This window comes from Ranitomeya variabilis, chromosome 2, assembly GCF_051348905.1.
Source record: "Ranitomeya variabilis isolate aRanVar5 chromosome 2, aRanVar5.hap1, whole genome shotgun sequence".
NCBI classification, from domain to species: Eukaryota; Metazoa; Chordata; class Amphibia; order Anura; family Dendrobatidae; genus Ranitomeya; species Ranitomeya variabilis.
In genome coordinates this window covers 705,856,541-706,144,898 of record NC_135233.1, presented here as the reverse complement: position 1 = coordinate 706,144,898, position 288,358 = coordinate 705,856,541, and the positions used below count along the sequence as shown (strand labels likewise).

General features: G+C 44.0%; 1 protein-coding gene across 1 annotated transcript; it reads right to left on the bottom strand.

The window, feature by feature from the left end:
- Positions 1 to 49,027: 49,027 nt before the first annotated feature.
- On the bottom strand, positions 49,028 to 187,023 carry SLC16A10 (solute carrier family 16 member 10). Its single transcript, XM_077289471.1, has 6 exons — positions 186,250 to 187,023; positions 83,895 to 84,039; positions 65,622 to 66,024; positions 64,165 to 64,308; positions 51,252 to 51,480; positions 49,028 to 51,002 (listed from the first exon to the last, which is right to left on the bottom strand). Exons 1-6 carry the CDS (start codon positions 186,629 to 186,631, stop codon positions 50,767 to 50,769), a joined length of 1,539 nt encoding a protein of 512 aa, XP_077145586.1. The 5' UTR covers positions 186,632 to 187,023; the 3' UTR covers positions 49,028 to 50,766.
- Positions 187,024 to 288,358: the final 101,335 nt, after the last annotated feature.

Genomic DNA, 288,358 nt, shown 5'->3' with positions numbered 1-288,358 from the left:
TATCTTCAGTAGACTCAGAGGTAACACAGACGTCCTCCAACACTACCAAAGAGGAAGATATCCGACTGCTATAGAGGCTCCAAGCCTCAACAGGGGAAAATGGAAATATCACCAGCGATTCCCAGAAGCAGACAGGAAGTATATAAATACGCAGTCCAGGTGTGTCAATTAGAGCCGGGGGGAGGTTGCCGCTGGGTCCTAGAGTCAGAGGGACTAGAAAGGCATCTGCAAGCCCTTCAGCAGCCAGATGCTGTGTGACTGTCTGCAGCTTCTGACACAACCGTGAGAAATAGGTAAAAAGTGCTTGTCATTTATGGTTCAGCCATCATTACAATAAATAGATAACAAAAGACTGACTGGCACTTCCAAGCTAATGTCAATAGGTGCAAATGTGGCACCTCAGGAGTTTGGGTACCACAGTGGTGCTGCCTTTCTCTCGGGGAGGGTAGTGCCATGCCTGGAGACAAGTGGGATCCCTTTGGCAGGTAATCTTACACACAACACATTCTGAATCTTTGGATGTTTAAAGTTTTGGAAATTATTTTGTATCCAAATCCGGCTTTAACCTTCTCCACAACAGTATCACGGACCTCCCTGTTGTGTTCCTTGGTCTTCATGATGCTCTCTGTGCTTCAAACAGAACCCTGAGACTATAACAGAGCAGGTAAATTTTTACGGAGACTCGATTACACACAGGTGGATTATATTTATCATCATTAGGCATTTAGGACAACATTGGATCATTCTGAGATCCACAATGAACTTCTGGAGTGAGTTTGCTGCACTGAAAGTAAAGGGGCCGAATAATATTGCACACCCCACTTTTCAGTTTTGGAACTTCCACAAAAATTTAAAATTGCCAATAAATTTCATTCAACTTCACAATTGTGTTCCACTTGTTGTTGATTCTTCACTAAAAATTACATTTGGTATCTTTATGCTTGAAGCATGATATGTGGGAAAAGGTTGAAAAGTTCCAGGGAGCCGAATACTTTCGCAAGGCACTGTATAAGAAGCGAACCATGAATAGATAAAAAATTAGTATTTATTAGAAAAATAAAACAAATACATAAAAGGCTACTTATCCATAATTGATGTAAACATACCCCAAGGGGAGCAACAACAGACCACAATAAGCAAAATAATGTTAGAGCAAATTCAAACAGCACCTATAATATCTGCTCTTTAGAAGTCACATATATAGTGTGGTATAATTGTACAATTTGATTCTCAAGAAAAAGTACCAGTAAACACAATGTACCTTATGTGCTCAAAGCATCAATAACAGTCCAACTAGTACAGCTAAATCTATCTCAAATCAATTTACATGTGACCTCTTGTTACTGATATTCGTCAGGTTATACAGGCCTCATAGCCTATTACACAGTGACAACATACATCACAAATATAAATGCTGTCACTTACATTCAAGTGAGTAAAAATAGTGCTCGTGGTTTGGTGGTGACCCCCTGCGACTCGACGCGCGTTTCGCCCTTCTGCTTCTTCCGGGGGCATAGTGGATCTTAACGTAAAAATTAACAAACTACCGTATATTGATTCAAAGATTTAAATAAATTACAGCTTCCTCCACACACAGTATAGTGCAGCTCCCCCGACACACAGCATAGTGCAGCTCCCCCCACACACAGTATAGTGCGGCCCCCTCACACACAGTATACTGCAGCTCCCCCCACACAGTATAGCGCATTTCCCCACACACACAGTATAGTGCAGCTCCCCCAACACACAATACAGTGCAGCTCCCCCACAAACAGTATAGTGCATTTCCCCACACACACAGTATAGTGCAGCTCCCCCACACACATAGTATGGTGAAGCTCCCCAACACCCATTATAGTGCAGCTCTCTCAATACACAGTATAGTGCAGGCGCAGCTCCAGGCTCTGCTTCGCGGTCTCATCGGCTCCACTGCTGGTACAGCAGCGTGGCGCACGATGAAGTGACGTCATTGCGCGCCCGCTGAATCACAAGCAGAGGGGGAGTGATGGAAGAGGGAGCATCTGACGCTCTCTCCTCCATCACTGCTTTGAACTGTATCGTCGTCTATGATGCCGATAAGTTGAATGAGCGATGGGGGGGCTGGCGTCAGGCCACAAAGGATAGATTGCACACTGGATAAGAGGAAATAAGCGGCACATCCTTCCAACAATATGTAAAAATTATTTCATGTTTTATTCAAAATTCATGAAAAACATGGAATCTAAAAATGATGTAGAAAACCTGACACGTTTCTGGCATCCAAGCACCCTAAGTCATAGGATATGGCAGGATATTCTAAGTGAACTATTTAAATAGCTCTATGTCAATTACAACACAGGTGAAACATCATTGTGAAGCATGAAGCACAGGTGTTAACCACAGGTTACATAGTTCCATTATGCTAATAAGTTTAATTTAAAAGAGTACTGTGTGTAATAGACACAGATACTTTTGTACAAAAATCTATTATATACACTGTGTTCCAAATTATTATGCAAATTGGATTTAAGTGTCATAAAGATTTAATTGTTTTGTTTTTCAAATAAACTTGTGGATGGTATTGTGTCTCAGGGCTCAATGGATCACTGAAATCAATCTTAAACACGTGATAATTAGTTTTCCAGGTGATTCTAATTAAAGAAAAACTACTTAAAAATGATGTTCCACATTATTAAGCAGGCCACAGGTTTCAAGCAATATGGGAAATAAAAAGGATCTCTCTGCTGCTGAAAAGCGTTAAATAGTGCAATGCCTTGGACAAGGTATGAAAACATTAGATATTTCACAAAAAATTAAGAGTGATCATCATAATGTGAAGAGATTTGTGACTGAAACAGAGCACAGACAAAGTTCATGCAGATAAATGCATAATGTGGAAGGTTTCTGCCGCCAGACAAATTCATTGGATTAAGAGAGCAGCTGCCAAAATACCATTACAAAGCAGCAAACAGTTATTTGAAGCTGCTGGTGCCTCTGGAGTCCCACGAACTTCAAGGTGTAGGATCCTTCAAAGGCTTGCTGTGGTGCATAAACCTACTATTCGGCCACCCCTAAACAGTGTTCACAAGCAGAAACGGTTGCAGTGGGCCCAGACATACATGAAGACTAATATTTAAACAGTCTTGTTTACTGATAAGTGTCGAGCATCCCTGGATGGTCCAGATGGATGGAGTAGTGGATGGTTGGTGGATGGCCACCTGTTATGACCCCAATGGCGAGGGTCTCAGAGGAACAAGTAAGTCTGCGAAGTACAAAAATCCAGCTCATAGGGCAGTGGTAACTGGGTTGACCATATATCTACTCCTAACGCCAACACTAGAAGTAGCCGGGGAACATGCCTACGTTGGTCGCTAGATGTCTCGCGCCAGCCGGAGGACTAACTACCCCTAGAAGAGGAAAACAAAGACCTCTCTTGCCTCCAGAGAATAGACCCCAAAAGTTGGATACAAGCCCCCCACAAATAATAACGGTGAAGTAAGAGGAAATGACAAACACAGAGATGAACTAGGTTTAGCAAAGAGAGGCCCACTTACTAATAGCAGAATGTAGTAAGATAACTTATATGGTCAACAAAAACCCTATCAAAAATCCACACTGGAATTTCAAGAACCCCCGAACCGTCTAACGGCCCGGGGGGAGAACTCCAGCCTCCCTAGAGCTTCCAGCAAGGATAGGATACAGATTATGTACAAGCTGGACAAAAATGCAAACAAAAACAAATAGCAAAAAGCAAGAAAGCAGACTTAGCTTAATCTAGCAGGAACCAGGATCAGTAGACAAGAGCACAACAGATTAGCTCTGATTACAACGTTGCCAGGCATTGAACTGAAGGTCCAGGGAGCTTAAATAGCAACACCCCTGACCTAACGACCCAGGTGAGCATACAAGGGATGGCAGACATTCCCAGAGTCAAATCACTAGTAACCACTAGAGGGAGCCAAAAGGTAAATTCACAACAGTACCCCCCCCTTAGTGAGGGGTCACCGAACCCTCACCAAGACCACCAGGGCGATCAGGATGAGCGGTGTGAAAGGCACGAACCAAATCGGCCGCATGCACATCAGAGGCGACCACCCAGGAATTATCCTCCTGACCATAGCCCTTCCACTTGACCAGGTACTGAAGCCTCCGCCTGGAGAGACGAGAATCTAAGATCTTCTCCACCACGTACTCCAACTCGCCCTCAACCAACACCGGAGCAGGAGGCTCAGCAGAAGGGACCACAGGCACAACGTACCGCCGCAACAAGGACCTATGAAATACGTTGTGAATGGCAAACGACACCGGAAGATCCAGGCGAAAGGATACAGGATTAAGGATTTCCAATATCTTGTAAGGACCAATGAAGCGAGGCTTAAATTTGGGAGAGGAGACCTTCATAGGAACAAATCGAGAAGACAGCCATACCAAATCCCCAACGCGAAGTCGGGGACCCACACCGCGGCGGCGGTTGGCAAAACGCTGAGCCTTCTCCTGTGACAACTTCAAGTTGTCCACCACATGACTCCAGATCCGCTGCAACCTATCCACCACAGAATCCACCCCAGGACAGTCAGAAGGCTCCACATGTCCCGAGGAAAAACGAGGATGGAAACCAGAGTTGCAGAAAAATGGTGAAACCAAGGTGGCGGAACTAGCCCGATTATTAAGGGCAAATTCAGCCAACGGCAAGAAGGTCACCCAATCATCCTGATCAGAAGAGACAAAACACCTCAAATAAGCCTCCAGAGTCTGATTAGTTCGCTCCGTTTGTCCGTTAGTCTGGGGATGAAAAGCGGACGAAAACGACAAATCAATGCCCATCCTACCACAAAAGGATCGCCAGAACCTGGAAACAAACTGGGATCCTCTGTCCGACACAATATTCTCAGGAATGCCGTGCAAACGAACCACGTTCTGGAAGAACACAGGAACCAGATCAGAAGAGGAGGGCAGCTTAGACAAAGGAACCAAATGGACCATCTTGGAGAAACGATCACATATCACCCAGATGACAGACATGCCCTGAGACACCGGAAGATAAGAAATGAAATCCATAGAGATGTGTGTCCAAGGTCTCTTCGGGACAGGCAAGGGCAAGAGCAACCCGCTGGCACGAGAACAGCAAGGCTTAGCTCGAGCACAAGTTCCACAGGACTGCACAAATGACCGCACATCCCTTGACAAGGAAGGCCACCAAAAGGACCTGGCCACCAGATCTCTGGTGCCAAAAATTCCCGGGTGCCCTGCCAACACTGAGGAATGAACCTCGGAAATGACTCTGCTGGTCCATTTAGCAGGCACAAACAATCTGTCAGATGGACAAGAGTCAGGCCTACCAGCCTGAAATCTCTGCAACACACGCCGCAGATCAGGAGAAATAGCTGACAAGATAACTCCTTCCTTAAGAATACCCACAGGTTCAGCGACTCCAGGAGCATCAGGCACAAAGCTCCTAGACAGAGCATCGGCCTTCACATTCTTAGAACCTGGTAAATACGAGACCACAAAGTCAAAACGGGAGAAAAACAATGACCAGCGGGCCTGTCTAGGATTCAGGCGTTTAGCAGACTCGAGATACATCAGATTTTTGTGATCAGTCAAGACCACCACACGATGCTTAGCACCCTCGAGCCAATGACGCCACTCCTCAAATGCCCACTTCATGGCCAACAACTCCCGATTGCCCACATCATAATTTCGCTCTGCCGGCGAAAACTTCCTGGAGAAAAAGGCACAAGGTCTCATAGTAGAGCAACCAGGGCCTCTCTGCGACAAAACGGCCCCTGCCCCAATCTCCGAAGCATCCACCTCCACCTGAAAGGGAAGTGAGGTGTCAGGTTGGCACAAAACAGGCGCCGAAGTAAACCGGCGTTTCAACTCCTGGAAAGCCTCCACGGCAGCAGGAGCCCAGTTAGCTACATCAGAGCCTTTCTTGGTCATATCCGTCAATGGTTTAACAACGCTAGAAAAATTTGCGATAAAACGACGGTAGAAGTTAGCAAAACCCAAGAACTTCTGAAGACTCTTAACTGACGAGGGTTGAGTCCAATCATGAATAGCTCGGACCTTGACTGGGTCCATCTCCACAGCAGAAGGGGAAAAAATGAACCCCAAAAAGGGAACCCTCTGTACACCAAAGAGACACTTTGAGCCTTTAACAAACAAAGAATTTTCACGCAAAATCTTAAAAACCATCCTGACCTGCTCCACATGCGAGTCCCAATCATCAGAAAAAAACAGAATATCATCCAGATAAACAATCAAAAATTTATCCAGATACTTCCGGAAAATGTCATGCATGAAGGACTGAAAAACTGAAGGTGCATTAGAGAGCCCAAATGGCATCACCAAGTACTCAAAATGACCTTCGGGCGTATTGAATGCGGTTTTCCATTCATCGCCTTGCTTAATGCGCACAAGGTTGTACGCACCACGAAGGTCTATCTTGGTGAACCACTTGGCACCTTTAATCCGGGCAAACAAGTCTGACAACAGCGGCAAAGGATACTGAAATTTGACAGTGATCTTGTTTAAAAGCCGATAGTCAATACAAGGCCTCAAAGATCCGTCCTTTTTGGCCACAAAAAAGAATCCCGCACCAAGAGGGGAAGAAGAAGGACGGATATGCCCCTTCTCAAGAGACTCCTTGATATATGAACGCATCGCGGTATGTTCAGGTACCGACAAATTAAACAGTCTCCCCTTAGGAAACTTACTGCCAGGAATCAAATCTATTGCACAGTCACATTCCCTATGAGGAGGCAGTGCACTGGACTTAGACTCGCTGAAGACATCCTGATAATCAGACAAATACGCCGGAACTTCCAAAGGCGTAGAAGAAGCAATAGACAAGGGCAGGGAATCTCCATGAATTCCATGGCAGCCCCAACTTGACACCGACATTGCCTTCCAGTCCAAGACTGGATTATGGGTCTGTAACCATGGCAAACCCAAAACAACCAAATCATGCATCTTATGCAGAACAAGAAAACGTATCACCTCCCGATGTTCGGGAGTCATGCACATGGTAACCTGTGTCCAAATCTGCGGTTTATTTTTTGCCAAAGGCGTAGCATCAATACCCCTAAGAGGGATAGGATTTTCTAATGGCTCCAGAACAAAACCGCAGCGCTTGGCAAATGACAGATCCATCAGACTCAGGGCAGCACCTGAGTCTACAAACGCCATGACAGGATACGATGACAGTGAGCAAATCAAAGTTACAGATAGAATAAATTTAGGTTGCAAATTACCAATGGCGACAGGACTAACAACCCTAGTAAGACGTTTAGAGCATGCTGAGATAACATGTGTAGAATCACCACAGTAGTAACACAAGCCATTCTGGCGTCTATGAATTTTCCGCTCATTTCTAGTCAGGATTCTATCACATTGCATTAAATCAGGTGCCTGTTCAGACAACACCATGAGGGAATTTGCGGTTTTGCGCTCCCGCAACCGCCGGTCGATTTGAATTGCCAGGGCCATAGAATCATTCAGACCTGTGGGAATGGGAAAACCCACCATCACATTCTTAATGGCTTCAGAAAGGCCATTTCTGAAATTTGCAGCCAATGCACACTCGTTCCACTGGGTCAGCACGGACCATTTCCGAAATTTTTGGCAATACACTTCAGCCTCGTCCTGGCCCTGAGACATAGCCAGCAAGGCTTTTTCTGCCTGAATCTCAAGATTGGGTTCCTCATAAAGCAAACTGAGCGCCAGAAAAAACGCATCAATATCAGCCAATGCCGGATCTCCTGGCGCCAGCGAGAAGGCCCAATCCTGAGGGTCGCCCCGTAAAAAAGAAATAACAATTTTCACTTGCTGAGCGGAGTCTCCAGATGAACAGGGTCTCAAGGACAAAAACAATTTACAATTATTCCTGAAATTTCTAAATTTAAATCGGTCTCCGGAAAACAGTTCAGGAATCGGTATCTTAGGTTCTGACATAGGATTTCTGATAACATAATCTTGTATGCCCTGCACACGAGCAGTAAGCTGGTCCACACCTGTAATCAAGGTCTGGACACTCATGTCTGCAGCAAACACAAGCCACTCAGAGGTAAAGGGGAAAAGAAAAAAAAAAATGAGAAAGAGAAAAAAAAAACTCAGAATTTTCTTTCTTATAATCCCGCTTCTGCAATGCATTTAACATTTAATACGGGCCTGGCAAACTGTTATGACCCCAATGGCGAGGGTCTCAGAGGAACAAGTAAGTCTGCGAAGTACAAAAATCCAGCTCATAGGGCAGTGGTAACTGGGTTGACCATATATCTACTCCTAACGCCAACACTAGAAGTAGCCGGGGAACATGCCTACGTTGGTCGCTAGATGTCTCGCGCCAGCCGGAGGACTAACTACCCCTAGAAGAGGAAAACAAAGACCTCTCTTGCCTCCAGAGAATAGACCCCAAAAGTTGGATACAAGCCCCCCACAAATAATAACGGTGAGGTAAGAGGAAATGACAAACACAGAGATGAACTAGGTTTAGCAAAGAGAGGCCCACTTACTAATAGCAGAATGTAGTAAGATAACTTATATGGTCAACAAAAACCCTATCAAAAATCCACACTGGAATTTCAAGAACCCCCGAACCGTCTAACGGCCCGGGGGGAGAACTCCAGCCTCCCTAGAGCTTCCAGCAAGGATAGGATACAGATTATGTACAAGCTGGACAAAAATGCAAACAAAAACAAATAGCAAAAAGCAAGAAAGCAGACTTAGCTTAATCTAGCAGGAACCAGGATCAGTAGACAAGAGCACAACAGATTAGCTCTGATTACAACGTTGCCAGGCATTGAACTGAAGGTCCAGGGAGCTTAAATAGCAACACCCCTGACCTAACGACCCAGGTGAGCATACAAGGGATGGCAGACATTCCCAGAGTCAAATCACTAGTAACCACTAGAGGGAGCCAAAAGGTAAATTCACAACAGCCACCGTGTCCCAACAAGGCTGTGACATCAGCAAGGAGGTGGAGGAGCCATGTTTTTGGCCAGAATCATGGGGAAACAGCTGGTAGGGCCCTTTAAGGTTCCTAAAGGTGTGAAAATGACCACTTTCTTCCATGGTATAAAAAGCAGAAACATGCCTTCAGGAGCAAAATTATCTTCATGCATGACAATGCACCCTCTCATGCTGCAAAGAATACCTCTGAGTCATTGGCTGCTATGGACATAAAAGGAGATAAACTCATGGTGTGGCCACGATCTTCCCCTGACCTCAACCCTATTTAACTCTTTATGTACCATTTTATTATGTTTATTACTAAACATCGGGCTTGGTATTATCTATCCATCTATCTATCTAGATATATCTATAGATAGATAGATGATAGATATATAGATAGATAGATAGATAGATAGATAGATAGATAGATAGATAGATAGATCTATAGATAGATCTATCTATCTATAGATCTATCTATCTATCTATAGATCTATCATCTATCTATAGATTTATCTATCTATAGATCTATCATCTATCTATCCCATATCTATCTACTGTATCTATCTATAGATCTATCATCTATCTATCTATCTATCTATCTATCATCTATCTATCTATCTATCTATCTATCTATCTATCTATCTGTGTATAAACATTTTTGCTCAATGGAGTATGTAAATGAAGAGGTTGGACAAGAAATGACATCACAATTCTTTTTTGTTGTTGTTAAATAATAGATCTTTATTTAGCTTGCAAAAACGCATACAAATCCGCATGAAAAAAACGCATCAAAAACACGAGGATTTTTTACCTGCGTTTTCTGCCAAGAGATGCAGAATCTGCGCAGAAAATTCCACAGGCAAATCTGCAATGTGTGCATATACCCTAATAGTTGTAACTTTTTATTTTTTTGTTGAAGGATCTATGTAAGAGCCTTTTTTATATACCATTTTTTTGTATGTGATTTTTTTATACACTTTTTATTCTATGTTTTTTTGTGTCAGAACAGCAAATTATAGTAGAATGTCAGACTCAATCATTAGTACTTGCTCTTTGACGATCTGCAATCTGGTTTCAGCCCCCATCACTCAACTGAGACAGCCATGACCAAAATCACTAATGACCTACTTACAGCCAAAGCTAACGGACAATATTCTGTACTCCTCCTTCTAGACCTGTCCTCTGCTTTTGACACAAATGACCACTGCCTCCTACTACAGATCCTCTCCTCCTTTGGCATCAAAGACCTCGCCCTATCATGGATCTCCTCATACCTTTCCAACCGCACATTCAGCGTCTCCCACTCCCACACTACCTCCTCATCTCACCCTCTCTCTGTTGGAGTCCCCCAAGGCTCTGTTCTAGGACCCCTACTCTTCTCAATCTACACACTTGCCCTGGGACAACTCATAAAGTCCCATGGATTCCAGTACCACCTTTATGCTGATGACACTCAGATCTACCTTTCTGGCCCAGACGTCACCTCTCTGCTGTCCAGAAGCCCGGAGGGTCTATCAGCCATATCCTCCTTCTTCTCCTCTCGCTTCCTCAAACTCAATGCGGACAAATCTGAACTCATCATCTTTCCTCTATCTCATAGATCTTCCATACCTGACCTATCTATCGCAATTAACGACATCATGCTTTCCCCCGTACCGGAAGTCCGCTGCCTCGGAGTAACCCTTGACTCTGCCCTGTCCTTCAAACCGCACATCCAAGCTCTTTCCACCTCCTGTCGCCTCCAGCTCAAAAATATCTCCAGAATGAATCCTTTCCTCAGCCGTCAATCTACTAAAATGTTTTGCATGCCCTCATCATCTCCCGCCTTGACTACTGCAACACCCTTTTCTGTGGCCTCCCTGCTTACACACTTGCACCTCTCCAGTCCATCCTCAACTCTGCTGCTCGACTAAGGGTATGTTTCCACGTTCATGATTGCATCAGGATTTGATCAGGATTTGACGCAGGTAAAATCTGCCCCAAATCTGCACCTGAGGTCACTGGCAAGTCACCTGCATTTTTCATGTGTTTTTTGACCCGTTTTTGATTCGTTTTTCATGCGTTTTTGATGCGTCTATCATGCTTTTTTTCATGCGGATTTGTGTGTGTTTTTGTAAGCTCAATAAAGATATACAAAAAAAAAGGGTGATGTAATTTCTTGTCCAACCTCTTCATTTACATACTCCATTGAAGAATAATGTTTACACACACAGATAGATGATAAATAACAGATAGATGATAAATAACAGATAGATCGATAGATAGATGATAGATATGGGATAGATAGATAATAGATAGATAATAGATAGATCTATCGTATCTATCATATCTATCTATCTATCTATCTATCTATCTATCTATCTATCGTATCTGATATCTATCTATAAATATATCTATCAATAGATATATCTATAGATAGCTAGATAGATATATCGATAGATAGATAATAGATAGATAGATAGATGATAGCTAGATAATAGATAGATACGATAGATAGATAATACCAAGCCCAATGTTTAGTATATCTATGTATCTATCGATATATCTATCTATAAATATATCTATAGATCGATTATCCATCTATCTATATAATCATCTAAGGGATACTTCCGTCTGTTTGTCTGTCTGTCTTTCTGTCTGTAACGGAAATCCCGCGTTGCTGATTGGTGAGCAATCAGCGACAGGCTTAGTCCGGCCGTGAATTGGCCCCTCCCTACTCTCCTCCAGTCAGTGCCCCCTCCCTACTCCCTTACAGTCAGTGCCAGTGTGTCGCCCCATCCCGGACCAACTTTCTGGCTATGCAGCATCAATAATAAAAAGTTATAATGTTAAAAATAATAAAAAAATAAAAAATCATGCTATTCTGACCTTCCGTCGCCTGCGCAGCTTTCTCGCTCCTCCTGATGCTCTCGGCAGCTTCCGTTCCCAGAGATGCATTGCAAAATTACCCAGATGACTTAGCGGTCTTGCGAGAGCACTAAGTCATCTGGGTAATTTCGCAATGCATCTCTGGGAATGGAAGCTACCGGCTGCATCGCGAGGAGCGGGACAGCTTCGGTGGACGGCGGAAGGTGAGTATATAACTATTTTTTATTTTAATTCTTTTTTTCACAGGGATATGGTGCCCACACTGCTGTATACTACGTGGGCTGTGTTATATACTACGTGGGCTGTGCTATGTACTACGTGGGCTGTGTTATATACTACGTGGGCTTTGTTATATATTACGTGGCTGCTATATACTACGTGGCTGCTATGTATTACGTGGCTGCTATATACTACGTGGCTGTGCTATCTACTGCATGGGCTGTGTTATATACTACGTGGGCTGTTATATACTATATCGCTGTGCTATATACTATGTGGCTGCTATATATACTATGTGGCTGTGCTATCTACTGCGTGGGCTGTGCTATATACTATGTGGCTGTGTTATATACTACGTGGGCTGTGCTATATACTACATCACTGTGCTATATACTATGTGGCTGTGCTATATACTACGTGGCTGCTATATACTACGTGGCTGTGCTATCTACTGCATGGGCTGTGCTATATACTATGTGGCTGTGTTATATACTACATGGGCTGTGCTCTATACTACGTCACTGTGCTGTATACTGTGTGGGCTGTGCTATATACTGCATGGCTGTGTTATATACTGTGTGGGCTGTGTTATATACTACATTCCTGTGCTATATACTACATGACTGTGCTATATACTACGTGGGCTGTGTTATATACTACATCGCTGTGCTATATACTACTTGGCTGTGCTATATACTACGTGGCTGCTATATACTACGTGGCTGCTATATACTACGTGGCTGTGCTACATACTACGCGGCCGGCCGTGACCAATCAGCGATATTGGCGCAGAATTTAACCCCCACTCACAGCACGACGTACATACATACATATTCTAGAATACCCGATGCTTTAGAATCGGGCCACCGTCTAGTAGATATGTATTAGCAAGGCCGATGTTTATTAATGAACGTTTAATTAAAAAAAGGGAAAAAATGGCGTGGGCTCCCGCGCAATTTTCTGCACCAGAGGGGTAAAGCCGACGGCCAGTGGCCAATATTTGTAGTCTGGGAAGGGGGTAATACCCATAGCCCCTCTCTAGGCTATGAATATCAGCCCGCAGCTGTCTGCGTAGCCTTTGCTGGCTATTAAATTAAGGGACCCCCCCAAAAAATGACATGGTGTCCCCTTATATTTTATAGCCAGAAAGGCTGATATTCATAGCTTAGAGAGGGGCCATGGTTATTGCCCCCCGGCTACAAATACCAGCCTCCAGCCGCCCCAGAAATGGCGCCAATTCCGGCACTTAGCCCCTCTCTTCCCACTCCCCTGTAGTGGTGGGATATGGGGTAATAAGGGGTTAATGTCACCTTGCTATCGTAAGGTGACATTAAGCCTGGTTAATAATGGAGAGGCGTCAATAAGACGCCTATCCATTATTAATCCTAGAGTAGTGAAAGGGTTAACAAAAATAAAGACACAGCCAGAAAAAAGTATTTTAATATTCTTAATTTAACCATACTTACCATACTCGATCGCCTGCAAAAAAATTAAAATAATAAACCAACCGTATACTACCTGTCCGCCGTAGTCCAATTAATAATGAATGTCCCACGACGATATCGCCTATAGAACAGTGACATCGGGTGATGTCATTGTTCTATAGGCCCTCCAGTGGCACACTGACAGAAGACAATGGCTCCTGCTGTGTATCACTGATGTTACCTTAGTTCAGGGTCTCACTTTATGGCAAAAGCTGCGTGGGAATTTTCCCACACAGCAGTGCTACAAGTGAGACTAGGGACTATTTCTCACAGGTGCGTAGGAATACATTGCTGAAGGATACCTTCTGTCATTGTATTCCTGGAGCCCCTGGAGGGCGGTCGCATCAGCTGATGTGGCTGCTCTCCACGGGAGATCATCCTGGGACACTCGTTTTAATTGGATATCTGCGGACTCAAGGAGTATAGTGTTTGTTTATTATTTTAATATTTTTTACAGGTGACAATGGCTTCGGGGATCAAGGTGACAAGGTGATGGTGAGTATGTACTCTATGTTTAATGAACTGTATGTCTATATGTATGTAGTGTATGTATGTGTTGTATGGTGTATGTTGCATGTTGTATGGTGCATGTTGTATGGTGCATGTCGCATGTTGCATGTCGTATTTTGCATGGTGCATGTTGCATGTCACATGGTGCATGTCGTATGTCGCATGGTGCATGTTGTATGTCGCATGTCGCATGGTGCATATTGTATGTCGCATGGTACATGATGTATGTTGCATGTCACATGGTGCATGTTGTATGTCGCATGTTGTGTGTCGCATGTCACATGGTGCATGTTGTATGTTGCATGTCGCATGGTACATGTTGTATGTCGCATGGTGCATGTCGTATGTCGCATGGTGCATGTTGTAGGTTGTATGTCGCATGGTACATGTTGTATGTCGCATGGTACATGTTGTATGTCGCATGTTGCATGTTATATGTTGCATGTCACATGGTGCATGTTGTATGTCGCATGGTGCATGTTGTATGTCGCATGGTACATGTTGTATGTTGCATGGTGCATGTCATATGTCGCATTGTGCATGTTGTATGTCGCATGGTGAATGTTGTATGTCGCATGGTACATGTTGTATATCGCATGTTGCATGTCGCATGGTGCAGGTTGTATGTCGCATGGTGCATGTTGTATGTCGCATGGTGCATGTCATGTGTTGCATGGTGCAGGTTGTATGTCGCATGGTGCATGTTGTATGTCGCATATCGCATGGTGCATGTTGTATGTTGCATGTTGCATGTCGTATGTTTCATGGTGTATGTTGTATGGTGTATGTTGTGTGTTGTATGTGCACACAGTCTAGATGAGTCCAGCTCTGCTACATCTGGATGCCTGACATCCAGATGTAGCAGAGCCTGTAGATGATCACCGGAGATAACTCTCCAGCGATCACCTACACTGCAGCGTTCTCACAATCAGCTGATCAGCTGTTTGTGAGAACCAGACTAGTGACCGGAGATAACTCCCGGTCACGTGCACGGCAGTTCTCGAGATAAGTTATTGCGAGAACTGCAGTGGACGAGGGACTTCCGGTGGCGGGACAGGTGAGCCAGCAGACATGCGTAGTAAGCTGCATTTACGCAGTTACTACGCATGTGACTAATCATTAGATGCGGTTTTACCGCATCTAATGATTGTCTATGGTAAATGTACGGCATCTGGAAGCTGCGTGTTTGACGCTGCAGCTCTACGCAGTGTTTCCTGAACGTGGAAACATACCCTAATTCATCTCTCTTCTCACTACTCCTCCGCTTCCCTCTCTCTGCAAATCTCTTCACTGGCTCCCATTCCCTCAGCGTATCCAGTTCAAATGACTAATTCTGACCTACAAAGCCATCCATAACCTGTCTCCTCCATATATCTCTGAACTAATCTCCCGATATCTTCCCTCACGGTATGTCCAGTCCTCCCAAGACCTCCTTCTCTCCTCCACATTTATCCGCTCCTCAGCCAACCGCCTCCAAGACTTCTCCAGAATATCCCCCATCCTCTGGAATTCTTTGCCCCAACACATCTGACTATCAACCACATTCAGATCCTTCAGATGAAACCTGAAAACCCACCTCTTCAGGAAAGCCTACAGCCTAAACTGACCCCGCTGCCTCCTGACCACTACTGAAGCTACCGCTCACCAACACCGGAGCTCCTACAACCCTCAACCTATTGTCTCCATCCCCACCACCTTGTAGAATGTAAGCCCGCAAGGGCAGGGTCGTCACCCCTCTGTAGCATTCTGTAATTGTTAGTTTGCTTACTGTAAGTGATATCTGTAATTTTTATGTAACCCCTTCTCATGTACAGCACCATGGAATCAATGGTGCTATATCTAATATATAAAGCTGAATGTGTGTGTGTGTGTGTATGTATGTGTGTATGTCCGGGATTGGCATCTGCACCGTCGCAGCTACAGCCACAAAATTTTGCACAGTCACGCGTTTGGACCCCGAGAGCATCATAGGCTATGTTGTGAGGTGAAATTTTAACCCCGCGCGTTCCAATTCACCAAACAATTTTGCCCCTATCTCCATAATGGGGAAAAAGTGAAAGGAAAAGTGTTGGAGGCAAATTGACAGCTGCCAGATGTGAACAAGGGGGACTTAAAGAATGAAAGCAATGGCGCCAAAGAGTATATACCGTACAGTTGCTAAGGTGTGGCCCCAACATGGGACACTCACCACACATGTGGATATGAACACACACACACAAAATGCGCCACACACTACCACATGCTTGAACACATATACCACCCTCAGCACACATTTCACCACACATACACCAACCTCGCCACACAAAAGTCGCCACTCAAAACTCACCACGCGCAAAATTTGCCGCATGTAAAACTCGCCACATGCAAAACTCACCACATGCAAAACTAGGCTCATGCAAAACTCGCCACACGTGCAAAACTCGCCACACGCAAAACTTGCACACGCGGAAAAATTGCCACATGCACAAAAGTTGCAACACATGCAAAAGTTGCCTCACACAAAACTTGCACATACTCAAAACGCACCACACATAAAACTCGCCACGCGCAAAACTTGCTGCGCACAACTTGCTACACTAACCGGTCACATGCAACTCGACACAAAAAGTTGCTACACGCATGTCGCCACACAAAACTCATCTCACAAAAGTCGCTACATGCATGTCGCCACACGCAACTCAACACACACAATTTGACACATGAAACTCGCCCTAAAACACACACTGGTATTATCCTCCAAAAATAAAAATCTGATTAATAAGCAGACAAACTACAAGAGCAGCAAATGTACCATATAGGAAATACGGCAGCTGTCAGTCTATTATGTGTATGTATGAGCTAATATATACTGCCAGGGGGGGGCTTCCTGTTGGCTGGAGATTTATCAGGCTGCCAATAGCAACCAATCACAGCTCATCTTCTATTTTGCTACAATTAATTAATCTGAGCTCTGATTGGTTAATATAGGCAAAAAAAGGACATTCTCAGTATAACAAAGCTTGTACTATATACAGGAGGAGATGACGTACAAGTACATACTATATACAGGGGAGATGACACACAGGTATATTCTATATACAGGGGAGATAACATACAGGTATATACTATATACAGGAGGAGATGATATACAGGTATATACTATATACAGGAGATTATATACTGTATACAGGAGGAGATGACATACAGGTACATACTATATACAGGCGAGATGACACACAGGTATATACTATATACAGGGGAGATGACATACAGGTATATACTATATAAAGGGGAGATGACATACAGGTATATACTGTATACAGGAGGAGATGACATACAGCTATATACTATATACAGGAGGAGATGACATACAGGTATATAATATATACAGGGGAAATGACATAGGTATATAGTATATACACGGGAGATGACATACAGGTATAAACTATATACAGGGGAGATGACATACAGGTATAAACTATATACAGGGGAGATCACATAGAGGTATATACTATATACAGGAGGAGATGATATACAGGTATATACTATATACAGGAGATTATATACTGTATACAGGAGCAGATGACATACAGGTACATACTATATACAGGCGAGATGACACACAGGTATATACTATATACAGTGAGATGACATAGTTATATACTATATACAGGGGAGATGACATACAGGTATTTACTATATACAGGAGGAGATGACATACAGTTATATACTATATACAGGGGAGATGACATACAGGTATATACTATATACAGGGGAAATGACATAAGTACATACTATATACATGGGAGATGACATACAGGTATATACTATATACAGGGGAGATGACATACAGGTATATACTATATACATGGGAGATGACATACAGGTATATACTATATACAGGGGAGATGACATACAGGTATAATATGAGGGGAAAATGTGAGGTGTGAGGTGAAAATGAAGAGGTGTGAGATGAAAATAAGAGGAGTGAGGGGAAATAATGGAGTGATCGGAAAATAACAGGGGTTTGGGGAAAATGAGAGGCGTGAGGGGAAAATGAGAGGAGTGAGGGGGAAAATGAAAGGTGTGAGGGGAAAATGAGAGGTGTGAGGGGGAAAATGAGAGACGTGAGGGGGAATTGAGGTGTGAGGGGAAAATGAGAGATGTGAGGGGGAAAGTGAGAGGCGTGATGGGAAAATGAGAGATGTGAGGAGGAAAATGAGAGGCATGATGCGAAAATGAGAGATAGGGGGAAAATGAGAGGCGTGATGGGAAAATGAGAGATATGAGGGAGAAAATGAGACATGTGAGGGGGAAAATGAGAGATGTGAGGGGGAAAATGAGAGAAGTGAGGTTTTATAACTAACTACAGTTAGTTACTATGCCCGGGCAATGCTGAGCTCTTCAGCTAGTAAATAAATAATAATTAGTATAACAAATATGTGAGAATTTTATAAACTCAAATTTTATTGGTAATCTAGCAAAAATACAGTGGTGTGAAAAAGTGTTTGTCTCCTTCCTGATTTCCTATTATTTTGTATCTTTGTCATACTTAAATGTTTCAGATCACCGAACAAATTTAAATATTAGACAAAGATATCCCAAGTCAACACAAAATGCAGTTTTTAAATGCAGGTCTTTATTATTAACCCCTTAACGACCGCCGATACGCCTTTTAACGGCGGCCGCTAAGGGTACTTAAACCACAGCGCCGTTAATTAACGGCGCTGTGGAAAAAGTGAATAGCGCCCCCCAGAGTCGGATTTTCTCTGGGGTCTCGGTTGCCGAGGGTAGCCGAGACCCCAGAGAACATGATTCGGGGGGTTTTTACCGACCCCCGAGTTGCGATCGTAATTAACCGTTTACCGGCGGTCGCAACAAAAAAAAAAAAAACGCGATTTGCCGTTTAATTTCTCTGTCCTCCAATGTGATCGCACATCGGAGGACAGAGAAATGTGGTCCCCGATGGCCCCCAGTAGCCCCCCGATACTTACCTACCTCCCCCGGTGCTCCTCGTGTCTCCCCATGGGCGCCGCCATCTTTTTTCCGGGAAAAAATGGCGGGCGCACGCGCAGTACGCCCGCCGCCCGGCACCCGGAAGATCTTTGGGGTCTCGGCTGCCGGGGGTAGCCGAGACCCCAAAGAACATGATCGGGGTCGGTTTGCACCGACCCCTGCTTTGCGATCGCCGGTAATTAACAGTTTACCGGCGACCGCAAAAAAAAAAAAAAAAGCGATCAGTTATTTCTCTGTCCTCTGATGTGATCGCACATCAGAGGACAGAGAAATAGGGGGATTCGGGGACCCTAACATACTCACCCGGTGTCCCTGGGTCCTCTTCTGTCTTCTCCTGCCAGCCGGCTTTTTCATCATGGCGGGCGCATGCGCAGTGCGCCCGCCATCTGCTGCCATCTGCCGGCCGGCAGGAGAAGACGAGTTGGGGCTAAAATTAGGGTTAGGGTTAGGGTTAGGGTTAGAGTTAGGGTTAGGGTTAGGGTTAGAGTTAGGGTTAGGGTTAGAGTTAGGGTTAGGGTTAGAGTTAGAGTTAGGGTTAGGGTTAGAGTTAGGGTTAGGGTTGGGGCTAAATTTAGGGTTAGGGCTAGGGTTAGGGTTAGGCTACTTTCACACTAGCGTTTTTTGGCTTCCGTCGCAATGCGTCGTTGGAGAAAAAATGCATCCTGCAAAAGTGCTTGCAGGATGCGTTTTTTCTCCATTGGCTTGCATTAGCGACGCATTGCGACCGATTGCCACATGTCGCATCCGTCGTGCGACGGATGCGTCGTGCTTTGGCGGACCGTCGACACAAAAAAACTACATGTAACTTTTTTGTGCGACGTGTCCGCCATTTCCGACCGCGCATGCGTGGCCGGAACTCCGCCCCCGCCTCCCCGCACCTCACAATGGGGCAGCGGATGCGTTGAAAAAACAGCATCCGCTGCACCCGTTGTGCGGCGCTTACAACGCTAGCGTCGGTACGTCGGCCCGACACACTGCGATGGGCCGAGTACGACGCTAGTGTGAAAGTAGCCTTAGGCTTCTTTCACACTTGCGTCGGTACGGGGCGGTCGCAATGCGTCGGCCCGAAGTACCGACGCACGTTGTGAAAATTGTGCACAACGTGGGCAGTGGATACAGTTTTTCAACGCATCCGCTGCCCAGTCTATGTCCTGGGGAGGAGGGGGCAGAGTTACGGCCACGCATGCGCGGAAATGGCGGACGCGACGTACAAAAAAAAGGTTACATTGAACTTTTTTTGTGACGACGGGGGCTAAAGTTATGGTTAGGGTTGGGGCTAAAGTTAGGGTTGGGGCTAAAGTTAGGGTTAGAGTTGGGATTAGGGTTAGGGTTTGGATTAGGGTTGGGATTAGTGTTACGTTTGGGATTAGGGTTGGGATTAGGGTTAGGGTTGGGATTAGGGTTAGGGGTGTGTTGGATTTAGGGTTTTGATTAGGGTTATGGTTAGGGTTGAGATTAGGGCTGTTTTGGGGTTTGGGTTGTGATTATCGTTAGGGTTGTGATTAGGATTATGGATCGGGTTGAGATTAGGGTTAGGGGTGTGTTGGAGTTAGGGTTGGAGTTATAATTTGGGGGTTTCCACTGTTTAGGTACATCAGGGGGTCTCCAAACACGACAGCCAATTTTGCGCTAAAAAAGTCAAATGGTACTCCCTCCCTTCTGAGCTCTGCCGTGCGCCCAAACAGTGGTTTACCCCCACATATGGGGCATCAGCGTACTCGGGATAAATTGGACAACAACTTTTGGGGTCCAATTTCTCCTGTTACCCTTGTGAAAATAAAAACTTGGGGGCTAAAAATCTTTTTTGTTGAAAAAAAAAATATTTTTTTATTTTCACTACTCTGCATTATAAACTTCTGTGAAGCACTTGAGCTTTCAAAGTTCTCACCACATATCTAGATAAGTTCCTTAGGGGGTCTAGTTTCCAAAATTTGGTCACTTGTGGGGGTTTCTACTGTTTAGGTACATCAGGGGCTCTGCAAACGCAACATAACACCCACAGACAATTCTATCAAAGTCTGAATTCCAAAATGGCGCTCCTTCTCTTCCGAGCTCTGCCGTGTGCCAAAACAGTGGTTTACCCCCACATATGGGGTACCAGAATACTCAGGACAAATTGGAGAACAAACATTGGCATCCAATTTCTCTTGTTACCTTTGTGAAAATAAAAATTTGGAGGCTAAAAAAATCTTTTTTGTGGGAAAAAAATATCTTTTATTTTCACTACTCTGCATTATAAACTTCTGTGAAGCATTTGGGCATTCAAAGTTCTCACCACATATCTAGATAAGTTCCTTGGGGGGTCTATTTTCCAAAATGGGGTCACTTGTTGGGGGTTTCTACTGTTTAGGTACATTAGGGGTCTGCAAACGCAGCATAACGCCCGCAGACAATTCTATCAAAGTCTGCATTCCAAAATGGCGCTCCTTCCCTTCCGAGCTCTGCCGTGCGCCCAAACAGTGGTTTACCCCCACATGTGGGGTACCAGCATACTCAGGACAAATTGGAAAACAACTTTTGGGGTCCAATTTCTCTTGTTACCCTTGTGAAAATAAAAATTTGGGGGCTAAAAAAATCTTTTTTGTGGGAAAAAAAATATTTTTTATTTTCACTACTCTGCATTATAAACTTCTGTGAAGCACTTGGGCATTCAAAGTTCTCACCACATATCTAGATAAGTTCCTTGGGGGGTCTATTTTCCAAAATGGGGTCACTTGTTGGGGGTTTCTACTGTTTAGGTACATTAGGGGTCTGCAAACGCAACATAACGCCCGCAGACAATTCTATCAAAGTCTGCATTCCAAAATAGCGCTCCTTCCCTTCCGAGCTCTGCCGTGCGCCCAAACAGTGGTTTACCCCCACATATGGGGTACCAGCATACTCAGGACAAATTGGACAACAACTTTTGGGGTCCAATTTCTCTTGTTACCCTTGTAAAAATAAAAACTTGGGGGCTAAAAAATCTTTATTGTTAAAAAATATATATTTTTTATTTTCACGACTCTGCATTATAAACTTCTGTGATGCACTTGGGCATTCAAAGTTCTCACTACACATCTAGATAAGTTCCATGGGGGGTCTAGTTTCCAAAATGGGGTCACTTTTTGGGGGTTTCTACTGTTGAGGCACATCAGGGGCTCTCCAAACGCGACATGGCGTCCGATCTCAATTCCAGTCAATTTTGTATTGAAAAGTCAAATGGCGCTCCTTTGCTTCCGAGCTCAGCCATGCGCCCAAACAGTGGTTTACCCCCACATATGGGGTGTCGGCGTACTCAAGACAAATTGTACAACAACTTCTGGGGTCCATTTTCTCCTGTTACCCTTGGTAAAATAAAAATTTGGAGGCAAAAAGATCATTTTTGTAGAAAAAATTCGATTTTTTTATTTTCACGGCTCTACGTTATAAACTTCTGTGAAGCACCTGGGGGTTTAAAGTGCTCACCACACATCTAGATAAGTTCCTTAAGGGGTCTAGTTTCCAAAATGGTGTCATATGTGGGGGGTCTCTACTGTTTAGGCACATCAGCGGCTCTCCAAACGTGACATGGTGTCCGATCTCAATTCCAGCCAATTCTACATTGAAAAAGTAAAACAACACTCCTTCTCTTCCAAGCTCTGCGGTGCGCCCAAACAGTGGTTTACCCCCATATATGGGGTATCGACGTACTCAGGAGAAATTGCACAACAACTTTTGTTGTCTAATTTCTCCTGTTACCCTTGTGAAAATAAAAATTTGGGGGCAAAAAGATCATTTTTGTAGAAAAAATGAGATTTTTTATTTTCACGGCTCTACGTTATAAACTTCTGTGAAGCACTTGGGGGTTCAAAGTGCTCACCACACATCTAGATAAGTTCCTTAAGGGGTCTAGTTTCCAAAATGGTATCACTTGTGGGGGGTTTCCACTGTTTAGGCACATCAGGGACTCTCCAAACGCGACATGGCATCCGATCTCAATTCCAGCCAATTCTGCATTGAAAAAGTCAAACGGTGCTCCTTCACTTCCAAGCTCTGCGGTGCGCCCAAACAGTGGTTTACCTCCACATATGGGGTATCGACGTACTCAGGAGAAATTGCACAACAACTTTTGTGGTCTAATTTCTCCTGTTACCCTTGTGAAAATAAGAATTTGTGGGCGAAAAAATCATTTTTGTGAAAACAAATGCGATTTTTTATTTTCACGGCTCTCTCAGGAAAAATTGCACAACAAAATTTGTGGTTAAATTTCTGTTTTTACACTTGTGAAAATTAAAAAAAATGGTTCTGAAGTAAAATGTTTGCAAAAAAAAAGTTAAATGTTCATTTTTTTCTTCCACATTGTTTTAGTTCCTGTGAAGTACGTAAAGGGTTAATAAACTTCTTGAATGTGGTTTTGAGCAGCTTGAGGGGTGCAGTTTTTAGAATGGTGTCACACTTGGTTATTTTCTATCATATAGACCCCTCAAAATCACTTCAAAGGTGATGTGGTCCCTAAAAAAAACATGGTGTTGTAAAAATGAGAAATTGCTGGTCAACTTTTAACCCTTATAACTCCCTAACAAAAAAAAAAATTGTTTCCAAAATTGTGCTGATGTAAAGTAGACATGTGAGAAATGTTATTTATTAACTATTTTTTGTGACATATCTCTCTGATTTAAGGGCATAAAAATAAAAAGTTTGAAAATTGCAAAATTTTAAAAATTTTCGCCATATTTCCATTTTTTTCATAAATAATTGCAAGTAATATCGAAGAAATGTTACCACTAACTTGAAGTACAACATGTCACGAAAAAACAATCTCAGAATCAGCGGGATCCGATAAAGCGTTCCAGAGTTATAACCTCTTAAAGTGACACTGGTCAGAATTGTAAAAATTGGCTCGGTCATTAAGTACCAAATTGGCTCTGTCACTAAGGGGTTAAGGGATAAAAAAAATACAAACCTACAAGGCCCTGTGTGAAAAAGTGATTGCCCCCTAAACATAGACTGGTTGGGTCATCGTTAACAACAACTACAATCAAGTGTTTACGATAACTGTCAATGAGTCTTTTACAACGCTCTGGAGGAATTTTGGCCCACTCATCGTTGCAGAATTGTTGTAGGATTTCCGAGCATGAATTGCCACAATATCTCAATCGGATTAACTTCAGTACTTTGAATAGACTACTCCAAAGTCTTAATTTTGTTTTTTTAAGCCATTCAGAATTGGATTTGCTGGTGTGATTTGGATCCTTGTCCTGCTGCATAACCCAAGTGTGCTTCAGCTTGAGGTCACAAACAGATGGCCCGACATTCTCCTTCAGGATTTTTTGGAAGACAACAGAATTCATGGTTCCATTTACCACAGCAAGTCTTCCAGGTCCTGAAGCACCAAAACAGTCAAAGATCATCACTCTACTGTGGCACCCGAGGAGTTCGGGTACCACAGTAGTGCTGCCTTCCTCTTGTGGCGGATAGTGCTATGCCTGGAAACAAGAGGGATCTCTTTGGCAGGTAAATCACACACACAACACCTTCTGAATCCAGGCCAGGAGGGGGAGTTCAAAACCCTGTTTTAGGGCAGCTTCCATGGATAAAAATCCTGGTTTGGAGGAGGAGCTAGTTTAGTCTGGATCAGACAGTCTGAAGAGCAGACAGGAAAGGAGCAGAGGAGAGATTTCAGGGCTCAAGGAGGCTACAAGTGGGCCTCTGAGGAGCCAAAGCGCAGAGACCGGGTACCGGGAGCCCAAGGCTAGAGTGGAACTGTAGGACACCTAGCAGAACTGGAGGGCACGGAATTAAACGTGTACTGTCCAAATTAAGCCTGTGGTACAGCAGCACCCTGGAGCCTGGAGTTACCGTGCAGAGACCCCAGAAGGAATGGCTCAAGCTGCCTACCATACAGGTACCTGTCCCAGGACAGGGGAAGGAACCAGGACCTTGCTAGGACATGACAGACAGCAAGGGACTATAGCAGGCGCATAATGGAAGGCTCCCAACCTGACTTGCCAAGGGGATTCCACTTGTTTCGGGGCTGCCTGGACTCCTGTTGCCGATACCCTGGACTGTGGCCTGCCTACTACAGTAAACCAGGTAAAGACTTTACAACTTGTGTCCTTTACTCATTGACCGGCAAACATCATCATCACCATACACTCCAGGACCCCTGGGGACCCGCTTCACCTGTGGGAAGCGTCACCATCATTGCTGCAACAACATCCCCCAGAGGACCCCTTTAAAGCAGCGTCGGTCCCCCTATTGACCGAACACCACAGGTGGCGTCACGACAGACTTATTCACAAGTCCCCTTTAAAAGACCATTCCCCTTTTACAGTGAGTCCGAGGGCCACGGACCGGGTCGCAGCCACCGTGACATCACCTTTAAAAGCAACTGGACCCGGTGCCGATTACCCCGTCCTGGTGGGCGACTCATCTTTTTGGCATCATGAACAGGATTTCGTGCCATGGCAACGCCAGGTACTGTGTGCCAGAGGAGGCTGTGACAGTTTGTTTGAAAACCGCCATTGCTGCGTCGCATGGAGCGTGAGGGGGAGGAGACGTACAGTACAGACCAAAAGTTTGGACACACCTTCTCATTTAAAGATTTTTCTGTATTTTCATGACTATGAAAATTGTAAATTCACACTGAAGGCAGCAAAACTGTGAATTAAATTCACACTGAAGGCAGCAAAACTGTGAATTAACACATGTGGAATTATATACTGGGGCAGTCCTCATGTGAGCCAGTTTCTTTGTAGCGCTTGATGGTTTTTGCAACTGCACTTGGGGACACCTTCAAAGTTTTCCCAATTTTTTGGACTGACTGACCTTCATTTCTTAAAGTAATGATGGCCACTTTTCTTTACTTAGAATTTGTATTATGGCAAGAAAAAAGGAGCTAACAGTCTATTCAGTAGGACTATCAGCTGTGTATCCACCAGACTTCTGCTCAACACAACTGATGGTCCCAACCCCATTTATAAGGCAAGAAATCCCACTTATTAAACCTGACAGGGCACACCTGTGAAGTGAAAACCATTTCCGATGACTACCTCTTGAAGCTCATCAAGAGAATGCCAAGAGTGGGCAAAGCAGTCATCAAAGCAAAAGGTGGCTACTTTGAAGAACCTAGAATATAAGACATATTTTTAGTTGTTTCACACTTTTTTGTTAAGTGTATAATTCCACATGTAGAATTATAGGTTTGATGCCTTCATTGTGAATTTACAATTTTCATAGTCATTAAAATACTGAAAAATCTTTAAATGAAAAGGTGTGTCCAAACTTTTGGTCTGTACTGTACCTTCGTGGGTGGAGCCGGCCAAAAAGCGCACGAAGAAGGAGAAATGGGTGCCGCGCTGCCAGAGGAACGCCGGAAGTGAAGACGCCGTACAGCAGGGCGGGACATGAGGACGCTGCAAAATGCTGGACGGAGGACCGGGAACCGCTACAGACTGCGCACCGTAGGAACCCCTACAGACTCCGGAGGAGAGACGCCGGCTTCTACCAGGTTAGCAAGGGGGAAAAGCCATGTCTGACCCGGGAGGAGGATTGGCGGCGGTCGCAGCCGCAGGCCCCATAGTGCCCCCAGGCCCCGCAGCGGATGCACCTGCAGGCCCATTGATGCCCCCAGGCCCCGCGGGGATGCAGCCGCAGGCCCCATACCACTACCATGTCTTGCAATGCCCGCAGCTCCAACAAGCAGCCAGACCCTGCCGCAGCTACGGCGCCCATCATGCCTCTGTCCATGCCATATATTCCTGGAGCGGCTTGGCTTCCACAGTATTCTGGAGAGTCCAATACATTAAGTGACTTTAAGGAAAGGCTCTGCAGCCTATTTGAAGTCTATCCCCTGACAGAGTATCAAAAAGTTAACATCTTAACTGGCCAACTGATTGGCGCGGCCCTAAGAGAGGTAAAATCTTGGCCAGATGTGGAAAAAAGGACTGTGCAGTAGATCTTTGCTAAACTCAAAATCACCTTTGACACCCGCACCGCTGCAGAGATAAAAATGAAGTTCTTCGGGTGTAAGCAAACACAGGATAGCATACGGGACTATGCCCTTAATCTGCAAGAGGCACTACAGGCCATAAAACAGGTTGATCCTAACAGCGTACAGGACGGGGATAAACTCTTAAAGGAGCAACTCATTGATGGACTCCTGTCCAGCACCCACAGGACTCAGCTACGCATCCTGGCCTTGCAAAACCCTGACCTGGACTTTGCGCAATTTAAAGATAGGGCCATCCGAGTGCTGCACGAACCTCAGCCCAGCCGCACAGTGCCCATTAAGTGTCCAGCCATCACATACCACCAGGAGGTGGCATCATATCCTCAGGTCCCCGTTGAGGCCGACGCACAGACCCTGGATGATGATCCTTCGTCCTACGTCAACAGGTGCAGGAGCTGACTAAACGTGTAGCTGGACAAGCCAGGACCGTGCAGTCCTTACAGGAAATCCCAAAGGTGAAGATAAAACTGGCTTCCAGACCGGAGGACGTCCCCTAGCGACGACAGAAGAGGATCCCGCCGACTAGAGGAAGAGACGACGACCGCTATCATCCAGATGGATGACCCATCTGCCGCCGCTGCAACCAGGCGGGACATATTGCAAGGTACTGTCATTTAAACGAGCGACCCCTGGGGCAGAGGGCCAGCCCCCAGGAGTAGGACAACCAGGCCCACAAAACTGGCAAGCAAAGTACATCGGAGGATGACCTGTCCTCCCCATTGTGATCGACGGCATCCCGATGAATGCTTTGTTGGACACCTGCTCTCAGGTTACAACTATGCGTTACATTCTATATAAACGTTATTGGTTTGACACAGACATTACCTGTGGCCCAGATAGTGATTTAACAATAATAGCCAGTTATGGTCAGCCTTTGCCACAGGTGGGGTACAAGGAAGTCACCATTAAGGTGGGGCAGGTAGAAATAAAGGCCCAAGGAATGGTGATTGTTGATATTGACCGACGTGAATGTAACCCTATGATGACCATTGGTACTAATGTTATTGAAAATTGTCTTGCCGAGGTTATTGTCTTGTTACAACAGGTGGCTGAAACTGCTGGTTCCAGTGAGCAGAAAATCCTGCAAAAAGAAATCAGAGCCCTGGTGCAGAGACAAGTGGTAGAACTGTCTGGTGGAGAAATTGGACGTGTCACAGTGAGTGATCCAATCCCCATTGTAATACCCCCCAGGAGTGAAATGTTAATATGGTGTCGGGCAGAAATAGGCCTTAGAGGTAAACCTGTGTATTCAGATAGTAGGCCTACAATCCTGACAGCCAGAGGGGTGGTTGAAGTCTGCAAGGGGAGGGTACCAGTACCTGTCCTTGACTGTGGAGAGAATGAGGTTCACTTAACCAGATATGCCACACTTGTCAAACTGTTTACTGTTGATAATAATGTAATACAGGCAACAGAACCCTCGGTCCCGTCCAACCAGGCGGAGGACAATGGCTCTGCAGGACAAATGGAGGATTGGTGTCAGAAATTACACGTGGGCACTGACTCTACCCCATCACACCAAAAACAAGGGGCTTACCGGGTGGTCTATGAGTTTGAGTGGGGATTCAGCAAACACCCACTAGATTTTGGGCAGGTAAAAGGGGTTCAACATTATATCCCCACGGGAAGTCATCCACCCATTAAGGAGAGGTACTGGCCTGTACCTCCAAGCTCATTACCAGTGTGCCAAAAGTATGTTGCAAGACATGAAGGAGGCGGGGGTAATCCGAGATAGTTGTAGCCCCTGGGCAGCTCCATTAGTCCTCGTCAGGAAAAAGGACGGCACCATAAGAATGTGTGTTGATTATAGGCAGATAAACCGCATTACACATAAGGATGCATACCCATTGCCCAGAATAGAAGAGTCATTAGCTGCTTTAAAATCTGCTAACTACTTTTCCACCATGGATGTCACCAGTGGGTACTGGCAGGTTCCCGTAGCAGAGGCGGATAAGGAGAAGACGGCCTTCACAACACCAGTGGGCCTCTCTGAATTCAATTACATGCCGTTTGGACTGTGCAACGCCCCAGGAACATTCCAGAGGATGATGGAGTGCTGTCTCGGGCAGAAGAACTTCTAAACCGTCTTGTTGTACCTGGACGATGTTATCGTATTATCCAAGACTTATGAGGACCACCTGAAGCACCTGGCCGAAGTGTTCGAAGCTGTCTAACTTTGGCCTGAAGGTGAAGCCATCTAAATGTCACCTGTTGAAACCCAAAGTGCAGTACCTGGGCCATGTGGTAAGCTCTGAAGGAGTGGCACCAGACCCTGACAAGGTCACCGTGATCAGAGACTGGCAGAAGCCCAGTGACATCCATGAAGTCCGACAGTTCCTCGGGTTTGTAGGCTACTACAGAAGATTTGTTAAAGACTTCACAAGATAGCCGCACCACTGCAAGACCTGTTAGTGGGCCAATCTAAGAAAACCAAGGGTAAGAATACCCCGTTTGACTGGAACGACAGGCTGGAGGGATCCTTCACTCGGTTGAAGTTGGCTCTCATGGGAGATGAGGTACTGGCCTACCCAGAATATGACCAACCGTTTGTGTTGTATACGGATGCCAGCAACATGGGATTGGGAGCAGTACTGTCCCAGATACAGAAAGGCAAAGAAAGGGTAATTGCTTACGCCAGCAGGAAGCTTCGTCCCACGGAAAGGAACCCCGAAAATTACAGTTCCTTTAAGCTGGAGTTCCTCGCCATCATCTGGGCGGTAACAGAGAGGTTCAAGCACTACCTGGCCTCAGCAAGATTCACAGTTTACACGGACAACAATCCGCTGACTCACCTGGAGACAGCAAAACTAGGTGCTTTGGAGCAGCGATGGATGGCCTGGTTGTCCAACTATGAATTCACCATCAAGTAACGTGGACGGCACAAAAATACCAATGCCGATGCGCTGTCCAGGATGCCCAACTTACCAGAGGTGGGAGAAACAGGAAGAAGCTTCGCCCCTGCAGGAGAGAGTGGGAACCAGACAGAGAAGCAGGAATGAATAGGGAGGATGAGATGGCGTATGGCCTGGACCCAGAGCATGGGGTGCAAGCCGAGGACTCCCCTAGCCACCAGGATGGGAGCCGCGGCAAGCCGTCACCAGAAGTCCCCAAGTTCCTACAAGCGGAGGTGGAAGAGCTGAGCGACCAACTCCTGCGGATGCAGCTGAGCGCTGAGACCAAATGGAAGGCGGCGCTGGGAGTAAAACTGCAGGAGCAGCATCCTATCCGGCAGCCCCTGTTGTCAGCGGAGGAGACCTGCACCGGATACACCGCAGCAGGTAAGAAGATCGACCCTGCCCCGGTAGCCGAGGAACTCCTAGTGGGCCCGCTAGTTGCACCACCACGTTATGGATGCGGACGGATTCAGATCCTAGGGGAATAGGACCAGGCCATGAGTATGGAAAGCCATAAGAGATCCCCAATCCAGCCCAACAGTATGCTAGGCGAAATATACGCCGAAAAGACTGTATACCGCTGGGTGAACACTGGGACAGATCTGATTGGGTTCCCCGAGACAGAAAGGAAAGGAGAGGTTATGGAGGTCTTTTGCTGGGAGGAGTATCAGCAGCAGCTCGCTTATAAATGGAAGGAGAAAGACAAGGAATACTGTTATGATCCTAGTGGCAAGGATCGCAGGTAGGACTAGCTAAGTAACTGAACAGACGACTAGCTCTGGGGAGGTGGTAACTAGATTGACCGCAACCTGATCCTATCCGCAAACAACTATAAGTAGCCGTGGAATGTTACCTGAAATCCTAGACTGTTGTGAATTTGGATTCTGGGCTCCCCCGGTGGCTACTGGTGGAATTGAACTTGTGACATCATCTTCCCTGTTCACCTGTTCTGATTAGATCTGGGTGTCGCTATATAACCTGGCTTCTCTGTTAGATGCTTGCCGGTCAACAATGTTATCAGAAGCCTCTCTGTGCTTGTTCCTGCTCCCAGACATCTACTAGATAAGTTGGACATTCGTCCATGTTTTGTTTTTGTATTTTGGTTCCAGTTCACAGCTGCAGTTTCGTTACTGTGTCTGGAAAGCTCTTGTTGATCAGGAATTGCCACTCTGGTATTATGAGTTAATGCCAGAGTCCTAAAGTAATTTCTGGATGTGTTTTGTTAGGGTTTTCTACTGACCATGAAAGTATGCTTTCTGTCTTCTGCTATCTAGAAAGCGGACCTCAAATTTGCTAAAACTATTTTCCTGCTGCGTTTGTTGTTTCATCTCATATCACCGCCAATATATGTGGGGGGCTTCTGTCTCCTTTTTGGGCATTTCTCTAGAGGTGAGTCAGGTCTTATATTTCCCTCTGCTAGCATTATTTAGTTCTCCGGCCGGCGCTGGGCATATAGGGATAAAAAGTAGGACATGCTACCTGGCTACTTCTAGATGATGCGGTAGGTTTAGTTCATGGTCAGTACAGTTACATCTTCCAAGAGCTTGTTCCTATTGAGGCTTATGCTAGTTCTCTGGCCATGGAGATCATGACAGTTTGACCGGCCCACTAAAGGGTTAAAATCCTTGGCTGAGAAAGGAGAGAAATAAGAAGTCTGCTGAAAATTTTTTTTTTTTTTTTTTTTTCTCTAGTAGTTAGTGTGCTCTTAATTGGATCACTTGCCAGTCTGTCTATGCTGCAGTCTTTCTTTTTTTTCTCTCTCCTTCTAATCTTTGAATGGCTCTATGTTCACCTGTCTATAATGGATCTACAGAGTGTAACTGCAGGTTTGAATAATCTCGCCACGAAAGTACAAAGTTTGCAAGATTTTGTGGTTCATGCTCCGGTATCAGAGCCGAGAATTCCTTTGCCGGAATTCTTCTCAGGGAATAGATCTAGCTTTCAGAATTTTAGAAATAATTGTAAGTTATTTTTGTCCCTGAAATCTCGTTCTGCTGGAGACCCTGCACAGCAGGTTGGGATTGTGATTTCCTTGCTCCGCGGCGACCCTCAAGATTGGGCTTTTGCATTGGCACCAGGGGATCCTGCGTTGCGCAATGTGGATGCGTTTTTTCTGGCCTTGGGCTTGCTTTATGAGGAACCTCATTTGGAACTTCAGGCAGAAAAAACTTTAATGTCCCTATCGCAGGGGCAAGATGAAGCTGAAATTTACTGCCAAAGATTCCGTAAATGGTCTGTGCTTACTCAGTGGAATGAGTGTGCCTTGGCGGCTACTTTCAGAGAGGGTCTTTCTGATGCCATTAAGGATGTTATGGTGGGGTTCCCTGTGCCTGCAAGTCTGAATGAGTCCATGACAATGGCCATTCAGATCGATAGGCGTCTGCGGGAGCGCAAACCAGTGCACCATCTGGCGGTGTCCACTGAGAAGACGCCAGAAAACATGCAGTGTGATAGAATTCTGTCCAGAAGCGAGCGGCAGAATTTTAGACGGAAAAATGGGTTGTGTTTCTATTGTGGGGATTCTACTCATGTTATATCAGCATGCTCTAAGCGTACTAAAAAGCTTGATAAATCCGTTCCCATTGGCACTTTACAGTCTAAATTTATTTTGTCTGTGACCCTGATTTGCTCTTTGTCATCTATTACTACGGACGCCTATATCGACTCTGGCGCCGCTTTGAGTCTTATGGATTGGTCCTTTGCCAATCGTTGTGGGTATGATTTAGAGCCTTTGGAGACTCTTATTCCTCTGAAGGGGATTGACTCCACCCCATTGGCTAATAATAAACCACAATTCTGGACACAAGTGACTATGTGTATTAATCCGGATCACCAGGAGACTATTCGTTTTCTGGTGCTGTATAATCTACATGATGATTTGGTGCTAGGATTGCCATGGCTGCAGTCTCACAACCCAGTCCTTGACTGGAGAGCTATGTCTGTGTTGAGCTGGGGATGTAAGGGGACTCATGGGGACGTACCTTTGGTGTCCATTTCATCATCTATTCCCTCTGAAATCCCTGAGTTCCTGTCTGATTATCGTGACGTCTTTGAAGAACCCAAGCTGGGTTCGCTACCTCCGCACCGTGAGTGCGATTGTGCTATAGATTTAATTCCGGGTAGTAAATACCCAAAGGGTCGTTTATTTAATCTGTCTGTGCCTGAACATACTGCTATGCGAGAATATATAAAGGAGTCCTTGGAAAAGGGACATATTCGTCCATCGTCATCTCCCTTAGGAGCCGGTTTTTTCTTTGTGTCAAAAAAAGACGGCTCTTTGAGACCATGTATTGATTATCGGCTTTTGAATAAAATCACGGTTAAATATCAATACCCATTGCCGTTGCTGACTGATTTGTTTGCTCGCATAAAGGGGGCCAAGTGGTTCTCTAAGATTGATCTCCGTGGGGCGTATAATTTGGTGCGGATCAGGCAGGGGGATGAGTGGAAAACCGCATTTAATACGCCCGAGGGCCACTTTGAGTATTTGGTGATGCCTTTTGGTCTTTCTAATGCCCCTTCAGTCTTCCAGTCCTTTATGCATGATATTTTCCGCGATTTTTTGGATAAATTTATGATAGTGTATCTGGATGATATTCTGATTTTTTCGGATGATTGGGACTCTCATGTCCGGCAAGTTAAGAGGGTTTTTCAGGTTTTGCGGTCTAATTCTCTGTGTGTCAAGGGTTCTAAGTGCGTTTTTGGGGTTCAGAGAATTTCCTTTTTGGGATATATTTTTTCTCCCTCTTCCATTGAGATGGATCCTGTCAAGGTTCAAGCTATTTGTGATTGGACGCAGCCCTCTTCTCTTAAAAGTCTTCAGAAATTTTTGGGCTTTGCCAACTTTTATCGTCGATTTATTTCTGGTTTTTCGGATGTCGTTAAGCCATTGACCGATTTGACTAGACAGGGTGCTGATGTTGCTAATTGGTCCCCTGATGCTGTGGAGGCCTTTCAGGAGCTTAAGCGCCGTTTTTCTTCTGCCCCTGTGTTGCGTCAGCCTGATGTGACTCTTCCTTTTCAGGTTGAGGTCGACGCTTCTGAGATCGGGGCTGGGGCAGTGTTGTCGCAGAAAAGTTCTGACTGCGCCGTGATGAGGCCTTGTGCCTTCTTTTCCCGTAAATTTTCGCCCGCTGAGCGGAATTATGATGTTGGGAATCGGGAGCTTTTGGCCATGAAGTGGGCGTTTGAGGAGTGGCGCCATTGGCTCGAGGGGGCCAGACATCAGGTGGTGGTATTGACTGACCACAAAAATTTGATCTATCTTGAGACCGCCAGGCGCCTGAATCCTAGACAGGCGCGCTGGTCATTATTTTTCTCTCGGTTTAATTTTGTGGTATCGTACCTACCGGGTTCTAAGAATGTTAAGGCGGATGCCCTTTCTAGGAGTTTTGAGCCTGATTCACCCGGCAACTCTGACCCCACAGGTATTCTTAAGGAGGGAGTTATCTTGTCAGCCGTTTCTCCAGACCTGCGGCGGGCCTTGCAGGAGTTTCAGGCGGATAGACCGGATCGTTGTCCGCCTGATAGGTTGTTTGTTCCTGATGATTGGACCAGTAGAGTCATCTCTGAGGTACATTCTTCTGCATTGGCAGGTCATCCTGGAATTTTTGGTACCAGGGATTTGGTGGCAAGATCCTTCTGGTGGCCTTCCCTGTCACAAGATGTGCGAGGCTTTGTGCAGTCTTGTGACGTTTGTGCTCGGGCCAAGCCTTGTTGTTCTCGGGCTAGTGGATTATTGTTGCCCTTGCCTATTCCTAAGAGGCCTTGGACACACATCTCGATGGATTTTATTTCAGATCTGCCTGTTTCTCAGAAGATGTCTGTCATCTGGGTGGTGTGTGACCGTTTTTCTAAGATGGTCCATTTGGTTCCCCTGCCCAAATTGCCTTCTTCTTCCGAGTTGGTGCCCCTGTTTTTTCAAAATGTTGTTCGTTTGCATGGTATTCCTGAGAATATCGTTTCTGACAGAGGAACCCAATTTGTGTCTAGATTTTGGCGGGCATTCTGTGCTAGGATGGGCATAGATTTGTCTTTTTCGTCTGCTTTTCACCCTCAGACTAATGGCCAGACCGAGCGGACTAATCAGACCCTGGAGACATATCTGAGGTGTTTTGTGTCTGCTGACCAGGATGATTGGGTTGCTTTTTTGCCATTGGCGGAGTTCGCCCTCAATAATCGGGCCAGCTCTGCCACTTTGGTGTCCCCGTTTTTCTGTAATTCGGGGTTCCACCCTCGATTTTCCTCCGGTCAGATGGAATCCTCGGATTGTCCTGGAGTGGATGCGGTGGTGGAGAGATTGCATCATATCTGGGGGCAGGTGATGGACAATTTAAAGTTGTCCCAGGAGAAGACTCAGCTTTTTGCCAACCGTCACCGTCGTGTTGGTCCTCGGCTTTGTGTTGGAGATTTGGTGTGGTTGTCTTCTCGTTTTGTCCCTATGAGGGTCTCATCTCCTAAGTTTAAGCCTCGGTTCATCGGTCCGTATAAAATATTGGAGATTCTTAACCCTGTTTCCTTCCGTTTGGACCTCCCTGCATCCTTTTCTATTCATAACGTTTTTCATCGGTCGTTATTGCGCAGGTATGAGGCACCGGTTGTGCCTTCCGTTGAGCCTCCTGCTCCGGTGTTGGTTGAGGGTGAGTTGGAGTACGTTGTGGAAAAAATCCTAGACTCCCGTGTTTCCAGACGGAGACTCCAGTATCTGGTCAAGTGGAAGGGATACGGCCAGGAGGATAATTCTTGGGTCACTGCATCTGATGTTCATGCCTCTGATCTGGTTCGTGCCTTTCATAGGGCCCATCCTGATCGCCCTGGTGGTTCTGGTGAGGGTTCGGTGCCCCCTCCTTGAGGGGGGGGTACTGTTGTGAATTTGGATTCTGGGCTCCCCCGGTGGCTACTGGTGGAATTGAACTTGTGACATCATCTTCCCTGTTCACCTGTTCTGATTAGATCTGGGTGTCGCTATATAACCTGGCTTCTCTGTTAGATGCTTGCCGGTCAACAATGTTATCAGAAGCCTCTCTGTGCTTGTTCCTGCTCCCAGACATCTACTAGATAAGTTGGACATTCGTCCATGTTTTGTTTTTGTATTTTGGTTCCAGTTCACAGCTGCAGTTTCGTTACTGTGTCTGGAAAGCTCTTGTTGATCAGGAATTGCCACTCTGGTATTATGAGTTAATGCCAGAGTCCTAAAGTAATTTCTGGATGTGTTTTGTTAGGGTTTTCTACTGACCATGAAAGTATGCTTTCTGTCTTCTGCTATCTAGAAAGCGGACCTCAAATTTGCTAAAACTATTTTCCTGCTGCGTTTGTTGTTTCATCTCATATCACCGCCAATATATGTGGGGGGCTTCTGTCTCCTTTTTGGGCATTTCTCTAGAGGTGAGTCAGGTCTTATATTTCCCTCTGCTAGCATTATTTAGTTCTCCGGCCGGCGCTGGGCATATAGGGATAAAAAGTAGGACATGCTACCTGGCTACTTCTAGATGATGCGGTAGGTTTAGTTCATGGTCAGTACAGTTACATCTTCCAAGAGCTTGTTCCTATTGAGGCTTATGCTAGTTCTCTGGCCATGGAGATCATGACACTAGACGTCTCTTCACGGCCTGAGAAATTGACTATTCCTGGAGGAAAAGAAAGTCCTCTCTTGCCTCAGTGGAATGACCCCAAAGATATAGAATAGCCCCCCACAAATATTAACGGTGAGTTAAGGGGAAAGCACAAACACAGAGATGAAATTAGATTTAGCAAATGAGGCCCGCTAATACTAGATAGCAGAAAATAGTAAGGGAACTGTGCGGTCAATAAAAAAACCCTATTCAAAATATCCACGCAGAGATTGCTCGAGCCCCCGCACCAACTAACGGTGCGGGGAAAGCAACTCCGTACCCCAGAGCTTACCAGCAACAAGAATTCACATATTAGCAAGCTGGACTAGACTCATCATACACAGAAATCATATTGCAGACAGATGAGCAAAAAATATTCAAACAGAACTTAGCTTATCCTGAAGAGGCAGAAAACGAGATAGTCAGGAGTAATCAGAATAGCACTGAATACATTGACAGCCGGCAACAAGTGGAAGTGAAGCAGAGCTAAATAGGAGCCTCCCTGGTGAATAACGAGGCAGCTGATGCAGCCAGACCCGCAGGATAATAAACCAAACCACCAGGGGAGCCAAAAAACCAAAGTCACACAATACCATCTGTGACCACAAGAGGGAGCCTGAAAACGGAGTTCACAACAGAATACCAGGCTGGGTGCATAGCGTTTGACGAGAGGGATCTATGCGATAAGGCTCAGGCCCGTAAGGACAAACAAGCATACCAGGCCCCGCTGAGGCAGGGCACTGTAGTGGCATTCAAGCTGAAAAGAGGCTGCGTTTTCATCAAAGAGCCAGGCCTGTATGCTGAAGTGTTCATTAACAGGAGAGATGTGGAGTCTCCCCTCAGAGAAGGACACCCAGACAGGGACTTGTATCCAGGGGACACTGTAACATTCACACAGCATTTTGGCGATAAGGGATGGTATGCCTTAAGTGTGAGAAAACTCAAAGACTCTACTTCTAATTTAAAAGGTACCAGATCTAAAACACCAGCAGCGCCACCTAGTGCCAAAGTGGTCACCACTACTACTCCTACTGTGACACCAGCCCCTAAATCCATTACCAAGACAACAGTGTGTACCATAAACAACGATTGAAACTGCAGTGGCAACAGCACCTGTTATCGCAAACCCCTATTGCAGGACATGACTTGATTGTATACGAATACAAGACACATGATGTCAACCTGTCACCAGGCGTAACCTTGACTTATGATCTTCCCAGTCCAGGAGTACTGGATTTAACGGGGGGGGGATGTGGCTTCCTTCCTCTCGGGGAGGGTAGTGCTATGCCTGGAAACAAGAGGGATCTCTTTGGCAGGTAAATCACACACACACCTTCTGAATCCAGGCCAGGAGAGGGTGCTCAAAACTCTGTTTTAGGGCAGCTTCCCTGTATAAAGATCCTGGTTTGGAGGAGGAGCTAGTTTAGTCTGGATCAGACAGTCTGAAGAGCAGACAGGAAAGGAGCAGAGGAGAGATTTCAGGGCTCAAGGAGGCTACAAGTGGGCCTCTGAGGAGCCAAAGCGCAGAGACCGGGTACCGGGAGCCTAAGGCTAGAGTGGAACTGTAGGACACCTAGCAGAACCGGAGGGCACAGAACTACTCGTGTACTGCCCAAATTAAGCCTGTGGTATAGCAGCACCCTGGAGCCTGGAGTCACCGTGCAGAGACCCCAGAAGGAATGGCTCAAGCTGCCTACCATACAGGTACCTGTCCCAGGACAGGGGAAGGAACGAGGACCTTGTTAGGACTTTACAGACAGCAAGGGACTATAGCAGGCGCATAATGGAAGGCTCCCAACCTGACCTGCCAAGTGGGATTCCACTTGTTTCGGGGCTGCCTGGACTCCTAATAAACCTGTTACCAATACCCTGGACTGTGGCCTGCCTACTACAGTAAACCAGGTAAAGACTTTACAACTTGTGTCGTTTACTCATTGACCGGCAAACACCATCATCACCATACACTCTAGGACCCCTGGGGACCCAGCTTCACCTGTGGGAAGCATCACCATCATTGCTGCAACAACATCCCCCATAGGACCCCTTTAAAGCAGCGTCGGTCCCCCTATTGACCGAACACCACAGGTGGCGTCACGACAGACTTATTCACAATTCCCCTTTAAAAGACCGTTCTCCTTTTACAGTGAGTCCGAGGGCCACGGACCGGGTCGCTGCCACCGTGACATCCCCTTTAAAAGCGACCGGACCTGGTGCTGAGTACCCCGCCCTGGTGGGCGACTCACTACCACCATCATATTTTGCTGTTCGTATAATGCTCTTTCTTTGAAATGCTGTGTTACTTCTACTCCAGAAATAATGGGACATACACCTTCCAAAAAGTTAAACTTTTGTCTCATCAGTCCACAGAGTATTCTCCCAATAGTCTTGGGGATCATCATAATGTTTTCTGGCACAATTGAGATGAGCCTTTATGTTCTTATTGCTCAGTAGTGGTTTTAGTCTTGGAACTCTGCCATGCAGGCGCTTTTTTGCCCAGTCTCTTTCTTGTGGTGGAGTCATGAACATTGACCTTAACTGAGGCAAGTGAGGCCTGCAGTTCTCCAGATGTTGTTGTGGGGTCTTTTGTGACCTCTTGGATAGGTCATCGCTGTGCTTTTGGGGTCATTTCAGTTGGCCCGCCACCCCTGGGTAGGATCACCATTGTTCCATGTTTTCACCATTTGTGGATAATGGCTCTCACTGTGGTTCGCTAGAGTCACAAAGCTTGAGAAATGGATTTATAACCTTTTCCAGATTGATAGATGTTAATTATTTTGTTTCTCATTTGTTCCTGAATTTCTTTGGATCGCGTCTTAATGTCAAGTTTATGTGGAGTTTTGGCCTACTTGACTTTGTCAGGCAGGTACTATTTATGTGATTTCTTGATTGAGAACAGGTGTGGCAGCAATCAGGCCTGGGTGTGGGTAGGGAAATTGAAATCAGCTTCCCAAAGATGAGATATGCCACAGTTAATTTATGTTTTAATGGGGGATGGGGGGGCAATAACTTTTTCACACACAGCCCTATAAGTTTTGATTTCTTTTTTCCTTCATAATAAAGACCGTCATTTAAAAACTGCATTTTGTGTTTACTTGTGTTATCCTTATCTAATATTTAACCCCTTTCTGACATCAGACGTACTATTCCGTCCATGTGACCCAGGCCAATCTGACCATGGATGGAATAGTATGTCTCAGCAATCGGCCACGATCACGTGGGGGATCGCGGCCGATTGCCGCCGGGTGACAGTTGATTCTGACAGCTGGCATCCGGCACTAGGTGACAGGAGCGGTCACAGACCGCTCCCGGCAATTTAACCCCTGAGATGCTGCGATCAAGCAGGGGCTGACAGCCCCTCTGCTTTTACATCGGAAACCCCATGGTGTGATGCGGGGTCCCGATCGCTGCCATGGTAACTCGATGTCGTCATGACGACATCCGGGTTACCAGAGCTAAGAAACTTCCTGGTCATCTGCAGTGCATTATCAGGATGTCTCTCAGTGTCAGTGCACTGAGTGCAGCGCTGACAGCTTTATAGTATGCAGATGCTGCTTCAGCTGCATGCTATAGAAGCGATCAGCCTGCAAAAAATGATTGTCCTGTAGTGGGACAAAGTGTAAAAGAAAGAATGAAGTAAAACATTTTTTTTTTTTTAAATAATTGTAAAAATATTTTTTTTTTAAATAAAAAATATTAATAAAAAAATCAATATTTATTCTATCACTAAATAAATATTTGAATGAAAAAAAAAATTGAAACAATAAAAGTCCACATATTTGGCATCTGTAATGATCCGACTTATAAAACTGTCCCACTAGTTAACCCCTTTAGTGAACACCATAAAACGAAAACAAAAAAAAAAGCAAGGCAAAAAACAATGCTTTATCATCATACCGCCGTCGTTCTGTCCCTCGCCATAATCCATATCTGGGAGATATACAGTTTTCAACCTGGACGGTGCTAAGATGCGACCGTCCAGTCTGAAAACCACTGGTGAATGAGCTGTTTACTGAATACTTATGACAATGTGATATTTCAGTTTTTATTTTTTAATAAATTAACAAAGAGTGAAAAATTTAAAGGGGTCTGAATACTTTCCGTACCCACTGTTATGTACTTTTTTCCATTTACGTTTGTCTTGACATTTTTACTTGCAAAACATTTTCCATTCTTTTCTAATACCTTAACTTTTATTTTTTCACATTTTTAGGAACTTTATTTTACTTTTTTTTTAACTTAGTCCCAAAATTGGACTTCAACTTTCCCTTGTCTTATCGCTAATCTAACACTCTGCAATGCTTTTACATTGCTAGGCATTAGAGCTCTGAATACGACACAGACAGGAGGTGTGGTAAGTACTGTTCAAGGTATGACCTTACAGGCCGCCATACCTGGGTGACTAGGCGGCCATTTTTCAGCCTGATATCACAATGGAGACCATTGGCATGACATGATAGCCATCGTGTTGTGACGATCGAAGCATAGAGGAAGACCACTCTCTCTACTAGGAAGATCAATGTCACTATTCACAAAGGCATCAGAGGGGTAAAGGGGCAGCTATGATATATAGCCCACACCCACTGATAATTTTGCCAGCGCTATCGTCGCGCCATACAATGACAGCGGTTTGTGGGAATACACTTGGATTTCGCCAAGGGGTTAAATACTTACAAGTGTTGTTCATGAGAATTCAAAATGACCATTTTGTTTTATAGTTTTGCTATGTTTATATGAATATTCTTGGAATTGCAGTGTAGGGCATGGCTATCTTGTAGTGGCTACATCAAATAACCAGAGATTCTGTTTTCTCCCATTTTTGCAAGTTATCAATCTTGTAGCTTTAGTTACCATGTGTTCTTTCCCTGTGCTATATTTCCCTTTGTGAAAAAAGAGAACAGGCGTATAAATATTGGAAAAAAGCTTCCATATTTATTATGTACTCATATACTGTCAGTTGTTACAGCACTCCTTCCTTTCACATCATTGCATAGTTACAGTTTAGCATTAGTTAACAAAAAAGCAAGAAGAAAATACTGTTTTTTGTTTCATTTAATTACTAAAATAGTTATATAAACAGATGTATATAAACTAAACGCTAAGTAAGATTTTCTTAATTTTGAGGACAATTATTTAATACACATCAATATAAAATATTTGAAAGAATCAATACTTGGAATGACCCAGTAAGGGTCAATATAAGGCATAACGTTGGAATAACAGTACAGCATAATTCACATGTCAACAAAACATACAGAGTGCAAGGGATAGTAAATAAGGCTATTACAACTTACACCTAAAATCTATAATCATAGCGCTTTGGAAATATAGCAAGTAAATAAACATCATGTTAAAGGGAAACTGTCAGCAGTATTTCACCGCCAAACTATTTATTTATGCATGTAGCTCTTTCTCAGTCAAACACCTTTACATGGCTAGTCCGAGTCCGTTCCTCCGCTACAGAGTAATCCGCATTTGAATTGATATGTAAAAGAGGCTAAAGAGCTATTTGTAGATCTAAAGCCTATGTCACTCCAAATCTATTCTCTGCCTACAGCCGCCTCCTCCTGCTTGACTTCAGCCTCTATGTTGTGTGACTTCAGGCAAAAAAGCCATCAGTCAAGTGAGAGGAGGCAGCGCTGGGGACAAATAGAGCTGGAGTGACAGGGGCTGCAGATCTAACATAGCTCTTTATACTCATTTGCATATCACTTTGAATGCCGATTTATCAGTAAAAAAAGGACTGCCCATGTAAGGGTTATTCCTGGACTTGTTTTTAAGTCGTTTAAGGTTGAGTAATCATTTAGAATTGCCCAAAGCTGTTGGTTTCTAGTAGAACCAGTCAACAATTTAGCGAGAAACATACTCAAGATCTCCTAATACAATGCTCACTGCACTGTTTTCTGGGAGAGTTGTTACATTCATTTATTATACCTGCTGTAAACATAACACCTTATAGAATGCAAATCAAATTAAATACATTTTGGGGGATGTCAGGTCAACATCCTACAACATTGTATATGCAGCTCTGGATGAGAATGTACAAAGCCAGTATAATGAAAGTAGTATAATGTATTTGCAAAGTTACTTACAAGTTGAATTAAGAAGCATAATGTAGAATATTATCGAAAAAGATATACCTTTTAGGGAATAAAATTAAGATTTCCTTTTATATTATTTTAGAGAAATATAAACCACCAATGTTCCAAATGAAATTTTTCATGTTATGTAAAATCTGTTTTTTTGTTTTTTTTTATTTTAACTGCATTCCCTACTAGTTGAACGTAGTAAATATTCCAGCATTGTAATAGAGGCCTCATAATTGACCAATCCAAAAGTAATTCAAACTTTAATTTTATTATCATCACTATGGCAATTTATTTTGTTGAGATATTGCAATATGAATAAAACATAACTCCCTCATAAGTACTTAAGATTCTATTAAATGTCTTTTAGCAGCAATCAGTAAATTGCATTTTCTGTTAGTAAAATCACAGAATAAAAATACAATATAGTTTACAGAAAAAAAACATATCATTTGGCAAAAAAGTAGGCCTATGTTTCCAGAGAACTTTTTAGAACTATGTGGAGCTTCAGCCAGAAAAATGTTACAATGAATATCCACTCTTGAACAACATTTTAGTTATTTTAAACTAGTTATCCAGTGAAAACAAGTTATTGTATAAGTGATAATTTATTGATCAGTGGGAGGCCAATCATTGGGATCTGCACTGATTGGCAGAACAAGTATTTTTTGTCCACAATGGGGCACTTCAATAATCGTTAGAATGGAGCGACATTGTGCACGCCCAACCGCCTCTCCATTCTCTATGGGGATGTCAGATAAAAGAGGCCTCCTTTGTGCTCAACTTTAATTTCTACAATAGTTTTGATAAATTAATCTGAATTCAAAATCCCTTGAAAAGACAGAATACTGGGCTATAAGATGACATGGTGTTAATGTGCGGGCTTTTATTTGAAATTTGTGAAGGTATTCTCTTGAAACATAGACCTGTTTTTTTTGCCAAATGAAATATTATGTTCTATAAGTGAAATTGTGATATAAGTGATATTGACTATACCAGATGGTTTTGATATAAAAAAAGCAGAACAATAATATTAGCCAAATTCACAGTCTATCTTGACTTGATTACAGATTGATATTGCTTTATTTAGATTTAATAGAAAATGTTAACTTTGTATAGGTAGGCCAACATGGAAGACAACAAACGTTATACAGCTCTGGCAAAAATTAAGAGACCACCACATCAAAACCCTGTCATGGGTAGCTTAATCTCCAGACCTGAACACCAGTGAAAACCTCTGGAATGTAATCAAGAGGATGATGAATAGTCACAAGAAGCCATCAAACAAAGAAGAACTGCTTACATTTTTGCACCAGAAGCAGTGTGAAAGACTGGTGGAAAGCATGCCAAGACGCATGAAAGCTGTGATTAAAAATCATGGTTATTCCACTAAATATTGATTTCTAAACTCTTCCTGAGTTAAAACATTAGTATTGTTGTTTCTAAATGATTATGAACTTGTTTTCTTTGTATTATTTGAGGTCTGAAAGCACTGTGGGGTTTTTTTTTTTTTTATTATTTTGACTTCTCCTTTTCAGAAATAATAATACAAAATTAATTGCTTGGAACTTCGAAGACATGTTGTTAGAAGTTTATAGAATAAATGAACAATTTACATTGTACTAAAAAATATACCTATAAAGAGAAAAATCAGACAAACTAAATATTTTGCTGTTGTCTCTTAATTTTTGCCAGAGCTTAATAGACTATATCATAATTTTTAGTTTCACCCAAAATTAATAAAGAGTAGCTAATTTATAAAACCTTTAAAAACAGCTGGTGTATTGTAAAATAACAAGATTAGTTCTTCTCATTTCTCCTCTCCCCAGAGAGCAAAAGCTGACCAACCTGGCACAATGACAGTCTTTGTCTACATGAGGATGACACATGTCTGAAGATCACATGTGACTCCAGAATTGGCCTCAGAGGTTCTCTGTTGTATTACTGGCCATGGTGACCATTTGGAAATTTCCAAATACATTCTTAGAATTAAAATTGCTCCCTTTAGACATACAATAAATTGCAATGTAGCAATCAAAGCTGCTAAATATCACACATCTCACCATTCAATGGCACAATATGAAGGAGAGTTATCAAAATAAATAGAAGGATAAAGAAGAGCTGTTGCCCATGCCATCCAATCACATCTTATTTTCATAAGCTTTTTAGAAAATTAAATTAAAAATCGGACTAGTCAATATTGGGAAACCCCGTTCTTCTTTCTGATAAAGCTTCTTAAATATGGCTACACATTTTGCCAACTATAATAAACTGGGATATCCAGAACTAATCTGGATAGAATCCAAAACTAAGCTGAGTACTTTGAAACAAAGTCCTGGCCCAGCTGTAAAAGACTTACACAATTGTTTCAAAGATACATGGTAGTAATAGTCACTTGTTACCATATACTCAACTGCCTTTTTGGTCTCCACTTCATCTATTTATGTCTTTGGAAGGCTCATGATAAGTAAGACTGGTTTCACACTTCCTACACTTACAGTCCAAGCATGGATCGTGAAGAATGGACCGGTTGGGGGTCTCCTGACCTGGTGGCTGGTCCAGACATTGTCGAACTTTGACTGTGAATGTTGCAAGTGTGAAACCAGTATAAATATGTAAAATGTCTGGACTAATTTTGCACATATACTATGACAACACTGAAGGCACTGTGTGTCAAGAATGTATGCCCCCACAGGGTTACCTGGATTGTTTTGGAACAATTTCGGTGCTAGTAATTTGTATTAAACTTGAGAGCATATAATATATATGAATTCCTTTTACTGATTTATTCTCCACTCCAGCTACAATCCTGCTGTTACGCATGTAATACAGTATTTGATGAAATACAACACTTTTCTTTCCTCTTGGATCCAATTTGAATTTGAGAAAAAAAACAACATATACATCTACAGGTTCCTTCCGTGTTACAGCTCTGTATAACAGAACTGGTATTAAGGGTACGCTCACACTTGCGTAGAAATCGGAAGAGTGCAATACAATAAAAAATCGGATTGCACTTTGATCAATGTTATTCAATGAGGCAGTGCAGATGTGTGTATTTTTTCTAGGCAAAAATCACAGCATGCTGCGATTTCACTACAAAATCGTATAGCGCGAGAACAAAATCTCTTGCCATACAAACCATCAGCATGGCATCCGATTTTTACAGATACATTGCAATGTTGTGGCATAGGAAACTCAAATGGTCCTGTAAAAGATTAATAGCTAAAAACAACAAAGGTACACCGGCGCTGTCCTAAACTGCTGTACTGTGTGAGCTGCTGGCACCCTGGCAGGTGGGATGTGCGAACCTGCCCAAATAAATGACCAACCAGAAATAAAACAAGAGACTGCCGCGCTCTAACACAGATGGATGAACAAATAACTGCGTAACACTGCCCACCTGGTTATGCTTGTGTTTACACGTGTCTGCACAGTCCCGGAGCTGAAGCAGCAACACCGGGTCGGTGTGCCCAGAGGTGCCCGAGGCACACCGCCGATCAGCACACGCAAGCTTTCCAGGAGCCACCTACGGTGTTTAGGGAGGACGCTCCCCATCTGCAGACCCAGCAAAGGTAGCGGATACACCAGTGACTCTGGGCACACCGACCCGGTGTTGCTGCTTCAGCTCCGGGACTGTGCAGACACGTGTAAACACAAGCATAACCAGGTGGGCAGTGTTACGCAGTTATTTGTTCATCCATCTGTGTTAGAGCGCGGCAGTCTCTTGTTTTATTTCTGGAAGATTAATAGCTGCCGAGTTAAAAAACGGATTGCATACAGACTGCACACAGATGACAAGTAAGAAAAAAAAGTCTCACTCTCCTGGATGAGATTGGAACCGAATATTTATACGCAAGTGTGAGCGAGCCCTAAGCTACAATATCGCCATAAGCAATCACTAGTAATCTGAAATGTATTTGTATGTCCTTTTCTTATTCTACCAGAATGAGCTGCGCAAATAATGAAAAACTGTTTTCCCTACCTGTATGTATCTGAAATTGTGCATGAAACGGACTTCTGTTATGGTCTGTTTCCTCATAAGTTGCTGTTTAAAAAACCAGCCGTGTTTACGGAAAGGACTATAGACAAGACAACTTAGTGATGTACATCCCTTCCACTAGATTAGGGAAATAATTGTATTTTTCCTATTATTTTGGGTCTTCTACCCAGTCTAAAAAACTATTGAAATTCAAGGTCTGATTCAATAATGAAGCTGCCTGCACAGAAGTCATCATGACTCCCCTTGGTTCCAGTGCTTCAAGGGCTCTGCTAAGTGTCTGAAGGCATTGGATTACCTCTAATACTGCCCATTAAGCCCCCCATACACATTAGACAGCTGATGGTTCATTCGATTGTTTGGCCGGCAGCGATGTCTACTGTCTCTCTCACAACACAGTAGTGCTCACTCAGTCGATCACTCGTGTTCTCTATGGAAGAGCAACAGTCAGACATGACTGGCAGCGGCTTATTTCAGGGAGAACAAAAGGATTGGCACTCTGAAATAGGACATGCCAGATCCTTTACTCCTCTGACAATCATCAGTCTCAAGAATTTCAAAGGCACATCCTTTTGGTCAGCGTAGAGATAAGATGCTGATAGAAGACTCTAGCAGAAGCTCTCTCATAGAGAGCATAATAATGCGCGGCCGAGACTAATGTTACTGTATATGGGGGAGACAAGGGCCAGCTTAACAGTCAGTGTTCCTTTATACTTACCACCACACAACATGGACAGACTGGCATCATCTTCTCGACACAGGCATCAAATAGGAAGTTCTGTCAATGTATGTAAATATTTAGAAATGAAACGAATTGATACACCAAGTATCTTAAGAAATTATAAAACTTTTCTTTATGCAATGATTGTACTGTACTTTATCAACTACTACTGAAATAGCCCTTTTGCTTTGCAGACACTTCGTATTCACGAGCAACAGCTAATTTAGTAACCAGGAGCAGACAGCTAGTCAATGGAGGTTTTGTAAGCCAGTTATTAAAAGTACTGGTGGCGCTGGATGACATTTTGGGAGTTATATATTTATTCACACTCTATTTATATCTGGTACTTGGCTGCAAATTATATCTACCATCAGGGAGGGGTGTACATTGATTTTATGCTACGGGCTTAGTAATACCTGTAATAATGATCCTGTTTTACATATAATGTTGATGAGCTGTTTTAAACCTCTTTAAAACCAAATATATGATTCTTGGTAATACATAGAAACGCTCATAATGCACTTCTGCATAATAATAGTAACAAATATATACTGACATCATAACCAAATCAATCTAAACTCAAGTGTATCTAAATTTGTTACAAGTGGAGATAAGGCAAACATGGATTGGTATAGCTTATTAGCTATGTTACCCTGTGGCACACTTCTTCCAGCTATTATTTCTGATTTATATTCCCTGTATTATGTAATTGTATAACATCAAATAAGCTAAAGATAATGAAATATAAAAAGATAAGCTGATCAAGTTGTTACCTATAATAAATCTTTGGCATATATATTCCTTTCAAGTTACCACTATAGGAATACTGCAAGTAAATCATGTTAAAAGATCTATTTTATTTATTTTTTCCTGTGGGGCTAAGAACTAACAAACAAAATTCTACCCACTGACAGCTCCTGCTGGTGATTCTGCTGCTTCACATCAACAGAGCAGCTCTTCTCTTCTGGGCTGCTCTTTAAACAAAAAACATGACTGTCGCAGTTAGGCAGCGGGGAGCTAGCTGTCAATGAGTATGACATTGTCAGTCATGCACGGTCAACAGAGCAGAGCGAAAGAAAAGTGACGTGGCATCAGCGCAAACCGCAGAATCGCCGGCAAGAGTTGTTTGTGATGGCTCTGAGCTGGCAGAGACCGGCGGCAGGCAGCACAGGCTGGTAGTTAGCAACTACTTCTGTCTGTTAATTCTTTGGTCCATAGTAAAAAATAAAATAGTCACAGATAATCCATTTAAGACAAGTGCATCGCCTGAGGTAGTGTTCAGGACACAGGCATTCAATAACTACCAAAGAGAGAAACACTCTCATTTTCAGCCACCGCAGGCCCTACATTCGGCATACTAAAATGTATAAGTTTGGTCTGCATTGTATCTTTATCTTAATCCAGCCTTTGCATTATGATACATTGCAGTCCTGAAGTAAACAGCAATGGTTCAAACATTGTTATCAAAATAGATGCCATACTCTTAAGGCATGAAGCATCCTTATACCTGGACAGCATGGACATCTGCAAAATCTTTGGTTCATTCAAGGAGTTACTAACGGGTGGTTACCAGTAAAGAATGAAATTATAAAGTGCAGAAAGCGTATGCGTAAAGTGCAAACAAAGAGTTGCACATTGGTAACACAGAATATATATATATATATATACACATATATATGTATATATATATATATATATATATATATATATATATATATATATATATGTAAAAATGGACAAAAATACTACAAATGCAATGATCATCCTACAAGTCATCAGAAACATTATGCATTATTCAAGAATGAGAGAGACATTTTCAAGCACAAAGATGCCGTCAGACTCTTGCTACTTCCCGGAATGTATAGTTAAAGGAGTAGTCAGATTAAAACAAGCAACCATCTATCTGCAGGATAGTGATACCTTGTTGATAGGTGGGGGTCCGACCACTGGGACCCCAAAGATCAGAAGAACAGAGAGCTCTTATCCCTATTACAATTGAAGCTGCAGTGTGCATGCTTGACTGCTGTTCAATTCAATTTCCATGGGACTGCCGAGTGCTGTGCTTGGGTTTTTCCAGCAGCCCCATATAGAGAATGTATGGCGTGGCATTTGAGCGTCTGTGTTGCTGAACCTATTTGTAACAGCCAAAAAAGTTCCCCATCAGGGATAAAAAGTCCCCATTCTGCCAGTCAGTGCACATCCCAGCAATGGGACTCCCACTGATCAGCAAGTTATCTTGTACACTGCGGATAGGTGATGACTTATTTTAACATGGACAACCACCTTTAAAATATGCAATTCATCTTGGTATAATTCCTGGTCTTTTGGGGGAGAAGAATGCAATTTGCTAATTTCTTCCTGTGCATCTCTTGGAGGTACCAATGTAGTTGGTGTAAGGAGTTTCCCGTTCCAGACCCTCCTTCCTGGGAAATAATATGCAAGTGGGGTTTCCTCCAGAAGAATGAAAACTGTCTCTAACGCTACATATATATACAACTAACCTTTCAGTCATTCAACAACTCTAAAGAACCTAGAAACACTGCACACTGACTCATAGGGTACCTACAGGACGTGGACCCTGTGAAACTTTTTGCTCAACTCTGGTCCCTACACTGACAAGAAGTAAGAACTCTGTAGCCGCTGTCTAGGGGTTGGTGTATCTGGTTTGGCCGATATCTTGAGTCTTGTTGCAAGGTTCTTACCAATTCAGACACCGACTAGTACACAGTAGCTACCTATAGGTGGCACTAGAGAGGCATTTGTCTTCTGGAGTAGATCAAAACAAAGTTGAGATAGCTAATCTGCAGAAATACATTTTTTTGCTTGTCTGAGCAACATAAAAGCAAATGATTCACTATTCTTATGCACAAAAAATATGTATAGTATATTGCAAACTTAAAAAAAAAACTAATTCCAAGGAAAATTACGACCCCTTAACTAGAAGAATTGTCACAGTAAAATCATCATATGTGAACACAGCTCAGTTCAGTATACTGATTGGGGACATGAATACCCAGTATTGATTGGAAAAAAAACTAACTAAGTAGGTCGTAAAATAAAATGCATTGAAATTCATACTGTGAAGGCTTCAAGTGCTATCACCCCAGCAATCTAATATGATCGGAGATCAGGACACTTTTGTGAACAGGATTCTAGTAAATAAAGTCACTAAGACTGAATGTCAGTAAAGCAGGCGCTAGAGAACAAAACCCTGTATTGCTGTAAAGCTAGATCTGGAGATGTATTACTATTTTTCTGTCATTCATATTTCTTCTTAATAGTCTTAGCATGATACCCACACATGGGAACTGAGTTTCAATAGGTAGGAATAAAGAATTCTGACATGGAAGGCTTAGTCAAATATGCAAGTGACCACCCTAGTATGGTCATACAGCTTTGGTTTTGTAGCACCAGTTACAAAGTTCAGTCACTATTATTCAAAAGTCCTGTAAAACTTGTTTTTGTAAAATAATGGAAATTATATAACAGAGACATCTTCCTTTTTATAATCCTCAGCTGTGCCGGGTGTCAAGGCACTGGTGACGTCATCCATCATTTTCTCCCCAGACTCTTTAGCCAATGCTTTTTCCTTCTTCTTTAAAGTCCTTTCATGAACCCAAGGGATAAGACATAGGATAATTCCACCAAGGATAGGGGGGACACCCGCCAAATAGAATGCTACATCATAAGACCCAAGACTGTCGCGCAAAAAACCTGCAGAAGACAGTAAAGTGTCAGTTAACCAACATCAAATGTAGCTTCATAAATGTCTATAACCATACAGCCGTTATACTGTATGTCAACCGTTGCATAGACGTTCTTCTACGTAGAGGTTTATTGACATACTTGGGCAACATTAACAGTGTACATACAACCAATAGCATTACATTTACTCAAAAATTAACTAAATGCAAAGCAATTATTTACTAGTAGAGTAATATATGACAAAACATTCACATTTACCTGCAATAGGAGGCCCAACGGTCATAGGAATGGACATAAATCCTAGCAAAAATCCAATGGCTTGAGATACATTCTCCGGACCAACAAGCTCAAATGCAATGGGAGCCATAATGCATATGAAGCAGCCATCAAACAGGCCCATGAAAAGACAGACAGCAATCAATCCTCCAAAATTGTAGCACAGAGGAATCATCATAGACATCAATCCAATGCAAAAAAAAGATACCGCCTGCAGGAAAAAAAATCCCAATAAGTTACTGCTGGACATTAATGACTCTATTAACAGCATCCGACATAAAGACAATTGGTAAATGTGCGAAACCTGACATTTTGTGTTTCATGATGTTCTAAAACTATAACTGCATAAAATTATTTTTTTTCTCCCCACTAGATATTTTGAGATTAGAATTTACATAGTTTGCTGAATTGTCCCCCCAAATTTTATTTCAGTTGAAGAAATTTGGAGAGAGAGAACAAATTAGGACTGAGGGTTTTAATATTGCACTCATTCAGTCACAAATGGAATGAGCAGGGCGCTCTGACCTTCTATCCCTACACTTTAAACGCATAAAATGGCTCTTCTTGGTCAGCGCGCATCTTCTATACAGGATGTGAAGGCCCCTTTAACTGGCAGCACTCGACCATGTGATATGATGTATTGTGGCCATCAAAGGGGCAAAATGTGGACTCTGCTTTCTAGGGCATTTGCACAAAGAATTAATATTTTTAGTGGGAGATTTCACTATCTAGAGGGCAGTAAGGAGGCATTATTATTATGTAAAGGGCACAGTTTTGGGCATTACTATGTGGGGCAGTAAGAGGAGCACTGTTTTTGTATCTCACAGCAGGTGCAGTAATATGGACACACACATCAGAAGTGGCTCAGTATTGGCGTATCAGTAGGATGACGCATTTGTGCAGGCTGGAAATAGATCAGGTTTGGGATGGAAATGTGAGAAGTTAAATGTGGCTTTGTTGTAATGTCTCCAGATGAGTTGTGGCTGGAACAAGTTGTTGTGTAGGTCTGGGCCATATGGAAAAGATGGGAAAAATGAATGATTCCATCAGAAAAAATGTCAGCTGGTATCTATCACTATATGTCACCATATGGCGACATCGTATTAGTGTAGAGATTTATTTTCAGTAACAGCATAGTCATGTGCTGAGGTTCCCCTATACCCACGATTAGGGTGCATCATCATAGGTTCTTGAAGTCGGTGGTTGTGCAAGTCAACCTGAGCCATTCTTGGAAATGGCCATATATATGAACTCTATGGAATCATCAGAATCAGTGAAAGTGAACCCCAAGCCCCATGGGTTCTTATTCAACTTGTCGACAAACACTTGGGCTTCATCCTTTGTCCCCATCCAACTGAAAAAAAGATCATCTGTAAATCTCCTGTAAAACAGGATGTGGCCCATGGGCAGGAAGGACTGCCCAATGAATAAGGACTCAAAGCGCTCCATGACTAGATTGGTATAAAAAAAAATTAGAATACATATTGGGCAAATCCCTAGATCGGTTTCAGAGTTTGATAAACAGGGAGTCCTTTTGGATTTTTAAACTGGCAACACTAACCCCTGAGGGTCTTAATGAAACTATTGACTATACACTGTAGAGTTAGGGTTAATCTGTACAAATATAACCTCTGTTTTGGATTACGGGGTGATTTGGAGTATTGTCAATGGGATTCTACTATATCCTCCTCCATAATCGGGGGGACGGGAATGGGGGATTCTAAGGTAAGGATCAATATGAATAATCAATATGAAATAATAAACAATAATAATAAACAATAATAAACAATAATACAATAATAAGCAATAATAAACAATATGAATAATCCATCCCTGTACATACAGTACTGATGTAATTCTACATATAAGTAGAGATGTGGGTTTATTTAGGTGTAATTTTTTAGTTGTAATTTTTGGCTATAAATGGGATGAGGAATTTTTGGTAACAGCAGACAACTGATAGCACCTTCCTCTAAAAATCCCTAACTATAAGTTTATATTTAATTTAATTATGAGATATTTTGAATGTCATTGAACAAGTGAGTTGTACTCATAGCTACTTATGAGCTTGGGGTGCAATGTTGTTAGCGATTTTTATGGTATAATTTTGTTTTGAATGTAAATAAATGAACATTAGATAAATTATATACTATATATTTTTGTACATGAATTTTGCATGCTTTTTAATATGTATGTAATTGTGATGTCATTACCGGACGGCATAAAGGTCATATGTTTTTTAGTGTATGTACTGTATGTGCCTGAGGAAGAGGACAGACGGTTCTTGAAACGTGTAGCCACAGTAAACAGCTTTCAGTACCTGAATCTGGTTGCCGGTGTGTTCTTCCTGTGCAGGGCATGGATGATACCGCTTTTTGTTCCAATTATGAAATAGTTAGGACAATGTAGACATACACTAAGGGTATGCTCACACTGCCGTATAAGGACGATTATGCTAATGACACTCGAATCAAACTCTGTCAGACTTTGATCCGAGTGTCAACTGAGTGTGCTCTGATTGTCTCACCTGAGAGAATCGTGTCACAGGTGTGGAGAAGATGGAGAACTTAATTTCTCCATCTTCTCTATTGACTGTATGCAAGTAGATCGGACATAGACCTGTATGTGAGCATGTGATCAGAATATTGGAGCGACATGCAGCATGCTGCGATTGTTTTCTCATACAGAACCGAGATCTGCTCTGCCCCATAGTATAACACTGGGCCAAGTGCTATCTGATAAAACATCGGATAGCACTCGGTCGTGTTACATGGCAGTGTGAGCGAGGTCTAAGTCTAAGGAGTTTATGCCAGAATACTAGTGTAAAATACCTTAATAAGTTGCAGTAATAATTCCAGAAATTTATTCCTGGTGCAACAGATGCTCCTATTTCTTTAAGTGGCATATGTCTCTTAGGGTACTGTCTCACAGTGGCACATTTGTCGCTACGACGGTACGATCCGTGACGTTCCAGCAATATCCATACGATATCGCTGTGTCTGACATGCAGCAGCGATCAGGGACCCTGCTGAGAATCGTACGTCGTAGCAGATCGTTTGGAACTTTCTTTCGTCGCTGGATCTCCCGCTGTCATCGTTGGATCGGTGTGTGTGACACCGATCCAACGATGCGTTCGCTTGTAACCAGGGTAAACATCGGGTTACTAGGCGCAGGGCCGCGCTTAGTAACCCGATGTTTACCCTGGTTACCATCGTAAAAGTAAAAAAAAACAAACCGTACATACTCACATTCCGGTGTCCGTCAGGGTCCCTCGCAGTCTGCTTCCCGCTCTGACTGACTGCCGGCCGGAAAGTAAGCAGAGCACAGCGGTGACGTCACCGCTGTGATCTGCTTTCACTTTACGGCAGCACTCAGTCAGTGCGGGAAGCAGACGGCTAGGGACCCTGACGGACAACGGAATGTGAGTATGTACATTTTTTTTTTTTTTTACTTTTACGATGGTAACCAGGGTAAACATCGGGTTACTAAGCGCGGCCCTGCGCTTAGTAACCCGATGTTTACTCTGGTTACCCGGGGCCCTCGGCATCGTTGGTCGCTGGAGAGCGGTCTGTGTGACAGCTCCCCAGCGACCACACAACGACTTTCCAGCGATCACGGCCAGGTCGTATCGCTGGTCATGATCGTTGGAAAGTTGCAGAGTGTGACAGTACCCTTAATGTATTAGGTGCACTGTACCTTCATTAACCTCTTCACCCCAAAACCTTCCTGACCAGGACAATTTTTTCAATTCTCACCAGAGTCACTTTATGATGTAATAACTCAACATATCCCAGTGAGATTGCTTTTCCTTATCATGTTGTACTTAAATGAAAGGGGTAAATTTTGGTCAATATGATTTGCTCTTATTTATGAAAATATCAAAAATTTGACCAACAAATTGTAAATTTATAAATTTTCAACCTTTTTATGCCCAGATAGTTACAACACACAAAATAGTTAATAAATAACATTTCCCACATGTCTACTTTACTTCAGCATCATTTTTTAAACTATTTTTGTTGTTAGTTAATTACAAGGGTTAAAAGTTAATCACCAATTTTCCATTTATCAAACAAAATTTACAAAACCATTTTTAGGCACTACATAAAATTTGAAGTGTCTTTCAAAGTGCTCAAAACAATATTCAAGAAGTTTTTTTTAACCCTTTAGGGTCTTCACAGGAATTAAAGCAATGTGGAAGGGGGGCGTGTCCTGACTGCCCATGTGAGCGGACGCATAGAAGAGCGCTCCCGCTGCTAACCTGCCAAAATCCTGTGCAGATGCTGCAGACCGGACTTTTCTGCCACATACCAGCTGGCTGAGGGTCTGAGGAGTGTGGCGGTGCTGAGCAGTGGTCCCGGTGTTGGAGGAAATGACCAGAAGGTGGCAGAGGGACGCGAGAGCTGGCAATGCAGGATGGCGCCAAGGCCAGAGAGGACGCTGATAAGGTATGTCAGAGGTGCATGGAGGTGGCGGTGAAGCTTCAGCAGTTTGCCAGAGTGGAAGGAGTGGAGGAGGCAGAGAAGGGAACCGGAGCTGGAGATGATATGGAGGAGGAGGATGTGATCCCGGCAGGAAAGCATGAGGTACAGAAGGGGAGGGAGAAGAGCAGCATGGCGGGGGCAAGAGGGGGACCTGAAGATATGACACAGGAAGATGAGCTGACCATCAGAGATGTTTTTGCACTGGTCTCCTCATGCAAGTAGTCCCTAAATACTCTGACCCTTCAGATGCAGGAGGTAAAAGGGGAAACAGCACAGATAAATGCAGCCCTGCAAAAGATGGACAGACGCATGGGGGTGGTGGAGGAGAGGGTGAGCACTGCAGAACACCACATAGTAAAACTGCAAAAAGCAGAGAAAAAGTTCGCCCAAGCAATATCAGAACTGACCGCCAAAAATGAGGATTTGGAAAACAGATCCAGAAGGAATAATATACGTATAGTGGGTCTGCCTGAAAAAACTGAGAGGAGAAACCCCACTGAGTTTATTGAAAGCTGGCTGATAGAGAAAATTGGTGGTACAGTGTTGACGAAGGTATTTGCTGTTGAGAGAGCTCATAGGGTCCCGCCGCAGCCCCCTGCCCCAGGAGCGAATCCCCGTACCATGCTTGCCAAAATACTAAACTACAGGGACAGAGATATTATCCTTAGGAAGGCCAGAGAAACGGAGGATCAGATGGCTGGAGGTCAAAGGATTGCTATCTACCTGGATTATTCCGCTGCAGTTCAGAAACAGAGGATGAAGTTCACAGGGGTTAAGGGACGACTAAGGGAACTGGGAGTACAATACTCTATGTTGTTCCCTGCAAAGCTAAGAGTGGTGGCTTTTGACAAAACCCACTTTTTCCTGACACCTGAGGACGCTACCCAGTGGATTGACATTAATGCTAAAAAAACTTAAAGGAAAAGGCGATTGACTTTCAGAGGAGATTCGGATAGGAGTTATCTCTCTGGCACTGGAGGGACCCGTGTTTAATAGCATAATTGTTTAATAGCATAATTGCTAAAGGAATGGGCAACTGTTGAGGGCTGAGCTGGGACGTATTGAGGGAAGGGCCGGCGGGGGCAGTAATGGTTTATTAGCAAGGGAGAGGAGGGTTATGTGGGGTACTGCAAGTTTGTAGTTTTTCCACATGTTAATATATGTTGAAATGTTCTGTTATGTTTAAAAACTGTGGGAAATTCTGATCTTTATGGCAGCGGGAGGTGAGCGGTGAGGGTAAAGCAAGGGAGAGTGTTCGCAATGGGAGGTGGAGCCCCACTCTTGATAAGAGGCAGAATGTGTAGCATTGGGAGGGTTAGGGGGGGAAGTTGGGCTTGGGTAGGGGGGTGGGAGGGATTAGACAGCTCATACCTGGGAGTGAAGATATTATGAAGGATGATGAGTCACATGATGGGGGGTCGCATTAAGATATTGAGTTGGAATGTAATGTAAGAGGCCTTGCGGATAAGTCCAGGCGGGCAGCGAGTTTGCAGTATGTTCGAGATCAGAGAGCTTCAATGATATGCCTGCTGGAGACGCACTTGGTGGGGGAGAAAGTGAATGTATTAAATAGACGCTGGATACAGAGGGCATACCATTCTACCTTTTCCACGTATTCTAGGGGTGTGTCAGTGTTGGTACCCGTGGGAGTGCATTACGAAGAGGTGAAAGTGAAGGTGGATGGTCAATATGTGGTGGTAAAATGCAAAATAAATGGAGTGGTGATGTGTATAGCAGCAATGTATATTCCGCCCCCATATTCAAGTAAAAAAATTAGAGAGGTGTTGGAACGGGTGGAACGTTGGGGCCCGACACCATTTCTAATCATTGGGGATCTTAATAATATATGTGATGACTTTTGGGACAAAAATAAAACCCCCCAGAATAGGACGGTGGGACACATTACTACGCTTGGGACTTATATCCGTGAAATTGGTATGATTGACCTATGGAGAGTTAACATGTTGGGGAAAGGGGATATTCATGTTATTCGCTGGCTCATGGTGCTCTATCCAGAATTGATCTGGCTCTGGGCAATCGTCTGTTGGTTACGATGGTGGGGGATGTGTGGTACTTACCTAGGGCCCTCTCGGACCATAGTCCAATTGAGGTGGAGTTCCGGTTGCTGGGGACACAGGCCACGAACAGGAGAGAGTGGAAGATCCACCCTAACTGGTTGAACAGTATAGATTTAGATAAAATAAAACAGGAGGTGACGGAATTCTTTTTGTTGAATGATGGGAGTACAGATGCTCTTACTGTATGGGAAGCCATGAAGGCGTACTTAAGAGGGCTGCTGTTCAGAGAGATCAGTAGATGTAAGAGGAAGACAAGAGAGGCAGAGAAGACGGCGACTGACGGGCTGAGGGTGGCGGAAGATGAGATGGTAATAAAGGGCACTCTTGAGGCCGGGAACAGATTGAAAACAGCTCAAAATCATCTAGAGGAAATTTTGTTAGGAAAGGCGGAAAGGAAGCCGGAGTTTCAGAGACTGGCTTATTATCAGGAGAGTGAAACTGTTGGACACATGCTGTCGCTGGTGGCTTCTGTCCAGAGGAGTACTTCGTTTGTCCATTCTCTGGTTTCTTGGAGTGGCACTAGAGTCTCCGAAAGCTCAGAGATTGTGAAGGTCTTCGTGGACTTTTACGCGGACCTATATTCCTCTCTAAGGCTAAGGGGAAGGCTCCTGGGGTGGATGGGTTCCCCGCTGAAGTTTATAAAAATATGGGGGAGGTGCTGATTCCCAGATTAAAAGCGGTTTTAGATGAGGCTAAGAGTAGAGGGCGTCTGCCAGCATCAATGAGAGAAGCCATTATAGTGGTAATTCCTAAGGAAGGTAAAGATTTGGGGCAACCTGAATCATACCAGGCCAATTTCTCTACTAACTGTGGATGCCAAGCTCCTGGCCAAGGTGTTGGTGACTCGTTTGACTGGTGTCATCTCCAATCTGGTACACCCAGATTAGGCTGGTTTTATGCCTGATAGATCCACAGCGGTTAACCTGCGGAGGCTGTATATGAACTTGCAGCTTAGGTCCGATAACTGTGGGCAGAGAGCTATCGCATCCTTAGATGCCAATAAGGCGTTTGACAGTGTGGAATGGGGATATCTCTGGCAGGTGTTGCAATGTATGGGGTTTGGCTCGCAGTTTGTGTCCTGGATTCGGCTGTTGTATTTGCAGCCGGTAGCTAGAGTTAGAGTGAATGGGGAGCTATCTCAGACTATACATCTAGCTAGAGGGACGAGGCAGGGGTGTCTGCTCTCTCCTCTTTTGTTTGCCCTGGCTGGGGAACCGTTGGCCGCCAAAATTCGACAGTCTGATGAGGTGTCTGGGTTCAAATTTGGGACAAGTGAAGAGAAGGTAGCGCTATACGCGGATGATATTCTACTGTTTCTGGCTGACCCAGCCGCTTCTTTGGGTGGTGCTGTTAGGCTTATTGAAAGATTTGGCTCTTTGTCGGGACTGACGATAAATTGGAGTAAGTCGATTCTGTTTAGAGTTGATGACGTGGGGGAGGATGTGAGTGAACTTCCGGAGGATGGGCGACTTAAGGTGGTAAGTCAATTTAAATACTTGGGGATATGGATCTCTATGCCTGTTACGGACTACATACCTAGAAATCTGACTCCAGTTTTAGGCGATCTTAAGGCAAAAGTGGACGGTTGGATTAAGCTGCATTTATCGGTGGTGGGCAGGGTTAATCTTATTAAAATGACTTTGATGCCGAAAATACTGTATGTTCTTCATAACGCGCCAGTGTGGATACCGCGTGAAAAATTTAGGCAGATTAATTCCATGTTTAGGAAGATGGTATGGGGGAGAAATTATCCATGTATCAGACTGGAGACGCTTCAGCGACCCAAGGAGGATGGAGGCTTGGCTTTGCCTAATCCTGAAGTATATTTTCTTGCAGCCTAGTGTCAGCATTTAAAGGGCTGGGGGCGGGAGGGATCATCCAGCGCGGTACAGCAATTGATGGAAAAGGTGACGAAAAGGAGGCCAGTAGTACAGTGTCTAGAAGATGGATCCCTGGGGGCATTGGGGAAATTATATCCAACTATATCTTTGATAGGTAAGCTGTGGGGTAGATTGAAACAAAATCGTGGCCTTACGGGTCTGACCAGGTTCTCCCCGCTTTGGCATAATAATAATCTACCTGAGTTTGAGGCATTGGGGGTATTACCAGAGTGGCAGGCCAAGGGAATTCAATATGTGTATCAAATAATTGAGCAGCGGGAGCTGAAATCCTTTTCCCAACTGCAGGGGGAGTTTGATCTTGGGTCTTCAGGGGAGTATCAGTACTTGTGGATGAGGCACGCATTTGGAGCTCAGAATAAGGATGGATGCATGAGAGTACAAGGAGATATAGTGTTGGAATATGTGTGCGATGAAGGGACTACTAGGGGGGGTTATCTCCACTATGTATAAAGATTTGCTGCATACATACCTTTTGGGATTTCCGATTAATGCGAGAGCTAAGTGGGAGAGGGATTTGGGCCCATTGGAGAATGAAACTTGGGAGTCGGTGCTGGAGTGGATTCCACGGCTATCCCTGAGCGAACCGTATAGGCTGTCACAGCTCTATATAGTGCATAGGGTCTACAAATCCCCGGAAGTATTGTATAAAGCAGGTCTTCGTGCCTGAGGTGTGGGTCTGCAGATGCTGGTATATATCATATGATGTGGACGTGTCCGAGACTGGCTGCCTTTTGGTTGGTGGTTTTGAGTCATATGGAGGGTGTGTATAGATGCAAGGTACCAAGGGATCCATTGGTGTGTTTGTGGGGATATGTGGATGAGATTGGAGTGGATAACACCCAGAAGATAGCAGTTGCCAGATTGTTGTATATGGCCCGAAAGGTAATAGCACGAAACTGGATTAAGGTTGAACCGCCTTCAAGAAGAGAATTTCTCCAATATGTGAAGCAGGGTCTGACATTGGAAAAAGGGATCTATAAGAAAAGAGGCAAAATAGAAATGTTTGATAAGTTGTGGTCTCCGTGGCTAGAGATGGGATAGGTAGATATGTGGGATGGGAGAGTCTAAGGCCTGATTTGGCGAGAACAAAATAAGAGGTCTGCGGTCCTACATGGGATGATATCCATTCAGTATTATTGTTGGTGGTGATATTGGGAGAGATGGGCTGTCTTCTTGGGCGGGGGTGGGAAAAGATGGGAATGATGGGGTTTGGTTAGGGGGGAAAGTTTGTATTGAAAACAAGAATATAAAATGTAAATTGTGCTGATATTCTTAATAAAAATTTACTTGAGTTAAAAAAAAAGCAATGTGGAAGGAAAAAATGAAGGAAGATTTTACCTTTTCTCACAAAAATATTACTTTGGCCCCAAATTTGGCATTTTCAAAAGGGTAACCGGAGAAAATGGACTGTACAATTTCTGAGTACACCGATACCCCATATGTGGAGGAAAACTACTTTTTGGGTGCATGGCAAGGCTCAGAAGGGAAGGACCACCATTACACTTTTGGAGGCAAAATTGTCTGGAATAGAGGACACCATTTCGCATTTGCAGAGCCCCTGATGTGCCTAAACAGTGGAAACCCCCGTCAAGAGACCCCATTTTGGAAATTACACCCTCAAGGAATTTATATAGAGGTGTGTTGAGCATCTTGAGCCCTCAGGTGCTTTAAAGAATTTTATAACATTGAGTTGTGAAAATGAACAAATACATTTTTACAACAAAAATGTTGCTGTCAGGCGCTACGTCTGAATCACATTAATCAGACATTTACATGTAAACCCTGCTGTAGTGCTTAGCATACAGTGCAGGATAAATGTGAGCCATGCCTTACTGCGATCTTTGGAAGACAGAATGAACAAATCAACAAATGCCTTTCAATCGAGTGGAATAAATGATACGCGATTTTATTTTGTGGGTTGGTGCGGTTACAGCTATACCAGACTTATATTGGTTTTCTTATGTTTGGCTACTATCGCACACTAACAAACGCTTATTTTCCTAAAAAAAGTCTTTACATTGCCATATATTAAGATCTATAATTTTTCTAAATTTCTGCTGACAGTCATTTGATGGCTTGTTTTTTGCGGGACAAGGTGACATTTTTATTGGTACCATTTTCGGACATTTTGATAATTTTCTATGACAATTTTTGGGAGGCAGGATGAACAAAAAACAGTAATTCAGGAATTGTTTTTTGAGTTATTTTTTATGCCATTCGCCATGTGGTAAAAGTGTTGACAGCTTTTCTTTGGGTCAGTACGATTACAGATTACATTTATATCTTTTTTTTTTATGTTTTGCTGCTTTTACACAATAAAAACGATTTTATACAACAAATAATTGTTTTTGAATCGCTATATTCTGAGAGATATAAGGTAGCTTTTTTATTTCTCTGCTGATGGGTCTGTATGGCAGCTTGTTTTTTGCAGGACATGATGTTTTCTGTGATACCACTTTTATTTCCATTCAACTTTTTGATTGCGTTTTACTCCACTGTTTGTTCGGCCTTATGATGAAAAAGCATCATTTTTTGCCACATTCCTATTTTATTTTTTTACAGTGTTCACTAAAGGGATTAACTAATCTGACAGTTTTATAGATCAGATTGTTCTGGAAGCAGCAATAACACATGTGTACTTTTTTGTTTATTTTTACACAAATATTAAAATATAAATATAAAAATTGTTTGTGTTTTGTTTTACAATGGTGGTGGATATATTTTTGTTTTGACTGGACAACGTTATCCCTTATCGGGGTTGTCCAGGATATTTATTGTATTCACCCTGACTCCTATCATGCACAATCCTAACATTGTGTTATGTACTGTTTTGACTGTTTTCAGTCTCCGTGCTCGTCATATGACCACAGCATATGCAATTTGTATAGAGATGATAACATGCTAATTGCTTTCTCGCCTGCTTCCCTAAATAGTTTTAATTGCAATGATTAAGAATCGCAAGGTTTGAAACGCGTATACTGCTATATACCTACCCATAGGTGGCTTGTGACATTTATGCTGATTGTATCAAAAATGGGTTTTTTTAATGAATTATGATGAATAAAATAAAATTTTTATGGATATCATGGAGCTAGACCTTCCTTTATGATCGACTGGTTTTCCCATCTCATTTCTAACCCTGTATCTATGTAGTTAACTTGGTTCTGTGCTCGTATTTGTGTACAAAGCCTGGTTCTGTTCCTGTATCTATGTGGTAAGCTTGGTTCAGCTCCCGTATCTAAATAGTGAGCATGCTTCTATTAACATATCTTTATAGTAAACTTAGTTCTGTTCCCGTGTCAATATATTAAGCTTTGCACTGTTCCCATATCTATGCATTAACCTGGTTCTATTCCTATACCTAATGTAAGGATTTCGCACTCACTTAGGTGCGGCAGGAGGAAAACAGGAGGCGTGCTTTTTTATAAAAGTCGGTGTGGGTTAATTTCCTTCATAAACCCAGCAGTAATAATAAACGGTAAACGGCCTCCAGAGCAGGCAAAACAACACAAAACTGTCCTTGGCCAGGGCTCTGCTCCCTCAGGCCTGTGGGCACACAGGCTGGGCAATGTCCAGCATGCAGGCTCGGTCTGGAGCCACACACACAGGAGGCCTTCTAAATCTCAGGACACAGACTATGTGCCAAACAATAGCCTCCATTATGTAGGCTGTAACCACAACCAGAGGTGAGGTATATGGGTAGCCAGACCCGCCCATCTCTCATAGCTACCCGCAACCCAGACCCAGGTGCACCAAACAACATCCTAGTGCTTACGTGCACTAGAGAAAAATACTCCCTGTGACACATACCTCCCATTGATTACGCGGCCATTAGCCTCCTTACACTATGTACCAGCCTTTGCTAAGTGTTGAAGCCTATTACCTCTGGTGCAGTGGCCAGCGATAAGTAGGCTAAAGTTGGACCGTCGCAACTTGTGGGTTAGTGCTTACACATATCAACAAATCCAATATAGAATTACAGGAAATAAACTTATTTATGGCACTTTAATGATCAAGTCAAATCCTGGGTCAAAATCCCATCAAGATGCTTTGGGAGAATATTAGAAGGGAAATTTGAGATAATTTATTGGTGTTTAATTTTTTTTTTTTACATGGGTTTCCTTTGCTTCTCTAGATGACTGTATAGTTGCAAATATATCTCCAACAGCTGTAGTAAAAACATGATGTACGATCATAGGGCCTTATTCCTGCCACTGTCTTGCAATGGGATCAGCCACAGACGGCTGCAGATTTGGTACAGCAGACACAACTGTTGTAAAACATGTTAATAAGGCAGTTCCATGGAATATTGATTTATTGATTCTGTCATGCTACCATACTATATAGGAAAGCTACCACTTGTACATGGAAGTAAAATAAGTAGATATTGAGATATTATTTGTGTAGTTCTACAGTATTAGTTTTGTATTACCTGTAAATAGACTTTCTTGACACCTGGAATGTAATCTGCAACTCTGCCACAAATAAGCCTTCCAACCCCAGATGTAACACCAATACATAGCAACAAAACCTCTTCCCGAACGTCAGCTCCCAGACGCTCCCTAACATGATTCATCTGGTGAGTGAAAAGAGTAATAAATATAAGATTCTAAAAATGCTTAAACGTTCTTTATGTCCTGTGCAACCAAAATGTTTACTATAGTTAAAAAAAACAAGCAATCATTTGATTACCATAAAATCATGTATTTCCAAATTATATTTGTTACATAAAATCATGTATTTCTAAATTGTGTTTGTTACATGGGAAGACCTGGAGATCTTAATGAAGGAATATGGGATCAGCCAGGCTGGGACACATCCATCTGGTATTGCAGCTGGAAAAGCTCCCTTATATAGTCCACAGAGGGTACCGCTGGGTGCAGTGGTCACAGCGAAACACATTGATCTGTGTGGCCCTGTACTGGGTAGATGGAGGTCCTCAGCTTAACCTGTTGTACTGCAGTAATGTTGCTCACAAGTGATGTGCCGCCGTCCGCAACTGAAATATTTGTGTCTCTGCCATGTAATGCAGATGAAGATTTCAAGTGTTTTACCTACTACCTATTGTACATAGGTCCAAGAGCAAGTAAACAAGAGTTTATTTTTTATACTAATGAATGGCTCGTTCTTCACGACAAGAAAGGGTCCCATCTTGCTCCAAGTTATGGCAGCGTGCAGTCCCAGAGTAAGGCCGGGGTCACACTTGCGAGTGTGGTGCAAGAAACTCGCATCAATACCCGGCACTTGGACTGGAGCGTACGGCTGCATAGAAATACAGGCAACCGCACACTCCCCAGTGCTGGGTATTGATGTGAGAGACTCGGCGAGTTTCTCACATCACACTCGCAAGTGTGACCCCGGCCTAACAGCAATTCAGGCAAATACATGTGCACACACTCAGGGACACGTGTATAGGGTGTATCGGGTGTTTAGGGACACAGAAGTAACCATAGGCCAGTGTCATCCTTACAAAATTCCCTTTAAGATCCCAGTAATGAGTCACTTTGTAATCAGTTTATTGTTTTTAAACCCTTCTAAGAAAACCAATTTGTCTAAAATGTACAATGTAAATGTCCTAAGACCACCACCAGTGAAGACTGGTCAGAAGTGCACAGCTGAGGAGGCAGAAATTCTATTGAATCCGTGGTATGTATGCAATCTGGCAGGAGATGTGACCTTCTGCCTCCTGAACTGTGCACTTCTGACTAAGAAATATAGATAAACTACCAAAGTTTAGTTACATTATAATTGTACCATGATCATCTATATTTGGTCCAGAGAAGAGTAAAAACGAATCCCTGATTTAATTTCCAATTGTCTTTAAGTGTGCCTGCCTTTAATGTGTGCTATACAATTGGTTAAACATACATTTTATAAGCCATCACTTACCAAATGAACATAAGGCACAAAATAGCCGAAAAGTGCTGCTGGAATCCCAAATGCCCATATGCAATAACTTTTGATTTTGAAGATGGAGAAGTTAAAGGCCTTTTTACCCCTCTTGCTGTTCCTAGGCAATAGTGGCTTATAGGTGAATCCAGCCAAAAATAGTATAAACAGGAAGACACATAAGACACGCAGGGTATTGTAAAGTCGTATGGCATTAAGCAAAAATTTGAGAAGAAAAGGCAGTGACACAGTAAATAAGCTGCTGCCTGCTGTGACAATACCATTTACTAGGCCCAAGCGTTTCTTAAAGTAGTGTCCCAAGATTACCAGGGAAGGTTGGTAAGCAAATGAGCAGCCACAGGCAAATAAAATTCCATATGTAAAATAAAGAGGCTCCAAGCTCCTACAGAAAAATAAAAACAAGTACGATTAATAAAAACCTAGGGAGAAAATATTTAACATATCATTTTACATAGACAATAAAAAATGAGACATTAGTGGTCTTTTAAGAAGCCAAGCCTCAACTAAGTTTGGTTACCTAATTCACCCAGGTGGAGGAAAATACAAAAGCAGCAGGCGCTATTTAAATGTCAAATGCTATCAGCGGCATGTAAATGGTTAAAAAGCAGCAATTGTTGCTAGCACCGGGTGCTGCTGTGAGTGGCTGGTGCTGGCAATATAACACAGCCGGCACCTGTCTGGTATGGTGCAGGCTCAGCTCCTCGGCCGTTCCATACATCTACACTTGATATAGGAGGTATAGTACATCCTATGTCAGGAAGGGGTTAAACCCAGGGGTCTAAGTATAGTGGCTGCAGGGGTTGTAATTGAACCTGGGCCCTGGAGTAAAGAGGGACCAAAAGGTCCCTAAGGCTCAAATGAGAGGATTAATGCTTTTAAAGACCCATGGTAAACGGGTCCTCTGGGTCCCCTGTTGTAGATTTTACTCTGAGGCCCACAAGCTGCAAGTTATGCCACCATGTGTGAAGGTGTTCTTTATATGTAAATTATAGGACCTCAATTGTAGCATCACAGGGTCTTCTGGCCCGACAGAATGAATTACAGCTATGCTTTTATATTTTTAAGGCTTGTAAAGACCAATGTAGCATTACAATTGTCAATATGTCATTGCGCGACCTTTGCTATTGTATTTACGCTAGATTTTAATCTTAAATTGTTGCAAAATTTAGAGCCCCAAATTTGGGAAACTTTTAAAACAGAAATGCACTAAAATAAGCGGCTAAAATTTTACAAGATTTGACTCCTTTAATTTTTTTTACTTAAATGCACGCGTTGTAAGTTTTTGACACATCTTCATAAAAAGACAATTAAAATCTGTCTCATAAATATTGGTGCAAAATAACCTAGTTAAAATTGGTGTATAGATTACTTTCTAAAAAATGCAAATGAAGGCCCCAATTCATCAAACATTTTTTGCTACAATCCTGGTGTAAAATTGTTCGGAATGTTGTGACATTTTTATATAACTCGCAGCTCCAGAAAGTAGGTAGAGCTTAATTGAGAGGGTCTTGGCCGCACAAGAATTCATCATACTTCATCATAATCATAATTATTACAGCAGAACTGTACTCCAGTCTCTATCTGGAGCACATTTCTTTAGGTGGTGAACAACAGCTGAAAGAAGCACTAGATTCATTAGATGGCTCATTTCTGAATTTGGCACATCATATTCCAGCAGACTCTTCATTTATTCTTGCTACATATGGTTCTTTTTTTTTTATCAGCACTAAATAGTCTAAGTTGGTGAAGTAAATTGAGAAAAATAAAGGCATAATTTAACCCCTTAACGACCGCCGATACGCCTTTTAACGGCGGCAGTTAAGGGTACTTAAACCACAGCGCCGTTAAAACAGCGCTGTGGAAAAAGTGAATAGCACCCCCCATAGTCGGATTTTCTCTGGGGTCTCGGTTACCGGGGGTAGCCGAGACCCCAGAGAACATGATTCGGAGTTTTTTTTTTACCGACCCCGGGTTGCGATCACCGGTAATTAACTATTTACCGGCGGTTGCAAAAAAAAAAAAAACAACGCGATTTCCCATTTAATTTCTCTGTCCTCCGATGTGATTGCACATCAGAGGACAGAGAAATGTGGTCCTCGATCGCCCCCCGATACTCACCTGTCTCCGCCGGTGCTCCTCGTGGCTCCCGATGGGCGCCGCCATCTTGTTCCGGCCAAAAAATGGCGGGCGCATGCGGAAGATCTTTGGGGTCTCGGCTGCCGGGGGTAGCCGAGACCCCAAAGAACATGATCGGGGTCGGTTTTTACCGACTCCTGTTTTGCGATCGCCGGTAATTAACTGTTTACCAAAGACCGCAAAAAAAAAAAAATGCGATGTGTAATTCTCTGTCCTTTGATGTGATCGCACATCAGAGGACAGAGAAATAGGAGGATTCGGGGACCCTGTTATACTTACCAGTGTCCCTGGGTCCTCCTGCGTCCCCTCCTCCCTGCTGGCTTCTTCATCCGGTAAGAAAATGGCGGGCGCATGCGCAGTGCACCCGCCATGATCTGCCGGCCGGCAGCTAGAGAAGTTGGGGCTAAAATTAGGGTTAGGGTTGGGGCTAAATTTAGGGTTAGGGTTAGGGTTGGGGCTAAATTTAGGGTTAGGGTTGGGGCTAAATTTAGGGTGAGGGTTAGGGTTGGGGCTAAATTTAGGGTTAGGGTTAGGGTTGGGGCTAAATTTAGGGATAAGGTTCGGGTTGGGGCTAAATTTAGGGTTAGGGTTAAATTTAGGGTTAGGGTTGGGGCTAAATTTAGGGTTAGGGTTAGGGTTGGGGCTAAAGTTAGGGCTAGGGTTAGAGTTGGGGATAAAGTTAGGGCTAGGGTTAGGGTTGGGGCTAAATTTAGGGTTAGGGTTGGGGCTAAAGTTAGGGTTAGGGCTAAAGTTAGGGCTAGGGTTGGGGATAAAGTTAGGGCTAGGGTTGGGGCTAAAGTTAGGGTTAGAGTTGGGATTAGGGTTAGGGTTTGGATTAGGGTTGGTATTAGGGTTACGTTTGGGATTAGGGTTAGGTTTGGGATTAGGGTTAAGGTTAGGATTGGGATTAGGGTTAGGGGTGTATTGGGATTAGGGTTAGGTTTGAGGTTAGGGTTGAGATTAGGATTAGGGGTGTGTTGGATTTAGGGTTCTGATTAGGGTTATGGTTAGTGGTGAGATTAGGGTTGTTTTGGGGTTAGGGTTGGAGTTAGAATTGGGGGGTTTCCACTGTTTAGGTACATCAAGGGGTCTCCAAACGCCACAGCCACAACAATTTTGCGCTCAAAAAGTCAAATGGTACTCCCTCCCTTCTGAGCTCTGCCGTGCGCCCAAACAGTGGTTTACCCCCGCATATTGGGCATTAGCGTACTCGGGATAAATTGGACAACAACTTTTGGGGTCCAATTTCTCCTGTTACCTGTCATGATTCCCAATGGCAGGGACATGGGCAAAAACGGACTAGCTCTAGGAAGATGGTATCTCAGGTAACCGCGATGCTGAACCTAACACGCAAATAAAAGTAGCCAGGGGGTGTGCCTACGTTGTATCCCTAGACACCTCGCGCCAGCCGGAGAGCTAACTACCCCTAGAAGAGGAATACACAGACCTGGCTTGCCTCCAGGGAAACCCCAAAAGTTATAGTAGCCCCCCACATGTAATAACGGTTAGGTAAGAGGAAAACACAAACGCAGTATGAATATAGATTCAGCAAAGTGAGGCCCTCTGACTAGATAGATGAAAATACAAAAGAGGACTTCGCGGTTACCTCAAAACCCTAAGCAGCCATCCTGAAACTACCTTAACTCCGTTATCAACTCATGACACCGGAGTAGTAATTTCAGATCACTAGAGCTTCCAGCAGCACGAGAAATATAAATGCATGCTGGACAAAACAAACACAAAAAAGCCAAAGATTTTAACTTAGCTGAATTGCAGACTTGGAGCAGGTAGCAAGCAACAGAGATGCTCTGGTAACATTGATTGCCGGCACTAGAGTGACTGAGAAGCCAGACTAAATAGGAAACTCCCAATTTCCTGATGAAAACAGGTGCACTGGAAACACAAGACCAAAGTCAACCAGTACCACCAGTAGCCACCAGAGGGAGCCAAAAACAGAATTCACAACAGTACCCCCCCCTTAAGGAGGGGGCACCGAACCCTCATGAGAACCACCAGGGCAATCTGGATGCGCCCTATGAAAGGCGCGAACCAAATCAGAGGCATGAACATCAGAGGCAGTCACCCAAGAATTATCCTCCTGACCGTATCCCTTCCATTTAACCAGATATTGAAGTCTCCGTCTGGAAATACGAGAGTCCAAAATCTTCTCCACAACATACTCCAATTCACCCTCCACCAGCACAGGAGCAGGAGGCTCAACAGAAGGAACAACCGGTACCTCGTACCTCCGCAACAACGACCTATGGAAGACATTATGAATGGTGAAAGATGCTGGAAGGTCCAAACGAAAATATACAGGATTAAGAATCTCCAAAATCTTATAAGGACCTATGAACCGAGGTTTGAACTTAGGAGAAGAGACCTTCATAGGGACAAAACGAGAAGACAACCACACCAAGTCTCCAACACGGAGATGATGACCCACACGATGATGACGATTAGCAAACTGCTGAGTCTTCTCCTGAGACAACTTCAAATTGTCCACCACATGACTCCAAATCCGGTGCAGTCTATCCACCACAGAATCCACTCCAGGACAATCCGAAGACTCCACCTGACCAGACGAAAAACGAGGGTGAAACCCTGAATTGCAAAAGAAAGGAGAAACCAGAGTAGCAGAACTGGCCCGATTATTGAGGGCAAACTCTGCCAACGGCAAAAAGGCGACCCAATCATCCTGATCAGCAGACACAAAACACCTCAAATACGTCTCCAAGGTCTGATTAGTTCGCTCCGTCTGGCCATTAGTCTGAGGATGGAACGCAGACGAAAAAGACAAATCAATGCCCATCCTGGCACAGAACGCTCGCCAGAACCTAGACACAAATTGAGATCCTCTGTCAGACACGATGTTTTCCGGGATACCATGTAAGCGAACCACATTCTGAAAAAATAAAGGAACCAACTCCGATGAAGAAGGCAATTTGGGCAAGGGTACCAAATGAACCATCTTAGAAAAACGGTCACACAACACCCAAATGACGGACATTTTCTGAGAAACCGGGAGATCCGAGATAAAGTCCATAGAGATGTGCGTCCACGGCCTCTTCGGAATAGGCAAGGACAACAACAATCCACTAGCCCGAGAACAGCAAGGCTTGGCCCGAGCACAAACATCACAAGACTGTACAAAGGTACGCACATCCCGAGACAGGGAAGGCCACCAGAAGGACCTGGCCACCAAATCTCTGGTACCAAAAATTCCAGGGTGGCCCGCCAACACAGAAGAATGAACCTCTGAGATGACTCTACTGGTCCACTCATCAGGAACAAACAATCTCCCAGACGGACAACGATCAGGCCTATCAGTCTGAAACTCCTGCAAAGCACGTCGCAAGTCTGGGGAGACAGCAGACAAAATCACTCCATCCTTAAGGATACCGTAGGCTCAGAATCACCAGAGGAGTCAGGCTCAAAACTCCTAGAAAGAGCATCTGCCTACACATTTTTCGAGCCCGGCAAGTATGAAACCACAAAATTAAACCGAGAGAAAAACAATGACCAGCGCGCCTGTCTAGGATTCAGACGCCTGGCGGACTCAAGGTAAATCAGATTCTTGTGATCAGTCAAGACCACCACCTGATGTCTAGCACCCTCAAGCCAATGACGCCACTCCTCAAATGCCCACTTCATAGCCAAGAGCTCCCGATTACCGACATCATAATTTCGCTCGGCGGGCGAAAACTTTCGAGAGAAGAATGCACATGGTCTCATCACCGAGCAATCGGGACTTTTCTGCGACAAAACCGCCCCCGCTCCAATCTCGGAAGCATCAACCTCAACCTGAAAAGGGAGCGAAACATCAGGCTGGCGCAACACAGGGGCAGAAGAAAAGCGGCGCTTAAGCTCCCGAAAGGCCTCCACAGCCGCAGAGGACCAATTGGCAACATCAGCACCCTTCTTAGTCAAATCAGTCAGAGGTTTAGCAACACTTGAAAACCCAGTTATAAATCGACGATAGAAATTAGCAAAGCCCAAGAACTTCTGAAGACTCTTCAGGGAAGTAGGCTGCGTCCAATCACAAATAGCCCGAACCTTGACAGGATCCATCTCAACAGAAGAAGGGGAAAAAATATACCCCAAAAAGGAGATCTTCTGAACCCCAAAGATACACTTTGAACCCTTTACAAACAGAGAATTGGACCGCAAAACCTGACAAACCTTCCTAACCTGTTGAACATGCGACTCCCAGTCATCCGAAAAAATCAAAATATCATCCAAATACACAATCATAAACTTATCCAGGTATTTACAGAAAATATCGTGCATAAAGGACTGAAAGACTGAAGGAGCATTAGAAAGACCAAAAGGCATTACCAAATACTCAAAATGGCCCTCGGGCGTATTAAATGCAGTTTTCCACTCATCTCCCTGCTTGATCCGCACCAAATTATACGCACCCCGAAGATCAACCTTAGAGAACCACTTTGCCCCTTTAATACGAGCAAATAAATCAGTCAATAGTGGCAAAGGATACTGGTATTTGACTGTAATCTTATTCAACAGGCGATAATCAATACAGGGCCTCAGGGAGCCATCTTTTTTACCCACGAAAAAAACCCTGCTCCTAAAGGGGATGAGGATGGACGGATATGTCCCTTTTCCAAGGACTCCTTAATATACTCTCGCATAGCAGCATGCTCAGGCACAGATAGATTGAACAAACGACCCTTGGGAAACTTGCTGCCCGGAATCAAGTCTATAGCACAATCGCAATCCCGGTGAGGGGGGAGAGAACTAAGTTTAGGCTCCTCAAAAACATCACCATAATCAGACAAAAATGCCGGAATTTCAGAGGGAGTAGATGAAGCAATGGAAACCAAAGGTACTTCCCCATGAGCCCCCCGACATCCCCAACTTAACACAGACATTGTTTTCCAGTCAAGGACTGGATTATGAGTTTGCAACACAAGGAAGCGAATCACCTCCCGATGGTCAGGAGTCATACACATAGTCACTTGTGTCCAGAACTGTGGTTTATTCCTAGCCAAAGGTGTGGAGTCGATACCCTTCAGAGGGATAGGAACTTCCAAAGGCTCTAGGCTAAACCCACAACGTCTGGAAAAGGACCAATCCATAAGACTCAAGGAAGCGCCAGAATCCACATAGGCATCCACAGTAATAGTTGATAATGAACAGATCAAAGTTACAGACAAAATAAACTTAGACTGTAAGGTGCCAATTGCAAAAGACTTATCAACCTTTTTTGTGCGTTTAGAGCATGCTGATATAACATGAGCAGAATCACCACAGTAGAAGCACAACCCATTTTTACGCCTATAATTCTGCCGTTCACTTCTGGACAGAATTCTATCACATTGCATAATCTCCGGTGCATGCTCAGAAGACACCGCCAAATGGTGCACAGGTTTGCGCTCCCGTAAACGCCGATCAATCTGAATAGCCATAGTCATGGATTCATTCAGACCTGTGGGCGTAGGAAACCCCACCATTACATCTTTAACGGCGTCAGAGAGACCTTCTCTGAAATTCGCCGCCAGGGTGCACTCATTCCACTGAGTAAGCACAGACCATTTTCGAAATTTTTGACAATATACTTCAGCTTCATCATGCCCTTGAGAGAGGGCTAGCAAGGCCTTTTCAGCCTGAATCTCCAAATTAGGTTCCTCATAGAGCAACCCCAGTGCCAGAAAAAACGCATCCACATTGAGCAGCGCAGGATCCCCTGGTGCCAATGCAAATGCCCAATTCTGGGGGTCACCCCGCAACAAGGAAATAACAATTTTAACCTGCTGAGCGGGGTCTCCAGCGGAGCGAGATCTCAGAGAAAGATACAATTTACAATTGTGCTTAAAATTCAAAAAGCGAGATCTATCTCCAGAAAAGAACTCAGGTATAGGGATCTTGGGTTCAGACATAGGAGCATGTATAACATAGTCTTGGATATTTTGAACCTTAGAGGCAAGAGTATTAAGATTAGAAGCTAAACTCTGGATATCCATTTCTCAACAGCAGAGATCTGAGCCATTCAGGGGTTAAGAGGAGAGAAAAAACAAAACAAAACAAAACAGCAGATTGCAATTATGGCTAGACAGAACCTCTGAGTAAAAAAAAAAAAAAAAAAAAAAAAATGTCAGAAACTTCTTTTTCCTCTCCTTCTTTAGCCAATACCTTTAATACATTGCGGCCGGCAATACTGTCATGATTCCCAATGGCAGGGACATGGGGAAAAACGGACTAGCTCTAGGAAGATGGTATCTCAGGTAACCGCGATGCTGAACCTAACACGCAAATAAAAGTAGCCAGGGGGTGTGCCTACGTTGTATCCCTAGACACCTCGCGCCAGCCGGAGAGCTAACTACCCCTAGAAGAGGAATACACAGACCTGGCTTGCCTCCAGGGAAACCCCAAAAGTTATAGTAGCCCCCCACATGTAATAACGGTTAGGTAAGAGGAAAACACAAACGCAGTATGAATATAGATTCAGCAAAGTGAGGCCCTCTGACTAGATAGATGAAAATACAAAAGAGGACTTCGCGGTTACCTCAAAACCCTAAGCAGCCATCCTGAAACTACCTTAACTCCGTTATCAACTCATGACACCGGAGTAGTAATTTCAGATCACTAGAGCTTCCAGCAGCACGAGAAATATAAATGCATGCTGGACAAAACAAACACAAAAAAGCCAAAGATTTTAACTTAGCTGAATTGCAGACTTGGAGCAGGTAGCAAGCAACAGAGATGCTCTGGTAACATTGATTGCCGGCACTAGAGTGACTGAGAAGCCAGACTAAATAGGAAACTCCCAATTTCCTGATGAAAACAGGTGCACTGGAAACACAAGACCAAAGTCAACCAGTACCACCAGTAGCCACCAGAGGGAGCCAAAAACAGAATTCACAACAGTTACCCTTGTGAAAATAAAAACTTGGGGGCTAAAAAACCTTTTTTGTGGAAAAAAAAATATTTTTTATTTTCACAACTCTGCATTATAAACTTCTGTGAAGCACTTGGGCATTCAAAGTTCTCCCCACACATCTAGATAAGTTCCTTGGGGGGTCTAGTTTCCAAAATGGGGTCAGTTATGGGGGATTTCTACTGTTTAGGTACATCAAGGGCTCTGCAAACGCAACATAATGGCCGCAGACCATTCTATCATAGTCTGCGTTCCAAAACGGCGCTCCTTCCCTTCCGAGCTCTGCCATGCGCCCAAACAGTGGTTTACCCCCACATATGGGGTATCAGCCTACTCAGCATAAATTGCACAATAAATTTTGGGGTCAATTTCTCCTGTTACCCTTGTGAAAATAAAAATTTGGGGGTGAAATATCATTTTTGTGGAAAAAATATGATTTTTATTTTCATGACTCTACATTATAAACTTCTGTGAAGCAGCTGGGGGTTCATAGTGCTCACCACACATCTAGATAAGCTCTTTGGGGGGTCTAGTTTCGAAAATATGGTCACTTGTGGGGGGTTTCTACAGTTTAGGTAGATCGGGGGCTCTGCAAATGCAACCTAACGCCCGCAGACCATTCTATCAAAGTCTGAATTCCAAAACGGCGCTCCTTCCCTTCTAAGCTCTGCCGTGCACCCAAACAATGGTTTACCCTTACACATGGGGTATCAGTGTACTCAGGACAAATTGGAAAACAACTTTTGTGGTCCAATGTCTCCTGTTACTCTTGAGAAAATAAAAAAATGCAGGCTAAAAAATCATTTTTGTAGAAAAATGCGATTTTTTATTTTCACGGCTCTACGTTATAAACTTCTGTGAAGCACCTGGGGGTTTAAAGTGCTCACCACACATCTAGTTAAGTTCCTTAAGGGGTCTAGTTTCCAAAATGGTGTCACTTGTGGGGGGTTTCCACTGTTTAGGCACATCAGGGGCTCTTCAAACGCGACATGGCGTCCGATCTCAATTCCAGCCAATTCTATATTGAAAAAGTAAAACAGCACTCCTTCTCTTCCAAGCTCTGCAGTGCACCCAAACAGTGGTTTACCCCCACATATGGGGTATCACCGTACTCAGGAGAAATTGCACAACAACTTTTGTGGTCTAATTTCTCCTGTTACCCTTGTGAAAATAAAAATTTGGGGGCAAAAAGATCATTTTTGTAGAAAAAATGTGATTTTTTATTTTCACGGCTCTACGTTATAAACTTCCGTGAGGCACCTGGGGGTTTAAAGTGCTCACCACACATCTAGATAAGTTCCTTAAGGGGTCTAGTTTCCAAAATGGAGTCACTTGTGGGGGGTTTCCACTGTTTAGGCACATCAGGGGCTCTTCAAACGCGACATGGCGTCCGATCTCAATTCCAGCCAATTCTATATTGAAAAAGTAAAACAGCACTCCTTCTCTTCCAAGCTCTGCAGTGCACCCAAACAGTGGTTTACCCCCACATATGGGGTATCACCGTACTCAGGAGAAATTGCACAACAACTTTTGTGGTCTAATTTCTCCTGTTACCCTTGTGAAAATAAAAATTTGGGGGCAAAAAGATCATTTTTGTAGAAAAAATGTGATTTTTTATTTTCATGGCTCTACGTTATAAACTTCCGTGAAGCACCTGGGGGTTTAAAGTGCTCACCACACATCTAGATAAGTTCCTTAAGGGGTCTAGTTTCCAAAATGGAGTCACTTGTGGGGGGTTTCCACTGTTTAGGCACATCAGGGGCTCTCCAAACGCGACATGGTGTCCGATCTCAATTGCAGCCAATTCTACATTGAAAAAGTAAAACGGCACTCCTTCTCTTCCAAGCTCTGCAGTGCACCCAAACAGTGGTTTACCCCCACATATGGGGTATCACCGTACTCAGGAGAAATTGCACAACAACTTTTGTGGTCTAATTTCTCCTGTTACCATTGTGAAAATACAAATTTGGGGGCAAAAATATCATTTTTGTAGAAAAATGCGATTTTTTATTTTCACGGCTCTACGTTATAAACTTCTGTGAAGCACCTGGGGGTTTAAAGTGCTCACCACACATCTAGTTAAGTTCCTTAAGGGGTCTAGTTTCCAACATGGTGTCACTTGTGGGGGGTTTCCACTGTTTAGGCACATCAGGGGCTCTTCAAACGCGACATGGCGTCCGATCTCAATTCCAGCCAATTCTATATTGAAAAAGTAAAACAGCACTCCTTCTCTTCAAAGCTCTGTGGTGCGCCCAAACAGTGGTTTACCCCCACATATGGGGTATCAACGCACTCGGGAGAAATTGCACAACAACTTTTGTGGTCTAATTTCTCCTGTTGCCCTTGTGAAAATAAGAATTTGTGGGCGAAAAGATCATTTTTGTGTAAACAAATGCGATTTTTTATTTTCACGGCTCTACTTTATAAACTTCTGTGAAGCACTTGGGGGCTCAAAGTGCTCACAACACATCTAGATAAGTTCCTTAAGGGGTCTAGTTTCCAAAATGGTTGTCACTTGTGGAGCGTTTCCACTGTTTAGGCACATCAGGGGCTCTCCAAACGCGACATGGCGTCCGATCTCAATTCCAGCCAATTCTACATTGAAAAAGTAAAACGGCACTCCTTCTCTTCCAAGCTCTGCGGTGAGCCCAAACAGTGGTTTACCCCCACATATGGGGGTATCGACGTATTCAGGAGAAATTGCACAACAAAATTTATGGTTAAATTTCTGTTTTTACACTTGTGAAAATAAAAAAAAATGGTTCTGAAGTAAAATGTTTGCAAAAAAAAGTTAAATGTTGATTTTTTCCTTCCACATTGTTTCAGTTCCTGTGAAGCACGTAAAGGGTTAATAAACTTCTTAAATGTGGTTTTGAGCACCTTGAGGGGTGCAGTTTTTAGAATGGTGTCACACTTGGTTATTTTCTATCATATAGACCCCTCAAAATGACTTCAAATGTGATGTGGTCCCTAAAAAAAATGGTGTTGTAAAAATGAGAAATTGCTGGTCAACTTTTAACCCTTATAACTCCCTAACAAAAAAAAATTGTTTCCAAAATTGTGCTGATGTAAAGTAGACCTGTGGGAAATGTTATTTATTAACTATTTTTTGTGACATATCTCTCTGATTTAAGGGCATAAAAATACAAAGTTTGAAAATTGCTAAATTTTAAATTTTTTTTGCCATATTTCCATTTTTTTCATAAATAATTGCAAGTAATATCGGAGAAATGTTACCACTAACATGAAGTACAATATGTCACGAAAAAACAATCTCAGAATCAGCAGGATCTGTTAAAGCGTTCCAGAGTTATAACCTCATAAAGTGACAGTGGTCAGAATTGTAAAAATTGGCTTGGTCATTAAGTACCAAATTGGCTCTGTCACTAAGGGGTTAAATTGATGCAACCAAATAATTAAAAATTGAATTGTGTATACTGTATGTATTCACCTCCTTTGCTATGAAGCCCCTACAATGTCCTAGTGCGAGCAATTATCTTCATAAGTCACATGCTTAGTAAAAGAAAGTCCCCCTTTGTGCAATCTAAGTGTCACATGTGTCAGTATACACACATTTTTTCTGAAAAGCCACAGAGGCTGCAACACCATTAAGCAAGAGGCATCACTAACCAAACAACACCAGGAAGACTAGTGAGATCTCCAAACAAGTCAGGGACAAAGCTGTTGAGAAGTACAAGTCAGGGTTGGGTTATAAAAAAAGTTTCCAGTCTCTGATGATTCCCCCGGAGCACAGTTTGTTATCATCAAATGGAAAGAACATGGTATCACTACAAACCTGCCAAGAGAGGGCCACCCACGAAAACTCCCAGCTTGATCAAGGAGGTCTTTAATCCGAGAGGCAGCACAGAGATCAAAGGACTGAAAGAGCTGCAGAGTTCTCAAGCAGAGACTGGAGTACCTGTCCATACAACCACAATAAGCTGTACACTAAATAGTGGTGGCCTTTACAGAAAAGTGGCTTTACCTTTACAGAAAAGTCTTTACTTACACAAAAAATGTGTAAGACTTGTTTTGAGCTTATCAAGACATGGGGGAGACACCATAAATGTATGGAGGAAGGTACCGTGATCAGTTGAGAGCAAAACTTTACTTTTTTGTGACCAAGGTAAACCCTATATCTGGGGTCAAACCAACACAGCTCATCACCCCAAGAACACTATCCCCAAAGTGAAATGTGGTGGTGGCAGTATCATGCTGTGGGGATGTTTTTCAGCAGCAGGGACAAGGAAAATGGTCTAAGTCGATAGGAAGATGGATGGTGCAAAATACAGGGATATTTTTGAGTAAAACCTGTTTTCAGTTTATCAGTGATTTGAAACTGGCACAGAGGTTCATCTTCTAATAAGAAAATGACCCAAAGCATACTGCTAAAGTAACTCTTGAGTGTGTTTAATGGGAAACATGTGAATGTTTTGTAGTGGCTTAAGTCAAAGCCCAGACCTTAATCCAATTGAGAATCTGTGGTCAGACTTGAACATTGCACTTCACCAGAGGAAACCATCTAACTTGAAGGACCTGGAGCAGTTTTGCATTGAGGAATGGGCAAAAATCCCAGTGGCAAGATGTGGAATCATAGAGACTTATCCAAAGTGACTTGCAGCTGTTATTGTAACACCCCAGGTAACCGGTTGTTACAGTGATGTTGCCTTCCTTTCGGGGAGGGTAATGTCATGCATGGAGGCAAGGAGGATTTCCTTTACCAGTTAAGCACCTACATGCAACACATTCTGAATCCAGGCCAGAAGGGGGAGCTCTGAACCCAAATTCAGGGGAGCTTCACCCAGATATATGTGTTCTGGTCTGAAGGAGGAGTCATACAGTTGTTCAGAGACAGTGGAAGAGAGAGGCGAGAGAGAAGAGAGTGGGGCCGTGCAGCCACATGTGAGCTGCAGCTCCAGGAAAGGAAAATAACCTGAAGTGTTGGAATGTAGTGAGCATCTGAGGAAAAGAACAAAGGAGAAGGAAAGCGCTTGGAGGGGAACTGTGACCGGTCACCCTCTGAACCGAAGCACAGAAACCGCGCACTGGGAGCCCGAGGTTGTGTTGAATTCTAGGTCGCACTGCAGAACCGGAGGGCAAAGGACTTTATGTGATTTGCCCGCACCCACACCTGAAGGTGCAGCAGTACACGAAGAGCCCAGGTCGTGATAGAGACCCTATAAAAAGGCTTGCACTGCCCACCCTACGGGTAACTGTCCCAGGACAGGAGAGAGAGGACTTTATCAGGGAGCCACAGGCAGCAAGGACCTCGCATACGAGCACAAGCAGGAAGGCTTACGGACCTCACCTAGGAGAGGGAGCCACCATTGCCTCCAGGCCGGCCGGACCATTTCACCACCTGTTGCTGGTACCCTGGACTGTAGCCTGATTCAACCAGTAAGCCAGGTAAGGATGTTACAACCCTGTGTCCTCCATTTATTTGCTGGCATCCACCACACCATCCCTGTCCAGCACACTGGGAGCCGTGGCGACCCAGCCTCATCTGTGGGAAGCGATACCATTTTTGCTACCATACCATCACCCCCAGAGGACCCCTTTAAGCAGTGTCGGTCACCCCTGACCGAGTACCACAGGTGGCATAATGAACTTTTATTGCTTTACAATTCCCTTTAAAAACTAGCCCTTTTACTTGGGCACCCAGGGCTACGGACCAGGTCGCCACCACCATGACCACCCCTTTATCAATGACCGGACCCAGTATCGAGTACCCCTAGGCCCTGGTGGCATAATTGCAGCAAAAGGAAGCTCTACAATGTACTGACTTTAGGGGGTGAATAGTTATGCACACTGAAGTTTTTGGTTATTTTGTCCTATTTGTTGTTTGCTTCACACACAAAAATAAAACTAAATGTTCATATTTATGGGCATGTTCTTTACATGAACTGATGCAAATCCTCAAAAAAGCAGTGAAATTCCTTGTTATGAGGTAGCAAAACATGAAAAATGCCAAGGAGGTGAATACTTTGGTAAGCAACTGTACGGTATGGTTGTTATCTACTACTCGGACAACCCCTTCTCAATCTATATGTTTACCCCAAGTAAAATATTGACACAGTGCCAACACTGGCTCTCCCAGGGCTCACGTGATATTGTTATGTGGCAAATCAGTGGCCACTTCACTGTCTCCTCTTTTGAACATAACTGAATTCTGGAAAAAGTCAGATCTGCGGATGCTCCCTCACTTCCTGTGGATGTCGGACTAATCCGGAGGAGGGGATAGTGCAGTGGTCACTTGTTGGCTGAAGAGATCGCGTGACATAACAATGTCACTTAAGCGCCAGGAGAGCCAAAACCAATACAGTTGGAATGGCACCGGATGGGAGTATACTGTAGGTGATATTATTTTACTTGGGGCAAACATAGGGGTTGTCTGAGTAGTTGACAACCCCTTTAATTTATTTTAATTTTGATCAGACTTGTTTTCCTTTCGGAATAATTAAGTACATTTATATTTTAACCACCTCTTCAGCATGAGATATGTATGGCTTCGTTCAGTTGCATACTGTAATATGTACTGGCATATACCAAAATATGTATAAATACCAATATATTCCTGTTAAAAAGAATACAGTTTAGGTTTACAGGGTACAAAAATTCTTACATCCTGTACATCGTATTGAAGGCTATGGCTCACTGTTGAGGTATTGATCCTTCACAACCTAGGTTAAGAGTTTGAGTTCCAGTGGTAACATGCTTAGTCTGAGAAGTAATTACATTATTTTTTTGTATCTTTAGTTTCAACGCTTGTGTGTTATGCCCTGCCTAAAACATATCATTGCTACATTTCTCAACTCCTTTACCAATACTTACATATCCTTCTTGTGAAATTGAAACCACAATTGAATTTTGGATGCTTTAGAGGTAACAGTAGTGTTTACAAAGCTACTTGAGTCATTGGATTAAAGGAAACCAGACAGGTCCCACGTTGGCCTCCAACCCACCAGCATTTGTATATTCCTTTATATCATAGTGAAAAATTAAAATCCATACAGACATCTCCAGAGAAGGGGACATATCACCTTCACACTGAACATATGGGGAAGATAGAAAAGTAATATTCCATGAGCTGGAATTGGAGGTGTATATACCATACGCTCACTGTGAGTTTCCAATAACCGGCCTAGTAGTGGAAGCAGCCTCGTCCATCCCTCGTCAGTCGATTGTGTAATTGCTCTGACGATTGGAGGCAGCGGAGTTGTGTCCCCTGACAAACTGGCAGCAGCTATGAGATCTTTGTGATTTCTCTGGTGTCGTCTCTGACAAAGTGGTAACAGTGACCCCCCAGTTGTTATCTTTGACACTATATGAATACCCTGCCAACAAACAATTTATCCTGAAAGACACATTAACAAATGTTTAAAAAAAGTATTTTTAAAGTCTGTTTTCATTATGCAAATAATCTTTTGACTAGTTGATGGGGCGATTGTTTCATAGTTAAATAGTTACATAGTTACGTAGGTTGAATTAAGACCTAGGTCCATCAAGTTCAACCTTTCTCCACCAATTGTACATTTCGTCACTATTTTAACTATGACCCGCAATGTTATGTAAATCAAGGAAATCATTCAGCCCATTTTTAAAAACTGTTATAGTGTCTGCCATTACTACCTCCTGTGGTAGGGCATTCCACTGTCTGATTGCACTAACTGTAAAGAACCCTTTACTATTTAGCTGTCGGAATCGCCTTTCTTCCACCCGTATTGAGTGCCCCCTAGTTTTCAGCACGGTCTTTGGAAGGAATAAGTCATGCTCCAGTCCTTTGTACTAGTCACACATATATTTATACATATAAATGAGATCTCTTCTGAGACGTCTTTTTTCAAAGCTAAACAAGCCTAACTTTTCAAACCTCTCCTCATGAGAGGCCTTCCATCCCTTGTAATAATCGAGGCCTTCCATCTCTTGTAATAATCTAGTTGCCGCCTTTGAACTGATTCTAACTTCTGATTATCCTTTTTAAAATGTGGAGCCCAAAACTAGATCCCATATTCTAGATGTGGTCTCACCAGTGATTTATAAATGGGTAATAATATGTTGGGATCGCAAGATTTTATCTCTCTTTTTATACATCCTAAAATCTTGTTTGCTTTTGCAGCTGCTGCTTGACATTGAGTACTGCTGCTCAGCTTATGTGTAACCAGAATACTCAAGTCCTTCTCTTGTTCTGTAGTCCCGAGTATACTCCCATTTAATGTCTATGCAGCAATAGGATTACTCCGTCCTAGGTGCATTACTTTACTTTTATCTACATTAAATCTCATTTGCCAAGTGTTTGCCCATGCAGATATCTTATTCAGATTGTTTTGCAATATTGTAATGTCAAGGTCAGATTTTAATATCCTACATAGTTTGGTATCGTCAGCAAAGACTGACACTTTACTCTCAATCCCATCCACGAGGTCATTAATAAAGAGGTTAAAAGACTAGTCGTTGAATTCAGCATGTTATCATGCCTTTGTGGGCATATATTATGAATTGCAGGTACCAGCATCTTGTGAATTCACAAGACGTTCAATCCTACACGTCATTGTGCCTCTGAAGTTCGGGTGTACGCTTCCCAGCTTCAGAGGCGCACTGTGTACAAATGGTGGTGGGTTGGAGGACACAGAGGACCTGTCAGGTTCCATTTAAGGAAATTGTGATCTGAATAATTCTACTAGCAGACAAATTTATATTAACTGAATGGTCTCCTGTCACTACACCTTGATGTCCTATGTTCTCTCTCTGCTGCCCATATAATCTGCATATTCATAAAATGAGACAATTGGTGCAAAATTTGGGAGCAAACTTACACCAGACAGTCTAAAAATGTAAAAATATATTAATGGCATGAGACAGGTTGATAGATTTGGCACATTTTAAGACTGTCTACACTCTAAATTTGAAAAATCTAAAAATTTGGCAATTTTAATGAATCTCTTTCAATAAATATTGAACGTCTGTAAAAATCATGGTAATTATGTCACTTTCAAGTGGGTAAATTAGGAGTCTGTTGAAGCAGATAGGATTGTCTCTGCTTCTCTATTATTTCTACATCTTATTAATTATGTCACTTTGCAGCAAGCGCAATAACTCATTCTTTTTCAAATAAAATATTGATGTTTTGACAATCAATCAAGTTACTGATTTTCTTGTGTAATGTACACTACAACATGACAACTGTAATGTGATTGGCTAATAATTAATAAAGATCTTACTTGACAAAAGAACTTGAAAAAAGGCCAATAGTTCCCACTGCAGCACCAATAACTGCAGTCTTTCGACATCCAAACATGTCTGTAAATATGCTGACCACAGGGGAGCAGAAGAATATCATGCCCATTGACAAGGAGCTCACCCATGCTGTAGAAAAAAAAAACAATTATAAACAAATGAGATATGCAAATTATGTTTAGTATTAATAGTGATGTACATGTATTACTATTATAGGCAAATGTGTATCTCTGTTTAGGAAATATACCTCTATACCAGCTTCTGAATAAGAGCCAGTAAGACGTCTGGGATTATATCAGCTAAAAATGATCACATAAAATTGGCTTTTCTGCTGTTTTGACTGTATATTTTGCTACATAGAATTTAATCTTTTGTGGTTAAGGCAACTATCTGGCATCTAATCTCCAGTTCTATTAGGGGTGGACATACCATTGGTGCATCCTGTGCAGCCGCACAGGAGCCCAACAGGTAAGGCGGCCCATTTACACCTCCAAAATAGGTGGAATTGAGTATTATAATGAGATATGAGACTAGAGAGGACCCACAGATTGTTCTTGCACAGGGGCCTTCTTCAGTCTGTGTCCGCCAGTGGGTTACATGCAATCATTTTCCCAAGCATGCTGACTTATTGAAATAAAGATGTTTAGCCTGAAGGACGTCCTCCAAGGTTCCAACTTTGGTAAATCAAGATATTGCCAAAAAGAGAATATTAAACTCGAGATCACAACAGAAGTTCAAAATGAATTGTGAATGAAGCTAGACATTCTTTAAAGTAAAACATTACACAAAATGAAATATAGACCCACAATTCTCCAGCATATTCCTCAAAAGAGTTTTCCGGTTTTAGAAAATCTCTGCCCCGAGTGCTGTTTGTTTAAAAAGAACAACCTAACTATAGTTTACTCACCTTCCCTGGGTCCAGCACTAAGTCTCCGACTCTGCTCCCGGGGTCTCTTATTGTTTTAAGGGCTGTTGTTGTGTCAATAATAACTGAGACACGTGGCTATGACTTAGTAGATGGCACGAGGCACTGAGCTCCCTGATTGGCTGCAGTGCTGGAGACAATAAGATATACCAGGAGCAGTGGCAGAGATTCAGCGCTGAACCTGAAGACGGTGAGTTAAGAAAAGGGCTTTTTTTTGTCTATTCTTTAAAAACAAGCTGCAGCTGGGGACAGGGATTTTCTGAAATCGGAAAACTCCTTTAAAGGACCATTTAGTCGAGCGGATAATCGAATTGTGTAAACATGATGGCAAAAAAAGTCGTTTGTTAGCATTACAATCATTGTTATAGGCCAGAGATCAACTGACATAAAAAGAGATGTGTTGTCAATAATGATGATATTTTATTTGAACCGATAATACAATCGCACTGTGCGCATATAATCCTTGTCATCCGGTCTAAGCAGGCCGTTAAATGACTGCCGATCAGCTTCCACATAGCCGGTCGGCAGTCACATATCGTCCTGGTTGGCACGTATAAATGCCCCTTTAAAATCTGTCCCCCTATCTGTATTAGCTGACGGTAACATTCTAAAAGAGTTGTTGCCCAAAAACCCTTTCCATAGGTCATATTAATTCATATGGACGCCATGAAGAGGTATCCGTTACCTCCTCTATGTACAAAAACAGAGAGCCACTTTATATTGATTTCAAGAGGACTTGTCACCACGTCAAAAGAGTCCGGTTTTTGCTCTTGTTTTATACCCGCTGCTCTCCTCATTATGCCATTTTTTTTTTCATTTTTGAAATGCGCCATATACTGCAGTTTAGAAGATTTTCGCCTTTTTATTTAGTGCTATTTTTTTTGTCTTTGCCAAGAGGGTGTGAACAAAATCCACTTGATGCAAAACATAAAAAGTAGAACAAAATAAAAAGGCCCAAATCACTGGAACCAAATGGCCCATTTTCAAAAAAAACAAAGCAGCAAAAATAAAATGTGGAATACTCAGTAGCCAGTTGTGACTGCTTGTGAGGGGTTAAATAAACCCAATCAATGGGAATAACCTTCTTTAAAAAAAGAAAAAAAACAATGCATTTCTCTTCATGAGTCAACGCCTTTACTGCTAAACTAACATTTGTGTTATTTTTAGGTTTTACATTAGAAACATAACTATTCAATAACATTAGATATGGCAATAAATAAAATAAGAATCATGAGTGATTGTTTGAAGGTTCACATTAATCCTAATCAGTTTACATCAGCTCAGTCACCTGTTTATTTTAGCAGTAGAACAAGAAAAAAAGTATAAGTGTGAACAAGCCCTGATTAGTGTACAGTGTTAAACCTGGGTGATTCTCAACATCCACAATTCACAGTGCTGTAAGTATGCCAGGTCTGTGCTTCTCCTGGCCAGAAGGTGGCGCACTAACTGCAGAGCTGCTCATACCATAACAACAGGCAGCCTCCATTACCTCAATGAGTCCAGATATCGGGATATTATGCACAATTATTGCACCCTGCAAAATCACAGCTTATTGCTGCTGTAAATGTGGGAAAAGGAAATTGCATGCTTCATGTGTTAGTGCCTTAGGGCTCATTCACACATCAGAATTTGGTCAGCATTTTGCAGCAGTGTTTGTATGCCAAAGCCAGAAGTGGAACTTACAGAGAAAAACTATAATTGAAAATTGATACCTGTTCTGTGTTTTGGAGACATACAAATACTGACGAAATACTGATCAAAATACTTAAGCGTGAATAAAGCCTTCCATGAGGTTGTATGGCATTAAGGCCGGCCTCACACTAGCGAGTTTTACGGACGTAAGAGCGCAGAAAATACGTCCGTAAAACTCACCAAATAAACGGCACAATTATTCTCAATGGGGCTGCTCCTATCAGCCGTATATTACGGTTCAGTATTATACGGCTTTCTACGGCCGTACAAAATCGCAGCATGCTGCGTTTGTCAGCGTATTGCGCAAATAATACGCCAATGAAAGTCTATGGGGGCGAGAAAAATACGGATTCCACACGGACCAGCAGTGTGACTTGCGAGAAATACGCAGCGGTGTTAGTGAAAAGCCGGTAATTCAATTGCCGGCTTTTCATTTCTCCTGCACAAACCCGACATGATATGAGACATGATTACATACAGTAAACCATCTCATATCCCCCTTTTTTTTTTTGCATATTCCACACTTCTAATGTTAGTAGTGTGTATGTGCAAAATGTGGGCGCTGTAGCTGCGAAAATAAAGGGTTAAATGGCGGAAAAAAATGGCGTGGGCTCCCGCACAATTTTCTCCGCCAGAATGGTAAAGCCAGTGACTGAGGGCAGATATTAATAGCCAGGAGAGGGTCCATGGTTATTGGCCCCCCTGGCTACAAACATCTGCCCCCAGCCACCCCAGAAAAGGCACATCTGGAAGATGCGCCTATTCTGGCACTTGGCCACTCTCTTCCCACTCCCTGTAGCAGTGGGATATGGGGTAATGAAGGGTTAATGCCACCTTGCTATTGGAAGGTGACATTAAGCCAGATTAATAATGGAGAGGCGTCAATGATGACACCTATCCATTATTAATCCAATTGTCTGAAAGGGTTAAAAAACACACACACACACACACACACACACACACATTATTAAAAATTATTTTAATGAAATAAACACACCGGTTGTTTTAGTATTTTATTGTTCTCTTAATCCATCAGAACACCCTCGCTTGGCAAAATAATAAACGCACAAGATACATACCCTCAGATGAACCGTCACGTCCCACGAGGTAATCCATCTGAAGGGGTTAATTATTTTACAGCCATGGGCTGCGCTAAAGCACTCGCTCCTGGTTGTAATCCCCGGGGAATGAAGGAAATCTGAGTGATCTGTACTTACATTGAGTTGCGGTGAGGCGCCCTCTGATGGATGTTCTCATGAACTGCAGCCTTGGAAAAGTTCCCACGCTCGAGTTCATATGAGTTCATCCACCAGAGGGCGCCTCACCGCAACTCAATGTAATGGATAGGTGTCATCATTGACGCCTCTCCATTATTAATCTGGCTTAATGTCACCTTCCAATAGCAAGGTGGCATTAACCCTTCATTACCCCATATCCCACCGCTACAGGGAGTGGGAAGAGAGTGGCCATTTGCCAGAATAGGCGCATCTTCCAGATGTGCCTTTTCTGGGGTGGCTGGGGGCAGATGTTTGTAGCCGGGGGGGGGGGGGGGGGCAATAACCATGGACCCTCTCCTGGCTATTAATATCTGCCCTCAGTCACTGGCTTTACCACCCTGGCGGAGAAAATTGCGCGGGAGCCCACGCCAATTTTTTCCGCCATTTAACCCTTTATTTTCGCAGCTACAGCGCCCACATTTTGCACATACACACTACTAACATTAGTAGTGTGGAATATGCAAAAAAAAAGGGGGATATGAGATGGTTTACTGTATGTAAACCATGTCTCATATCCTGTCGGGTTTGTGCAGGAGAAATGAAAAGCCGGCAATAGAATTACCGGCTTTTCACAGATATCGCGCTGAATGAAATATAAATACAGAATATATATATACACTCACTGGCCACTTTATTAGGTACACCTGTCCAACTTCTTGTTAACACTTAATTTCTAATCAGCCAATCACATGGCGGCAACTCAGTGCATTTAGGCATGTAGACATGGTCAAGACAATCTCCTGCAGTTCAAACCGAGCATCAGTATGGGGAAGAAAGGTGATTTGAGTGCCTTTGAACGTGGCATGGTTGTTGGTGCCAGAAGGGCTGGTCTGAGTATTTCAGAAACTGCTGATCTACTGGGATTTTCACGCACAACCATCTCTAGGGTTTACAGAGAATGGTCCGAAAAAGAAAAAAAATCCAGTGAGCGGCAGTTCTGTGGGCGGAAATGCCTTGTTGATGCCAGAGGTCAGAGGAGAATGGGCAGACTGGTTCGAGCTGATAGAAAGGCAACAGTGACTCAAATCGCCACCCGTTACAACCAAGGTAGGCCTAAGAGCATCTCTGAACGCACAGTGCGTCGAACTTTGAGGCAGATGGGCTACAGCAGCAGAAGACCACACCGGGTACCACTCCTTTCAGCTAAGAACAGGAAACTGAGGCTACAATTTGTACAAGCTCATCGAAATTGGACAGTAGAAGATTGGAAAAACGTTGCTTGGTCTGATGAGTCTCGATTTCTGCTGCGACATTCGGATGGTAGGGTCAGAATTTGGCGTAAACAACATGAAAGCATGGATCCATCCTGCCTTGTATGGAGCATCTTTGGGATGTGCAGCCGACAAATCTGCGGCAACTGTGTGATGCCATCATGTCAATATGGACCAAAATCTCTGAGGAATGCTTCCAGCACCTTGTTGAATCTATGCCACGAAGAATTGAGGCAGTTCTGAAGGCAAAAGGGGTCCAACCCGTTACTAGCATGGTGTACCTAATAAAGTGGCCGGTGAGTGTATATATGTGTCTCAATGACATATATATACATATATATACAGTCATATGAAAAAGTTTGGGCACCCCTATTAATCTTAAGCTTAATGTTTTATAAAAATTGTTTTTTTTGCAACAGCTATTTCAGTTTCATATATCTAATAACTGTTGGACACAGTAATGTTTCTGCCTTGAAATTAGGTTTATTGTACTAACAGAGAATGTGCAATCTGCATTCAAACAAAATTTGACAGGTGCATAAGTATGGGCACCCTTATCATTTTCTTGTTTTAAATACTCCTACCTACTTTTTACTGACTTACTAAAGCACTTTTTTTGGTTTTGTAACCTCATTGAGCTTTGAACTTCATAGCCAGGTGTATGCAATCATGAGAAAAGCTACTTAAAGTGGCCACTTGCAAGTTGTTCACCTGTTTGAATCTCCTCTGAAGAGTGGCATCATTGGCTCCTCAAAACAACTGTCAAATGATCTGAAAACAAAGATTATTCAACATAGTTGTTCAGGGGAAGGATACAAAAAGCTGTCTCAGATATTTAACCTGTCAATGTCCACTGTGAGGAACATAGTAAGGAAATGGAAGAACACAGGTACAGTTCTTGTTAAGGCCAGAAGTGGCAGGCCAAGAAAAACATCAGAAAGGCAGAGAAGAAGAATGGTGAGATCAGTCAAGGACAATCCTCAGACCATCTCCAGAGAGCTGCAGCATCAACTTGCTGCAGATGGTGTCACTGTGCATCGGTCAACTATACAACGCACTGTGTTTTTTTGCCACCTTGCATAACGCCTTTTTGTATTACCAAACAACTCAATCTTGGTTTCATGAGTCGACAGGACCTTCTTCCAAAAAGAAATTGGCTTCTCCAAATGTGCTTTTGCACACCTCTGCAGACTCTGTTTGTGGCGTGCTTGCAGAAACGGCTTCTTTCGCATCACTCTCCCATACAGCTTCTCCTTGTGCAAAGTGCGTTGTATAGCTGACTGATGCACAGTGACACCATCTGCAGCAAGTTGATGCTGCAGATCTCTGGAGGTGGCCTGAGGATTGTTCTTGATTGATCTCACCATTCTTCTTCTCTGCCTTTCTGATGTTTTCTTGGCCTGCCACTTCTGGCCTTAACAAGAACTGTACCTGTGTTCTTCCATTTCCTTACTATGTTTCTCACAGTGGAAATTGACAGGTTAAACCTCCGAGACAGCTTTTTGTATCCTTCCCCTGAACAACTATGTTGAATAATCTTTGTTTTCAGATCATTTGACAGTTGTTTTGAGGAGCCCATGATGCCACTCTTCAGATGAGATTCAAACAGGAGAACAACTTGCAAGTGGCCACTTTAAGTAGCTTTTCTCGTGATTGCATACACCTAGCTATGAAGTTCAAAGCTCAATGAGGTTACAAAACAAAAAAAAAGTGCTTTAGTAAGTCAGTAAAAAGTAGGTAGGAGTATTTAAAACAAGAAAATGATAAGGGTGCCCATACTTATGCACCTGTCAAATTGTGTTTGAATGCAGATTGCACATTTTCTGTTAGTACAATAAACCTCATTTCAAGGCAGAAACATTACTGTGTCCAACAGTTATTAGATATATGAAACTGAAATAGCTGTTGCAAAAAAAACAATTTTTATAAAACATTAAGCTTAAGATTAATAGGGGTGCCCAAACTTTTTCATATGACTGTATATACTGTATATATGTTTTACCGAACATTTGAGCACATAAATCCATTAGATGTCGGTTTTGCAAGCCTGCGAGAAAATATCGCAGTACGGATGCCATACGGATTACATACGGAGGATGCCATGCGCAAAATACGCTGACACACCCTGCCTACGGATCACTATTTTGGGAACATTTCTCCGTATTACGGCCGTATTACGGCCGTAAAAAACGGACCGTATTGTCTTACGCTGAGTGTGACGCCGGCCTAAAGGGAACCAGTCAGCAGGATTGTGCTCAGTAACCTACACACAGTGTCAGGTCGGCGCCGTTATACTGATTACAATGATACCTTGGTTGATGAAATGCGTCTTGTGGTTGTTGTAATTTTCAAGTAATAATATACTCGTGCTCTGGGGCGGCCTGTGGGGGGGTCTGCATGTGGTGCTCTGCCTACATATTCATCTGTGTGGCTTATGACAGGTCCCTGATCCCTCACTGACCTGCCTCCTGTTATACATACTGTATATCTTATTGTTTTGGGGAAAAAAATTGCATTCATCATGCAGGCGGCGGCACCTGCACTGTAGCATGATCAGATCTATAATATCCATATATTCATTTTATTTAGTGATATAATTTTCCTGAGAAAAAAAAAATTCTTCCTCAAAATAGCGCCAGCTGCACCTGCACAGTGGCATTATTCGGAATGCGATAGATGCTACTGCACAGGCGCCACAGTGGACTCCATTTTGCAAGAGGAAAAAAAAAATTGTCTCCACCAAAATGGCACATGTGCAATAGCATTTATCGGATCGCCGCCAGCACCATCTTGGTGGAGACAATTGTTTTTCCCTCTAGCAAAACTGTGCCGGCGGTGGCGCCTGCGAAGTAGCATCGGGCTTTGTGGAGACTTACTGTGTTGGTTGGGCTTTGTGGAGACTTACTGTGTAGGGGGGCTTTGTGGAGACTTACTGTGTAGGGGGGCTTTGTGGAGACTTACTGTGTAGGGGGGCTTTGTGGAGACTTACTGTGTAGGGGGGCTTTGTGGAGACTTACTGTGTAGGGGGGCTTTGTGGAGACTTACTGTGTAGGGGGGCTTTGTGGAGACTTACTGTGTAGGGGGGCTTTGTGGAGACTTACTGTGTAGGGGAGCTGTGTGGGGGGCTCTGTGGTGACATTGTACTGCTTGGGGGGCTCTATGTGAAGGCACATTATACAGTGTGAGAAAGTTTGTGAAGACATCATACTGTTTGCGGGACTGTGTGGGGGTGTCCAACTATGTGGGAAGCTCTGTGAGGACCTCATACTGTGTGTTGGGGACTGCGAGGGCATCATATTGGGTTCTGAGGTGTTGATTAAGGTACAAAGGCTGAATAACAGGATCAGAATAATTTTCTGTGTTATATAATCTTTAGAAAAAGCAGTAAATGATTAAGTGATAAAAATGATATAAAACAACGATAATGATCAGTTTGGCCAGTTGGATCAGACCTCCACAACAGTCAGAGTTTGATGTGACCCCTCGGAAAATTAATTGCCCACCCCTGGTATAAACCATTCCTATACTACTGCAGGGACAATCTGGGAGCATTTGAGGACTTCCTCTCATCATATGACTGACATGAAGGGTGGTGACCTTTTTTTTCTTTTTATTAAACATTGTGCTACAGAAAATAAAGAATGCAATACATTCTAGGGGTCAATGTTAGACTTTGTCTTGAAGTTTTATGAACGTAATGCCATAAATACACTTTATTGTAAGGCACTATGTCTCGTGCTTGAATGAATGGTTATAGTATCTTTCATGTCTTTTCCCCTAAGGTTACTTGGTTGAAAATGGAATTTTACTAAGCTATGGCGTATATTGCAAGATCCTGACCCCTACACATCACAGAGCAAAAATGTGAATGAAAACAGCCGATGGGATTAATGAGGGTGTGGTGAAAATATAAAAGAGGTGTTGCTCTGATAACCCGCTGGTTAATGTGGTTTGCCCATTTAGAACTGCTGTTAATGTACATTGGAGGTATAACATATTTACTTTGCAAAGGTCATTATTATAATTCCTAAAGAAAAAATATTTTTTGTACTGAGAGATTAAAGCCCAATGTTTATTCTGGCAGGTCAAGTACTCATGCTGTGAGATATAGAAGCAGGTGAGATAAAGTACAAAAAAATACTGCCATGTGAAAGTGGCCAAATTCAGGTTATCCCATTTTTCCTGAGAACAGATGATTGTCTACCAGATCTCATAGACCCCATAGATATTAGATTATTGGTAGATCCCATTAAAATCTGTTGGATTTGCCTACTCAAATCTATTTTCTATATCCAATTGAAGATAGATGCGTGTGAAAGAATAAACATAGTAATAAGAAATGTGAAGTATGTAAAAGCTGAGTATTACACTAGCTATACTTGTATAAATAATTGCATTCCTTCCTGCACTGGGAGCAAGCAATATTAACACTGTATACGCTGATGATCTTGCATTTTGTATAGAAATGTACAAGAACAGCATTCTTGTATTTCAATAACAGCCTATCTGCATCCCACTGAGCATTTGACGCCCAGATGTCTTTAAGGGGCTTGTTTCTCTGTTCCTTTTCTCCTGCTGAGCTCATAGCATTTCACGTGGTGAAAAGTCATTCCTGCCAGATGCAATATCTCAAGCTCAGTTCAAGAGTAATTACTCATATGGGATGCCGGGCTCTCAAACTTTGATGTTACCAACAGTGGTGAAGAAATTTGTTCACAATATAATAACAGTAGACAAAACTATATTACAGATCAGTTTTCTTTTACGGTATATAAAGTACTGTACAAAACTTTGTTTGCTGAAGAAGAGTACAATAATGACTGTCTGTAGGCAACAGTAAAGCATGATGGAGGCTCCTTGCAATTTTGGGACTGAATTTCAGCAACTGGAATTGGGGATTTGCTCAGCATTAAAGGGTACCTGTCACCCCCAAAATCGAGGGTGAGCTAAGCCCACCAGCATCCGGGGCTTATCTACAGCATTCTGGAATGTTGTAGATAAGCCCCCGATGTATCCTAAAAGATAAGAAAAAGAGGTTGGATTATACTCACCCAGGGGCGGTCCCGGTTCCGGTCCGGTCCGATGGGTGTCGCGGTCCGGTCCGGGCCTCCCATCTTCATCAGTTGACGTCCTCTTCTGGTCTTCACGCTGCAGCTCTGGCGCAGGCGTTCTTTGTCTGCCCTGTTGAGGGAGGATCGGACCTCCCGCCCAGGTGAGTATAATCTAACCTCTTTTTCTCATCTTTTAGGATACATCGGGGGCTTATCTACAGCATTCCAGAATGCTGTAGATAAGCCCCTGATGCTGGTGGGCTCAGCTCACCCTCGATTTTGGGGGTGACAGGTTCCCTTTAAGGCTGGTTTCACACTTGCGTTTTTATCTGCATGCGTTTTTTTAAAAACGCATGTGTGAAAAAACGCATGTAAACGCGGTAAAACGCATGCATTTTTTAGACGCATGCGTTTTTATAGAAAAACACAAGAAAACACAAGAAAACACAAGAAAAAACAAGAAAACCCTAACCCTAACCCTACCCCTAACCCTAAACGTGACTGAAATACGTGGCACTGAAATACGTGCAACTGAAATACGTGGTACTTAAATACGTGGCACTGAAATACGTGATACGTGGCACTTAAATACGTGGCACTGAAATACGTGGCACTGAAACACGTGGCACTGAAATACGTGATACGTGGCACTTAAATACGTGGCACTGAAACACGTGGCACTGAAATACGTGATACGTGGCACTTAAATACGTGGCACTTAAATACGTGGCACTGAAATACGTGATAGGTGGCACTTAAATACGTGGCACTATGACTGTCAGAAAATGTTCATTAAACGGTTAGGGGTGAAGTTAGGGGCAGAGTTAGGGTTAGGGTTTGGATCCCTTTATCACCTTGATGGTGGTGGGTGGCTTTTCAGTGTGTTTTCTGTTTTTTTTTCTATAAAAACGCATGCGTTTTTAACGCAAACAAACGCATGTGCTTAAAAACGCATGCGTTTACATAGACAGCAATGCATTTTTTTGCAGCGAAAAAACGCATGCGTTTTTTCGCGGCAAAAAAACGCCGCAAGAATATACTACAGGTTGCATTTCTGAAAATGAACGCATGCAGAAAAAAAACCGCATGCGTTTGAAAACGCGACCAAACGCGTACAAAAAACGCATGCGTTTTCAATGTTAAATATAGGGAAAAAACGCATGCGTTTTTTGTGCAAAAAACGCTGCAGACAAAAACGCAAGTGTGAAACCACCCTAAGGGTGTTCTCAATGCTAGAAAATACAGGCAGATATTTGTCCATCATGCAATACCATTAGGGAGGCATCTGATTGGCTCCAAATTTATTCTGTAGCAGGATAATGACCCCAAACATATAGCCAATGTCATTAAAAACTATCTTCAGTGTAAAGAAGAACAAGGAGTCCTAAAAGTGATTATATGGCCTCCACTGATTCATTATCTCAACATCACTGAGTATGACTGGTACTACATGAAGAAACAGAAAGATTTTGAGAAGCTTACATCCACAGAAGATCTGTGGTTAGTTTCCTCAAGATGTTTGGAACAACCTCCCCGATGAGTTCATTCCAAAAAATTGTATGAAAGACAAACTAGAATAATTGAAGGCACTGACACCAAATATTGGTTTAATTTAGATTCCTATTTTGTTCATTCATTTTACATTTTGTTAATTGACAAAAATAAACTATTAACATGTCTATTTTTTACAGTATTTTTCCCACACCTGCATAAAACTGTTGCATAGTACTGTAGTTTCTAAAGAAGAAAACCATTAGATTATCATGTCATCATGAAGATGTAGGCTACATGACACATGAACATCAAGCTGCTTCTCTGAGTATAATTCCTACAGTGCTGTCTTGGCCATGATATTGTGGCCATTATATTGCTATTCTCACTATGGCATAGCTAATTAAGATTTGTTCAAGTACTCATAATGCTAGGACAATTTCATACAAAAAGAAGCACCTCACCATTCTTCATTGTAAATGTTGAACCTATGTGCACACGCTGAGGATTTTGCTGCGGATCCGCAGTGGATTGGCCGTTGCGGATTCGCAGCAGTTTTCCATGAGTTTACAGTACCATGTAAACCTACGGAAAACAAAATCCGCAGTGCAGATGCTGCGGAAAAAAGCGCAGAAACACAGCGTTGTTTTTTTCTACAGCATGTCAATTCTTTGTGCGGATTCCGCAGCGGTTTACACCTGCTCCTGTATAGGAATCTGCATGTGTAAAACCGCAGGTGGAATCCACACAAAAACCGCGGAGTTTCAATAACAATATTTTGTTGAAGTAAACGATGAAGTAAGTAAGTCCATTCACATTAAGAATAGCAAATTTAATAGGTCACGCATATGACAGAGCCAGTCCTGTACAAGGATCAAATATGATGGCACACTAAAGTCCCAACACGTCAGTATTTCTGAGTCGTAGGTGTTCAATATCTTGCACTATGGTGCTTTTATCAAACGATTTATTCTCCCCAGTGCATGCACAAGGGTAAACCATAGGCCAACATATAGGTGCTGTATTACAGACCCATACAATATGCAAGCTTATCCGCTTCACGCCATATGACATATATTTGTCATATGTTGTATCCCTGACTTTGATGCGGCTCCAAAGCTGAGCACACCTTTCTCTGCACATGACCGCTGATTTAATCAGCGGTCATGTGTCTTCAACAGGCGCGGATGGAGCTGTTCTTCGCCTGCAGCTGTTAACCTGTGAAATCTCGCTATCAGTCTCTAACAGTGGGATGTAACAAGCACTGGAGGGGCATTTATCCTTCCATGCTCCCATCGGCTTGCCCGTGATTTGATCGTAGTGCACCGATGGGTTGTTGATCACCCCCGTGCCTGTCATTCCGATACTTCTGTGAACGTCGGCTCGTGGCCGGCATTCATAGGAGATTGTGATTTCTGCTATACATAGAAGTGCTAAAGCCCTGCTTTATATAAAACAAGTGATCAGACGATTGCAGCTTCAAGTCTCCTAAAGGGACAATTAAATAAAGTAAAAAGTGAAAAAAAATATTAAAAAAAAGTTCAAATCACCTCTCTTTTACGCCATTGAAAATAAAACAATTTGAAAAAAGTACATATATTTGGTATAGGTGCTTTCAGAAATGTTCCATCTATTAAAAAAATGAATGCGATCGGTAAACAACGTAACAAGAAAAATAATAGAAATGCCAGAATTTTTTTGGTCGCCACTAGTGATAAACGAGTGTGCTCGTCACTCGGGTTTTCCGAGTATGCTCAGGTGTTCTCCTAGTATCTTGGGCGTGCTCGTAGATTATGTTTGTGTCCCTGCAGCTGCATGATTTGCGGCTGCTAGACATCCTGAACACATGCAGGGATTGCATGTTTTGTTAGGGAATCCCCACATGTATTCAGGCAGTCTAGCAGCCGCAAATTATGCAGCTGCAGGGACACAAGCATAAAACCCGAGCACGCCCAAGATACTAGAACAACCGAGCATTCTCGGAAAACCCAAGTGACGAACACACTCGCTCATCACTAGTCGCCACAACATCGCAATAATATGCAATAAAAACATGGTATGTACCCCAAAATGATATCAATAAAAATGTCCACTCAGGGCACAAAAAATATGCCACACCCAGCCACAGATCCCAAAAAATGAAAACATTATGGATTTCGTAAAATGGTGACAAAAGCGGAAAAAATAAACTATATATGTTTAGTATCTGTGTACTCGTACTGACCTGCAGAATCATATTGCCTGGTCAGATTTACAATATATTGAACATAGTAAATAAAAGCCTCCCAAAACAATTGTGGAATTGCACTTTTTTTCTTTCACCGCACTTGTAATTTTTTTTTACCGCTTTCCAGTTCACTATATGGTAAAATCAATGGTGCTATTCAAAAGTCCAACTCATCCCGCAGGAAAAAAGACCTAATACGGCTATATTGACGGAAATATAAAAAAGTTATTTATTTTGGAAGGAAAAAAAAAAAAAAGGAAAATGGCCTGAGTGTGAAAGTGTTAAACAGTAGATGAGCTAATCAGGTCAAAATGCCATATGCTTTTTGAAAAGCTATTTTACAAATTGTACATGATTGCATCAGCCAAAGAATAATCACATGACCAGGCTGCCCCATAAGCACAGTATTTTAGGTGGCTGTATAAAAGCAAAGGCAGAGAATGCAGCAGTCATTTTAGAGAAAATCTAAATAGTGTGAGGACATCCCAGCTCACAGCTTAGCCATAGAGATAGGTATTAAAAACCATAAAACACTAAAAAAAACCTGTCTAATTAGTGTGTGACAGCACTGCAGAGAAGAAGCTGAAAAGAGAATAGCGTCATACACTTGTTTTCAGGACAATTGGAGGCTTTGAAGTATTTTGGATTTGTGGTGAATGCTTTCATCACAAAGTGAATTTTCTGTATACGACATAAATTAAATAATAAACAAGTTTATTCTTAAATAGTTTATTATTATATAAAGTTTATAATAAAGTTTATTCCACTGATGTTTATCTCACAAGTATATTTCCACTTAAGAAAGCAGTTGTTAAAAGCACTGCACACGCTCCTAAAAACACACTGTGACCCAATAAGATGCAACAGATGGCAGATTTCACGAGTAACTGAAGGCTGGTTGCAGTGATAATGACTAGTCTGACTCGCCTTCTGTTATCTAAAACGCTCATGAGTATGGCACAAACAATATTAACTATTAATGCATGTCTTTTTAGCTTATTAGAGCATATAGTATCTTAATTATTAACCTTGAAATATCCACAAAGTAGACAAATCCAGATCGACCTTTGGTAGTTCATAAGACCTGTAAACACAGGGCAGTGCAGGGGGACTAATTTATAACCACCCGTACCTAATCGTCCATTCACAACACTTGAAGACTGCTTAGTTACATATACTATGAGGTTCACACTATGCTTAGATCAGCACTACATAAGCCCACATGCCTACTCAGCTAGTATTTTGTCTAGAACAGAGGTTATAAAATTGGGAACATAAATAATGATCATAAAAGTTTCTCAACACTAGGGTGTTTTACTTCAGTAGGCTGTACCTCACACCTGCTGATCATATATTCGGGGGTAAAATAATGTAGAAACTGTGGGTTTCGTGAAATAGACTTATAATCCGGACTCCATTTTTAAGGAGTTTCCTGACTCCCTGCAGATGTAGAAGGACATGGAAGGAGTTGGGCATATTGGATCACTGTAGGACATAGGCCATCGCCATTGTTTTTGTTTCTCCTCATTGGAATAAATATGCACTTGTTTCTTTATGGTAGATTCTGGAGAATAATATAGTTTTATTCTTGAATTCCTTGTAAAAGGAGTGTGCAGTAAACTCCACCATAAAAGGGCCTTGAAGGAAGTTTCAAGACAGTCTCAGTTTCTCGACAGTCTAAGCTCTCCTTCTAAGGAATATCCATAACATGTGAAATGCTGTGCCTACATGCAAAATCATATTTTTCTCAGAAACCAGATATTGCAATGTGCTGATACATTTTTAAGACTCACAAAGTTTAGCTTTCTAAGAAATAGAAGGCAAATGTAAATTGCGCTGTTTATCACTTGATTCGCTTCCTGACAAGCTCAGTCATTTCTGTCGTTCTCTACCTAGAACTATAGTAAATGTAATTCTTGCACTGAACAGAAACTGTAACCAGCAGTGTTTGTGTTTCCATATTTGAGCATGGATTAAGTCTTTGTTCCAAAGTGGAACCGAGTCATATTCCTGTACTGATTATCTGCAGATTTCATTTATCTTTCCCAATCAATTTTCCAGTCTTGCATCTATATCCTCTGGTAGACGTCAGTTTCCACTGATGTAAGGGTGACTATTCCGTTAATGCAATCAGCACTCTTTTTGTTCTTCTAATGACTGATTTTCTGACGCTGACCTCAAATACACTGAGTGCTAACATCCCTGCCTGACTCAGATATTAATTAAGAAATGTAAAATATGTATTTAATTTTGTCATCGGTTTTATGTCCCATTGTATTAAAGCAAGATTAATACTTGCAAATTCCGTCCAGTTCATTAGAAGAAAAAGCTCAATGGGGCAGATCTTAAGCGTTTGTGTCTATCATGTTTCGGACCCATTTCCTTCATTAGTTCCATTTTTCAGTTCCTATAACAGAATGGAACTCCGAACACAAGTGTGAACGCACCCTAACAAAATGTAAATACTTTTGCAAATAATCCTGGAAGAAAATCTCCATTTTTGTGTATACAGCATCAATCCAGACCAATACTTCACCGTGGTTACAGACTACACATAATCCATGTGTGTAGTCTGATATTGCAGTCATGTCTGACAGGGAATCTGTAAGCAGGTTTTTGCTACCTCACCTGAGAGCAGCGTAATGTAGGCAAAGAGAAGTTGAGTTCAAGGATGTATCATTTAGATTACAAAGTGCAGCCATTCTCACACAAACAGAGCTTTTAGATTTAACAATGCAGCAGAGCTGAGGAAGCTAGCCCCGCCCACACCAGGCTCTGTGTGTACAAAGTCCATAGACAGTGAGCTGCTCATCATAGAAGGGGGCATTGCTGACCCAGAGGCACGAGCTGCTGTGTCCAAGCAATGATAAACTAATGGTGCTAAAACAACCATAATTTGCTCCCCCACACCCATTTAATTAATTATATTAAAAACAAAAATATATAGACCTATATAGTGCCTTTTAGTTTTTTGACGTGGTTGCTTTATTGTCTATTATATTTATACATTGTTTTCTCTGGTATTAGACAGGTGGGATCTTACTCTAATAACAACCCCTGCCTATGCAGCGGAGGTCAGCACCCTAAGGTCACCACCCCCGCTTGTCGTCAGCATTCCCTAGTATTGGTGACTCTAGGGTGCTAACCTCCGTGGCCTATGCACACATATTAGGACCATCACTCTGATTTAATTCCCAGTTTTGGGAATGGGACTTATCGCGTTTTAATTCACTGGATTATTTGTTGTGTGTTCAATAAGGGTATTTTTAAGATATATTTTATAAAGAATGCTTTTTATAGGAAATTTATGTTTTTAGTTACTTCTTAATAACTGAAAAATGCCTTGCATTTTTACTGCTATTTTTTGCATACTTAGGGCAAAATGCTGTGGTTCTGCCATAACACTGTGAAGACTGCAATAGAAAACTCAATATTCAACATTTTGAAATAGCTTAGCTAAAGATCAGACTACAGACGTTTATTGGTTGACTATTACCATGTATACACAACAGAGCAATGAATGGTTATAAAAGTAGACGTAGCAGGAAGCAGCAGAAAGAGTTTCATGTTCACGGAAGAGTGAACTATTTTTAAAATATTGTTAAAACAAAAAGTCCAAATCTGTATGGACAATAGATAAGCAAATTATCTTTCTTCCAAGAGGAGGAAAGTTGCCTCACTAGTGCTGTCTGTTGAAAGTAGACACAATGCTACTTTGCAGGACCCAGTGCATCGGCCGATGTGGTTGCTGGATGGCAGCTCTGAGAACCGCCTTTTACCTGTCGCCATCTGTGGTTCTTCCTCTGATTAGCAGACATAGTCATCCTACGATTTAATGTCAACACCTTAGTGAGTCTTTCACATGCTGTAGACTTGTAAACCTAGCTAGTCTTCTGCAGAAGAAAAAACTCTTATCAGCAGACAGCTGTGTTTTTTTCCTTGTTTTTTTTTTAAGTCAGAGATTGTGACCTTCAAAAAAGTTCCAAACTGCAAAAAAAAGCAGTGTGCCACAAGTTGATAAGGATGCAGCCTATCGTCCTCTCCAAGAGAAGAAGGCGCCCCAACAAACCTATCCCCTTCCCACAGCAAGAGTCAGAGATAAGCAGCCTCTCCACTCATAAGAGAGAGAAAGATCACATCTTACTCCCAGCTTTCACTTGGGCTGCTTCCGCAGTGTTGGTAGAGAACCACAATCTACTTCTGTTAACTCTTCCAGTGAGACAAGCAAAGAGCTGCAATGGCGTGCGGATCCTTATGGCCATACACCATACATGGCCAAGACCAAAGAGCTGTCTAAGGACAAAAGGGACAAAACTGTAGACCTGTACAAGGCTGGCATAGGCTACAGGACAATAGGCAAGCAGCTTGGTGAGAAGGCAACAACTGTTGGTACAATTAAGATGGAAGAAACACAAGATAACTGTCAATCTTCCTAGGTCCAGGACTCCATGCAAGATCTCACCTCATGTGGTAAGGATGATTCTGAGAAAGGTCAGGAATCAGCCCAAAACAACATGAATGATCTGAACAGATCTGGGACCACACTCTCAAACATTACCATTATTAACACACTACGTTGTCATGGATTAAAATCCTGCAGGGCACACAAAGTCCCCCTGCTCACGCCAGCACATATCTAGGCCCATTTGAAGTTCACCCATGACCATCTGGATGATCCAGAGGAGGCATGAGAGGTCATGTGGTCAGATGAGACCGAAATAGAATTTTTTTGTATCAACTCCACTCGCCGTGTTTGCAGGAAGAAGGATGAGCACAGCCCCAAGAACACCATCCCAACAGTGAAGCATGGTGAGGGAAACATCATACTTTTGGAGTGCTTTTCTGCAAAGGGGACAAGACAACAGCACAGTATTGATGGGAGGATGGATGGGGTCATGTTTCTTTAGATTTTGGCCAACAACTTCCTTCCCTCAGTAAGAGCATTGAAGATGGGCCATTGCTGGGTCTTCCAGCATGACAATCACCCAAAACACACTGCCAAGGAAACTAAGGAGTGGCTCCGTAAGAAACATTTCAAGATCTGGTGTGGCCTAGCCAGTTTGTGGACCTGAACCCAATCGAAAATCTTTGTAGGGAGTTGAAACTCAATGTTGCCCAGTGTCAGCCCCGAAACATGACAGATCTGAGTAAGATATGTATGGAGGAGTGGGACAAAATCCCTGTTGCAGTGTGTGCAAACTTGTTCAAGAACTGCAAGAAATGTCTGACCTAAGTTCTGTTTTTCTATTTTATCAAATACTTATTTCATGCAAATTAATTATGTAAAAATCTTACAATGTGATTTTGTGGATTTAAGATTCTGTCTAAAAGTTACAGACCTCTCCACTCTTTGTAGGTGAGAAAACTTGCAAAATCAGCAGTGTACAAAATACTCATTTTCCCCACTGTATGATTCAACCTGCAAACACTGGGACGTTTCCATCTGCAGATAACTGTTTTGTTATCAGTGCAGAGAAAAATATTGGTTGTCTTAAGTTAAATGCCTTTGATGGATGTCTGGGGGATACTGTTTTACCTTGTGGAAATGGTCAAGGTGGCATAAGGAGACTCAGCAATCTAGTAATGCTCTCTAGGAAAAGGGTATGCAAATTAACTCTTTCTAAAAGGAAGAAAGTTGGCTTTGGATGTAGTCACAGTACAAGCCTCTGTCAGCCTACAATAAACAAGCAATAGGTTCTCCACCATATCTATATATGTGGAAGAGATTGTTGTAAAAAAATAATTTTTAGAGCCAATTTTCATTGGACATGTATATTTGACAACATTCATTACTATCACTACTTTGGTATATTCCTTGATATGATAATAAAAGTAGATTTTGCAACAAAGTGACACATCTTCTAAAAACTTGAAGTGAACAAGAGTGTATCAGCCATAACAGACCTACATAAATAGATACATACATTATCTTAAATGCTTAACAAAGTGAGCTACAATTTCTGGGTGTCATGGTTAGAACACGGTTAATGTCCTGTTCTCTCAGGGTTAATGTTGTTGGCCTCTCTTTCAAGATGGGAGGGGTATTTATACTTGCTCCTAACCTGGTTTCTTTGTCAGCTATATGTTCTGCTTCAGTCTGTATGCTTGACCTCTGGAGTGTGTGCCGGCATTCATAGTGTTTATCTTGCTTTCCATGCTTTACTCTGTTCTTTTTCCTGGATTACTGAACTCTGGCTTTGCTTCTGACTATCCCCTGTCTCTCCCTTCTGGTATCTCGTGATCTCCTGGCTATGACCTCTGCTTGTTTGATTATTCTTTAGTGCTTGTCCCTTCTCTGTTTCCCAGCATCTAGCTCCACCCCTGACCTCCTCCCACTCTGTCATATGTCTAAGGTCCTGTTATTGATCAGGTTAGTTACTCGGCGTCCTGCTCAGCTCCTTTGCTGCTGTGTACAGCTTCCCCTACAGCATTAATACCCGGGCGCCGCAACACTGGGCACTCAAGAGGGAGTTGAAAAATAGGCGAGCCAGATGTTACAGTGGAATATTTCTGATAGCGCAGATATCTAAACGAACAGCCGTCCTTCAGTAACCAATTATTCAAGTCAAGAATATTTACAAGTAAGGCATTAGTGGCTACCTGCTGCCTATGTCAAATATTAACTGCTTATTATGGGAACATGAAAGCCTGGTCCACCTGCTGAGTTAGGCATCTCTGGTTAACTGGTAACTCACCCGTGAGTGTTTGAAGCCATCAATTACAACAGTAAATTAGGGTAAACTAATACAATTACAGAATGTAAATTCTACTGCTATCCATTGCACTCCCTGAACTGAGCTCCTTAAATAACCTTTGTCAAATGACAGTTGTGCTTGAAAAAACTGTGTTCTACAACATTCTTAATTAATAAATGTCATCATTCCTACTAAAACTAGCAGTTTTCTAAAGGTCCATGTACACAGGATTGGCACCACATGCAGTTTCCACACATACTTTACATGTTACCATATGGTGCCTTTGTAAGGCACCTTATTCCGTAAGTACCGAGAAGCAATGTTTCTGGGGAAAATAGCATGTTCTGGAGAAATGGCACAAAAATCTACAGTAGAATACTGTATTGTCCCACAGCAGGATATGGGCATGGTATTACAGAAACATACAACACACATACATAATACATAGTACATAATTTAACAACAACTGACATATAGGATACACATATACCAGTATGTATATATAAATCCCAGCAGGTAGGGCCGGCGTCAGCACCCGGCGTACCCGGGCAAGTGCTGGGGCCCTGGTGAGATGGGGGGGCCCATTGACGGTATGACACAAAGGCTCCTTGGGGGGCCCCCACAGCCGGACTACATCCCCTGTCCCCTGTAATACACAGTACAACTCCCATGACTCGGAGCACGTCCCCAGCAGCAGATGGCACAGAGATCTGGGAGTTTCGCAGCTGCTGGAGAGCCATGATGCGTCGCCGTTGATTAGTCTCACCATGGATACGCAAAGTGATTTCCGGTCTGTGTCGTCACTTCCGGGTGAGAATGAGGACGAGCTCTGTTATGATCTGGTGACCTTGGAGCCGCATGAGAGACTCTCTCAGGAGTAGGTGGTACCTGTACTGACCGCAAACCCTAAACTAACATCACAACTAGAAGTAGCCGTGGGATGTACCTAACACGTCCTAGACATCTCGACACAGCCGGAGGACTAAATACCCCTATAGATGGAAATGGGAATTCTATCTTGCCTCAGAGCAAAACCCCAAAGGATAGGCAGCCCCCCACAAATATTGACTGTGAGTATAAGAGGAAAGACACACGCAGGCAGAAAAACAGGATTTAGCAAAAGAGGCACTTCTAGCTAAATAGAAAAGGATAGGACAGAATTCTAAGCGGTCAGTATTAAAATCCTAAAAACATCCACAGCAGATAATACAAATATTCCACATCTAACTAAAGACATAGAAAGTATATCTGCATCTCCTGAGAATCCAGCATGACTGAAAAATCCAAACAAAGTCTAAGCTGGACAAAAACACAATAAATTGCACTGAATTGCCAAAGCACACTGCATGTGTGCACAGAGACAAAAAACCAGACACTTATCTTGGCTGAATTGGCAGCAGGGCATGAGGAGCCAGAGACAGATGCAATCCCTCCAAGTACAATGGACAACTGGCATGGACTCATGGATCCTGCACACCTAAATACCTAATAGAGCTGCAATCAGCAGAAACACCTGCCCGGATTACAACCCCAAGACAACTGCACTACCACCAACAACCACCGGAGGGAGCCCAAGAGCAGAATTCACAACAGTACCCCCCCCCCTTGAAGAGGGGTCACCGAACCCTCACCAGAGCCCCCAGGCCGATCAGGACGAGCCAGATGAAAGGCACAGACCAAATCAGCAGCATGGACATCAGAGGCAAAAACCCAAGAATTATCCTCCTGGCCATAACCCTTCCATTTGACAAGGTACTGAAGCCTCCGCCTCGAAAAGCGAAAATCCAAAATCTTCTCAACCACATACTCCAACTCCCCATCAACCAACACAGGAGCAGGAGGATCAACCGAGGGAACAACGGGCACCACATATTTCCGCAATAAAGATCTATGGAAAACATTATGGATGGCAAAAGAGGCCGGAAGGGCCACACGAAAAGACACCGGATTGATAATCTCAGAAATCCTATAAGGACCAATAAACCGAGGCTTAAACTTAGGGGAAGAAACCTTCATAGGAACATGACGGGAAGACAACCAGACCAAATCCCCAACCCGAAGCCGGGAACCAACACACCGACGACGGTTAGCAAAACGCTGAGCCTCTTCCTGAGACAACACCAAATTGTCCACCACATGAGCCCAAATCTGCTGCAACCTGTCAACCACAGAATCCACACCAGGACAATCAGAAGGTTCAACTTGCCCCGAAGAAAAACGAGGATGAAAATCAAAATTACAAAAGAAGGGCGAAACCAAGGTAGCCGAACTAGCCCGATTATTAAGGGCAAACTCGGCCAATGGCAAGAAAGCCACCCAATCATCCTGATCAGCAGACACAAAGCATCTCAAATAAGTTTCCAAAGTCTGATTAGTTCGCTCGGTCTGGCCATTTGTCTGAGGATGAAATGCGGAAGAAAAAGACAAATCAATGCCCAGCCTAGCACAAAAGGCCCGCCAAAACCTAGAAACAAACTGGGAACCTCTGTCGGACACAATATTCTCCGGAATACCATGAAAACGAACCACATGCTGAAAAAACAACGGAACCAAATCAGAAGAGGAAGGCAATTTAGGCAAAGGCACCAAATGAACCATCTTAGAAAACCGGTCACAAACCACCCAGATAACCGACATCCTCTGGGAAACCGGAAGATCTGAAATAAAATCCATAGAAATATGCGTCCAGGGCCTCTCAGGGACCGGCAAAGGCAAAAGTAACCCACTAGCACGGGAACAACAAGGCTTGGCCCGCGCACAAGTCCCACAGGACTGCACAAAAGAACGCACATCACGCGACAAAGAAGGCCACCAAAAGGACCTACCAACCAAATCTCTGGTACCAAAAATACCAGGATGACCAGCCAACACAGAACAGTGAACCTCAGAAATCACTCTACTAGTCCATCTATCAGGAACAAACAGTTTCCCCACAGGACAGCGGTCAGGTTTGTCAGCCTGAAATTCCTGCAGAACCCATCGCAAATCAGGGGAAATGGCAGAAAGGACCACCCCTTCCTTCAGAATGCCGACCGGCTCAAGTACCTCAGGAGAATCAGGCAAAAAACTCCTAGAGAGGGCATCAGCCTTAATATTCTTAGAACCCGGAAGATACGAAACCATGAAATCAAAACGGGAGAAAAACAGGGACCATCGAGCCTGTCTAGGATTCAGCCGTTTGGCAGATTCGAGGTAAATCAGATTTTTATGATCAGTCAAGACCACAATACGGTGCTTGGCTCCCTCAAGCCAATGTCGCCATTCCTCAAATGCCCACTTCATAGCCAACAACTCCCGATTGCCGACATCATAATTGCGTTCAGCAGGCGAAAACTTACGGGAAAAGAAGGCACACGGTTTCATCAAGGAACTATCAGAATTCCTCTGAGACAAAACGGCCCCTGCCCCAATCTCAGAAGCGTCAACCTCAACCTGAAACGGAAGAGAAACATCTGGCTGACGCAACACCGGGGCAGAAGTAAATCGGCGTTTAAGCTCCTCAAAGGCAGAGACAGCCACAGAGGACCAATTCGTTACATCAGCGCCTTTCTTCGTCAAATCGGTCAGGGGTTTAACCACACTGGAGAAGTTACCAATGAAACGGCGATAAAAATTAGCAAAGCCCAAAAATTTCTGAAGGCTCTTCACGGATGTGGGCTGAATCCAATCATGAATGGCCTGAACCTTAACCGGATCCATCTCTATAGATGAGGGAGAAAAAATGAAGCCCAAAAAAGAAACCTTCTGCACTCCAAAGAGACACTTAGACCCCTTCACAAACAAAGCATTATCACGAAGGATCTGAAATACCATCCTGACCTGCTTCACATGAGACTCCCAATCATCGGAAAAAATTAAGATGTCATCCAAATATACAATCATGAATTTATCAAGATAATTCCGGAAGATATCATGCATGAAGGACTGAAAAACAGATGGAGCATTAGAGAGCCCGAATGGCATCACAAGGTATTCAAAATGGCCTTCGGGTGTATTAAACGCAGTTTTCCATTCGTCACCCTGCTTAATACGAACAAGATTATATGCCCCCCGAAGGTCAATTTTAGTAAACCAACTAGCCCCCTTAATCCTGGCAAACAAATCGGAAAGCAAAGGTAAAGGGTATTGAAACTTGACCGTGATCTTATTCAAGAGGCGATAATCAATACAGGGTCTCAAGGAGCCATCCTTCTTAGCAACAAAAAAAAAATCCCGCTCCCAACGGTGAAGAAGATGGCCGAATATGCCCTTTCTCCAAAGACTCCTTAACATAACTCCGCATGGCGGTATGTTCCAGCACAGACAGGTTAAAAAGTCGGCCCTTAGGAAACTTACAGCCTGGAATCAAGTCAATAGCACAATCACAGTCCCTATGCGGTGGAAGGGAACTGGACTTGGGCTCATCGAATACATCCTGAAAATCAGACAAAAACTCTGGAACTTCAGAAGAGGAGGAAGAGGAGATTGACATCACAGGAATGTCATTATGAACCCCCTGACAACCCCAACTAGTCACAGACATAGACTTCCAATCCAACACAGGGTTATGTATCTGCAACCATGGAAACCCCAGTACAATAGCATCATGCAAATTATGCAACACCAGAAAGCGACAATCTTCCTGATGGGCTGGCGCCATGCACATGGTCACCTGTGTCCAAAACTGGGGTTTATTTTTAGCCAAAGGTGTAGCATCAATGCCCCTTAAAGGAATAGGGTTCTGCAAAGACTGCAAGGGGAAACCACAACGCCTGGCAAATTCAAAGTCCATTAAGTTCAAAGCGGCGCCTGAATCCACAAACGCCATGACAGAAAATGACGACAATGAGCAGATCGAGGTCACAGATAACAGAAATTTAGGTTGTACAGTTCCGATGGTAACTGAACTAGCGATTCTCTTTGTACGCTTTGGGCAGACTGAAATGACATGAGAAGCATCGCCACAATAAAAACACAACCTATTCTGACGTCTGAATCCTTGTTGTTCCGTTCTAGACAGAATCCTATTACACTGCATAGGCTCAGGCATCTGCTCTGAGGACAACGCCACAGCACGCACAGTTCTGCGCTCCAGCAAGCGCCGATCGATCTGAATGGCCAGAGACATAGAATCACTCAGACCAACAGGCGTGGGAAACCCCACCATAACATCTTTAACAGATTCAGAAAGACCCTTTCTGAAAATTGCCGCCAAAGCATCCTCATTCCATTTAGTCAGCACAGACCATTTTCTAAATTTCTGACAATACAATTCTGCCGCTTCTTGACCCTGAGACAGGGCCAACAAGGTCTTCTCCGCTTGATCCACAGAATTTGGCTCATCATATAATAATCCTAGAGCCTGAAAAAAGGCATCTACATTAAGCAAGGCCGGATTCCCAGATTCCAGGGAAAATGCCCAATCCTGAGGGTCGCCACGCAGCAGGGAGATGACAATTTTAATCTGCTGAATGGGATCACCAGAGGAACGAGGCTTCAGAGCAAAAAACAGTTTACAGTTGTTTTTAAAACTCAAAAATTTGGACCTGTCCCCAAAAAACAAATCAGGAGTAGGAATCCTAGGCTCTAAAAGCGGAGTCTGAGCAATATAATCAGAAATACCCTGTATCCTAGCAGCAAGCTGGTCTACACGAGAAACTAATCCCTGAACATCCATGCTAGCACAAGACTCCTCAGTCACCAAGAGGAAAAGGGGGAAGAAAAGACAAAGCAGGCTACAGAAAAAAAATGGCTCTTTCTTCCCTTCTTCTGAGATGCATTTAACTCATTGTTGGCCAGTTGTACTGTTATGATCTGGTGACCTTGGAGCCGCATGAGAGACTCTCTCAGGAGTAGGTGGTACCTGTACTGACCGCAAACCCTAAACTAACACCGCAACTAGAAGTAGCCGTGGGATGTACCTAACACATCCTAGACATCTCGACACAGCTGGAGGACTAAATACCCCTATAGATGGAAATGGGAATTCTATCTTGCCTCAGAGCAGAACCCCAAAGGATAGGCAGCCCCCCACAAATATTGACTGTGAGTATAAGAGGAAAGACACACGCAGGCAGAAAAACAGGATTTAGCAAAAGAGGCACTTCTAGCTAAATAGAAAAGGATAGGACAGAATTCTAAGCGGTCAGTATTAAAATCCTAAAAACATCCACAGCAGATAATACAAATATTCTACATCTAACTAAAGACATAGAAAGTATATCTGCATCTCCTGAGAATCCAGCATGACTGAAAAATCCAAACAAAGTCTAAGCTGGACAAAAACACAATAAATTGCACTGAATTGCCAAAGCACACTGCATGTGTGCACAGAGACAAAAAAACAGACACTTATCTTGGCTGAATTGGCAGCAGGGCATGAAGAGCCAGAGATGCAATCCCTCCAAGTACAATGGACAACTGGCATGGACTCATGGATCCTGCACACCTAAATACCTAATAGAGCTGCAATCAGCAGAAACACCTGCCCGGATTACAACCCCAAGACAACTGCACTACCACCAACAACCACCGGAGGGAGCCCAAAAGCAGAATTCACAACAGAGCTAGTTATCCTAAGAGGTCAGAGCGGTCCGTCCTGCCCTGGGAATCCTCATCGTCCAGCGGCACGCAGGGTCCAACCGTCCAGTGCCCAGATCATGAGCCGCGCGTCGCCAAGCAGAAAGACGTGCAGCACCTGTGGGTGTCTGTGACTGTGAAAGTGAAGCAGTCTTCCTTCCTGGAGCAGACCTACAGTAAGGCATCTGAGTGAGTGATGCTGGGACTTGTAGACTACTGTCGGTATATACTACACTACATGGCTGTGTTATATACTAGGTGGGCTGTGCTATATAGTATGTGGGCTATGCTATATAGTACGTGGACTGTGCTATATACTACGTGGACTGTGCTATATAGTATGTGGGCTGTGCTATATAGTCCGTGGGCTGTGCTATAGTACGTGGGCTGTGCTATATAGTACGTGGGCTCTGCTATATCGTACGTGGGCTGTGCTATAAACTACGTGGGCTGCTATATACTATGTGGGCTGCTATATACTACGTGGGCTGTTATATACTACGTGGCAGGCTGTGCTATATAGTACATGGGCTGTGCTATATAGTACGTGGGCTGTGCTATATACTACGTGGGCTGTGCTATATACTACGTGGGCTGTGCTATATACTACGTGGCAAGCTGTGCTACATAGTATGTGGGCTGTGCTATATACTACATGGCTGTGCTATATACTACGTGGGCTGCTATATACTACGTGGCAGGCTGTGCTATATACTGCGTGGCTGTGCTATATAGTACATGGGCTGTTATATACTGCGCGGGCTGTGTTTTATACTGCGTGGGCTGTGTTTTATACTTCGTGGGCTGTGTTATATACTACGTGGCAAGCTGTGCTACATAGTACGTGGGCTGTGCTATATACTACATGGCTGTGCTATATACTACGTGGGCTGCTATATACTACGTGGCAGGCTGTGCTATATACTGCGTGGCTGTGCTATATAGTACATGGGCTGTTATATACTACGTGGGCTGTGCTATATACTACGTGTGCTGTGCTGTATACTACGTGGGCTATTAATCTGGCATTGTACTACACCTATATTTCTCTGCTGTATCTGTGCATCACGAATCGTGGTTTGTGTTAAAGGGGGGGGCCCACTGAGACTTTTTCACCCGAGACCCTCAAAAACCTGGAGCCGGCCCTACCAGCAGGGAAAAGATGAACAATGTTCAGTAAAATGGCAAGTCCCTAATTAACAGGATCCTAAAAAACAGCAGAGCAAAATGCCCTAGAGCATAAAGTGAGATGAGACACAGTTAGATTAGTAACATAGAAAATTTTATTAATTGCTCACTCACATAAAAAATGGGAGTATAAATAACCCATAAATAACAAGTAACAAGATGAGTGTAATTGGGAAAGACCAGGCACCACGTACCATAATGCTAAACTCATATCAAAATAACAGCACAGTGTATTGAGGGTTACAAGGTATGTTACAGTTCACAAATATCCCTTGAGAAATGGCATTGGAAAATAATTATTAACTTTGTAAATTGTAAAGCCAAATAGGGGATAGAGAATACCAGAAACTGTCTTGGACCCATATCACAGAAATAAAGTGCCGCTAATAGTGCTATTGCAAAAAATGCTTACCCATGTGGGAGACAGAGAGTGATGGACCGGGTATGCCGCAGCCCCAACGCGCGTTTAGCGTGGTGGGCTTCCTCAGGGAGCTGTGTGGACACATACATAATACAGTTGTGTGTATGAAGTGTAAAGGAGTATTTCCATACCCCTTTAAGGTATCTATGGTTACTAACAACTAACCATCACTTTATGGGTGGTTATAACTATGGAAACCTAAGCTGCTACAATGCCCTGCACAAGAGGTAAGTGGCATAGCTAATCAGATTCAAAAACCAAAATGACAGCATTACTTTTTTTGGTTGAAGCAGCAATGCAATAAAATGCAATAAAATGCAAAATATTGTATCTACTCCAATTAGTGAAAACATCAGCTCAGGGCACAAAATAATAAGCCCTCACACTGCACCAGATCCTGAAAAATTACAACTTTACGGGTCTCAGGTCACCACTTAAATAAAAAAACTTTACATGCTTTATATCTGTGTACTCATACTGACCTAGAGAATCATATTGCCAGAGCAGTTTTACCATACATTGAACATGTTAAATAAAAAAAACCAAAACCAATTGTAGAATTACACTTTTCTTGTAGTTTCACCGCACTTGGAATTTATTTCCCATTTTTCAGTAAGCTATACGGCAGAATGAATGGTGTTATTCAAAAGTACAACCCTTTAAATAAAAAAATAAAACACATATTTGGAATTGTGTAATATTAACCTGAAGTATCATATTTCTGAGTCATTTTTACTGGACAATAAACACACTAAATACAAAACAAAATACTGTAATTCCTTTTTTGCCATTTTACAACACTTGGATTTTTTTATCCGTTTTACAGTATGTTATATGATATAATGAATTTTGTCATTCAAAATTACAACTTGTCAGACAAAAATCAAAATCTCATACAGCTGTCATTGGAAAAACAAAAACGTTATGGCTCTTGGAAGAAGAGAAGAGAGAAATGAATGCACAAAATGGAAAATCGCCCAGCCATAGGGCTTGTGCAGACGATTATTGACGTATTATTGGTCCAGGTGTGGTTAGTCTATGGAGCCGCTGACATGTGCAGTTTTTTTCCTCAAGCAGAGACTGTCCGAGGAAAAAGATTGCTGCAAGTCCAAGTTTGGTCCAATATCTGGATCGCTCTTGACTATGCAAGACAATGAGTGTGTGGAAACATCAGACTGCACTCGAATTACATCTGATTGCAGTCTGATCTCCACACACTGTCATATTAGAGAAGATAGAAAAATGTCATTCACCCGTTCTACTCTCAGTGTGCTCTGATTCTCTTATCACACTATTGCGGACATTCGGATCAAACTCGGATCAGAGAGTAATTTCAGAGAATTTACGGCCATCTAGAATATACTATAAGTGTTCCATGTATCCATACATGGTAATGTTAATATAGCACCAAATGATACATCTAAAAAAGCAATAAATACAGGTATAAGGCTGCAAAGAATATGTTAAGGTCATCGTTATAGCAGCAATCTTTTCTCTTAACTTAAACCAGTAACTTACCCTCTTCCCCCAAATTTTCACGATCATTAACAGCTTTTAACCAACGTTCCTACTATTAGAATTTGGTGAGATTCTGATGTTGCAGACATTCTCCATGTATCAGATAAATTAGGTTACACTGCAGTTTCTATCCCTTTTTCATATGTCATGTTTTATGTAAAAAATTACAGCCAGGGGAGTCATGCTGAACCAACCCACTGTTACCTTTTGACGCTACCGGCCCTCTGCTGCCCCATATCGTCAGGACAATTTACATGTTAGGCTGACGATTAAGCTGTGGCTGTTACCACTAATAGGCCAGTTGTTGGAGAACTAACAGTGAGCATATGGTATGTACACCTAAGATTCTTACACATTTAAATAAATATATACCCAGCTATGGTCATTGCTAATGCCACGATAACCCAAGAACTAATCACTGCCACCACCAGTTGTTTATACAGGCCAACTGGATGCCTGGTTCTGGTAGTGTATAGCTTTTAGAAGTGTGGTTTACAGAACAAAAGGAAAAGAACTATTAAATTTTATATTTAATCCAGAACGATAGGCAGTGTTTACTAAAAATATACAAAAGATTTTACAAAGGAGACAAAACAATACAGCATATACAGTTATATAAAATAAAAAAAATAAACAAAAGAAAGTTACTAAACCTGTCGTCACACAATGGCTTCAGATTTATGGAGGGAGGCACTCCAGGAAAACAGACAGCACCCACAGTAAACTGTGCCTCCAAGTACTGACAATATCCAAATTTGGCATTTGCCTTTTACTAGCTCCTAAGTTACACCCACACACCTCACCTTGATGATGCATAGCAGGGCTGGTCATGGGATATGGCTTCAGTTTCCGAAAATTATGAGATTCCCTAAATACACACTATTGTTGCTTCTGAGGGTTGCAGGTGCTAAATATTGCCATCATATTTTTTATCATGACCTTAGCTTCTATATACCATATATACTCGACTATAAGCCGAGAATTTCAGCCCATTTTTTTAGGCTGAAATTGCCCCTCTCGACTTATACTCGAGTCATTCCCAGGGGTCAGCAGGGGAGGGGGAGTGGCAGCTGTCTAATAATACTCACCTGCTCCTGGCGCGGTCCCTGCACGTCCCTGGTTCTCCGGGCGCTGACAGCTTCTTCCTGTATTGAGCGGTCACATGGTACCGCTCATTACAGTAATGAGTATGGACCCGACTCCACTCCCATAGGACTGGAGCCGCATATTCATTACTGTAATGAGCGGTACCATGTGACCGCTCAATACAGGAAGAAGCTGTCAGCGCCCGGAGAACCAGGGACCTGCAGGGACCGCGCCCGGAGAACCAGGGACCTGCAGGGACCGTGCCCGGAGAACCAGGGACCTGCAGGGACCGCGCCAGGAGCAGGTGAGTATAATGGGGGCATATTCACCTGTCCCACGTTCCACCGCCGGCGCCGCTCCGTCTTCCGCGTCCTCTGCAGTGATGCTCAGGTCAGAGGGCGCGATGACGCGATTAGTGTGCGTGCCGCCCTCTGCCTGAACATTCAGTGCACAGACACGGAAGACACAGCGGCGCTTAGTGGTGGAACGGGAAAGGTGAGTATAGCAAGTGTCGGGGGCCTGAGCGACGAGACGTGAGTATGTGATTTTTTTTTTAATCACAGCAACAGCATATGGGGCAAATATCTCTATGGAGCATCTTATGGGGCCATGTGCAGCGTTATATGGGGCAAATATTTCTATGGAGCATCTTATGGGGCCATGTGCAGCATTATAAGGGGGCAAATATCTCTATGGAGCATCTTATGGGCCATGTGCAGCGTTATATGGGGCAAATATTTCTATGGAGCATCTTATTTGGCCATGTGCAGCATTATATAGGGGAAAATATCTCTATGGAGTATCTTATGGGGCCATGTGCAGCGTTATATGGAGCAAATATTTCTATGGAGCATCTTATGGGGCCATGTGCAGCATTATATGGGGGCAAATATCTCTATGGAGCATCTTATGGGGCCATAATCAGCATTTGTGCAGCATTATATGGGGCAAATATCTCTATGGAGCATCTTATGGGGTCATAATCAACATTTGTACAGCATTATATGGGGCATATTTTAATATGGAGCATCTTATGGGGCCCATCATAAACTGTATGGAGCATTATATGGGGCGTATTTTGTATGGAGCATTATATAGGGCCCATCATGAACTGTATGGAGCATTATATAGGGCTCCTGATTCAATATGGATATTCAAAAACACTTAACCTACTGATGTCTCAATTAATTTTACTTTTATTGGTACCTATTTTTATTTTTGACAGTAGCTGCTGCATTTCACACCCTAGGCTTATACTCGAGTCATTAAGTTTTCCCAGTTTTTTGTGGCAAAATTAGGGGTCTCGACTTATACTCGGGTCGGCTTATACTCGAGTATATACGGTATATAAAAACGAGTGTATGTGTGTGTATCAACGATGATGTCATCATGGTTGCCATGGCGACGATATCATAAAGGTTGCCATGGAGAAGATGATGACATGGTTGCCATAGCGACGATGATGTCATAATAGGTTGCATTGGTTACGGTGATGTTATAATGGTTGCTATGGTGATGATGATGTCATAATAGGTTGTAATGGTAACGGTTATGTCATAATGGTTGCCATGGTGATGATGATGTCATAATAAGTTGCCATGGCGATGATGATGTCAGAATGGTTGCCATGGTGAAGATGATGTCATAATGGGTATATGGGCATGGAACTATGGGATGGAGGATGTGTGATGGGTATATGGGCACGGGACTATGGGATGGAGGATATGTATGATGGGTATATGGGCACGGGACTATGGGATGTAGGATGTGTATGATGGGTATATGGGCACGGGACTATGGGATGAAGGATGTGTACGATGGGTATATGGGCATGGGACTATGGAATGGAGGATGTGTATGATGGGTATATGGGCATAGGACTATGGGATGGAGGATGTGTATGATGGGTATATGGGCACGGGACTATGGGATGGAGGATATGTATGATGGGCATATGGGCATGGGAATATGGGATGTAGGATAACCATTATAATTTGTTATAACTAACCACAGTTAGTTACTATGCCCTTGCAAAGCCGGGCTCTTCAGCTAGTCTTTACATAAAGACAAAATATGACCCAGTTCACACCATCTATCGGTTATTTAAACGGAGGGATTCTAGCGAACCCACGGTGGAGTCAGTGAGTGCATCACATCCGTACCCTTGCTATGAGGTAGAAAATCTATATCTCATAAATATCTGATCTATACAAACCCCAATGCTCATAGTTTTCCATCGGAGACACAAAGCCTGGGGAAGTTCTTCATAACAGTTCATCCTGGAGCTCCTCAAATCAAACAAACACCAAACTTCATCACAATATGTAACCTGTCTTAATTACCTGTCCCCCCTAGGGAGTCTGGGCCTCAAAAGAAATTTTTATTTGTTCTGTCACTTCCCTACGAAAAGTCATCTTGCTGAAAAATGGCACTGCGCTACCTTCAATTCTAGTTGGTTATGCAATCCACATGAAAGAAACCTATGACAACATGAAACAGTCGTTGTGGTGCCTGAATTATGACCAACAATTGTGGCCCCTCTATGGTGACTTAAAGGTGGATGCCCTCTTACTTGGTCTCCATGGTGGATACACAAAGTGGATACACAAAGTATGCTGCTTTCTGTGTGAGTGGGATTGTCGTGCAAGAGAATATCACTATAATAAAAGAGACTGGTATCCAGCACTTGTTAACCCTCATAAGATTTTGTTACTACCATTGCATATCAAGTTTGGCCCAATGGAGAGCTTTTTAAAGGCAATGGATAAAAATGCAAAAGAATTCTAGTATCTCATTGATACATTTCCAAGGTTGAGTGACTCAAAGATAAAGGAAGGAGTCTTTATTGGACCTCAGATTCGTAAGCTTCTTCAAGATGAGGAGTTTCTTCATTTGTTGCAGGGTAAGGAAAAGGCTGCATAGGGAGCATTCACATTACAGGTAAATAAATTTGTTGAGAAACTCAAAAGCAGTTAACTATGAAGAGTTGGTGGAAAAGCTCCTCAAAATATATAAGGATCTTGGCTGTAACATGTCCTTAAATATTAATTTCTTACACTCACATCTAGACTTTTTTCCGCCAAACTGCATTGCAGTGAGCGACGAGCATGGTGAGAAATTTCACCTAGGTATTGTAACTATGGAGAAAAGATATAAAGGAAAATAGAATCTGTAAGAGCATGTCCTGGACAAACGTGCTCTTCTTTCCTCGCTACTAAATCTGGTACACTTTTCCTGTACTTTAAGTGCATAGAATGTTGTGAGCACTAAATGAGCAGTTTATAAGTAATAATGTAAATGACATAGTATGTATGATTTTATAGATAGTACCGTATATGGATGACTCATGTGTACTGGAAAAAAAAATGGATCAGCAAAAACTGTATTGTTTTAATTATATTATAATGTGGTATTGTAATAAGAAAGGGACAGTATACAGTTAGGAAGTTAGGACTTGAGTGTAGGAATAAGATAATGTGATAAATATAGTTAGGAAAGGGAAAGGGCAGTGAAGGGCACAATAGGAACAGGAAATAGATAAGTGTAGAAAGTTAAAGGGAGCCTGTCACCCCCAAAAGGGAAGTTGAGCTAAGCCCACCGGCATCAGGGGCTTATCTACAGCATTCTGTAATGCTGTAGATAAGCCCCCAATGTATCCTGAAAGATGAGAAAAAGAGGTTAGATTATACTCACCCAGGGGCGTTCTCGCTGCGGTCCGGTCCGATGGGAGTCGCGGTCCGGTTCAGTGCCTCCCATTTTCATAGGATGACGTCCCCTTCTTGTCTTCACGCTGTGGCTCTGGTGCAGGCCTACTTTGTCTGCCCTGTTGAGGGCAGAGCAAAGTACTGCAGTGCGCAGGCGCTGGGCCTCTCTGACCTTTCGCGGCCCCTGCGCACTGCAGTACTTTGCTCTGCCCTCAACAGGGCAAAGTACGCCTGTGCCGGAGCCGCAGCTTGAAGACAAGAAGAGGACATCATTGTAAGAAGATGGGATGCCCCGGAACGGACCGCGATGCCCATCGGATCAGACCGCCCACGTGAGTATAATCTTCCCTCTTTTTCTCATCTTTCAGGTTACATTGGGGGCTTATCTACAGCATTCCAGAATGCTGTAGATAAGCCCCTGATGGCAGTGGGCATAGCTCAACTTCCATTTTGGGGGTGACAGGTTCCCTTTAATAGTTAATTGAGATAGGAATAGCCCCAGTTTGGTAGTGGCACTGGTAAATATTAGGTGAAGCATTTCCTGGTCTTGAGGAGAGTTAGGGTACCTTTACACAGTGCAATTTTGATCGCTACGACGGCACGATTTGTGACGTTCCAGCGATGCATTTACGATATCGTTGTGTCTGACACGCTACTGCGATCCGGATCCCCGCTGAGAATCGTACGTCGTAGCAGATCGTTTGAAACTTTCTTTCGTCGTCTAGTGTCCCGCTGTGGCGGCATGATTGCATCGTGTGACACAGGTTGTATACGATGTGCGCACAGTAACCAACGGCTTCTACATCGCAAATACGTCATGAAATTATCGCTCCAGCACTGTGTATTGCAACGTGTGACCGCAGTCTACGACGCTGGAGCGATAATCATACGACGCTGCAACGTCACGAATCGTGCCGTCGTAGCGATCAAAATTGCACTGTGTAAAGGTACCCTTAGAGATAGTGTTGATTGCATCAGATAATAGTTTGGAGCAGAAGTTTGAGGCCACTGGGCTGAAGAGCACGTTAGATATGGACTGTGATGGCAGCATGAGAATTTCGGTGGTCCATTCAGTAATGTCAAAGGCCAATGGCCTGAATTAGGTATGGAGGAGCCTGCTTTGCTTTCTTCCCCTGAGGGGAAGTCAGACAGGGATCCACAAACGGAAATCTGGTTGGGATTCTGGGAAGCTGCAAAACCAGGCAGAACATCCCAGGGGAAAGAAGTACCAGTAAAGAGAGGTATAGCGCGGGCAGAAGAAACTGTTACCACCTTAACATATTGTGCTGTATCCATGACTAAAACTGAACTTGATCTGCTGAGCAAAATTGATCTGTCTAAAAATTACAAAGTGCCTGCTGTTGACTGTGCGCGTGTATCCAGACCAGGAATCACAGAGCAAGTGGAGTCCTCTGGACAAAAAGTGAGCATTATCCAATTCACACAGAGCACATGACAGATGGGACACTATTTACCTGTGGGGTGCCAGGGTGTTGGAACACAGCAGCCTCTCGCCCATGACTGTGCACCTTACAACTCCATCAATGCTTGCAGATTACTGTTGGACAGTTGTAAGAGATGATCCAATGCAGGAGTACAAGAGACAAGCAAAAAAGTACTGTCACTGAATGAGGACCAAATTTTGTAGTGCAATTTCTGTAACTGTTTGTGATTCACAATAGTGTATTAACATGTTTTAGTTATTTGAATTGTTGCTAATTTTCTTCTAAATAAATATAAATAAAATGGCATGACAAAATATTCTGCATCTTTATATTTGCAAAAATAATGTTTTAAAGTACTGAAACTTTTATGCATTAATTATATGTAACAGTGAAAGGAAAACTCTCTGATATCATAGAAACAGGAGTCAACTAAATATTTTCATTGTCTCATTTGAATTCAGGAGGTCAAAATCATTACGAAATGGCTCATTTCATAACTGAACCTGAAAGTATGGAGAATAGTGAAATCGGATTGCACTCGGACCAATGTTATTCACCGATGCAGTGCAGATCTGCATATTTTCTCAGCGGTATTTGGTAATGAGAAAAAAATGTCAGCATGTTGTGATTTCACTACAGTGCAAGAAAAAAAATTGCATGTCATACGGACCATCAGTATGGCATCCAATTTTTATGGATACATAGGAAGCTGCAAAATGTTCCTGTAAAAGATTTAGGCTGTGTTCACACGTTGCAGATTTTTTGCGTTTTTTTGCGTTTTTTCGCTGTAAAAACGCTATAAAAACGTGAAAAAAAACGCATACATTATGCATCCCATCATTTAGAATGCAATCCGCAATTTTTATGCACATGATGCGTTTTTTTCCACTAAAAAAACGCATCGCGGTAAAAAACGCAGCATGTTCATTAATTTTGCGGATTTCCCACTATATTATTGCATTGGGAACCTCCGGAAAAATCCGCAAAAAAAAAGCACCAAAAACGCGGTAAAAACACGGTAAAATCGCGGTAAAAACGCATGCGGATTTATTGCAGAAAATGTCCGGTTTTGCACAGGAAATTTCTGCAAGAAATCCTGAATGTGTTCACATAGCCTAATAGCTGCTGAGTAAAATAATTATTGTATACGGACAGAACACGGATGACAAGTGAGAAAAAAATCATACCATCCTCCTGCATGAGAACAGGACCGATTTTTTATATGCTAGTATAAGTGATCCCTAAGGCCGGTTTCACACGTCAGTGGCTCCGGTACGTGAGGTGACAGTTTCCTCACGTACCGGAGCCACTGACACACGTAGACACATTGAAATCAATGCATCTGTGCAGATGTAATTGATTTTTTGCGGACCGTGTCTCCGTGTGCCAAACACGGAGACATGTCAGTGTTCGTGGGAGCGCACGGATTACAAGGACCCATTAAAGTCAATGGGTCCGTGTAAAACACGTACCGCACACGGACGTTGTCCGCGTGCAGTCCGTGTGCCGTGCAGGAGACAGCGCTACAGTAAGCGTTGTCCCCCCCACATGGTGCTGAAGCCGCCATTCATATCTTCTCTGCAGCAGCGTTTGCTGTAGAGAAGATATGAATAATCCTTTTTTTGTTTGTTTCTCGTGTTTAACATAAAGATCCATGTCCCCACCCCCCTCCCACCCACTGTGCGCCCGCCCGCTGTTATTAAAATACTCACCCGGCTTCCTCGCAGTGTCCTGTCCTGGCCGCAGCTTCTCCTGTATGCGGTCACGTGGGGCCGCCCATTACAAAAATGAATATGCGGATCCACCCCTATGGGAGGTGGAGCCGCATATTCATGAGACTGTAATCGGCGGCCCCACGTGACCGCTCATACAGTAGAAGGTGCGGCCAGGACAGGACACTGCGAGGGACGCAGGTGAGTATTTTAATAACAGCGGGCGGGCGCACAGGGGGTGGGGACATGGATCTTTATGTTAAACACGAGAAACAAAAAAAAAAAGGATTACTCATATCTTTTCTACAGCAAACGCTGCTGCAGAGAAGATATGAATGGCGGCTTCAGCACCACGTGGGGGGGACAGCGCTTATCTCTAGCGCTGTCTCCTGCACGGTGCGTGTGGTACCCAGTCGGCACACGGGCTGCACACGTGTGCCGCACATGTGCCACACTGATGTGCCACAGAAACGCACGGGCACACGGACATGGATAATTCCGGTACCGATTTTTCCGGTACCGGAATTATCTGGACGTGTGAGACTGGCCTTAGACTGTTTTTACATGTTAAGAAACAGACACCAAACCAACCCAAATAATCAATGAGGCCCCTCTGCTTCTTAATGCAATGGATCACTTATTCCGTTTGTCTGTTACATGTCCGAGCGGACATGTGAACACAGCCTTACAAAAAACCTGGTAGCTAAATGAACGTCTTATTGACTTATTATCAGCGTATAGGTTCTCAGTACTAGATGTTATTTGCTTTGAAAGACAATCTATGAGGCGGCACTGCCAGTCATGATCGCAGCTCTGTTCCACCCACCTTTCCACCAATGAACTTTCACACTGGTTGATGTTCTGCTGATAAACCACATGTGAAAACGAACTACAAACAGCTGAAAGCTGAGTCTGTGGAAGTTTTATGTAATATCACTACAAGCTATGTATGCTTAAACAGCTGATCAAAATAATTTGGTGATTATTCAAATGCATGTTACATATTTATGCTGTTTTAAAAGTTGAAAAGTACTTGTCAAGTAGTTGTCACATTATTGATTGTTTCTACATTTTAAATACAGCACCCCCATAGAGCTATGGACCGCAACTGTCGTTTTCAGGACATCATTAGTACGTAGAGTGAATTGGAGAAATGTATTAAAGGGAACCTGTCACCAGCAAAAAACACTATTAACCTGCAAATATGGGGTTAACCTGCCCGGCACCTGCACTTAGCTGAACAATGGGGGCAGAAAATTAACTTTATTCTCCCCAGCAGCATTCGGCTTCAGTCACGGGGCTGTGCCGATGCTGGTTCAGTCATCGCTTGAGTATATAGTTGTAACCGTGCCCACTGTACTGATTGACAGCTGACCCCAATGCAGAGCCAATGCAATACAATTGCAGCATGCTGCGAATAGCTCCGGAATTAGGGTCATGCACACTCATACAAGTCTATGGGTGCGTGTGAAACATCAGACTGCACTCGGATGTTATCCGAGTGCTGTCTGACATCCACGGACTCAGACAATGGCAAAGATGGAAAAAATTAAGTTCTACATCTTCTCCACACCACATGCAAGAGAATTGGAGCACACTAAAATGTCACTCAGCACAAACTCTGACAGGGTGTCATTAGCATAATCGAACCGATTGTCTTACATTACCCCAGCCTGATGCTCAACTTGTCTATTCAGAATTCCCTATAGGTGTTTGATTGGATTTAGATCTGGAGACATACTTGGCTTAGCCTCTGAATCACATTTATACTGCTATTCTTCAGAAATTCAGCAGTGACATTAGATGTGTGTTTTGGACCAATGTCATGTTGGAAAAGTGCACATCTACCAAGGGCAGTGAGTGTAGTATCTTCTGTTTCATTATAGAGCAGAACATGTGTGAATTCATGATGCCATCAAGGAATTATAGCTCCCCTACACCAAGAGAACTCATCCAGTCCCACTTAAGGACACTGCACCCACCATGTTTTATTGTAGGCACCATGCATTTTTCTTTGTAATCCTCAACTTTACGACATATACAGTTTTAAAGCCATCAGTTCCAAAAAGATTTATCTTTGTCTAATCACTTCTAAGTATAGAGTCCCAGTAGTGCAGTTCTATCTTGATTAACATTTTCTATCACTTTTGCTACAGTATTCTAACTAATAAGTAAAGCTTTGCTGATTTTCTCATAGCCTTCACTTTCTCATGTAAAGAAATTATTTTCTTTCTCAGGTCTTGTGACATTTCTTTTCTATATGGTGCCATTACTGACAGCTTGAAATGGGAAGGGTTTCATTTTTTTAAGTTAATGTCTTTTTATAGTCAAATACCTGCTGGACACCTGTTTATTGAATAATTACCGTAGATTTACCTGCTGTTGAATTCTTGTTTATTAGAATTTTGTACTCTAACCTTTACTTTTGCTCCTAAGACTTTCATTGGGGTGTACTAAATTTTGCGACATAGTCTCGCTAATGAATTTGTTAGGGAAATTACTTTTTTGGGTGTGCAGAATAACAAATCCAGTTTGCAGTCAATGGTTCACAATTGTGGTAGCATTTTCTAGCATGGTAGTAATGCTGATTCTGAAAGGAAACTAAAGGTTTTCTGACAAATGTATTGGGGTGTACTCATTTATGCTGAGCACTATATAGCTCTGTCTGTCATCAAATTAAATGAAAAATTAGCAAATAACAAAGGTCATTGCAATCTGCTGATCTTAATCTAGCAATTATCTGGTCAATAACTGTAACATCTTCAAAACCATGTAATGATTCAGAAATGTGGCAAGTATATTCTCCAGTCCTGTGATGCTGACTCTGAAGTGTGAAAAATATAAAGTCAGCTTTCCTGCCAAAGGGACATCTGACCAAAAAACATGCAGTGTTAAGAACTGTCGCTGTTACGCAATGATAAAAGAGGAAACAAAGTACAAGCAGAAACTTGCTACAAAGTACTAAATGCATAGATTCTTAGTTCTCATTCTACTAAAATGAATGCACTTGCCAAAGAAAGTGCCAACCTGTAACATGGAAAGGAGAGATAAACCGCCAAATTACTCATAGACGCCTGAGGGTAGGATCAGATGAACCAATCAGTGCATAAATATCGTGCAGCCAATGTGCAGCACCTTCTGGGCAGTCACCGCGGCTGCCAAACATAGGGAAATGCGAGTACATTAATTATATCTTGTCTACCTGATTTTTGAAAAAGTGCGTGTTCATTAGGAAAAAAGAATCAATTTCCATGCATTTCCACAAAATTTGGCAGCTGTGGTGTGGTGACTACTAAAAAGGGACACACCTTGGTCATGGGCTTTGTGTGACTCTTGTGAGTAAACTGAGTTTTATGTGTGGATTTTCACCATAGAGCTGCATGCGGAAAATTGCATGGAATAGATGTCGAATAAAAAAACGCAGGTAAAAAAACATATATGCATTTTACTGTGTTACACTGTGGAAACTCACTCAAAATGCATGTAATCCACACATAATTGTATCTATAAGGTTTTGCCAAAGCTAAATGCCAGGAAGTATCAAAAACAAAGCAGGTTTATGTAAAACATGGCATGCCACAAAGAGTAAAAAAAAAAAAAACAGTTAAAAACACATGTAAAAAACGCAAGTGACCTCATTTACCTAACAGATGCAGAAATGCTACAGAAAATCTGCAACATCGATAACTCACCAAATACTCATTGTGGGAACATAGCCTTAGTATGTGTTCACACACTGCATATTTGTTACACAATTTCCAAGCAGATTTGCATTGCAATGTAATACCGGCTGTCGAAATTTTAATATATTGCTAAAAATATATCTGTACTATGTCAATTCTATGTCCCTAATTCTTCAGAACAATTTCACCAGAATTCTGGTGTAAATTGTTTTTTGAAAAGTTGCAAAATTCTGGCACAACTCTGAGTCACAAACATTTTGTGACTTTTGGCATTTTCATGTCAGATTGTGACCAATCCGCCAAAATGGGAGAGACAGGGTGCGACCAAGGCGTGACACCACAGTTCGTCTAATTCACGACAAGCTGTGGTGTTCCTTATGCCAGAAATCTTATTCCAGTGAGGACCTGAAATGAGATTTCTGGCATGGGTTACGGGGGCACACGCCAAATGTCAAACACTCCAGATTCACGAAGAGGCATACACCTGTTCATGAATCAGAAACGTCTGATTCCTCCATGCCCCCTCATCAAAATCAAAGAGAAAATCGCCCTTCTTGATGTGTACAGGGTCCTTGTGAGAAATTAAAAAATCTGAGGCAAATTTTGTACAAAAACTGGAGGTAGCCAATGCAGATTTTCATAGGTTGAAAATACATTGCAGAATAATCCACAACAAATGTGTTACATGTGACTATATTCTAAGGCAAGGATGGGCAATTACCTTTTCCCAAGGGGCCACATCAAAGATCGCAACTGTCGTGAAGGGATGATCCAACAAGTCAAACTGAATTCTGCTCCTTTTATTATTGTTGTATATCAATTGTTATCACTTAATCTTGAGGAGAATTAAGTCTGGTGACTCACTGCTACTGATAATACATGTAAAGGGTTCCTCCCTGTAGCAGCTAATAAAAACATATATTTTACCGCTTTTCAGCCTTTGTAGCTTAATCAACAGCATGCAACACAAGCACAGTATGATGTCCCTACACACTCCTCACAAAGTACCGGTATGATGTTCCCTCAAACCCTCTCACAATGTATGTAGTCCCTCACACAGCATGATGTCCCCACAAATCTTCCAACTGTTTATAGTGTCCATCACACAGTATGATATCCCCACAAAGCCCCCACACTGTATGTCTCCACAAACTATGATGTCTCTGTAGCGCCCCCACTGCCGCAGGGCCGAGGGGTACCCGGTACCGGGCCTCTGAGTCTCTGCTCTGGGGTTGTCACGGTGGCTAGACCCGGTCCGTGACCCTGCTGAGGGGCGTACAATAATAGATGTGGATGGTGGTGGAGGTGCAGTGCAGTAAATAACGAGGACACCAGGTTGCAGTCTCTTTACCTCTTTACTGAAGGCTTCTGAGTCCTCAATCCGGAATACGGTTAACAGGGCTGCGCAAGTCCGGTCGGTCCGATGGCACCTCCAGAGTTCCCTTTGCAGGTGAAAATCTGTGCCTACCTTCCTGCGCTTGTGTGTTGTGGTCCTCCCCTGCTGAGCTTATGGGATAGCACCCACAACTGTTGTGTCTGTTTCTCGTGTTCCCTCACAACTCGATTCTGATGTTCTCCCTCTACGTCCCCCTGATCTTACGGTTAGGACGCACCCGTATGACGGGGAGGCTCGGAGCTTTTCCGGGACTCCAGCGTCGCCCCACTCCTGTTGTTACCCCCCTGTGTCTTCCTGGGTCTGGGTGAGACAGCCCGCCTGTAACTGACTGTCCTGCCGTAGGTCTGAAGTTTGGCTTGGAGCTCTATACTTCCTCGGAGTTCCGGCCACCGGTTATGCGCCTCAATAGGATGTTGCCTCGTCTTACAGCACGACTCCTACTGGTATTCTCCTTGTTGCGTTGATCTCGTTTCTCACTCAGCACAATAAACTTCGCTTCTTATCCTTTCTTGGGGTACCGCCGCTATATCGTGCAGGCGCGGCCCCGTAACGTTCTCTCTGTTCGCTAGGCCTCTGTCAGGATCCCACCCCTGACAAGGACCCCTCTGGATCTTCCCCTACAACACCCTCTGCCACAAGGTGTTGCCTGGTTCCAACCCAGTCAGCTTTCTCTACTAACTTCCTGCCTAACCCCCAGTTTTACCAGACTGTGAGGAGTGGCCTAATGAATAGTGCCCTTAGCTCCCCCTGGAGGCCAGACTGTGAAATGTATTGGTGTCTGTGATACCTGGTCAGATGAACTCCTTCAGTGCCATCAGACGTACCATAGCCCCCCTTAGCGGCGGAGCCACAGTACAGCAACGACCAGGACTCTGGGGCGCTGCACTCCCCCCCGGTTAAATCCAGTACTCCTGGACTGGGAAGAAAACAACAATACATGTCAGCAAAAAGACATACAATTTTGAAAATGCAAGTACAAGTAAACTTTTTAACAGAGCTTCCCTTTATGTGAGGTGAGGACACTTGAACGTTACAAACATAGTTAAATACTTTAACTAACTTACTATAAATAACTTTTCTTACCCAATCGGGTATTCTACTGAGTGCAAAATCTTTGAATAATTTAACATTGCCTTTAAGGACGTACTCGCTAAATCCACTAAAGACCTTCTTATATCACATATAAGGCTAATTAACTTTTATGCATTCTCCTTCTTTAAATCTGCAGGACCGCCTGTCCTAACTGCTCCAGACCTACTGCCTCTCCTTTCTGTACAGGACCGCCCCTTTCCGCCCGGGCCTACTGTCCTTCCACTACTATACACAGTATAGAACATATCATTTTTCTTTCAGTTCAAGATCACTGAGCCATCTCTATATGGCCCCTAGGAGGACTCACCACTAACCCCTACGGGTTCACTTCCTGTCCTCATTCTTCTATTAACATTTTTAAACACTTCTTACAATCAACCAGTTGGCTACATATAACTTTCACATATCAGCATTATTACTTTTCCTTTTAGAGCATCATCATTCTCTAAGTGCTTGTAATGAACATCCCCTTTAAGAGGGGACCAAGTCTCTATGAGGTAGTGCAACTCCTCAAGCTGCAAGTCTGTTTGCAGTAAGGACTCCGGTAATGTCTTCAAAAACAGTATCTTCGCAAAGAGTCCTTTTCTCGTATAAAACCAGTAGAGAGCACCTTTAAGAAGGTGCAAACTATTTACAATATTAGTTTTTGAATCATTCACCGTCCATGATTCGGCAGTCCTTTGATAACTGTGCAAAAAGTAGAAAACAAACAAAAAGCAATAGGGATCCCGGGTCAACAAAGGGATCCCTTTAAGAATAACCCTAGACGGGTTTTAGCAGCAAAACGGTGAAAACAATTTAACTTATTTACAATCATTAAAGCATTTTTGCTTACTCATCTTGTAGCTGTGCAGGGGGTGGTCTCTGATCCGCAGCCCATGCGGTATCAGTACCGGTAGTTGATTTCTCAGGTGCCGTCAGATCACTCGGTGTCTGAATCTGAAGGCTAACCCTGTTTGCAAGTTCGGTAGCCGCCACAAGGCGGACGGTGGTGAGAGTAACAAGATCTGTCAAGCCCAGATCAGTCATGGTCGGGGCAACAGGTGACGCCCCTTCTGGCTCACAGCGTTGGACATTCCGAGCGTACCACCCTTGCGCACTCCGATGGCGGGTGTAGGTCACCTGATCCCCCTTCTGCAATGGGTCACCATATTGGTTACAGCAGGGAGTTTTCACGTCGTAACTAGTAACAAAGATGTCAATCGGTAGTCCCGGTTCCTGTATGGAGCCCCAACCCCGCTTTGGGTGAAAGGCCAGCACAGTTCCCCGCTTTACCACGTCTCTTTCCTGCCGTGCGCAAGCTTTGAGCACCCTACCGCTTTTGGATCAGTCTGTTCAATCTCTTTCTCGGTTTTTCCAATGTAGGATCAGACATTGTTTATACTGCTCCCAAGTGAGCACAGCGAGGGTGAGGCCCTCCTCTTGGGCTCCATCCGGCCCGGTCCAGATGGTGTCCCACCGGAGGACCACCCCATCTGGGCCCACGTCCATGGGTTCTCCCATCTTGGTCGGCAGTGGAGGGACCAGCTTCCCCATCGCATCGGGGGTGTTATGACCCCAATGGCGAGGGTCTCAGAGATATCAGCAAGTCTGCAAAGTACAAAAATCCAGCTCATAGGGCAGTGGTAACTGGGTTGACCATATATCTACTCCTAACGCCAACCCTAGAAGTAGCCGGGGAACATGCCTACGTTGGTCGCTAGATGTCTCGCGCCAGCCGGAGAGCTAACTACCCCTAGAAGAGGAAAACAAAGACCTCTCTTGCCTCCAGAGAAAGGACCCCAAAAGTAGGATACAAGCCCCCCACAAATAATAACGGTGAGGTAAGAGGAAATGACAAACACAGAGATGAACTAGGTTTAGCACAGAGAGGCCCACTTACTAATAGCAGAATATAGTAAGATAACTTATATGGTCAACAAAATCCTATCAAAAATCCACGCTGGAGATTCAAGAACCCCCGAACCGTCTAACGGCCCGGGGGGAGAACACCAGCCGCCCTAGAGCTTCCAGCAAGGTCAGGATACAGATAATATACAAGCTGGACAAAAAATGCAAACAATAACGAATTGCAAAAAGCAAAAAAGCAGACTTAGCTTAATCAAGCAGGAACCAGGATCAGTAGACAAGAGCACTACAGATTAGCTCTGATATCAACGTTGCCAGGCATTGAACTGAAGGTCCAGGGAGCTTATATAGCAACACCCCTGACCTAACGACCCAGGTGAGCATAAAAGGAATGACTGACAAACCCAGAGTCAAATCACTAGTAGCCACTAGAGGGAGCCAAAAAGTAAATTCACAACAGTACCCCCCCCTTAGTGAGGGGTCACCGAACCCTCACCAAGACCACCAGGGCGATCAGGATGAGCGGCGTGAAAGCCACGAACTAAATCGACCGCATGCACATCAGAGGCGACCACCCAGGAATTATCCTCCTGACCATAGCCCTTCCACTTGACCAGGTACTGAAGCCTCCGCCTGGAGAGACGAGAATCTAAGATCTTCTCCACCACGTACTCCAACTCGCCCTCAACCAACACCGGAGCAGGAGGCTCAGCAGAAGGAACCACAGGCACAACGTACCGCCGCAACAAGGACCTATGAAATACGTTGTGAATGGCAAACGACACCGGAAGATCCAGGCGAAAGGATACAGGATTAAGGATCTCCAATATCTTGTAAGGACCAATGAATCGAGGCTTAAATTTGGGAGAGGAGACCTTCATAGGAACAAATCGAGAAGACAGCCATACCAAATCCCCAACACGAAGTCGGGGACCCACACCGCGGCGGCGGTTGGCAAAACGCTGAGCCTTCTCCTGTGACAACTTCAAGTTGTCCACCACATGATTCCAGATCCGCTGCAACCTATCCACCACAGAATCCACCCCAGGACAGTCAGAAGGCTCCACATGTCCCGAGGAAAAACGAGGGTGGAAACCAGAGTTGCAGAAAAATGGCGAAACCAAGGTGGCAGAACTAGCCCGATTATTAAGGGCAAATTCAGCCAACGGCAAGAAGGTCACCCAATCATCCTGATCAGAAGAGACAAAACACCTCAAATACGCCTCCAGAGTCTGATTAGTTCGTTCCGTTTGTCCGTTAGTCTGTGGATGAAAAGCGGACGAAAACGACAAATCTATGCCCATCCTACCACAAAAGGATCGCCAGAACCTGGAAACAAACTGGGATCCTCTGTCCGACACAATATTCTCAGGAATGCCGTGCAAACGAACCACGTTCTGGAAGAACACAGGAACCAGATCAGAAGAGGAAGGCAGTTTGGGCAAAGGAACCAGATGGACCATCTTGGAGAAACGATCACATATCACCCAGATGACAGACATGCCCTGAGACACCGCAAGATCCGAAATTAAATCCATAGAGATGTGTGTCCAAGGTCTCTTCGGGACAGGCAAGGGCAAGAGCAACCCGCTGGCACGAGAACAGCAAGGCTTAGCAGGACTGCACAAATGACCGCACATCTCTTGACAAGGAAGGCCACCAAAAGGACCTGGCCACCAGATCTCTGGTGCCAAAAATTCCCGGGTGCCCTGCCAACACTGAGGAATGAACCTCGGAAATGACTCTGCTGGTCCATTTAGCAGGCACAAACAATCTGTCAGGTGGACAAGAGTCAGGCCTACCAGCCTGAAATCTCTGCAACACACGTCGCAGATCTGGAGAAATAGCTGACAGGATAACTCCTTCCTTAAGAATACCCACAGGTTCAGCGACTCCAGGAGCATCAGGCACAAAGCTCCTAGACAGAGCATCGGCCTTCACATTCTTAGAACCTGGTAAATACGAAACCACAAAGTCAAAACGGGAGAAAAACAATGACCAGCGGGCCTGTCTAGGATTCAGGCGTTTAGCAGACTCGAGGTACATCAGATTTTTGTGATCAGTCAAGACCACCACACGATGCTTAGCACCCTCGAGCCAATGACGCCACTCCTCAAATGCCCACTTCATGGCCAACAACTCCCGATTGCCCACATCATAATTTCGCTCTGCCAGCGAAAACTTCCTAGAGAAAAAGGCACAAGGTCTCATAGTAGAGCAACCAGGGCCTCTCTGCGACAAAACGGCCCCTGCCCCAATCTCCGAAGCATCCACTTCAACCTGAAAGGGAAGTGAGACATCAGGCTGGCACAAAACAGGCGCTGAAGTAAACCGGCGCTTCAACTCCTGGAAAGCCTCCACGGCAGCAGGAGCCCAGTTAGCCACATCAGAGCCTTTCTTGGTCATATCCGTCAACGGTTTAACAACGCTAGAAAAATTAGCGATAAAACGACGGTAGAAGTTAGCAAAACCCAAGAACTTCTGAAGACTCTTAACTGACGAGGGTTGAGTCCAATCATGAATAGCTCGAACCTTGACTGGGTCCATCTCCACAGCAGAAGGGGAAAAAATGAACCCTAAAAAGGGAACCTTCTGTACACCAAAGAGACACTTTGAGCCTTTAACAAACAAAGAATTTTCACGCAAAATCTTGAAAACCATCCTGACCTGTTCCACATGCGAGTCCCAATCATCAGAAAAAAACAGAATATCATCCAGATAAACGATCAAAAATTTATCCAGATACTTCCGGAAAATGTCATGCATAAAGGACTGAAAAACTGAAGGTGCATTAGAGAGCCCAAATGGCATCACCAAGTACTCAAAATGACCTTCGGGCGTATTGAATGCGGTTTTCCATTCATCTCCTTGCTTAATGCGCACATAGTTGTACGCACCACGAAGGTCTATCTTGGTGAACCACTTGGCACCTTTAATCCGGGCAAACAAGTCTGACAACAACGGCAAAGGATACTGAAATTTGACAGTGATCTTATTCAAAAGCCGATAGTCAATACAAGGCCTCAAAGATCCGTCCTTTTTAGCCACAAAAAAAGAATCCCGCACCAAGAGGGGAAGAAGAAGGACGGATATGCCCCTTCTCCAGAGACTCCTTGATATATGAACGCATCGCGGTATGTTCAGGTACCGACAGATTAAACAGTCTTCCCTTAGGAAACTTACTGCCTGGAATCAAATCTATTGCACAGTCACATTCCCTATGAGGAGGCAATGCACTTGACCTAGACTCGCTGAAGACATCCTGATAATCAGACAAATACGCCGGAACTTCCGAAGGCGTAGAAGTAGCAATAGACACGGGCAGGGAATCTCCATGAATTCCATGACAGCCCCAACTTGACACTGACTTTGCCTTCCAGTCCAAGACTGGATTATGGGTCTGTAACCATGGCAACCCCAAAACAACCAAATCATGCATCTTATGCAGAACAAGAAAACGTATCACCTCCCGATGTTCAGGAGTCATGCACATGGTAACCTGTGTCCAAAACTGCGGCTTATTTTCTGCCAATGGCGTAGCGTCAATACCCCTAAGAGGGATAGGATTTTCTAATGGCTCAAGAACAAAACCGCAACGCTTGGCAAATGACAGATCCATAAGACTCAGGGCAGCACCTGAATCTACAAACGCCACGACAGGATACGATGACAGTGAGCAAATCAAAGTTACAGATAGAATGAACTTAGGTTGCAAATTACCAATGGCGACAGGACTAACAACCTTAGTAAGACGCTTAGAGCATGCTGAGATAACATGTGCAGAATCACCACAGTAGTAACACAAGCCATTCTGGCGTCTATGAATTTTCCGCTCATTTCTAGTCAGGATTCTATCACATTGCATTAAATCAGGTGCCTGTTCAGATAACACCATGAGGGAATTTGCGGTTTTGCGCTCCCGCAACCGCCGGTCAATTTGAATCGCCAGGGCCATGGAATCATTCAGACCTGTGGGAATGGGAAAACCCACCATCACATTCTTAATGGCTTCAGAAAGGCCATTTCTAAAATTTGCAGCCAATGCACACTCGTTCCACTGGGTCAGCACGGACCATTTCCGAAAGTTTTGGCAATACACCTCAGCCTCGTCCTGGCCCTGAGACATAGCCAGCAAGGCTTTTTCTGCCTGAATCTCAAGATTGGGTTCCTCATAAAGCAAACCGAGCGCCAGAAAAAACGCATCAATATCAGCCAATGCCGGATCTCCTGGCGCCAGCGAGAAAGCCCAATCCTGAGGGTCGCCCCGTAAAAAAGAAATAACAATTTTCACTTGCTGAGCGGAGTCTCCAGAGGAACAGGGTCTCAGGGACAAAAACAATTTACAATTATTCCTGAAATTTCTAAACTTAAATCGGTCTCCGGAAAACAGTTCAGGAATTTGTATCTTAGGTTCTGACATAGGATTTCTGGTAACATAATCTTGTATGCCCTGCACACGAGCAGCAAGCTGGTCCACACTTCTAATCAAGGTCTGGACAGTCATGTCTGCAGCAATCACAAGCCACTCAAAGGTAAAGGGGAAAAGAAAAAAAAAAAAAACTCAGAACTTTCTTTCTTATAATCCCACTTCTGCAATGCGTTTAACATTTAGTACTGGCCTGGCAAACTGTTTTGACCCCAATGGCGAGGGTCTCAGAGATATCAGCAAGTCTGCAAAGTACAAAAATCCAGCTCATAGGGCAGTGGTAACTGGGTTGACCATATATCTACTCCTAACGCCAACCCTAGAAGTAGCCGGGGAACATGCCTACGTTGGTCGCTAGATGTCTCGCGCCAGCCGGAGAGCTAACTACCCCTAGAAGAGGAAAACAAAGACCTCTCTTGCCTCCAGAGAAAGGACCCCAAAAGTAGGATACAAGCCCCCCACAAATAATAACGGTGAGGTAAGAGGAAATGACAAACACAGAGATGAACTAGGTTTAGCACAGAGAGGCCCACTTACTAATAGCAGAATATAGTAAGATAACTTATATGGTCAACAAAAACCCTATCAAAAATCCACGCTGGAGATTCAAGAACCCCCGAACCGTCTAACGGCCCGGGGGGAGAACACCAGCCGCCCTAGAGCTTCCAGCAAGGTCAGGATACAGATAATATACAAGCTGGACAAAAAATGCAAACAATAACGAATTGCAAAAAGCAAAAAAGCAGACTTAGCTTAATCAAGCAGGAACCAGGATCAGTAGACAAGAGCACTACAGATTAGCTCTGATATCAACGTTGCCAGGCATTGAACTGAAGGTCCAGGGAGCTTATATAGCAACACCCCTGACCTAACGACCCAGGTGAGCATAAAAGGAATGACTGACAAACCCAGAGTCAAATCACTAGTAGCCACTAGAGGGAGCCAAAAAGTAAATTCACAACAGGGGGTGAGGATCACCCGTTCCACCGAGAGGAAGCAGTTATTGCTGGGGCGGGGAGCGGTCACAGGAGCGGGATCGGTCAGGGGAGCCGGGTCGGTCGGGGGAGCAGAATCGGCCGGGGGAGTAGGGGTGCCGTCCATACCTGCGCCTGATGTGATTCCACCGATGTCGATCTGTTCCGTTGACGAGTACACTGGAATCGGCTGCAGCCCGGACCGCGGCTCTGCCGGAGTGGCCTCTTGATGTGGCTCCGCCCTCCATGGTTCCGTGGCTGGGATAGGTAGGCTCGGCTCCTCCACTGGCGGCTCCAAGGAGTTCAGGTCCTTCACCGGCGGTGGACGCGAGTCCGCCTCTGATGGGTGAGGATAGGCCGGGATCACTTTGCCGCTGCTCGGGCACTTGCTGCTCATCGTCGCTGTCCAGCATTCGGCGGCAATGCATGCACCTGGCTCTGCCATTTCTCCGAGGTCGAGCTCTCTCTTCACCCTGTTCCCGCCGTTGCAGATCAGGGGGTGGTTCTCCTCTGCTGCTGGGCAAGTCGTCATCTCGAAGCAGAAGTCGGAGGGGGCGGTTGCTACTTCCGGCGCCGCTTTGGTAGTCTCCTCCCATGGCACGCCCTCCTTCTCCCTCTGCACTCCCTGTGGCACTGCAATGGCGGCGGGTTTTGGCGGGAACTTTTGGCGGCTAGTAGCAACACACAGTCTTTGCAATAAGTCACAGTCCAAGTACAATAAATCACAGTTCCAAGGCACACATGACCTGATTCTTCAGGCTTAAGTAGATCCTGTTCGTGACGCCAAGTTGTAGCGCCCCCACTGCCGCAGGGCCGAGGGGTACCCGGTACGGGGCCTCTGAGTCTCTGCTCTGGGGTTGTCACGGTGGCTAGACCCGGTCCGTGACCCTGCTGAGGGGCGTACAATAATAGATGTGGATGGTGGTGGAGGTGCAGTGCAGTAAATAACGAGGACACCAGGTTGCAGTCTCTTTACCTCTTTACTGAAGGCTTCTGAGTCCTCAATCCGGAATACGGTTAACAGGGCTGCGCAAGTCCGGTCGGTCCGATGGCACCTCCAGAGTTCCCTTTGCAGGTGGAAATCTGTGCCTACCTTCCTGCGCTTGTGTGTTGTGGTCCTCCCCTGCTGAGCTTACGGGATAGCACCCACAACTGTTGTGTCTGTTTCTCGTGTTTCCTCACAACTCGATTCTGATGTTCTCCCTCTACGTCCCCCTGATCTTACGGTTAGGACGCACCCGTATGACGGGGAGGCTCGGAGCTTTTCCGGGACTCCAGCGTCGCCCCACTCCTGTTGTTACCCCCCTGTGTCTTCCTGGGTCTGGGTGAGACAGCCCGCCTGTAACTGACTGTCCTGCCGTAGGTCTGAAGTTTGGCTTGGAGCTCTATACTTCCTCGGCGTTTCGGCCACCGGTTATGCACCTCAATAGGATGTTGCCTCGTCTTACAGCACGACTCCTACTGGTATTCTCCTTGTTGCGTTGATCTCGTTTCTCACTCAGCACAATAAACTTCGCTTCTTATCCTTTCTTGGGGTACCGCTGCTATATCGTGCAGGCGCGGCCCCGTAACATTCTCTCTGTTCGCTAGGCCTCTGTCAGGATCCCACCCCTGACAGGGACCCCTCTGAATCTTCCCCTACAACACCCTCTGCCACAAGGTGTTGCCTGGTTCCAACCCAGTCAGCTTTCTCTACTAACTTCCTGCCTAATCCCCAGTTTTACCAGACTGTGAGGAGTGGCCTAATGAATAGTGCCCTTAGCTCCCCCTGGAGGCCAGACTGTGAAATGTATTGGTGTCTGTGATACCTGGTCAGATGAACTCCTTCAGTGCCATCAGACATACCATAGCCCCCCTTAGCGGCGGAGCCACAGTACTGCAACGACCAGGACTCTGGGGCGCTGCATCTCCACTAAGTCCCCATGCAGTATGATGTCCCCAAAGTGCCCCCCATGCAGTATGATGTCCCCACAAAGCCCCCACACAGTATTACATCCTCACACAACCCATCTACACAGTATATATGCTGGATGATGTCCCTCACACAGTATATCACCACAGACCTCCCCCCACTCAATGTCCGCAGACAGTATGATGTCCCTCACACGCGTACCACAAAGTCCCCTCACCTCACACATTATGATGTCCTCACACATCTCCCTTACATAGTATAATAGCCCCACACAGCCCACCACGCAGAATAATCTCCCAACGCATGCTCCTTAGGGCACAGCATGATGTCCCTAAATATGTCTCATAAGACACAACAGAATGTCCTTAAACATGATCCTTAGGGCACAGCATGACATCTCTGCACATGTTCCTTAAGGCACAGCATGATTTCCTTAAACATGCCCCATAGGGCACAGCATGATTTCCTTAAACATGTCCCATAGGGCAAAAAAATATATCTCTACATGTCATGCCCTTTAGGGCAAAGCATGATGTCCCTAAACATGCCCCACCCCATAGGGCACAGCATGATGTCCCTTACGTCACAGCATGATGTTTCTAAAAATGCCCTTTAGGGCACAGCACAATGTCCCTACAATTTCCCACAATGTACTGTGAATTAGAAGAAAAAAACAGCTACTCACCTCACGTCGTTCTCCCACTGCTCCGGTCTATGCTGTTTACTGAAGTACAACTGTTAAGATGTAATGATGTAATTGACGTCAAAGACCGGAATACATCTCTGGCATAATATATATCGCTTAAAGTAGAGTACATTTTTATTACATTTTTTGGGTGAGCCTCATCTAACCCCATACTCCCTTAGCTGCGCTCATTAAAGTGAAGCAATCAGGAACTGGGGTAAAAACACAAAACAAAAAAATTCAAAAAGTTGTATTATGCCCCAACACTTTCAAAAACACCTGAATGACTTTTGTATGAATGGTTCACAAGTTTTTTTTTTCATATACAGTTTTTATCCTCAACATTGGCTGAGCTGAGCACATCTGCCTCAACAGTTTAGATCTAGATCCTACCTGCCCAAGGCACAGGAGAAGTGATTGTTAGTGTACGCTTGCCTAGAAGTTGCTGGAACATGGGTTCACACAATTTGATCAGACTGTGTACCTCACAGTATTGTAAAGGTTCAAGGAGCTATAAAATTACTATTACAAAAAACAGCGATGAACCACAGAAAATCTCAGCTCGATTTACTGAACGTTGTGTGATTTCTTAGGATACACCATAAATGCACATGGTCTTAAGGGAGTTACAGAAACAGACAAGGATGGTGTAGACGTTGGACTCGCATTTATCACTCATTTATGTCTTACCCCTTTAGAATACTGAATCTAAAGATTGTACACACCTATAGAATTCATTGCTTCTCAACAACAGAAAAGCACTAAAAACATATAACATTAAACTACTGGCGGCAGTGGACCCCACTATGGTTATATGTCTGAGTCCAATTGTCATAGCTGGAGGCCGCTGGGGACCGAGAAAGCGTGGAAGAAGCATAGCAATGGTAAGGTGAATACTATCCATCCAGTTATGCACATGCATTCTAAGCTAATGGTAAAATTTCAAGGGAGTGGACAACTGCTTTAATGCATTTATTATGTTGAATAAATCCATGAGCCATCCAGTAACATTATGCCAAAACTATAACGAAGCCAAAAAATTCAAAAATATATTACTACCCGCTTCTTCCATGAAATAGTTTAGAGCTAGCCATTAAATACAGGAGGAAGAACTAAATTCTATTAGGTACATCTGGAAAGCATTTTGCCAAATACAGGAATTCACCTTCCCCAGAGCAGCTACTAATAGGATATAAAAGAAACAGCTAAAAAAGAACATGTGGAAATAATCTTGTTTCTTTTAGGTATGTTTGGCAAAGCCTCTGAGCTTTCTGTGACCACCCCGACCCCCTCCAATGTAAAGGAACAATACAATTCCAGGGGAAGTATATATGGAAATAATTGCACAGACCCAAAGTTTCATATGTGCAGCTGTGATCGTATTTACATCATTAGAGGTTGATCGGAAACTTAACTGATCCTAAGAAAGCTGGATAACACCCAATATGGCAGCCGCTGCATCTCCCACAGGGAAAATGTGCATAGTTATGTGAGTCAACAATTCAGAAGTAAGATCATCTATGGGAGCTGTTCATGCTCACAAGCGGCTGTTACTTAGCCTCCTCAGAATTCGGATGGAAGCATATAAAATTAGGCTGTGATATGTACTCTGGATATGGCAGATATCATTGGCAGTCAGTCTTCTGCTTTTCCTAACCTACATAGAAGAATACGCCCACAAATGGCTCTCTATGCACTATGATGCCTCCAATGTGCCCCATACACACAGTATGATGCCTCTACTGTGCCTTCCACATAATACCCCATAGAGCCTTAACACTGATACCCCCACACAGTATGATGCATCCACAGTGCCCCCACACATTCTGCACTGCCCTCACAGTTCCCCACATACACACTGTGATGTCCCCACAGTGTCCCCCAAACATTATAATACCCCCACATTGCCTGCTTCCTAGTTTGCTGGCCCTCCCCCCTATTTCAGTATTGCACTGGGTAGAAAAAATATTCACCTTGCCATTTCTCGCAATAAGCAGCTTTGGGTTGTGCTGTGTGTGACCCAGTCTGCTCAGGCTTAATGGTGCAGCAGGGAGCTCAGGGCTCTCTACTCCACCACTTTACTTAACTGTATCCTTGTCTTTAGGATGCCTGTACATTTGAAGTCGCGAGATACTGCGGACCTACCTGTACAGAAATACAGCTTACCAACCCAGGATCTGAGACTTTTAGAAGATACAGGATAAAAAAAATTGGTTTCTCTTTAGTTTTTTTAGACAAAAACAAAAATGGATGAGAAATACAATTTCTTCATTTATCTTTTTCATTCCATTATATTTCCCACTATGCATGAAAAATCTCCACAAAAACTGCGGAACTTATAGAAATCCTGCAAGTGAAAACACCGAGGTTCAAAACATAGTGGATTTAAAAAAAAACAAAAAAACACTGCTCTATTTCATGGAATTTTTTTATGCAGTAATTAACAATTTTGATTACATGTTTATGATCAGTGGTGTTTGTTTTCTAAATATAACATTTCTAGGTGTGCTGGGTCTTTTTTTCCCTAGGCCAGGTTCCGACGGCTCTACTTCATAGTCCACATCTGGATCACAATGCCCAGACTGATTTTGGGTTTCCCAACCCAGATTTACAGCCCCATCTGTGCCTTAGTTTGGGCTTTACGGTCCATGTAGGAGCTTGAGAAATACATTCAGAACATAGGTATTTTCTAACAAATTCCACTACAAACGCTTGTAAAAATCCTATAAAAAAATACAAAATATGTGATCTTTTAATAGAAGCAAATCTAAAAAAAACAAAACACACAAAATGTGTGTGAAAGAGTACATTACATGTACATGTTCACAGACAAGAGTGAATAAGAAGCTACAGTAAACAACATAGTTAATCATTTTGTAGCAATGTCTAACATTTGGGAACCATGACATACAACCGCCAAGGCAGATAAATGCAGGGATAGATAGCGCTCTAAACCCTTATCTCTTCACACTGACCCTGCACTTTACTTACAGCCAAAACACAATGTTTAAAAACTGAGAAAATGTTATCAGTTTGATTCTGTACAGAAGGGAACAGAAAAATATAATTCAATGATTTGCAAATCAGCTTTTAACTGTAATATAGGGTATAATTTGGTGAAGTGGCCCCTAGCAGAACGTTACAATATACAGAGTTATGGATGACCTCGAATCATTGTAGGGAGCACATTCACTAAAATACAATTTTTCAGCATATTAAGACTTTATTTATGTCCTAATTCGTTGTTGCACATTTTCTCTGTTATTTTTTTTACTTTTTGTTTCCTTATTACAAATAGAGTATTTCACAATAAACAAATTCTGCTTGATGATTTTGGAGAATATTTACTTCTGAAACTGTATAACGGTAAATGTTATCCCACAAACCTTCATTTTTTTCCAAATTGAATAACTCCATCCTACTCAGAAACTGAGAGTAGAGTAGAAAGTGGAATGGGAAAACAGTGGAAAATATCTATTATTCAGACTGCTGGACATCACCACTCTGATCCGGAAGTCTGGAGTTGTCCACTTTTATACTACTCCAGCTTCTAGCTAACCTATATAGACTAAGGGGCAGATGGTCTACAGCAGTGTTTCTCAACTCCAATCCTCAAGACCCACCAACAGGTCACGTTTTCAGGATATCCTTAGGGGCACAAACCCTGGTTTCAGTGATGTGTTGCTTACTTTATTTATTTCTGTAGTTTTCATAAAATCATTGTTTTGTCTGCTGCAGATCTGCCATTTCTCTATTTCTCTGAATGCCAAGCTCTCTATAACCTCACCAACACCACTGATTGGCAGCTTTCTGTGCCCACTGTGCATAGGCAGAAAGCTGCCAATCAGTGGTGGGGCCAGGTTGGATTACATGGCAGCAGGTATACTAATCCTCTAGTGACATTTTTTGTGCTGATAAAACAGTGATTTAATCAAAACTACAGCAAGCCGCCCAGTAAGTAACACATAGCTGGAACCAGAGTCTCTGTCTCAACTTCATGTTGCTGTTACAATAAGTGGTAATAACAAGGTGATAGATTCTCTTTAAACTCATGAGAATCTGATTCCTGTGCCAGTTATAGTGAACATTACTCTGGTTATCTGCCTATATTCAGTCTGTTATTCCTGTACTCAGCTCAGATCATTTCCTGACTATTTTTCTATCTTTCGATTTTGTACTTTTTATGCCTTCCTGGTTTTGACCCAGCAACCTGACGATTCCTGCCACCTGCACTACTGGCCAGCTATTACTCAGGGGACTCACCCCAGGTTCCCTGTCATTTTTTCTTCTGGTATGTTTTATATGTTTTATGGCCAATGTGAACATGCGTTTATGTGCTGCATGTTTACCAACTCAAGTCAAGCTCAATTTTTGTGTTTTTTCTCTGTGTAAGTCTGCATCCCTGTACAGGATCTGAAGGGTGAAGGCCATGTCTTCCCTGATTGCAGAGTAACCAAAAGAAAGCCTGTCCCTGGTAGCCCTTTTTAGGAGATACCAGGTGACCACTGGCAGAAGCTTGTAACAACAGGCTGCCAATCTCCCAATGAATGAGCAAAACTCTTATTCTTCAAATTAAATCATTTTTTGCAAAGCACAAAAGATCATTGCTCTCGGCGGCACATTTTCCTGTGTAAAGATGACGTGCTGCTGAACAAAGGCAGCCAATGTGCATGGAATAATGTATCACTAATTGCTCAGTGCTGTCTGCCTGTGTAAACCAACCGCCGATAGGTAATATACACTGATCAGCAGTCATTTAGTGATGCCGGTTGGTCTGTGAACACAGACGTTAAGGCACTATACACACTGCTCGGTGTCACAGGCTTTTGTTACATACACGTTAGACTCTATTAGATTTCTAAGAACATGCGGTATGTTTTTATTTAGTTTTATTTTTATAGTGGGTCAGGCTTATATCAGGCATCTTTTTTTCTGCATGTAATTCTACAAACTGTTATACAATTCTGTGTCAAAACAAAGAAAATAAGCATCACCAGGGGTTGACTACTATTAATATTGATTCTTAGGTCAGGACCTCAAAACCAGATCAGTATGGGCTGACAACCAGCACCCTCACTATTCAGCTGTTATATATACTGTTACATTCTCCCGGGTTCCTGCCAATAAGCCACTGTTCTTTTTAAGAGCATACAGGAAAAGTGCGGCATTCCTCCTAATGAAGAAACACATACTTAATTATCCATACTTGTGTATTTTATGGGTCTGTTCCACATACTGTAAGAAATCTAATCTAACCTTTTCCAAGCACTTGTTCAACTGCCAAGACTATAAAGCTGCTGCTATTAACCCGAATATGAAAACGGCAAACGACCTGTTTTTCTTGAACGATTGCTACTGAAAGTTGTGGTTAAGAGGCCTAACATAAGGTTGTGATTCCATTTATGTCATGGTGAAACTTTTTTTTATCCAAAATGCTCAGTTTACAATATTCCCTGATGCATCATTCATAATATGAAATAATGTTTGTTTATAAACTTCAGTTGCTTTCTTTTAATTATTTCAAATGATTTCATATATTTATTCATATATTTGGTATCTGGATTTTATTCCTTACAGCAGGGGTCCCCGACCTGTGGCTCACAAGTGTCTCACAGGATTGTGGCAGGTCTCCAGATGGTGACGTTTGTGAGCAGCCCTGCACAGAAGAGCAAATCTAGATGCGCATATACTGGCCTTATGTTTGCAGAGACAAATTAAGTATGGTGAGATGGAGATTTTTTTTTCTTTTTGCCATTTATCGTATATTTGAAATAATATTTCTTGATAGACTGGACCTTTAAAGACGCAATTATACGAGTACCAATTATGTTTATTATTTTTGTCTTTGTATATTTTTACATTTTGGAAAAGTTGGTTAATTTAAACTATGATATCGTGTGTGTGTATATATGTATATATATATATATATATATATATATATATTACTCTCTGCCAATCTGCCAATGTGTATGGGGGCCTGTAGGATAAATCATCAATATCAGATTGTTTGGGGTATGACACCTAGCAATGTGTAGGCCATGCACATTGCCACATTTCCCCATACCTGGCTCTTGCTAAGACACAGGTGTCCTTGACAAAGACCACTTTGGGTCGAAACGTTGGACCACATCTGTTTTCACTCATTGCAGAATCAAAATAAATTACACTTGCAGCAAGACCAACAGTTTTCAGTATTCAGTATTTCTGTGGTGCTGAGGTTTCCACTATTATTAGTCAGGACCACCAGTCCTTTCCTTGAGCACACTATACTTAACAGCAGTGCTGCCAGTCTTCTTCTTTCTTACAGACCCCTATACACATACAGCAGACAGTTGGCCTAACCCATTGTTTTTGGCAGGACACTATTGACTACTTGACTTGTATAAATGCTCATGTGTATAAGGGAGTCAGGAGAGATAGTTGTCTGCCAAATGAACATATGGCCAACAGCTATCTCATGTGTATGGCCAGCATAGGATAAGATCCAATTTTAAATACAGTTATGCCAGGCATAGCAGATCAAAATGATATAGTTTATCAGCACATACCACCATATCACATTATAGAGAAGGCATGGGGTTCAATTTATAAAAAATTAATAAAAACATACATACAATATATTTTGGTTGTCAGCAGCCTTCGTCAGAATAGAATAAATACAATGATATAGCGTTCAAATACACTCATTAAAAGTAAACCACTTCCTTTAAAATAGACCACGCAATACATCATATATTGATAAAAAAAAACACAATAATAAAAGTAAACACATACGTATCAGGAATAATTCTTAGTCTCAATCATATAAACTATGTCTATAAATTAGAACCAAATGTATTACCTGAATTATCTAAACTTGGCTCCCTTCAGGCATATAGCATGATTTCTACGCAATTGCCCAACTACGCCAGCCAACCAGACCCAAAAGACAGTAGAAAGTGTTGTTAATGTAATCCAATGACTGAAAATCTGATTTATCAAGATGTTTAGTACATTTAGTGATATATATATATGTAGGTACAGTATATATATATAAATGCATACACCATGGCATATAAAAGTTAGGGGACCCCGATCAAAATTACTGCTATTATGAAAAGTTAAACAAACAAAAAATGATCTCTAAAAGGCCTTTAGTTAAAGATTACGCATTTACACATTTGTATTTTAGGCTTACCCTCCTTGTGAGGGTGTCAATGACTGCCTTCTGGACATCTGTCAAGTCAGCAGTCTTCCCCATGATTGTGGAGCCTACTGAAACAGACTAAGGGACCTTTTTAAATGCTTTGGAAGCCTTTGCGGGTGTTTTTGTTAATTATTCTAATTTACTGAAATAATGACTTTTCGGTTTTCATTGGCTGTAAGTCATAATCATCATCATTAACAGAAATAACCACTTGAAATAGATCACTTTGTTTGTAATGACTCTATATAATATATGAGTTTCACTTTTTGCATTTAAGAACTGAAATAAATTAACTTTTTTATGATATTCTAATTTTGTAAGAAACACCTTTACATATTTTGCCTAAAATACAAATGCGTTAATGTGTAATATTAACTTTAGGCCATTTAGAGATAATTTCTTGAACTTGCTTAACTGTTCACAATAACAGTAATTTTGAACAGGGTGTCCCCAAACTTTTACAAGCCATGGTGTCTGTATATATATATATATATAGAGAGAGAGAGAGAGAGACTTTTTTTTTACATTTTTTATAAATTACAAAAAGGAAAATGGGCCAATGCAAAAGTTTGGGCACCCTTGGTGATTTGTATTCTCAGATAGCTTTGACCATGGTTTCACTATCATCGTTACGAAAGGCCAGGTGATGCAAATTTCCCAGCTTTATAAAAACCCAGCCTCCTCTAACCTTGTGCCAAAAAAACAGCAGCCGTGAGTTCTTCTAAACAGCTGCCTAGCATTCTGAAAATGAAAATGGTGGTGACCCACAAATGTCGGGACAAACTCTGCTGTAAAAAAATGTTCATTTTGTTGTGCCAGTGGCCATTCATGTGGCACCGAAACGTCTATCTCGTGTGGACCACATGTTGAAGGCCACATACACAATTCACTCCATAAATAAAAAAATTGTATTACATGATAGATTTTGCTTTAGCTCAAAAAACACATTACTGTTGTAGAACTTTATCCCTTTTGCATTTATCTACTATATAATTGTCTAAGGGGTACTTCCGTCTGTCTGACCTTTTGTCTGTCTGTCTGTCTGTCGCGGTTATTCGCTCGCTGATTGGTCTCGCCAGCTGCCTGTCAAGGCTGCCGCGACCAATCAGCGACGCGCACAGTCCGGAAAAAAATGGCCGCTCCTTACTCCCCGCACTCACTGCCCGGCGCCCGCATACACCCCTCCGGTCACCGCTCACACAGGGTTAATGCCGGCGGTAACGGACCGCGTTATGCCGTGGGTAACGCACTCCGTTACCGCCGCTATTAACCCTGTGTGTCCCCAACTTTGTACTATTGACGCTGCCTATGCGGCATCAATAGTACAAAATGTAATGTTAAAAATAATAAATAAAAAAAAAAACCTGCTATACTCACCCTCTGTAGTCTGCTGAGCCGCTCGGACCGCCCACCATCTTCCGTTGCAGGTTGCGGTGGCAAAGATGGTATGGCAGAAGGACCTTCCATGAAGTCACGATCATGTGACCACGACGTCATCACAAGTCCTGCGCGCCTGCGCGGAAAGGACCTGACGTGACGTCACAGTCATGTGACCGCTACACGGTCATGTGACCGCGACATCATCACAGGTCCTGCGCTCAGACCAACCCTGGGATCGGAAGCTGCCGTGGACTACAAGGGGCCCTCGGAAAGGTGAGTATATGTTTATTTTTTATTTTTTAACCTGTGACAAACGTGGCTGGGCAATATACTACGTGACTGGCCAATATAACACGTGGCTCTGTGCTGTATACTACTTCGCTGTGCAATATACTACGTGGCTCTGTGCTGTATACTACGTCGCTGGGCAATATACTACGTAACTGGGCAATATACTACGTCGCTGGGCAATATACTACGTCGCTGGGCACTATACTACGTCGCTGGGCAATATACTACGTCACTTGGCAATATACTACGTGCCTAGACAATATACTACGTGGCTGGGCAATATACTAAATACTACGTGACTGGGCAATATGCTACGTGGCTGAGCAAAATACTAAATACTACGTGGCTGGGCAATATACATGACTGGGCAATATACTACGTGACTGGGCAATATACTACGTGGACATGCATATTCTAGAATACCCGATGCGTTAGAATCGGGCCACCATCTAGTTTATAACAGTTGGACACATATATCCATCCATAAACAAATTAGCATAACTTGGTGCAACCCAGGTCCCCATTGCAGTACCATGATGCTGATAATACACCACATCCTGCAAAAAAAAAAGTTTAAAAACGAACTCTAAACCATCCACCCGGATAATACTCTGTATGCTGCACTCCCTCTCCAGAAAAAAAATCAGCCTTCAGCCCTAATTCATGGCTGATGTCTGAATACAAAGAAGAAATATTAAAGGTCAGGATATAAAGTATTTTCCCATTGAACGTCCCTGAGATCCCTAATCAAACTCATGAAGTCTTTGAAGTATAGGGGTAATCTAAACATAATCATATGCAAAAATAAATTGATAGAATAGGACAACTGAGTTGTTAAAGAACCATTGTCTGATATAATTGGTAATCTCGGAAGCCTTCTCTTGTAATTATTTATTTTCAGCAAGTGATGAAAAAGCTACAAATTTGCTGGTACTGTAAGGAATTGTCTTTCCCGTTTAATATTTTTTTTTATATGCATCTTCAATTATTTTTATATATAATTTCATGTTCTATTGTAGAATCTTTTGCTATTCTTTTATAATATGTTTGATCAGACAAAACATTAAATGCTTCCTCTAGAATCAGTTCTGTTTTGTATCACAATACGACCTACTTTGCTGGCTTGCCTTATTACAATGTTTGTTTAATCTGTCAATAGATTTAGGGATTTTTTTGTTTACCGTAATTTGAACATCCCCCAAATTCTTGTGCAAATGATGAATAAAAAATCTCCAAACAATGACCCGGATCTATGAGCTCAATATTGGACCTTGATCTAACCTTTTGATGTAAAAAATTAATTGTTCCATTTTCTATAGATTTTACAGGCCCTCCATTACTAGCAATAACAAAATATCTTTGAAGTTGTAATTTCCTTACAGGAAAATTAAAAATCAAGGAACAAATTAATATCATTAGAACACTGGGAAGGTCAACAATTCATGTATGTTAAAAGCAGTTTATCTTCAATCTTAATAAATAGTCAGATAACTTGGAAGATTTTCAATGTTTCAAATGTTTTTTTTAGTGAGCATGTATTCCCATTTAGTTCTTTCTCCACATCCCCTCTTTTACCTCCACAGACTAAATCGGAACCAGTGGTTGTCCCGTCTTCTATCCAGAAGCTGCACAGTCTGTACCAATCACAAGTGGATGTCCTGTCTGCCATCTAGAAGCTGCACAGTCTGAACTAGTACCAGTGGGCATACTGTCCTGCCTGGGACACACAATCCTAACCAGCGTCTATGACCCCTGGGGTCAGCTGCTTCTGCTCCAGACACTGCCCTGGTATGGTACTTGGCAGCTACCTGCCGCTCAAGCCTGACCTCACTATCAGAGACTCCAGTGAATACCAGGTAGCTGTACCAGGTAGCTGCTTAGTTATGCCCCTCCAGGGAAATCCCGGCCATATCACAAAGGGTCCACAGGCATTACAACAGTGTACTATTTGTTGGAAGTGTAATTCAATGTGCAGAGCTAATATGGGGCAATTGCACATGCCTTGTGTGGTGTTTGCCTTCTTCTGGATCAACGAAATAGATTATGGGTTGAATTCAATGGACTTGTTTCTTCTTTCAACTTTAAAATTATGAAACTATGAAACAGATGCAACTAGCTGCTTCTATTTTTTTGGAATCCTACAAACAAATCAGTCAAAAACAGGTTTGATTTAGCTAAATTTAAAACATCCACTTTTTTCCCGTTATGAGAACCAAGCATATGAAGACCAAATCTGTACCTAAACCTTAAAGGTTTGATCCCACGAACAAAGTTTATTTTAATTAATATTTAATCAATAGGTCATGGAGTAATAATAAATTCCACAATTGGATGTTTAAAAATAATGTTCCTGTGCTGAGATAATCTTATAAATGGTCCCCTGCTGTGTACTGTGTAAAGTCTGTGTCTGACTGTGCAGGAACATGGTCTGATCATATCACAGTGCCTGGGCAGGGGAAGAAATAAAAGAGTACAGTATACTGACAGAGCAGTATGGGATCACAGCTGATTCTTTCTGTGAGGTAAAACATTGCTTAAAAACAAGCAGTGAAATGTTTTGCCTCACAAAAAGAACAGCTGTGATCCCATGGTGTTCTGTCTGTATCCTCTTTTGCGTCCTCCCCTGCCCAGGAGATGTGTTATGATCACACCATGTTCCTGTACAGTCAGACACGGCCATTACACATTACACAGCAGGGGCACATGATAAGATTATCTCAGCACAGGAACATTTTTTTAACACATCCAATATCTATTAATTAAAATGTACTTTGTTCATGGGAAAACCCTTTAATATTGACCAATGGCTCGCCTTATAAAATCTATACAAATATTTTCCCATAAACCAAATTTCTGTTTCTTAAGCCTTGCACTCATGTCTAGGATTTAAGCCTCATTCACACATCGGTATTGGTCAGCATTTTGCATCAGTGTTTGTATGACAAATCCAGCAGTGGAACTTACAGAGAAAAACTATAATTGAAAGATTGACACATGTTCTATGTTTTGGAAACACTCCTGCTTTTGGTATACAAATACTGATTAATTAGTTACAATTAATTAAATGTAACATCCGTGTGCTTCCAGTTTTTTCTTTTTAGTGTGGAGCGATTCATTATATTGTGTGAGCTTGAGTGGACTAAAATAAAACATTTGTTTTCTTTCTTACATTGGCATAGAATAAAACAGGCATATGAAAAGACATAAAGATTATGTTCTTGTGTGCTGTTTAACAACATCGATAGCATATGCACAACTAATATTGAGGTGTGAATGAAGCCTAATAGCATAGAAGTCAACACTTTACACTACTGTGCAAAAATGTATCAAACACATGTCAAAATGACCCCTTTCTAGCATACTTGTGCCTAATAGAGACATATAGGCAGCACTCAGTACATGTTTGGTTACTTGTCTGTGTTTTATTATTTTCAGGTATAAAGTATGACATAGGTCCCAAAAGTGGTGAGATAAGAGATATGTTTACACATGACAATAATGAGCTTCATTTTGTAGTAGTATTTTATAAAACCGAGTGTCTTATTTCTAACAATTCTTTTCCCTGTTGTCTCATAAAATAATTTTAAAAGCTGGACGATTAGGTACGTGTTATTGTGGTGCCTTTAACATGAGTTAGCAGGCAGAGTATTAAGTGTGCGTTGTCAATATATTATAGATAAATCTAGTTCATTTAGCATCTTGACTGCTCTTTAGCTACGTGTCTACCTTTGAAAACAGCTTTTATTGTGTTATTGGTTTATAAATGTGATACTTTGCTCGCAAGATATAGTATATTCAACATGCCGTACAGAGTACAGTAAAGAACACATAAAAGCAGATTATAAACCCAATAGGTAAATATATAACTAAATGAATGCAACACAAATAAACCCAAACTTTAGAAGGCCAAACACTTCAATAGGACAGTAATCGGACAGTGTCTGATAAGAATACGGTGTAGGAATTTCAGAAGAGGGAAATGCAACAATGCCTCGTAATGCTCTATAGTACTATAGTACAAAGTAAAGGTCAATGTTCTCCGAGATCCAGATAAGGATGGAATTCTGCGTTTTCTCGCTTACCCTGTCACAAGTTTACATAATACGTCCGGAGGTGGAATATAAAAACATCCCTTATAATGTATAAATAGACTATATAGACAGATGTCTGCATTGGTTTTACGACATGCATGGAATATAACATTACTGCATTTTCATTTATACATAAGCCAATTAAATCATTTTGGAATACTGAAAATGTTAATTATTGCAATCTCCTAGACTTACACTTACATAAAGAAGTCATTTATTTCTGAGATTCCTTTCCATGTTTTTTTTAATCCATAAATGTTAAGCATTTTGGTAGATGTGTGAATGCACAATAGTCGTCTGTAATATTTTAACTCCTTCAAGTAAATACTGTGCGTTCTGAGACCAGCTCTCAACTGATCAAACCTAGAGCAAGGGGGAAAGTCTCAGGCTAGGCTTTGCGTAGACTTCACTTTGGAGAGTCTCGTTTGGCTTCTTATCCATTGTCATGCGGCAAGGCTCGTTATGCGGTTGACATATAGGTTGTTTCATCAAGACTGGCGTAACGTAAGCTCATGCTATGCCAGTCGTGACAGAGTGCACAGCAACTAATTCATTAAGAGGTGTAAAGAATTTGGTGCCTCTAGCAAGTGTCGTGCGCCTCCATGCGCTGTGCCAAAAATGCTTCCCCTGTCACGGAATGGTGTAGAAAACATCGGCAGATTTGATTAATTTGATGGGGGGTGTAGCCATGCCCCTTCCCCAGCTCCTCACCAGTTCTGCCCATTTGGCGAAGCGGATCCAAAGTGGCATGAAAAGTTGCTCGACTCCACATTGCCCAATAAAGTTGCGACTCTTCAAAGCTTTTACGCCACAAGGTGACGTACAAGATTTGATAAGTACGCCAAATTGACTTTTATGATTGCTATATCTAATAGGTGGCGCTAGAATTCAAGTCCTCTTCCTCCATATTGGTAGCCTGAGACACTGCCCCCTTTTCTTGATTGGACCTGCCGAGAAACGGGGGAGTATCCCGGACTACCAATGTACATTGTGTTTAAAGTAGTCTGAGTAGCTGACTGCCATTTTATATTAATAAAGAAACAATTGACAATTAGTGGAAAGGCACCAAAAAGATTAAACAGGTCGGTATTTGGCTTTATAATTATGCATCTATCCTGCTTTTTTTTTTCATTTAGAGCCTGGGTATTGTATTACCATAAATTTGACTAAGGCTACTTTCACACTAGTGTCGTGCACTGCACGTCGCTATGCGTCGTTTTGTAGAAAAAACGCATCCTGCAAAATTGCTTGCAGGATGCGTTTTTTTCTCCATAGACTTGAATTAGCGACGCAGTGCGACGCATTGCCACACGTCGCAACCGTCATGCGACGGTTGCGTCGTGTTGCGCCGGACCGTCGCCACCAAAAAACGTTACATGTAACTTTTTTTGTGAGTTGATAGCGTCTTTTCCGACCGCGCATGCGCGGCTGGAACTCCGCCCCCGCCTCCCCGCACATCACAATGGGGCTGCAGATGCGATGTAAAACAGCATCCGCTGCCCCCATTGTGCGGCGCTTCCACACTATGCATCGCTGCGCTGCAACGTCGCATAGCGACGTGCAGTGCACGACGCTAGTGTGAAAGTAGCCTAAAACACTTGTACGTTTTCACAGATGTGCCCTGATTTTTGCGCACCGCAAGGGATCATGTGACGGTACCTAAATTATGGGAACTTAATAGAATAACATAACATAATAGCTGAGATACCACAGCATCACTCAAAACACATTTTTATGACTATATTTATCATCATTTTACAGTTTACAGTAAATTCAGCTAAAAATGATTTATTATGGTTTTCCAATGCGCTTAAAAAATAAGTTTGGCTGTCTGTGATTTTTGAGACTCTGTCCAGAAAAAATGGAAAATAAAGTTGCCAACCCTGCGCAGCTTATTGAGGAGATTTGGTAAAATCTCACACACTTTTTCTGCCCACAAATTCTGATGGAAAATCTGCAGTTCATATCACATACCCTATAATTCTTGGAAACATGTAACAATGTACTCTTATCAATATAAACCTGCCATAGTATATCTTAGACATTGTTTGCCATTGTGTGACCCATACAATTCTATTAGTACAGTACAGTACGTGACTGGAGTCCAGATACTTTTTTTCCGTCTATAGTAAAATAAGATGTGAACCCCTTGGCGGCAATGCGAATGGCTGTAGAGTAGCATTCACTACTGTATAGTATCACATTATACTGATGGGGGTCTTTGTTTAACTAGAGTAAAGGAAACAGACGGTTGAAAAACTTTTCAGACGTCTTTATTCAGCCTGGTTTACTTTTGGATTTGTGTGCTTTTGGGTGAAATGACATGCGGCAAAGATGGGGGCTTATTGTATTATCTCATACTCAATTAACTTCTTCACAATAAGCCCTGCTTCTGACAGCTTGACAAATCTCAAGGAACTATCCACTGGGCAAACTAATCTTCCATGGCAAATTCAAGCAATTACCTATAGATTAGTCCACAATGATTCCTTTATCCTCATCACTGATCTAACATAATAGATATTAGCTACAGCCATTTTATTTCTGTGTTCACACTTCATGTCTGACACACACCATTCCTGTAGCAGTCACAAAGGCGGATTACATGTCATGTTCAATGTGGTCATTAAAATCATCATTGAAAATTATTCAAAATCTAAGAGTAAACTGTGTAAAGAAATATACAGTATATACATTTCATAAAAAGTCACTGCAGTTTGGAAACTCAATTACATAGACTGTACATACTAGGTGAAAAATGTAACAATATTATATGCACATTACACCTCCTTACAGTGGCATAGCGTGGCTTGCCAGCTCCTGGCACAAAGCTCATATTATGCCCCCTATCCCAGTAATAATACCCAATGAGTGCCCTCTAGTGATGAGCGAACATGCTTGGATAAAACGTGCTCGTATATTATGTTCGAGTCCCCGCACCTGCTTGAGTTTCCTCAACACATGTGGGGATTCCCTAACAAACAGGCAATCCCCACATGTGTCCAGGCTGTCTAACAACCACAAATCATGCAGCAATGGGGACTCAGGGACATAATATACAAGCACGCCCAAGATACTCAGTTAACTCCCGAGCATGCTCAGATAAGATGTTATCCGAGCACGTTCGCTCATCACTAGTGCCCTCTTAAAACAAATAATGCCCCCTAAGTGCTCCTTTAGAAAGTATCTATGCCCTTCGTTAAATGTAATGATGCCTCCTCAGTGTTCCTACAAAAGTCATAATTCTGTTTTTGTTCCATGGCCTACAAAAATATATGGTTTATACTGACCAAATCTAAGTGACTAAGCCCTATTCTACTCTGCACACAGAAAGAGAAGACTCAGACTGGCACAGGCAGGGCAATGGAGTGACACAATTGTGCCACCTTCGATGGGACACTCACATTTTGTAGGCTGTAGATCTACAGCATTCTACCACAAAGATGGAGACTGGTGGGGTAGGGAGCTTATGGCTCACCACGCTATCACAATGATTGGTGATATGTGTCATGTTGATATTGATACAATTCAAAGTGGCACTTGGAGGATCAGGTCACCCGGCCAACAGTTTGGGACACGTGCACTGCCCCGCAAATAATCACATTGTTATTTTATTTTCAAATGTTCCGCCTCTAAGAATATCGCCCCTGTAGTCTTAACACTATGGCTATGCCTCCTTAATCAATCACATTTTGAAAATGGAAACTTAAAGGGTATTATGTGTATTACTACTGTACTTCATAAGACAAAGGTGACTGTCAATTTACAAAAACAGCATTTATGTATATTCCCACCATTTTGGTGGTGCAAGGACGTGTAATACTCACCACTCACTACACAACGAGAATGTTATAATCACTCCTCGGCTCTTTGATTGACAGCCTGTTCTGCACACACATGCTGCACAAATAAGCTGCATCACAACCTGACAATCAAAGTACTAGGGAGCGATTACAGCCACTCTAACTATATAATGAAAGGTGACTAACTGTGTCCATGGCTGGAAAGAAGGGGCTACAGGGGGAATATAACTTTATTTTCTCCCTGTAGTTGCTACTCCAGTATGTTGGCTAGATGGGATATAAATGCCATTTACCTGCAGATTACTCCTGTAGCACATTTGGATGAGACACGTTCCCATTATACATAGATGAGAAGATTAAGCTTTTTGAAGAACCATTTGGGGCTAAACTAAAAGATTCTGTTTAATTCCACTAGCTTGGTCATAGGGTAATACTCACGCTTTAGATGATAGTTTTGCAAAACTTAGTACACTGGTTTCTGAAATTATCTTGATGTCTTGCTAAAAAAAATACATGTCTGAAAATAAAATAAACGTTTGGACCACATTGTTTCAAATTGTAGTAATCTTTCTTAGTTATGTACTTCTGAGTGCGAGCAAATATGTCTGCCATTATATCCCAGGATGCCTTACATTTTGCAGTTTCTAATTCAACTTTACAGACACGTGTCACCACACTCGATACAGAGGATTTTGTGTAATAAAAGTCACAAATTACTCAGTCACTGCAGAGCCATCTTCTTATAGTACATAACATAAGGCTATTGGGAAATAAAATTCTTTGCATTGCCTTACAGAAACAGACCAAAACAGTAACCGGCTCACTGTGTCCTGAAATGTTAACTTAAATGAACTGAAAACACATTGTGCAACTCTAAGATATAATAAGTATACGGATGAGAACATTTTCTGTGGCCTGAGGAATTTCTGCAGCAGCTCACAGACTGTGAAGTCATCTCAAAGAATAGCAGATGCCAGACAACCCAGGAATAAAAGTACAGTACAATATGCACAATGCAAAGCATCACGGCCCTGACTGTTTCAGGTAACTTTTCAGAAGAAAGCCATCATGTGTTCACACATATGGAATAACACTTCTCAGGTCATTATATGACTTGAGTTCTGTATTTCTCACCAGTTCCCCCCTTCGCAGGCTATGTCTTTAATTTTCAGTCCTCTCTTAGCTAGTGGATGGAGATTAGCAGATATAATGTATCTCATTCACAACACACACACAGAAAGATGAGGGATTACTGTTCTTCTTTGTCTATAGCATAGAGACAGAAGCAGTAACAGCATGAAAAACAGTATACAGCAGTACTGAGCTGTGTAGCTGTAAATCCAGCACCAAAATTATCTCTGTCCTAGTAGGTAGAAACTAGCAACTATGATTTCTATCATACAAAACACACACAAATATATAGGGGATTCCTGCTCTTTTTTTCCCCTGTTACAAACAAACAGAAGCAGCAGCAGCATGGAAAACAGTGGTACTGAGCTGTGTGGCTGTGAACATAACACTAAAGTGAAATACACTTGATAGAAGCTGAAGCTTGATCTGCATGGGTCTGCCTGGTCTCTCACTGTCTTGAGTGCTCCCCTTTCCTCCAACACCCTGCTCTCTCCATAGACTTCAATATGCTTTCTAACTTGATATTTTACTGTGTTGGCAGTCTGTCTTACATTGAGCAATATGTTTTTTTTCAGAGTGGATAATGTGTTCAGTAAGACAGGGAATGGATGAAGTGGCTCATACATGGAGAACAAAGCAAACTTCTCTGATATACAACCCCTGGCAAAAATTATGGAATCACCGGCCTTGGAGGATGTTCATTCAGTTGTTTAATTTTGTAGAAAAAAAGCAGATCACAGACATGGCACAAAACTGAAGTAATTTCAAATGGCAACTTTCTGGCTTTAAGAAACACTAAAGAAAATCAAGAACAGAAAATGTGGTAGTCAGTAGCGGTTACTTTTTTAACCAAGCATAGGGGAAAAACTATGGAATCACTCAATTCTGAGGAAAAAATTATGGAATCACGCTGTAAATTTTCAGACCCAAAAATAACATCAGCATCAAAATAGATCTGCACGTTAGTCTGCATCTAAAAAGGAGAGATCACACCTTGGAGAGCTGTTGCACCAAGTGGACTGACATGAATCATGGCTCCAACAGGAGAGATGTTAATTGAAACAAAGGAGAGGATTATTAAACTCTTAAAAGAGGGTAAATCATTACGCATTGTTGCAAAAGATGTTGGTTGTTCACAGTCAGCTGTGTCTAAAATCTGGACCAAATACAAACAACATGGGAAGGTTGTTAAAGGCAAACATACTGGTAGACCAAAGAAGACATCAAAGTGTCAAGACTGGAAACTTAAAGGGACACTGTCACCCCCTCCAGCCGTTATAAACTAAAAGAGCCACCTTGTGCAGCAGTAACGCTGCAGTCTAACAAGGTGACTCTTTTAGTTTTTGTTGCTGATATTCCCACAATAAAGGTATTTATAATTTTGCTCAAATACCTATCTTTGTACCTGGAGGCAGGTCTGAAGCCTCCTCTTTGAAGCGCCCAACTGCCGTCAGTCATCTCTTCTGGGGCGATTGTCGCCGCCCCCTCAGCGCCGTTTTAGTCCGAAATCCGGCGCCTGCGCTCTGCTCTTCTGCCTGGAGCAGGCGCATAGAGCATTGGCCGTCCTAGCTCTGATGCTGGGTTCCGGTCTGCGCCTGTGCGGGCAGTGCGGCCACCCTGTTACTGAATCCCCGCCCGCACTGTGTTATGCATTATGATTTCGTCAACGTCTGTGACTGAACTGTAAGAAACCGCCTAAAGGAAATGGGATTTACATACAGAAAAGCTAAATGAAAGCCATCATTAACACCTAAATAGAAAAAAATAAGGTTACAGTGGGCTAAGGAAAAGCTATCGTGGACTGTGGATGACTGGATGAAAGTCATATTCAGTGATGAATCGCGAATCTGCATTGGGCATGGTGATGATGCTGGCACTTTTGTTTGGTGCCGTTCCAATGAGATTTATAAAGATGACTGCCTGAAGAGAACATGCACATTTCCACAGTCATTGATGATATGGGGCTGCATGTCAGGTAAAGGCACTGGGGAGATGGCTGTCATTACATCTTCAATAAATGCACAAGGTTATGTTGATATTTTGGACACTTTTCTTATTCCATCAATTGAAAGGATGTTTGGGATGATGATCATTTTTCAAGATGATAATGCATCCTGCCATAGAGCAAAAACTTTGAAAGCATTCCTTGAAAAAAGACACATAAGGTCAATGTCATGGCCTGCAAATAGTCCGGATCTCAATCCAATTGAAAATCTTTGGTGGAAGTTGAAGAAAATGGTCCATGACAAGGCTTCAACCTGCAAAGCTGATCTGGCAACAGCAATCAGAGAAAGTTGGAGCCAGATTGATGAAGAGTACTGTTTGACACTCATTAAGTCCATGCCTCAGAGACTGCAAGCTGTTATAAAAGCCAGAGGTGGTGCAACAAAATACTAGTGATGTTTTGGAGTGTTTTTTTGTTTGTTTATTTTTCATGATTCCATAATTTTTTCCTCAGAATTGAGTGATTCCATATTTTTTCCCTATGCTTGGTTAAAAAAAGTAACCATTACTGATTACCACATTTTTTGTTCTTGATTTCTTTTAGTGTTTCTTAAAGCCAGAAAGTTGCCATTTGAAATGACTTTAGTTTTGTGCTATGTCTGTGATCTGCATTTTTTCTACAAAATTAAACAACTGAATGAACATCCTCCAAGGCCGGTGATTCCATAATTTTTGCCAGGGGTTGTATTACAAAATTAGTTATATTCACCTGTTCTACTGATTTACGGTATATAATGTTTCATGAAACAACCGTGAACATTTAAATAGGGAGGAACAAATGTCTAAAAAATATTAGAACAGATTTCATCAATATTTTTAATCCGATGCAAGTTATAAAAAGTAAGTAACCTGATTGGATGTAGTTTCCTACTAGACTGACCCAGGAAAGAAACACACTGTCTCTTAGGCCTCTTTCACATGTCAGTGTCTCCGGTACGTGTAGTGACAGTTTTCTCACGTACCGGAGACACTGACACACGTAGACCCATTTAAATGAATGGGTCTATGCACATGTGCGTGTTTTCACACGGACCGTATGTCCGTGCTGAAAACACGTCGACATGTCCGTTTTCTACCGGCAGCACGGACCACAATACGGACAGCACACGTGCACACGGAGAACAGTGTGCACTCTCCTCCGTGTGCACGTACCGCCCGCAGGAGAGACAGCGCTACAGTAAGCGCTGTCCCCCCCGCTGTGGTGCTGAAGGCGGCATTCATCTCTTCTCCCCCGCCGGAGAGAAGAGATGAAAGATCTTTTTTTTTTTGTGAACAATAAAGTTTTCATGTGCCCCCCGCCTCCCCCCTCAGTGCGCCGCCTGGTCCCTTGCCGCAGAAATACTCACCCGGCTCCTGCGATGTCTCCTCTGTCCTCTCCGCGCTGGCAGCTTCTCCTGTGTGAGCGGTCACGTGGTACCGCTCATTACAGTCAGGGAATATTCCCTGACTGTAATGAGCGCTCCCACGTGACCGCTCACACAGGAGAAGCTGCCGGCGCTGAGAGGACAGAGGAGACATCGCAGGAGCTGGCCGGGTGAGTATTTCTGCGGCAAGGGGGCAGGCGGCGCACTGAGGGGGGGGGACGGGGACGCGGACGCACATGCAAACTTTATTTCCCCCCCCCAAAAAAAAAAAAAAAGATCTTTCATCTCTTCTCTCCAACGAACGCTGGGGGATAAGAGATGAACTCTGCCTTCAGCACCACATGCGGGGGGGACAGCGCTTAGTGTAGCGCTGTCTCTCCTGCACGGTCCGTGTGGTCCTCAGGAGGCACACGGGCGGCACACGGATGCCGCACGTATGTGCCACTTGAGCACACGGACATACGGACACGGATATCTCCGGTACCGGTTTTTCCGGTACCGGAAATATCAGGACGTGTGAAAGAGCCCTTACTGATGATATTTGCACTTCTGCCAAATTCAGATTTTGTAATATTCAGATATCAACAGAACCAAACTTAAAGAGATATTGCTGTTTTACAAAACTTGACATGCTATGTCAACAAGTCGAAAGCATACATCAGTTCTGGTGCTGAAACCCCCACCAATTGTGAAAATGGAAAGTCAGAAGTGCTCTGTGCTTTCCTTGGAAACTGAAATAGAGTACCAGTAATTAAAAAATACATGAGTCAGTGGTAGAAAAGAGCGTAGGGGCTCCTCTGGTTTAGCAATTGGTGGGGGTGCAGCACCTGGGTCCCACTGATAAAAATGACTCACGTGTTTTTATGACATGTCAAAGGTTTTGTGAAAGGCCAGGACTCTTTAAGCTGTCTTTGGGTCTTAAGGTGATCTATGTTCACTTCAGCTGAGCTTTCAATTAATATAACTTTTATATGCTGCAATCAGCTGCCTAGCATAATAGCAAAAGAGCAAGGTTCATGTCAAGGGTTCCACATAACCCCAGAATTTATTATACGTGCCTGATGGGATTATTAAAGGAAATTAAATTAGTACTGTAATAATTAGAAAGCAAGCTTTGGAGAATGAAGGTTAATTGAAGTATTAAGACACAGAGGATACATAGATTAAAACATTAATGCTCATTGCTGTTTCCTTCCTGCCCTTTATTAAGTTTATTAATCCTTTGGTGGAAGTCTGAAAACCCTAATATAGAATATACTTTTCTACAAGTAATATCTGCAGCTATGTAGAATATCTATGGGTATGTGCAGACAATCAGTAAATGCTGCGGGTTGTGTAGCATTCAACCAGCAACGTCTAGATGTTACAGCATAGTGGATGGGATTTCCAGAAATCCCATCTCCACTATGTGTTCAGAGACGCCCGTGGATTATCCCCGGATACTGACATGTGGCGCGTCTCTCCAGACCGCAGCATGTCTACATCTCTTGCGGAGACGTGAGCCTCCACAAGATAAATGTCACCTGTACAATGTATTGGACATGGTGAATCTTCACGGTTCAGTGAACACATGCGGAATTACCTGCATTCAATAGTCGGCAGCACTATGGATGCAACAGACATGTGCTGCATCCAAAGTGCTGCCAATTCCTGAACATGTGCACATACCCCATACCTTTAAAAAAAAAAAAAAAAAAACAACATAAAATGTCAAACTACAGCTGGGTGGACATCATCTGGAAAATTCCATCACTCTGGTATAACTTGAAATAACTGAAAAAAAGTTAATAGGCAATAATATAATTTTAGAGCACAGTGTATAAGTCCGGACCTGGCCTAATGTTAAAAGGAAATTGAAAAGTGATACATACTGCCCGATGCATGGACAGCATGTATCAGACACCGGCTGTGTGATCCCAGCCATTTATGTTTAATTCAGAGATGCTATGGCGTTTCAGAGAAAAACATAGTTTAATAGTCTCTGGGAACTGAGCAGCACAGGAGACTAGTCCAGCAGGTGGGTCCCCGACCGCTTCTCCTGTTGCTCTGGATTGACAGTTCTCAGAGTGCATATATCACTATCAGCGGGTGCAGAGATGCCCCCGGGGACTCACCTGTCCTACTAGTCTCCCGTGCGGCTCCATCCCCGGTGCCTATTAAAGTATGTTTTTCTTTGAAACACCACAGAACTTCAGATTCAAACATACCTGGCTGAAATCATACAGCCAGTGCCTGATACAGGTGTTTCTCACAAAATTAGAATATCATCAAAAAGTTAATTTATTTCAGTTTTTCAATACAAAAAGTGAAGCTCATATATTATATATAGTCATTACAAACAGAGTGATCTATTTCAAGTGTTTATTTCTGTTTATGTTGATGATTAGTATATTAGATCTAATATATATACTGTAAATATATATATATATATATATATATATATATATACACAGTTACAGTGCCTAAAAGTAGTATTCAACCCCCTGCAGATTTAGCAGGTTTAATAAGATGCAAATAAGTTAGAGCCTTCAAACTTCAAACAAGAGCAGGATTCATTAACAGATGCATAAATCTTACAAACCAAAAAGTTTTGTTGCTCAGTTAAATTTTTATAAATTTTAAACATAAAAGTGTGGGTCAATTATTATTCAACCCCTAGGTTTAATATTTTGTGGAATAACCTTTGTTTGCAATTACAGCTAATAATCGTCTTTTCTAAGACCTGATCAGGCCAGCACAGGTCTCTGGAGTTATCTTGGCCCACTCCTCTATGCAGATCTTCTCCAAGTTATCTAGGTTCTTTGGGTGTCTCATGTGGACTTTAATCTTGAGCTCCTTCCACAAGTTTTCAATTGGGTTAAGGTCAGGAGACTGACTAGGCCACTGCAACACCTTGATTTTTCGCCTCTTGAACCAGGCCTTGGTTTTCTTGGCTGTGTGCTTTGGGTCGTTGTCTTGTTGGAAGATGAAATGACGACCCATCTTAAGATCCTTGATGGAGGAGCGGAGGTTCTTGGCCAAAATCTCCAGGTAGGCCGTGCTATCCATCTTCCCATGGATGCGGACCAGATGGCCAGGCCCCTTGGCTGAGAAACAGCCCCACAGCATGATGCTGCCACCACCATGCTTGACTGTAGGGATGGTATTCTTGGGGTCGTATGCAGTGCCATCCAGTCTCCAAACGTCACGTGTGTGGTTGGCACCAAAGATCTCGATCTTGGTCTCATCAGACCAGAGAACCTTGAACCAGTCAGTCTCAGAGTCCTCCAAGTGATCATGAGCAAACTGTAGACGAGCCTTGACATGACGCTTTGAAAGTAAAGGTACCTTACGGGCTCATCTGGAACGGAGACCATTGCGGTGGAGTACGTTACTTATGGTATTGACTGAAACCAATGTCCCCACTGCCATGAGATCTTCCCGGAGCTCCTTCCTTGTTGTCCTTGGGTTAGCCTTGACTCTTCGGACAAGCCTGGCCTCGGCACGGGAGGAAACTTTCAAAGGCTGTCCAGGCCGTGGAAGGCTAACAGTAGTTCCATAAGCCTTCCACTTCCGGATGATGCTCCCAACAGTGGAGACAGGTAGGCCCAACTCCTTGGAAAGGGTTTTGTACCCCTTGCCAGCCTTGTGACCCTCCACGATCTTGTCTCTGATGGCCTTGGAATGCTCCTTTGTCTTTCCCATGTTGACCATGTTTGAGTGCTGTTCACAAGTTTGGGGAGGGTCTTAAATAGTCAGAAAAGGCTGGAAAAAGAGATAATTAATCCAAACATGTGAAGCTCATTGTTCTTTGTGCCTGAACTACTTCTTAATACTTTAGGGGAACCAAACAGAATTCTGGTGGGTTGAGGGGTTGAATAATAAATGACCCTCTGAAAAGACTTTTCACAATTTAAAAAACAAATAAACAAAGAAATAACATTCTTTTTTGCTGCAGTGCATTTCACACTTCCAGGCTGATCTACAGTCCAAATGTCACAATGCCAAGTTAATTCCAAATGTGTAAACCTGCTAAATCTGCAGGGGGTTGAATACTACTTGTAGGCACTGTATATGAAAAAGTTTGGGCACCCCTATGAATCTTAAGCTTAATGTTTTATAAAAATGGTTTTTTTTGCAACAGCTATTTCAGTTTCATATATCTAATAACTGTTGGACGCAGTAATGTTTCTGCCTTGAAATGAGGTTTATTGTACTAACAGAAAATGTGCAATCTGCATTCAAACAAAACTTGACAGATGCATAAGTATGGGCACCTCACCAGAAAAGTGACATTAATATTTAAATAACAAAATCGAACAGCACCTAGTAAACATATGGGCCAAGAGCATATTTCAATCACCAGCTCTCCCCAACTCATATACCACTGATGACTCTAATGTAGTACTCCAATAGCTTATAAACAAGAAAAGAAGGAGTAAACGAATACATTACCAACAAAAATAAAAGAAAATTCTTTTATTAAATTATACAACAAACAATTATAATCTTTCAATATAAAAGATAATCAATAGGATAAGGAGGAAACAATACCAGTATCTAGAGGAGACCCACCCGAAAAGTAATATAAAATGGGCAAGCAAGGGTGGTAGCACATAGGTGCAGATTCATGTACACATAGTAATTTTAAGTACCGTATATACTCGAGTATAAGCCGAGATTTTCAGCCCAAAGTTTTGCAAGGATCTCCCCGCAACCCCTGACGCGCGTTTCGCGTACCCGCTTTCTCAAAAGGGGAAGTAGCAACATTTTATATTACTTTTCGGGTGGGTCTCCTCTAGATACTGGTATTGTTTCCTCCTTATCCTATTGACATTAATATTTAGTAGATCCTCCTTTTGCAAAAATAACAGCCTCTAGTTGCTTCCTGCAGCTTTTAATGAGTTCCTGGATCCTGGATAAAGGTATTTTTGACCATTCCTCTTTACAAAACAATTCCAGTTCAGTTAAGTTTGATGGTCGCCGAGCATGGACAGCCCTCTTCAAATGATCCCACAGATGTTCAATGATATTCAGGTCTGGGGACTAGGATGGCCATTCCAGAACAGTGTAATTGTTCCTCTGCATGAATGCCTGAGTAGATTTGGAGCGGTGTTTTGGATCATTGTCTTGCTGAAAGATCCATCCCCTGCGTAACTTCAACTTTGTCACTGATTCATGAACATTATTGTCAAGAATCTGCTGATACTGAGAGGAATCCATGCGTCCCCCAACTTTAACAAGATTCCCTGTACCGGCATTGGCCACACAGCCCCAATGCATGATGGAACCTCCACCAAATTTTACTGTGGGTAGCAAGTGTTTTTCTTGGAATGCTGTGTTTTTTTGCTGCCATGCATAACGCCTTTTTGCATGACCAAACAACTCAATCTTGGTTTCATCAGTCCACAGGACCTTCTTCCAAAAAGATATTGATTTCTCCAAATGTGCTTTTGCATACCTCAGCCAACTCTGTTTGTGGCGTGCTTGCAGAAACGGCTTCTTTCGCATCACTCTCCCATACAGCTTCTCCTTGTGCAAAGTGCGTTGTATAGTTGACCGATGCACAGTGACACCATCTGCAGCAAGTTGATGCTGCAGCTCTCTGGAGGTGGTCTGAGGATTGTCCTTAACTGATCTCACCATTCTTCTTCTCTGCCTTTCTGATGTTTTTCTTGGCCTGCCACTTCTGGCCTTAACAAGAACTGTACCTGTGTTCTTCCATTTCCTTACTATGTTCCTCACAGTGGAAATTGACAGGTTAAATCTCTGAGACAGCTTTTTGTATCCTTCCCCTGAACAACTATGTTGAATAATCTTTGTTGTCAGATCATTTGACAGTTGTTTTGAGGAGCCCATGATGCCACTCTTCAGAGGAGATTCAAACAGGAGAACAACTTGCAAGTGGCAACTTGCATGAGTAGCTTTTCTCATGATTGCATACACCTGGCTATGAAGTTCAAAGCTCAATGAGGTTACAAAACCAAAAAAAGTGCTTTAGTAAGTCAGTAAAAAGTAGGTAGGAGTATTTAAAAAATGATAAGGGTGCCCATACTTATGCACCTGTCAAATTTTGTTTGAATGCAGATTGCACATTTTCTGTTAGTACAATAAACCTCATTTCAAGGCAGAAACATTACTGTGTCCAACAGTTATTAGATATATGAAACTGAAATAGCTGTTGCAAAAAGAAAAACAATTTTTATAAAACATTAAGCTTAAGATTAATGGGGGTGCCCAAACTTTTTCATATAACTGTATATATATATACCTCCTGAGGAAGTCTCTACGAAACGTGCGTTGGGGCGGCAGGGACCTACGTGGTGCCGGCACTTTACCTTTTAAACACTTAGTGAGTATATCATGCTTCTCCTTATTATACTTTCATATCTTAGGCTCACGCCTGTTGTTTCACCTTGCCACAATATACACTGACTTCAATGTGGGATAATGCTAGTTATCCGTTACTTATTATCCAGCAGCGTATATACCTTCTATACTGAACTTGGCCATTACACATACTATGTACCATGTGGTTGTCTCTGACACCATATACAGTTTCCATGGTGTGATCGCTGTAGTTTGTATCACTTTGATATTTATATGGCTGTATGATTAAATTACTATTAGCACTTTATGGGGCATTGAATTTCTACTCTATTATTCTAGACTGCATGTGCCAGGCACTTTGTGTGTCCTGTTTGTTGGTTATCCAGTTTTTTCTCATTTTAATGTGTATTTCATGTTTATTTTAATTGTTCTTTAATAAAAATTATTTCATAAGGATTATACTCTATTGTGCTGTGGTTTATCCACCTGTGGTTGTTAATGCTCCTCGAGTTTTTTGTCCTTCAATACATTTCTGGGCATTTGTTGATTTTGATATATATATATATATATATATATATATATATATATATATATATACACTCACCGGCCACTTTATTAGGTACACCTGTCCAACTTCTTGTTAACACTTAATTTCTAATCAGCCAATCACATGGCGGCAACTCAGTGCATTTAGGCATGTAGACATGGTCAAGACAATCTCCTGCAGTTCAAACCGAGCATTAGTATGGGGAAGAAAGGTGATTTGAGTGCCTTTGAACGTGGCATGGTTGTTGGTGCCAGAAGGGCTGGTCTGAGTATTTCAGAAACTGCTGATCTACTGGGATTTTCACGCACAACCATCTCTAGGGTTTACAGAGAATGGTCCGAAAAAGAAAAAAAATCCAGTGAGCGGCAGTTCTGTGGGCGGAAATGCCTTGTTGATGCCAGAGGTCAGAGGAGAATGGGCAGACTGGTTCGAGCTGATAGAAAGGCAACAGTGACTCAAATCGCCACCCGTTACAACCAAGGTAGGCCTAAGAGCATCTCTGAACGCACAGTGCGTCGAATTTTGAGACAGATGGGCTACAGCAGCAGAAGACCACACCGGGTACCACTCCTTTCAGCTAAGAACAGGAAACTGAGGCTACAATTTGTACAAGCTCATCGAAATTGGACAGTAGAAGATTGGAAAAACGTTGCTTGGTCTGATGAGTCTCGATTTCTGCTGCGACATTTGGATGGTAGGGTCAGAATTTGGCATAAACAACATGAAAGCATGGATCCATCCTGCCTTGTATGGAGCATCTTTGGGATGTGCAGCCGACAAATCTGCGGCAACTGTGTGATGCCATGATGTCAATATGGACCAAAATCTCTGAGGAATGCTTCCAGCACCTTGTTGAATCTATGCCACGAAGAATTGAGGCAGTTCTGAAGGCAAAAGGGGGTCCAACCCGTTACTAGCATGGTGTACCTAATAAAGTGGCCGGTGAGTGTATATATATATATATATATGAACATAGATGAAAATCTGTGAGTCTCATCCAGTTAAGACAGACCAGTTGTGTTCTGTACAAGTTCAGGGTCCATACAATACTTACCCCTGACTCATGTACTCTCTCCTAAAATCACTGCCTCTTCCACAGAATATTTCCACAGTATGCCATGGGTTAAAATATACCTATTTTTTACTGTTTATTCCTTATGAATTCATCTGTAAGGATCGCTGTGTGTCTCTGTATAAAATAGAAGGCACACATAGAGATAGAATATGCCTTAACCCTTTTCTGCCATTGGACGTACTATTCCGTCCATGTGGGGTGGGCCCTAATTCCCAAGGACGGATTAGTACGTCCAGCACGATCGGCCGCGCTCACGGGGGGAGCGTGGCCGATCGCGGCCGGGTGTCAGCTGCCTATCGCAGCTGACATCCGGCACTATGTGCCCGGAGCGTTGCTGCGAGGGTCTCTTACCTCCTATCCCTGCAGGCCCCGGATCCAAAATGGCCGCGGGGCTGCATCCGGGTCCTACAGGGATTACTTCCGGGTGCAGACCAGGCTCTGGTAAGCCTGCAGTACTGGAACTCAGATCGGTGATCTGACAGAGTGCTGTGCAAACTGTCAGATCAGCGATCTGTGATGTCCCCCCCTGGGACAAAGTAAAAAAGTTAAAAAAAAAATTTCCACATGTGTAAAAAAAAAATAAAAAAAAATTCCTAAATAAAGGAAAAAAAAATATATTATTCCCATAAATACATTTCTTTATTTAAATAAAAAAATTAAACAATAAAAGTACACATATTTAGTATCGCCGCATCCGTAACGACCCCACCTATAAAACTATATCACTAGTTAACACCTTCAGTGAACACCGTAAAAAAAAAAAAAAAAAAACTAGGCAAAAAACAACGCTTTATTCTGATACCGCCAAACAAAAAGAGGAATAACACACGATCAAAAAAACGGATATAAATAACCATGGTACTGCTGAAAACGTCTTGTCATCTTGTCTTGCAAAAAACGAGCCGCCATACAGCATCATCAGCGAAAAAATAAAAAAGTTATAGTCCTCAGAATAAAGCGATGCCAAAATAATTATTTTTTCTATAAAATAGTTTTTATCATATAAAAGCGCCAAAACATAAAAAAATGATATAAATGAGGTATCGCTGTAATCATACTGACCCGAAGAATAAAACTACTTTATCAATTTTACCAAACGCGGAATGGTATAAATGCCTCCTCCAAAAGAAATTCATGAATAGCTGGTTTTTGGTCATTCTGCCTCACAAAAATCGGAATAAAAAGCGACCAAAAAATCTCCAGTGCCCGAACATGTTACCAATAAAAACGTCAACTCGTCCTGCAAAAAACAAGACCTCACATGACTCTGTGGACTCAAATATGGAAAAACTATAGCTCTCAAAATGTGGTAACGCAAAAAAATATTTTTTGCAATAAAAAGCGTCTTTCAGTGTGTGACGGCTGCCAATCATAAAAATCAGCTAAAAAACCCGCTATAAAAGTAAATCAAACCCCCCTTCATCACCCGCTTAAAGAGAACCTGTCACCTGAATTTGGCGGGACCAGTTTTGAGTCATATGGGCGGGGTTTTCGTGTGTTTGATTCACCCTTTCCTTACCCGCTGGCTGCATGCTGGCCGCAATATTGGATTGTAGTTCATTCTCTGTCCTCCGGAGTACACGCCAGCGCAAGGAAATATTGCTTTGCGCAGGCGTGTACTCCGGAGGACAGAGAATAAACTTCAATCCAATATTGCGGCCAGCATGCAGCCAGCGGGTAAGGAAAGGGTGAATCAAACACCCGAAAACCCCGCCCATATGACCCAAAACTGGTCCCGCCAAATTCGGGTGACAGGTTCCCTTTAATTAGAGAAAAATTAAAAAATTTAAAAAATGTATTTATTTCCATTTTCCCATTAGGGCTAGGGTTAGGGCTAGGGTTAGGGCTAGGGTTAGGGCTAGGGTTGGGGCTAGGGTTGGGGCTAGGGTTAAGGCTACAGTTAGGGTTGGGGCTAAAGTTAGGGTTAGGGTTGGGGCTAAAGTTAGGGTTAGGGTTTGGATTACATTTACGGTTGGGAATAGGGTTGGGATTAGGGTTAGGGGTGTGTCTGGGTTAGAGGTGTGGTTAGGGTTACCATTGGGATTAGGGTTAGGGGTGTGTTTGGATTAGGGTTTCAGTTATAATTGGGGGGTTTCCACTGTTTAGGCACATCAGGGGCTCTCCAAATGCGACATGGCGTCCGATCTCAATTTCAGCCAATTCTGCGTTGAAAAAGTAAAACAGTGCTCCTTCCCTTCCGAGCTCTCCCGTGCGCCCAAACAGGGGTTTACCCCAATATATGGGGTATCAGCATACTCGGAACACATTGGAGAACAACTTTTGGGGTCCAATTTCTCCTGTTACCCTTGGGAAAATACAAAACTGGGGGCTAAAAAATAATTTGGGGGGGAAATTTTTTTTTTTTTCATGGCTCTGCGTTATAAACTGTAGTGAAACACTTGAGGGTTCAAAGCTCTCACAACACATCTAGATGAGTTCCTTAGGGGGTCTACTTTCCAAAATGGTGTCACTTGTGTTTTTTTTTACTGTTTAGGTACATTAGGGGCTCTGCAAACGCAATGTGACGCCTGCAGACCATTCCATCTAAGTCTGCATTCCAAATGGCGCTCCATCCCTTCCGAGCCCTCCCATGGGCCCAAACAGTGGTTCCCCCCCACATATGGGGTATCAGCGTACTCAGGACAAATTGGACAACAACTTTTGGGGTCCAATTTCTCCTGTTACCCTCGGGAAAATACAAAACTGGGGGCTAAAAAATAATTTTTGTGGGAAAAAAGTTTTGTTTTATTTTTACGGCTCTGCATTATAAACTTCTGTGAAGCACTTGGTGGGTCAAAGTGCTCACCACACCTCTAGATAAGTTCCTTAGGGGGTCTACTTTCCAAAATCGTGTCACTTGTGGGGGGTTTCAATGTTTAGGCACATCAGTGGCTCTCCAAACGCAACATGGCGTCCCATCTCAATTTCTGTCAATTTTGCAGTGAAAAGTCAAACGGCGCTCCTTCCCTTCCGAGCTCTCCCATGCGCCCAAACAGTGGTTTACCCCCACATATGGGATATCAGTGTACTCAGGACAAATTGTACAACAACTTTTGGGGTCCAATTTCTTCTCTTGCCCTTGGGAAAATAAAAAATTGGGGGTGAAAATATAATTTTTGTGAAAAAATATGATTATTTATTTTTACGGTTCTGCATTATAAACTTCTGTGAAGCACTTGGTGGGTCAAAGTGCTCACCACACATCTAGATAAGTTCCTTAGGGGGTCTACTTTCCAAAATAGTGTCACTTGTGGGGGGTTTCAATGTTTAGGCACATCAGGGGCTCTCCAAACACAACATGGCGTCCCATCTCAATTCCAGTCATCTTTGCATTGAAAAGTCAAATGGCGCTCCTTCGCTTCCGAGCTCTGTCATGCGCCCAAACAGTGGTTTACCCCCACATATGGGGTATCGGCGTACTCAGGACAAATTGTACAACATCTTTTGGGGTCCATTTTCTCCTGTTACCCTTGGTAAAATAAAACAAATTGGAGCTGAAGTACATTTTGTGTGAAAAAAAGTAAAATGTTCATTTTTATTTAAACATTCCAAAAATTCCTGTGAAACACCTGAAGGGTTAATAAACTTCTTGAATGTGGTTTTGAGCACCTTGAGGGGTGCAGTTTTTAGAATGGTGTCACACTTGGGTATTTTCTATCATATAGATCCCTCAAAATGACTTCAAATGAGATGTGGTCCCTAAAAAAAAAATGGTGTTGTAAAAATGAGAAATTGCTAGTCAACTTTTAACCCTTATAACTCCCTAACAAATAAAATTTTGGTTCCAAAATTGTGCTGATGTAAAGTATACATGTGGGAAATGTTACTTATTAAGTATTTTGTGTGACATATCACTGTGATTTAATTGCATAAAAATTCAAAGTTGGAAAATTGCGAAATTTTCAAATTTTTCGCCAAATTTCCGTTTTTTTCACAAATAAACGCAGGTAATATCAAATAAATTTTACCACTTTTATGAAGTACAATATGTCACGAGAAAACAAAGTCAGAATCACCAGGATCCGTTGAAGCGTTCCAGAATTATAACCTCATAAAGGGACAGTGGTCAGAATTGTAAAAATTGGCCCGGTCATTAACGTGCAAACCACCCTTGGGGGTGAAGGGGTTAAGCAGGGGTGTATCTAGGGGGGCAGGCAGGGCCAGGGTAGCGCTGCCAGGGCCGCTTTTGCTGTGATGGCGGCAGTTTTCTGCAGACAGTCAGCAGTATCAGCTGCAGGATTATGGGGAGAGACAGTATAAGAACGGGGCTCCATAATTGGGGGCATCAGCAAGGAGAAGCTCCGCAGTACTGCACGGTGCACTGATGAGCTGTCAGCCGAACAGTGCAGTTATCGCCTCTGCACCGCAGAGCAGGACTGCTCACTGCCCTGCCCGTGTGTAAGAATGCATCCTAGCGCTGGTTGGCCGAGCATCAGCCAATCAGAGCTAGGCCTACTTTCTTCAGACAAATGACTTTCTCCGTCTCCTCCGCACCTATACTGTGAGTCTCTGATGCGAAAAGATTGGAGCACAGTTTACTGACACTCAGCTCCTGCTCGCAGCAGAGTTTGAGCCGAGTGTCATTAGCTTCTCGCATCCAATGCTCTTGCTTCGGATGCCATATGAAGGTGTGATTCCAGCCTTAGTGTGCAAATCTCATATGAGAGGTCATATGACTACTAGTGATAAGCGAGTGTACTCGTTGCTCTGGTTTTCCCCGAGCACGCTCGGGTGACCTCCGAGTATTTGTTAATGTTCGGAGAATTAGTTTTCATCACGGCAGCTGAATGATTTACAGCTATTAGCCAGGCTGTAATCTCCGAGCAGTCATAAGAACTCGGTGATCACCCGAGCGTGCTCAGGAAAACCCGAGCAACGAGTACACTCGCTCATCACTAATGACTACCACTCAAACCTCTTAGGCTGCCTATAGGAGCAGGTTGCCAAACTGAATTCTTGCCCCTGGTGCAGGAAAACCTAGATACACCTCTGCCTTAAGCAGACTACAGGCTCCACTTTAGACAAACTTTAAACATAAACCTATAATACTATTATGTGCTGGGTCAATTTTTTTGTTTTCAGTTCTTGGAATTTTTTTGGTGTATCGGCCTATGAAAAGTTAAACGGAAAAAAAAGAAGTGAAAAAGTTGAACAACTTTTTGAGGATGCAGAAAAATCCCATGTAGTAATATGTAGAAAACAAAGTTGTGTACATAAATGCTCTCAACATTGCTGTTGAGGGGGTCAGTTAGAAGACAGTACTTTCGCACATGCTCACTATATCTCCCCACCTAGTCCTTAGTCCCTTCCTACTTGATAGGCTTTTTGCTTTTTATTCACCATCAACTCCATGTAGTTAACAATTCTGTATCTGTAGTAAAACTAGGGAGTTTTCACACTAATTGCTCAAATTAGGGAGTATCCAGGTTCTTCCTCTCTTTTACCAGGCACCACTTGGTTCCTTAAACGCTACCAAGAAAAATCTATATTGAGCCCTTGATATGATACTTATTCCTGCACAACAAAAATAAAAAGACTATCACAGCACAGCAATATAAAAGTCTATCAAAGGTAAAAGAAATAAGTGAATCATCATAGAACGAACGCATAAAAACAAGAGCCAGATCCCTGTCGAATGGAATGTCTCATGCGCAAAATGGTGATCCCTACGGGAGGGAAATAAAGCCTTTTGTGGCCTCCACACATCATTCCTCAAAATATCTTTCGTAACTTTCATGCATTGAACATTGCCCCTTTAAAATCCACAGCTGAACAACATAATCCAAGAGACAGGAACTGTAAGATATACGATAAGGTAATAAACTCAATTCAACACACTTGACTGAATTAAAAAAGGGTTTTCTGTGTAAAGATTTCTACTTCTGCAGCTGTTCGGTTATAGAGAAGACAAAAACATCTGTCGGACAATTCACAGTGAAGAAAAATAGATTGCACAATGGGTATTTAGGGCTGTGTATGACATCAATGTTACCTTAGGGCTCGTGCACACAACTGAATTTTCGGTGCAAATGCTATCCAATAATAAAACAAACAGCACTTGGACCAATGGCATTCAATGGGGCAGTGCAAATGAACAATTTTTTTCACTGATCAAATCTGCATTTGAAAAAAATTTCAGAATGCACTAGCTTCATCCGTAAATCGGAGGACACTAACTCATTCAAGTCTATGTCTGTGCAAAAATAATAAAATGCCATACGTAGCCAAAGTATAGCGTCTGATAGTTATGGATACTTTGCATTTCTGCAACACAGGAAACTGTAAATGGTTGTGTAAATGATTAATATAAAAACACATGGCATACGGACTGTACACGGATGAGAACGTGAGAGTGAGAAAAAAATTGTCCCACTTTTCTGGATGCAACTCTGAATGATTTTTTTATACTGTCAAGTAAAATTTTTTTATACTGTCATGTGAATGAATATTGTATACAGTACCATTGTTGAAAGAAGGACTTACAGGGTTTTTCCGCTATTTATTAAAAGTTACTGAAGAATAATAGAAGCCATACTTACCCCAGAAAACCGCAAGATATGACATCATGACAACAAGTGAATGGGCCACTAAGGCCACTGATTGGCCTAAGGTCAGGTTATGACTTCCATTTCGGCAAAGACCATTGGAGTGGCAGTACTGAAGTAGTGGCCGGTTTACGGTGACAGCATCCTATTGGTTACTTATAATAAAAAGTGGAAATTGCCTTTCATCCTTTCACGACCTTGGACGTATGGATAAGTTCAGGCGATTTTGTGCGCACAGAAGCCGCTGGGTGTTCAGCGATTCTAATAGCTGACATCCAGCACTCACTGCCAGGAGCACTCCAATCTGGTGCTTCTTCCCTTCTGAGCTTTGCACTGTGTTTTAAAAGTTGTTTTTGACAACATATGGGGTATCGGTGTACTCAGGAAAAATTGCACAACAAATTTTGGGGTCCATTTTCTCCTGTTATCCTAGTGAAAATGAAAAAAACAGTAGTTTTCCCCCACACAAGGGGTATTGGTGTGCTCAGAAGAATTGACAATATCTGTAAAGAACTGTGCATATGATGGCACTTTTTAAGCAAAAGCTTAATAATAAATAGTTAACCAAGGTGTGGGGGTAACATATAAGAAACGCTATATACCAACACATTGATGGCAGATGTAAGCTAAGACGTCTGCTGCGTCCAGCTGCTTTGATTTACATATCAGCCGCCTAAATTATTTGCATGGGATTACATATCAGCATTTCTTATCTGCCTCCTCCCAAGTATAATATTCCGTGTGCCCTTTTGATCATACTCAATAAAAAAAGAAAAACCTAAATACTTAGACTGAGGAATAGTGACTAGATGAGTCACAATGTACTCTGAACTCTGCAGAAATGAACTGCAAAGATAGAATTTCTAACCACAGTATTTGTGCTGTGCTCAGGAGTCAGGACATAAAGACAGATGTGCAGAAAATCCTTGTGCATGTGATAAAGCCTGTGCATTTTATTTCCGATAATGACATCAGATGGGAACAAAGCCAATGTCTACAATCCTGCAATCCCAAGATTCCAGATCAGAATCGCCTTTTTTTCTAATGTTTCTTGTTTCAGTAATTAAAACATGCTGTTTTAGCTTTGCACACAATGCTAAATTCGTATGGAAAAGTACAAAGCATTGGACCCCAATCCAGACAGGTGAAGCCCTAGTTTTAATTCTGTACATCTGGATGAACTACCTTCCAGCAGCGCAGAACAATGATTCTACAATGTTTTCTACCCATTCGTCTGGAAAAGAAGAGTGAAGGTAAAGATAGTAAAATCTATAGATATACAAAGGGAAAACCTCAAAACACATCACATAGGAGAACAACCTAAAGCCACTTAGGTTCACCCTTGTGGTCAAATATAGTTTTGCAAAGTGAAGTCTTATTTTGACAATCTAACAGACAAGAAAGTAGACTGATAGTCAACCACAATTCTTCTTTGGGTCATGAACAGCACCTCTCTGCCTTATTTCCAAAAAAACTAAATGTCATACAAAGCATTTGTGTATTGTAGTAAGATAACTGTCCTCATCAGGTCAATTTGGTTTTAGCTACCGTAATTGTTTTTTCATATGCTCTTCTAGGAGAAGAGAAGAGCCAAAGCAGAGAGCTACAGTACAAATCCTTTCATTCTGAAAGACTCAGGTCAACTTTTCAATTCACAAACGCCCATTCAATCTGTACCATATCATTCTTCTTTAGTCCTACAGCAGTGCAGCCAATGAAGGAAGCAGAACAATCACCTTCCACCCTCTACTCTAGAGACTTTGTCAGATACTCAACTCTTGCACATGATCTCACAGGGCTCACGTATCATTGTCATGCCATCAACTGCAGCCAATCGGCTAATGAGCTGCATTTCTTACAGTTCTTTTGCATTTCTGAAGGAAGTTTGAGCAAAGCAGCCAATTACTGGGCCCATTACTGATTGACTGCAGTACTCATGAGGCAAAACAATCTTATGCCAACTCCAGGAGACCCTACCACCAGAGGTGCAGTGCTTTATTTATTCTAAGCCCTGGGAAACCCACCGACATAGCTAGAACGGCACCGGTGCGGGAAGTGAGTATATGGTATTTTTATTTATTTTCATTTTACACCGGGGAATATAGTATTCAAGAAGGGTTGCCCGGGTAGTAAACATTCTTTTAAATAAAAAAGGTGTAAAGTTTTGTGGCAAGTCATTACATTTAGATGAATTTATATACAGTACTTTTATAATACCCATTTTTGTCGTTTTAATTTGACGGCTATATTACACAACAGACTAATAAGCGATACCCTACTTTTACAAAGTCCATTTTAAGAAAAAATTCAAAGAATGTCAACATCCCATAAGCTGAAAAAGCAGCCTAATTAAGATTGGTTTCCACACAACAAGAAGAGGATCGAACAGTAGGCACTACAATCACACAATGAAACAGTGACAATTTTGAGGGCTCTCTTAAGCCAGTTTTTGGGCTACCATGCTTTGAAATTATGAACATGCATTTAGTCTAGTAGTTTACTAATATTCCGGATAGTACAATACACATACATACTGCTGCTGATAGTGGGGTTTTCTCAAGGTGCACAGCCATAGGCCCCCGCTTCCTGCTTTGCCAGGGGCGGAGCACTCCGCAAGATTGACAGTTCAGACCCGTGGCATGATAATCCCAAGCTGCAAGCAGTGGCAGCGATGCCTCTACAGCATTGGAGAAGTGGAAGCTGGGTGGATCCAGTGACCCTGCCTGCTTCAGAGCATTGCAAGCAGTTTGTGAAGCACATAGCATGCTTGCACAGCGTACTTCTTACCTAGACAAAGAATTGTACATTCTAAAATTAAAATTCCCTCCGTTCTTGAGAACGAGGAGGATTTTTAATCAGGGGTTAATTGTAAAGTTGCTTGTTTGCAATTCTATGCATTTATGAACTTAAAGGCTTCTTCTAAGTCTAGCAGACTGGAAAAATCAATTTTTTTTGTTCATCTTTTTTATGTATTTAGAGTTTGGAGAACATATCTGCAAAACTATTTAGCTCAATTTGCAATATTAAAAAAGTGATAGCACCTTATAGGGAGGGATCTCCGACGCCCGGGACGCAATGAAGCATTCCATCAGCCTTGTGTGTGTGCTTTTTTAGCTTTTGGATTAACTTTCCCAATAGTTGGTCATTTCTTGGGTGGCATTTTAAAAAACCAACCTTAGTATTATGACTCTTAGTAATCACCACACTAATTAGAGATCTAATAGGATGATGATTTGCTGGAACGTTGTGATGGAGCAGAAACACAAAATAACAAAGAGTCGCTCAACTCACTCATTATAACTTCTGCTCCAAAACATCTTCATTTGAGTGCAAAGATTGTGAACACAGCTACGTTTTTGGCAATTATTATCTTTAACGAGGGCTTTATGCCGATTCTTAAAGGGAATCTGTCACCCCTTTTTTTTATATGAGGTAAAAATATCATTCAATTCAGCGTCAGCTCTGCAATATAGCAGTATATTTCATACCCCGATTCCCCACCTTTGATGACTAAATACCTTTGTAATCTCTTTGGCGTTGTATGTAAATTTCCTCGGTTCGGTCCAATGGGCGGGGCTTATTCGCCTTCTCTCCCCATCTCCTGTTTTGCTCTACGCATTTATTTTTCTTCATTCCTGCGTTCACGTTCATTTCCCGCGCGTGCACATTGAGATGGCCTTTCGCGCGTGCGCAGTATGCGTTGCCCAACAGAGGGCAAAGTCTAAAAATCATTATTGCGCATGTGCCGGCAGTTTAGTTCTGTGCCCCGGAAGTCTTGCCATGCAAGGGGGCATAGAACGTAATGAAAAATGCGGGCGCATACGCAATAGCGATTTTATGCTTTGACCACAGTTGGGCAAAGCATACTGCGCAGGCGCGGGAGGCCAATTCAATGCGCACGTGCAGAAACTGTACGGGATCTGTGCTATTCACAGATCTCATTACGTCCAGCAAGCCGAGGAGCGGGGGGAGTGATGGCGAATAAGCCCCGCCCATTGGACCGGACCGAGGAAATTTACATACAACGCCGGAGGGATTACAAAGGTATTTTTTCATCAAAGTTGGGGAATCAGGGGGTATGAAAGGTACTGCTATAATGCAGAGCTGATGCTGAATTGAACGATATTTTTACCTTATATAAAAAAACGGGGTGACAGATTCCCTTTAAGTAATGGATGTCATGGGAATGAATATTGGACAACAAGGGGAGATGTACTGTATATGCACACTCGGGACCAGGATCGTTTTAGTCGATCAGAGCGGCCTTCTGACTCCGTTCAAGATGACAGATCTCATCGCAGAAAAGAGAGCAGCTCTGCAGGAATTTTATGAGCACGAAAAGGATCACTCTATGGTCCTGGAATAGATGATTGATCATAAGTAAACGTGTCTCTGTGTAGTCAGGATGAAAAACTTTAACGAGTTTTTCTCAAAGCCACTTTTTTCAAATCGGTGGCCATGATATCTTCAGAACCAATTGGTCAATTTTAGTTGGGCTTGTGCACACATTTTCTGTGCATATGTCCTGTACCAGAATGAAGTCAAAATCTTTATTTTTTTATTTTTTACAGGTCTCCAATTGTGCCAAAGATCAATACTCAATTTTCAGCATGACGCCTTTTTTTAGTTTTCAAATTTTTTACTTAATTCTGCTACCAAGGATAGCGACAATCATAGTAATTAGGAATCTCTTTGTTTATTCGTTTCAGACAAGAACAACAGCTGGGATCATGGCCACTCTTCACCACCTTTTTTTTTTCTTTGCCCACTTCACTGCATTTTTACAGTGCTTATTTATACTCTTTCTTGATATAAAAATTTGTAAGCATACTTCAAATGTGTAAAAAAAACCCTATCCCAAAAATTCTTATACTTAAATTGCAAAAGTAGCATAAAAATTTGGCGTCTAGACTAGAAGACCCCCTAAAGACAATCCTTTTAAGCTCCCTTTACAAATGTTCTGGGGGCTCAGTTCAATGCCTCCTTTGCAGATCCAGCAACAACAAAAAAAAAAAAAAGGACAACATTTTCAGTAAAACTCTTAACACTTTAAGGGAAACCAGAGAGACCCCAATACTGTCAAAGTGGTCAGTCGCACATGTATGGTGTTTGTCATTTTGTTGTTCTGAACAGAATAACAGAAAAAGGAAACTCAGGTGTTTACAGATCCTAGAGAGCAATATTAATTTATTTATGTGTACTTCTGCATTTATACTCCTTTTTTAAAAAAAATGTGGATTTGATCAGTGCAGAATTAACCTTAAATGAACTAACGCAGCCCCCACAAGACTTCCTATTCGCTGCATACATCCACAACAAAGTACAGTAAATCAGTTTACAAATAATAACACGGTCAATTTAAATAAACCTCCATAAATGTGTACTTAACTCAATGACTAACCATGGCACACACTGCTGCATGTGGTTTCCTTTATTTTGTGGATGATGTAATATTCATATGGAACATTCTTTCTAAACAGTGAATGTATGGGACATTTCTTCTGCTTTCTCTACAAACGCCATTGCTTTCAGTCTACAATGCTGCAGCTACTTTTATAAATCTAGTATTGGACTTTTGGTCCTTGTACTTAAAGAGAACCTGTCACCTTATATATGCTTCCGGGAGTTTGGGCGTTGTGATACGGCTGACAGGTTTCCTCGAATCCCAGCAAGTGTTTAAGTCAAAATTGGAGGACAGGCAAATAATAACAAAAAAAACAATAATGAGTGTCAAAAAAGTCAACACACACTATGTTTCGAAAGAATGGCATCACATCACAAGGCTTTCTAAGGAAGATCCTTCATGCAACAACCAATGTCTCTGAAGGTATGACTTGAACGCAAGTAGTGAAATTTACTGCATTCAAAACTATTGAATAGAAAAGTGTACACTAGAGTTAAGCAAAAATATTGGCAGCACCTTGATCCAGTGGCCTTGTTGGTATTCCATGACTGCTCAACCAGAGGCATGTGAACCTCCTCCTACTCTGCAGTGTCCAAGGCACCTCTTCTGATTAACATGTCCGCTGCTATGCGTTGAGTGCATGACTTCGTAACAATGATGGCCTACTGATCAGCAGGCAGGAGGAGGTTCACATGGCTGTGGTCCAGCAGACACGGGCCAGCAATGTGGTCGCTGTACCAGAGTTCTGTTCTGTTCTCCATTTCGTTTTTGCAGAACTGTAGTGTACACATTTAATATTTTATGCATATACAGTGGGTACGGAAAGTATTCAGACCCCTTTAAATTTTTCACTCTTTGTTTCATTGCAGCCATTTGGTACATTCAAAAAAGTTCATTTTTTTCTCATTAATGTACAGTCTGCACCCCATCTTGACTGAAACCCCCCCCCCCCCAGAAATGTAAAGATTTTTGCACATTTATTAAGAGAAAAACTGAAATATCACATGGTCATAATTATTCAAACCTTTTCCTCAGTCACTCATATTTAAGTTACATGCTGTCCATTTCCTTGTGATCCTCCTTAAGATGGTTCTTCTCCTTCATTGGAGTCCAGCTATGTTTAATTAAACTGATAGGACTTGATTGGGAAAGGCTCACACCTGTCTATATAAGACCTCACAGCTCACAGTGCATGTCAGACCAAATGAGAATCATGAGGTCAAAGGAACCGGCCAAGGAGCTCAGAAACAAAATTGTGGCAAGGCACAGATCTGGCCAAGGTTACAAAAGAATTTCTGCAGTACTCAGGGTTCTTAAGAGCACAGTGGCCTCCATAATCCTTAAATGGAAGAAGTTTGGGACCACCAGAAGTCTTTTTAGACCTGGCCGTCCAGCCAAACTGAGCAATCATGGGAGAAGAGTCTTGGTGAGAAAGGTAAAGAAGAACCCCAAGATCACTGTGGCTGAGCTCCAGAGATCCAGTAGGGAGATGGGAGAAAGTTCCTCAAAGTCAGCTGTCACTGTAGCCCTTCACCAGTAAGGCCTTTATGGCAGAGTGGCGCGACGGAAGCCTCTCCTCAGTGCAAGACATGTGAAAGCCCACATAGAGTTTGCTAAAAAAAAAAACACATGAAGGACTCCCAGACTATGAGAAATAAGTTTCTCTGCTCTGATGAGACGAAGATAGACCTTTTTGGTGATAATTCTAAGTGGTATGTGTGGAGAAATCCAGGCACTGCTCCTCACCTGCCCAATACAATCACAACAGTGAAACATGGTGGTGGCAGCATCATGCTATGGGGGTGTTTTTCAGCTGCAGGGACAGGACGACTGGATGCCATTGAAGGAAACATGAATGCGGCCAAGTACAGCAATATCCTGGATGAAAACATCTTCCAGAGTGCTCTGGACCTCAGACTTGGCCGAAGGTTCACCTTCCAACAAGACTGTGACCCTAAGCACACAGCTAAAATAACAAAGGAGTGGCTTCAGAATAACTCTGTGACCATTCTTGACTGGCCCAGCCAGAGCCCTGACCTAAACCCAATTGAGCATCTCTGGAGAGACCTGAAAATGGCTGTCCACCAACGCTCACCATCCAACCTGATGGAACTGGAGAGGATCTGCAAGGAAGAATGGCAGAGGATCCCCAAATCCAGGTGTGTAAAACTTGTTGCATCATTCCCAAGAAGACTTATAGCTGTACTAGCTCAAAAGGGTGCTTCTACTCAATACTGAGCAAAGGGTCTGAATACTTATGACCATGTGATATTTCAGTTTTTCTTTTTTAATAAATTTGCAAAAATTACTACATTTCTGTTATTTTTCAGTCAAGATGGGGTGCAGAGTGTACAATAATGAGAAAAATATGAACTTTTTTGAATTCACCAAATGGCTGCGATGAAACAAAGAGTGGAAAATTTAAAGGGGTCTGAATACTTTCCGTACCCACTGACTGTATATGTGTCACTCATTAAATAAGTTACCAATACTGTAGTACGAGCTGTACATATTCTGTAATACCTTTCCTAAGCATTTATGCATCATAAAGAGATATAGACTGCTTTCCATATTGTGTATCAAATTCAGAACTTTAGGCAGAAATGTCAAAACTGCTCCAGAAATGTGAAGATCACTATTAAAGGGGAGGTCCACTACTATGACATAGATGACCAATTCTTAGGAAAGGTCATCAATATCAGATCGGTGTGCACTGACACCCAGCACACCCATTGATCAGGTGTTATTAGCTCCAGTGGTGGCCGGGTGTGAACGGTGAACAGAGCTGGAACAGCAAGGCTCTGCACAATGTTTATCTCTATTCACAGATACTGCTACACAGCTCCTATTGAAATAGATAGGAGCAGAGTTGGAGTACACAGGGACGGGCATCACATAGTGTACAGGACTGTGCTGCTCCAGCGCTGTACACTAATTACATCCAGCCACTGCCAGAGCTAAAGATGGTGATCTGGGCACCGGTGCTGACATCCATAATCTGATTTTGATCCTAAAGATAAGTCATCGGTATCAATGTAGTTCAAACCTTGAAGAACTCATTTTCAAATGATTTTTCATTATTTTCTTCCAAGAGCTATAACTTTTTAATTTTTCCATCAAAAAAGTCATATGAGGGCTTGTTTTCTTATATTCACGTATAGCACAGCTTATACCATCACTAGTCACTGCTTTACAACTAGGAGCAATCTGTGCTGTTCTATTTTGGCTCTCAGACCATTTGTGCTGAAAGTATTTATGGCTGAAGAGCTGAACACATGCCTCAGAGGCCTGGGGCGAAGGAAGCAGATCAATACAGCAGAGGAATAGGAAGACACTACTGGCATTCCACAAAACAAAGGAGTCATGTAGGACAGCTATCTGCTCTTATCCCCTGATGGGGTCAATGCATCTCCCTCCTGCACACTCAAGACTAATGCTGACAGAGCCCAGGCATATGGTAATAGCCGCACTAATCCAAACACTGCCAGTATGGAAACAAACAACTAGATAGATAGATAGATAGATAGATAGATAGATAGATAGATAGATAGATAGATAGATAGATAGATAGATAATAGATAGGTTGCCATCATGGGCTAAATAAAATAGCTCCTTATTCACAGACAGTGGTGTGCTGCTTCCATTTTTGGACTACTACATGCAAGGTTTGCTATATGCCTGTGGAAGCTCTTTTGCACCCAGATTCTATTTCTTGTATAGATGATAGATAGATAATAGAGAGATAGATGATAGATAATAGATAGATAATAGAGAGATGATAGATAGATAGATAGATAGATAGATAGATAGATAGATAGATAGATAGATAGATAGATAGATAGAAGAAAAAAAATGAAAGCAGCACTCCAAATTAGTTGTGGTGAAAAAAGTGGTAAGATTTATTCAGACCCACATGTCTGGGTCTGTTTAACTTGGGCAAGTATTGTATTTTTGCCTGGGAGGCCTGGCAACCTCCAGCGAGGATTGTGCTGTACCAATTTTTGTATAGATAGATAGATAAAAATCCAGAAAAAGATTTGGTATTTGCCTGGGGGGCTCTGCACCCGGACTCTTTCTTTGTGCTGCTCTATAGATAGATAGATGATAGATAGATAATAATAATAATAATAATAATAATCTTTATTTTTATATAGCGCTAACATATTCCGCAGCGCTTTACAGTTTGCACACATTATCGTCGCTGTCCCCGTTGGGGCTCACAATCTAAATAGATGATAGCTAGATAGATAGATAGAGTCAAAAAAAGTTGAAGCAGCACTCCATGATGCAGTGATAAGGTGCTCTTTATAGGCCCATGTGGTGATGTTTCGGTCCTGTGTGCAGACCTTCCTCCAGCAGTTACAAAGTGCATATGTAGAGTATTTAAGGCTACCAAATTAGCAAAGTATTTAGCAGCAATATTATTATTATTATTTATTTATATAGCACCATTAATTCCGTGGTGCTGTACATTAGAAAGGGGTTACATACAGAGTTACAGATATCGTTTACAGTAAACAAATTTACAATGACAGACTGGTACAGAGGGGAGAGGACCCTGTCCTTGCGGACTTACATTCTACGGGACAATGAGGAAGAGACAGAAGGTCGCGAGTGCGGCCGCTCTGGGGGTGGTGAGGCGGCAGCTCGGTTGGTTGGTGACGCGGCAGCTCGGGTGGTGGTGAGGCGGCAGCTCGGTTGGTTGGTGACGCGGCAGCTGGGGTGGCGGTGATGCGGCAGCTTACCAAATATCATTATTTGTGACAATGTAACAGCAATACAATCATGATTTCCAAAACTACATATCGGAACATGATTACAAAAAGTGATAAAGTGCAAAATATTCGTGTAATATTCCATACAGTACAGTCAATTTATAAACAAACATAATTGATTATTAATGCCAGCTGTTAACAATCATAGCACAAGACTCACCCCATCTATTCATAACACATTGCGCCAAAAAACGGCGTCCTAATTGTTACAACATGCATGTCAGGAAAAGGAAGAACAAATGAAGAGTTCCAGTATTGCACAATCGCATCCGGAAGCTCATTTTCCGCCATCTTGGTACAGGGAAGGCACTTCAGTGCGCACCTGCCAAAAGGCGCAATCTTCATTGAAAACATTGTGTCATTCGTGCATGCTCTGTAGCAGAATCAAGCTCTTCGGCGCCATTTTAACAAAAGGCAATCCTGAATACGTATGACACTTCTTTATTAAACCCAAAATGGACCAAAATAGGACCACAAATGCCCAAGATAGGGGAATTAAGAGATTGTAGGAGGTTATACGCTGGTAAGTATACATAGAACAGAAAAGACACCAAAAAGTCATTATTATAGGAACACTACCCATGAGCTGGGATTAGCAAGCTATTGAACTACAGGAGACAAGTGAGAAACATACCCCAATTATAGCACATTGCCCACAAGTAGTGATGAGCGAATATACTCGTTACTCGAGACTTCTTGAGCACGCTCGGGGTCCTCCGAGTATTTTTTAGTGCTCGGAGTTTTAGTTTTTCTTGCCGCAGCTGAATGTTTTACATCTGTTACCCAGCATAAGTATATGTGGGGATTCCCTAGCAACCAGGCAACCCCCACATGTACTCATGCTGGCTAACAGATGTAAATCATTCAGCTGTGGCGCTAAAAACGAAATCTCCGAGCACTAAAAAATACTTGGAGGACCCCCGAGCGTGCTCAAGAAATCTCGAGTAACGAGTATATTCGCTCATCACTACCCACAAGTCAATCCAAATGACTATGTTTGGCAGCAATGTCCCAAACCAGAACCTCCAAATATTCTATATCCCCAATTGGCAAAATATATGGGTAAAAATTGTACCAAAGTTGAAGAAAATAATGATAAAATAAAATTAAAGCAATTGTGACCTGATTGATGGGATGAGTTATGTCCAAGGGAATAATGCTGGTATGATATGATCTATAAAGAAATAAAAAACTACATTGTCACAAATAATAATATTGCTGCTAAATACTTTGCTAATTTGGTTGCCTTAAATACTCTGCATATGCACTTTGTAACTGCTTGAGAAAGGTCTACAAACAGGACCGAAATGTCGCCACATGGGCCAATAAAGAGCACCTTATCACTGCGTCATGGAGTGTTGCTCCAACTTTTTTTGACTGTATTCATAAGGTTTGGTATGTGCCTATGACGCTCTGCACCCTATCTTTACTGTGCTGTGCTAATGTTTCTTTTTATATAGATAGGGAACATAGGATAGATAGATAGATAGATAGATAGATAGATAGATAGATAGATAGATAGATAGATAGATAGATAGATAAATATGGGATAGATAGATAGATATGGGAGGGATAGATAGATAGATATGAGATAGATAGATAGATAGATAGATAGATAGATAGATAGATAGATAGATAGATATGAGATAGATAGATAGATAGATATGAGATAGATAGATAGATAGATAGATATGAGATAGATAGATAGATAGATAGATATGGGATAGATAGATGATATAGATAAATATAGACATGAGATTGATAGATATAGATAGATAAGTAGATGAGACACATAGTGATCAGATATAAATACAAATAATATGCAGTATCACAGACAGATACCACATTTATATCTCACAGCTATGAGGCACTGGGACACATAGCCCATAACATGCCAATACACGAGCTGTGCTCTTCTATGTGACCCATGCTCAGTCTAGTATAGTTGTGATACAGATGTCAGTGAGCCGAGCATATTTTGTGTTTTATCATTTTTTCCATTGTTTTGTTATAACTACATGCTATTGATAAATAGCTGCTGCCCTATTAACCTGCCAGTGTCTAGCAGTTATTTCTGCAGCACACAGTGGATGTCTGTGTGAGGTAAGAGAAATAAGGCCAGATGTGATAATAACAGAGTAAGAACAAAGAGAACACGAACTTCTGCCCTCCATCCACAACCCCACGTGTTCTGCCCCTAGTGGCCACTCTATTCACCTGTCTTGAACATGAGCTGCTGATCATCAACGCTGCCAAACTCTTCCACCAGGACCACGAAGAGGATTCCACACGCGTTTTGGATGCCAAACACCGAGCCATTGCACCACATGGCAGACAGCATGACAATCCAGCCCCAGCCTCCCTCCGGAGGAGTGAACTCAGCCTTCTCTCCTGTGCTGATGGTGGTGGTGTCCTCGGGGGCTTCCAGCTTCTTGCCTCCATCCCCTGGCCCTGAGCTCCACTCTCCATTCTCTCTCTTCTCTCCCACAGTGAGAGGTGAGCTCTCGTCCCCTGCTGAGCTCGGCTCTTCTGTCGTGACATGACTAGGCAACTCGTCAGTCCCAAGTTCTTCCTCGCCATGGGCTCTGTCGTCTGTCATCTCCGCAATAGACTGGGCGCAGGCAGCTGCCACAACAGGAAGAGGCTTTCTGCACTAAGTCCAGGAAAGACTTCGGCCACTGTCCCTTCTTGTCAGAGAAAGAGGGTTTGGTACCGTGTTCGCCAGCTGACAGACTATCTCCCAGACTCTTAGTTTGTGCTTACAGCACAGCAGGACTTAGACGTGCGTCTGCTGAGAACTTGGTGTCATGGGGCTGTAGGACTCCAGGTTCCTGGTCGCAGACACCAACAGTCCCAGCAGTAGCTGTAGTAATGGGCTTCTGTAGCTGCAGCTCCCCTGCTCTCTGGCAAGTCCTGGCTTCTGTCAGCTGGGGCACAGCTACTGCCTGTTCACTGGATCCAGGTCCCATGTTTTTTAAGGGTAAACCTCTGGAGAAGGCGTTTCTGCCGGCAGAGGTGTGCCCCCGAGAGTCCCTGCCCCTCTTCTCTGCACAGGAGGGGAGCAGCTATATGTGGCAGGAGCAGCTGCACAGTAACATGTGTGCAGAGAAGAGGAGCTGTCATGGAACGCTTCAGTCAGGCTGTCACATAATACCAGTACTGTTCCTTATTGTCCTTATTATTCTACCACCCTGGAAACGGCCGAAGAGCCACAGTGACAGCAATAAAACAAGTCAAAAATGGGAACTAAACTATTAACACACAATCCCGTTTTTTTCTTCCTCTCTCACTTGGCGGAAGAGTCTCTTTTTTTCTTCACCTAATTTTTATTTTCTTCTAAGTTTTCATGTTCTGTTGGACATTTCCTAGTCAGGATTCCAGTCTCCCTTCACAGTGTTTTACTGGTGTAAGGGTTAACTGCCCCTGTGTTTTGTGGTCAGTTTTTGTATAGATGTTCTGGGTTCCTATTATATTTACCTGTCGTGGTATCACAAGACATCTGAGCTTGAGGCGCATGCAGAGGTGCTCTGAATTGTTCATTATTTATTCTCATAAATGCCTTTTCAGAGGAGAGTTGGTTGCTGTTGGCATTTTGCAGAGGTCTTCAGTAGCTCTGCAGTCTGCCTGAAGTTTCTAGTAACTCTGCAATCTGTCTGTGGTCTTCAGTAACTCTGCAATCTGCTTGCGGTTTCTAGTAAGGCTACTTTCACACTAGCGTCGGGCCGAGGTCCCCGACGCTATCGTTGTCCCCGCCGCACAACGGGGGCAGCGGATGCATTTTTCCAGCGCATCCGCTGCCCCATTGTGAGGTGCGGGGAAGTGCGGGGAGGTGGGGGCGGAGTTCCGGCGGAGTTCCGGCCGCGCATGCGCGGTCGGAAAAAGCGGACCGTCGGGAGCAAAAAACGTTACATGTAACGTTTTTTGCTCCCGACGGTCCGCCACAGCACGGCGCAACCGTCGCAGGACGGTTGCGACGTGTGTCATTGCGTCGCAAATGCGTCGCTAATGTTAGTCAATGCAGAAAAAACGCATCCTGCAAGCACTTTTGCAGGATGTGTTTTTTCGGCAAAACGACGCATTTGCGACGTAATGCAGTTAACGCTAGTGTGAAAGTAGCCTAACTCTACAATCTGTCTGCAGCTTCCAGTCCATGAGTTATCTGTCTGCGCCATCAGTACTTCTGTTAATGGTCTCCTGCCTGCTATCCGTGTAATGCGTGCCTTACCCACTAGCAGCATCAACGCCCGTGCGCCAACCAGGACCTTGGGCTTAGAGGATCCACCTCACCCAGTGAACCCACATTATGTAACAAATACATAATCAGAACCATTATCAGAATATGAATACAGCACCAGAAGCATCATTAGTTTATAAATACAGCACCAAAACCATCATCAGTACAGGAATACTGCAGCAGAACCACCATCAGTGCAGAAATACAACACCATGCTTAGTACAGCAATCAATTTCGGGTTAGCTCCCAGCTTATACGATGTCATGGTATGAACCTTCAACTAAGTTGCTCTTACCAGCTATCATCTGACTGTGAACCACACAGGAACAACAGTACGGTTTCAACACAGGAAGTAGCACCGTTCAACAATTAAAGAGTACTTTCAATTTTGACAGGTATCTGAAATGTTTTAGGCCTTTAATTCTGAGCAGGTTGGTGTAGGTCTAGGTCCTGAGACCCCCAAAGAGATGCTTTGAAGCGAACAGCTCAGGAGACAGGAGTGCATAGAAAGCTTTTGACTTTTAATTGCATCCATACACTGATGTGTGTGCTCCTGTCTCCTGAGCTGTGGACTTCTTAGGGTTCAGGAAACGCTGCTTGTTTGACGCTGCGTTGAGCCGCAGCGTCAAACACGCAGCATCCAGATGTTACAGCATAGTGGAGGGGATGTCTTGAAATCCCGTCTCCACTATGCATTAAAAGACGCATGCGGCAGACCTGCGGAAATGGACATGCGGCGCGTCTTTTAAAAAAGCAGCATGTCCTTACAATGAGCAAAACACGCAATAACACCGCAGGTGACCTGCCAGTGACCTCAGGTGCAGATTTGGTCAGGATTTTACCTGCATAAAATCCTGACCAAATCCTGATGAAATCCTGAACGTGGACACATACCCTTAGGCTATGTGCACACGTAGCAGAATTGCCGCAGAAATTTCCGCGGCAATTCTGCGCCTCCTGCCGCGGGTATATCGCATGCAGAATTTGCATGCATATACCCGCAGAAAACTAGCGTTTTGCAAGCATAATTAGCTTGCAGAATGCTAGCGTTTCCCAAGCGATCTGTAGCATCGCTTGGAAAACTGACAGGTTGGTCACACTTGTCAAATATAGTGTTTGACAAGTGTGACCAACTTATTACTATAGATGCAGCCTATGCAGCATCTATAGTAAAAGGTAGAATGTTAAAAATAATAAAAAAATAAAAAAAAAGGTTATACTCACCTCAGCGGCGTCCGTTCCTAATGCTGTGTGTTCAGGACCTTCCATTGACGTAGCGGTCACTTGACCCGCGGTCATGTGACCGTGATGTCATCGCAGGTCCTTCACACACACCACAGAAGCCGTTGAGGAGGTCGGGCCGCCCGAAGGTGAGTATATCGCTATTTTTTATTTTAATTCTTTTTTTTTTACCACTTATATGGTGCCCAGTCCGTGGAGGAGAGTCTCCTCTCCTCAACCCTGGGTACCAACCGCACTTGATCTGCTTACTTCCCGCATGGTGTGCACAGCCCCGTGCGGGAAGTAAGCAGATCAATCCACTCCTATGTGTGCAGAATCGCCGCGATTCAGCAATTTTAATGAACATGCTGCGTTTTTTTCTGGATTGCGATTCCGCTCAGGAAAAAAATGCAGCATGTGCACAAAAAATGCGGATTGCATTCTGTTACATAGGATGCTTAATGTTAGCGTTTTTTTCGCGGTTTTATAGCGTTTTTATAGCGAAAAACTGCGAAAAAAACGCAAAAAATCTGCTACGTGTGCACACAGCCTTAGGGTATGTGTTCACGTTCAGGATTGCATCAAGATTTGGTCAGGATTTTTCATCAGTATTTGTAAGCCAAAACCAGGAGTGGGTGATAAATGCAGAAGTGGTGCATATGTTTCTATTATACTTTTCCTCTAATTGTTCCACTCCTGGTTTTGGCTTACAAATACTGATGGAAAATCCTGACCAAATCCTGATGCAATCCTGAACGTGGACACATACCCTTAGATGTCTTTTAAACAATCATAGGGAGATTCAGGACTCAGGCCCTGAATGATCTACTCAGAATTTGATCAGAAACCTATCTAAACAGGCTCAGCAGATGAACGAGCAAAACATTTGCTTATTAGGTAAAATTATTTTTAAACTTGCTTAACCCCTTCACCCCAAAGCCTGTTTTCACCTAAGTGACACGGCCAATTTTTAGAATTCTGACCACTGTCACTTTATGAGGTCATAACTCTAAAACGCTTCAACGGATCCAGGTGATTCTGACATTGTTTTCTCGTGACATATTGTACTTCATGATAGTGGTAAAACTTATTTGATATGACTTGCATTTATTTGTGAAAAAACAAAAATTTGTCGAAAATTATGAAAATTTAGCAATTTTCAAACTTTTAGTTTTTATGCCCTTAAATTAGAAAGTTATATCTCATAATATAGTTAATAAACAACATTTCCCACATGTCTGCTTTACATCAGCACAATTTTGGAAACATAATTTTTTTTTGTTAGGGAGTTATAAGGGTTAAAAGTTGATCAGCGATTTCTCATTTTTGCAACAAAATTTGCAAAACCATTTTTTTTACGGACCACCTCACACTTGAAGTGACTTTGAGGGGTCTATATGACAGAAAATGCCCAAAAGTGACACCATTCTAAAAACTGCACCCCTCAAGGTACTCAAAACCACATTCAAAAAGTTTATTAACCCTTCAGGTGCTTCACAGGAATTTTTGGAATGTTTTAAAAAAAATTGAACATTCAACTTTTTTTTCACAAAATTTTTACTTCAGATCCAATTTGTTTTATTTTACCAAGGGTAACAGGAGAAATTGGACCAAAAAAGTCGTTGTACAATTTGTCCTGAGTACGCCGATACCCCACATGTTGGGGTAAACCATTGATTGGGCACATGGCAGAGCTCGGAAGGGAAGGAGCGCCATTTGACTTTTCAATGCAAGATTTGCTGGAATTGAGATCGGAACCCATGTCGCAATTGGAGAGCCCCTGATTTGCCTAAACAGTGGAAACCCCCACAAGTGACACCATTTTGGAAAGTAGACCCTCTAAGGAACTAATCTAGATGTGTGGTGAGCACTTTGAACCTCCAAGTGCTTCACAGAAGTTTAAAATGTAGAGCCGTAAAAAAAATTCATATTAATTTTCACAAAAAATGATCTTTTTGCCCCAAATTTTTTATTTTCCCAAGGGTAGCAGGATATATTGGACCCCAAAAGTTGTTGTGCAATTTGTCCTGAGTACGCTGATATTTCATATATGGGGATAAACCACTGTTTGGGCGCATGGCAGAGCTCGGAAGGGAAGGAGCGCCATTTGACTTTTCAATGCAAAATTGGCTGGAATTGAGATCGGAACCCATGTCGTGTTTGGAGAGCCCCTGACGTGCCAAAACAGTGGAAACCCCCACAAGTGACACCATTTTGGAAAGTAGACCCTCTAAGGAACTAATCTAGATGTGTGGTGAGCACTTTGAACCTCCAAGTGCTTCACAGAAGTTTATAATGTAGAGCCGTAAAAAAAAATTCATATTAATTTTCACAAAAAATGATCTTTTTGCCCCAAATTTTTTCTTTTCCCAAGGGTAACAGGATAAATTGGACCCCAAAAGTTGTTGTGCAATTTGTCCTGAGTACGCTGATATTTCATATATGGGGATAAACCACTGTTTGGGCGCATGGCAGAGCTCAGAAGGGAAGGAGCGCCATTTGACTTTTCAATGCAAAATTGGCTGGAATTGAGATCGGAACCCATGTCGTGTTTGGAGAGCCCCTGACGTGCCTAAACAGTGGAAACCCCCACAAGTGACACCATTTTGGAAAGAAGACCCCCTAAGGAACTTATCTAGATGTGCGGTGAGCACTTTTAACCCCCAATTGTTTCACTAAAGTGTAGAATGTTGCGCTGTGAAAATTAAAAAATGATTTTTTCTTTCCACAAAATGATGTTTTAGCCCGCAATTTTTTTTCCCAAGGGTAACAGGAGAAATTGGACCACAAAAGTTATTGTCCAATTTGTCCTGAGTACACTGATACCCCAAACATTGGGGAGAACCACTGTCTGGGCGCACGGCAGAGCTCGGAAGGGAAGGAGCGCCGTTTGAAATGCAGACTTAGATGGATTGGTCTGCAGGTGTCATGTTGCATTTGCAGAGCCCCTGATGTACCTAAACAGTAGAAACCCCCCACAAGTGACCCCATATTGGAAACTAGACCCCCTGAGGAACTTATCTAGATGTGTTGTGAGAACTTTGAACCAACTACTGTTTCACTACAGTTTATCACGCAGAGCCGCGAAAATAAAAAATATTTTTTTTCCACGAAAATGATATTTTAGCCCCCACATTTTTATTTTCCCAAAGGTAACAGGAGAAATTGGACAATAAAAGTTGTTGTCCAATTTGTCCTGAGTACGCTGATACCCCATATATGGGGGGGAACCACTGTTTGGGCACACGGCAGAGCTCGGAAGGGAAGGAGCGCCGTTTGAATTGCAGACTTAGATGGATTGGTCTGCAGGTGTCATGTTGCATTTGCAAAGCCCCTGATGTACCCAAACAGTAGAAACCCCCCACAAGTGACCCCATATTGGAAACTAGACCCCCCGAGGAACTTATCTAGATGTGTTGTGAGAACTTTGAACCAACAAGTGTTTCACTACAGTTTATCACGCAGAGCCGCGAAAATAAAAAATATTTTTTTTCCACGAAAATGATATTTTGGCCCCCACGTTTTTATTTTCCCAAGGGTAACCGGACAAATTGGACCCCAAAAGTTGTTGTCCAACTTGTCCTGAGAACGCTGATACCCCATATGTTGGGGGGAACCACTGTTTGGGCGCACAGGAGAACTCGGAAGGGAAGGAGCACTGTTTTAGTTTTTCAAAGCAGAATTGGCTGGAATTGAGATCGGAAGCCATGTCGCGTTTGGAGAGCCCCTGATGTGCCTAAACAGTGAAAACTCCCATATTCTAACTGAAACCCTAACCCCAACCCTAACCCCAGCCCTAACCCTAGCCCTAACCCCAACCCTAGCCCTAACCCTAGTCCTAACCCTAGCGCTACTTTCACACTAGCGTTTTTTTTGCATACGTCGCAATGCGTCGTTTTGGCGAAAAAACGCATCCTGCAAAGTCATCTGCTGGATGCGTTTTTTCCCCATAGACTAACATTAGCGACGCATTGCGACGTATTGACACACGTCGCAACCGTCGTGTGACGGTTGCGTTGTGTTGTGGCGGACCGCCGGCAGCAAAAAACGTTACATGTAACTTTTTTTGTGCCGACGGTCCACCATTTCCGACCGCGCATGCGCGGCTGGAACTCCACCCCCACCTCCCCGCACCTCACAATGGGGCAGTGGATGCGTGGAAAAACAGCATCCGCTGCCCCCGTTGTGCGGCGCTTGCACAGCATGCGTCGGTGCGTCGGGCCGATGCAGCGCGACGGCCCCGTACCGACGCTAGTGTGAAAGTAGCCTAACGGGAAAATGGAAATAAATATATTTTTTAAAATTTTATTATTTTTCCCTAACTAAGGGGGTGATGAAGGGGGATTTGATTTACTTTTATAGCGTTTTTTAGCGGATTTTTATGGTTGGCAGCCGTCACACACTAAAAGACGCTTTTTATTGCAAAAAATAGTTTTTGCATCACCACATTTTGAGAGCTATAATTTTTCCATATTTTGGTCCACAGAGTCATGTGAGATCTTGTTTTTTGCGGGATGAGTTGACGTTTTTATTGGTACTATTTTTGGGCACATGACATTTTTTTATCGCTTTTTATTCCGATTTTTGGGAGGCGGAATGAACAAAACCCAGCAATTCCTGAAATTCTTTTAGGGGGGGCGTTTATACCGTTCCGCGTTTGGTAAAAAGGATAAAGCAGTTTTATTCTTCGGGTCAGTACGATTACAGCGATACCTCGTTTATGTAATTTTTTTATGTTTTGGCGCTTTTACACAATAAAAACTATTTTATATAAAAAAATAATTGTTTTTGCATCGCTTTATTCTGAGAGCTATAACTTTTTTATTTTTCTGCTGATCGTGCTGTATGGCGGCTTTTTTTTGCGAGACAAGATGACGTTTTCAGCGGTACCATGGTTATTTATATCCGTTTTTTTGATCGTGTGTTATTCCACTTTTTGTTCGCCTGTATGATAATAAAGCGGCGTTTTTTGCCTTGTTTTTTATTTTTATTTTTTGCGGTGTTCACTGAAGGGGTTAACTAGTAGGATAGTTTTATAGAGCGGGTCGTTACGGACACGGCGATACCAAATATGTGTACTTTTATTATTTTTTTTTATTATTTACATAAATAAATGGATTTATTGGGAAATGTTTTTTTTTTCTTTATTTGGGGATTTTTTTATTTTATTTTTATACATTGGATTTTTTTTTTTTTTTACTTTTTACCATTGTCCCAGGGTGGGACATCACTGTTTTACATCAGATCGTTGATCTGACATTGTGCATAGCACTCTGTCAGATGAACGATCTGACAGGCACGTTCCAGAGGCTTGCCGGCGCCTGCACTCAGCAGCTCTCAGCAGGCGCCGGCAAGCAGGGTCAGTAAATGACCCGGAAGGAGTCCCGCGGCCATCTTGGATCCGGGGACTCCTTCCAGGTCACCGGAGCAGCGCGATCTCGTCGCGCTGCTCCGGTGGGAGAGCGCAGGGAGCCCCCGTCCCTGCGCGATCCCCCTCTATGCCGCTGTCACTATTGACAGCGGCATCAGAGGGGTTAAATGCCCACGATCGGCGATAGCGCCGATCGTGGGCATTGCTGCGGGGTGTCAGCTGTCATATACAGCTGACACCCGCACCCGATCACCGCGGCGCTCAGCGTGAGACCGCGGTGATCGGTCCGCCGTACTAGTACTGCGGCTGTCAGTAATGCAGTGCCGGCAGCGCAGTACTAGTACGGCGCATGTCGGGAAGGGGTTAAATAAAATGGTTCTTAGCAAAAGATCGTCTTGTGTAAACAGGACATGTGCTGCTGAGAGCAATGCTATTCTATGTTCACAATGCTATTGTAAGGAGGAAGAGTGAGCTGCGGTACCTATATTGAGCCAGGTCCGGAACTGTCGAGGCTGCGTCCCATGTTGCCCAGGGGAAGGAATAGGGGACTGAATAGGTCCCATGACACGGAAGGAGGGAGCCCGGGTGAAGCTGAAACTAAGGGGAAAGCACGTGAAGTGGTAGAGAGTTTCCCATCATCACAGAGAGTGCAGAAAGGTGAGCAGCTCACTCCGCACCCCGAGTGCCGTACCACTAGCGGGACAGTGAGTGTAGAGAGCACCGCACCCCCAGTGACAGTTAATACCGCCACATGCAGAGAAGCGAGGGTCGGCTACAGGACAGTAGGCTGCGGTCCTTACAGCCAGACAGTGCACATCAGCCCATGTGGAACCCCCGGATTGCTGCAGCCCTGTTTACTTTGGCTGCGCAGGCTCATGGACTAGGGGCTCAACAGGTAAAACCGGAGATCGCCCATAGCTGCCAGAAGACGGATCATCATTTTAGGCACATCTGTGGACATCTCCCCGGTCGTGGCAAATACTACAAACCCCAATGGAACGTGCGGTGGAGGAACATAAGGACAGGATAAGTTCGATAATTGGACTGCTGTTATCTTACATTGTTTTCTTCAATTTAACCGTTTATCTCCCTGCGAGGAGTTTCTCTTTTGTGTCAATTAAGTTATATTGTTAACCCCTGCTCTGCCTCCCTTGCGTCACTGCATCCCGCAACATGCTTACATTTGGCGTAGTTGGCAGGATGCAGTCTATGGGTGCAGAGACAGCAGACCAGGCTGTCATGGGTGCCCAAAGGGCCAGCTTGCCGCTGGGGGCCATGCTCAGCAATCTCCCAAAGTTTACAGAGAGTCACTGCTGTGGGACTGGACTGAGCGGTTGAAAGTTATGCTGAAGATGCACCCTATGACCCCAGCTATGCAAGCAGAGATTGCTGTGATGGCCCTGGATGGGGAAGCTAGATGTTCCATCATGTTTCGGCCCCCGCACAAGCGGAACACCTTCACCAAAGTGTTGTAAATCTTGGAGGAGATGCATGAGGCAACTGAATGCCTCTATGGTGCAAGATTCCTACCCCCTACCTAGAATTGAGGAGTCGTTATCCACCTTGAGGAAGGCGAAGTGTTTCTCATCCCTAGATCTGGCCAGCAGATAGCAGGTGCCCATGGCTGAGCACGATCGGCCAAAGACAGCGTTTATACTGCCAAAGGGACTATTTGAATTCAATCGGATGCCCTTCGGCTTCACCAATGCCCAGGGAACATTTCAGCGATTGATGAAAAGATGCTTGGGAGATCTGAACTTTGAAGCTACACTCATCTACCTGGATGATATCATCGTCCATGCCGCCACTTTTGAAGAACAAAAAAGAAAAGAATGTCCAGCTTCACCGAGTCCGTAAAAAAGATTTTTCTTTATTCACAAACTTTAAACATGGAGGATACAGACTTCAGCACGAACCATATGGGTAAGAATCTCAACGCGTTTCTGGAGACTAAGCTCCCTTAATCATGACCTTCGACGGCTGGAACAGGTGTTGAGTCGATTACAGAAGCACGGCCTGAAAGTGAAGTTCCACCGAAACGCTTGCTCCCTCGGCTCCCGATTGTGGTGAAGAAGAACCACTTGTATCACTCTCAGACTTGGATACTCCACCGCTCGCCAGCCTAAGGGAAATGATGGAAATGTGTAGGCCTGAAGCTTCAGAAACTGCTGATTCATCGGACTCGGACGTGCTCCCGTCGTCTGCTGTTAAACCTGATTCCACTACTCCACCTAGCTCTACCACTCTATCTAAACCACATCGTAATGAGCGGGCAACAGCTGGAAAACCTCCTACTCGGTATGAACAAGACCAGTTTATTTGGCAATGAATTGTCCTAGAGATGGAGGAGTGTGAATGTCTGATGAAAGAGCTCTCGACCCGTGGGAATGGCGAGCTAAAGAAGAGGGGGAGTGTAAGGAGGAAGACCGGGATGTGGGTACCAGTATTGAGCTGGGTCCGAAACTGTCGAGGCTGCGTCCCATGTTGCTCGGGGGAAGGAATACTGGACCAGACAGGTCCCATCATCCGGAAGGAGGGAGCCAGGGTGAACCAGAAGTTAAGGGGAATGCGTGCAAAGTGGCAGAGAGTTTCCGCTGTCAGAGAGAGTGCAGAAGGGTGAGCAGCGCGCTCCGCACCCTGAGTGTCGGTGCTGCGATGGACTGCAGCTGACATCTAGTGGGACAGTGAGTGTAGAGAGCACCACACACCCAGTGACAGTTAATACTGTGCACGTGCAGAAAAGCGAGAGTCGGCAACAGGACAGTAGGCTGCAGTCTTTTCAGCTGGACAGTGCACTTCAGCCCACATGGAACCCTGCTGCAGCCCTGTTTGCTTTGGCTGCGCAGACTCATGGACTAGGGAAAAACCAGGGACCGCCCGTTGCCGCCAGAAGACAGATCATCGTTTGAGTCACCCCATCTGTGGACATCTCCTGGATTTCGCCAGCACTACAACCTCCAATGGAACATCTGCGGTGGAGGAACATAAGGACAGGATAAGTTGGATAATAGGACTGTTGTTATCTTAGGCTACTTTCACACTAGCGTTAACTGCAAACCGTCTCAAATCGTCTTTTTTCAGAAAAAACGCATCCTGCAAAAGTGTTTGCAGGATGCGTTTTTTCCCCATAGACTTGTATTGGCGACGTATTGCGACGGATTGGCATACGTCTTGTCCGTCATACGACGTATGCGTCGAAATTTGGCGACACGTCGTCGGCAAAAACCGTTGATTGTAACGTTTTTTGTCTCCGCCTAAAAAACGTGTCGCGATGCATCCTGCGGAATGCGTCGTTAACTACAATGGAAGCCTATGAGCGACGGATGCGTCGGGACACGTCGTACGACGCAATGCAGCGCTGCAATACGTTTTTTTACACTGAGCATGCTCAGAAGCTGGATTTTGTTGCCAATTGGCCAAAAGTCATTTTGAGGGGTCTATATGGCAGAAAATACCAAAAAGTGACACCATTCTGAAAACTGCACCCCTCAATCTGCTCAAAACCACATTCAAGAAGTTTATTAACCCTTCAGGTGTTTCACAGCAGCAGAAGCAACATGGAAGGAAAAAATTAACATTTTACTTTTTAGTCACAAAAATGATCTTTCAGCAATAATTTTTTTAATTTCCCAAGGGTAAAAAGAGAAAATGGACCTTAAAAGTTGTTGCCCAATTTGTCCTGAGTACACTGATACCCCACATGTGAGGGAGAACCACTTTTTGGGCGCACGGCAGAGCTCAGAAGGAAAGGAGCGTTGTTTGACATTTTCAAGCTAAAATTGGCTGCAATTGAAATCGGACGCCATGTAGTGTTTGGCCAGCCCCTGATGTGCCTAGACAGTGGAAACCCCCCATAAGTGACACCATTTTGGAAACTAGACCCCCTAAGGAACTTATCTAGATGCGTTGTGAGCACTTTTATCCCCCAAGTGCTTCACGAAAGTTTATAACGCCCGGGTGTGAAAATAAAAAATCCTATTTTTTCTACAAACATGATCGTTTAGTCCCCAATTTTTTATTTTCTCAAGGGTAGCAGGAGAAATTGGACCCCAAAGTTGTTGTCCAATTTGTCCTGCGTACACTGATACCCCATATGTGGGGGGGAACCACTGTTTGGGCGCATGGCAGGGCTCAGAAGGAAAGGGGCGCCCTTTGACATTTTCAAGCTAAAATTGGCTGGAATTGAGATCGGATGTCATGTCGTGTTTGGCGAGCCCCTGATGTGCCTAAACAGTGGAAACCCCCCATAAGTGACCCCATTTTGGAAACTAGACCCCCTAAGGAACTTATCTAGATGTGTCGTGAGCACTTTTATCCCCCAAGTGCTTCACGAAAGTTTATAACGCCCGGGTGTGAAAATAAAAAATCCCATTTTTTCTACAAACATGATCGTTTAGTCCCCAATTTTTTATTTTCTCAAGGGTAGCAGGAGAAATTGGACCCCAAAAGTTGTTGTCCAATTTGTCCTGAGTACGCTGATACCCCATATGTGGGGGGGAACCACTGTTTGGGCGCATGGCAGGGCTCAGAAGGAAAGGAGCGCCCTTTGACATTTTCAAGCTAAAATTGGCTGGAATTGAGATCGGATGTCATGTCGTGTTTGGCGAGCCCCTGATGTGCCTAAACAGTGGAAACCCCCCATAAGTGACCCCATTTTGGAAACTAGACCCCCTAAGGAACTTATCTAGATGTGTCGTGAGCACTTTTATCCCCCAAGTGCTTCACGAAAGTTTATAACGCCCGGGTGTGAAAATAAAAAATCCCATTTTTTCTACAAACATGATCGTTTAGTCCCCAATTTTTTATTTTCTCAAGGGTAGCAGGAGAAATTGGACCCCAAAAGTTGTTGTCCAATTTGTCCTGAGTACGCTGATACCCCATATGTGGGGGGGAACCACTGTTTGGGCGCATGGCAGGGCTCAGAAGGAAAGGAGCGCCCTTTGACATTTTCAAGCTAAAATTGGCTGGAATTGAGATCGGATGTCATGTCGTGTTTGGCGAGCCCCTGATGTGCCTAAACAGTGGAAACCCCCCATAAGTGACCCCATTTTGGAAACTAGACCCCCTAAGGAACTTATCTAGATGTGTCGTGAGCACTTTTATCTCCCAAGTGCTTCACGAAAGTTTATAACGCCCGGATGTGAAAATAAAAAATCCCATTTTTTCTACAAACATGATCGTTTAGTCCTCAATTTTTTATTTTCTCAAGGGTAGCAGGAAAAATTGGACCCCAAAAGTTGTTGTCCAATTTGTCCTGAGTAGGCTGATACCCCATATGTGGGGGGGAACCACTGTTTGGGCGCATGGCAGGGCTCAGAAGGATAGGAGCGCCCTTTGACATTTTCAAGCTAAAATTGGCTGGAATTGAGATCGGAGGCCATGTCGTGTTTGGCGAGCCCCTGATGTGCCTAAACAGTGGAAACCCCCCATAAGTGACCCCATTTTGGAAACTAGACCCCCTAAGGAACTTATCTAGATGTGTCGTGAGCACTTTTATCCCCCAAGTGCTTCACGAAAGTTTATAACGCCCGGGTGTGAAAATAAAAAATCCCATTTTTTCTACAAACATGATCGTTTAGTCCCCAATTTTTTATTTTCTCAAGGGTAGCAGGAGAAATTGGACCCCAAAAGTTGTTGTCCAATTTGTCCTGAGTATGCTGATACCCCATATGTGGGGGGAACCACTGTTTGGGCGCATGGCAGGGCTCAGAAGGAAAGGAGCGCCCTTTGACATTTTCAAGCTAAAATTGGCTGGAATTGAGATCGGATGTCATGTCGTGTTTGGCGAGCCCCTGATGTGCCTAAACAGTGGAAACCCCCCATAAGTGACCCCATTTTGGAAACTAGACCCCCTAAGGAACTTATCTAGATGTGTCGTGAGCACTTTTATCTCCCAAGTGCTTCACGAAAGTTTATAACGCCCGGATGTGAAAATAAAAAATCCCATTTTTTCTACAAACATGATCGTTTAGTCCTCAATTTTTTATTTTCTCAAGGGTAGCAGGAAAAATTGGACCCCAAAAGTTGTTGTCCAATTTGTCCTGAGTAGGCTGATACCCCATATGTGGGGGGGAACCACTGTTTGGGCGCATGGCAGGGCTCAGAAGGATAGGAGCGCCCTTTGACATTTTCAAGCTAAAATTGGCTGGAATTGAGATCGGAGGCCATGTCGTGTTTGGCGAGCCCCTGATGTGCCTAAACAGTGGAAACCCCCCATAAGTGACCCCATTTTGGAAACTAGACCCCCTAAGGAACTTATCTAGATGTGTCGTGAGCACTTTTATCCCCCAAGTGCTTCACGAAAGTTTATAACGCCCGGGTGTGAAAATAAAAAATCCCATTTTTTCTACAAACATGATCGTTTAGTCCCCAATTTTTTATTTTCTCAAGGGTAGCAGGAGAAATTGGACCCCAAAAGTTGTTGTCCAATTTGTCCTGAGTATGCTGATACCCCATATGTGGGGGGAACCACTGTTTGGGCGCATGGCAGGGCTCAGAAGGAAAGGAGCGCCCTTTGACATTTTCAAGCTAAAATTGGCTGGAATTGAGATCGGATGTCATGTCGTGTTTGGCGAGCCCCTGATGTGCCTAAACAGTGGAAACCCCCCATAAGTGACCCCATTTTGGAAACTAGACCCCCTAAGGAACTTATCTAGATGTGTCGTGAGCACTTTTCTCCCCCAAGTGCTTCACGAAAGTTTATAACGCCCGGGCGTGAAAATAAAAAATCCTATTTTTTCCCCACAAAAATGATCTTTCAGTCCCCAATTTTTTATTTTCCCAAGGGTAACAGGAGAAATTGGACCCCAAAAGTTGTTGTCCAATTTGTCCTGGGTACGCTGGTACCACATATGTGGGAGAAAACTACTGTTTGGGCACACTTCGGGGCTCGGAAGGGAAGTAGTGACGTTTTTGGAATGCAGACTTTGATGGAATTGTCTGCGGGCATCATGTTCCATTTGGTGAGCCCCTGATGTGCCTAAACAGTAGAAACACCCCATAAGTGACCCCATTTTGGAAACTAGACCCCCTAAGGAACTTATCTAGATGTGTTGTGAGCACTTTTATCCCCCAAGTGCTTCACGAAAGTTTATAACGCCCGGGCGTGAAAATAAAAAATCCTATTTTTTCCCCACAAAAATGATCTTTCAGTCCCCAATTTTTTATTTTCCCAAGGGTAACAGGAGAAATTGGACCCCAAAAGTTGTTGTCCAATTTGTCCTGGGTACGCTGGTACCACATATGTGGGAGAAAACTACTGTTTGGGCACACTTCGGGGCTCGGAAGGGAAGTAGTGACGTTTTTGGAATGCAGACTTTGATGGAATTGTCTGCGGGCATCATGTTCCATTTGGTGAGCCCCTGATGTGCCTAAACAGTAGAATTCCCCCATAAGTGACCCCATTTTGGAAACTAGACCCCCTAAGGAACTTATCTAGATGTGTCGTGAGCACTTTTATCCCCCAAGTGCTTCACGAAAGTTTATAACGCCCGGGCGTGAAAATAAAAAATCCTATTTTTTCCCCACAAAAATGATCTTTCAGTACCCAATTTTTTATTTTCCCAAGGGTAACAAGAGAAATTGGACCCCAAAAGTTGCTGTCCATTTTGTTCTGAGTACGCTGGTACCCCATATGTGGGAAAAAACTGTTTGGGCACTTCGGGACTCAGAAGGGAAGCAGTGACGATTTGGAATGCAGACTTTGATGGACTGGTTCTGAGGGCGTCATGTTCCGTTTGCAGAGCCCCTGATGTGCCTAAACAGTAAAAAAAAACCACAAGTGACATCATTTTGGAACCTAGACCCCCATGGAACTTACTTAGATGTGCCCCCTCTTTGGAACTAATCTACTGGTTCCTAATTAGTAGTGCATGGAGGTGTGGTACAATTTGAAGCAGTCCTTCATACACAGGCCAGGTTTGTCGGGGCAGGTGTCGCATTGATAGATGGTGTCCTTGCGTACTCCTCGTTTGTAGCACACTCGGCACCTTTTTTGCGGCTTACCTTTTCTACCAGTTGGCGGGACCACCCCCGGAAAATGCTGACCTGGTACAATACGAGCACCCTCAGTTCCGGAAGTACTGGGGCCCGCTCCTTCCCTCGTGCCAAACATCAGGGCCTTAACCACTACCTCCTGGAACTGAAGGTACGTCGTATCGGTGTGGCGTGCACATCGTGACAGCAGGAAAGCGTTAAGCATTGCCATTTGTACGATGTACACCGACAGCTTTTTGTACCACACCTTGGCCTTCCTCAAAGCACTGTACGGTTGGAGGAGTTGATCGGAGAGATCACCGCCCCCCATGTTTTTGTTGTACCCCAGTACACAGTCCGGTTTGCAGACCTGTGTAGAGGTACCCCGTACAGTGCTGAGGGCGCTGCCATCACCGTGTATGGTGGTCAACAGAAGGACATCCCTCTTGTCCTTGTACTTGACCACCAGCAGGTGGTCGCTACATTGGGCTTTGCTCTCACCTTTTCTGGGCATCTGCCCAAGTAGCGTCTTCGGGAGGCCTCTCTGATTTTTGCGGACAGTACCGCAGGCTGCGGTACCTCGCGCAGAGAGGGATTTGTAGAGTGGGATGCTGGAATAAAAGTTATCGGTGTAGAGGTGATAACCTTTATCCAGCAGTGGGTGCACCAAATCCCACACTATTTTCCCACTCACTCCCAAGACAGGGGGACACTCAGGCGGTTCAATCCTGCTGTCCTTCCCTTCGTAAACTCTAAAGCTGTGGGTGTACCCTGAGGTACTCTCACACAGCTTGTAGAGTTTGATTCCGTACCTGGCCCTTTTGCTGGGCAGGTATTGACGGAATCTGAGCCGCCCCTTAAAATGAACCAAGGACTCATCCACACAGATGTCCCTTTTGGGCACGTACACTTCAGCAAACTTTTTGCTGAAGTGTTCGATGACCGGCCGAACTTTGAACAGACGGTCAAAATTGGGGTCATCTCGTGCGGGACACTGTGCATTATCGGAATAATGCAGGAATTTGTGGATGGCCTCAAAACGCGTCCGAGCCATGACCATTCGGCACACTGGAGTGTTATATAAAATATCCACACTCCAATATTGCCGAAGTTCTGGCTTCTTCACGATCCCCATGTGGAGGACCAGGCCCCAAAACTGCATCATTTCAACTGCGTCTACAGGAGACCAGTTAGAAAATGATGAACCGGGGTTTTGCTCCAAAAATTGCCAAGCATATAAATTAGTTTGCTCCACCATGAGGTTAACAAAATCCTCAGAGAAAAATACTTTGAAAAAGTCTATTTCTGTGAGGCCGGTGGTGTCAAACCTGATTCCTGATTCTGCCACAAAATCAGGAATCAGTGGCTCGTAATTTTCGGGGGGCGAGGTCCATATGGGGTCCGAAGAAGGGCGCGCTGGTTCATCTTCAGGAGTGGGTGCTGCGTCATCTTCTCTCCTGGGGCGTCTGCGAGGCGGTTCCGCAGGGCCCGAGGAGGAAGATGAGGAGGAGGAGGAAGAGGATGAAGAATCTGAAGAGTAAAGGAATGTGGGATCCTCTCCCTCGCTATCAGTGTCGGAGGCAAGAAAAGAATATGCCTCCTCTGCTGAATAGCGCTGCTGGGACGAACGGGACGAACGGGACATTTTTTGTGTGAGTATGGTGCTTGGGTGCAATTTATTGGAACTATGTGTACGTGTGGGGGGGGGGTAGTGTTTGGTGCAAACTTCTGAAAAGTAAAAGCTAAAAGAAAAAAAGCAAATAGGGAAAAAAAATACATGTGAAAGGAAAAGTCTAAAACAGCAGGCCCTAGCTCTGATAAGTGAACTGCGTCACTTATCAAAGTTCGGCGCCTGCTGGGTGTGTGAATGGGGATGTGGAAAAAACGCCAGGCACGAGAGCTCTGATAAGTGAACCGAGTCACTTATCAAAGTTCGGCGGCGGCGGCTGGGTGCGCGCAAGGGGATGTGGAAAAAAAAAAAGAAACGAAAGGCACGGGTTCAGACGCAGCGGCGGGGTGCGCGCAAGGGGATGTGGAAAAAAAAAAAGAAACGAAAGACACGGGTTCAGACGCAGCGGCGGGGTGCGCGCAAGGGGATGTGGAAAAAAAAAAAAGAAACGAAAGGCACGGGTTCAGACGCAGCGGCGGGGTGCGTGCAAGGGGATGTGGAAAAAAAAAAAAAAGAAACGAAAGGCACGGGTTCAGACGCAGCTGCGGGGTGCGCGCAAGGGGATGTGGAAAAAAAAAAAAAGAAACGAAAGGCACGGGTTCAGACGCAGCGGCGGGGTGCGCGCAAGGGGATGTGGAAAAAAAAAAAAAGAAACGAAAGGCACGGGTTCAGACGCAGCGGCGGGGTGCGTGCAAGGGGATGTGAAAAAAAAAAAAAGAAACGAAAGGCACGGGTTCAGACGCAGCGGCGGGGTGCGCGCAAGGGGATGTGGAAAAAAAAAAAAGAAACGAAAGGCACGGGTTCAGACGCAGCGGCGGGGTGTGCGCAAGGGGATGTGGAGGAGAAAAGTGAGCACGAGTGTTGATCGGTGAAATGCGTCACCAATCAACGCTCGGCGGCACTAAGGGGGGTGAAAAAGAAAAGAGAGCACGAGTGTTGATCGGTGAACTGCGTCACCAATCAACGCTCGGCGGCTGCTAAATTTGGGCACGGACGGACGCGGCGCAAAGTGAGGGTGGAGGGGGAAGGGGGGATGGGGGGGATGGGGGGGTAAGGGGGGATGGGGGGGTAAGAAAGATCGGGCCGGGATCGGGGTATCAACACTTACGGTTGTAGTCTCTCTTCTTTCTTCTGTCTTCTTTCTTCTGTCTTCTTTCTTTTGTTTTTTTAGCGAGAATTATGGTGTCACAGGCTACTGTGGCACCACAAGTCTCAGCACAGGAGGGGGATCTGACAGCGTGACCGCTCTGCAGGAACCCTCACCAAGTGTGAGGATTCCTGCAGAGCAGTCAGACAGGTCAGGGACAGGTGAGACAGGTCACAGAGCGGTCACACCGCTGCTGTGACCTGTGATTGGTGGGATCGATGATCACATCGATCCCACCAATCAGGGGAGGCCCTGGTGACGCCGGTGTTGCTAGGCACCAGCCTATGATCGGAGCTCACAGCTCCGATCATAGGCAGGTCACCGGCAGGTCACCAGTAGGTGACCGGCAGGTGACCGGTAGGTCACCCCCAGGACACCATCAGGGCACAGCGCGGGCACACCGCTGCTGTGCCCTCTGATTGGCAGAGGATCCGGAGATGAGGCAGGGCACAGGCATTTATATTCAAGCAGGGCACAGCGCGGTAACACCGCCGCTGTGCCCCGCCATTGGCGCGATCGATGTGATCGTCGATCGCGCCAATGCGGCGGGTCTGTGCCCTGATTGACGCGATCGACGATCACATCGATCGCGCCAATCAGCTGCAGGATCCGGACCCATGAGGAGGCAGGGCAGGGCAGAGGGGGCGCCGGTCCAGGCAGGGCACAGCGCGGTAATACCGCCGCTGTGCCCTGCGATTGGCGCGATCGATGTGATCGTCGATCGCGCCAATCCGGGGGGTTTTGGCCGGTGCCTGGCGTTGCCAGGCACCGGCCCCAGGATCGAGTACATCGGTACTCGATCCTAGCCTGGGACCTCACTGTTTCAGCCAATCTGATTGGCTGAAACAGTGAGAAAGGCTGTGATTCGCTGTTCAGAATTGAACAGCCAATCACAGCGATCGGGAGGCCGGGGGGGCGGCGCCATACCCCGAAATGCCGAGGCCATCTTCCCCCAGGTGAGATGGCGTCGGAATTTTAATTCGATCACCGCGACTAAGTCGCGGTGTCGCATTAAAGGGCATGACGTACTATCCCGTCGGCGGTCATACGGGCCCACCCCACCTCGACGGGATAGTACGTCGGATGTCAGGAAGGGGTTAAAGGTTTTTTGGGGAAGGTGATTTTTGAAAATAAAATGTGGTAAATATATTTTTACATGGTGGGTTCACATTTAAAAATATTTTTTTTGGGACATGGAAATGAATGGTATAACGTGCACCTGTTTTTGGGTTTTGGTGTTCACCTTTAATGACCATTTCTCACATCAATTCAGCAGGGTGTTTATCTTAAACATTACCTAGTTCAGGGGGGGGTCTAACTATAAATCCATTATACTTATTACAGATACACCAGGACCACAGCCGCAGAAAGCCGCTGCCTCTAGTCCCAACCAGGACCAGCCCACCAGGACCACAGCCACCAATCTTTAAAAGTAAGTTTTGAAGACCCCAAATCTGCTACTTCAATGTGTAGAGCAGATTGCAAGTGTCTTTTAACTTACAGATACACCAGGACCACAGCCGCAGCAAGCCGCCGCCTCTAGTCCCAACCAGGACCAGCCCACCAGGACCACAGCCACCAATCTTTAAAAGTAAGTTTTGAAGACCCCAAATCTGCTACTTCAATGTGTAGAGCAGATTGCAAGTGTCTTTTAACTTACAGATACACCAGGACCACAGCCGCAGCAAGCCGCCGCCTCTAGTCCCAACCAGGACCAGCCCACCAGGACCACAGCCACCAATCTTTAAAAGTAAGTTTTGAAGACCCCAAATCTGCTACTTCAATGTGTAGAGCAGATTGCAAGTGTCTTTTAACTTACAGATACACCAGGACCACAGCCGCAGCAAGCTGCCGCCGCCTCTAGTCCCAACCAGGACCTGCCCACCAGGACCACAGCCACCAATCTTTAAAAGTAAGTTTTGAAGACCCCAAATCTGCTACTTCAATGTGTAGAGCAGATTGCAAGTGTCTTTTAACTTACAGATACACCAGGACCACAGCCGCAGCAAGCCGCCGCCTCTAGTCCCAACCAGGACCAGCCCACCAGGACCACAGCCACCAATCTTTAAAAGTAAGTTTTGAAGACCCCAAATCTGCTACTTCAATGTGTAGAGCAGATTGCAAGTGTCTTTTAACTTACAGATACACCAGGACCACAGCCGCAGCAAGCCGCCGCCTCTAGTCCCAACCAGGACCAGCCCACCAGGACCACAGCCACCAATCTTTAAAAGTAAGTTTTGAAGACCCCAAATCTGCTACTTCAATATGTAGAGCAGATTGCAAGTGTCTTTTAACTTACAGAGACACCAGGACCACAGCCGCCGCCTGGCACGCAACAATGTCCTCTTCTGACAGCCCTCCTCCACAGCAACAGCGTGTATCGGTAAGTTAACCCAAAAATTATTATTTTTTCTTTTTTGGGTTTTTTAATTTACATGTTTTGTTGATCACTACATGCATAAATTATGTTTAAACAGGAAGCTGAATCACATGAGGAGCTGTCAGAAGGGGGCGAGACGGGTGGAGAGATGCAAGTGGAGGAGGAGCCAAGTCTAAGTAGTGGTGAAACAGTTGCTTCACACATCACACTGCACCATACACAAAACAGATTTTCATACATAACTAAACACCGAAAACATGCCTACATTACAGAGAATTTGTTTCCTTTATTTCAGTCTCCTGCTGCTGCTGCTGCTGACCAGTCAGCAAATCGTGAAGGTTCTCCCAGCCGCTCCCAGAGTCGGCGGAATCGTCGCCGCGGTCGGCCATCAGTGAGTTTTTTTTTTGAGGGGGATTCTATTGGTACTTTAGTGTTTCAGTGTACTAATTTTTTTCTTTTTCTTCTTCTTTTTTTTTGCACAGGCTTCACAGCGTGCTCCCGCAGAGGTGTTTGATGATGACATTGACATCGACAGTCTCATCGAGGAGGTTCGCGAGCGGGAGCCGCTGTGGAACATGGCTGACCGCAGCCATGCCGATAGCGGTGTAACCCGTCGGCTCTGGGATGAAGTGTGTCATAACATCTTTCCAAGGTGGGAGAGCCTTCATCCTCAGCAGCAGAGCAAACTATGTAAGTATTCACTTTTCAGTGATGTTTTGAGCTGACTGTAATGTATAGCATTTACCAATTTTTTTTTTTTTCTTTTTATTCTTGTCTTCACAGGTGGAAAGGTTAGGAAGCGGTGGCGGTCACTGAGGGATCGCTTTAAGAGGGAATTTAACGCGGACATGCAGGCCCCGAGTGGCTCAGCAGGAAGGAAGAGGAGCAGATATAAACACGGCCAGGCCCTCTCCTTCCTGAGGCGAACAATGCTGAGCAGAGTGTAAGTATTCTACAGCCCACTAATAACCATGTTAACCTGTCTACTTAGTTTGGTTTCAGTCAGGGCTTTTTCATATCAATATATTTTCTTTTGTTTTTTCTTTCACAGCACCTTCTCCAGCCACCGGGCGCCTGCATCTTCCTCTGCGCCCTCTGGAGCGATCCCTCCTGAGTCCGCCACTGAGGGCCACGTCGGTAGGCCCCACACCACTGACCCCTCCTCTGACCCCTCTGTCCCCTCCACTTCATCCGCCCCAAGCAGTGGAGCATTATTGCAGCCTTCATTGCTCGCATCTGATGCTGAACAGATAGCGTTCCCTTTACCCCAACCCTCTGATCCTGCCACCTCTAGACCACCATTAGGTTCGTGGCGGCAGCGACAGAGGGGTCAGGAAAGGAGCTATGCTCCTGAATTCTTACATCTGAATGCATCCTTCCAAAGCTCTTTCAAAATTTTGGGAGAGCAAGTGACTGCTGGTTTCAACATGGTGCAATCCCGCATCAGTGAAACAAGCCATGAAACCAGCAGTCGCTTGGATAGGCTGCATTCAGATGTAAGTCAGTCTCCGGCCAATCTTTTTTTTCAATCCATGCTCAGGAGCATGGAAAAGCTTTCTTTTGAGCAACAGATGCGGGTAATGAATACCTGCCATAATGCTCTACTGAAGGCCCTTAACGAACCCCAATCTACCCACACATCCACTACAATTCCACCCCAGGCCCCACCCCAGGCCCCAATTCCACACCATGCCCCACCCAAGGCCCCATTTCCACACCATACCCCCATTACCAAACCCAGCCCCAATCCCCACACCAGCCCCATTACCAAACCCAGCCCCAAACCCCACGCCAGCCCCATTACCAAACCCAGCCCCAATACCCAACCCAGTCCCAATACCCAACCCAGTCCCCATACCCATCCCGGCCCCCAAACCAAATTCCTTCCCCAATGTTTTCTTCCTTGCCCAGCTTATCTTCCCCAGTAAGTATTCCCCCTACCCCAACACCACCCCCCTCTGGTCAGCCTCCTGGTTTTACCCCCCCTTCCACTGCACCCCAACCAAGTAGGGTTTCCCCACCTATCGACGTGGTCCAACCTTCCAGCCCCTCCTCCCCTCGTATCTCCACCCCACACTTTGAAGATTTATAAGTTTATGTTCAAATGTTAAATTTTATAAAAATAATTTGAAAATTAAAAAAAAAAAAAAAATTGATAATAACAAATATGTTTTTTGCAAAGAAAAAAAAAACAATTTAAAAAAAGAGTTCAAATAAAATTCTGTCTGAAAATAAACACCAGACGTGTGAAAGGTACATATTGGTTTTAGTAGCAAGAAAACCACGCTTTTGTTTTTTTTTCTTTTTTTTTGGGGGGGGGAACACATTTTTTACATAAACAAAACACATGGAAAACAGGTCACACAATGATGTCTTGCCATGGGATCCGCCCGACAGGTGACATAAAATAATCCGCAAAGTGGTCCCTCATCCTTGTAACAGAACCTGTGGAGCGAACCAAGCTGCTGCGGTAGTCCCACAAGGTTGTCTCCAATTCTTCGTCATCCAAGGAAACGGGCTCCTTTGAAAGGACAAAGTTGTGGAGCACCACACAGGCTTAAACAACCTCGTCTATAGTTGTGGTTTTCAGTTTGATTGCCGTCAGCAGAACTCGCCACTTCGCCGTCAATATACCAAAAGAACACTCTACTACTCTTCGTGCTCTAGTAAGCCGGTAATTAAATACCCGCTTGGTACGGGTTAAGTTCCGGCTACTATACGGTTTCAGTAGGTGCAGCGAGAGTTGAAACGCTTTATCACCTACACAAACATATTCCATGGCTGGTTCACTTGTTCCTGGCAGTGGTCTGGCTGGCGGGAAATCGTATGTCTCTCCATACAGGCAACGACCCATTGGAGAGTTTTTAAAAACTTGCAAATCGTTGGACGGTCCATACGCTCCTATGTCCACGGCAAGGAACTTGCAGTTGGCGTTTGCAATAGCCATAAGGACGATGGAGAAGTACTTCTTGTAATTATAGTACTCCGATCCTGTTCCTGCCGGTTTCGCAATCCTTATGTGTTTCCCGTCAACTGCACCCACACAATTTGGGAAATGGCAAATTTGCTGAAACTGTTCTGCACTTCTCAACCAGATGTCCATGGATGGTTGGGGGATGTACTCTGGCTGTAAAGTGGTCCAAATAGCCCGACATGTCTCCTTCACTATTCCTGAAATAGTGGAAATGCCCAGCCGGAATTGGTAATGGAGCGAAGTCATCGATTCACCAGTAGCTAAGAAGCTGAAAAAAAAAAAAAATAAAAATGTTAGAAAAAATTGCACAGACCAACAAGTTTCAATAAATGGCACTGTGACATTTTTTTTTAGGACGGGACACACAATAAAACCTGCATGAAAACGGTGTAAAAAAGCAGTGGAATGGCCGCAAACAAAACAAAAATTACATGCTGCAGAAAATAGTGCGCAATATGTCAGCGCAGTATTGTCTGCAGCATGTAATATAACATTAAAAATGACCAATGACAGAAAAAAAAGCAGTTGCATGTCAAACCCCCCCCCCCAAAAAAAAAAAAAATCTGCAGAAAATGCAACGCAATATTTCAGCGCAGTACTTTCTGCAGTCTGTTATAGGACATTCAATATGAGCAATGACATTAAAAAAAAACAGTGGAATGGCCGCAAACAAAACAAAAATTACATGCTGCAGAAAATAGTGCGCAATATGTCAGCGCAGTATTGTCTGCAGCATGTAATATAACATTAAAAATGACCAATGACAGAGAAAAAAGCAGTTGCATGTCAACAAACCCCCCCCCAAAAAAAAATCTGCAGAAAATGCAACGCAATATTTCAGCGCAGTATTTTCTGCAGTCTGTTATAGGACATTCAATATGAGCAATGACATTAAGGGCTGTCCCACACATCCAGATAATTCCGGTACCGGAAAAAATCGGTACCGGAGTTATCCGTGTCCGTGTGCCCGTGAGCTCATGTAGGCCATACGTGCGGCACACGTGTGCCGCCTGTGTGCCGAGTGGGTACCACACGGAGCGTGTGGTACCCACGCGTGTGGTACACTGCATCGTGCTGAATCCGCGATTCATATCTTCTGTGCAGCAGCGTTTGCTGCATAGAAGATATGAATAATGGTGTTTAAAAGAAAGATCTATCTGTCCGCCGCCCTCCCACCCCCTGTGCGCCCCCCCCCCCCCCCGCTGTTCAGAAAATACTCACCCGCTTCCCTCTTGGCTGTCGCTTCCTGGTCTGGCCGCGCCTTCTACTGTATGCGGTCACGTGGGGCCGCTCATTTACAGTCATGAATAGGCGGCTCCACCCCTATGGGAGGTGGAGCCACATATTCATGACTCTAATCGGCGGCCCCACGTGACCGCATACAGTAGAAGGGGCGGCCAGCACAGGACACTGCGAGGGACGCGGGTGAGTATTTTCAGAACAGCGGGGGGGCGCACAGGGGGTGGGAGGGCGGCGGACAGATAGATCTTTCTTTTAAACACTATTATTCATATCTTCTATGCAGCAAACGCTGCTGCACAGAAGATATGAATGGCGGCTTCAGCACCATGTGGGGGGGACAGCGCTTACTGTAGCGCTGTCTCCTGCACACCACAGGGACTGCACACGGAGACTGTCCGTGTGTGGTCCGTGTTTTACACGGACCCATTGACTTTAATGGGTCCGTGTAATACGTGCGCTCCCACGAACACTGACATGTCTCCGTGTTTGGCACAAGGAGACACGGTCCGCAAAAAATCAATGACATCTGCACAGATGCATTGATTTTTATGGGTCTACGTGTGTCAGTGTCTCCGGTACGTGAGGAAACTGTCACCTCACGTACCGGAGCCACTGACGTGTGAAACCGGCCTAAAAAAAACAGTGGAATGGCCGCAAACAAAGCAAAAATTACATGCTGCAGAAAATAGTGCGCAATATGTCAGCGCAGTATTGTCTGTAGCATGTAATGTAACATTAAATATGAGCAATGACATAAAAAAAAGAGGCTTACCGCAGGGTCACCATCAGCCGCTCCGCCGGTGTGATGGCAAGCCTCATCCTTGTGTCCTGCCTTCGGATGACATCCTTTCAGTTTTTCAAGCAAAAAGTCAAAATTTTCCATCCTCATCAGCACGTAATTGTAGAATTTGTGTGGATTGTGCCGCAACTCCAGGTAGAGAGTGGACTGGACACCCCGGGTCATCCGTAGTTCATTAATCGGATGTATCCAGAGTCGCCTCCGGCTCCGTTCCTGCAGAAGCATCCTACGTTTTTCCGCTGCCGCCTCCTTCTCCCGCACTATGATATCCAGGCGATTCGTCTCAAAGATAACGTCAGTAACCAAACTAGCAATCCTCACAAGAACACCTTCCATCGCTGCCACAAAACTAAAACCCTCAAAGATGGGCTGTAAAAACAGTCACTATATAGTTTTCCATATTTTCCAGTAGCCAATCAAATTTGGGAGCCTCCCATTTTAAAAATGGATCCCTCGTAAAAACGGATGCAACGGATGGTAAAAACGTATGCAACGTATGCAACGCATCCAGTATTTCGACGGAAACGTTTAGCGGATTTGCGTTGCATACGTTTTTCACTTTTTTGACGCATCCGTTTTTTCTGCAAAAAAGACGATTTGAGACGGTTTGCAGTTAACGCTAGTGTGAAAGTAGCCTTACATTTTTTTTCTTCAATTTAACCGTTTATCTCCCTGCGAGGAGTTTCTCTTTTGTGTCAATTAAATTGTTATATTGTTAACCCCTGCTCTGCTTCCCTTGCGTCACTGCTTACACTATCATGTCACCAATCATTCTGTATACATAGTGCAGATGGCCTGTCTAAACAGGCTATTAAACTAATAATGTTCAGCTTTATTTAGATGTGGTCGTTTACTGGCCACGATTGCCAAGAATAAATGCATCTTTAGATCTAGGTACCTTATAGTTAACACCTTTTCTGATTGTAGTTGTTCCCATCCCTTCTTCATCTGATCCTAACGGCAAGGTGACATTTCACATCCAAGGCTCATTTCTGCATTCTTACCTCCTCTATGGTCTTCTGCAGCACATCCAGACATGGTGACCTTAAAAAAACAGTGTTATTATTATGCCCCCTGAATAAAAATATCCACACATGCTGTTCCCTAAATAAGCCATATGCTGTGCTCCTGAATAATTAATTGCCCCTCACTGTGCTCTGTGAAAAAAAATGACTACCACTCTGTACCTCTTTAAGACGTGAATACAAATGATTGTAACCTTAAGTATCACCTCATGGTCTTTAGATGTACGAAGTAAAGGTGGCCATAGACTTTGGAGAGAAGTTTGTTGATAATTGAGCCATTGAACAAAAGATGGTCTGGCGAATAATTTGTTTCACAGAAAGCCATGCACACATTAGTCATTATTGACTGTAATTGTTATTCAATCTAGCCATACAGATCGAATGACTACAAGGGTGAAGGAAAAACGATCTAAATGTTCTTCCATTCTTTTGAAAAATGGACTAATATCTTTTATCTGAGCACCAAATGAAAAGTTTAAACACAACCCGCTTCTTTCAGATTACGATAGTATGTCATCACTTGGCTAACATTATTGCTTTGTTGTTAAATTTCACCCAACAAACATTTCTTGTAGTTAAAATAGGTAATTTTCATCAACTTTATTCTAATGTGTATGACCACCTTTGGTGTACTCTTTTCTTAAATACTACCTATTCACTTTAGATATTTGTTGAATGAACAAGCTTGTTGGACTGACAGCTATCATTACCAACTCCCCATACACATGAATGCTTGATTTATTATTAACCTTCTTATTATTTTGGCACAAAATAGTGATATAAATAAGCCAGCATAAGGAAGAGAAACCTGTAATCTGTCAAGCAAAATACAACAAATGTATCATGCAGCATATGTTAGGGCTGTCCCACACGTCCAGATAATTCCGGTACCGGAATAAATCGGTACCGGAGTTATCCGTGTCCGTGTGCCTGGGAACCCACGGAGGCCATACTTGCGGCACATGTGTGCCGCCCGTATGGCGAGTGGGTACCACACGGAGCGTGTGGTACCCACTCTGCATGGTGCTGAAGCTGCGATTCATATCCTCTCTGCAGTAGCGTTTGCTGCAGAGAAAATATGAAGAATAGTGTTTAAAATAAAGATCCATGTGTCCGCCGCCCCCCCACCCCCTGTGCGCCCCCCCCGCTGGTCAGAAAATACTTACCCGGGTCCCCCGTCGGCTGTCGCTCCTTCCTGGTCTGGCCGCGGCTTCTCCTGCATGCGGTCACGTGGGCCCGATCATTTACAGTCATGAATATGTGGCTCCACCTCCCATAGGGGCGGAGCCGACTATTCATGATTGTAAATGATCGGCCCCACGTGACCGCATACAGTAAGCCGCGGCCAGACCAGGAAGGAGCGAGGGAGCGGGTAAGTATTTTCTGACCAGCGGGGGGGCGCACAGGGGGTGGGGGGGCGGCGGACACATGGATCTTTATTTTTAACACTATTCTTCATATTTTCTCTATAGCAAACGCTGCTACAGGGAAGATATGAATACCGGCTTCAGCACCATGTGGGGGGGACAGCGCTTACTGTAGCGCTGTCTTCTGCACGCACACGGACCCCAGACGGAGAATGTCCGTGTGAGGTACGTGTTTTACGCGGACCCATTGACTCTATTGGGTCCGTGTAAAACGTGCGCTCCCACGAACACTGACATGTCTCCGTGTTTGGCACACGGAGACACGGTCCGCAAAAAATCAATGACATCTGAACAGATGCATTGATTTTTATGGGTCTACGTGTGTCAGTGTCTCCGGTACGTGAGGAAACTGTCACCTCACGTACCGGAGCCACTGACGTGTGAAACCGGCCTTAGTGTGATAGATTTAGCACAGTTTCTATCTGTCTTGTTTAGTTTTCCTGTTTAACTTTAGGACAACAATATGACATTTCTAACAGATTTTAAATGGGTTGTGTGATTTCCTTTTTCTCGCTATAAAACATCTAATTATATACTATTTATATATTTTGTTTTTTAAAGTTTCTGCAATTACCTCTTCTTGGACCTGGTCGTGTGGTCCTCAACTGCTGAAATTCCTCCTGGAAATGATGATGTATGTACCTTCTGGGATCTGTGAACTCTGTGTTGGAACTTAATCAATGACGTTGCACTGGGAACGGAGATGTCAAGGCTGTTGATTGCCTGCAGTGGTCACTCGGCTGTACTGCATAGCATGTGACCACTGCAGCTAAAACACACAGACTGGTGGGGAAACACTTCAGTGGAGCAGCAGGGAGATGAAGAAGTGGATATTGGTTATTTTATTTTAGCACATTGCCTGGAGTTCGAATTTTTTTTAGGTAATGAACTATCCCTACATCTAATTATTTATTGAATCTAACTTTGTGTAGATATAATGCAACCTCAAATTAGAGGTGTATCTAGGTTGTCCGGCACCTGGGGCAAGAACTCAGTTTGGCGTCGCACCTACCCCAAACACATATGTGATTTGCACACTAAGTCACATGCCGACGACCTGCTCTTCTTAAAGGGAACCTGTCACCCCAAAAATCGAAGATAGCTGCGGCCACCAGCATCAGGGGCTTATCTACAGCATCCTGTAATGCTGTAGATAAGCCCCGATGTAACCTGAAAGGTGAGAAAAACAGGTTATATTATACTCACCCAGGGGCGGTCCCGTTGTGGTCCGGTCCAGTCCAGGGCCTCCTATCTTCTTACGATGATGTCCTCTTCTTGTCTTCATGCCGCAGCTCCGGCGCAGGCGTACTTTGTCTGCCCTGTTGAGGGCAGAGCAAAGTACTGCAGTGCGCAGGCACCGGAAAAGGTCAGAGAGGCCCAGAGCCTGCGCACTGCAGTACTTTGCTCACACATGTGGGGCACAGAATTCCATAGGATGGGGGATATTCAGGAGAAGCCTTGGAGGTGATTGGGTGAGGAGCGAATAAGCGTGGAGGAGAGAAGGAGGTTTTGGGAGGACCGGAGATTACGCAAGGGAAGATATTGAGGGTTTAGTTTGGAAATATATGGAGGAGAAAGGTTATGGATGGCTTTGTAGGTCAAAGTTAGTAGTTTAAACTGGTGAGATCAGTTATACGTTTAGCAATCACAGAAATTCTTTATGAATTTTCTGTAATAATTAGCAAACCCTAAAAATCTCTGAACCGACTTCAAACATTCAGGCTTAGGCCACTCCAGCACTCCAAGTCCAGCCTGAACCTTCACCGGGTCCATCTCAAACCCATCACTGGAGACAAGGTACCCCAAAAAACTCATTTTCTGTACCGCAAACTCGAACCTCTCCAATTTAGCAAAGAGTGAGCTTTTGCTCAAAATCTGTAGAACTTCGCGGACTCTCTGCCAATGCGACTCCAGATCAGGTAAATAAATCAAAATATAATCCAAATAAACAATAACACTCCTACCGTTCAACGACCTCAGAATGTCATTAATGAAATTTTGAAAAAATGCTGGAGCATTAGTAAGGCCAAAAGGCATCACCAGACACTCAAAATGACCTTCTGGGGTATTAAAGGCTGTCTTCCATTCATCACCCTCCTTCACCCGCAGCAAATTATATGCTCCACAAACCACTTCGCTCCGGTTAGTTGGTTAAACAAATCCAGAATTAGCGGCAATGGGTAAGGATTGCGCACAGTGATCTTATTAATCTCCCGAAAATCCAGACACGGCCTAAGGCCCCCATCCTTCTTTTTGACAAAAAAGAATCCTACAGCCACAGGGGACTTAGAGGGTCTTATATGACCTGCAGCTAAACTAGTCTGTAGGTATTCCTTTAAGGCCTCCCTCTCGGGAATCGTCAGATTAAATAAACGACTCTTAGGGAGAGTAGCACCTGGGACGAACTCAATAGCGAAGTCGTAATCTCTATGGGGTGGTAGAGCTTGTGTAGGAGGGTGGTGCTGTTATGGACAGTAAGGAACACGCTGTTACTTTAAGAGACTGCACCCCCTTCTCTGGCAGGATGGAATGTTCTGCTTCTCCTCTGGGATATACTGTGTGAATGAACTGGACTGTGCAGATGACAGGGGTGGAGCCTGAACAGCGTGTGTGAGCTGAGGCTTCTGCAGAGAGAACTTTGTGCTTATAGCTGCAAGAGAGGAGAACAGAGTCCTGATATAGCTGCAAGAGAGGACCCCCAGCCTGTAACGGAGTGGACTTGTGATATTTCACAGACTTTTCCGGGTGCAGCGAGGGTGGCTGTCCTATGTTAGTTCGAGGAGCCACGAAGATACAGAGAAAGGGATTTAGTTTCCAGAAGCACCTCCAGGACCCGAAGCAAGGAGAACACCACATTTCACGGAGCTGGCAGAAAGCCGTGCGCACCACTGTACTAGACTGTAGGGGGCCCCCGGGACAGGATCTGAGTCCCCAACATCACCGTGAGTTTGTTCCTGTTTTGTGCACATGTCAGGGCCTAGTGTAGGCTTCAATAGTCAGAACACGGCAGCCGTGAGGCCTGCTTAGTAAAGGCCAGGGAGGTTATACGTAGAGTAGCATCATTCTTTGTTTATTGTTTGCATTTACTTGTGTGACATATATTGAGTCTGTAACAGTTGGAGCACCGTGCTATTTTATGGACACGCTAAAGAATATAACTCTTGCAAATCATCTTTTGCCATTGCATACCCCTGTTTGCATCTTCCTCATCCACTTCATTCCTTGCCTTCCAATAAATCTACCCTTTGTTGTTTGCACCTCATCTTGTGTACAGTAGTCTTCCTGCACTGTGGTGGTCCCCCGACCATCGCTTCACTTGCGACTCAACCTCCAAAAATACCCTCCAGAAATCCTGAATGGCCTCAGGTAGCTCCTTCTTCACAACAGCAGCAATGTGAACATTGCAACAATTACCATAACATCCCTGACCCCAGGACCTTATAGTACTAGATGACCAGTCCAGCAAAGGATTGTGCATTTTTAGCCAGGGTAAACCCAGGACGACTGGGCAAGATAATTTAGCAAGGACAAACAAGTCTATACACTCTTGATGTTCCATATTCACAATAAGAGGGAACGCAGTAACCTTTCGAAAAATACACCCATGTTCCAAATAAGTGTTATCAAAAGCCACAACAGGAAGAGTCAGGGCCGGACTGGCCATTGGGCACTTCTGGCAAATGCCAGAAGGGCCGGTGCCAGTCGTGGGCCGCTCGATCCGCCTCCCCCCGCCCCCGCCGACTCCCCCCCTCGCCGTCGCATTCAACTATACCGGCGTATAGACGCCGGTACAGTTGAATGCAATGATGGAGGAGAGAGCGTCTACAGACGCTCCCTCTCCCATCATTCCCCGCTCTGCCTCTGACACTGCGGGTGCGCGATGACGTCATATCACGCACCTGCTGTGTCCCGGGCAGACTGCAGCTGCTGAGACAGGAGCAGGAAGCAACGCCGGCAAGAGGAGAGGTGAGGAGAGTGTTTTTTTATTTTTTTTTACTGGACTGTGGGGACATTCTCGGGGAGGGGGGGTGGAAGAGATGTGGGCTGTGCTCTGTGCTGTATACTACTGTGTGGGCTGTGCTGTATTTAGTACTCTGTGGGCTGTGCTGTATATAGTACTCTGTGGGCTGTGCTGTATATAGTACTCTGTGGGCTGTGCTGTATATAGTGCTCTGTGGGCTGTGCTGTATATAGTACTCTGTGGGCTGTGCTGTATATAGTACTCTGTGGGCTGTGCTGTATATAGTACTCTAGGGCTGTGCTGTATTTATTACTCTGTGGGCTGTGCTGTATATAGTACTCTGTGGGCTGTGCTGTATATATTGCTCTGTAGGCTGTGCTGTATATAGTACTCTGTGGGCTGTGCTGTATATAGTAATCTGTGGGCTGTACTGTATATATTGCTCTGTGGGCTGTGCTGTATATAGTACTCTGTGGGCTGTGCTGTATATATTGCTCTGTAGGCTGTGCTGTATATAGTACTCTGTGGGCTTTGCTGTATATGTTACTTTGTGGGCTGTGCTGTATATAGTACTCTGTGGGCTGTGCAGTATATGTTACTCTGTGGGCTGTGCTGTATATGTTACTCTGTGGGCTGTGCTGTATGTAGTACTCTGTGGGCTGTGCTGTATATAGTACTCTGTGGGCTGTGCTGTATATAGTACTCTGTGGGCTGTGCTGTATATAGTGCTCTGTGGGCTGTGCTGTATATGTTACTCTGTGGGCTGTGCTGTATATAGCACTCTGTGGGCTGTGCTGTATATAGTACTCTGTGGGCTGTGCTGTATATAGTACTCTGGGCTGTGCTGTATATAGTACTCTGTGGGCTGTGCTGTATATGTTACTCTGTGGGCTGTGCTGTATATATTACTCTGTGGGCTGTGCTGTATATAGTACTCTGTGGGCTGTGCTGTATATAGTACACTGTGGGCTGTGCTGTATACTACTGTGTGGTCTGTGATGTATACTTCTACGTGGGCTGTGCTGTATACTACTGTGTGGTCTGTGCTGTATACTACTGTGTGGGCTGTGCTGTATACTGCTGTGTGGGCTGTGTTATCTACTACACGTGCTGTGCTATATTATGCAGGCTGTGCTATATACTATAGTTTGTGCTATATACTATGCGGGCTTTGCTATATGCTATGGGGAGTATATTATATTCTATGGGGGATGCCATGTTATGCACTATGTGGCTGTGTTATATACTATTGTGGTTGTATATTATATTCTATGGGGGAGGCTGTGTTATATACTATGGGGGGCTGCATTATATTCTATGGGGGGCTACATTATATATTATGGGGAGGTGGGCTGTATTATATTCTATGGGGGGTTACATTATACTCTGTGGGGTGGCTGCATTATACTCTGGGGTGGCTGCATTATACTCTGGGGTGGCTGCATTATACTATATGTGGGCTGCATTATACTGTATCGAGGACTATGGGGAATACGTTATACTATATGAAGAACTATGGGGTGCAGTATACTATGGGAAGTGAATTGTACTACATGGATGACTATGGCGGTGCATTATACTATATGGAGCACTATGAGGAGTGTATTATGCTATATGGAGGACTATGAGGAGTGTATTATACTATGTGGAGGACTGACCAATGTATTTTAATATATGGAGGACTATAGGGAGTGTATTATACTATATGGAGGACTGTGGATCACATTATAATATATGGAGGACTATGGGGTGTATTTTACTAAACAAGTAAAATGCTGCATATTCAGATTGTTTTTGCTGGAACAAAAATCATTGTTCTCAGCAGCACATCGCCGGTGTAAACTGTAGATGTGCTGCTTATAACATGATACTGTATGGTGATCTGTTAGTGATCTATTATTGATCGTTCTGTCCCATCATTATTCCTCAGTTGGTGGAAAGAGGCCGGGAAACAAGCGTTGAACAACTTCAGTATTGTCGATCAAACTCATTTAGCGGCCTGAACTCAGCGCACGTAAATACAACAGAAATGCTTTTGTGTGATGTGCGATATGTTAGCATTTGGGGCCCCATTTTAAACTTTACCTAGGGCCCCACTTTGCCTAAAACCGGCCCTGCCTACAAGTGTACAAAGATATTATACAGTCACCATGTGACAAGTGGGCCTGTGTAACTTCAAATGCCAGGGCTGAATTTTAGTCCCAGTCCGGCCCTGGGAAGAGTAGATGACAATGGTTCAGAATCAAACTTATATTTGTCTAGAATCAAACTTATATTTGATTGTTGAAAAATCAAATTAAGTGCAGAACCACAATCCACCATTACCTGAAAATCAATGGAATGACCATGATATGTGGTATTACCAGAAAAAAAAAACTCCTGCGGAGCGTAAAAACGCAATGCGCACTGGAGTGTAACTCCTACTGACCTTTTTTCTTTCTTTCCTTATGCGAAGCTTGCATTGCTTAGCCCTTCAGAAAACCTCTTCTCCCTCTCCTGGGAACGAGAGGACATCGCCCCAAGTTGCATCGGTTCCCTGTTGTCGACGGGGCTATCCTGAGAGACGGGGTTCAGCATTATAAGAGCCTTCTCTTCATTCTGTCTGTTTCAATCTTCTATCCACACGTATAGCCAACTGCATAGCAGTTTCCAAAGTATCAGGTGCAGGATATGCAATGAGCAAATCTTTAACTCTTTCACTCAAACCTGCTAAAAACTGACTCTTGAGCGCTGGGTCATTCCACCTGACCTCTGCGGACCATCATCTGAACTGAGTGCAATAACTCTCAGCATCAACAGAACCCTATTTAAGCCGTCTGAGCTCTGCCTCAGCTGATGTGACCCGATCAGGATCATCATATAACAAACCCATAGCAGGAAAAATGCTTCTACTGATGTCAAACAAGGATCATCAGGATGTAATGAAAGTGCCCAGATTTGGGGTTCACTTCGCAATAAAGATATAATAATCCCCACATGCTGTAATTCACTCCCTGAGGATCTGGGTCTGATCCGAAAATATAGTAAACATGCATTTTTAAACGTAAAAAATTCCTGCCGTTTACCAGAAAAAAACTCAGGTAATCCTACCTTAGGTTCTCCAGAGTGCACTCCAGAGTAATTATTCACGTGCTGTTGCAGGTCGGCTACTTCCAAAGTTAACCCTTGCAAGCGTTGAGCAAGTTTTTAGACGCTGCTCATATTGAAGGAATCCGGGAGAGAATTTTTTTTTTTTTACATTTTTTAATATGTGTGCAGGGCCGGCGTCAGCACCCGGCGCACCCGGGCAAGTGCCGGGGCCCGGAGCAGGCAGGGGGCCCACTCGCTGTTGGGGACACTGGCGTGCTATAGTGCCGGCCCCCGCGAGTGACGAGGGCCCCGGCACTTGCGATACATAGCTCTCCCGGTTCAAGCAATGCAGCGTCTTCCATCCTCTGACTGTGACGTTCAGGTCAGAGGGCGCGATGATGTCACCAGTGCGCGCCCTCTGCCTGAGCAGTCGCAGCACAGAGAGCAGGAAGACGCCGACGCTGAGGAGTCCAGAGCAGAGCAACGTCAAGCAACGAGAGGTGAGTATTTCATTTTTTTTTAAATATTTGGAGCAATATATGCGGACCATCAGAAGGGGCCCATATATGGAGCATTATGGGGCTAATTCTATGTGGAGTATCTTATGGTGCCAATAATATAGGGAGCATCTTATGAAGCCAATTCCATAGGGAGCATTATATGGGGCCAATTTAATATGGAGCATCTTATGTGACCAATTCAATATGGAGCAGTATATGGGGCCAATTACATATGGAGCAGTATAAGGGGCCAATAATATATGAAGCATCTTATGGGACTAATTATATATGGAGCATTTTATATGGCCAATTATATATGGAGCATTATATGGGGCCCATTATACATGGAGCATCTTATGGGGCCAATTATTTTTGGAGCATTATATGGGACCCATTCTGTAAGGAGTATTATATGGGGCCCTTTCTGTATTGAGCATCATATGGGGCCCATTCTGTATGGAGCAATATATGGGACTCAGTATACTGTATGGGGCTGACCATATACTGTATGGAGCATTATATGAGGCCCATTATATATGGAGCAATAGATGGGGCCCATCATATACTGTATGGAGAATTATATGGGGTCAATTCCGTATGGAGCAATATATGCGGCTCATTCTGTATGGAGTACTCTGTGGTGCCCATTATACTGTATGGAGCATTATATGAGGCTCATTATTCTGTATGGAGCATAATATTGGGCTCATTATTCTGTTTGAAGCAATATATGGGGCTCATTATTCTGTATAGAGGACTATGTGGTGCCAATTATACTGTATGGAGCACTATATGGGGCCATTATACTGTATGGGGCAATATATGAGGCTCATTATTCTGTTTGGAGCAATATATGGGGCTCATTATTCTGTATAGAGAACTATACTGTCCGGTTTCTGAGCTAATGTAGAATGCACAATAGATATCACTCATGTAATGTAAGAAGTAAGTGAAATCTTTGGCATTGTACTATACCTAGATTTCTCTGCCGTATCCGTACATTATGAATTGTGGTATGTGTTAAAGGGGCCCACCGGGACTCTTTCGCCCAGGGCCCATGAAAACCTGGAGCCGGCCCTGTATGTGTGGCTGGACAAACTGTTACGGAACTGCAACACAGAACTAGGATAGAATGGGGAAAACTGACTCTGCACTGAGACTAGGCTGATACTCTACAATGGAGTGGGCAACCCATTCTTAGCGAATAGACCCACCGACGATCCTAGGATAAACTCAAGCGAAGACCTATAGATAGGGGAAATTAGGTCCCTGAAAGATCTAAGGACTGGGTATAAAAACAGGTCATCTCCTAACAGAAAACACAGAGACGGCTGCAGAAACCAAATGAAAATAGAAACTAAGGATAGCAGAACCAGAGATCCCAGAACTGCACAATATCAAACACATAAAGCAATCAAAGCACCTAGCCAGAACTCTAGCAGATTAACACTGTTGTCCAGTAAGGACTGGGAGGCAGGTGCGGGGTAATAAAGGGTGGTACAATCACCTGACCTAAGACAACCCAGCACCAGGGGAAAAAGACCAGCAGCCAGAAAATCACAACAAGATGGCGGATTGTTATGAACTATACTTTTGGGCTCCCTCTTGTGGTCACTCGCGGTATGGATCTTGGATTCTCTTTCCTCAGGTTTGTAGTCACCTGTTCGTTAAGACTCTGGGTGTTTCTATTTAAACTTCCTGGAGTCTTAGTCCATTGCCTGGCATCCATGTAATCAGTCCTTGTCTGGTTGCTCTTGTCTACTGGTCCTGATTTTTGCAACATAAGCTAAGTCTTGCTTTCTTGTTTTTTGTTTATTTGTATTATTCTGTTTTTTGTCCAGCTTGTTCATAATGTGATTCCTGATTTTGCTGGAAGCTCTTAGGGGGCTGATATTCTCCCCCCATACCGTTAGTCGGTACGGGGGTTCTTGGATATTCAGCGTGGATATTTTAGTAGGGTTTTTCGCTGACCACATAAGTCCGCTTTCTATATTTCTGCTATTATTTAGTGGGCCTCTCTTTGCTGAATCTAGTTCATACTTAAGTTTGTCCTTTCCTCTTACCTCACCGTTATTATTTGTTGGGGGCCTGTATCTACTTTGGGGTATCTTTCTCTGGAGGCAAGTGAGGTCTGTATTTTCTCTGAAAGGGTTAGTTAGATCTCCGGCTGGCGCGAGACGTCTAGACCCAACGTAGGCACGTTCCCCGGCTGCTATTATTTGTGGGCTAGGATCAGGTATGTGGTCAGCTCAGTTACCACCTCCCTAAGAGCTAGTTTTTATGTTTGCAGACTTTGCTGAAGACCCTGAGATCCTCTGCCATTAGGATCACAACAGTATGCCAGGCCACTTAATAGTTAATGCATTGCAGAAGTGGGATTAAAAGAAAAAAGAAGTTCTGAGTTTTTTTTTTTTTTTTTTTTCTTCCTTCCCCTTTACCTCTGAATGGCTTGAAACTCTGCTGCAGACATGAATGTGCAAACTCTGATTATTAGTGTGGATCAGCTTGCTGCTCGGGTGCAGAGCATTCAGGATTTTGTTATTGGCAGTCCTATGTCAGAGCCTAAGATTCCTATTCCTGAGCTGTTCTCTGGAGATCGATTTAAATTTAGGAATTTTAGGAATAATTGTAAATTGTTTCTATCTTTGAGACCTTGTTCGTCTGGAGACTCAGCTCAGCAAGTTAAAATTGTTATCTCCTTCTTGCGGGGCGACCCTCAGGATTGGGCTTTCTCATTGGCGCCCGGAGATCCGGCATTGGCGAATACTGATGCGTTTTTTCTGGCGCTCGGATTGCTTTATGAGGAGCCCAATCTTGAAATTCAGGCAGAGAAGGCTTTGCTGGATATTTCTCAGGGCCAGGATGAAGCCGAAGTGTATTGCCAAAAATTTCGGAAATGGTCCGTGCTTACTCAGTGGAATGAGTGTGCTCTGGCCGCAAATTTCAGAAATGGCCTTTCTGAAGCTATTAAGAATGTGATGGTGGGCTTTCCCATTCCTACAAGTCTGAATGATTCTATGACGCTGGCCATTCAGATTGATCGGCGTTTGCGGGAGCGCAAATCCGCTAATCCTTTGGCGGTGTTGTCTGAACAGACGCCTGATTTAATGCAATGTGATAGAATTCAGACTAGAACTGAACGGCAAAATCATAGACGTCAGAATGGGTTGTGTTTTTACTGTGGTGATTCTACACGTTATATCAGCATGCTCTAAACGCCTAACAAAGTTTGTTAGTCCTGTCACCGTTGGTAACTTGCAGCCTAAATTTATTTTGTCTGTGACTTTAATTTGCTCATTGTCTTCCTACCCTGTTATGGCGTTTGTGGATTCAGGCGCTGCCCTGAGTCTTATGGACTTGTCGTTTGCCAGGCGCTGTGGTTTTGTCCTGGAGCCTTTAGAAAATCCTATTCCTCTTAGAGGAATTGATGCTACGCCATTGGCGGAGAATAAACCGCAGTATTGGACACAAGTGACCATGTGCATGACTCCTGAACATCGGGAGGTGATTCGTTTTCTTGTTCTGCATAAAATGCATGATTTGGTCGTTTTGGGTCTGCCATGGTTACAGGCTCATAATCCTGTTCTGGATTGGAGGGCTATGTCTGTGTCAAGTTGGGGTTGTAAGGGAATTCATTGCGATTCCCCATCGGTGTCTATTGCTTCCTCCACTCCTTCAGAAGTTCCTGAGTTTTTGCTTGACTATCAGGATGTGTTCAGTGAGTCCAGGTCCAGTGCTCTTCCTCCTCATAGGGACTGTGACTGCGCTATAGATTTGATTCCTGGTAGCAAGTTTCCTAAGGGACGATTATTTAATCTGTCGGTACCTGAGCATGCCGCGATGCGTTCTTATATAAAGGAGTCTTTGGAGAAAGGACATATTCGTCCATCCTCTTCCCCTCTTGGTGCGGGATTCTTTTTTGTGGCCAAGAAAGACGGATCTTTGAGACCTTGTATAGACTATCGGCTTCTGAATAAAATCACGGTTAAATTTCAGTACCCTCTGCCACTATTGTCGGACTTGTTTGCTCGGATTAAGGGTGCCTGTTGGTTCACCAAGATAGATCTTCGTGGTGCGTACAACCTTGTGCGCATTAGGCAGGGAGATGAATGGAAAACTGCATTTAATACGCCTGAAGGTCATTTTGAGTACTTGGTGATGCCTTTTGGGCTCTCTAATGCTCCTTCAGTGTTTCAATCCTTTATGCATGACATCTTCCGGAAGTATCTAGATAAATTTGTGATTGTTTATCTGGATGACATTTTAGTTTTTTCTGATGATTGGGATTCTCATGTAAAGCAGGTCAGGATGGTGTTTCAGGTTTTGCGTGATAATGCTTTGTTTGTGAAGAGCTCAAAGTGTCTCTTTGGAGTGCAGAAGGTTTCCTTTTTGGGTTTTATCTTTTCCCCTTCTGCTGTGGAGATGGACCCAGTCAAGGTCCGAGCTATTCATGATTGGACTCAACCCACGTCTGTTAAGAGTCTTCAGAAGTTTTTGGGTTTTGCTAATTTCTACCGTCGTTTTATTGCTAACTTTTCTAGCGTTGTTAAACCTCTGACGGATATGACCAAGAAAGGTTCTGATGTCGCTAATTGGGCTCCTGCGGCCATTGAGGCCTTCCGGGAGCTGAAGCGCCGGTTTACTTTGGCGCCTGTTTTGTGCCAGCCTGATGTCTCACTTCCCTTTCAGGTTGAAGTGGATGCTTCTGAGATTGGTGCAGGAGCTGTTTTGTCGCAGAGAGGCTCTGGTTGCTCTATGATGAAACCATGTGCTTTCTTTTCCAGGAAGTTTTCGCCGGCTGAGCGGAACTATGATGTTGGTAATCGGGAGTTGTTGGCCATGAAGTGGGCATTTGAGGAGTGGCGTCATTGGCTCAAGGGAGCTAAGCATCGTGTGGTGGTCTTGACTGATCACAAAAACCTGATCTATCTCGAGTCTGCTAAATGCCTGAATCCTAGACAGGCTCGTTGGTCATTGTTTTTCTCCCGTTTTGACTTTGTGGTCTCATACCTGCCTGGTTCGAAAAATGTGAAGGCTGATGCTCTCTCTAGGAGCTTTGTGCCGGATTCTCCTGGAGTCTCAGAGCCGGCTGGTATTCTTAAAGAGGGAGTGATTTTGTCGGCCATTTCTCCTGATTTGCGACGTGTGTTGCAGAGATTTCAGGCTGGTAGACCTGACTGTTGTCCACCTGATAGACTGTTTGTTCCTGATAAATGGACCAGCAGAGTTATTTCCGAGGTTCATTCCTCGGTGTTGGCAGGGCATCCTGGGATTTTTGGTACCAGAGATTTGGTGGCTAGGTCCTTTTGGTGGCCTTCCTTGTCACGGGATGTGCGTGCTTTTGTGCAGTCCTGTGGGACTTGTGCTCGGGCTAAACCTTGCTGTTCTCGTGCCAGCGGGTTGCTTTTGCCCTTGCCCGTCCCGAAGAGGCCTTGGACACACATTTCCATGGATTTCATTTCAGATCTTCCGGTGTCTCAGGGAATGTCTGTCATCTGGGTGGTGTGTGATCGTTTTTCCAAGATGGTCCATTTGGTGCCCTTGCCTAAGTTGCCTTCCTCTTCCGATCTGGTTCCTTTGTTTTTTCAGAATGTGGTTCGTTTGCACGGCATTCCTGAGAATATCGTGTCTGACAGAGGATCCCAGTTTGTGTCCAGATTCTGGCGATCTTTTTGTGCTAAGATGGGCATTGATCTGTCGTTCTCCTCTGCCTTTCATCCTCAGACTAATGGCCAAATGGAGCGAACTAATCAGACGCAGGAGGCTTATTTGAGATGTTTTGTTTCTGCGGATCAGGATGATTGGGTGACCTTCTTGCCATTGGCTGAGTTTGCCCTCAATAATCGGGCTAGTTCCGCTACTTTGGTTTCGCCATTTTTCTGCAACTCTGGTTTTCATCCTCGTTTCTCCTCGGGTCATGTTGAGCCTTCTGACTGTCCTGGGGTGGATTCTGTGGTTGATAGGTTGCAGCGGACTTGGAATCATGTGGTGGACAACTTGAAGTTGTCACAGGAGAAGGCTCAGCGTTTTGCCAACCGCCGCCGCGGTGTGCGTCCCCGACTTCGTGTTGGGGATTTGGTTTGGTTGTCTTCTCGGTTTGTCCCTCTGAAGGTTTCCTCTCCTAAGTTTAAGCCTCGCTTTATTGGTCCTTATAGAATTTTGGAGGTCCTTAATCCGGTGTCTTTTCGTTTGGATCTTCCTGTGTCGTTTGCCATTCACAATGTGTTCCATAGGTCTTTGTTGCGGCGGTACATTGTGCCTGTGGTTCCTGCTGTTGACCCTCCTGCTACGGTCTTGGTTGAGGGCGAGTTGGAGTATGTGGTGGAGAAGATCTTAGATTCTCGTCTCTCTAGACGGAGGCTTCAGTATCTGGTCAAATGGAAGGGCTATGGTCAGGAGGATAATTCCTGGGTGGTCGCCTCTGATGTTCATGCGGCCGATTTGGTTCGTGCATTTCACGCTGCCCATCCTGATCGTCCTGGTGGTCGTGTGAGGGTTCGGTGACCCCTCCTTAAAGGGGGGGTACTGTTATGAACTATACTTTTGGGCTCCCTCTTGTGGTCACTCGCGGAATGGCTCTTGGATTCTCTTTCCTCAGGTTTGTAGTCACCTGTTCGTTAAGACTCTGGGTGTTTCTATTTAAACTTCCTGGAGTCTTAGTCCATTGCCTGGCATCCATGTAATCAGTCCTTGTCTGGTTGCTCTTGTCTACTGGTCCTGATTTTTGCAACATAAGCTAAGTCTTGCTTTCTTGTTTTTTGTTTATTTGTATTATTCTGTTTTTTGTCCAGCTTGTTCATAATGTGATTCCTGATTTTGCTGGAAGCTCTTAGGGGGCTGATATTCTCCCCCCATACCGTTAGTCGGTACGGGGGTTCTTGGATATTCAGCGTGGATATTTTAGTAGGGTTTTTCGCTGACCACATAAGTCCGCTTTCTATATTTCTGCTATTATTTAGTGGGCCTCTCTTTGCTGAATCTAGTTCATACTTACGTTTGTCCTTTCCTCTTACCTCACCGTTATTATTTGTTGGGGGCCTGTATCTACTTTGGGGTATCTTTCTCTGGAGGCAAGTGAGGTCTGTATTTTCTCTGAAAGGGTTAGTTAGATCTCCGGCTGGCGCGAGACGTCTAGAACCAACGTAGGCACGTTCCCCGGCTGCTATTATTTGTGGGCTAGGATCAGGTATGTGGTCAGCTCAGTTACCACCTCCCTAAGAGCTAGTTTTTATGTTTGCAGACTTTGCTGAAGACCCTGAGATCCTCTGCCATTAGGATCACAACAGCGGATGGTCAAAAACAAAATAGATTCTAACAATAACTAGATGGAGGCCTGATGCTATCACATCAGGAGGGCTGTAATGTCATGACGGGGGCAGGATTTGCAGCATTGAGAAGCTCTCTCCCCCATGTGCTTATAGCTCCTGGGCAGGGGAGGAAGCAAAAGACAATCTGACATTACAGCAGGAGATTGAAGAGGATACATTTTGTGAGGTAAAATATTTTTTAAAAACAGTCAGTGAAATATTTTACCTCACAAAATGAATCCACTGTGATCCCCTGCTGTAATGTCAGTATTGGTTTTGCTTCCTCCCCTGCCCAGGAGATGTGGCATGCTCTGTACACGATCAGACACAGTCAGTTTTTAAAAGGAACTTTCGTTCATGGGAAAACCCCTTTAATGTGACCGGCTTCCTCTGCCTGTAGACACGTCACGCATCTACCGCCGGGATCAACCGAATGATTCACTGCATTAATCAGACTGCCACCATCTTTGTGCAGACAGATAGCAGCGGTCACATTAAAACTGCGCATGTGCTCCTCCTGTGCAAAGATGGTGGCAGTGAGTGAATCACTCGACTGATCCTGGCGGCGGCGCATTCGCGACGGTGTTCCGTTGGTGGTACCGTGCAAGAGGCTGTGAGTGTGTGTGTTAGGCCGGAGACACACTGGTGCGAGATACGGCCGAGTCTCGGTGGTTAAAAGCAAGCTGTGGCACCTGCACTCCGGAGCGGAGCGTGCAGCTGCATAGCAATACATGGAGCCGCACGCTCCGCTCCGGAGTGCAGGTGCCACAGCTTGCTTTTAACCACCGAGACTCGGCCGTATCTCGCACCAGTGTGTCTCCGGCCTGAATGTGAGTGTCAATGTGAGTGTGAGAGTGTGAATGTGAGAGTGTGAATGTGAGTGTGAGTGTGTGTGCGAGTGTGAATATAACTTTGTGTGTGAGTGTGTGTGTGGTGTGTACAATGAGATATAACGTGGCACAGCTGAAGTGGTGCTCAAAGAAGGTTCCCACACCAGAGAATATTAGTAATAAACTTTGGCACTCAACTTTGTATGCTGAAAGAATTTTATTTTGGCAGCCACTTGACAGACCTATGCTATATAGTAGAATGAGGATGTTGCATGAAATTCCGTTGGAATCTTTGGAAATGATGTCCAATGCAAATGAAGTGTAAGTCTATATAGGTAAACGTAGATAGATTAGGAAAAAAACATATCCAATCGTATGAATCAGAACAAGACTAATAATGTACATACCCCATGTACTTTTGTATTGTAATAGGACCCGTATGGAGGACCAGTCCCTGTCTGGATGTAAAAAGCATGTTATTATGCTGATCCATATGAAAGCTTGTCCCTTTAATTAGTAATCAAGTGCCAAACATGTCTCTTACCAGGGATGAGCTGTGCGAGTGTCCGGATAGAACGCGGTGTCCGCCGCTTGTTCTGAGGTGCAGTAATGTGATGTCCGCACATGTTTATGTGTGTGGGAGGCGGGTCAAATCTGCCGGCCGCAAACCGGAAGTGCGTCACTGGAAGTGCCGCTACGATAGTCCCGGTATCCCTATGTGTGTTCCAGGGGAGACAGGAACTAGTATGGTGGAGCGTTCCACCCATGTATTGTGTGAGCGTCACTGCTGGATGTGTACTGTTGTTTGTGTAGCCATGGTAACTGGAGTTAGTGCGGTGGGACGCTGCACTATCATGTGCCATAAGGGACATAGTAAAATAGCTATGTATGGGATGGGGGAGATATGTGACTTGTGTATAAATGAAATAATAATGTAAAAGGAAGAAAATTGAGAAAAATAATATAAACATACAGGAGTGGGGAAGAAAGACAGGAGACGGGGACTAGGTTGGGGAGGGGAATCCAGGAGGAAGGAGGATCAAGGAATGTGACTCTGCGTGACGTCGATTCAATATAGGTGATTCATATGGTTTTTTCCTAATCTATCTACGTTTACCCATATAGACTTACACTTCATTTGCATTGGACATTATTTCCAAAGATTCCAACGGAATTTCATGCAACATCCTCATTCTACTATATAGCATAGGTCTGTTTGCAACTCCACTCTCTATTTATCATACCTCATTATAGTCCCTCATGTTTATTATGATATACCATCATCTCTAATAGGATCCATAATAGGACCCTTTGTTTACCTCAAGCCACACCTACGTTCGTTCATTAGTACAAAGGTATGACTGATTCAATCCAGTACTTTTTATTTTATTTTATTTTTTTTCCTTTTTCTCCTTTACCTATCCCTCACCATAAGCGCACTATGATGTTATTGTATTAGTTTAATTTCGTCATGTTTAGTATATAATTTTGACATGGATTATAGATTGATATTCATTGCAGCATACTGAAGAAGGTCATTTTACTGACCGAAACATTTGTGTACAAGTGGCTGCCAAAATAAAATTCTTTCAGCATACAAAGTTGAGTGCCAAAGTTTATCTACTATATAATTGCCTAAGGGTACTTCCGTCTGTCCTTCTGTAACGGTTATTCGTTCACTGATTGGTCTCGGCAGCTGCCTGTCATGGCTGCCGCGACCAATCAGCGACGCGCACAGTCCAGAAAAAAATGGCCGCTTACTCCCCGCACTCACTGCCGGCGCCCGCATACACCGCTCACACAGGGTTAATGCCGGCGGTAACGGACCGCGTTATGCCGAGGGTAACGCACTCCGTTACCGCTGCTATTAACCCTGTGTGTCCCCAACTTTGTACTATTGACGCTGCCTATGCGGCATCAATAGTACAAAATGTAATGTTAATAATAATAAATTAAAAAAAAAAACCTGCTATACTCACCCTCCGCCGCCTTTCTCGCTCCTCGCCACGCTCCCCGGACCGCTCCGTTACAAGCGTCAGCTTGCGGTGAGGTCCCGTCCCAGGGCTGGTGTGCGGCAAGGACCTGCCGTGACGTCACGGTCATGTGACCGCGATGTCTTCATAGGTCCTGCTCCCACCAGCCCTGGCACTTGCAATGGAACTCGGCTTCAGGAAAATGGCCGCCGCGATCTCGATCTGCGCACGCGCGGCATCCCGCGGCCATTTTCCTGAAGCCGAGCACTACCATCTGCACAGGATCCCAGGAAGAGGAGACACGGGACGCAGAGGAGCAGCGACAAGAATGGTCAGTATGATACACTACAAGGGGCCCTCGGATCGTTAGGTGAGTATGTTTATTTTTTATTTTTTGGCCCTGTGACATACGTGCCTCAGTAATATACTACGTCACTGGGCAATATCCTACGTGGCTCTGCTGTATACTACAAGGCTGGGCAGTATACTACGTGGCTGGACAATATACTACAAGGCTGGGCAATATACTACAAAACTGCAATATACTATGTGGCTCTGTGCAATATACTACGTAGCTGTGCTGTATACTAGGTAGCTGGGCAATACACTACGTGGCAGGGCAATATACTACGTCGCTGGGCAATATACTATGTAGCTGGGCAATATACTACGTGGCTGGGCAATATACTACGTGGCTGGGCAATATACTACATCACTGGGCAATATCCTACGTGGCTCTGCTGTGTACTACAAGGCTGGGCAATATACTACAAAGCTGTGCAATATACTATGTGGCTCTGTGCAATATACAACGTAGCTGCGCAATATCCTACGTCGCTGTGCTGTATACTATGTAGCTGGGCAATACACTACCAGGCTGGGCAATATACTACGTGGCTCTGCTGTATACTACAAGACTACGTGGCTGGACAATATAATACAAGGCTGGGCAATATACTATGTGGCTCTGTGCAATATACTACGTAGCTGCGCAATATCCTACGTCGCTGTTCTGTATACTATGTAGCTGGGCAATACACTACGTGGCAGGGCAATATACTACGTCGCTGAGCAATATACTACGTGACTGGGCAATATACTATGTAAATGGGCAATATACTACGTGGACATGCATATTCTAGAATACCCGATGCGTTAGAATCGGGCCACCATCTAGTTACTAATATTCTCTTGTGTGGTGTGTACGGCGCATAGAGCTTATGAGTGTGTGTGGTGCGACGGTGTTCCGCTGGTGGTACCGCACAATAGGTTGGTACCAGCAGCAGTTTCCATATTGAGACCCCCATCATTTGGGTGTCCCAATATGGCGGTCGGTGAACTTTCTCCGCTTGGAATTCTGGGATACCGTGACATCTGGACAGAACAGGAAATTAAAACATTACAAGGCAATTATATAAATAGATGACCCTCTATACAGTATAATGGCCCCTATACCCTTCCACACAGTTTGATGGACCTCACATAACCTGTTGTGATGTCATATGCTGAAACAATAGAGCTGAGACACACTGAGACAATGATGGAGTAGTGCTCCATGTTTCATCATTGCTTTAAACTGTATGGAGATACAGCTGAAAGTGTGAACCCGGGTGGGGTGCGGAGGGGGCAGTGCAGAATTATTGTACATTTGTTATTGCAACTCTACCTCTTCTCTATTTGCCTGGGGCACCTCCAAAGCTGTGTGCACACTGTGCGTTTTTGATGCGTTTTTTGTGACGTTTTTTCCATTCGGAAATGGGCCAAAAACGCTATGAAATCCTTATGCAAGCTAATTCAATGACAATCCTGAAGTGTTGTGCGCATGATCAGTAAATTTCCTTTGAGTATTTGCAGTGCGTTTTTTTCTGCAGCATGTCAACTCTTTGTGCATTTCTGCAACGTTTTTCACCCACTAACTTCAATTAAGTCAGTCAAATCCACAGCAAAAACGCAGGTATAAAAATGTTTGTAGATTTGCTGAGTTTTTGTTTGCGTTTTAACTGGCTTCCTATGGTGTTTCCCACACTGTCATCTGTGTGACAGTGTGCGGAACACCAGCACGGTGGTTCTTATCGGCAATATTGCTACCACCGGTAAGACCATCGGTCAGAGCGCTGCGGGGTCAGATGTCAGCGTGACCACGCACCCAATAGTTTTCCTTATAGTATAATGCACCCACATAACCCTCCATACTGTATAATACACTCCCCATAGTCCTCAATATAGCATAATGCATCCTATAGTCATCCATATTGTATAATGTACATCCATAGTCCCCCATTTAGTATAATGCACTCCCCATAGTATAATGCACCCCATAGTCCCTCAAATAGTTTAATACATTCCCCATAGTCCTCAATATAGTATAATGAAGTCACATTTAGTATAATGCACTCCCAATGCAGCCCCCATAAAGTACATAGAGTATAGAGCAGCCCCCATATAGTACATATAGTATAATGCACATCCCATAGTCCTTGATAGAGTATAACGCAGCCCCCATACAGTATAATGCAGCCACCATAGAGTATAATACAGCTCTAGAGTATCATGCAGCCTCATAAAGTGTGATGCAGCCCCCATAGGAGTATAATGTAGCCTCATATAGTATAATGTTGCCACATAGAGTACAATGAAGCTCTGTAGTGCGCAGCCCCATAGAATATAATGCAGCCCTGTAGAGTAAAATGCAGCCCCGTAGAGTACAGTGCAGCCCTATAAAGTACAATGCAGCCCCAATAGAGTATAATGCAGCCCCCATAGAGTATTATGCAGCCCCATATAGTATAATGCAGCCTCATAAAGTATAATGCAGCCCCCATAGATTATGATGCAGCCTCCATATGGTATAATGCAGCCCCATATAATTTAATGCAGCCTCAAATAGTTATTATCAAATAGTAAAATACAGCCTCAAATAGTATAATGCACACCCTATATTATTCCAGTATTATGGCCACCACATACTCACTGATTTAAAATAAATGAATGCATACTTACCTCTCCTCATTCCCCCACTGCTCTGGTCTCTACAATGCATCTACTCAGCAGCTCCACTGCTCAGCACGGCATGGCGCGATGATGTGATGCCATCGCACCCGCTGCATAAGAAGCAGAGAGGAAATAATGGGAGAGGGAGCGCCACCTGATGCTCTCTCCTCCGTCATTGATTTCAACTGTATCAGCATCTATTATTCTGATACAGTTGAATGCGTGATGCGGGGGGACAGAGCCAGCGCAGGCTCACAGCGACTATGCAAATGCCTAGTTTGTCTGCCCCTAACACAAGTCCTGATCATGGGTACACAGGGAATCCCTTTTAAGCACAAAGACCCCCCCCCCCTGATTTTGACATACAACAACCACAAGATTGATTTCATCAACCAAGGTATCATTATAATCAGAATAACAGCGCCAACCTGACACTGTCTGTAGGTTACTGTGCACAATCCTGCTGAAAGGTTCCCTTTAATAGCAATTTTACAGACTTTAGCAAAATGTTCAGAAGAAGCATAACATCTGTAACATACCCAAAACTTCTTTAGGCCGGCGTCACACTAGGCGTATGAAAATACGGTCCGTTTTTTACGGCCTTAATACGCAGTAATTGTCCCAAAACACTGTTCTGTATTCAATGTGAGGATGCGATTTTTATGCACAAATTTATCCGTGTGTCAGGACTCTGAACATTTTTATTACCTTTTGTGCATTACTGCTCTTTTCCAAGATGGCGTCTTTGGTCTCATGTGCACTGTCTTCCTGCTATAAAACTCCACCCCAGCCTTCAGTCTGTACTAGAGTATTCTGCCTTGCATCCAGCTCCTGACCTCTGGTGACTCCCTGGCTATATACCTGCTCCTGTGAACCTGTGGGGTTATCCTGCTATTCTGCTCTGAGTTCCTGCTGCAAACACCAGTTCCAGTAATCCTCCTTCATCTGCTGCTCGTGTTTACTTCCATCTGCATTTGCTGGACATGTAAGCTGTTTCTGCTCTGCAAGAACCTGAGACTATTACCCAGGCCTCCCTGGTTAAGCTAAGATATTATTTGAACTGCCTTATAAGCATATCTATCTGTGTTTTGCACTAAGCAAGTACTTATTCGTGTCAAGTATCCTCAAGAATAATTGTGCTTCATAGACTTTCTGCGTGATTGCATTTTCCTCTGAAGTTTCCTATAGACTGCTAAGCTGCGTTTAATATTTACACCAAGTGTTGTGGACTTGAGTTTCTCTCTGCACCTGTTTGAATCACCGTGTGATAATATAGACTTTACCACTTATAAAACTGCATCCTGTAGTTGTCTTGTTCCACGCAAAGAGTCTCCTGAGTTATCCCCTATAATTATTACAGGATACTCTAGCCTAAAAAAAAAGGAGACTGCTGGAACAATGACTGCAGAAAGCAGACTGGAGCAGGTGTTTTCCATAATTAGATCACTGCAGAAAGATGTGGAAGGTCTGCAAAAGAAGTTTGGAAGCTTTGAACACAATCAACAAGTGTTTGGACAGACTTTGCAGGACTTAAGCACCCGCATGGCAGCCCAGGAAAACAAACTTGCTGGCATAGAGTCCCAGTATGGATGGGCTTTTCAGGACATAAGCACGCAAATAGCTGCACAAGCGACTTTTCCCTCTGGGCAACCGCCACCAGCTAGCCCACCTAAGTTGCCCCCATTCAGCTTTAATGGTGATCGCGACAAATTTCGTGGCTTTGTGAATCAATGTATGCTATATTTTGATGTACATGCTGACCGTCTTCCTAATGATAGATCCAAAGTATTGTGTGTAATAATGCTGCTGACCGCACGAGTGCAGCGCCCCAGAGTCCTGGTCGTTGCAGTACTGTGGCTCCGCCACTAAGGGGAGCTATGGTACGTCTGATGGCACTGAAGGAGTTCATCTGACCAGGTATCACAGACACCAATACATTTCACAGCCGGGCCTCCAGGGGGAGCTAAGGGTTCTATTCATTAGGCCACTCCTCACATACTGGTAAAACTGGGGGTCAGACAGGAAGTTAGAGAGAAAGCTGACTGGGTTGGAACCAGGCAACACCTTGTGGCAGAGGGTGTTGTGGGGGAAGATTCGGTAGAGTCCCTGTCAGGGGTGGGATCCTGACAGAGGCCTGGCAACTTGAGAGAATGTCACGGGACCGTGCCTGCTCAGTATAGCGGCGGTGCCCAAGGAAGGATTAGAAGCGGGATAGATTGTGCTGAGTGAGAAACGAGATCAAAGCGACAAGGAGAATACCAGTAGGAGTCGTGCTGTGAGACCGAGGCAACATTCTACTGAGGCGCACAACCGGCGGCCGGAACGCTGAGGAAGTATTTATAAATCTAGCTTCAAGCAATACTTCAAACCAACGGCAGGACAGTCAGTCATAGGCGGGCTGTCTCACCTAAATCACCTACGAAGACATAGGGGGCAACCTGTGGAGAGGGGCAACTCTAGGGTCCCGGAAGAGCTCTGAGCCTACCCGTCATACGGGTGCCGTCCTAACCGTAACATCAGGGAGGGACGGAAGATTAGCAGAAGATCATCTAATCGAGTTGTGAGGGAACACGAGAAACAGACACAACAGTTGTGGGGACTATCCCGTAAGCACAGCAGGGGAGGACCACAACACATAGCGCTAGCAGGAAGGCACAGATTTCCACCTGTAAGGAGAACTCTGGAGGTGCCATCGGACCGGCCGGACTTGCGCAGCCTGGCGAACCGTATTCCGGACTGAGGACCCAGAGACCTTCAGTAAAGAGGTAAAGAGACTGCAACCTGGTGTCCTCGTTATTTACTGCACCGCACCACCACCATCCACATCCATCATATCATTTACTGTACGCCCCTCAGCAGGGTCACAGACCGGGCCTAGCCACTGTGACAAACCCCAGAGCAGAGACTCAGAGGCCCGGTACCGGGTACCCCTCGGCCCTGCGGCAGTGGGGGCGCTACACGAGCGCTCGCCTGGGCGAATCCGATGATTGAGTCTCGTGACCCACGGTTAAATAACTTGGATGATTTCTTGGCCCCTATGGCATTAATGTTTGATGATCCTAATCGCTGTGCAACCACTGAATCTGCTTTATTGTTTTTACGCCAGGCAAAACGTTCTGTTATTGAGTATGCTACTGAATTCAGGAGATTAGCGGTAGATACCAATTGGGACAGTTATGCACAATTGCCTATTTTTAAAAGGGGTCTGTCTAGTATTGTAAAAGATGAACTAGTTCGCTCTGAGTCACCACAAGAGCTAGAGACATTTATACAGCATTGTATGCGCATTGACATTCGCCTTACTGAGCGTAGGCAGGAGAAGTTTGCTGCATATAACCGTATTTCTAACTTTTCACTTCCTCCCAAAGAGCCTGCAGGTAAAACATCTCGGGAGGTGGAGGAGGTGCCCATGCAAATTGATTCCGAGGCGTGAGACCAATGAGCGCCGGGAGCATCGCCTTCGTGAAAGTCTATGTTTCTACTGCGGCCAGTCTGACCACTTTCTGATCAATTGTCCTAAGTGTCCCAGACGGCCTAACAAGGTGCTAGCAGCGGTAGGGAAGTATGACAACTGTGATGATGAATCTGACATCTCTGAATGTAGCCTGCCTTTAAATGCTGTATTCCATTGACTTTCTATTACTTCACCCCCCCAAGGAGCTTAAGGAAAAGAACTCTCACTGTTCTCTCCCTATTAAGATCCTGTGTTCAGGACAGTGGATTTCCAGTGCAGCTATGATTGACTCTGGTGCAGGTGGCAATTTCATGGATATCGCATTTGCCAAGGAACATGGTATTGAAATTCATCAAAGAGCCTCTCCAATTACCATGGAAACAGTGGATGGGTCACCTTTAATCTCTGGGCCTGTGGATCAGGAGACCGTACCCCTTGAAATTTTGTTGGAGCCTAATCATCAGGAGCAACTTGCTAATTTCTTCTAATTTTCCTGTGATTTTAGGCATTCCTTGGTTGCGTTCTCAGAACCCAATTATCAACTGGGAGACCAAGGAGATTATCTTTCCAACAAGGAGCAACTCAGCGTTAACAGAAGCTGTCCCTGAGTCCACGGCTACGGAACCACATGTACAGGTATTTTCTTTACCTCCAGCTTATAAAGAGTTCTCTGACATCTTTGACAAGAAGAATGCAAATCAGCTTCCTCCATACAGACATTATGACTGTCCCATTGAGTTGCTTCCTGGGGCAGATATTCCTTTTGGTCACGTATACCCTTTGGCGGCACCTGAGATTCAAGCCTTAAAGGAGTATATTGATGAAAATCTGGCCAAAGGCTTCATACGTCCTTCCTCACCTGCAGGGGCACCTATCTTTTTTTGTAAGGAAGAAGGATGGGACCCTGAGACCCTGTGTTGACTATCGGGAACTCAATAAGGTAACCGTACGAAACCATTACCCTTTGCCTCTGATTCCCGAATTACTGGAAAGAGTCCGCCATGCTAAGGTGTTCTCTAAACTGGATCTTCGTGGGGCTTATAATTTGTTGCGTATTCATCCAGGGGATGAGTGGAAGACAGCATTCAGATGCCGGTATGGATACTTTGAATCTCTTGTGATGCCCTTCAGGCTTTCTAACGCCCCTGCAATGTTTCAACACCTTGCTAATGACATTTTCAGAGATTTGTTGGACCAGTTTGTAGTGATCTATTTGGACGATATACTAATCTTTTCTGACTCTCTACAGGAACATGAAGACCATGTCAAAACTGTTTTAAGACGTCTGAAAGAGAACCATCTGTATATTAAGCCAGAGAAATGCGAGTTCCATCGTTCTGAGATACAGTTCTTAGGTTATATCATCTCTCCCCAGGGGCTGAACATGGAATCTGGTAAGATTCAGGCTATCCTTGACTGGCTGGTACCCAAGAACGTTAAGGAGGTCCAACGTTTTATTGGTTTTGCAAATTTCTACAGACGCTTCATTCGAAATGTTTCTGATATTGTCCGTCCCATTACTTCCTTGACAAAGAAGGAAAAGCCCTTTAAGTGGTCATCACAGGCTCAAGAAGCTTTTGATCGGCTTAAGATCTGTTTCACATAAGCACCGCTGTTGATACACCCAGATCCAACACTTTCTTTCATTGTGGAGGTGGACGCTTCTGATAATGCTTTGGGGGCTATTCTCTCCCAAAGAACTGGAGAGAAGGGTCTGCTACATCCTTGTGCTTTCTTTTCCCGTAGACTAACCTCAGCAGAGAAGAATTACGATGTGGGAGACAAGGAATTGCTGGCTATTATTGCAGCTTTCAAAGAATAGAGGCATCATCTGCAAGGAGCTGCACAACAGATCATAGTGCTAACTGACCATCGCAATTTAGAGTTCCTTAGATCTGCTAGATGTCTTTCTCCTCGTCAGGCTCATTGGAACTTATTTTTAAATCAATTTAACTTTGTTATCTCGTACCGTCCAGGTTGTCGTAATGGGAAGGCTGATGCTTTATCCCGAATCCATGCTGCGGATTCCGTACCTGGAGCCCCGTCCAAGACCATTCTATCTGATGCCAATTTCATCGGAGTTATCCACGATCAGGACTTGTGGAAGGAGTGCAGGGAGGCCTACGACGGTGATGTATGTCTGGCCAACCCACCTGTGGATATTAATCTTGTCTTTAAGGGTGGCATGTGGTTCAGACATCGACGTATCTACGTCCCTGAGGTCGTCCGTCTGCAGATCCTCAAGTTGGTACATGACTCCATGTTGGCTGGTCACAGGGGGGTACAGAAGACACAAGAGTTCCTGAGCCGATTCTTCTGGTGGCCAACTTGCCTGAAGGATACCAAGGACTATGTTCTCTCTTGCGAGGTATGTGCTCATTACAAGACTCCTCATGTGGCACCTACCTGTCTTCTACAACCATTACCAGTTCTGTCCCACCCTTGAGGGTCTATATCAATGGACTTTATTGTGGAGCTGCCTACATCGGGGGGCATCAATACAATCATGGTGGTAGTTGATCGCCTGACTAAAGCTGCTCATTTTGTTCCGTGCACCGGCCTCCCCTCAGCTAAGGATACAGTGAACTTGGTTATACAGAATGTCTTTTGGTTGCATGGGGTTCCGGATGAGATCATCTCTGACCGTGGAGTGCAGTTCACTTCAAGATTCTGGAAGGGGTTTTGCTCTGCACTCAATATTAATGTCTGTCTTCCGCTTACCATCCCCAGGCAAATGGTCAGACTGAGCGTACCGACCAGACGCTGGAACAATATCTAAGATGCTATGTCAGCCATCTCCAGGATGATTGGTTGGAGTTGCTGCCGTTAACCGAATTTTCATATAACAATTCTCAGAGTGCCTCCACTAAATTTACACCTTTCTTTGCCAATCTGGGTTATCATCTGTGTATCTTACCTAAGGCTCCAATTAATTCTCCGGTTCCGGCAGTGGAGGAAAGGCTGACTGCAATGAGGCAAAATCTGGATGTTCTGAAGGAATCCCTGACCACAGCTCAAGAACGTTATAAGAGATCGGCTGATAGATTCCATAAACCTGCACCCATGTTCAAGGTAGGAGATTCCGTTTGAATAGCAACTAAGAATCTGAAGTTAAACGTTCCTTCACAAAAATTTGGACAGAAATTCATTGGCCCTTTCAAGATCAACGGTATTGTGAGCTCTGTGGCCTGCCGGCTGAAGCTGCCTAGGATTATGAAGGTACACCCAGTTTTTCATGTATCTTTACTAAAGACTGTATCTCCTAATACCTTCCAGGGACGTGTTGTGCCACCTCCGCAGCCTGTGGTGAAGAACAATTTGTGGTGGAGGAAATTGTTGATTCCAGGATTCGCAGGAATCGGCTCCAATATCTGATAAGATGGCAGGGATATCCCCCTGAGGAAGACTCTTGGGAACCTGTGGAAAACATCAATGCCCAACAGAAGATTTCTCGTTTTCATCAGAGATTCCCTGAGAAACCAGGTCCAGGATCGTCCTGAGGTCGCTTCTAAGGAGGGAGTAATGTCAGGACTCTGAATAATTTTATTACCTTTTGTGCATTACTGCCATTTTCCAATATGGCGTCTTTTGTCTCTTGTGCACTGTGTCTTCCTGCTATAAAACTCCACCCCAGCCTTCAGTCTGTGCTAGAGTATTCTGCCTTGCATCCAGCTCCTGACCTCTGGTGACTCCCTGGCTATATACCTGCTCCTGTGAACCTGTGGGGTTATCCTGCTATTCTGCTCTGAGTTCCTGCTGCAAACACCAGTTCCAGTAATCCTCCTTCATCTGCTGCTCGTGTTTACTTCCATCTGCATTTGCTGGACATGTAAGCTGTTTCTGCTCTGCAAGAACCTGAGACTATTACCCAGGCCTCCCTGGTTAAGCTAAGATATTATTTGAACTGCCTTATAAGCATATCTATCTGTGTTTTGCACTAAGCAAGGACTTACACCTTGGTTAACCCTCCGGGGCAACCGATAATTTCGGGAGTTGGATCTATATTCAACAAAATGGGTATCTTCCTGGACAGAATATTTAATCCTATCACAAAAGAGTGTAAATCATACATAAAGGACACTACAGATTTCCTAGAAAAAATAGAAACACTACACCTTGAGGGGGAGGTGATTTTAGCCTCATTCGATGTGGTGTCTTTGTACACTTCAATTGATCACAAACGAGGTTTGAAAGCAATAAAAAGGAAGTTGGATCTCAATAAATATACTGTTGAAGGTAAAATATTTTTACTGAGGATGCTGGAGATCATACTGAGGCGCAACTATTTTCTGTTTGGCGACGCGTTTTATGCGCAAAAACAGGGTACAGCTATGGGGGCCAATATGGCCCCCTTGTATGCTAATTTGGTAATGGCGGTCCTGGAGGAGGACTTCGTCTATGTGTCCCACCACTTTCGGCATGTGCTGGTGTGGTGGGGATACATAGACGATGTCTTCCTCCTTTGGACAGGTACAATAAATGAATTGGATGATTTCCATGCTTTTTTGAATACAGTTGACCAAACGATTACATTTACATTAGTAAAGTCTAAATCTGAAATCCAATTTTTGGATGTCCTTATTGAATTGAGAGATGGTCAACTGACAACTACATTATTTGTAAAGGAAACGGATAAAAATAATCTGCTTCTATATGACAGCCAGCATCCAAGATCCATGAAAAGATCTATTCCATTGAGCCAACTATTAAGGGTTAGACGTATTGTAAAAGAAGAGGATAAAGTTGATGCAGCAATAGATCTGTTGGTAAAAAAATTCCTAAACAGAGGATATCCTAGGGAGTTGTTGCAAATTACAAGAAATAAGGTAATGGAAAAGGATAGAATGGAATTAATAAACAGAGGACGAAAAGAGAAACGTATGAAGGTATACAATAGGATCCCATTTGTCTCTACAAATGGAGAAGAGAGTAGAGAAATTGCAAACATTATTAAAAAACATTGGTCAATGCTAGGAAGATGTCTCCCTGATGTCCAGGAGTTCAGAATGCCACCACTAAACTCATACAGAAGAAATAGGAATATAAAGGACATCCTAATTAAATCAGATATTGGTTCTAAAAAAAAGTACCCAAAGGTCACTAACAGGATATAAGAGAAAGGGATGTTTCCTGTTATGACCCCAATGGCAGAGGGTCACAGGAATAATGCAAAGTCTGTAAATACAGAAAACCAGCTCATAGGGCAGTGGTAACTGGGCTGACCATATAACTAATCCTAGCACCACAAATACCAGCAGCCGGGGAACGTTCCTACGTTGATCCTAGACGTCTCGCGCCAGCCGGAGAGCTAACTACCCCTAGAAGGGAAAAAAAAGACCTTTCTTGCCTCCAGAGGAAATACCCCAAAAGTTGGATAGAAGCCCCCCACAAATAATAACGGTGAGGTAAGAGGAAAAGACAAACATAAGAATGAGCTAGGTATTTAGCAAAGAGAGGCCCACTAGCTAATAGCAGAATATAGAAAGATAACTTATATGGTCAGCAAAAAATCCTATCAAAAATATCCACACTGGAAATTCAAGAACCCCCGAACTGTCTAACGGCCCGGGGGGAGAACACCAGCCCCCTAGAGCTTCCAGCAAGGGCAGCAATCACATTTAGTACAAGCTGGACAAAAAATGATAGCAAACAAATAACCCAAAAAACAAAGAAGCAAGACTTAGCTTAATTTTGCACGAACCAGGACCAGCAAACAGGAGCAAACAGAATGTGTCTGATAACACCGATGCCAGGCACTGGACTAAGGTTCCAGGAGGTTTATATAGCAACGCCCCTGAAGTAACGACCCAGCTGGGTGCAGACTGAGGGAAGGAAATCCCAGAGTCATAACACTAGTAACCACAAGAGGGAGCCAAAAAAGTCTAATTCACAACAGTACCCCCCCTTAAGGAGGGGTCACCGAACCCTCACCAGGATCACCAGGGCGATCAGGATGAGCAGCGTGAAAGGCACGAACTAAATCGGCCGCATGCACATCAGAGGCAACCACCCAGGAATTATCCTCCTGACCATAACCCTTCCACTTGACCAACTACTGAAGCCTCCGCCTGGAGAGACGAGAATCCAAGATCTTCTCCACCACGTACTCCAACTCGCCCTCAACCAACACCGGAGCAGGAGGCTCAGCAGAAGGAACCACAGGCACAACGTAGCGTCGTAACAAAGACCTATGGAACACGTTGTGAATGGCAAACGAAACCGGAAGATCCAAGCGAAAGGACACTGGATTAAGGATTTCCAATATCTTGTAAGGACCGATGAAGCGAGGCTTAAATTTAGGAGAGGAGACCTTCATAGGAACAAATCGAGAAGACAGCCACACCAAATCCCCAACACGAAGTCGGGGACCCACACCGCGGCGGCGGTTGGCAAAACGCTGAGCCTTCTCCTGTGACAATTTTAAATTGTCCACCACATGATTCCAGATCTGCTGCAACCTATCCACCACAGAATCTACCCCAGGACAGTCAGAAGGCTCCACATGTCCCGAGGAAAAACGAGGATGGAAACCAGAGTTGCAGAAAAATGGCGACACCAAAGTTGCGGAACTAGCCCGATTATTTAGGGCAAACTCAGCCAACGGCAAGAAGGTCACCCAATCATCCTGATCTGCCGAAACAAAACACCTCAAGTAAGCCTCCAGAGTCTGATTAGTTCGCTCAGTTTGTCCATTAGTCTGAGGATGAAAGGCAGACGAGAACGACAAATCAATGCCCATCCTAGCACAAAAGGATCGCCAGAACCTGGAAACAAACTGGGATCCTCTGTCAGACACAATATTCTCAGGAATGCCGTGTAAACGAACCACATTCTGAAGGAACACAGGAACCAGATCGGAAGAGGAAGGCAGCTTAGGCAAAGGCACCAAATGGACCATTTTTGAAAAGCGATCACATACCACCCAGATGACAGACATACCCCGAGACACCGGGAGATCAGAAATGAAATCCATGGAAATATGTGTCCAAGGCCTCTTCGGGACAGGCAAGGGCAAGAGCAACCCGCTGGCACGGGAACAGCAAGGCTTAGCTCGAGCACAAGTCCCACAGGACTGCACAAATGACCGTACATCCCGTGACAAGGAAGGCCTCCAAAATGACCTAGCCACCAGATCTCTGGTGCCAAAAATTCCCGGATGACCTGCCAACACCGAGGAATGAACCTCGGAAATGACTCTGCTGGTCCACTTATCAGGAACAAACAGTCTGTCAGGTGGACAAGAGTCAGGTCTACCAGCTTGAAATCTCTGCAACACACGTCGCAAATCAGGAGAAATGGCTGACAAAATAACTCCCTCTTTAAGAATACCAACAGGTTCTGTGACTCCAGGAGAGTCAGGCACAAAGCTCCTTGAAAGAGCATCAGCTTTCACATTCTTTGAACCTGGTAAATATGAGACCACAAAGTCAAAACGGGAGAAAAACAATGACCAGCGGGCCTGTCTAGGATTCAAGCGTTTAGCAGACTCGAGATACATCAAATTTTTGTGATCAGTCAAGACCACCACACGATGCTTAGCACCCTCGAGCCAATGACGCCACTCCTCAAATGCCCACTTCATGGCCAGTAATTCCCGATTGCCAACATCATAATTCCGCTCAGCAGGCGAAAACTTCCTAGAGAAGAAAGCACATGGTCTCATTACCGAGCAACCAGGGCCTCTCTGAGACAAAACGGCCCCTGCCCCAATCTCAGAAGCATCCACCTCGACCTGAAAGGGAAGTGAGACATCAGGCTGGCACAAAACAGGCGCCGAGGTAAACCGGCGCTTCAACTCCTGGAACGCCTCCACGGCTGCAGGAGCCCAGTTAGCAACATCAGAACCTTTCTTGGTCATATCCGTCAAAGGTTTAACAACGCTAGAAAAATTAGCGATAAAACGACGGTAGAAGTTAGCAAAACCCAAGAACTTCTGAAGGCTCTTAACTGACGTGGGTTGAGTCCACTCATGAATAGCTCGGACCTTGACTGGGTCCATCTCCACAGCAGAAGGGGAAAAAATAAACCCCAAAAAGGGAACTTTCTGTACTCCAAAGAGACACTTTGAGCCTTTAACAAACAAGGCATTCTCACGCAAAACCTGAAACACCATCCTGACCTGCTCCACATGTGAGTCCCAATCTTCAGAGAAAACCAGAATATCGTCCAGATAAACAATCATAAATTTATCCAGATACTTCCGGAAAATATCATGCATAAAGGACTGAAATACTGAGGGAGCATTAGAAAGCCCAAAAGGCATCACCAAGTACTCAAAATGACCTTCGGGCGTATTAAATGCAGTCTTCCATTCATCACCTTGCTTAATGCGCACAAGGTTGTACGCACCACGAAGATCTATCTTGGTGAACCACTTGGCACCCTTAATCCGGGCAAACAAGTCCGACAAGAGAGGCAAAGGATACTGAAATTTTACAGTGATTTTATTCAGAAGCCGATAGTCAATACAAGGTCTCAAAGATCCGTCCTTCTTGGCCACAAAAAAGAATCCCGCACCAAGAGGGGAAGAGGATGGACGGATATGCCCCTTCTCCAGAGACTCCTTGATATATGAACGCATTGCGGCATGCTCAGGTACTGACAGATTAAATAATCTTCCCTTAGGAAATGTACTACCTGGAATCAAATCTATGGCGCAGTCACAGTCCCTATGAGGAGGCAGAGCACTGGATCTGGACTCACTGAATACATCCTGATAATCAGACAAATACTCAGGAACTTCCGAAGGAGTAGAGGAAGCAATAGACACCGGCGGGGAATCAGCATGAATTCCCTGACAGCCCCAACTTGACACAGACATTGCCTTCCAATCCAAGACTGGATTGTGGGTCTGTAACCATGGTAGACCCAAAACGACCAAATCATGCATTTTATGCAGAACAAGAAAACGAATCACCTCCCGATGTTCAGGAGTCATGCACATGGTCACCTGCGTCCAAAACTGCGGTTTATTTTCCGCCAATGGCGTAGCATCAATACCTCTAAGAGGAATAGGATTTACTAACGGTTCAAGAACAAAACCACAGCGCTTGGCAAATGACAGATCCATAAGACTCAGGGCAGCACCTGAATCCACAAACGCCATAACAGGGTAAGAAGACAAAAGAGCAAATCAAAGTCACAGACAAAATAAATTTAGGTTGCAAATTACCAATGGCGACAGCACTAACAACCCTTGTTAGGCGTTTAGAGCATGCTGATATAACATATGTAGAATCACCACAGTAAAAACACAACCCATTCTGACGTCTATGATTTTTCCGTTCATTTCTAGTCTGAATTCTATCACATTGCATTAAATCAGGTGTTTGTTCAGACAACACCACCAGAGGATTAGCGGTTTTGTGCTCCCGCAAACGCCGGTCAATTTGAATAGCAAGCGCCATAGAATCATTCAGACTTGTAGGAATGGGGAAACCCACCATCACATTCTTAATGGCTTCAGAAAGGCCATTTCTGAAATTTGCGGCCAGAGCACACTCATTCCACTGAGTAAGCACGGACCATTTCCGAAATTTTTGGCAATACACTTCAGCTTCATCCTGACCCTGAGAAATAGCCAGCAAGGCTTTTTCTGCCTGAATTTCAAGATTGGGTTCCTCGTAAAGCAATCCGAGCGCCAGAAAAAACGCATCAATATTCGCCAATGCCGGATCTCCTGGCGCTAGCGAGAAAGCCCAATCCTGAGGGTCGCCCCGCAAAAAAGAAATAACAATTTTGCTGAGCTGAATCTCCAGACGAACGGGGTCTCAGAGAAAGAAACAATTTACAATTATTCTTGAAATTCCTAAACCTAAATCGGTCTCCAGAAAACAATTCCGGAATAGGTATTTTAGGTTCAGACATAGGACTACTGGTAACAAAATCTTGTATACCCTGCACACGAGCTGCCAGCTGGTTTACACTTGTAATCAAGGTCTGGACATTCATGTCTGCAGCAAGCACAAGCCACTCAAAGGTAAAGGGGAGGAAGAGAAGGAAAAAAAAAAACTCAGAATTTCCTTTCTTATTATCCCACTTCTGCAATGCTTTAAACATTCAATGTTGGCCTGGCATACTGTTATGACCCCAATGGCAGAGGGTCACAGGAATAATGCAAAGTCTGTAAATACAGAAAACCAGCTCATAGGGCAGTGGTAACTGGGCTGACCATATAACTAATCCTAGCACCACAAATACCAGCAGCCGGGGAACGTTCCTACGTTGATCCTAGACGTCTTGCGCCAGCCGGAGAGCTAACTACCCCTAGAAGGGAAAAGAAAGACCTTTCTTGCCTCCAGAGGAAATACCCCAAAAGTTGGATAGAAGCCCCCCACAAATAATAACGGTGAGGTAAGAGGAAAAGACAAACATAAGAATGAGCTAGGTATTTAGCAAAGAGAGGCCCACTAGCTAATAGCAGAATATAGAAAGATAACTTATATGGTCAGCAAAAAATCCTATCAAAAATATCCACACTGGAAATTCAAGAACTCCCGAACCGTCTAACGGCCCGGGGGAAGAACACCAGCCCCCTAGAGCTTCCAGCAAGGGCAGGAATCACATTTAGTACAAGCTGGACAAAAAATGATAGCAAACAAATAACCCAAAAAACAAAGAAGCAAGACTTAGCTTAATTTTGCACGAACCAGGACCAGCAAACAGGAGCAAACAGAATGTGTCTGATAACACCGATGCCAGGCACTGGACTAAGGTTCCAGGAGGTTTATATAGCAACGCCCCTGAAGTAACGACCCAGCTGGGTGCAGACTGAGGGAAGGAAATCCCAGAGTCATAACACTAGTAACCACAAGAGGGAGCCAAAAAAGTCTAATTCACAACAGTTTCCCCTGCCTGAATTGCATAAATTGCAAACACATAATCAAAGGATCTACTTTTCAGCACCCAGTAACAGGAAAAACATATGAAATTAAACAATACCTGACCTGTAGCTCTGAGTATGTAATTTACCTGTTGACATGCCCTTGCAATTTATGGTATGTGGGTGAGACAACTTGCGAATTCAAAACGAGAATGAATCAACATCGATATACCAATAACAAAAAATAGAATGGACCTCCCAGTCCCCAAACACTTCGTTGAATGTAAACACATGGAAAAAGATCTAAAATGTAGGATTATAGATGCTGTCCCAATACAGCGAAGAGGAGGGGATAGGGAACAGATTCTCAAAAAAAGAGAATTGATGTGGATATATGAACTAAATACCCTTAGACCCAGGGGCCTCAATGCAGATTTTAAGATACATACAGTGCCTACAAGTAGTATTCAACCCCCTGCAGATTTAGCAGGTTTACACATTTGGAATTAACTTGGCATTGTGACATTTGGACTGTAGATCAGCCTGGAAGTGTGAAATGCACTGCAGCAAAAAAGAATGTTATTTCTTTGTTTATTTTTTTTTTTAAATTGGGAAAAGTTTTATCAGAGGGTTATTTATTATTCAACCTCTCAACCCACCAGAATTCTGTTTGGTTCCCCTAAAGTATTAAGAAGTAGTTCAGGCACAAAGAACAATGAGCTTCACATGTTTGGATTAATTATCTCTTTTTCCAGCCTTTTCTGACTATTTAAGACCCTCCCCAAACTTGAGAACAGCACTCAAACATGGTCAACATGGGAAAGACAAAGGAGCATTCCAAGGCCATCAGAGACAAGATTGTGGAGGGTCACAAGGCTGGCAAGGGGTACAAAACCCTTTCCAAGGAGTTGGGCCTACCTGTCTCCACTGTTGGGAGCATCATCCGGAAGTGGAAGGCTTATGGAACTACTGTTAGCCTTCCACGGCCTGGACAGCCTTTGAAAGTTTCCTCCTGTGCCGAGGCCAGGCTTGTCCGAAGAGTCAAGGCTAACCCAAGGACAACAAGGAAGGAGCTCCGGGAAGATCTCATGGCAGTGGGGACATTGGTTTCAGTCAATACCATAAGTAACGTACTCCACCGCAATGGTCTCCGTTCCAGACGAGCCCGTAAGGTACCTTTACTTTCAAAGCGTCATGTCAAGGCTCGTCTACAGTTTGCTCATGATCACTTGGAGGACTCTGAGACTGACTGGTTCAAGGTTCTCTGGTCAGATGAGACCAAGATCGAGATCTTTGGTGCCAACCACACACGTGACGTTTGGAGACTGGATGGCACTGCATACGACCCCAAGAATACCATCCCTACAGTCAAGCATGGTGGTGGCAGCATCATGCTGTGGGGCTGTTTCTCAGCCAAGGGGCCTGGCCATCTGGTCCGCATCCATGGGAAGATGGATAGCACGGCCTACCTGGAGATTTTGGCCAAGAACCTCCGCTCCTCCATCAAGGATCTTAAGATGGGTCGTCATTTCATCTTCCAACAAGACAACGACCCAAAGCACACAGCCAAGAAAACCAAGGCCTGGTTCAAGAGGCAAAAAATCAAGGTGTTGCAGTGGCCTAGTCAGTCTCCTGACCTTAACCCAATTGAAAACTTGTGGAAGGAGCTCAAGATTAAAGTCCACATGAGACACCCAAAGAACCTAGATAACTTGGAGAAGATCTGCATGGAGGAGTGGGCCAAGATAACTCCAGAGACCTGTGCCGGCCTGATCAGGTCTTATAAAAGACGATTATTAGCTGTAATTGCAAACAAAGGTTATTCCACAAAATATTAAACCTAGGGGTTGAATAATAATTGACCCACACTTTTATGTTTAAAATTTATAAAAATTTAACTGAGCAACAAAACTTTTTGGTTTGTAAGATTTATGCATCTGTTAATAAATCCTGCTCTTGTTTGAAGTTTGAAGGCGCTAACTTATTTGCATCTTATTAAACCTGCTAAATCTGCAGGGGGTTGAATACTACTTTTAGGCACTGTACAATATTATGAGAACGCTCAGTAATCTAATACCTAATATGGTGAAGTCCTTAGATATAGTATTTACTATTTTTAAATGTAGGAGCATGCTGATATAATTGTCAATATGTATGTTCCTAATTTTATATTTGTTTTATCTAGATCTTGTCTAGTACAAGACTTGATGATTACCCAGAGGGACCCTGCAAATATGGAGGACATTCAGAAAAGCATATTTTGAATATTCTATTTGAGTATGTAATATTGAGTCTAATTTTGGTAAAACTATATTGCTATTCCTTAAATTGTCGGACTGTGGGCCAATAAAAGTAGTTTAAATATATATAATGTCTCTCTTTTATATATATATATATATATATATATATATATATATATATATATATTTTTTACATTTATTTGTTACTCTTTTGTTCTAGTGTGATCACAAATAAAGAAAAGGTGGTTTTAAGTTTTTAAGTGCTACTGCTATATAGTGGTTCAAACTTGGGGCAGTTTGACCTGAGAGGGTTAATTGCAACTGGTGGAACACTATGTGACCCTCGGGAGATGGCCTGGGGAAGGCTGAGCCTGGGGAGTCAGGGCAGTGTTATGCACATTGTATCTAAAAATATTGCGGGCATCATCAGATGATGACACTACAAAGTTGGTGGTGCTGGAATAGACTGCCCACTATTTAGTAAGATTATGTGATCAAGACGGTGTTGAATGCCTAAGCGCACGCGCCCGTCATAGAATAATGGATTAGCATAATAGGATGATATGCCACTACAAAGATGGCGACATATAGCGCGTTTGCGCATGCGCCGGTATTCTGATACTTGGATTGGCTGGCAGCCCGACATAGTTATGTGACGCGCTGGACATGTGCAGTTGAATTGTAGGAACGCCGAGAAAAATGCTGTCCTCCATTAGTAGCGGGTCACACTGGGGGTAAGAACAAGTGGAATATGAACATAATATATACAGTACAATGTTTGGATGGTTTTGTTTACTAATATATAACCTATTTTACACAAAAGCACATATGCACTTTACAAAAAAAAAAAAATACCACTAGAGGGCAAATTGAACATGTGAAGGATTTTTAGAATTGTATTGCATTTTATTGAACACAAATGGCACCTATTAAGGATCATGTTAAAAAGGTATAAATATGCACACAGCTGATGTAACCACTGCTTGAGAAAGGCTCATTCAGAGCTGAAACGTCGCTGCACAGACATGTGGTCTGATTAAACTCTGGACAGTTATATGGAAAATGGAGTGCTGCCTTCTTTTTTGGACATTATTAAATTAAAGGGTTAAATCCCGGAAAAAACTGGCGTGGGCTCCCGCGCAATTTTCTCCACCAGAGTGGGAAAGCCAGTGACTGAGGGCAGATATTAATAGCCTAGGGAGGGACCATGGTTATAGGACCCCCCTGGCTAAAAACATCTGCCCCCAGCCACCCCAGAAAAGGCACATCTGTAAGATGCGCCTATTCTGGCACTTAGCCTCTCTCTTCCCACTCCCCTGTAGCGGTTGGATATGGGTTAATGAAGGGTTAATGTCACCTTGCTATTATAAGGTGACATTAAGCCAGGTTAATAATGGGGAGGCGTCAATTATGACACCTATCCATTATTAATCCAATAGTACAAAATGGTTAATAAAACACACACACATTATTAAAAAGTATTTTAATGAAATAAAGACACATGGGGTTTTAATATTTTATTATACTCTTAATCCACCTGAAGACCCTTGTCACCTGAAATAAAGTAAAAAAAACAAACAGCAATATTCCATACCTTCCGTCGTTCAGTCTTGTCCCACGCTGTAAATCCATCTGAAGGGGTTGAATCATTTTACACCGAGGAGCTCTGCTAATGCAGCTGTGCTCTTGACTGTAAAATTTGGTGAATTAATGGAATGCAGGGGAATGTACTATAGGTACCTCGAGTCGCGGTGATGCGCCCTCTGCTGGATGAACTCATATGAACTCGAGCATGAGAAAATATTCTGAAAAGTTCCCAGGCTCGAGTTCATATGAGTTCATATGAATTAAAAAAATATATATATATATATATCTCACTGACATATATATATATATATATATATATATATATATATATATATATATATATATACCTATTCTATGTGTACATATTTATTCTACCTATTCTATTCTATTCTATTCTGTCAGTGTGATTTTACTGTACACTGCGGTGAATTGCCGGCTTTTCTATAGAACACCGGTGCGTATCTCTCGCAAGTGACACGCATGGTCCGTGTGTAATCTGTAATTTTCTCGCCCCCATAGACTTTCATTGGCGGATTTTTTTGCGCAATACGCTGACAAACGCAGCATGTTGCGATTTTCTACGCCCGTAACATACCGTATATTACGGATGCGAAATATACAGCAGATAGGAGCTGCCCCATAGAGAATCATTGTGCCGTGTGCAATGCGTATTTTCTGGACGTATTTTCTGCGCTCATATGTCCGTAAAACTCGCTAGTGTGACGCCAGCCTTAGAAGATCCCTGCGTTCCTGGAGTGGTTTCTTTCTGAAGGCGATGCACTTTTTAGGGGATGTAGCTTCTTATGAATGGGACACATTCGATTAGGATTTCCATCCTTTTCACCTTGGCTGCCCTTGTCTGGAGCTGATGTAGGTGTGGGAAAAATGTCAGTTTTTTTTCACTGACATTGGACTGCTGCGGTTTCTGTTGCTTGAATGTGGACTTTCATACTTAGGAGGGGATGAACCAGGGCTTCTGGGTTCTCCATGGTAAAGGTTTGGATCAGTCTTACACTCTGCAATATTTCTGATAAACTCACAGAAGTCAGAAAACTAAGGAAAGGAGACTTGGTTTTCTCTTTTGTGCTTTGACCCAAGTGTGGTCCACTTTTCTTGTATGTTGTACGGCAGCTTAGAAACTATTGGGCAGCTTGCATGAACAGTTTCCAGGTAGCTGAGGCCAGGTAGGTGTATGCCTGCTTTGGCCAGCTGGAGCGCTAGCAGTAGATTGCTGAGCTCCAGGAAGTTTGAACTGTCTTTACTGGAAGTTTTTGAAAATTCCTATAATCACAGAACAGTGCATTTTTTATGGCTTCAGGACTACCATAACTTTGTTTCTCCCATGCAGCCATGAGACCAGCCGCTGGATTACTGATGTGGACAGATATAAGTCTCTTGATCCGTTCTGTGATTTGTAGCCACCTGATCAGCAGATCTAGCTCTTCAGCAGCAGTGATGCCGAGGTCACTAATTACAGTTCTAAAGTCACCTTTTTTAATCTCTGTAGTTTTCAGGTTGATCATCGAACCTTGTGAGACCAGTCTTAGTAAGTTCGAACCATTTACCTTGGAAAGTCAGACATGTCAGTTTTCTCTTATTTTGGAAAAACAGTTGCTGGCTGAGTAGTGTTATTCATATTGTCTGTGGCATTTTGACCTAGGAAACCAGGAAAATATGATGCAGCATTAAGACTAGGTTCACATTGCGTTAAAGCAGCCCGTTCAACACATGCGTTAAACGGGCTGCGTTAACGCAAGTTCCAATATGCCATCGCGCTAGCGCAGATAGAGCTAGCAGATGCTCTATCTGCGCTAGCGGTGACGGACCCGGAAATGCTGCAGCCCGCGTCCCATTTTGGGCGTGCGCTAGCGATGCGCCCGAAATAGGGCTTAATGGCAGCATTAACAGACTGCGTTACACTTCATTATGCCGCAGTGTAACGCAGTCCATCTAACGGACTGCTAGAACGTAATGTGAACCCAGCCTAAGTCCAGTAACTGGTTTAATGTGCATAGTTTCTGCCACGCATGGAGCTGGAACTGTGTGGCTGTCCGCAATGTGATGAGTTGCCTGTATATTGGCTTGCATTTGCGCTTCTGTGTATAGGGTTTGGTAAGGTGTGGGGACCTGGTACGTTCTGGTGCTTGAAGGGGGTTCAGAATGAGGGGTTGGCAGCGCGTTGTACTGACCTTGAATGAAGGATGCTGGTGAAGGATCTTTGTGCTGTTGCCTTAGGGCTCATACGCACTTGCGCAAAACTCGGATGAGTCTCGCACGGCAATACCTGGCACTGCACCTGGCACAGAGGAGCGGAGCGTGCGGCCGCATGTATTCCTATGCGGCCGCGCGCTCCGATCTGAGTGCCGGGTGCAGTGCCGGGTATTGACGTGTGAGACACATCCGAGTTTCTCGCAAGTGAGTATAAGCCCTTAGAGAAATGTATGTGCTGTCAGCAATGATTTTTGGAGTCAGGGGTGCACTATTTTGACTTAGTACATAATCTCTTATATGCTTAAGAGGGTCTTCAGTATCAAAATCAGTTAAACTGATGCTATCTCTTTGGCTCCCACAGATTTCTGCCTTCTTGAGTCCTGCTTCTGCTGCATTCCCTTCCATTTCTGCATTCTTGCATGCTGCTTCCACTCCTATCTCAGTTTTCTTTTGCGCAAAAGCGTCTTGCACCTTAGTAGCCCCAGCTTCTGCACGTGCTCTTACAAGTTGTTTGCAGAGTGATGAAGATTGTCAACAGCGTGACTTAGATGATCGTTTTTACTGAATTCTCAGAATTAATTGTTGGAAACCTTGTAGCTCTTCAAGAAAATCAGATGTATTAAGCCCTTGCAGAATTGTAATGTATTCGTTTAACTTTCAGGAATAGGTTTTGTAAACTGAGCACAGTTTTCCTAGGACTCCCTCTAGTGGTAGTTCAAAAGAAGCAGGCTGGGAAATGTTGATGTGACTCTGCAATTTTTGCCATAAGTTTGATATAGTACAAGAAAGTTCATGCTTAATGGTTTCAAAGTTCTCTCTAGTTTTCCATGTAAGCTTTGTAGAGTGTTTAGCTTTGTCACTGGACTGTGGATTCAACTTTATACATTCTTCATATGACAGTGGATCTGGTAGCGATCCTGTAGTCTTTCCCTCAGTCATTGTATTTCACAGGGAGAATGGAGTTGCGATTAGATCTGCTGGAAGCTGGTGAAGGGACTGTGCTATTATGCTTACACACATTGGATGATTTCTTATATGCTGTGAGGAGATGCTCTGAAGACTGTTCTGTAGATTTATAGAAGCTGCAGACTGACTTTACAGATGTATCTGGCAAGAGGCTTTTGTACTACTCTGACTCCATTGCTAGGCTGCAAGTGTAGGGTGCTTGAGACATCATTTTTAGGCTCCTTCAGTATAAGCTAGTACTCACACGCAATGGCGTAATTAGAGTCTGATGGGCACCAGTGCAAGATTTGGAGCGGCTCCCCATGCTGAATAAATTATATACAGTATACACTGCATTGTCCTGCATGAACATCACGTTTTTCTTGAACGATACCGACTTCTTCCTGTACCACTGCTTGAAGAAGTTGTCTTCCAGAAACTGGCAGTAGGTCTGGGAGTTGATCTTCACTCCATCCTCAACCCGAAAAGGTCCCACAAGTTCATCTTTGATGATACCAGCCCATACCAGTACTCCGCCTCCACCTTGCTGGCGTCTGAGTCGGAGTGGAGTTCTCAGCCCTTTACTGATCCAGCCTCTGGCCCATCAAGAGTCACTCTCATTTCATCAGTCCATAAAACCTTTGAAAAGTCAGTCTTAAAATATTTCTTGGCCCAGTCTTGACGTTTTATCTTATGTTTCTTGTTCAAAGGTGGTCGTTTTTGAGTCTTCCTTACCTTGGCCATGTCCCTGAGTATCGCACACCTTGTGCTTTTTGATACTCCAGTAACGTTGCAGCTCTGAAATATGGCAAAACTGGTGGCAAATGGCATCTTGGCAGCTTCACGCTTGATTTTCCTCAGTTCATAGGCAGTTATTTTGTGCCTTTTTTGCCCAACACGCTTCTTGCAACCCTGTTGGCTATTGGCCATGAAAAGCTTGATTGTTCGGTGATCAAGCTTCAAAAGTTTGGCAATTTCAAGACTGCTGCATCCCTCTGCAAGACATCTCACAATTTTGGACTTTTCAGAGCACGTCAAATCTCTCTTCTGACCCATTTTGCCAAAGGAAAGGAAGTTGCCTAATAGTTAAGCACACCTTATATAGGGTGTTGATGTCATTAGACAACACCCCTCCTCATTACAGAGATGCAAATCACCTGATTTACTTAATTGGTAGTTGGTGCTCAAGCCTGAACAGCTTGGAGTAGGACAACGTGTATAAAAAGTATCATGTGATAAAAAATACAACTTGCCTAATAATTCTGCACGCAGTGTATGCGTCCTCCATCCTGGTATATACTGTATGTCCCTTATCCTAGCCCCATTCTGCTATATGTCCATTATCCCAGGCCCCATCATGGTATATATATCCTCCTTCCTGGTATATATGTCCCCCATTCTGTTGCTGTTATTTAATGCATAGAAGAAAATAAACCATTCTCCTCAACAAGGGCGTACATAGAAGCCATGGGGCTCCATAGAAGAAGTATAACGCACCCCCATAATCCTCCATATAGTATAATAAATCCCCCAAATTATCCATAAAGTATAATGCACCCCCACAGTCATCCATAAGGTATAATGCACCCCCATAATCTTCCATAAGGTATAATACACCCCCATAGTCATCCATAAAGTATAATGCACCCCCAAACTTATCCATAAAGTATAATGCACCTCATAGTCATCCATAGTAGTATAATGCACCCCCATAGTCATCCAATAAAGTATAATGCACCCCCATAGTTGTTGATAAAGTATAATGTACCAACATAGTCATCCATAAAGTATAATGCACCTCATAGTCATCCAGAAAGTATCATGCACCCCTTAGTCACACATAAAGCATAATGAACCCCCATAGTCATCTATAAGGTATAATGCACCCCCATAGTCATCCATAAAGTATAATACCCCCATAGTCATCCATAAAGTATAATGCACCCCCAAAATTATCCATAAAGTATAATGCACCCCCATCGTCATCCATAGTATTATAATGCACCCCATAGTCATCCAATAAAGTAAAATGCACCCCCATAGTCATTGATAAAGTATAATACCCCATAGTCATCCATAAAGTATTATGCACCCCATAGTCAACCAATAAAGTATAATGCCCCCCATAGACATCCATAAAGTATAATGCACCCCCAAAATTATCCATAAAGTTTAATGCACACCCGTAGTCATCCATAGTAGAATAATACTCCCCCATAGTCTTCCTATAAAGTATAATGCACCCCAATAGTCATCCATAAAGCATAATGCATCCCGATAGTCATCCACAGTAGTATACTGCTCCCCCATAGTCATCCTATGAAGTATAATGCACCGCCATAATCATCCATAGTAATATAATACTCGCCCATAGTAGTCCTATAAAGTATAATGCACCCCCATAGTCATCCATAAAGTATAATGCATCCCCATAGTCGTCCATAAAGTATAATGCACCCCCATAGTCATTGATAAAGTGTAATGTATCCCATAGCCATCCATAAATTATAATGCACCCCATAGTCATCCATAGTAGTATAATACAACCCCATAGTCATCCTGTAACGAGTGTAATGGAAGTCAATGGGAAATTCAAGCATTTTTCCGGCAGACCCTCCCGGAAGGTCTGGAGGGGGCAGGAAAATTTCTGAAATGGATTGAAATAGTGCTCAAGTGGAATGGGAACAGCATGCGGAATACTGTATATACTTGTGTATAAGCCAAGTTTTTCAGCACATTTTTTTTTGTGCTGAAAACGCCTCCCTCGGCTTATACATGAGTCAATTGTCCAGAAAGCCGGCAGGGGAGGGAGAGCTAAAGAGAAATTAATATTCATTTCACTTATAGCAGCTCACAATGACAGCCTCTGGCTTCTACTCACCCTCCAGCATGCCCTTGCAGCATCTCGGTGGTCCCGGCACCTTCACAGCATCTCAATGGTTCCGGCTTCCAGCAGCTCTTCCTGCGCGATCACATAGCGCCGCTAATTAAGGTAATGAATATGCATGCCTCTCCACTTCCATAGGCATGGAGTGCATATTCATTACCTTAATGAGCGACGTCACGTGAACGCTCAGCACAGGAAGAGCTGCAGGAAGCCGGAACCATCGATATGCTGCGAAGACGCCGGGAGCACCGAGATGCAGTGAGGGCACACTGGAGGGTGAGTAGGATAGGGGATAAGGACCCATGCATCCTAAAAGATTAGAAAAAGACGTTAGATTATATTCGCCCAGGGGCGGTCCTGCTGCTGGTCCGGGTCCAGCGCCTCCCATCTTCATCAGATGATGTCCTCTTCTGGTCTTCATGCTGCGGCTCCTGCGCAAGCGTACTTTGTCTGCCCTGTTGAGGGCAGAGCAAAGTACTGCAGTGCGCAGGCGTGGGCCTCTCTGACCTTTCATCCATAAAGTTTAATGCACACCCGTAGTCATCCATAAAGTATAATGCACCCCCATAGTCATTGATAAAGTATAATGTATCCCATAGCCATCCATAAAGTATAATGCACCCCATGTTCATCCATAGTAGTATAATACAACCCCATAGTCATCCTGTAACGAGTGTAATGGAAGTCAATGGGAAATCCAAGCATTTTTCCGGCAGACCGTCCCTGGAGGTCTGGAGGGGGCAGGAAAATTTCTGAAATGGATTGAAATAGCGCTCAAGTGGAATGGGAACAGCATGGGGAATACTGTATATACTTGTGTATAAGTCAAGTTTTTCAGCACATTTTTTTGTGCTGAAAACGCCCCCCTCGGCTTATACATGAGTCAATTGTCCAGAAAGCCGGCTGGGGAAGGGAGAGCGGTGGAGCAGCGGGTCACAGGAGGCAGAAGCCGGCGGCTGCGGCTGTAACTCTGCCCGCTGCTAAAGAGAAATTAAAATTAATTTCACTTATAGCAGCTCACAGTGACAGCCTCTGGCTCCTACTCACCCTCCAGCATGCCCTTGCAGCATCTCGGTGGTCCCGGCACCTTCACAGCATCTCAATGGTTCCGGCTTCCAGCAGCTCTTCCGGCGCGATCACATGGCGCCGCTAATTAAGGTAATGAACATGCACGTCTCTCCACTTCCATAGGCGTGGAGTGCATATTCAGTACCTTAATGAGAGACGCCACGTGATCGCTCAGCACAGGAAGAGCTGCAGGAAGCCGGAACCATCGATATGCTGCGAAGACGCCGGGACCACCGAGATGCAGCGAGGGCACGCTGGAGGGTGAGTAGGATAGGGGATAAGGACCCATGCATACTGGGACGGGATGGGGGAGCCATGCATAGCAGGACAGGGTCCGGGGAGCCATGCATACAATGACAGGGACTGGGGAGCTATGCATACCAGGACAGCGACAGGGGAGCCATGCATGCCAGGACAGGGATGAGAGGACAATGCATACCCGTCTTATACTTGAGTCAATAAGCTTAGCCAGTTTTCCGTGGCAAAATTAGGTGCCTCGGCTTATACTGGGGACAGCTTATACTCGAGTATATACGGTATGTCTGGATGCTTCTGTGACTCCCAGGTCGCTGCTGGAAACAATGTTGTCAGAGTATTACGCCACTTTTACGGAGTGACAATAAAATCCAAAACCAAAGATAAAATAGATTTTACACTCTTTCCTCTATAATGACTGGTATGCAAGGCAAAATTAAAAAGAGAGAAAAAAAAGCGCCTCCACACCTTAGGCCATGCTCACATATAGCATTTTTGCACTTTCTCATTACTTTCAATGGTTAAAAAAAATCACCAATAAATGTAATTTTAGAATTTTACTACCTTATGTGGGCATGTGGTGTGTGTAAAATGGTCAGACACATGCTCCTTAAAGGGAACCTGTCACCACCAAAATTGCGGGTGAGGTAAGCCCACCGGCATCAGGGTTTTATCTACAGCATTCTGTAATGCTGTATATAAGCCCCCGTTGTATCCTAAAAGATTAGAAAAAGACGTTAGATTATACTCACCCAGGGGCGGCCCCGCTGCTGGTCCGCGTCTGGCGCCTCCCATCTTCATCAGATGACGTCCTCTTCTGGTCTTCATGCTGCGGCTCCTGCGCAGGCGTACTTTGTCTGCCCTTTAGGGCAGAGCAAAGTACTGCAGTACGCAGGCGTTGGCCTCTCTGACCTACGTACGATTATACTTGTTACTCGAGGTTTCTCGAGCATGCTCAGGGGTCCTACGAGTATTTTTGAGTGCTCGGAGATTTAGTTTTTCTTGCCGCAGCTGAATGATTTACATCTGTTAGCCAGCATAAGTACCTAGCAACCAGGTAACCCCCACATGTACTTATGCTGGCTAGCAGATGTAAATCATTCAGCTGCAGCAAGAAAAACTAAATCTCTGAGCACTAAAAAATACTTGGAGGACCCCCGAGCGTGCTAGAGAAATCTCGAGTAACGAGTATATTCGTTCATCACTACTGTTTATCAATAAACCCTGCCTGTATGCCCAGGGCCGGACTGGCCATCTGGCACTGCTGGCAAATGCCAGATGGGCTGGTCCAGTTATTGGTCACATTGTCTGCTTTGCTGTTAACATTATCAGCGTCCTCAGGGTGCAGTTGAGACAGAGCATCAGGGGGAGGAACAACATGGGCCTATGTGCTTTCAATTTCCAGGGCTGAATTTCACTCCCAGTCCATCGCTGTGTATGCCTCTAATGCTAAACTATCCCTTCTCTAACAGCTAACCCTACGCTAATAAAGCCTAGTCATGAAGGCTCTGCACTAACTGCAAGGCCTGCCAAAAATTAGAAGGAGGGACTGCAATACCCCCTGAAAGACATATACACGAAGACCTCGGAAACATTTTTTTCCCATTATTAAGGAGTGGAAATCCTAGACTGGTAAAGCGAGTGCAAGGGCTGAAAAACATTTACCCCTGGGAGGTATACATTTATATATCTAAGAGAATTGTAGTGGTAGGCCTCATACACATCCTGAAAAAATTAAGTAGTAGATCATCATACACACCCTGGAAAAATTAAGAGCAAAGGTCAGATCATGACCCTGTACATGTGGTGGAGGAGGAGGAGGACAAGAAAAATTAGAAAACAAGAACCGTATACTTGAGTGCATGCAAAATAAGCCAGAATACACCAAAAAAGGAACATTTTAGTTGACGTTATGTTCCGCTGTTGTCATTAGGTGGGGTTGAGAATCCAGGCCTTTTGATGAGTCAGCTTGTCAGCATTTTCAGTTGACAGGTGGATGCGCACAGGGCCACCATCAGGGCATTACTGCCCTTACTGCTGTATGGGGCCCGGTGAGCAGCAGTACAGAGGGTGCCCCCGGCACAATTGTGCAATGTAGATATGTGTCGATTCTCAACATCCTGTATGAGGACACCATAAGCGAAACTGCGCTTGCAGGGTATCGTCAGTGAGGTAAGTATGAAAAACATGGGTGAGGGGGAGGAGGTGGAGGGAGACTGCAAGTGATAGAGGAGGGACTGAAAGTGATGGAGGAGGGACTGCAAATGATGAAGTGAGGGGGACTGCACATGATGAAGTGAGGGGGAGGGGAACTACAAATGATGAAGTGAGTGGGGGGGACTGCACATGATGAAGTGAGGGGACTGCACATGATGAAGTGAGGGGACTGCAAATGAAGAAGTGAGTGGGGTGAGAGACTGCAAATGATGAAGTGAATGAGGGATGGAAATGACAAATGATGAAGTGAGGGGTGGAGGGGGACTGCAAATGAAGAAGTGAGTGGGGGAGGGGGACTGCAAATGATGAAGAGAGGTAGGGGAGGGGGACCGCAAATGTGAAAGTGAGCAGGGGAGGGCGACTGCACATGATGAAGTGGGGGGAGGAGTGCAAATGATAAAGTGGGGGGAACCAGCATCGCAATGGAGGGACTGATGTAGCATGAATAGTAGAGGAGCATCGAGTCATGATCCAGGCTGGGGTTTGTTTCTTGCTATTCTCTCCCCTGTCTGGTCATGTGGGGGTTAACCTTCTCTACCTCGTTCTGGGTTCAGTGTGGCTATTTCAGTCTGCTGTGGCCTTCAGACCAATGTCAGTTATAGTTCATGCTCCCAGACTAGAGCAGCTGACCACTTGCTACCATGTCTTGTCCTCTGACTTCTTTTTCCTGCCTCCCCACTTGTCTTAGTGTTCGCTCCCTGTTCTTGGACCTTTTGTTATGTGACCCAGCTTGTCTTCTGACCTGTTTCACTGTCTCTCGTCTCGGTTATATTTGCTCCCGTCTGACTCTGACTTCTGGCTTGTATTTGACCATGTGCATTGCTGTGACCTCTAGTACTTCTTGTCCTGATTGTTTCTGACTCGGCATGTCTGACCACTCCAGGTGGTGCTTATGCTGCTGCTCAGTGGTGTTATGCTGTGTGTGCAACCTATCTTCCCTCACCAGCACCCCTGGTGGAGGTTGCGCTATACTGCATTGCAGCAGCATTACACATTGACCCTACTAATGAATATGGGACATGGATATCAGTGTCTCTTGCTGCATAAGGCATTTAGGCAAAAGAAAACTATCTCTTTTGACACCCCCATAGACTGGAAATATCGGCTTGACTGCAAATAATGCATTGAGGGTGAGGGACTGCAAATCATGAATTGAAAGTAGGGGACAGGGAATGCAAATGTTGAAAAAAGATGGGGAGGGGAGAGCAAGTGATGAATTGAAGGTGTGGGGTGGGGAGAGCAAAAGATGACTTGGGGAGAGCAAATAATGATGAATTTTGAGGGTGGGGGAGTAATTGATGATGTATTGAAACTGGCGGGTGGCGGCCAGTAAGTGACGAATTGAGGGTGGGGGACAACAAATGATGAATTGTGGTGGGGCAGCAAATATCGATAAATTGAGGGTGGGGAGAGTAAATGATGTATTGAGTGTGGGGGAAATAAGTTGATAACGAATTAGAGGGTGGGGGTGGGAGAGAGAGAAGACATTACATAATGAATTGGGGCATAAGGGGCATGTAAATATGAATCGGAGGAGCGGTAGTTACTTAGTGGGGGCTGTTGAGGATGCAGTGACTGGTATTGAATTGGGGAAAGAGTAAAAGGGCTAATTCATTTATATATTTATTAGGTGGGGAAAGTGGCTATTTATAGTTGGTGGGGACACAGTGGTGGATTATTATATTTGGAATGGTGGGTTGCATAATAACTAATTATGTATTTATTGTGGGTGCATGTTTTGTATTCTGCTGTGTAGTGTAGAAGAAAGGGAAAAAGTGGGGAAAGTGCTCTGGAAGCTGCACTCTAGATAACTGTGTTATTTTATGCAGAGACAAGTCCTGGCTGGAAGAAGTGATGGCGGTCTGCTCTGGATGAAGAAGAAAAGAAATATGAAGGACTTCAATTAGAGACATCACTGGTAAGTCAGTGTGTAATCTGTCCACTGACACTGTAAACTATATACAGATCTTCTGTGTATAATGTCATTGGTGAGCACTGGATTACCTGTACACTACATACTGTATACTATATACAGAGCTATTGTGTATAATGTCACTAGTGCTCACTGTATTATGTGTGCACTGACATAATATACAGAGCTCCTGTGTATAATGTCACCAGTGATCACTGTATTACCTATACGCAGGGCCGTATTTGCCACTAGGCACTCGAGGGCACGTGCCTAGGGCGGGGACAATGCAGGGGGCGGCACCTGAGCAAGTTTAAGAAAAAAAATTTTTTTTTTTTTTGAGAGTCCGGGGTCGCCCCACCCAGGGGCGCCGCTATAATGAGGAGAGTTGAGTACTTCGCCTCTAGCGGCATCCAGTCCCTCAAAACAGGGGGCGGCAGCGCAGCGCCGCCCCCTGCAGTCAGATGAGATGTGCCGGGTGCTAGCCATAAGCATGAGGCTGTGTCACCAGCAGGAGGCGGCGGGGATGCCGGGCGCGGTGCTGCCTCCTCACACAAACTTGTCCGGTTATAAGTGAAGTACTGAGGGCCGGGATGGGGAAGGGGTGAGCAGCCCAGGCAGCCAGGAAGACGAGCTACTTGAACGAACTAAGCACAGCCTGTGGGCGGGGACTGTGGCTGCTTGCCTGCTACACAGTAGCGTAGTGACTGGAGGGGGGCATCGCCCCGGGCCCTGTCACATGAAGGGGCCCACCGGGAGCCAGGGCCACCTCTGTGACATACAGAACACAGCATAGGAGCAGAGCAGTATGATGTCTGCTCTGCTCCCATCTGACGGAGACTCTGCAGGCTGCTAGCACAGTGGCCGGCTGCAGTCTCCCCCCTGCAGAGAATGGTTTCGCCCCTTCTGACCTGATCATGAAGCTTTTCCCTGGCTGGCGCTGCAGGTCTTCCCTCTGTGCACGCTGGGATTGGCTCAGGCACGCTGGGTCCTAGTGCCCACCTTGCATTTCACCAAGATACTTCCTGGTCCTGTCTGCAAACTTTATCAGTAAGTGCTGGGGATGGAACATTTTAGGCTTATTAAATTCAGGTATGTCACTGTGATGTGAATGTGAGACCATTGAGGTATTGTGGGTGAGGGGGGACAGGGTACTGAGGGGGTGGATGTGAGAGCATGGGGGTATTGTGGGTGAGGGGGGACAGGGTACTGAGGGGGTGGATGTGAGAGCATGGGGGTATTGTGGGGGAGGGAGACGGCACTGGGGGGTGAATGTGAGACTATGGGGGTGTTGTGGGCGCTGAAAGTGGGTGAGGGGGACAGGGTACTGATGGGGTGAATGAAAGATGATGGGGGTATTGGGTACTGAAGTGGGGGAGGGGAGGCAGGGCACTGGGGGGTTATTGTGAGACCATGGGGGTGTTGTGGGGGCTGAAGGTGGGTGAAGTGGGACAGGGCACCGAGGGGTGGGTGTGAGATGATGGGGGTATTGTGGGGGAGGGGGACAGGTCACTGGGGGCTGAATATTATAATGTTTTGTTCTGATATTATATGTGATCCATCATGTGATATTTGCTGTCTGGGGAGGCTGGAGATGGGGGGGTCGGGGGCTTTTGATGCGTACCACCTGGGTCTTTTATGAGTATTAGTATAACGAGCCGCATACAGTAACCAAGAGCTTCATCACATTTACAGCACCACTCCAGCATTATTTTTATTATTTCATTGCTGGAGCGGTGCTGAAAATCCCCCTCCCCTGCCCCCTGTCTGATCCTCACCTTCTGGCGTCTTCATCTGTTTTAGTCTCTGCTCGGCTCCGTCTCCTGCAGTTTGTGACCTGTCCGCGGCTCCAGTGTTTCATGAAGCGGCGCAGAGGTCACTAATCAGTGTGAGTCTATGGGAGCCTCGTTCTGGCCTGTTCCTCACTCTCAGGCTATGTGCACACGGTGCAGATTTGGCTGCTGATTCGTAGCAGTTTTCCATGCGGTGTACAGTACCATGTAAACCTATGGAAAACCAAATCCGCAGTGCACATGGTGTTGAAAATACCACACGGAAACGCTGAGCTGTATTTTCTTCAGCATGTCAATTCTTTGTGCGGATTCCGCAGCATTTTACACCTGCTCCTGTATAGGAATCCGCAGGTGTAAAAACACAGGCGAAATCCTCACAAAAAAGCAGGAAATCCGCGGTAAATACGCATGTAAAACGCAGCACATTTTACCTGTGGATTTTGCAAAAACTGTGCGGGAAAAAAGCGCATACGAATCCGCAACGTGTGCACATAGCCTCATAGTCTTACATTGAGCGCTTGTGACATAGCTTCTCACTTCTGGCCAGTCAGAAGCTGCGCTCACAAGTTTGAGCTGTGGGACTGCAGCAGTGCCACAAAATAGTGAATACGCCGGAGGATGAGTAAATGACTGGGAATGGGGACCTGCGCTTAAAGCACCACTCCAACGGTGGAAAAAAACCCTGCTAGAGTGGTGCTTTAATAATTTAATAATAAGCAATTTAATACTATAAAGTTGATAAACGTTTGGAATAAATGTCTGCAGTCACTTTATGTGACTGCAGACTGCCAAATCATGACAGGGAGCTGCGGGCCCATCATACTGTGTATAAGGGAGCTGCGGGCCCATCATACTGTGTATAAGGGAGCTGCGGGCCCATCATACTGTGTATAAGGGAGCTGCGGGCCCATCATACTGTGGTAAGGGAGCTGTGGGCTCATCATACTGTGTATAAGGGAGCTGCGGGCCCATCATACTGTGTATAAGGAAGCTGCGGGCCCATCATACTGTGGTAAGGGAGCTGTGGGCTCATCATACTGTGTATAAGGGAGCTGCGGGCCCATCATACTGTGTATAAGGAAGCTGCGGGCCCATCATACTGTGTATAAGGAAGCTGCGGGCCCATCATACTGTGGTAAGCCACGCCTCCTGACGAAGCCTGCTAAGGCGAAACGTACGTCGAGGTTCCTTCCTGCCCACACCACGCTGGTGCCCGGTTACTACCATGTCTCAAGGTAATGTCTCCTACCATCCTTAGCATGCATACATTTTCCCTTAGACGTGGAGGTACCGGTTCTAGTTACACCTTTATGCCCTGCCTTTGACCTGGCGTAGTGATTTTGTCATCTTATACTACATGTGTGATTTCACACTATGGTTAAGGGGTCTACTCCATGTTCTTATGAGTTATTTTAACTTTTATTTTTTCTACTTGGAGGTCCCAGTTATTTAGCTGCATCACTGTGTGCCATGGGTCTCATTCTTGGGCATTCCCCAGCGTAGGTGTGGAGCTTGGCTGCCTGAATGTGTTGTGTCTGCCTCCAGCCATTTATTAACACCTGGTTTTGCTGGTGGCACTAGTTGCACGTCCTCGCCTTCACCTATTTTGTCCGTATGCAGTACTACTTTATGTATAGGTTATCTTAATAAAATTACGTGTTTTTGTTACCTCTTCTGCTTGGTTGTGAACTTTTGTCTATACTTGGTTCCTGATCTTGCAACTCAGCAGGTTTTTTTGTAGGTTTACTTGTCGTGGCTTAGAGGTAGGCCCTCTAGTGGCTTAGAGGGCATTTTTGGTTCAGGTCATACTGTGGTAAGGGAGCTGTGGGCCCATCATACTGTGATAAGGGAGCTGTGGGCTCATACTGTGTATAAGGGAGCTGTGGGCCCATCATACTGTGTATAGGGGAGCTGTGGGCCCATCATACTGTGTATACGGGAGCTGTGGGCCCATCATACTGTGTATAAGGGAGCTGTGGGCCCATCATACTGTGTATAAGGGAGCTGTGGGCCCATCATACTGTGTATAAGGGACCTGCGGGCCCATCATACTGTGTATAAGGGAGCTGTGGGCCCATCATACTGTGTATACGGGAGCTGTGGGCCCATCATACTGTGTATACGGGAGCTGTGGGCCCATCATACTGTGTATAAGGGAGCTGTGGGCCCATCATACTGTGTATAAGGGAGCTGTGGGCCCATCATACTGTGTATAAGGGACCTGCGGGCCCATCATACTGTGTATAAGGGAGCTGTGGGCCCATCATACTGTTTATAGAGGAGCTGTGTGTCCATCATACTGTGTATAAGGGAGCTGCGGGCCCATCATACTGTGTATAAGGGAGCTGCGGGTCCATCATACTGTGTATAAGGGAGCTGCGGGCCCATCATACTGTGTATAAGGGACCTGCGGGCCCATCATACTGTGTATAAGGGACCTGCGGGCCCATCATACTGTGTATAAGGGAGCTGTGGGCCCATCATACTGTGTATAGAGGAGCTGTGGGCCCATCATACTGTATATAGAGGAGCTGTGTGTCCATCATACTGTGTATAAGGGAGCTGCGGGCCCATCATACTGTGTATAAGGGAGCTGCGGGTCAATCATACTGTGTATATGGGAGCTGTGGGCCCATCATACTGTGTATAAGGGAGCTGTGGGCCCATCATACTGTGTATAGAGGAGCTGTGGCCCCATCATACTGTATATAGAGGAGCCGTGGCCCCATCATACTGTGTATAAGGAAGCTGTAGCCACATCATACTGTGTATAAGGAAGCTGTAGCCACATCATACTGTGTATAAGGAAGCTGTAGCCACATCATACTGTGTATAAGGAAGCTGTAGCCACATCATACTGTGTATAAGGAAGCTGTAGCCACATCATACGGTGTACAGGAGAACTGTGAGGGACATCATACTGTTTATAAGGGAGCTGTGGACCCACCATACTGTGTATAGGGAACTGTGAAGGCATATTGTGCATATGGGAGCTGTTGGCCCATTACACTGTATATAGGGGAGCATTATACTTTCTATAGTGGAGATCTGTCAGCATTATACTGTGTAAATAGGGAAGCAGTGGGAACATCATACGGTGTATAGGGGAGTTATAGAATCATCATAGTGTGTATAGGGGAGCTGTGGGGGCCTTATACAGTGTATATGGAAGCTTTGAGCTCACCATACTGTGTATAATGGAGCAGTACATGAGGGACTTAGGGGACATTATTAAATGTAAAGTGGGCACTTCAGCATTATTGTATTGTTATAGGGGCACTCAGAGTATTGCGACCATCAGAGTTGCATATTGTCACAATATGGCGGTAAAATCAGTGTTCGTTTTTGTATATAGATTTATTTTCAATAACAGCGAGGTCATATTCTGAGGTTCCCCTATATTCACAATTAGAGTGCGCAACCGTCACTGTAATTCTCTCGTGCCCCCATCTATTCTCTCGTCCCCCCCCCTCTGTTCTCTCGTGCCCCCATCTATTCTCCTATGCCCCCGGTATTATGCGCTTGTCACTGTCACTAGAATATAGCAGTGATGCCAGCAGGGTAAATCCCACGTCATAAATTGCTTCCTTAATATGACAATGGTACCAGTCCCCCCTGGCTGCCTGCCGTGTGCCCTCTTTGGTACACACCAGGTAAGCACAGGAGCCGCAGGCAGCAGGATACTGTGTGACCATGAAGGTAAATAGAAGAGGATGTGTTATGTTTGTATTGTATCCTGCCTGGCATTAAAGGGGTTGTCTGAGATGGGGAAATATACAGTATATACATACTAGTTTATTTAAAATAAATCCTACACAGAGAGATATTGCCCTCCTGTCACCCCCTTGAATTCAGCCACAGACCTCTCTGGTGGTCGACAGCGGTTCTGGAAGTGATGACTGCACCATCTGGATGTCACAGAACAGATAAAACCTGTGATTAACTGCAGCGGTCAGGTGACTGTGAGGCTATGTGCACACGTATTTTTGAGGGCTGTGGATTTTTCCGCAGAGGATTTCAGAAATCCGCAGGTAAAAGGCACTGCGTTTTACCGCGGCTTTACTGTGGTTTTTTTTTTTTTGCGTATTTTGTGCGGATTTCACCTGCGGTTTTACACCTGCAGATTCCCATTATGGAGCAGGTGTAAACCGCTGCAGAAACCGCACAAAGAATTGACACGCTGCGGAATGTAAACCGCAGCATTTCCGCACGATTTTTCCGCATAATGTGCACTGCGGATTCCGTTTTCTATAGGTTTACATTGTACTGTAAACGCATGGGAAACCGCTGCGGACCCACAGCGGCGGATTCGCAATGTGTGCACTTAGCCTTAGACGTTTCTCTGAAGGGGGGCCTGTGCCAGTCACCTGACAGTTCTGAGGAGAGGAGATGAGAGGCTGGAAAGGAGAGGAGATGAGAGGCTGGAAAGGAGAGGAGATGAGAGGCTGGAAAGGAGAGGAGATGAGAGGCTGGAGAGGAGATGAGAGGCTGGAGAGGAGATGAGAGGCTGGAAAGGAGAGGAGATGAGAGGCTGGTGAGGAGAGCCTGGTAAGGAGAGGAGATGAGAGGCTGGTGTGGGTAGGCTGGTGAGGAGAGGAGAGGCTGGAGAGGAGAGGCTGGTAAGGAGAGGCTGGAAAGGAGAGGAGAGGCTGGAAAGGAGAGGAGAGGCTGGTGAGGAGAGGCTGGTAAGGAGAGGAGATGAGAGGCTGGAAAGGAGAGGAGATGAGAGGCTGGTGTGGGGAGGCTGCTGAGGAGAGGAGATGAGAGGCTGGTGTGGGGAGGCTGCTGAGGAGAGGAGATGAGAGGCTGGTGAGGGGAGGCTGCTGAGGGGAGGAGATGAGAGGCTGGTGAGGGGAGGCTGCTGAGGGGAGGAGATGAGCGGCTGGTGAGGGGAGGCTGGAAAGGAGAGGAGATGAGAGGCTGGTGGGAGGCTGCTGAGGAGAGGGGATGAGAGGCTGCTGAGGGGAGGAGATGAGAGGCTGCTGAGGAGAGGGGATGAGAGGCTGGAGAGGGGAGGCTGCTGAGGAGATGAGAGGCTGGTCTCATGCTGTATATGGGGAGGTTATGTGGGTCTCATGCTGTATATGGGGAGGCTGTGTGGGGCTCATGCTGTATATAAGGGGCTGTGGGGGGGTTTAAAGATATATAGCGGGTGTCAGCATACTTAATTCTCAATATTAAGTGATACAATTAATACTAATTAATATTGAGTAGAATTATTTTCATGCTATTTCATACTCCACAACAGTCATGGTCTTTCATCTGGCCCCTCGGGGAAATAAATTGCCCACCCCTGATCTAGAGACATGGAGTGAGAAGCCCACAGACGATATCAACAGATTAGTCCGTTCTCTCACTAAATTACCCATCCAGCTCTTCACACTATTCTCTCTGAAACGTCCGAGCATTGCAGAGATAAACGTCCCTGTTTGCAGTCTGACTGATGCTGCCCGTGGTTTTGGTAGTATGAATCGACTGACAGGTTGCCCTTAAAAATCTGTCAGCCAAACCGTGCAACCGTGGCAGAATCAACTGACCATGTACTGTGTATGAGATCCACCAGATTCTCACATGACAACTAGTGGAAAGGTTTGCTAAGGCTACTTTCACATCAGCGATTTTCTCCGTTCGCGGCAGACACTGCAGTTTTTCCGCATCTGTCGCGTAACATATCACTTACGGGCCGGCAACTCTGCGTTCGGCCTCATTCATTCCCTATGGGACTTGTGGACATGTGCGGGACTTGTGGACATGTGCGGCACTTGAGGCGAGACAAAAAAAAACCACTGCTAGCATCATTTTTTTTTCCTGTTGCTGCAAGTACCGCATTTGCCGGATCGCAACAAAACCGCAAGTGCCGCAAGTCCCATAGGGAATGAATGAGGCCGAACACAGTGTTGCCATAAGTGATCCGTTACGGTTGCGGAAAAACTGCCGGATCTGCCGCAAATGTCAAAAATCGCTGATGTGAAAGTAGCCTAAGTCACTGCCGATAGTATCTGCATTAGTCAGTCATACTCGCCAATGGGGGAGGCAGCACGAAAAGTGCCTAAGGCAGCAGAAACTCTAAATACGGCCCTGCCTATACGCTATCACTGTATACAGAAATCCTATGTATAATGTCACTGGTGATCATTGTATTACCTGTACACTAAGAGTATATACAGAGTTCTTGTGTATAATGGCACTTAGTATTGTGGGTTTTTTTAAATTAATGATCAGTATTGGAGTGTTAGGTCACTGGTGGTGATAATATGTGGTCTAGTCATGGTGTGCCGGTATTTGTTCCTAGTATGTGATATTATTTGGTCTCTGTGGTGGTAATAGGTAGTGTGGTCATGCTGTGAGACTATTTGTCCCTTTTATGTGGTATTATTGGTCATTTTTAAAAATGTATGTGTCTCATTACCTTCAAAGAAAAATATATAAAAATATACCTAAAGAAAGTATTGGATATTTTAAGAAATGTTTAATAGGTCAGTAGAGTAGGGCCTGGACAAAAGAGTCTCCCTTGTTGTGGTGGCAGCTTAAAAAATCTTTTGGCCAAAACATAAGCTGCTGGCTATATATGTGATCTGGTGTTCGATGGGAACTGTTAATGTGTGATTGGTGAGGACGTGGTACAGAGGAGGAGTTTTTCATAGAGTGGACAGAGGGGTGGAGACTAGGCGGAGTCTCAAGGCGGTCCAAAAATGTTGCCAGTATGGGGCCCTGAAATTCCTATTGGCAGCCCTGGATGTGCCTATCAGTAATTATGCCCGTGGCAGCGCTAAAAACTTGCTCAGACAAAATGCGCTCGACCGGTCAGTCCAGCACCTCCAAAGCATAAAGGTACAGTTCATGCCACATATCCAGCTTGGATACCCAATAGTTGAATGGCATAGAGGAGTCACGAAGGACGCTGGTAGGGTTGGCAAGGTACTCCTTCTTCCAAAACTTTTCTCTCCTTGTCAGAGTAGACAGCGCATAAGGGCCTGTGTGCTGGGAGGGTCTAATGAAATTGTCCCAGACCTTTGAGAGTGTTCCCCTGCCTCTGTTGGACCGTGTGTGTGTCTCCCTGGCTTCTACTCCTTGGTTGTCGAAAGAACTCTGACCTCTAGCTTTGTCAAATAGGATTTTTTTGGCTAATTGTTCGACTAGGGCCTTCTGGCATTTTACTAGCCCACTCCGCCACAGGAAGGCGAGATGGAAAATACTCCATGTAGCGTGGGTCTAGAAGAGTGAACAACCTGTAATCAGTGTTGGCTAAATTGCGTATATAACATGAGGGTCACGTGAAAGGAAGTGGTAAACAGTCAGCCATGTATACCAGACTCTAAAAAGGCAAGACTTCCCTGTCCCCACCAGGAGGACAACTCTCTAACTCCTCCTCCTCCTTTTCTGGCCATCCTCCACATCAAATAGACTAGAAGCTGATTTTGGTAGTACCCTCTGCAGCACAGGTGTAGCATGTTAATGTTTTCTGTTATAAGAAATGATGCTGTGATAACTTAGTTAAGCCACTAGAGGTCACCGTGGTACAAGAGAAGAAAGCTCTGAAATCAGGAAATGAGAGCGTCTGTTTTTTTTTGAGGTACCGTATTTTTCGGACTATAAGACACATTTTTTTCCTCAAAAAATTTGTGAGGAAAATTGGGGGTGCGTCTTATAGTGCAAATGCAGGCTTACCGAGGGGGTTGTGGCAGATGTGTGGCGATGCTGCGGCGGTGGGCGGTGCAGAGTACACCTGAGCAGGGTCCCTTCTTCAGGATCCGGCAACAGAAATGTGGTGACGCCGCGACCCTGTGTCCATGGTGAGCAGAGCCAAGTGCATCACCGATTTCCCTGCTGCCATCTTCCTTCCTGAAGCCGTGGGCTGCCGGAGGCTTCAGGAAAATGGCTGCTGGAGGCCGCGCATGCGCAGATTAAAATCTCAGCCACACTTGGCTTCAGGAAAATGGCCGCCGAGATCTCAATCTGCGCACGCGCGACCTCTGGCAGCCACTTTCCGGAAGCCTCTGGCTGCTCAAGGCTTCAGGAAGATGGCCGCAGGGAAACCAGTGATACACTCAGCTCTGCTCACCGTGGACACTGGACCATGGCGTCGCCACATTTCTGCCCCCGGCATCCTGAAGAAGGAACGCTGCTCCATGCTCTGCCTCACCGTCGACACCGGACCCATAGCATCGCACCCAGGACTGCAGCATTGCCCCACTTCTGCCGCCGTCAGCAGAAGGGAGACCCTGCTCCATGCTCTGCCTCACCGCTGACACCGGACCTGCAGCATTGCACCCCGGGACTGCAGCATTGCCTGACTTCTGCCGCCACTGGCTTCCTGAAGAAGGGACCATACCTTCTGTGACCCCGCTGTATCACAGCCGGACCTCAGGTAAGATATCTTAAATTCAGGCAATAAGATGGACCCAGACACAAAAAGAGGACTTAAAAATCCTCCAGAAAATTGAAAAAAATCACAGAGAAAAAAGCAGAGATGATTACCTGCTGACGCGGGTTGCCAGCTTACGTATTGAGGCCCCAATATAAACCAATACCTTACATACATTGATATGTGTTTTGGTTTTTTTTGCACTTTATCTTGCAGGGCGCAGTCGGACCAAGATGGCTCTGTAAACTGTAGGCCTCTATTCACACAGCATGCATTTTGTAGCACTGGGCGGCCCGTCTGTATGGGCGTTACTAATAGGCTGTAAACCAGATGCTCTGCATTGCCTGTGTGAACAATGCCACATACAGGCTATTATCACTTATCTTTTTGTGCACTAATGCCTAACAGCCAACACTGGATTGAAAGTGGTTGTTTCATTGGTATTTTTTGCACCTGTGTTTTTGCCATCATTAATCGGGTCCGATGCGCCCTGCTAGTGCATTGGTTTGGAGGCTTCAGCAGGTAATCATCTCTGCTTTTTTCTCTGTGATTTTTTTTCAATAAGATGGACCCCCATCTAGGCTTGAGCGACTTTCATTTTTTAACCCCTTAAGCCCCGAGGGTGGTTTGCACGTTAATGACCGGGCCAATTTTTACAATTCTGACCACTGTCCCTTTATGAGGCTATAACTCTGGAACGCTTTGACGGATCTTGGCGATTCTGACATTGTTTTCTCGTGACATATTGTACTTCATGTTAGTGGTAAAATTTATTCGATATAACTTGCGTTTATTTGTGAAAAAAATGGAAATTTGGCGAAAATTTTGAAAATTTCGCAATTTTCCAACTTTGAATTTTTATGCCCTTAAATCACAGACATATGTCACACAAAATACTTAATAAGTAACATTTCCCACATGTCTACTTTACATCAGTACAATTTTGGAACCAAAATTTTTTTTTGTGACGGAGTTATAAGGGTTAAAAGTTGACCAGCAATTTCTCATTTTTACAACACCATTTTTTTTTAGGGACCACATCTCATTTGAAGTCATTTTGAGGGGTCTATATGATAGAAAATACCCAAGTGTGACACCATTCTAAAAACTGCACCCCTCAAGGTGCTCAAAACCACATTCAAGAAGTTTATTAACCCTTCAGGTGTTTCACAGGAATTTTTGGAATGTTTAAATAAAAATGAACATTTAACTTTTTTTCACACAAAATTTATTTCAGCTCCAATTTGTTTTATTTTACCAAGGGTAACAGGAGAAAATGGACCCCCAAAGTTGTTGTACAATTTGTCCTGAGTACGCTGATACCTCATATGTGGGGGTAAACCACTGTTTGGGCGCATGGCAGAGCTCGGAAGGAAAGGAGCGCCATTTGACTTTTCAATGCAAAATTGACTGGAATTGAGATGGGACGCCATGTTGCGTTTGGAGAGCCCCTGATGTGCCTAAACACTGAAACCCCCTACAAGTGACACCATTTTGGAAAGTAGACCCCCTAAGGAACTTATCTTGATGTGTGGTGAGCACTTTGACCCACCAAGTGCTTCACAGAAGTTTATAATGCAGAGCCGTAAAAAAAAAATCATATTTTTTTCACAAAAATGATCTTTTCGCCCCCAATTTTTTATTTTCCCAAGGGTAAGAGAAGAAATTGGACCCCAAAAAATGTTGTGCAATTTGTCCTGAGTACGCTGATACTCCATATGTTGGTGTAAACCATTGTTTGGGCGCATGGCAGAGCTTGGAAGGGAAGGAGCGCCATTTGACTTTTCAATGCAAAATTGACTGGAATTGAGATGGGACGCATGTTGCGTTTGGAGAGCCCCTGATGTGCCTAAACATTGAAACTCCCTACAAGTGACACCATTTTGGAAAGTAGACCCCCTAAGGAACTTATCTAGATGTGTGGTGAGCACTTTGACCCACCAAGTGCTTCACAGAAGTTTATAATGCAGAGCCGTAAAAATAAAAAATCATATTTTTTCTATTCGCCACGACAGCACCCACTGAGAGAGGGGATCCGCCCCTGGGAACAGGAAACCTACAGAGAGATAAAAGGGGCGGCCCCCCCTCGCTCCTCAGTTGGTTTCCTGTTCCTAGACGGGAACCCACAGAGAAGACTCTATGGAGTTACTATCAAGAGGAAGACCCGCCTGGACTGCCGCCTGTACGACTCTGCTGAGCGGCAGGGGCTCCAGAGCGGGTAAACAGAGACGGGGGGATGATCCTGTGGACCCCTCATCTGCTGAGGCTATCAACAGTCTCCCTGCTGGGACACTGTTGTATGAGGCCACCGATGATGCGGAGCGGCACCTACCTCGTCCAGCCCAGGGTCCGGGGCAGGTAGGAAGATATGCTCCTGGTGGAGCTGCGGTGTGCTGGCGTCTCCCCGGGGGTTTTGTTCCCCTCCTGGTCCCTCCAGAGTGAAGCTAAATGGCTGCAGGTACAGCGCTTACTAGGGCGTCTTCCAGAGTGTAGCAGAGACGCCGGCGCATGCGCAGTGGCAGCGGCGTCCCGGAAATGCTTAGTTCAACTTCCGGGGTCGCGGGGGCAGCCTGGGCTCGTCTATAGGCGCCATTGCGGTTGCCGGTAATTACTGCAAGCATCTGCAGCTGGAGAAGGAGACTGCGGGCCACACACCTGGGATAATCGCCGATCTCCTCTGTTGATCAGGTATAAAAAAAAAAAAAAAAAGGGGGGAGTGCTTTCTCAGCTGTGAGGCACAGGCGGTGCTATATAAGGCAGTTTATAGCTCTCCTGGTTGCGCAACATGTCGTCCCAGGAGGATATCGAGCGCCCACTGGAGGATTTAATCCTGCCTAGTGGTGATGCCAAAGAGAAAGGCAGTGGACACTCAAAGAGGAGTGACTCCACTGGGAAATCGGTGAAAAAGTCAGGCCGCTCTGCACCAAAAGCTGATCGTGCAACCCGGCAGACGGTATTTAACCTTACTCCTGGGTAAATGTGTAGCTGGCTTTATGGGGGCTAATGGTAGTTTCTCCTACTTCTATCTTATAGGGTAAGCGGACGGAGAAATCTAGGCACAAGCAGTGTGCGATGTGTAATGAGCCCCTGCCGGACTCCTATATTAAAAGATTATGTCAGAGTTGCATAGATTACACCTTGCAGCAGGAGAGTTCGGTCAGGATGAAGGAGATTCGTCTCATGATAAGGGAAGAACTTCAGTCCTTGGGAAGTAGTCCAGCGGTGAATGTGGGGAAAAGAACCAGGAAGGCGCCTTCTCCTGCAGCAGACACGTCAGCAGAAAGTGGGGAGGTCAGCTCAGACGTTTCTCAGAAATCGGGCTCCTCGGATGACGAGGATTACGTCTGTTTCCCTACAGACGGTGTAAATAATCTGATTAAGTCAGTGAGGGGTACTATGGGGGTATCAGAGTCTAAAGAACCTCAGACACCTCAGGACGCTATGTTTGCTGGTCTTTCGCAAAAGAAGGGCCATGTATTTCCAGTGAATCAGGTCATCAAGGACCTGGTTAAACGGGAATGGAATAAAGGACAAAAAGGGTTTGTGCCAGTCTCATGTAAAAGGCGGTACCCCTTCGATGATGAGGACTTGACCACTTGGTCCAAAGTACCTAAAGTGGATGCGGCTGTGGCATCCACCTCCCGCCGTTCCTCCCTGCCAGTCGAGGATGCAGGTTCATTATCAGATCCTATGGACAGGAAATCTGACACAATACTTAAAAAGTCATGGGAGGCCTGTGTAACTGCCTTTAAACCTGCAATTGCAGCCACATCTACTAGCAGGTCTATGCTAGTTTGGCTTGACCAGCTGGACCAAAACATTAAGGCCGGAGTATCCAGGGAAAAATTGCGCTCCGCTATTCCTTTAATTAAGGGGGCTGCGGCATTTATTTCTGATGCCTCTATTGACTCACTCCGTCTAGCGGCCAGAACGGCCAGTCTTACTAACACGGCTCGTAGAGCCTTATGGCTAAAAAACTGGAAAGGAGATGCCCAGTCCAGGTCCAAATTGTGTGCCATACCCTGTCAGGGTGAGTACCTCTTCGGAACAGTATTAGATGAAATACTCACTAAGGCGGGCGAAAGGAAGAAGGGGTTCCCTAATCCCTTTATTCCTTCTTACAGAAGGGCGTTCAGGAAGCCACCATTCGGCAAGAAGGGAGGCTTTAAAGACCGGTGGAATAATAATAAAGAATTTAAACAAAAAGGGAATTTGTTCAATAAACGTCCCTTTAAGCCAGCGGATAAATTCCGTTGACCCGGTTCTGCCAGTGGGAGCTAGACTTCTACAGTTTGCAGAGCAATGGAAGGAAATAACGGTCAATCCGTGGGCCATCAATTTAGTTTCTTCAGGCCTCGTTTTAGACTTCATCCAAACACCTCCGGATTCCTTCCTTCTTACATCCTTAAAATCTAGGCCTCAGCAGGAGGCCCTGGAAACGGAAATTAAATCCCTCATATCCAAACACGTATTAATAAAAGTGCCACCATCCCAGATAGGGAAGGGCTTCTACTCCCCCCTATTTCTAATTTCTAAGCCCGACGGCTCTTTTAGAACCATAATCAATTTGAAAAAATTAAATTCCTTTATAAAACCCAGAACATTTAAAATGGAATCTATTCGTTCAGCTATTAAAAATTTGTTTCCAAATTGTTACATGGTAGTATTGGATCTTAAGGATGCTTACTACCATCTCCCCATTCACCAGTTACACCAACAATTTCTCCGGGTAGCAGTGGTTATAGATGGGCAGGTCTGTCACCTACAATACCGGGCTATGCCATTTGGTTTATCCATGGCTCCAAGGGTTTTTACCAAGTTACTATCAGAGGTAATGTCCTTCCTACGAGTAAGGGACACACTAGTAATTCCGTATCTGGATGACCTGTTGATTGTAGGTAGAGATTCCCTACAGTGTGAGAAAAGGTTGGGGGAAGTAGTTTTTTCTTTGCAAGAACTGGGCTGGATTATAAACTGGGAAAAATCCAGGCTCCAGCCTGTGACATGTCAGAAATTTCTGGGGCTCCTATTGGACTCAGTTGACCAGATATGTAGGCTTCCTGATGAGAAAAAGACCACCATAATACATAAAGTGAGTATAGCCATCAGTAAGCGTAGTATGTCATTGAGGAATGCCATGTCTTTATTAGGTTCCCTGACTTCCTGTCTTCCCGCTGTCCAATGGGCGCAATTCCACACTAGACAGCTACAAAAATTTGTATTACAAGAGGACATTAGGAGGGAAGGAAAGCTGGATGACACAGTCGTTCTAACGTCAGATGTAATACACTCCCTTGCATGGTGGTTAGATTGGGGCAATCTATCTAAAGGAGTTTTATGGGTTATCACTTCATCCACTAATGTTACCACGGATGCTAGTCCCGATGGCTGGGGGGCACACTTTCAGGATCAGGTAGCCCAGGGTCTCTGGTCTTATGCAGAGCTTGAAAATTCCTCTAATGTAAAAGAGCTGAAAGCTATATTTTATTCCCTACTCCACTTTCTCCCTCAGCTGAGAGGCTCTCACACAAGAGTCTTCTCCGACAACACAACCGCAGTGGCCTATCTGAACCGTCAAGGAGGTACTCGGTCAGAAAATCTTATGGGAGTTGCTTCAGACATCATGGAGCTAGCCGAAGGTCACCTACTATCCTTGTCGGCAGTACATATCAGAGGCATAGACAACCTTCGTGCAGACTTCCTCAGCCGCCACACTCTGCATCAGGGGGAATGGATGCTCAACAGGGAAGTGTTCAGGTTGATAACAGCCAAATGGGGTGTACCCCAGATAGACTTGTTCTCCACACGAGCAAACCGTCAGGTGAGGATGTTCGCCTCTCTATGCAGAGAGGACAATCCGGACATATTCGATGCCCTCCATATAACATGGGCATTCGACCTAGCCTATGCATTCCCTCCATGGAATCTACTGCCGGTGGTCATAAGAAAGATAAGGGAAGAAGGGGCAAGAGTTCTGCTGATAGCCCCATTCTGGCCCAAGAGGCCATGGTTTTCGTGGCTCAGAGCGATGTCAATTTCAGACCCCTGGATTCTGCCTCAGACCAAAGACCTTCTATCTCAGGGGCCGTTCCTACATCCTCAAGTAAAAGGAATGAACTTGACTGTCTGGAATTTGAGAGGCAATTACTAGAGCTTAGAGGGTTCTCAAGGGGGTTAATAAATACCCTCATGAGGAGTAGAAAGCCTTCCACTACCAGTATTTATGTTAGGATTTGGAAGAAATTTCTTGAATTCCATACTGCACAACTCTCTTCGGAAGTTCCTATATTCCCAATATTAGAATTTCTACAGAAGGGTCTGGACTTGGGACTCTCGGTTAGCACATTAAAGGTCCAAATTTCGGCTCTAGGAGCTCTGTTTAATTCTGATGTTGCAGGCAATAGATGGATATCTAGGTTTATTTCCGCTTGCGAGAGATCAAAACCTATTAAGGTACCACAGATTCCACAGTGGGATCTGACGTTAGTCCTGGATGCATTGACACAAAGCCCTTTTGAGCCTCTTCAGACAGCCTCTTTGAAGCATGTCTCATTAAAGACGATATTACTAGTGGCATTAGTATCTGCCAGAAGGGTGAGTGATCTCCATGCCTTATCAGTAGATCCTCCATTCCTGTCAGTGGCTTCTGACAGAATAGTTTTAAAGACAGATCCATGTTATCTCCCTAAGGTAGCCACTAGTTTTCATAGGTCTCAGGAGATCTTGTTACCTACCTTTTATGAGAACCACTCGACTCCAGAAGAAGCTAGGCTTCATACCCTAGACGTTAAAAGAGCTATTCTAACCTATATAGAAAGAACTAGGGACTGGAGGGAGAGTAGGGCTCTCTTTGTGTCTTTCCAGGGGAAAAACAAGGGATCCAGAGTCACAAAGTGCACACTGTCGCGCTGGATCCGGGATGCTATAATCTTGGCGTACAGATCTAAGGGAAGAGACCCTCCTCTGCATATCGGAGCACACTCCACTAGGGCCGTATCGACTTCCTGGGCAGAAAGAGCGAACGTGCCAATACACCTTATATGTAAGGCTGCAACTTGGTCTTCGCCTAATACCTTCTATAAGCACTATAGACTAGACCTATCTGCTGCTTCTGATCTAACCTTTGGGGTATCGGTTCTCGGCTCAGTTAACCCACCCAATCTATAATCTCTGTAAATCTCTCAGTGGGTGCTGTCGTGGCGAATAGAAAATATCGGATTACGTACCGGTAATGCTCTTTTATAGAGCCCACGACAGCACCCATTCGATTCCCTCCCTTTTCTTTATTTAGTTACACGTGGTGTCTTATAGGGAGATGTATATAATAGAGTAAGATGATATGAAGTTGTAAATATGTATATATAACTAAACCTGTTAAACTAAAAAACCTGGCGGCGGTTCCTCCTTATTCTCTGTAAAACAACTGAGGAGCGAGGGGGGGCCGCCCCTTTTATCTCTCTGTAGGTTTCCTGTTCCCAGGGGCGGATCCCCTCTCTCAGTGGGTGCTGTCGTGGGCTCTATAAAAGAGCATTACCGGTACGTAATCCGATATTTTCACAAAAATGATCTTTTCGCCCCCAATTTTTTATTTTCCCAAGGGTAAGAGAAGAAATTGGACCCCAAAAAATGTTGTGCAATTTGTCCTGAGTACGCTGATACCCTATATGTGGGTGTAAACCATTGTTTGGGCGCATGGCAGAGCTTGGAAGGGAAGGAGCGCCATTTGACTTTTCAATGCAAAATTGACTGGAATTGAGATGGGACGCCATGTTGCGTTTGGAGAGCCCCTGATGTGCCTAAACATTGAAACCCCCCACAAGTGACACCATTTTGGAAAGTAGACCCCCTAAGGAACTTATCTAGATGTGTTTTGAGAGCTTTGAACCCCCAAGTGTTTCACTACAGATTATAACGCAGAGCCGTGAAAATATATATTTTTTTTTTCTCAAAAATGATTTTTTAGCCCCCAGCTTTGTATTTTTACAAGGGTAACAGAATAATTTGGACCACAAAATTTGTTTTCCAATTTGTCCTGAGTACGCTGATACCCCATATGTGGGGGGGAACCACTGTTTGGGCGCATGACAGAGCTCGGAAGGGAAGGAGCGCCATTTGGAATGCAGACTTAAATGGATTGGTCAGCAGCCGTCACGTTGCATTTGCAGAGCCCCTGATGTACCCACACAGTACAAACTCCCCACAAGTGACCCCATATTGGAAACTAGACCTCCCAAGGAACTTCTCTAGATGTGTTTTGAGAACTTTGAACCCCCAAGTGTTTCACTAAAGTTTATAGCGCAAAGCCGTGAAAATGAAAATTCTTTTTTTTTTTCACAAAAATGATTTTTTAGCCCCCAGTTTTGTATTTTCACAAGGGTAACAGGATAAATTAGACCCCAAAAGTTGTCCAATTTGTCCTGAGTACGCTGATACCCCATATGTGGGGGGGAACCACTGTTTGGGTGCATGACAGAGCTCGGAAGGGAAGGAGCGCCATTTGGAATGCAGCCTTAAATGGATTGGTCTGCAGGCGTCACGTTGCATTTGCAGAGCCCCTGATGTACCCAAACAGTACAAACCCCCCACAAGTGACCCCATATTGGAAACTAGACCTCCCAAGGAACTTATCTAGATGTGTTGTGAGAACTTTGAACCCCCAAGTGTTTCACTACAGTTTATAACGCAGAGCCGTGAAAATAAAACATCTTTTTTTTTCCCACAAAAATGATTTTTAGCCCCCCAAATTTTTATTTTCCTAAGGATAACAAGAGAACTTGGACCCCAGAAGTTGTTGTTCAATTTGTCCCGAGTACGCTGATAACCCATATGTTGGGGTAAACCCCTTTTTGGGCGCATGGGAGAGCTCGGAAGGGAAGGAGCACTGTTTTACTTTTTCAACGCAGAATTGGCTGGAATTGAGATTGGACGCCATGTCGCGCTTGGAGAGCCCCTGATGTGCCTGGACAGTGGAAACTCCCCAATTCAACCTGAAACCCTAACCCAAACACACCCCTAACCGTAATCCCAACGGTAACCCTAACCACACCCCTAGCCCTGACACACCCATAATTCTAATCCCAACCCTAATCCAAACCGTAAATGTAATCCAAACCCTAACCCTAACTTTAGCCCCAACCCTAACCCTAACTTTACCTCCAACCCTAACCATAACCCTAACCCTACCCCTAACCCTAACCCTAAACGTGACTGAAATACGTGGCACTGAAATACGTGGCACTGAAATACGTGGCACTGAAATACGTGGCACTGAAATACGTGGCACTAAAATATGTGGCACTGAAATACGTGATACGTGGCACTGAAATACGTGATACGTGGCACTTAAATACGTGGCACTGAAACACGTGGCACTGAAATACGTGATACGTGGCACTGAAATACGTGGCACTGAAATACGTGGCACTGAAAAACGTGGCACTTAAATACGTGGCACTTAAATACGTGGCACTTAAATACGTGGCACTATGACTGTCAGAAAATGTTCATTAAACGGTTAGGGGTGAGGTTAGGGGTAGAGTTAGGCTAGGTTCAGATTGCGTTAGTGCAATCCGTTTAGCCCGAGCGCTAGCGGATTGCGCTAACGCAATGTCTTTTTCGGGGCCGCGTTCAGGGGTCGCGTTAACGTCCCCGCTCTCGCAGATCCCCAATCTGCGAGAGCGGGGAACGGACCTCTGGCGCGCCGCGGACGCTGCAAGCAGCGTCCGAGGCGTGCTACAAAACACCGGCACATCGCTAGCGCGTGCCGAAAATGACACGCGCTAGCAATGCGCTCTAACATTGCCGGCAATGGGAGCGCTAACAGACGCGGTGCACGGCGTTAATTTCGCCGTGCAACGCTGTCCGTTAGCGCTATCCCATTAACGCAATGGGAACCTAGCCTTAGGGTTAGGGTTTGGATCCCTTTATCACCTTGATGGTGGTGGGTGGCTTTTCAGTGTGTTTTCTGGTTTTTTTCGATAAAAATGCATGCGTTTTTAACGCAAACAAACGCATGTGCTTAAAAACGCAAGAAAATACTGCAGGTTGTATTTCTGAAAATGAACGCATGCAGAAAAAAACCGCATGCGTTTGAAAACGCGACCAAACGCGTACAAAAAACGCATGCGTTTTCAATGTTAAATATAGGGAAAAAACGCATGAGTTTTTTTGTGCAAAAAACGCTGCAGACAAAAACGCAAGTGTGAAACCAGCGACGCTTTTTATAGCAAAAAAGTTTTTGCGTCTCCACATTTTGAGACCTATAATTTTTCCACATTTTGCTCCACAGAGTCATGTGAGGTCTTGTTTTTTGCGGGACGAGTTGACGTTTTTATTGGTAACATTTTCGGACACGTGACCATTTTTGATCACTTTTTATTCCGATTTTTGTGAGGCAGAATGACCAAAAACCTGCTATTCATGAATTTCTTTTGGGAGAGGCGTTTATACCGTTCCGCGTTTGGTAAAATTGATAAAGCAGTTTTATTCGACGGGTCAGTACGATTACAGCGATATCTCATTTATATCATTTTTTTATGTTTTGGCGCTTTTATACGATAAAAACTATTTTATAGAAAAAATAATTATTTTGGCATCGCTTTATTCTCAGGACTATAATTTTTTTATTTTTTTGCTGATGATGCTGTATGGCGGCTTGTTTTTTGTGGGACAAGATGATGTTTTCAGCGGTACCATGATTATTTATATTAGTCTTTTTGATCACGTGTTATTCCACTTTTTGTTCGGCGGTATGGTAATAAAGCGTTGTTTTTTGCCTCGTTTTTTTTTTTTTTCTTACGGTGTTTACTGAAGGGGTTAATTAGTGGGGCAGTTTTATAGGTTGGGTCGTTACGGACGCGGCGATACTAAATATGTGTACTTTTATTGTTTTGTTTTTTTTATTTAGATAAAGAAATGTATTTATGGGAATAATATATATATTTTTTTATTATTTATTTAGGAATTTATTTTTTTTTTATTTTTTTTTACACATGTGGAAAATTATTTTTTTTACTTTTTTACTTTGTCCCAGGGGGGGACATCACAGATCGATGATCTGATAGTGTGCACAGCACTCTGTCAGATCACCGATCTCACTTACATCGGTGCAGGCTTACCAGCGTCTGCTCTGAGCAGGCACTCGGTAAGCCACCTTTCTCCCTGCAGGACCCGGATGCCGCGGCCATCTTGGATCCGGGACCTGCAGGGAGGAAGGAGGTAGGAGACCCTCGGAGCAACGCGATCACATCACGTTGCTCCGGGGGTCTCAGGGAAGCCCGCAGGGAGCCCCCTCCCTGCGCGATGCTTCCCTATACCGCCGGTACACTGCGATCATGTTTGATCGCGGTGTGCCGGGGGTTAATGTGCCGGGGGCGGTCCGTGACCGCTCCTGGCACATAGTGCCGGATGTCAGCTGCGATAGGCAGCTGACACCCGGCCGCGATCGGCCGCGCTCCCCCCGTGAGCGCGGCCGATCGCGTATGACGTACTATCCCGTCACCCGGAATTAAGTCCCAGGTCACCTTGACGGGATAGTACGTCATACGGGATTAAGGGGTTAAAGATCGAGTCGGGTTTTGTGAAACCCGACTTTGTCCAGAGTCGAGTCGAGTGCAGTCGGCCGATTATCGCTAAAAGTCGGGGATCGACCGAAACACGAAACCCAATGCAAGTCAATGGGGAAGCATAGTCGGCAGTGAGTGGAGGCCAGGAAAACACCTACAGTGCCCATTTTAATGCCAAAAACATCCATTCTTGTTTCTGAAGCTTGTCAATCTTAATTAACTTTATAATAATAGTTGTTCAATGGAACTTGGGGGTCATTTGGCAAAAGTTGTGGGGGGTAGGGCTGGTTCAAGGTTTTAGTGGGCCCAGGAATCGTGGACTACGTCACGGCGGTGGAGCAGGGACAGGTAAGTATTTCAACGTTGCAAGTGCTGTGATCCTGAGCAAGCAGGGGGGCACACTTGTTCGCATTGGCACTGGCACAGGGCCCCTCAAAGTACAGCGGTGTGTTTGCACGGCGGGGGCGCCTCCCACCAGCAGCGACACTTTTGCGTACTCTGAGGGGCCCTGTGCCAGTGACGTCGCCAACGAGTATGCCCCCCCACCTGATGAAGGAACCTGCACTTTCATCTGCACCTTCCTCTTTGTCCCTGTGTAAGGTGGTATAACATGCGGGAAGGGGAACCTTACTTTCAGCAGGGTCAGATTCTGGCTGTGTAGAGTGCAAGGGGAATGTAGTGGTCTAGGTCAATGTACCAGCAGACTCATCTAGCAGTGGCTGGGCAATGGGCAGGATGAGGAGGAAACAGATATAGGGCCAAAGAATAAAGTAGGCTAAATGCAGTTCAAAATTGGTAACAGGACTAAACAGGTGGCATTGCTTTGTTCAGTGGAGTAGCAAACCCAGGAGCAGCAGACACTGTTTTAAGGGCCCAAACACACTAATAGGCCAAATGCAGTTTAATATCTGATAC

Bases quoted from the DNA above. Each gene is read 5' to 3' on its own strand.
- SLC16A10 (XM_077289471.1), bottom strand. From the start codon at position 186,631: ATGACAGACGACAGAGCCCATGGCGAGGAAGAACTTGGGACTGACGAG. The intron at 84,040-186,249 runs GTGAATAGAGTG...TTTTTTCTACAG, and splicing joins GCAGCTCATGTTCAAGACAG to CATGGGTGAGCTCCTTGTCA. The intron at 51,481-64,164 runs GTAATACAAAAC...TTTTTCCTGCAG, and splicing joins TCAAGAAAGTCTATTTACAG to GCGGTATCTTTTTTTTGCAT.